Genomic DNA, 288,358 nt, shown 5'->3' with positions numbered 1-288,358 from the left:
TCATGCTGAGACAACACAATCTGTCTATCTACTCCCACATCCCAATCTGTCAACAGCTAAAAGCCTCTGGTCAATGTGGGCCAACACTATGTTAAAATAATCCCAGTTGAGTTCTAAATTGATGATCCACTTTTAAATGACACTCGGGGAATGAAAATTATGGTCTTGAAAGAATACAGTTACAGTTCAACCCGGATCTTCACGTGTCATGGAGAAGGCGTTGCTAGGCCTACCTGTGACCCTTAACTACACTATATGGCAAATATTGAACATTCTTGGCAACACTATCCCCATCAGCTTTGAAATATTTGAACATCATTTTGCTGCAGGGCATGTCAACATAATCCTTGTTTTCAATGGAAACCCGATTAATAGCATTATCCGTTCGGAGTATTACGAACATCGTTAAATAACAGATGAAGCAACGCTAATGATTTGACGAAAGTGGCCAAAAAAATTCTAAAGCGCCATTGAATGATAAGGCACATTCATCCGTGTTTGATTTTCCGTTGACGTTGTTCCATGTGTATGAGATGCGTGCTTGGGTTGTTCGAAACCGGAGGGAAAAAAGCACACTAAAACAACCCCCACATACATGTTGGTGAATTTCCTACCCAACACATGAGACAGAAACAAAGTAATGATTTTCACAAATACTGATTGATTTCACGAACACGTTATTTTAACTTATGAGGGATCTTTCTCTTGGCGGTGTGTAAAAGGAGTGAACATGTCTGTTGATGTTTAACGCCGCACTCAGCAATATTCCAGCTGTATGACGGCGGTCTGAAATTTAACCTGTCTGGACCAGACAATCCAGAGACTGACATTATGATCATCGATGACATAATGACATGCATCCACAAAGTCAGCGAGCCTGACCACCCGATCCCGTTAGTCGCCTCTTACGACAAGCATATTCGCCTTTTACAGCAAGCATGCCCCGGATCTTCAAGGGGCACTTATATTATGCACATGGTGTAAACATGTGTTAATTAGGAAAGGTAGATAGTTAAATTTCGGTTCCTGTTATTTTCATTGTGTATTTTCATCTGTTAGACAAAACCAGTTCCGAGAGTGATTGAATGCTGTTAAATGAACTTCTGCAAGTGCTTATAGTTTCTTAGAGATATACGGCATAGATGCTATTTCTACACAGCTCCAACGTGGAAGACGCTCGTTCTCTCGTGTATGGTTAGTGCTGACAATTTTTATTTCCAGTTCAGTTTAAAGTCTATAGTGTTTACAGCAGTTTTATTTTGGAAACATGCCTCTCTGTGACGTTGAAATCCATAGAACCCGGAGAAGTGTTTGTTTTGTTTGTTTGTTGTTTAATGTCGCACTCAGCTATAAGGCGGCGGTCTGTAAATAATCGATTCTGGACCAGATAGTCCAGTGATTGACATCATGACCATCGATCCACGCAATTGGGATACGATGACATGCATGAACCAAGTCGGTGGGCTTGACCACCCGTTCTCGTAGTCGCCTCTTACGACAAGCACTGTCGCTTCTTACGGCAGGCATGGGTTGCTGAAGACCTATTCTAATCCGGATCTTCACGGGGCCCGGAGTAGTGAGTGGGTTGGGATTGACGTCGCTTTGACTCACACATCATTTCAGCGCAATGTTGAAAAACACAAAGGAACGCAGATCATAGACGTGAACACAGGACACATTGAGACGGGCATTGTGTTGACAGATGTATGAAGGGAGACATCTGGAGGTGCATGAGTGGAAGTGACAGGAGAAGGAAAGTCACAAGGGTGAGGTGAGGTGAAATGGGGTTTAACGTCGCGTCCAGGATTATTGGACTTATATAGCGACGTGCATGCACGTGTGGCTGCTTTTACTAGACCGGACTGATGCCGATTTATAGTGCTAGCTCACTGAGATACCATGAGCAGTTGAACATGAATACCCCACTCCGTATACTGACTCCGAGCCGACCAGTCCTTGTTTTAGCCCATTAATGCCGAGCGCCAGACAGGGCAACAACAAGTACCATCTTTTAGCGTCTTTTGGTATGACGCGGTTTGGGATCGAACTCCGGACCTTCCGCTCTCCGGGCGGACGCTCTACCACTAGACCACGGAGGCGGTCGAAAGTCACAAGGGCATGAGGTCACTAAACACACTTGTGAGAGAGAGACTTGGCTTCTTGCCGCTTTTCATTTCAGTTACACAAAAGCAAGTCAGCTTAAAGTTGGAGGTGCGTGCAACGTTATTACAGTAGTAACCATTTTCCACCTTCTCTAAACCAGTGGATGGCAGGCAAAATGTTATAACCAGGACGCACCTGAAACCACCAGCAGCACATTCTGATGGGCCTAATGGACATTTGTCGTGATGACGCGGTTTTACGAGAATGAAACACACGGGTATCCTTCTACCTGTTGGATACATAGATAAGGTCATGTCTGGTGACGCAATTAGGGCTTGACTACTAAATATGGTTTATAGACTGATAGGTAAAAGTCATTCTGATTTGAATGTACAAAACGTCAAACGTCAACAAAACGTCAACGTCAGTATCAATTATCTGCCGAAACAGATTCCATTTGGTGTAAGAAGCAACGTTTTCAAAGCCTCATATTTTTTTAACCGTGTGTTAAAATAGGAGTTACAGTGGCATCAGATAACTTCAGTTGGGAACTTATAGATACGTTTAAGATCCAGCTTTTGATATTACTCCTGCCACACGACATGGGCATGTAAACAATCGAGTCATGGCCACACAATCCAGTGATACGATAGCGCATTTACTGATGTGGTTGAAACTAAAAACGATATGTTACTGAACCCATGTCAACCCTAACCCCCTATCTCCCTCTATCCTTCAGCTAGTTCTGTTTCTCAGTGGGGTCAGCTGTATTCAAGTCCAAGAGAGCCAAGAACCATTAACACAAATATTCCGACCACAACTGCACAAGCATTTTACTGATATATGTACTCAAGTGTGACGCGTCGAATTAACTGGTATAATCAGTACAGTGGCATGTGTTTAATTGCAGACAAATGTAAATGCTACGTTCAGTTTTATATTCCTGCAAGACCGGTTTTGGCGGAGACATCCACCAGACAGTGATATCGCTCTACATCAAGATTATGTAAAATTGATCACTCGGAGTTCTCTGGTGGTGACATACCGTCTTCGGGCTTTGTATGTTTTTCAATGCGCTTTCAGTTCCTCTGGGAAGAACTAATACGTTTATTGTTTGGTTGAAGTACGAAGAAGATCTCAATTTAATCCTTATGTTCTTGTGGTTCTACCACTCGCTGGATTGTGACTTGGGAGTGCCGAGGATTGAAATGGATATTTCCGTGACACGTAACATTAGATTCAACACTAATAAACAAGCCTGAAGGTTAAATATAGCGTTTTGTTGTTTATTGAGTCCAGGAGATGTCATACATGCATTCCCAGAAGGTCTTGGGTACCGTTACAAAAAGCAGTCGTAAGTCGCCCAACATGGAAACACTGAACAAGGGACGTTTCACAAAGCTAGAGTAATATTAAAATTGGCGTAAATTCTACGTGTGGTCTAAATATTTACACAAGCGATCAATTTAAAGATGGCGTCCCCATGCAATACCACCTTACCTTAATGTTTTAATTGCTCTGAGATACTTCTCGCAAGGTGGGTTTTACAGAGAGATTGCCGATATCCACGGTGTGAGTAAATCCTCCGTCTGCAGAGCAATCCATGCAACAACAGACGCACTATGCTCAACCATGGGCGATTTCGTATTCCCGACAATGCCTGCCACTCAGAAGTGTACCAAAGAATCATTCTTCGGCATAGTTAGATTCCCTAAAGTACAAGGTGCAATTGACTGCACCCTTCTTCCCATTATGGCGCCGAAACGTGAAGAGGTTGCCCACGTACGTCGGAAGGGTTACCACGCATTGAACATACAGGCAGTACATGGTGCCAACATGAGGTGAGATAGGTACATTTGCCCTATAGTATCAATCAATTTTTCTTATTCCTCTTCAACAAGGCACGACAAAATGTACCACAAAACAACATGAGTAAGATGTCCTAGACTAGACGCATGCTGCGCCCCCTAGGTAACGTTTTGGACGAGATAAGTTATGATCCATACCCGATGCGGGTTCAATGCCGGAGAAATGCGCTCACTTTGTGACAATGACATCCCATATGTTCTTCTTTGGATTGTTCGTGATGCGGGACGAAAACGACGAAAGCAACATGGAACTGCTGCTTACATCTTCAGTGCGAATTTTGATTTCTGTGGTCGAAAAATGTCTTTTCCTCGATTTCTCTTCGCAAGTGTCCTCCATTTTACTGCGCTTTGTCGTCTGCTCAGAGCACTTGCCACGGTAGACAACTCTACTGCTGATATTCCTACCTCAAAAAAAAGAGAGCTCCAGTCGTATTTTTTTACGGACGTCTCCGGTGGCCGCGGTTGCGCCACTTTTAGTGTAGCTTGGACCATGGCGTAAACATCGAGCAAATATGGCGGCAACTCTACGGACGTGTAAATTTAAGACTGCTTTGTGAAACGATACACAGGAAGTAGGTAACAGCCTGCTTATCGAGGGAGGTGGATGGACGTCTCACTGAATGGTATCAACGGGTCACCAGATAAAGTACTTGCGCTGGGTGACGTGGTGTTGTGGTGCATGGACGTCTCACAAGATGGTATCAACAGGTCCCCAGATAAAGTACTTTTACTGGTTGACGTGGTGAAGTGATGCATGGCTGTGTCACTACCTGATGTCAACGAGTCGCCAGACAAAAGTCCTTGCGCTGGGTGACGTGGTGTTGTGGTGCATGGACGTCTCACAAGATGGTATCAACAGGTCCCCAGATAAAGTACTTTTTCTGGTTGACGTGGTGAAGTGATGCATGGCCGTGTCACAAGATGGTATCAACAGGTCACCAGATAAAGTACTTTTACTTGTTGACGTGGTGAAGTGGTGCATGGACGTCTCACAAGATGGTATCAACAGGTCCCCAGATAAAGTACTTTTACTGGTTGACGTGGTGTTGTGGTGCATGGCCGTGTCACAAGATGGTATCAACAGGTCACCAGATAAAGTACTTTTACTTGTTGACGTGATGAAGTGGTGCATGGACGTCTCACAAGATGGTATCAACAGGTCCCCAGATAAAGTACTTTTACTGGTTGACGTGGTGTTGTGGTGCATGGCCGTGTCACTACCTGGTATCAGCAGATCCCCAGATAAAGTACTTTTACTGGTTGACGTGTTGTGGTGCATGGCCGTGTCACTACCTGGTATCAACAGGTCCACAGATAAAGTCCTTGTACTGGTTGACGTGGTCGAGTGGTGCATTGCCCAAGCAATCATTTCCATTGCGAGAACGCATGTTATTCCAATCACTCAACAATAATAATGGCATGTGTTGTTGGACAAATATCATATCTATTGCTAGAATAATCGTCTTTGTGCAGGTAGGGTTTGTGGGTGAGAGAGCTGAGGGTTACCCCTCTTCGAACAGTATTTCAGTTACACCAGCCTACACACCCTAAAATGACTTGCTGAATCTCAAGAACGGTGATAACGTGCTGGCAGGCTAAAGATCAAATTGAAACCACAACCAGCTTCAGACGAACTCACAGAGCAATACAACGGATCAGATCTCAATGTCATCCTTTGTTTGTTTTTTATTTTGTTTGTTGTTTAACGCCGCACTCAGCAATATTCCAGCTTTTTTTACGGCGGTCTGTAAATGATCGATTCTGGACCAGACAATCCAATGATTGACATCATGAACATCGATCCACGCAATTGGGATAAGATGACATGCATCAACCAAGTCAGTGAGCCTGACCACCCGATCCAGTCAAGATAATCCTTTACCCTGCTTCAGAGTATAATTTTAGAATTCAGAAATTAACGTCTGTGATATCTTTACTTCAGTTTTGAGCACATGGCAATTTAGTTGTAAAATATTGGCGCAATGTGTGGAAGTTATGGCATTAATATTGCTAAACATAGGCGTAAAACTCACTCACTTGCTCACTATCTTTCTAGAGGAGCACATAAGATTAATTAGAATCCTTTGATGATGTGCTTAAATAAGACGTTTCCGGAATAAACTCTGTTGTGCATTCACCGTTTCGTGATATCTTAGGTAAGTGTAATGCATACACCGTTTCATGATATCTTGAAAAAATTTAATGCATGCACCGTTTCTTGATATCCGGGTTAAGCGTTGTTATGCATACACCGTTTCGAGATATCTGGAGTAAGCGTTGTTATGCATACACCTTTTCATGATATCCGGGTTAAGCGTTGTCATGCATGCATCGTTTGCAGATATCCAGAGTAAGCGCTGTAATGTATGCACTGTTTCGTGATACCCGGTGTAAGTGTTGTTACGCATGCACCGGTTTGTGATATCCGAGGTAAGCGTTGTTATGCATGCACCGTTTCGTGATATCTAGAGTAAGTATTGTTATGCATACACCGTTTCGTGATATCCGGGTTACGTGATGTTATTCATGCACCGTTTCGTGATATCCGGTGTAAGTGTTGTTATGCATACACCGTTTCGTGATATCCGGGTTACGTGTTGTTATGCATGCACCGTTTCGTGATATCCGGGTTACGTGTTGTTATGCATGCACCGTTTCGTGACATTTGGGGTAAACGTTGTTACACATGCACCGTTTCGTGATATCCGGGTTAAACGTTGTTATGCATGCACCATTTCGTGATATTTAGGGTAAGCCTTGTTATGCATGCACCGTTTCGTGACACCTGGGTTAAACGTTGTTATTCAAGCACCAATTCGTGATACCCGGAGTAAGCATTGTTATGCATGCACCTTTTCATGATATCCGGGTTAAACCTTGTTATGCATGTACCGTTTCGTGACACCTGGGTTAAACGTTGTTATGCATGCACCGTTTCGTGATATCCGGAGTAAGCATTGCTATGCATATAGCGTTTCGAGATATCTGGAGTAAGCGTTGTTATGCATACACCTTTTCATGATATCCGGGTTAAGCGTTGTCATGCATGCATCGTTTGCAGATATCCGGAGTAAGCGCTGTAATGTATGCACTGTTTCGTGATACCCGGTGTAAGTGTTGTTACGCATGCACCGGTTTGTGATATCCGAGGTAAGCGTTGTTATGCATGCACCGTTTCGTGATATCTAGAGTAAGTATTGTTATGCATACACCGTTTCGTGATATCCGGTGTAAGTGTTGTTATGCATACACCGTTTCGTGATATCCGGTTACGTGATGTTATTCATGCACCGTTTCGTGATATTCGGTGTAAGTGTTGTTATGCATACACCGTTTCGTGATATCCGGGTTACGTGTTGTTATGCATGCACCGTTTCGTGATATCCGGGTTACGTGTTGTTATGCATGCACCGTTTCGTGACATTTGGGGTAAGCGTTGTTACACATGCACCGTTTCGTGACACCTGGGTTAAACGTTGTTATTCAAGCACCAATTCGTGATACCCGGAGTAAGCATTGTTATGCATGCACCTTTTCATGATATCCGGGTTAAACCTTGTTATGCATGTACCGTTTCGTGACACCTGGATTAAACGTTGTTATGCATGCACCGTTTCGTGATATCCGGAGTATGCATTGCTATGAATATACCGTTCGTGATATCCGGAGTAAGCGTTGTTATGCATATCCGGAGTAAGCATTGCTATGCATATACCGTTCGTGATATCCGGAGTAAGCGTTGTTATGCATATCCGGAGTAAGCATTGTTATGCATATACCGTTCGTGATATCCGGAGTAAGCATTGTTATGCATATACCGTTCGTGATATCCGGAGTAAGCGTTGTTACGCACGCACCGTTTCTTGAGCCCCATCCCCACCGAGTCCCATCCCCACTATCTGTCAGAACAATGAGTCTGTAGAACTAAACCATTCGTGCAATTACTACCCCTGTTCCGCTGTAAGCCTGGCTGGCAAAGTAAATCCTATTATCACCAGTTTGACCCGGGTTATGTCAACATGAGCCTTGTTTCCAATGGCATTCTTATAAATAACATTGTCCATATTGGTTGTTATGAATATCCGCCAAGTGACACAGGAAGCAACGCTAATGATACCAACGGATGCAACAAAAGAAATGCACTCAAAATACTACAGTTCCATCTCATCGGCAGCGTTGAACTATAAGCCACATTCCTCCGTGTTGGATTTACTGTGGGTGTGATTCTATGTGGTATGACACGCGTGCAGTGCTCATTCCAAAAAATGAAGAAAAAATAGAAATAACCCCTACAGACATATAGAAGAGTTTTCCCACTCAATACACAGGAGTCAGAAACTAAGTATTGATTTTCACAAATTCTGATTGATTTTTAGAACGTGTTACTTCAGCCTGTGAGGAATATTTCACCTGGCGCTTTGTAAAATCCATACCTTTAGACTTTACAGAAATGAGTGAAATAGGAAATAGTTGCATTCCTATTCTCTTTTCATTCGTGTTGTGTACTGTGATAATTACACGAATAAGACAAAGCGAGTACATGTTGAGGCCGTCGCACCTGGCATCTGATATAAAACCAGTTCTGGTGGAGATGGAATGCTGTTAACTGAACATCAGTCGAAATAGATGGCATTTTTATACAGCTCCAGCATATTCTATAATTTACAGACAAGACATTTGTTCTTGTTCCTTTCGGTGTGTAGTGAGTGCTAGAATAATGCTTTTCTGGCTTCATTTAATAAATACGTGTCATAGGGCTTTGAAAGTAGCATATATCAAAATAAATCAAATTGACCTGATCCAGGCTATCCTAAATGACACTGTGATTTTCCTCAACATGTACTTTTACAGGTAAAAAGATGATAAAATAATCGGGTGTTGTTTTGCATGTATGAAATGACCTATAACCTGAGGTAATTACCTGACACCTGTTCCGAGGTGATGACCTCACACTGTCCCGTGCATTCTCACAGCTGCAAATGTCACCTGAGTTAGGGATGGTCTCAAAATATTTCTGTTGTACTTAATTGATGGGGTAGATCGGGTAGCAATTAAGGATATGTACTGCATTATGTTTGCTTGGTAAAATGATGGAATAGTTAAAAGCTGTGAAACGGGATGAGTATTGGAAGGTTGCGGTTTTGGAATAAAGAAGTATTTGTTGTTCTACAGATGATTCCTTGACGTAGCATCTATCTCCCCTGATGACGAATATGAATCTGTACTATCACAAAAAGGTATAATAACTGGTTCAACAAGGCTGATGTCTACCACTGACTGCGTTGATCCTCCCGTTGACATGGTTGAGTTTGAATGTTATGTCTTGCCACAAACCCTTTACAGTTAGCCAAGATAGGCACAATTGGTTTGAGCTCACAGTGTCTGACTGGCGTACTTAACACAACGTGAGAGTGAGAGAGTTGGGATTGACACACCTTCAGGAACCGAGTTTCTATGTAGCCTGCATATATGGAGCAGTGAGAGAGTTGAGATTGACACAGCTTCAGGAGCCGAGTCTCAGTGTAGCCTGCAATGAGTGAGGCATTAGCAGTGATTCACATAACCAATTGGCAAATAGAAGCCAGCTAGATAATAGCACCGACAAAGACACCATTTGCCCATTGCTATTTCCAATCAGTGCTAATTACCCCCGGCCTCCCGTTTGCCCACTGTCCATTGCCAATCACAAATCAGTGATAAGGGAAGTCCTGGCTTCCTGGTGCCCATAACTATCAGCGCTAATTACTGTAAAGTGTTGGCTTCCATTGTCGTTTGCTAATCACCTATCAGCACCAATTATCTTTTGGCTTCCCTTGTTAAGTTTAAACCTTTTGTTACCTTATTACTTTTGGTGGCCACACACACACACACACACACACACACACACACACACACACACACACACACACACACACACACACACACACACACACACGCACACACACACACACGCACCCACGCGCGCACGCACACGCACGCACAAAAATTGCTTGCCGCAACGCTTTTTAAAATGTTTAAGAGACGGCAGTCGTCGACATGATTATTAAATTACTTCTCTCTCTATCTACCCTTTCTTTTTCTTTCGTTGTTGAATTGAGGAGTTTGTTATTGTTTCCAGTGAGACTTCTGATATCGTAGCTAAATTTCCCACCTCTCACTTGCCAAGCTAGATGTGTAAATATAATACATCTCTTTGCAGTTTATTTTAAACAATCATTTAACTGAAAATCTGCCAGTTTTTAATATAAAGTGTTGAATAGAATCTAATATTAGCATTTGCTCTTCCTTACTCAAATCCGAATTTCCGCATAGCACTGTTTGTAAAGAGTAACCATGTTGGTAAAAATACATTTCATTTCGAAGAGCATAGTAATTTGTACACACAAAAAAGAAGTTTTAACATTTTACTACTACTACTACTACTACTACTACTACTACTACTACTACTACTGCTACTACTGCTGCTACTACTACTACTACTGCTACTTCTACTACTGCTACTACTACTACTATGCTCTCTGTCCCATAGCATTAATTCACCCGGTGAAGGACTAAGCATATACTCCGAAACGTTCAGTGCCACGCGCAGCAATAATCCAGCAAATATGACGGCCATCCCGAAAAAGATGGAATATTGCCGAGTGCTGCGTTAAACAACAAACAAATGAGCTCAAGAATGTAAGCGAGGTTTCAAATTGCATGTATTCATCATTAGTCGAGTAAAACTGGTTTGACGTCGAGTGTTGATACGTGTGTGTTTTGATATCAAATTACACATTACATTTTTTATTATCAACATTATCGGAATCATTTGTTATATAAACAGTGGTTTCAATTTCGTAATCAAAATGATGTATGAAACTATTCTGAAAATATTAGCGCGCATCCAAGCTCAAGAAAATTTTCATGTACGAAACCTCTCGCAGCTTAACTGTTTTATGCCCGTGCATGTTAAAACAAAACATTAATGCGATAATAACAGGGCAAGGTAAGCTCATGAATAGATTAAACACATCTCCAGGACAACAAGACGAGTGTGAGTGAGTTGTCTTTAACGCCGCTTTTAACCGTATTCCAGTCATTTCACGGCGTGTCAGCTTAATATGGGAGGAAAGTCCGAAGTGATGCAGGTCTTAGACGTTTACCACTTCGGTGAAACCAACGAGCACGGGTATGGTGCTGACAAACCTAGAAACATAATCGGGGCGAACCGGGATTCGAACACACAATCATAGGTTTCTGGCGTGCCTAAGTGACGCATCTCTGCACAGCGAATTGCGGCGCCTTAGACGACTGGGCCACCTGTGCCCCCGACAACAAGACGAAATATATGGAATGAATGAATGAGTGAGGAGTATGCCATCATTATGTTCCCAACAGAAGAGTCAGGTTCCGTAAGCATTATCCAAATGAATATCATATAAAACGTCAACGCCAAAGGATAAGCAGTCTCGCTTATCCATTGGATAGATTCCATTGGGTGTAAAAGGCAAAATTGCGGTGAAAATTATAGGTTTGTTTGTTTGTTGTTTAACGACGCCCTTAGCAATATGGCGGCGGGCTGTATGTAATCTGAGTCTGGACCAGACAATCAAGTGATTGACATCATGAGCATCGATCCACGCAAGTGGGATACGAGGACATGCATCAACCAAGTCAGCGTGTCTGACCACCCGATCTCGTCAGTCGCCTCTTACGACAAGCATAGTCGCCATTTACGACAAGCATGGGTTGCTGAAGACCTATTCTACCCCGGATCTTCACGGGTCCACTATAATAACCAAATGTCGTCGATAGTAACACAGATGTCAGACAATAATGATGAGTGATTTTATTATCAACTAATGAGCATCACTTGTGGAAGTAGTATCATTCTCCAATCATGGCAGAGCGGGTGTCATAATATTGCGATCATGACCAAATGCCACTGCGACAAACAATTGTAATAGGACGTGTGTTGATATAACCTGTCACTTTTATTCATGGACATGTCGTCATTCTGAAGGTAGAAATTTAATATCCATGTACACGTCCAGCTAAACCCGAGAAGATACAAAGCAGAGAATCAGTAGAAGAGAGAGGAGAGTGCACCCTGTCCCACCGATGGCACCCTCACAAACACATACAAAGGCAAGTCACATATCATCAGAGAGTCTGACAGGTATCCTGTATTTCGAAATCCATGTTTGCATCCATCCATCTCAGAAACTGTGATCTGTAACATAGAATCAATAGTAGGAACCGAGACGTTACTTTTCATTCCGAGAAAACACAACCTGTCTATCTGGCTCGCTAAGCCGGCTGATCCAAGACCCCAGTCTGTCAACAGCTAAAAGCCTCTGGTCAACGTGGGCCCACGCGACATTATAATAATTTGTGTTCGGTTCTATTCGGTTCTATTTCAGGTTGATAACGCACGCTGTAGGTTATATGACACTAAGAGAATGAATTGGATAAGTGAATGTTTGATCCTTCTGGAAATTGTCCTGAACTGGACTGGTACTATAATAGGCTGCTTGTATCCAATATTGTAATAACTTTGATGATTTGATTCCTTCAGCAAGGATGACAGGATGTCATGAGGTGGTATGAATGTTAAATCAGATATCGAGTGTACCTTAAAGGGTCGTAATTCGTTACCCAATATCAGGTTATCTATCTATATGTTCCCAACATAATAATCAAGGCCCATAAGACTAACTGAAATGAATAGCATATACTCCAAGTTTGCCTAGGATGAAGTATTGCTCATATATGAAAAAATACAACAAATATAGATTCAAATCTCCCAGTACACGATGATTGGGTAACCCTACAGGACCTCAGTTTCATGGAGAACGCTGGAGGCTTGCAGTCGTGGGCATGATTTGAAGGAGGTCTTTGAAAACCTGTGTTTGGACGTATTGAGACAGAATCCTTGCAAATCATTATCAGAGAGCAAAACAACATTTGCTACGGAGGATTCTACATCTGAATGCCCTTAAGTACCCACGTCGATGGCGTCGTTTGACGACCGAAGAATTAGGTAGATGCATAGGCATGCTTGAAACTGGGTCAACACAACGCAACGTTGCAAACGTCTTTGGTGTCCGCCAAAGTGTGATCAGCAGGGCATCACTATCAGACGTTTGGATCAGATACCCAGCGACATGCAGGTGACGACAGCGATCCACCACACAGCAGGAAGACATGTTTCCTCAGACTGCAGCAAGACGTCATCACTTCGTTACTGCCACTACACTCAGAAATGATCTGCAGAACGTCAGTGGCGTCAACGTTTCTACTCTGACAGTGCGTAATCGTTTCCGTGAAGCTGGTCTCCGGTCACGGAGGGTATGCATTCGCACCCCACTACAACGACATCACAGGGAGGCACGTTTCGATTGGGCTGAAGATGACGTCATTTGGACGCCCAGGACTGGGATCCAGTTCTTTTCACTGATGAATCGAGATACTGTTTAGACTTCACAGATTGTTGTACCTGAGTGTGGCGTAGACAATGTGAAAGATTTCTCAGGATTCGAACGTAGCCGAACATGATCGCTACGGAGGGGGCTCAATCGTGATTTGGGGTGGTATCAGTAGAGCTGGAAGAACCAACCTCCCCTACAGCAGGTGTGTGTGACAAGTGTGTGCTACAGGGATGACATTCTTGATCTGTACGCGTGACCGTATGCTGATGTAATCGGAGCGAACTTCATCCTCATGGACGACAAAGCACGACCTCAATGCGCCAGGATCGTTGATACATACTTGGAGCAGGAGACCATTGTCCGCATGGAGTAGTCAGCCCGGTCACCAGACGGGACCAGCTGAAATGCTCTCACGACGCCCCGTCCTTACGGCAACTCAACAGGAGCACGACAATGCTCTTACTAACGAGTGATATTGGTTGAATATTGCTGAAATAAACGTAAAGCGCACTCAGTAACAACACATGTTTTGTTATTACATGTACTATCAGCGTGAACTAAAGTCTATGATTACAGTTCGACCGTTTAATTGGTTTTGTGGTATCCGGAGTAAGCGTTGCTTGGCTTGCAACCTCCATAGGTCTTAACTACACTAAGAATAATGTTTCTGTAGCCTGGCGTCTAGGGTGAACTTTTTAACCATCATTCTGCTCCGGGGAAGGTAAACATGAGAAATGTTTTCAATAAAAACCTGATTAATAACACTGTCTGTATTGAGTCGTACGAACATCAGCTATGTGACAGCTGAAGTTACGCCCATGTTTTAATGAAAACAACAAAAGAAAGGCACTCAAAATACTAGGGTTCCATCTCATTTGCTGCGTTGAACTTTGAGCCAGGTTGTTAAAATTTCTGTGGGCGTTTTAACATGTGGTATGAGATTAGAGCCGTGGTGGATGAAAACCTGAAGATAAAAACATAACACAACCCCCACATACATCTGTTTCCCCACTCACAGCACAGGAGACATTAACACGAAAATGATTTTGACAAATTCTGATTAAATTCTCGGACGTGTTATTTCTACATGCTGGGAATCATTCGCTTGCCGCTGTGTAAAATCCATACCTTTAGAATGTTCAGGAAAATGTGTGAAATCGGAAAGGTAGTTGAATTTCGGTTTCACTTATTCATCCTGTGGTACTGTGATGATTAACTGATGTATTTCATGAGTAAGACCAATCGAGTTCTTGTTCCATCTGACATGGTAATGGCTGCCAAACGGGTCCATCAGCTTGCAACACTCGTCCCCTTTAATACTCGTGTATTTTAAAACGTATAATATATATATATAACGAGTGACAGTGAGTTGTAATGAAAACGGTATCTGACGGGGACGAATTTATTTAATACTCATGTTAAACGTGTACGTTATTTAAATTCAAAGTTGGAAATTTTGATATGCAAAATAATATCTGTCTTCATTATCCGTCGAAATAGATTTCATTTGGAGTAAAAGGCAAAACAGCTGTGAAAAGATTATGAACTTACCACTGAAAATCAGCGATGACACCAGATGTTCGCGAAAAGGGTAAGGTTGTCCTCCTACCGGTAGCACCCTAAAAGACGTCATTTTTGTTGGCATAAGGGTGGCGTATGAATACAAAATTCATAGCTGATGATTCAACCAGTGACTGTTTTCGCAAGGTAAGATCTGGCAATAAAGTGCGCAGCTTTCTCAACGATCTATTATAAGGACTGATAACTTATGTTTTGAAAACATATCATAATAGCTCGAAGCCTCACCACAAACATCACCAAATTATAAACTTATGCATTCAAAGGAAACGATCTAGTTTTATAATATCAGTTCCTTGTAGGCGAGGGGAATCTGCTTGATTTATCGTGTCATTTCATGGCTCCATGATTTCATACGAGTCAGCAGATGGTTTCAGTTTTACAGAATTTGTTGTGATCAGTTAACGAACAGCGGAACACGGAGTTGTATCGGTTGTATCGGTTGACATGAAAATGAACTTTCTAACGACTGTTCAAGGGGGGCTACTCTATCGACTGTTCAAGAGGGGCTACTCTAACGACTGTTCAAGGGGGGCTACTCTAACGACTGGTCAAGGGGGGCTACTCTCATTTGCAACAGGAAGTTAAAGGAGAGCGCATCAGGCTGTCGGCGAGGTCGGACGTGTCGTCAGTCGCTCTCGGCTGTTATGGGGTCAGATTGCGTTAAAACCATTCTTTTTGCGTTTTAACGGGCGCATTATATCACCATGGTAACTTCATATTACTGTCTCAAATATTGGCCTATTTTGTTGCCATATATGGTGTTCTTTGATATTTTCGCTGTATCACGGACTTCTCGCTCCACGGACCTGGTATCAGTTTTCGTTGGCTGTGTTTTGGCGTGTTCCTCGTTGGTTGTAACTCGTTTCAATATTGATAACGATAATGACGGGGATTGGGGATGAAGATATTTCAAATTCAATTGACTTTTTAAAAAAGTCCTCAAACGCAGAATTGGCAGAAAATTACATTACCTTGGTATAAAAAACGCGCATATCAAGACATGACTGGAAGTGGACCGACAATTTCGGATGTTCCCATAACATTTGTACCGCCATTTACGACACTGACCCAAGATTGGACGTCAAAAACTTAAGTCCAATGTCTAGGCTCGTGGTGTTCAGAAGGTACACTTACTGGTGGTTGAGTTCATGAAAAAAACATGACAAAAGGTGATCTTGTGATGAATTGTAAATAATTGTATCAAATGAAAGTGGCCTTGAATATATCAACGATTTGTGACATCCGTGTTAGGGGTTTTGTCCTAAAGAGCTTGACTGAAAGGAAAGAGGCGATGTCTTACGTTGATTGTGACGTTGATGCACATGCAATTTTAGAGTGGCTTAGAAGTTGAAGGTTATTCATGCCAAGCGTTTATTGCGAGTTGAGGAATAAGAAGTCACTACCTCTGTGGTATTGATATTTGACACGCTCTCATCTTCCCGAACGCATCACAATGTATTTCCAATCATTCCCTGTTAGTTTTTTTGTTCCACCAGCTATAAGGTGCCACAATTGGCAACGGTTCGGCCACGGTTCGTCGCGACAGAAAAGCTCTTGCATGTACACGATGTAGTGGAGGCTATAACGTTGAAAGGGGGGCACGGGTGGCCCAGTCGGCTAAGGCTCCGCGATTCTCTGTGCAGAGTTGCGTCCCTTTGGCACGCCAGAAACCGATGATTGTGGGTTCGAATCCCGGTTCGCCCCGATTATGTTTCTAGGTTTGTCAGCACCATACCCGTGTTCGTGGGTTTCACCGAAGTGGTAAACGTCTAAAACCTGCATCACTTCGGGCTTTCCTCCCACATTAAGCTGACACGCCGTGATATAACTCGAATACTGTTAAAAATACTCACTCACTCACTCACTCACTATAACGTTGAAAATCGTAAGCCTGACGGTGTCTCAATATGTCGTAACTTGGGGTAGGGGGATGGGGTGCTGCTTCATGGGGTGTGAGAAGTATAAGGAAGCAGTATAAGTTCATCGTGTTCGAGAAGAAAAAGCTGTCGTATGCTGAAGCCACTCGCTTTGCCAAGGTCCTCCTGCTTCTCACACATCTACTTTATCAGGCAACAGGGTCGTCACTCCTCCACCTTCTAAGGATTCGTTGGCTATACTCCACGTTCACCCAAGTCACCTGCTGTTCCGCCTGCTGGTCCACCCGTTGATCCTTCTTCTTCGTGTACCTGTCAACTACAAACTGGATCAAACATTGAACGAACACAGATCCAAAATCTGCTCCACCATTGGTTCAGACTCCTATCCTTGGCACTTCCCCTCAGGGGTTCCTTACTTTTTTGATCGAGGTCATTGCTGGTGGCTAGTAAGGAAGGTCAAATAGATCGAATTGTCTCAGCTGCAAAAACTCCTCGCCTTATAATTTCTCAAAATATATCTGGGATAGTTTACATGTTGAAAAGGAATGATGGATAACTCTCTTGTTTACCTTACTGTCATGCACTGGAATGTTCAGAAGCTCATAGCTCATGATTAAATCTGAAGCAATTTTTTTTAAATAAACCAAAGCTTCCAGATGTCATCTGTGTCCAGGAGACATTCCTCAGACCTGGGAATAATTTCATAATGAATTTCTACGCCAGTTTCCGACAGTATAGAAGGTGAGCAATCCATATGTCGCAAATCCTCTTAGTGGATATGCAATTTTTGTCGATTCTGATTTGTCCTTTGAGCACAAATAAGTTGCCTCAAACTGTTTCAAACTGTTTTTGAAGCCAATGCAGTTAAGATTTACTTTGATGAAACTACGTAACGGTGATTAATGTATACACTGGAAAGCCCAATGTAAACGAGTATAGGAAATTAACAGAGGGTAGCTATGATCCCCATTTCATTTGTGGCGAAGGTCACAGTGTAGTCATAAAACAGACTACAACGGAACAGTCATTGAGAACGTTTTCGAAACGTAACAATATCATAAACAATATCACAAACAACATGTCAACTGCCGTGCCGAATTCGTTCCATCGCAGAATATGCAGAACATATATACCGTCAACTGGGCGTCGACACATATTTTCCAAATCTGTTCATGTTTCTAATCAAGGTTGTCAAAGAATATGATGCACTTCGCGAGGAAAGGCCCGTTTTATTGCAATATAGATAATTATTATCGATGTTATGTGATCGTCCTGACTGGACGCCGCCATTTTGATGCAAATGCAAGTGATATGAGCGGTGGAATCTGATTGGGTGGGGAAGGGACATAACTCGTAATAGCCACTGGTGCCGATAAGGTCATGCCCAGAAACTCCAGCCCAGTTCGACAAGGGTGGACACTGGACTTTTGAAGTCAGCTTACGCCCTTGCCTCGGGAAGATGACTTCCTGGCATGGGGGATGTTAGAGAACTCAGGGCATCAAACCACATTTGTAACTAGCTCTGACTTAAACATCCCTTTCTCATATGATGAATTTATAGGTGCCATATCGAATATAAACAATTCCATTCCTGCAAAAGACGACCTATGTTATGAGATGCCATGAGATTCTACTCTTTAATTTCCCGAGGTCAAGTAAATATTTTTGTGCGTTCTGGGACTTTAAGCCTTGCCACATGCCATCATTGGCCCTGTACCAAACCCAGGAAGGATCGAACAATGCCTGCTTCATATAGACCAATTGTACTTCCAATCTATGCAGAAATATAGAAAGATTAGTCACCAATCGATTGAATTATTTTCTTGAGAAAAAATCATATTGTATGATCTGAAGACAATGACTTCTTTTCTAAAAAAATATTACAGAATCTGTGAATAAGAGCAAACATTTTCAGATGGATTCACAAGTTTCTTTCTGAAAGGTCAATTCAAGTTCGCATTGGACAGGACTTTTCTGATATACATTTTATTGGAAATGGTACCCTACAAGGTAGTGTTATATTTCCAGTGCTTTTCAATATTATGATAAATGACTTTTTCACATACTTTCCATTACATATATGTGACCCGTGAAGATCCGGGGTAGAATAGGTCTTCAGCAACCCATGCTTACCGTAAAAGGTGATTATGCTTGACAATGTCGTAAAAGGCGACTAAGGGGATCGGGTGGTCAGGCTCGCTGACTTGGTTGATGCATGTCATCGATCCCAATTGCGTGAATCGATGTTCATGATGTCAGTCACTGGATTGTCTGGTCCAGACTCGATTATTTACAGACCGCCATTATATAGCTGGAATATTGCTGAGTGTGGCGTAAAACAACAAACCAACCAAACAACAAACCAACCAAACAACAAACCAACCATTACATAAATGTGCAGCACTCTTTGCTGACGATGGATCATTTTGGAGAAAGTTTGGAAATGTCAAGTTTGTCATTTCAGAAATGCTTAGACATCATAGCTGTCCTGTGTTCTAAGTGGGGTTTTCAGGGTTCTCAGTCCAAACCGGTAGCAATGATGATAACCAAACGTAGAATACCTTTAAATATAGAGCTAACTCTTGGTGACCACAAAATAGAAATTGGAGGTGAGTTCAAATTTCTTCGTCTTGGACACAGAGGATTAAATGCTTACCGCAGTGTTATTGACAAAGAGGTCCCTCTGTATGTAAATTTACTCATTGTGATGAAAATACTCCCGAGACAGTAAACATTATGTAATTGATTGTCCAGGCCACAATCATACCAGAAGTGCACTACGTCAGAAAAAAGCTCATTTTCTCTAATTACGCATTTGGGCTCGACATATTTTAATGTTCACTTCAGCGGGCAATATACGAATTCGTGACTCCATCTTGGAAAAATTGATATATTTATTAAATCTAATTAATAAATACAGGCATCCATCCATCCATCCATCCATCCATCCATCCATCCATAATCCATCCACCATTGTGTGGTGACTTTTATACAATTTCCTTGTTTGTCTGATCTGTATTTTATGGAGTTCTTACTTTTCAAAACTGAAAGAGCGATTACTAATGGTTTTAAAATATGAACTAGATCATGAAGAGGATTGGTTAATCATCTCATTTCTATTACTTACTTTGCTCTTGTTAAAAGACATTTGATGTGTTGACCCCACAGAGGCCTTTATCGGTCCAAGTTGCCCTAACACACAAGTACCATACCATACCAATACAAAGTTTAAGGTCATAAACAGTTGAATGATGTTATGATGCTTCGACGTAATGATTTGTTAAATCTGTAATGCACCGATGCTGATGCCACGTTGCTTACTGCACTGAACAAAACAAATAGAGATCATAAATATTTTGGGGGATATTTTATGAAATACGGTGCTCAGTATTCACAACAGAAAAAATCCCCAGAATATTCATGACCCACAGCGTCTTTTGTTCAGTATGCAATACAAGAGTAAGGGTATGTATACTCTCCAATGATTAAGAATCGTACTGGACAGTTTTAACAAGATGACTGAATCTTGATCATGAACAGAACGATTCTAACCAGTAACTGCATCTAGCTTATACAGGTGCCCAAACTGTGACGCTAACAAGTCTAGGGTACAGTGGCATGTCTTTAAAACTGTAGACAACTGTACCATCCAGTGCGTTAAGTTTGACATTTCTGTAAGACGTTTGGGCAAAGTTATCTCGTAAATCCATTAGGCAGTTCAATTGCCCATTCAACAAGACTGTGCAAAATAGATTACTCAGAATCCTCTGGCGAGGGACGTGCGTCTTTGGCTTTCTTAATGCGATATTAGTCCCCATGTGAAGAGAAGATACGTTTATTGTTTGGTAAAAGTTTAGAAAAAAATATCTGAATTGAATCATCAGCTTCTTCTTTTTTTTTCACTGGCTGTTTTGTAGGAGTGTGCCTTTAGATGTACAGAGGACTCGAGATGGAGATTGTAGTGATCAGACACGTACATTAGATTCCGATGACACGGGGAACTAGGCCATTAGGTGGGACCTTTATAAACAGGACTGCAAGTTAAATGCACCGTTTTATTGTTAATTGAGTCTGGAAGATTTCAAACATGTCTCCCTTGTGAGGCTAGGTGAAATGGAGCCACGTGTTATTGTAGGTTTACTGATAGATGACCCGCTGGCTTCTGGTTTCAACTGGGCACCAGTTTAGGTATTTAAAGCACAACTCAATGTTTTCTTCTGTTTAAGTGCAACCCTCGGTAATATAACGGGTATTAAGGTGAGCATCTTAAAGGATAGTGATTACTCGTGTGTTTTTTGGAAAAAAAGAGACCAGCGGAATCGCAGTATTGTTTCATAGTTAGATCTATGCATAACATTTGTTTGTTTGGTAAGTAAAAAAAGTAAGATAAAATGACAGATAAGACAAACAAGGCAACGGTTTGAAAAACCACAACACAATGTATGTATGCATGTATATAAAATTATGTGTGTGTGTGTGTGTGTGTGTGTGTGTGTGTGTGTGTGTGTGTGTGTGTGTGTGTGTGTGTGTGTGTTGTTTGTTGTTTAACGCCTCATTCAGCAATATTCCAGCTATATGACACATTATATTCACATTGACAAAAAATATTTACATGACTGTATGACAAGCTAGACTTCAACTTTCCAAAAGTCAGACAGGGCTTGTCAGGTCCAGACTCGATAGGGTCCCGATGAACGTTAAGGGACATTTACACGGTACAACCGGTTGAATGCAATTTATTGTATGCAACAAGTTGGACCAACTAGTTGAAACCATGGGAATGTCCGTTAAATTTTACATCAACATGGGGATCCGATGGTCACAATGGCTGCTCGTTTTGGATCGTGAAAGATCATGTCAGAGCCACTGCGTCATCTGACTCCAGCGCTGTTCATCGTTTCTAACTCTGTTTACGGCATCGTTACACCTATATAGATAGATGTATGTATACACTGAAACCCCATTAATCCAGGACCGCCTCTGTGGTTTAGAGGTAGAGCGTCCGCCCGTATTCGATCCCCGACCGCGTCATACTAAAATATGTTTAAAGGTGGTACTTGTTGTTACCCTGTCTGACGCTCGGCAGTAAGGGGCTAAAACAAGGACTGGTCGGCTCTGAGTCAATATACTGTGTCTCATTATGGTATTCATGTTAAACTGCGGCATGGTATCTCAGTGTGCTCGCACTATAAATAGGCATCAGTCCGGACTAGTACAAGCACACACACATACACACACACACACACACACACGTGCATGCACGTCGCTATATAAGTGCAATAATCTTGAACGCGATGTTAAACCCTGTTTCATCTCACCACCATTGATCCAGACGGATCCGTATATTTAGGGGGTACTGTTAATATGAATTCATAAAGAATTTTTTACAGTAATTGTACGGATCAGCGGGGCCCGGAGTAAGATATTGTATATGTAAAGTGTGATGCGCGATAACAACTTGGGGCAACCATAGTTTGGAGGTCGGCCAACAATCCGAAATTTCACTGACATGATGCCAAGATTTATTTTTCAAAGTTACAATTTTATTTTCACATTAAACCGTAACTTTATTGTGTTTAGGATAGCGGCGAACAACTATTATTTCAATATCAAATGGCCTTCAAATTCAGTCTTGATTATGTATGTAGCCGCGGAAAGTGCCAGCCTAATGTGGAAAAAAACCCAATATAAATTGCTTCTGTTCAATTATGCACAAGGTAAAACTTTCAAAACTCGTGAAAAAAATTAAACCTGGATAAGCAAAGCAATCCTACTTATGTTGTTTTTTTATCATCTGCAAAAGGCAAAATATTGTGTTACAAATTAAATTACTTTCCTAAACAGGCTCCTTTGGAAAAGACATCTTGTTTCAAATCTATATCTTCTATTTTCTCAATTAATTTCTTTTCAGTCAACTATTGGATATCGGTTCCTTCCGTTTACATTCAATCATCAGCAAAAATCCATCGATTGCTTAATTTTGCATTTTCTTATAATGTTAAATTAGATTTATTAACGCCATTCGAATTTTCTTCATTCCTGCGTATTCAACTGTATTTATTGTTTCATTATTAGACGGAACCCAGTTGTGTAACGCCCCGGAATATTTGTTTGTTTGTTTGTTGTTTAACGCCGCACTCACCAATATTCCATCTGTATGACGGCGGTCTGTAAATATTCGAGTCTGGACGTGCATTGAGTGGTGATGACAAACCTATATTCAGGTTGAATCTTGGTTTCGAACCCACGATTATATCCTGGCTTTCAGGATCAACAAATGATATCATGGTAACCATTAAACATGGAACAATATGCACTCATCCTAGTTATTGTTTGCATTGTTCAGCATGTCGCCTCATGGCGAATTTTATGCAGCTGTCTCTATTGAACACAAAATATCAAAAGGTCACACTGACCTTTAACTGTGATCTGACGAGGCACACTGAATCAGTGTACATTGTATCTCCCTGTCAACCCTAGGGCTTAATTCCGTCCGAGTCATAGAAATTAGCTTTATCTTGAACCAAGAACATCATATTCTCCAAGGCACAAGTGCCATCAAATTCTTACATATTTTTGTTGTCTTATATATTTCTTTGAAGACTTTTTTCATTCTCATTTTTTAGTCTGCTTTAAGCCTCCAGCCCATACAAGTACACACGTGATTAATTAGAAATCCGCTTTGGTGTTTACAAAGAGAATTTCACAAGAAATTCTTTTGATTTCAATATAAAAGCGACAAAACCTTAAATTGCCATAATTATAAGAAAACAAAAGTACATAAACATGTGTTTTTCAAATAGTGATGATACCAGGACTTCCCGAAGAGGTGAATGCATCCTGCTCTACTGGGGCACCTGTCACAAACACATGTAAAGGCAAGTCAACTGTTCACCCGAACTTTGCAAGTAAATATAGGCAATTGCATCGGATGTCTTGTTGGTCACTGCTGAGTCATATTAGGAAATGTCCTCCACATGTCTACCATAGAATGTTCCGAAAGATTTACCTAGGCCTTGAATGTTGTAATCCTGATCAAACTACGTTTATGCAAGAGTCGTATTACTCATTGAAATCTTAGAAAAAATAGTACCCGCCATTTTACCTCAAACGTTGCAAATCGTAAACACCAAAGGCCGCAGCTGCTGGAGTATTGCCCGATATAAAGGGGATGTTGTCCTTTTGAAAGTCATCCGTCTTGTGGGTCGTTTTTTGTCACTCTAAATCTTTATGCAGAGACATATGACTGGCTGGTTGGTTGGTTGGTTGGTTTGTTGTTTTAGGCCGCACTCAGCAATATTCCAGCTATATGACGGCGGTCTGTAAATAATCGAGTCTGGACCAGACAATCCAGTGATTGATATCATGGGCATCGATCCACGCAATTGGGATCGATGACATGCATCAACCAAGTCAGCGAGCCTGACCACCCGATCCCGTTAGTCGCCTCTTACGACAAGCATAGTCGCCTTTTACAGCAAGCATGGGTTGCTGAGGATCTATTCTACCCTAGATCACGGGTCCATATACTAAGTGATTCATAGTTCGAGGAATGACGTTTTTCCTTAGGTTTGTCGTGTGGGATCGTGGTGTACAAAGTTGAAAAAAGATAACTGCCAATTAAACTGGGTTCTTTTCTGAGATTGCAAGACTTCAAGCAAGACCTTTGAGTTTTTGAGAATCCACATGGTAGGGAGTCCAATTGCCTCAAATACTTTCTGTGATAATGAAGAAGCCCCTTCCATGATAATATCAAGAATTCTTATTAATCTCTGTTACATACAAAGATGTAAATACTAGTATTGCTGGTTTCAGCAAATGTACCCCAAACCCCAGGTAGCAGAGATACAGCATATATGTACTTGAAATATGTATGTTTACAAAGGTCAATAGTTTATGTGTCTCAGTAGGGACGGTTTTTTATAACCCATAATACAAAAAGGTTTTTTTATATATGTAGAGAGAGAGGGAGTGAGAGAGGGAGAGAGAGAGAGAGAAAGTGAGAGAGAGAGAGAGGTCATGACGAAAGACAGTTAATGTTTTATCACCTGACACTGACAATTTATTTTTTTGTCCAAAAATTAATTATCTTTCCTTTTGGATTCCCTATAGGTTGGTGAAACGGAATGTCTCTGAAATGTTGTTATGGAACCTTTCCAAATAAACACACTATTTCGCGCTGACTGCGGCTTGACTTCCACGTCAGGTGTTTTTGTTTTACGCATGTCGTCCCAAACGTTAAGCATCCAATCAATTAACAAAAACCACACAACCACCATGGGACTAGCTTCAACAGTTGTTATGGATGCACTGCTGAGGTAATTGATGACGATGGCGAAGTGGCGCAGGTGGCCCAATGAGCTACATTGTATGGCGCCCCGACTCACGTCAGTAAGCTGTGCCAGTATTCGTTGGTCATTGGTTCCAATGCCTAGTACGCCCTGATTTTGATCCTTGGTTTGTCGGCAACATACCGTGTTCGTCGGTTTCACCAAATCAACAGGTTGATCTTTCCTTTTGAGAACGGGGCGGTCGGGTAGCCTAGTGGTTAAAGCGTTCGCTCGTCACGCCGAAGGCCCGGGTTCGATTCCCGACATGTGTACAATGTGTGAAGCCCATTTCTGGTGTTCCCCGCCGTGATATTGCTGGAATATTGCTAACAGTGGCGTTAAACCTCACTCACTTACTCCTTTCGAGAAACACCAAAAGTACCGTCCACTGCAAATTTAAAACACAACTCCCAACTGAAGTGATCATATTTATAGAAGACATGCATTTCATGTCATGTGTTTGTGACGGGTGCCACCGGTGGGGCAGGACAGGCTCAGCTTTTCGCGAACACCTGATGTCAACACTTTTTGAAAGTGATTCATAAACACGTCCTCAAAATATAGTCTGAATCGTACATGGGGGGCACAGGTGGCCCATTCGTCTTAGGCACCGCGATTCGCTGTTCAGAGTTGCGTTCGAATCCCGGTTCGCCTCGATTATGTTTCTAGGTTTGTCAGCACCATACCCGTGCTCGTAGGTTTCACCGAAGTGGTAAACGTCTGAGACCTGCATCACTTCGGGCTTTTCTTTCACATTAACTGACACGCCGTGATATAACTGGAATACTGTTAAAAGCGGCGTTAAACCCAACTCACTCACTCACTCACTGAATCGTACAATTGATTCTGCTTTTATCAGAGATTGCTTATGAAGATTGAAAAGGTTTGACGCTTTTATCTTAAGCTTTGTGAGTAACTGTGTCAATTTGTTTTGACATTTTATTTTATTTTATTTTATTTATTTTATATTTTATATTTATTCGAGGCAAAAGTAGAGATGATGTCTTAAGAACCCATTGTTAGATTTATCTTCTTTATAATCTTTGTTTTGGAGCATCCATGCTCGTTTAGGGGCTGTCGGGTAGCCTAGTGGTTAAAGCGTTCGCTCGTCACGCCGAAGACCCGGGTTCGCTTCCCGACATGGGTACAATATGTGAAGCCCATTTCTAGTGTCCCCCGCCGTGATGTTGCTGGAATATTGCTAAAGGCGGCGCAAAACCACACTCACTCACTCCATGCTCGTTTAATATTAATTGATTCTGTCCAAAAATGTGTCCACAGTGTATATTATCACATTAACAATTCAACCCAAGACGGACAAGTCAGGACTACAAACCACGTCAAGATATAAATACATTGTCCTATGTATCAACACCCACCTATTTTACGTTATGCACACCTTGTCCCACAGGCATTTTCCGTGTTGTTAATATTCAATATTCTTCTCAGATATTCAATATTTCCTTTATTGACTCAATATTCCTTTTTGTCAGCAGGTATCACTGTGTCTTATTCTCGATTGATGTGTGCAAAATGACCTTCCAATTCAATCTACTTCTCATCATGACCGGACCAAGAGGCAAACGCTTCTCTGATGTTACTGAAATACATGATTATGCCCCCACATAGATCTTTGACAGCATGTTCGGGTAGAGCCACGGGCGCAGTGACCGTCTTCAGAAGTATAAGGATCGAGGTAGTTATATAAAATTACTTGCAAAAGGATCCAGCGCCTTGGCAAGGCGACGAGAAGATATGACCAAAGATGTGGCTTAGTGGTGTAGGATTTGGGATGGCGGCGAAGATGAAAGAAGGGCTACAGATGGATTTTTCCTGTAAGCTGACTCCTATATGTAATTGCAATGTATTAACCTAGGTCAATACTTCATGGAAAAAGAAATAAAGCGACAAACCCCAAAATCATAAGAGCGAGTGTGTGAGCTTGGTTTTACGCCACTCTTAGCACTATTCTAGCAGGGGGACACCAGAAACGGGCTTCACACATTGTACCCATGTCGGGAATCGAACTCGGGTCTTCGGCGTGACGAGCGAACGCTTTAGCCACTAGGCTACCCGACCGCCCCCCAAATCATAAGAAATATCTGCTATACGTATTCTACTGTGGACGATTCCGATTATAACACAAGCATGTGTTTATGTTCGTTCGTTTGTTTGTTGTTTAACGCCGCTCACAGCAATATTACAGCTATATGACGGTGGTCTGTAAGTAATCGAGTCTGAACCAGACAATCCAGTGAGCATCGATCCACGCAATTGGTATATAATAACATGCTTCCACTTAGTCAGCGAGCCTGACCAGCCGATCCCGTTAGTCGCATGTAGTCAGCGAGCCTGACCAGCAGATCCCGTTAGTCGCATGTAGTCAGCGAGCCTGACCACCCAGTCCCGTTAGTCGCATGTAGTCAGCGAGCCTGGCCACCCGATTCAGTTAGTCGCATGTAGTCAGCGAGCCTGACCACCCAGTCCCGTTAGTCGCATGTAGTCAGCGAGCCTGACCACCAAAATCCCGTTAGTCGCATGTAGTCAGCGAGCCTGACCACCCAGTCCCGTTAGTCGCATGTAGTCAGCGAGCCTGACCACCCGATCCCGTTAGTCGCATGTAGTCAGCGAGCCTGACCACCCGATCCCGTTAGTCGCATGTAGTCAGCGAGCCTGACCCCCCCGATCCCGTTAGTCGCATGTAGTCAGCGAGCCTGACCACCCAGTCCCGTTAGTCGCATGTAGTCAGCGAGCCTGACCACCCGATCCCGTTAGTCGCATGTAGTCAGCGAGCCTGACCACCCTGTCCCGTTAGTCGCATGTAGTCAGCGAGCCTGACCACCCGGTCCCTTTAGTCGCATGTGTTTATCGTTCAGTCGGAACAGTAAAATGGAATCTGCTTCCAGTGAACATTATGGATTATTATGATTATGGAAATGATTTTTGTAGCTTTTATTTATTATGAATCACTATCAAATAGTGATGATACTAGTTGTTCGCGAAAAGGTGAAGTGTACAGCACTGGCTTGGAAATGACGTTCATTCCAGAGTTATCTTTTTTATTGAACTGTAAAAACAAATTACCAGAAGGGACGTATGACTTCATAGCCCATGATGAAACAATGTGTTCTGTTCAAATAATTTTTTATGTATAATAAAAGCTAGTTATAAGGGGAGACTTTAAGGTTCTCGAGGTGGAGTAGCCTTGTGTTTAAATCAGACCCAGGTTCGATTCCCCATTATGTGAAGCCTAGGTTTCATGTCCCTCGCCGTGATATAGCTGGAATATTGCTAAAAACACCGTAAACCATACTCATTCACCTAATGTTCTTCTGACAATTAATGAAAAATATTTTCAACCCTGCCTGGAATTATTTTCGGGGCATGAAACTGTCGGTTCTTAAATGATGTTAGGTAATCCCCCAATTCATTATACCATCATTCTTCGTTGGCATTCGTGGTTACAATTGGTTCCCCGAGACACGTGCTTGTCGTAAGAGGAGCATAATGGATCGGATGATCAGGTTCGGTGTCTTAGTGGATTGCGCGTCATCATGACGTTGTGGATCGTTGCTTATAAGAGTGAGTGAGTGAGTTGGGTTTAACGCCGCTATTAACAATATTCCAGTTATATCGCGGCGTGTCAGCCTAATATGGGAGTAAAGCCCGAAGTGATGCAGGTCTCAGACGTTTACCACTTCAGTGAAACCCACAAGCACGGGTATGGTGCTGACAAACCTAGAAAGATAATCGGGGCGAACTGGGATTCGAACCCACAATCATAGGTTTCAGGCGTGTCCAAGGGACGCAACTCTGCACAGCGAATCGCGGCGCCTAAGACGACTGGGCCACCCATGCCCCGTTGCTTATAAGAACAATGACTGGTTTGTCTTTTCCACATTCGTATATTTACAGACCGCCGCCATATAACTGCAATAATGCTGAGTGCGACAACACTCTGACAAACCCTATGGACAATTTCATACTCCCGGGGGGCACGGGCGGCCCAGTCGTCTAAGGCGCCTCGATTCGCTGTGCAGAGTTGCGTCCCTTGGGCACACCAGAAACTTATGATTGTGGGTTCGAATCCCGGTTCGCTATGATTATGTTTCTAGGTTTGTCAGCACCATACCCGTGCTCGTCGGTTTCACCGAAATGGTAAACGTCTGAGACCTGCATCACTTCGGGCTTTCCTTCCACATTAAGCTGACACGCCGTGATATAACTGGAATAGCGGCGTTAAACCCAACTCACTCAATCACTCTCTGCTTTCGGCGCCAAAGACGTTCAATGTATGTATACATGCGTGCTTGCAGGTTCGAAAATGATCATTGTGACGGGGGTAAAAAAAAAAAAATAAATAAAATAAAAAAAAAATAAAAAATTGTGACGGGGGTCTAAATATCTAAATATTGTTTACCTCAACCACATACTGGTCTGTCGGGGTTCGTGCCACAGACTCCGACACCAAGTGTTACAACGGCCATGACACAGATGTCATCCAGCCGTTGTACAATAAGTGATAGTGGTATTGATCCAAGCTTCCCACCCCATATTTTCTATACAGATATAATTACTTGTCACGCTTACAGTGATATAGAACCCCGACAAACAGGATATTCATCTACGCAGTAATGGACATTCTCACCTTCATACACTATCGCCTTACCCGCCCACTGTCAGGTGGGGAAGTGTTCATTTCACATACCCTGGCTGTGTACCCTGGACGCAGATAAGGTATGTTGTGGTTTTCTGATGTAAATTTCCCATGCTAAAGATTAAGGAACACGTAGTTATAATTTATAATGTATTGTTTACTTCACTACAAAAAAATCTTATCTTCGTATCGTCGCAATCAAATACAAAAAACTACGTTTATAACGAACTGACGGATATAACGTACTTATTTTTTTGTCCCGGCCATTTGCTGTATTTTTGCTGTATATATGCTTATAACGAACTACGGTTATAACGAACTAACATTAGTGATCCCTTTGAATTCGTTTTAACCGTAGTTTACTGTACAGTGATACCAGGTTCTTTTAATCATGAAACACCACCTTCTGGACTTAATACTCAGTACTGGAGCTTGTACTTATCCAGTGTTTGTTTGTTGTTTAACGCCGCACTCAGCAATATTCCAGCTATATGACGGCTGTAAATAATGGAGACAATCCAGACAATCCAGTGATTGACATGGGCATCGATCCACGCAATTTGGATACGATAACATGTGTCAACCAAGTCAGCGAGCTTGGCCACCCGATCCCGTTAGTCGCCTTTACGACACGCATGTACGGCAAGCATGGGTTGCTGAAGACCTATTCTAAGCCAGATCTTCACGGTTCTGCCACATCCTTGTCCATGAGATTCACCATACTGTGTCGTTATGTATTGTTCACGTTGTACAAAGTACTGTTCAAAGCGGCGTCAAACCCCAAGTCATTCTCCTATTCACTCTGTAACACTCACACACAAACAATTTAGTTGGTTGGTTTGTTGTTTAACGCCGCACTCGGCAATATTCCATCTATATGACAGCAATGTAATTAATCGAGTCTGGACCAGACAATCCAGTGATTGATATCATGAGCATTGATCCACGCAATTGGGATCGATGACATGCATGAACCAAGTCAGCGAGCCTGACCACCCGATCCCGTTAGTCGCCTTTTACGACAAGCATAGTCGCCTTTTACGGCAAGTATTGGTTGCTGAAGAGCTATTCTACCCCGGAATCTTCACGGGTCCAAACAATTTAGTATCGATGTGTATCACTCAAGGTGACTGGGAAGACACTGCCCTACATGTTTGTGGGTCTAGATCTCTTGGCGGTCTGAAAGATGGACGCGGGACTACAGGCAGGTGTCTCCTATGACTAGCGTGGGTTGCTGAAGACTAATTCTAACCCGGATTTTCATGGGTCCTGATCGAACAAGGCTGTGCTAGGTCATGCTTTAATGAGAGGCTTTGAACTTTTTTCTTGCTTCAATTGAATGGAACGCTTACATGTTTACATAGTGCTATTACTTTGTAAACATAACTCGTTAAACCGAAAACTTGTTAATCCGGAACCCTAGCGTCCGGATTAACGGGGTTTCACTGTTTAAGAATCCAGAGTGTCTACTAAATAGTCTGATGGTCTCTTGTTATCAGCAAGGGCGGTGAAAGCGTTCGCTCATCATGCCGAAGACCCGGGTTCAATTCCGGGTACAATGTGTGAAGCCCATTTCTGGTTATATTGCTGGAATATTGCTAAAAACGATGTAAAAACATACTCACTCACGCACTCGCATAATTGGCATTAAAAGTATATATATGAGGCATGAAGTGCTTGCATACAGGAAAGCATTAACAATGAAAACAAACCAACACAACAAATAATCAGTGCATATGCAATACACACTGCGAACAGTCATATGACCACAAAGAGATATGTGAACCCCCAAGATCCCATGCTTTCTCTAAAGGGTGGGTACAACATCACTGTTTGTGTGTCATTCTGACCCGGCGGCCATAACTCTCGCTTCCACGCAAACACTACCGAAGACTTGATAATTGACAGGCCCCCTGTAATACATATATTTGTGTGTCTTTGTCCTGACGGACCGCCTCCGTGGTCTAGTGGATAGAGCATCTGCCCGGAGAGCGGAAGCCGGTTAAGGGTTCGACCCCCAGCCGCGTCGTTCTCGGCATTAGGAGCATAAAACAAGGACTGGTCGACTCTGAACCTGTACACTGTGTCTGAGTGGGATATCCATGTTAAACTGCAGCATGGTATCTCAGTAGTCAGTAGTCCGAACTAGAACAAGCAGTATTATCAAAATACGTTAAAAGATTATACTTGTTGTCACCCTGCCTTACGGCATTAAGGCATTAAGGGGCTAAAACAAGGGCTGTTCCGCTCGGTGTCAGTATACTGTGTCTCATTGGGGTATTGATCTTAAACCTCGGCATGGCATCTCAGTGGGCTAGCACTATAAATCGGCATCAGTCCGGACTAGTACAAGCAGCCACACACACACGCACACACGGCTATGCATGTCGCTACAAAAGTGCAATAATCTTGAACGCGACGTTAAACCCAATTTCACCTCACCTCTATTAGTCCCAGATGTCCCTAGAAGAGATGATGTCCTTCTCATCAAAATCGGCATTAGTGCGGACTACCACACACACACACACACACACACACACACACACACACACACACACACACACACACACACACACACACACACACACACACACTGTAATGGTTTGGTTCAATCCAATTAAATGTGTACTTTCTTATGCACGGTAGTTTATTTCATGTTTTCCAGCCTGTCAGTTGCTTAATCTGCTACAATGACGAACACTGAATAATGTGTTGCAACTATCTGTTTTGAGAGATATTGGATTTTACATGTAATTTCCTGAACATTCTTTCTGCACAGTGCGTTTTCAGAACAGTAATTTAAATGCGTAACGCTATATTTAACATATTAAGGAAGTTGTGAAACAAGAGTATCGTTGCTTCTCTTATCCTAGTGGAATAGTCAGGTTTTTGCACTTGAAAAGGATAGTTTGAAAAAAGAAATTATAAATCAAAATGAAAATGATCAGGTGCAATCAATATGTTTTGCTTTTTCAAAGGATTAAATTTCAACTCTGTTTTTATTTGAAACTGTTGAATTATATAAATTGTTCCCAAATAACGCCTTGCCAAAATCACGTGGGTTACGTTGAGAAAACTTTTTTTAAACTATGGATCCATTCTCTTCAACCCGGATGGAACAAACTATTTTTTACCATTTGATTCTGTGTTTCAAAGCTTGTCTTAACGTTTTCAAACTTTTGAACTGCTCATTTAACGATTTTAACGATAAGCCAGTCCTCGTCTTCCAACCTTCACATATTGACATGTGGCTTGTTATAAACTCAGTAAACGTGTGGTGTGTGTGGGTGAACTATACCATGTGCGATGGTAATATCATCAAGTGAGCAACCATTTGATATTGGGGGTGGTTGGTGGTCGGGACTGGGGTAGGGTGGGCGTAATTTGAGATCACCCTCTTTTATGTTTAGGAGTTCAATTATTATTTTTTTCAACATAAACAATACACCAATAAAACAATTAAACATAATTAAAAAATATAACGAATTGAATTTTATAGACACTTGATCCGAACATGTTATATTTTAATTAAATAAAAGCGACAAAACCTTTTCCATATTCATCTGCCAAAATCATCTGTCTTTGGGGTCTTTTTGTTGTAACGTCCTGTTTCTAGGTGTAGTTGTAGATTCCCGTACCGTACTTTAGTCTAGTTCCGTCTCCTGTTTCTGACAACATTTGTGTGAACAATCAATACGTACCATCCTTTCTGAAGTGCACGGCTTGTCGGTGTTAATGCACACCATTTACCCCACCAACATTGAGCATTTTCTGAAGCCTTTCTCCTGTTAGGTCAATTAAAACAAATTGTATTAACATACCAAAAAATGGAGATAAATATATATCGTTAACATTAACCTCCTCATTTAGATTGTCAATCTCATTAACCAGGTCGTTTATATAAAAGGAGAACAAAGTTGGAGGCGTGATACAACCTTGCCTCACCCCGGTATTAAAATAGGACGTATACTGGAAACAGCCCCTGTTTCAAATACATGTCTGAATTTAAAAAAATAAAAACAACAATCCGATATATGTTTTTGCTTTTTCTACTATGATGCATTTCAAATGAAATTAATCTCCTCATTTTAACAATGATCCAATAAAAATGTTTCCCTCTTTTAACTTTTGAGTTATTTGAGATATTATTGGCATGTTGTTCTAATACATTCTATGACACTGAAGAATGTTTGATTTTGATTGGTCAAAATAACATTAAAATAAGGTATAAAATACTATAATAAAATACCTCAAAATTAACAATTTGAAGCCTTTTTTCACTAAATCTGGCGTGTAAATATATCGATCGATCGATTGCCTACGTTCTGAACATTGTGGTCGCTCATCGGTACACTGCACAGCCACTTGGTCACAGCTGTTATCAAACACATAAGCTCATGATACTGCTTCAGGGCTGATAACATACATTATCAACTCCTAAAACATTTACCAGAATCATGTTTAGAAACCCTACTGTTAATATTTGATGATATTTGGACATCCGGTAAATTTCCTTCTTCATGGCGTGATGCCATTGTTGTTCCCATACCGAAACCAGGACGGGATCATACGGATCCATCAAATTATAGACCAATTTCATTGACTAGTTGCGTTAGCAAAACCATGGAACGCATGGTCAATAATAGATTAACATGGTACTTGGAATCTAATAATTTAATCACAAATATTTGATGTGGATTCCGTAATAGTACCATTGACCATTTGGTTAGATTGGAGTCATTCGTTAAGAACGCCATTGTTAACAATCAGCATGCAGTGTCTATCTTTTTCGATCTGGAAAAAGCATATGACGCTACATGGAAGCACGGTATTTTAAAATATTTAAATGACTTTGGATTCCGAGGTCGTTTGTCTCCGAGTCAGTTTATATCCAAGTTTTTAACGGACAGACAATTTCAGGTCCGTTCTACCCTGTCTGATCATTATAATCCAGATCAGGGAGTCCCACAAGGCAGTATCATATCTGCCACATTGTTTAGTATTAAGATTAACAGTTAATCAAAAGTTTTAAATGATTCTATTGATGGTTCGCTTTTTGTGGATGATTTTAATATTTCCTGTCGTGGCCAAAACATGAAAACAATTGAAAGGCAACTACAGCTATGTTTAAATAAAATTCATAAATGGTCATTAGAAAATGGCTTTAAATTCTCCAAATCTAAAACAAACTGTTTTCATTTTTCAGAAAATACAAACCTCACCCAGACCCGGAATTAATTTTAAATGACACACCTATTAAATTTGTAGGTATAATTTTCGATCATCATTTGACCTTTTTACCCAACATAAAGTACTTAAAGAATAAATGTCTGAAGGCTATGGACCTATTGAAAGTTGTTTCAAACTCAAAGTGGGGAGGGGATCAGAAAACCCTCCTCCTACTATACAGAGCACTTATCCGTTATAAACTTGATTACGGCTCCATCATTTATGGTGGGGCTTGTAATAGTAATCTAAAATTATTAGATACTATACAAGGACTGAGGCTGTGCCTTGGCGCCTTTAGAACCTCGCCTATTGATAGTTTGTATGTAGAAGCTGATTAGACGTCCCTTAAACACCGCCGCATTAAATTATCTTTTCAGTATATCTCTAAATTACGTTCTAATAACGCGAATCCAGCGTATGACTGTGTTTTTAATTCCCTTTATGGAAATCTCTACAATAACAAATCATCTGTTCTCCCTCCACTTGGAATAAGGCTACGTTCTGATATTTCTGCTGCTAAAATAAATCTTGATACTATAGCCCCCACTCAGCTTTTGTCTTCTCCACCATGGCAGTTAGTGAAGCCAGAGGTGGATCTAACATTAACTAAACTTAAGAATCTAAAACCAATCAATTTATTTATCAACAGGAATATATTCAACTTCGAAACAAAAATGATACTTACAAATCTATATTAACAGATGGATCCAAGGATGGTGACGCAGGTGCTAGCGCCACCATCATTGGATCCAGGACTATATCATCTAGAATACCTGATAACTGTTCCATTTTTACAGCCGAATCAAAAGCCATATTCGTAGCAATAGAATACATCAGTAAGTCATCCAAAACATAAACAATTTATTATATTACTCTCTTTCCTGTCGTCAGGCAATGACAAATCAATCTACCAAACATCCATTTTTAATCGAAATTCTTGAATTATGTATTGAACTTGCTACTGGTCAATACGACATCTTTTTCTGTTGGTTACCTTGCCATGTTGGAATTACTGGGAACACAATGGCTGCTGCTGCTGCTAAAGCAGCACTTAACAAATCTGTGACACCACTTCTTATTCCATACAGGGATTGTAAGCCAGTGATAAGATCATATATCCGAGATCTGATGCAGAAGAAGTGGGACACCCAAGTAGGTGTTAATAACTTACATGAAATTAAACCTAATATAGGTTACACCTACTTGGGTTGTCAGTCCAGATTTGAAGAGGTCATAATACGACGATGTCGTATTGGCCATAGCAGGTATACACTTGAATATTTATTAAAAGGTGAGGATCCTCCATTTTGTATCCCTTGTGGTGAGAGAATCACAGTCAAGCATGTCCTGCTTGACTGTATTGATTGTGCCATCACAAGGGATAACTATTTCAAATCATCTCTTAAGGATCTTTTTAATAGTAATAGTCGTCATTTAATTATTATCTTTTTAAAAGAAATTGAACTTATTAATAAATGTTGATGTACATAGTTGTTTCTTCAATTGGTAGTGCCTAAATGTGAACTGATATTGTTTTTGGCTGTGCCCTTGACGGGGGTTAAAGTTCTGTAAAATTATTGTCCCCCCTGATAGGGTATCGTAAGTCCAGATCATTCAAAGTATACTGAACAACACAAGTTTCTGTGACATTGAATAAGATTTAATGCAAAGTTATGTTTTTACCAAATCTGAAACAATTTCGGTTTGCAACAGATAAAACACTCCTGTAAGTGTTCAAATGGTTTAATTTGCCATACTGACTTCAGAAAATGCAAGATTTCATTAAAAAAAAATGAACATGCCAAAATGTCAATTTACAAATCAATAGCGTGTGTGTCCACCTCTGGTTGCGATGCAGGCAACACATCTTCGTCTCATGGAATGGACATGGCGTCGCACAAAGTCCTGTGGGATATCTGTCCATATCTGCTGGAGCATGTTTCGAAGTTCCTGGAGTGTCTGTGGAACACTTGGTTGACGTCGAAGGCGCCAATCCTTCTCATCCCACATGTGCTCGATTGGTGAGAGATCAGGGGAGCGAGCCGGCCAGGGGATGACATTCACGTTGTTTTGTTGAAGAGAATCCTGAACAAGTCGAGCAATATTAGGCCGGGCGTTGTCAAGTTGAAAGGTAATGCCTGGGCCATGACGGGGCAAAAACGGTAGAACAACAGGGCCGATGAACTCGTCGCGGTAGCGCTGTCCATTGAGATTTCCCTCTACCACTATCAAACGGGTCCTCTGTCTTGCTGTAATCCCACCCCATACCATAACGCTGCCGCCCCCAAACCGATCTTCTTCCATGACACAATGATTGACGTAACGTTCACCTCGACGTCGGTACACTCGAATCCGTCCATCGCTGTGGCTGAGGTGAAAACGAAACTCGTCAGTGAATAGAACTTCCCCACTGCATGGCCGTCCATCGTAGACGCTGTCTGCACCACTGTAGACGTGCTTGACAGTGGTTTCCTGTCAAAATGGGACGTCTGGCGGGTCTTCTGGCGACAATCCCTGCACATCTGAGGCGACGACGTACGGTTTGTGAAGATATTTGTCGAAGGCCAGGGATGCTTCTTGCAGTCACTGTTGCTGGCTGGAATCGATTTCGTAGGTGTGTTGTTCGAATCCAGTTGTCTTGTCGATTATTGGTTACGCGTGGCCTGCCACTCCGAGGATGATCTCTGACTGCATTCGTCTGATGCCAACGTTGCCATAAACACCAAATGGTGTTTCTGTGGGCGTTAAATTGTCTTGCAACATCACGTTGACTCGATCCTGCTTCAAGCATACCAATGGCTCGCAGACGCTCATTTTCGGACAGGCGTGGCATTTCGTAATGTTGAATAATTGCGTAATTTTGTTGTTTTTCTGAGTGGTTGTTGTCAGCACGATGCTAAGCAATGCATATGGAATCCCGTTAACGCACATGTTTTTATACCCATTCTTGGGTATTGAAATGCATGGGGCTTGCATAAAAGTCAACTTTTGCATGGAATGCATGCCTTTCTGTAGCAGTTGCGTTTTTGTGACTTGATTCCATACATGTACTTTTGTTGTTGAGTATATGTTATTCCTACTTCAGTTTTAATCGTAGAATAGGTGTTCTTTTAATTTGGCTAAATTTGTCAATAATCGCCAACACCTGAAGGGAAGATGTAAATCCGACTGGGGTCCATGCAGGTACTGTAAAGTACTGTAAGTCCCCAAGGTCCCAAGTATGGTAATCTACCTTCATTTGCTGGCGATCTATAGCCCGTTTTTTTATAATGTAAAGTTATGCATAGTGCTATTGATTTTATGATTACAGTTTTAAATATTACATTAGTTAACACATGGTTCTGTATGTGTTTGACAGATGAAGGTTGTGTGTCTACTTCTCGTTGTCGGTCTTGTATTGGGTCTAACAGACCGCTCAAGTTCTTTCCTTTGGCGAAAACGTAGGGGGTTCAACCCCTGTCGTGTCATTGCCTGTGACTATCACAAGACAAGGGAGATAACTCGTGACGACAATGCAGTCATCGACGTGAACAACGTTAAAGATGGTGTTTCCCGAGACGTACAGGAATTGCCTGAAGCAGGTTAGTAAACTTACTTTGAATTTGATGATCTTAAAGGAGGTCGAGCTCTTCTCTACGAACGCTCGATAGTTGTTGTTATAGTCAGCCAGGAGTAGATAGTAAGGCAAGCGTGGATACAGATTTCCAGAAAGGATGGTTGCAGTCGACGGGTGAGTGAGTGGGTTTTCGATGGGTGGGCAAACAAAAGTGTCAGGTCTTATATAAACTTATTTCATGCCATCTAATAGTTAATACTAATTCTACTTTTAACTGTGTGAATATTTGTTATGTTTCAGATCAGTCTGTATAGTCGATGGAATCTCAGGATGACATTAAGGCTGAATCTAAAGGATGATTTTAAGGCCATATGCGTAATGACAATTGTTCAAAATCTTTATCATAATATATCGCATCTCCTGATCATAAATTGTTTTTTTTATTTTTCAAACTATTATTCAAATATGCAAAGGCTTATAGCGTGGCGGAAATATACATGGTGTCAGGATCGGTTGGTCGTGGGGTGCGAATCCCAGAGGCGCCCTGAGTGTTATCCTTGGTTTGTTCGCACCACATCAATGATTATGATTCTGCCAGTTTAAAAACGGCTCTGACCAGCCTCGCTTTGGGATGTCCTCCTCTATTAGCCTGACACGTCGTGATATAACTGATTTTTGATCAAAGCGGCTTAAACCCAACTCACTCACACACTCACTCACACAACCCAACTCACTCACTCTCTCACCCACCCACTCACTCACTCACTCACTCACTCACTCACTCACTCACTCACTCACTCACTCACTCACTCACTCACCCACCCACCCACCCACCACCCACTCACTCACTCACTCACTCTCACTCACTCACTCACTCATTCACCCACTCACTCACTCAACGACCCACCCACTCACTCACTCACTCACTCACTCACTCACTCATTCACTCACTCACTCACTCACTCACTCACTCACTCACGGCTCTGTGTGAACATTTTCCGATAAGTCGCCGTAAGAGATCTGTACGCAGAAAAGCTTATTTGTTTTTATCATTAAAGAAATAAACATTGCCTAACTGCTTTTTAACATCCCTTCGGCAAGACAAATGGAAGCCTTCTTCGTCAGACAAAAAGATGAAAGATGTTTTTCTAACCTTCCCTTTTTCATCGCTGTCCAGAATAATGATAAAGTGACTATTTTCTTGCCACGCCATTGCATAAACACCCAATTACGTTATACACACATCCTCCGTCAAGTTCAAAGCAAAAATAAACAACATGAGTTCAAAAGGTGTTTTTTTCACTTTTGAGACCAAATGAATTGTAACATTTGTCTGAAAACATACCGATGTTACGTTTCCTGTCAGTTTTCGTCGACCTTTTACTGTAGATATGTGAAGTGTTTTGTGAAGTTTGAAAGTGAAAATGGACTAAAAGATTATGCACAGGACGTGGAATGTTCATTTATTCACTGATGTTTTTCTTTGTCTTTTTATGTGATGAAAGACGTTTTAATGAGCACCATGCATGGTTACGTGTAGGCGGAAGATCAAAGTTATATATTGACGACATATGTAAACAGTGACATAAAAGATAACTTGGCGGCAAAATTATGTAAATAGTAATAAAAAAGTTATAAACTGACGGTCAAAGAAACTTTACCATAGTTTTAAATCACTCTACAAAACCACAAAAAAAACGCATTTAGTAATAGTCCAGCAATATAACGGCGGGGGACACCAGAAATTGGCTTCTCACATTGTACCCATGTCTGGGATCGAACCCGGGTCTTCGGCGTGACGAGCGGACGCTTTTACCACTAAGCTACCCGACCGCCCTACAAATTCATGAGTGAGTGAGTGAGTATGGTTTTACGCCGCTTTTAGCAATATTCCAGCAATATCACGGCGGGGGACACCAGAAATGGGCTTCACACATTGTACCCATGTCGGGAATCGAACCCGGGTCTTCGGCGTGACGAGCGAACGCTTTAACCACTAGGCTACCCGACCGCCCCACAGATTCATGAAGTGAAATGTATTGAAAAGATCAAAATCTCAACATCAATATTTAAGATACAGCAACATACAGCATCCGATATTGGCATGACAGTTGACGAATTGAGGTGAGGTAGCAAGAACAGGCTTACAGAGAAATGGACAAAGGTCACACACTTCTAAAAATCGCTCAAGTTCAATGACACGTCACATTAATAGCGTGTATGAACATCCCCTATTACAAGACACGCAAAAATTCAGTCATCTGTTGACGTCAAGGGATATACGTCGCCATTCTTCTTGGAGGCCTGGATCAGCTCTTGTTGGTTGGTTGGAGGATATGGTCGCTGTTGTACATGACCATCCATAACATCCATGTGGAGTTCTATGAGAGACGTGATTGGGGAGTGGCAACGGCAACACGTTGACGTTGTTGGCTGCAAGGAAGTATATTACGATTCGGGCTGTATGGGGTATGTTGACAAAGGACACCACGTGGAACGGGTCGGACAATCGGAGCTGTCAAATTTCCGTTAACGATGACCAGTGGTGTTCTCTCTCCTGGCCACACATACCCCCTCCCCCACCCGCCCTTACCGACGCACTCCGCAAAGTTCCAGCTTATATGACGGCGGCCTTTAAATAATCGAATCTGGACCAGACAATCCAGTGATTGATATTTTGACCAACACTCCACGCCGTCGGGGTACGATGACACGCCATCGACCAAGTCACCAGGTCTGACCTAAGGAGGAAGGCACCTAAGACCACTGGACCTCCTGTGCACCCAACATCATTGAGTCTTGTTGCGATCCGCATCGTACCGTACATTCAAACGGTTACGCCAACACCGTACGTCCTCATCGTACGCACACACCGTACGTCCTAAGCGTACGCCCACTTCGTACGTTCAGATCCTACATCTTCATTGCACGCTCTCACCGTACGCCGACATCGCACGTCCACACCGTACACCCACACTGTACGTCCTCAATGCATCCCACATCGTATGCTCACACCGTACATTCTCAATGTACGCTTACACCGTACGTCCTCATCGTACGCCCACACCGTACGTTCACACTGTACGTCCTTACCGCATCTCCAACATCGTACGTTCACACTGTACGTCCTTACCGCATCCCCAACATCGTACGCTCACACTGTTCGTCCTCACCGCATCCCTAACATCGTACGCTCACACTGTTTGTCCTCACCGCATCCCCAACATCGTACGCTCACACTGTACGTCCTCACCGCATCCCCAACATCGTACGCTCACACTGTTCGTCCTCACCGCATCCCCAACATCGTACGCTCACACTGTTCGTCCTCACCGCATCCCCAACATCGTACGCTCACACTGTTTGTCCTCACCGCATCCCCAACATCGTACGCTCACACCGCACATCCTCACTGTACGCAGACGCCGTACGCCCACATTGCACGTCCACACCGTTCAGCTACACACACAAAGGTACTGCTTCAAAGAATAAACACTTCAGCATGTGTGTTCAGACAACGGTCCAAGCCACTGACTGTCTGCTCATCGATATTTGCCCCAAAGGTCAGGCCGGCCTTAGTTTTCATTATTGAATTATTATCATTATTGAATACACATTCAACAGGTTTTAATTATATTATTTTAAATAATGTATTTGTTTTGGTAGCTTCAAGGATTAAACACAAAGAAACGACATTCATTGTAATGCAATATGTCATGCGGTTCTTTTTTTAGTATATATATATATATTTAGAGAGGTAATATAAGAAAAAGTTTTGTTTCTCATCATCTGCCTACTCTTAAGGTTTTCGGTTGAACATCCGCATGATAAATTTCGTTCTTGTTACGTATTTTAAAACATTGCACATTTTTATGTAACCCGTTATGAAGTCCAGAAATGCCATTCGAGAGGCAGCAGCTCAGGAGCCTTTTTGTAATCGGTTAGATGTCAATTAAAATAATAATGAATTTAGGTCAGAAAGAAATTAAAATACGACCTAAGTACCCGTTTTCCCTTTAAAATGTCTTGAGAATCAGTAATTTATTTATGTGGCCATTCGTTGAACAAATGTATGTGAATGAAAGCGTCGCTGACGCAGCAATAGCCCAATAATATTACGACGGGTGAGTGAGTGAGTATAGTTTTACGCCGCTTTTAGCAATATTCCAGCAATATCACGGCGGGGGACACCAGAAATTGGCTTCACCCATTGTACCCAATGGCATGTTGGGAATCGAACCCAGTTCTTCGGCGTGACGAGCGAACGCTTTAACCACTAGGCTACCCGACCGCACCTATCACGAAAGGGAACACCAGAAATGGGCTAAGGCATTGTACACACGTGCGGAATCGAACCCGTACCGTAGGTACTTCAGCTGCAAAATCGTTCATTGATATGAAAAAAAACCCATAAATACTGTTTTGTCTATGTACGTTTTAGGGGCGGTAGGGTAGCCTAGTGGTTAAAGCGTTCGCTCGTCACGCCGAAGATCCAGGTTCGATTCCCGGCATGGGTACAATGTGTGAAGCTCATTTCTGGTGTCCCCCGCCGTGATATTGCTGGAATATTGCTAAAAGCGGCGTAAAACCATACTCACTCACTCACTATATACGTTTTACCATCATACCAATAACATTGTTTGTAAAATGTTTTCCCTCGTTGGGTGACATTAAAAACCTGAGCACATTTCAAAATGTTATGACGTAATTGAGAGCCAAAAGTGGACTAAGAGTTCTGCTGGACGAAATTGACAACGTCTGGGTGAGATAATGTAATAAGAAAAAAAATTACAATCAAATTCCTCAACCCAATGTGGCTTTTGCGTGTCTGTTTTGCGTTTACACAATTTCATACATGGCTTTCGTCAAACATGAATATTCCTCTTATCAAAACGGACATTGATGTTGTGTATATTTCCAATTACTGGTTTCGTACAGGAATCGCTTGAATCGCGGAAATTCCCATAAAATACAAGGCAGTTATCTGACATTATAAACTTTATATCGACCATCTATCATTTCATCTCCAAGCTGGCTTAAGATGCAGGACTTTCAATGACATGTTTGACTCACAGATGCCAACAGCTTCTCAGGGCAACATTTAGCTGCCAGTTATCACATAGGTAGTTCTTTGTTTTAAACAAGTGATCAAAATAAGTAACAGTGGCGAATCGTTGCTTTGGAATATTAAAATGTTGAAATTCAAACTTTAAAATTGCCTTTATTTATTACTGCATTATTATAGCAATATGACTGTTACATGACGGCGAGTAATACGAAGGATAGTCATGCCCATATCTCTCTCTCTCTCTCTTTCTCTCTCTCTCTCTCCTCTTTTCTTTCTCTCGTTCTTTATATTTCTCTCTCTTTCTCTCTCCCTCTCTCTATCTTCTCTCTCTCTCTCCATCTTTCTTTCTCGTTCTCTACATTTCTCTTTCTTTCCTTCTCTCTCATTCTCTCTCTCCCCTCTCTCTCTCTTTTCTTTCTCTCTCGTTCTATATATTTCTCTCTCTTTCTCTCTCCCTCTCTCTATCTTCTTTCTCTCCATCTTTCTTTCTCGTTCTTTTTATTTCTCTTTCTTTCTTTCCTTCTCATTCTCTTCTTTTCTTTCTCTCTCGTTCTTTATATTTCTCTCTCTTACTCTCTCTATCTTCTCTCCCTCATCTTTCTTTCTCGTTCTTTCTATTTCTCTTTCTCTACCCCTCTTCTCTCTCTCTCCATCTTTCTTTCTCGTTCTCTATATTTCTCTTTCTTTCCTTCCCTCTCATTCTCTCTCTCCCCTCTCTCTTTTCTTTCTCTCTCGTTCTTTATATTTCTCTCTCTTTCTCCCTCTCTCTATCTTCTCTCCCTCCATCTTTCTTTCTCGTTCTTTTTATTTCTTTTTCTTTCTTTCCCTCTCATTCTCTCTCCTATTCTCTCTCTCTCTCTCTCATTCTCTCTCTCTCTCTCTCCTCCCATAGTAATAAAACTGAACTACTGTTCAAAGCGACGTAAAACCCTGTGTGCAGTCAGCCATGACGCATGTTGTTTAACCATTCTGACAAGTGACATTTCCAACGTCCGAAGTGTAACTAATAGAGCCCTCTTTCTTGATCACTCAAATTCCCAAATGTACCATTTTTCAATTCCTTGATCAACTGAGGGTGAATCTGTTTGCCTTAATCTGATCACTTTAATATTTTTATTTAGATCTCCCTAAGCCCCACTAAACTTTGTATGGTTCCCGAGTGTCCAAGAAGTGGTCTTCCTGGTACAATTCCTTTAAGTTACAGAATCGATTGCTACAGGCAAGCATCCCAATTATATCTGGAATGTCTGACAAAGTATCTGTCGGCATTACACACGGGACGGTGATAGTGAATTCACAATAGACGTGAAAGTTGTATTCTGTGCATGACTTCATTTTACTTTCAACGAAATTATATAAAAACCTTCCCAAACAGAAGACCACGGCACGTAAGTAATGAGGTGGTGTTTGTAACACTCTCTTGAGTATGTCTCGCACAGCGGAAACATGTCCCAGATTGAAAAAAACGTAAAACCGTTAATGACAAAGAGGGAATAAATGCGACATTTCTATAGTCATAAGAAATCTCTGCTAAAAGCACAATCTGCTGTACAGCTGTATAATAAGCATGAATCACTATCAAATAGTGATTATACAGTGTGTTCGCGAAAAGGTGAGCGCATCCTCCCCCACCGGTAGCACCCGAGTCCGGAAATACTGGAATCTTTAACCCTAAGAGTTGTTGACCATTGCGATCGCACGATTAACTTAATGACTTACGAAAACTCACAATATAAGCATCAAAACTCTTTTAACAATCATAAACATTCCATTGTATGTTTCATACGATGTCATACGCAGTTATGTGTCTATGAATCACTTTCGCGAAAAGGTAAGCATATCCGGACCCTACGGTGGCCCCCAAAGGCAAATCAAATAGTCACGTTAAAACATGTCACAATAAGGAAATGCATCGGCCATCATTTTGGTCACTGATGCATCAAATTCGGAAATGTCCTTAACATATCTTTCATAAAGCTGAATTTACCAAAAATATTTACTAAGGCATTGAATGCTGAAACCCTGAGCAACAACGTTTGAGCAAGAATCACTTGACGCTCATTGAAATCTCAATAAACAGAAAATGCTCGATTGTACGTCAAAAGGAGCTGGTATGTGATAACGAGGGGAATAATCATTGGAAAGGTTAAGTCACCCCTCTTGTCATACGTCCTCATACGTACGATATTTTATTGTAAGTGAGTGAGAGAGTTGGGTTTAACGCCGTTTTGAACAGCATTCCAGTTATATCACGGCGTGTCAGAATGTGGGAGTGAGTGAGTTGGGTTACTGCTTAATGTGGGAGGAAAGCCCGAAGTGATGCAGGTCTAGGACGTTTACCACTTCGGTGAAACCCACGAGCACGGGTATGGTGCTGTCAAACCTAGAAACATAACTGCGACAAACCGGGATTCGAACCCACAATAATAGATTTCTGGCGTGCCCAAGGGACGCAACTCTGCACAGAGAATCGCGGCGCCTTGGACCACTGGGCCACCCGTGCACCCCAGAATGTGTGAGAAAAGCCCGAAGTGATGCAGATCTCAGACGTTTACCACTTCGGTGAAACCCACGAGCACGTGTATGGTGCTGACAAACCTAGAAACATAATCGGGGCGAACCGGGATTCGAGCCCACAATCATAGATTTCTGGCATGTCCAAGGGACGCAATTCTGCACAGCAAATCGCAGCGCCTCAGGCGAATGGGCCAATTTAACCCTGAATATCTTTATACAAAGTATGAAATAGATGAGGTACTTTCACTGGACTATTTTATTTCTAGTTCAGTTATTTAAATCAGGGTTATTTGACTATTATTAACAACAAGGACAAACACGACATTTTTTAAATGGTTGGTGATTGAAAATCATGACAGTATGATTTATAATCATTCCTTTTGTTTAGACGTTTATTGTGGATTTTTTTAAATTTCAACCTTCAGTGTTCTGTGTTCATTATTCTGAAGTCCGTTGAATCTCAGTTTAGGAAGTCCTAGAAACAATTTAATATAGCAAAAAAACTAATCTACATTTAATAATATCAACCAGTGTACAACAGGATCTCTAATGGTTTAAAACCTCATGGGGATTGTGGGTTAGAATTGGTTCCCGACACACTTAGACGACTGAGTGAATCGGGTGGTCAGTCGTCACTGTACCCCGACGGCATGGGTCGTTGTGGGTAATCCCAATCATCTCTTTACCTGGTCCATGCTCGATTATTTACAGGCGAGTGTCGTGCAAAGCTCGAATACTGCAAAGCACGGCGTTAAAGAACAAACACACAAACAACAACTTCATAAAGTGTGTCAAGCCAAGTGACAAGTTGATAGCGTTGGTACATGCCTCAAACCTGGAGATTGGCTTCGTATGGTTTTTTTTATAGACTTGTATTCATTATTTCTTTTTTTTTAATTTCCATACCACTTAACATTCATGGAATATTCACAGAATAATGAATAATGTTTGGTTGTTCTTGTACGCTCTCATTATCGATTGACTGCAGTTCGGAACAAAACTTGAGAATGTTTTATGCCGTTTGTAGCGATACTACAGCCATATTACGGCGGTGGAGACCAGATGTTGGCTTCAAGCTGTCTCCATGGGGCCATGGGGATTCAAACCCAGGTCGGTCACGTGATCAGCCAGTGTTTTAACCACTCGGCTACTCCCCCGTCTGAGGTTGCACTTACTTTTTACGTGCCCACATGAACCCTCCCGAGATCCCGGACTATCTTCACAATGACTGTTACAATCGGTTTGTGTTACACAGAGGCCGAAATGACCAATCATAACAGCCATAATCTTCAAAATAATTTTATTAAAAAAATAAACCACTTAAAATGATCACGGGTACTATTGCTCTCTAGTCTACGTCGCAGGTAATTCTCTTTAATATATTTCTCATTTTTTTCAATACAAGTTCAACATTTTCAGGACTATGCATTACTTTAATATATGACTCATGTCTCAGATACCTAATATATCTAGTGACTAATCGGTTATATCACTGCAATCAAGATTCAATTTCAGCAATGAACTAAAAGAGAACCAATTTAACCTAATCATACTAAGTCCATTATTGACAGACAAAACACTTCATAAAGGTTTCCCACCAAGAGAAGCACATGTCACGTTGACCCCGACGATGTAATGAACAAATATAAACTTCTTCCATTTATAGCCGTACTAATGCTCCCTATGATTGTCCAGGAAGCCTGACACCAATGGTTCTTTTCTTCCCGGAACTTATGTCCTACAATCAGACAATGAGAGCTTTTACCCAGCAGAACCCTCGTACGAAATATGAAGACGTCCCTCACCACCTTCACCTCATCCACTTATCGCTATCAAAGTGGAAAACTGAATTAAATAAAGTATTATATCAGAAAAAAGGAGAGCTTCTTTCTGGGGAGTCTTGACACATCCAGGACTTGTAAGTTCTGTAGTTTCTGAAGACCGTCTGTCTTCACCCGCATCCAGACAAATGCTATTCAGATAGCTCCATCATGTCTTGGGCAAAACCTCTGGGATTACCGTTTCCATAAGCCCTAAAAAACTTCACAATGGGCACACTAATCTTCATCAAATGACGTTGATGAGAAGGTGTTAGAGGTCTATTATGATGATGGGGACTTCTATGCTGTTACAATGGTGGAGCGATGTTTACGTCTGAAGCAGAAATGAGTTTCACGTCTGCCCTTCCAGAGCAGAAGTGCGCTGTCTTGGCGGGAGATGACAGGAGAGGATTTGATCGATGGTATGTGTAAGGACTGTTTCCTTACAGGGTCATTATTTGAGAATTTGCTGGTATCATCTGATTTCATATGAGGGGATTACCAAAGGAGACGAAAAAATATCAAATAATTGCCTTTACATTTTTGGTGCAATTAATAAGTTTTTGTTGATGGTATAATTGAAAAAGTAGGTAACTGTACAACAATTGCTCGGCGGACTGTAACGATTTCTTTTATCCTTTATACAAATCAATGACAGATATCACGAGCATACACTGAAAGTAATGACATCAGGTGTTCGCGAAAAGGTTAAGCATGTCCTGCCCTACAGGTAGAACCCGCCATTCATACAATTTGCATAAAAAAGTAAGTATTTATTGACTGACGCAGCACACTAGTACTCCTGCCATGCGTGTCACACATGCGTCGACCATGACGCCAGGAGACCCTACGTTGCAGGCGCCATTGTACCAGACCAAGAAAACTGCCAGAAATGCAGAAAACGCATGCACGCACAAACAAAATAACACAACCCTATAACTAATATTTTCCTGTGTCTGTCAAACCAACACCACTAAATATACAATGCATTATTACAGCCACTGTGATTGTCGATAAGGGGCGTTTGGGTGGCCTTGTGGTTTTAAGGGCCGCCTCCGTGGACTAGTGGTAGAGCGTCTGCCCGGAGAGCGGAAAGTTCGGGGTTCGATCCTCGGCCGCGTCATACCAAAAGAAGTTAAAAGATGGTACTTGTTGTTACCCTGTCTGGCGCTCGGCATTAAGGGGCTCAAACAAGGACTGGTCGGCTCGGAGTCAGTATACTGTGTCTGAGTAGGGTATTCATGTTAAACTGAATGGTATCTCAGTGAGCTAGCACTATAAATCGGCATCAGTCCGGACTAGAACAAGCAGCCACACACACACACGTGCATGCACGTCGCTATATAAGTGCAATAATCTTGGACGCGACGTTAAACCCAATTTCACCTAACCTCACCTCACCTCGTGGTTTTAAGCGTTGACCCTTCATGCCAGACAGACAAGTTCGAGTCTCATTTGGAACAATGTGTTGAGCAAATTACTGGCTTCCCCTCAGAGATATGGGTCGACTCACAGTCCAAACAAGCAACAATGTTTTCATCTATCTTCTGTTATCCAGACACTGTATCTCTGCCGGGTAAAGATGAAGTATACACGTCAACACAGGATTTGACCAAAAGGTTTCAAATGTTATGAACACGTTACAAGGCTGAAATCAGTGGAGTTCAACTGTACCTTCCAAGGTGCTAACACCACGGGCCAATACACATTCATTGTCGAGTTCTTAAAGAGAGGGGGAACGGGTGGCCCAGTCGTCTAAGGCGCCGCGAATCACTGTGCAGAGTTGCGTCCCTTGGGGACGCCAGAAACCTATGATCGTGGGTTCGAATCCCGGTTCGCCCAAATTATGTTTTTAGGTTTGTCAGCACCATACCCGTGCTCGTGGGTTTCACCGAAGTGGTAAACGTCTTAGACCTGCATCACTTCGGGCTTTCCTCCCCCATTAAGCTGACACGCCGTGATATAACTGGAATAATGTTAAAAGCGGCGTTAAACTCAACACACACACTCACTCTTAAAGGGAACTAAAACACGGTCTTATTTACTGATTTTGAAAGGCTTAAGGAGCGGTACAATTGGTAATGACAAATCCCTCGGCATGTGTTCCCACTGACAGACACGGCCACCAAAGATAGAAATGTCTTATTTAGTCGACATATTTAACACACTTGCGCAGGGCTATCGGATTTGTGTCCTCATTTCCTACACATGTTGGCACAAGGAACAACAGCGCTGGTTCCGCTAAATTGCCACTCAGAGGCTTGGTGTAAAACCTTTTATATCCAACATGGCGTGTTTCTACAACGACAGTCTTCACGCGAGAGAGCGAGGGGCTATTGGAGCCCTGATGGGCTTGTTTTTTTCTTCAGGTGCTTTTTTTAATAGAGAGTACTTGTCCGATCATGCACGAAATCCAAAACGTCAGGATTACATTTCAGTACAGTATTGGCGTTGAAGCGAAAAACCGCTGTAACGGTTTGGAATTTTTCATTATATTGCACCGAGCTCCTCTTGCCGGAGGAAGCGTTGAAGTGAGTTAGGGCCAACACAATGTACCATGCCTCTCAGTGAGCTATTTGCGGACCGTCGTGACGCGGGAAGCCAATTTAAGGACAAATGACGTCATTGTTACTCGTCCTAGTGCAATTTGTGGACACTCTTTTTCCTTCTCAGGGCTCTCTAAAATGTCATCGTGGTTTCCAGAGCGGAATGAACGTTCAATTTTCTCTAAGATATTTAAGCAAAACTCTGATCACCACAGAATGAGGGCTTGATACAAAGAAGCGAATTTCCCGAGTGCCTAATGCCAACAAGAAAGAATGGAGGTTGAATCAAGGTACTGGGGGAGCCACGTTCACAGCAAACCATCAAAAAGTTATTCCAGGAGCATCAATGCAATTTTTTTTACCATAACAGGTAGAGAGGAGGTAGAGTCCTTTCCAAAACTGACGGATTTCATTATAGAAATACATTAGGGAAGGGGGAAGGCATTTGTCACATGAACTGGCACCGGTTCTCTTATGTTAGAGCCGGGAGTCAGGGAATAGTTTTGGGGGTATGGATGCACAAATCGTTTCACGAAACACATTGAATGTACGTGTCATCTTTGGCTACAAGTCATTGGGGTGAGTGGGTGGGTGAGTATGGTTTTACGCCGCTTTTAGCAATGTTCTAGCAATATCACGGCGGGGCACCCCAGAAATGGGCTTCACACATTGTACCCATGTTGGGAATCGAACCCGGGCCTTTGGTGTGACGAGCGAACGAGCGAACTAGGCTACCCGACCGCCCCTCGAGTCATCTTGGATTTGTTTCATTCTAACGCTATAAACAGTAGAAAATAAAAGTTGATCTAAATTTTTCGTACAGTCTAAATCTTGGATATATCGAAAACACAGTGAGTGAGCGTTTGGTTTAGCGCCGACCCGAACAGTATTTCATTTATAATAGCGAAGTGTCTGTTTGAAGTGGGAGGAAAGCCCGAAGTGATGTGGGTCTTAGACGTGTGCCAAAATTGTGACACTTACGAGTATGGCTATTGCGTTGAAAACCTAGCAACCGGTCGAATCTTGGATTCCGAACCCACGATCATAGGTTGCTGGCCCACCTAAGGGACATAACTCTGTACAGTGAGTTGCGGCTTCTTGGAGACATACGTCCCCTGTTCTTGTGGATGGAGCGTATGCATGGAGAGCGGAAGGTCGGTTGTTCGATCCCCGGCCGCGTCATACGAAAAGACGTTAAAAGATTGTACTTGTTGTTATCCTGCCTGGCGCTAGACAGTAAGGGGAGAGAACTCGGGAGTCAGTGTACTGTGTCTGTGAGGAGAATGTACATAAAGAGGACTTAGGCACAGCAGAAAACTATGGTCGTGGGTTCGAATCCCGGTTCGCCCCTATTATATTTCTTAGTTTGTCAGTACCATACCCGTGCTCGTGGGTTTGAAGAAAGTGGTACACGTCTACTTCGGGCTTTCCTCCCACAAAAAAGCTGACACGCCGTGATATACTGTTCAAAGCGGCGTTAAACTCAACACACACACTCACTCAAGTTTTAGCTGCTAGCGTGCAACATGCCATTTCGGAATTCACCACATTAAACAAAAAAACTGCTTACTTGCAAACTTGTCGGTTGTTTTTCTTATTTCTCGGGAATTTTTACCATATTTATCTAATTGTTTACATGAATGTTGCACGTGTACATAAATATTCTTGTAAATCAAAACGGAATTTAAATAAATTTACGTCAGTTACTGTCACGTTATTCCTCCTGGGTTGGTAAAACCATCTCAAATAAAAAAACATGAATTACATTAACACTACACAAATGTAAAAAGCGATGTTGTTATGCATGTTTAGTTGGAGCTTCGGCATTTTCTGTATTTTTAGCTCTCCATTAATTTGGAAGAGAAAATAAGAGAAAAATATATTGATTTATTGTTCAACGTGTCTGTTCGCGGCGTTTTTACAAATGGACATAATTTGTTCTTGCAACTGCTTACGGAAACGCTTGAGCATTACTTAAACCATCTGCCTTTGGGTAAAGTGATACCACCGTGAAGAAATGGATAGTGTTTTTGTTTTTTTTTAAAAGAAGAAAATAACATATACGATTCTTGGTCAAAGTTTGAAAGATGTTTATAATCTTAAGAATATGTATTTTCAAAAACTGTATCTGCCCATCGATACCAGTAATCCATGTTTAAGGCGAAACGAATAAATAAAATACATTAAATTTTCAAAATCAGAGAATCGAAGTTTTTAATGCTATTGCCTTTTTTAGCCTTTGGGAATATTACTGTAATTTCAAAAAGGGCATTTCCAAAAGTAATCGACTTTAATTCGATTCATAGGAATAAAACTTAAAATGGATCTTCATATAACCGCATGCTGTCTGCGCAAAGAGCAGGAACCGGTCTATGCGGATGATCTGCTAGGCAGAGACGTTCACTAAATTCTGAGGAAGGATTTCGCTGTGTGGATAATTCGTGAAATCTGTGTGCTTGACGTTAAATTGACAACACGTAAAACAAATAAAGCCTGTAAAAAATGTCAGAGACAAACATATATAGCAAAATGTTTCCCAATAAAACTCTAATCTTGCACCTTGATTATAATGCCTGTGGCTACCAGTTATCTCCAAGGAAACATCAAACCCAGTTTGTAAGAAACAAATTGTGTGTAGCTGATGATTAGTGCTTACGTCAGCCAAATTACATCCACGCTCATGACGGAATGAAAAGAGCCACAGGACCTGGAAAAGACAAACGTTTGGCCATTGTCACTGTATCAATGGTCGATCCTCTGAAGCATCAAGACAGTATCAGGAGTATGTGAGCTTTGGATGTTACAGAGTGTTCGACCCACGCCTCATTCATTTCCTGAGCTCATAGTTGTCAGTCGATATTCGGACATCGGACACGGACACCATAGTCTGTGTCGGGGTCATTCATAGGAACGATGGGGGTGACAGAAAGTTTTGTTTGTTTGTTGTTTAACGCCTCATCGAGCTATATGACGGCGGTCTGTAAATAATCAAGTTTTAACCAGACAATCGAGACCAACTTTTTAAGGTGAGGTGAGGTGAGGTGAAGAGAAATGGGGTTTAACGTCGCGTCAAAGATTATTGCACTTATATAGCGACGTGCATGCACGTGCATGTACATGTGTGTGGCTGCTTGTACTAGTCCGGACTGATGCCGATTTATAGTGCTAGCACACTGAGATACCATGTCGCAGTTTAACATGAATACCCCACTGAGACACAGTATACTGACTCCGAGCCGACCACTCCTTGTTTTAGCCCCTTAATGCCGAGCGCCAGACAGGGTAACAACAAGTACCATCTTTTAACGTCTTTTGGTATGACGCGTCTGGGGGCGGACGCTCTACCATTAGACCACGGAGGCGGTCACAAACTCTTTGAACGAGCATGGTTGTTCACCATGTTTCAAGGGTGAAACAGTTAGAATTTTGAATTATCTTCCTCCTATACTACCATTTACTATTGTTAGAGACATGTTTGTCCCAAATAATGATTCATAACCCGATTAATCGAATAATTAAGTGAGTTCGGTAAAAGCCGCTTGGACAGTTTTATAGTTATTTCAGAGCGTGTCTGAAATGTTGTTCAAAGCGGCGTTTAACCAAACTCACTCGCCCACCCACCATTGTAAGGGAGAGAAGCCGAAGTGTTCGTTTGTTTGTTTGTTGTATGATCATGCATACAATCCTGGCATGCCTAAGGGAAGCAACTCTGAACTGTGAATTGCTCTTTAGTCATCTCTAATCCAAGCGGAAATACATAGCACCCATAGGATATCAGAATTAATTGACATTAAATGGTTTTTTAACCTAGCGGTGGCAATTAACAAAAACATAAAATCATATGGTCAGTAAAACTTTGTCATACAAATTCGGTTTTAAGCCACATCAAACAAATGTCAACTGTTCCAGGAAAAGTCACTGAATTCATCCAATTGATCATTTTATCTCATCTTTTTTTTAATATCCATAACGAAATATCGAATTCTATTTAACAAGGCTTGAAGTACGATATTTCTTCAACTCGTGATATGCTTCAATTGCAAAAAATATGCTCTTTTGTCGGAATGTTATTACATTTATTACATTTTCCCACCATAATGACCAATATGAACACATAACTTCAATTAGTAGACAACCGCGTCAAAAACCAGATAGCAATAATAGCGTTTCAAAGTCTGAAAATGGTGATTTCAGTTATGATTAAATAAAAAAACAAATGTTGCCACTTAACTCTACAAGAACTCGCCATGCGCTATTTACTTGGTCTTAGATAAGATTTCCCTTTAACTGATTTGATTATATCTCAGTCAGAAGAACAATATTTTGAAATATTTTGGCTGACTGCGTCACAAACAGGAAAATCGATTCGTCAGGGTATGAAAACAGAGTTACCAACAGTGAATGAAAAGTGTTTGTTATGGAAACAGAATCTGTCTAACGTCCTTGAAATTCCGGTCTAAGAATAGCTGTATCAACAGGGCGCGGGGCAAGGGTGGACCAGTCGTCTTAGGCGCCGCAATGCGCTGTGCAGAGTTGCGTCCCTTGGACACGCCAGAAACCTATGATCGTTGGTTCGAATCCCGGTTCGCTTCAAATGCGTTTCTAGGTTTGTCAGCATCATACTCGTGCTCGTTGGTTTCAAGTGGTAAACGTTGGTTTCTCGGGTTTCTCGGGCTATCAAGCTGACACGCCGTGATATAACTGGAATCCCGTGCAAAGCGGTGTAAGACCCAACGCAGTCACTACCTCACTGTAACGACAGAGAAAGAGAGCGGATGTGGTGTAATAATGTATAAACCCTCATAGGTTTCTGGCGTGTCCAAGGGACGCAACTCTGCACAGCGCATTGCGGCGCCTAAGACGACTGGTCCACCCGTGCCCCGCGCCATGTTGATGCAGCACAGTTGTGAGCAAATATTCATGTTATTTGGGTACGATGACACACCACGACGGCCAGCCTTCTGATTATACTTCTCATTGCCGACCAATGTGTCCACTGTGCATGGTCATGAGCAACGTTATTTGGATACGCTCTAAACACCTAACAGTAAAGAGGGGCAAGGGTGGCCCGGTCGTCTAAGGCGCCGCGATTCGCTGTGCAGAGTTGCGTCCCTTGGGCACGCCAGAAACCTATGATTGTTGGTTCGAATTCCGGTTCGCCCCGATTATGTTTCTAATTTTGTCAGCACCATACCCGTGCTCGTTGGTTTCACCGAAGTGGTAAACGTCCGAGACCTGCATCACTTCGGGCTTCCCTCCCACATAAAGCTGACACACCGTGATATAACTGGAATACTGTTAAAAGCGGCGTTAAATCCAACTCACTCACTAAACCTGTAAAAAAAAGTACGTTCAGAATTCCCCAGTAAAAAGAATATTTTATTCTTTCAGATCAAAACATTCATTTTCAATTAATTAGCATTATTTCGGAATAAGGAATTTACATATTGCACAGTCGTTATCCAAAATGAAAACCGAGTACTAAAAACTCTTTCTGAGAATCGCTTGTGCAAGTACCGTACAACTTCAGCTTGTCTTATCCAGGTACGCCACGTTGTGATTCACGTAATCCGTCGATCAGACACCAGGAACGACAAAACACAGAGCAGCGGAAAAACACAAACACTAACCCAACGTCCACAAACGCAAGCATATACAAAGGCAGTGTTTTCACTCAAAACGACCACAAACTCACGCTTTATTCAAAGAAATGTTAAACACGCGAGGACCCGTCTGAACGTATTGAGGGGACAAATACACGCTGATACCATAGAAATTAGAGCAGAACCAGAAACGAGTTCATCAAGCGTCAAGTAAAGTCCCTTATTTCGATCCGTCGTTTCAAAGGTTCCACAAATTGGGACTCTGGCGCTGACGAACAGCCCGGCGAACGAGCTGTGTGTTCAGCCGGGGTCTTGTCCTACCGCTAATGTAGCCTAGCTTTTATCATTACCCCGTAATTGGGAACCATGATGACGGCGACATCCTCTCGTGTGGACCTCGGCCAAACATGCTTCCGGTACGATCAAAAACTAAAAGGCCGATCGATTTGCATTAGAACACCTTCCTTGCTCACAATTAAAACCTTGAGATAAACTCGAGAGCGGGAGATCGCGCTTCCTCGACAATCAATGAATTAGAAATCTCGCGAGATTTCGTCCAAACAGGATGCAGGTGAACACGTTTCTGTTGCCTTGGTGTTAATGAAACCCTGTGGATATAAAAGGTACGAGCCCCATTCTTCTGTGGTCGTTAAAATGTCGTTAGAGGCTCTCTATAAATGTGGTTTCTTGAGGTGCTGGATCCCCAAAAGCACGGAAGTTCCAAACGTCACATAGCTTTTTAACAAGGTGTTAGATTCAACAAAGGCAGCTCGGAAAACAATTTATTCGGTTTTCATCAAAGAAAAGCTGTAGTGAAGGGTGTTGAATGTGTAATTTGAGATTTTGCATTGAGGAATTCAATCAAACATTAGGCAATCTGCATGTCATCACAAAACATTGGCATTGATTTTCTCGGGTTTTGTGAGGATTTTAAAGTGAACTTCTTTCGTGGCTAAATCTACTTGTTTGGAAGACGTTCTTCCCGATGCGTGGTGTACACTGTGGATACGGTGAATCCCGTTAATCCGGGCGGTTGTGTCTGATGAAATCGTCCGGATTAACGAAGGATTGATACGAAGTAATGTCACTTCATATGAGCCGGGGCGGAGGGATAGATCAGTGGTAAAATCGTTCGCTCGTCTAGCCGAAGTTGAGGTGAAATGGGGTTTAACGTCGCGTCCAAGATTATTGCACTTATATAGCGACGTGCATGTACTTGTGCGTGTTTGTACTAGTCCGGACTGATGCCGATTTATAGTGCTAGCTCACTGAGATACCATGCCGCAGCTTAACATGAATACCCCACTCAGACACAGTATACTAACTCCGAGCCGACCAGTCCTTGTTGTAGTCCCTTTATGCCGAGCGCCAGACAGGGTAACAACAAGTACCATCTTTTAACGTCTTTTGGTATGACGCGGTCGGGTATCGAACCCCGGACCTTCCGCTCTCCGGGCGGACGCTCTACCATTAGACCACGGAGGCGGTCTGATACGACATGTATTCCGATAGTTGGGTTACATTGCATCAAGCTAATGCTGGATGTGGCATTTATGTGATGAGATATTGTGCAAATTATACACATTGAATTGACATTGATGCAGGTGTTTTAGTATGAAAGAGTTTCGAGTCGCGTGAAAATCTAGAAGTCTTTCTCACAATCAAATTATTTCACATAAACTATTGTGGAAAGAGTTGTGAACCATTTGGCCATGACCAATGGTGTCTGTCCACTTGTGTAAAAACAAGGCTTCTCTTTTGTACACCCATGTAATCAATAGTGCCCAATATCACAGCAACCATGCCCTAACACATTGTAATTTCGATGCTTCTTCAAATATATAAGGAGACTCATGTGGAATCTTGTTTCGAAAGAGTTTTTTCATTCGCGGAGCTTTAATCCTGTATGAGTCTCCAAGTGCACCCTTCATGTTTATTGCTACTTTTAAAAGCGGCGTTAAACCCAACTGACTCACTCACTCACTCACTTTTGCCACACGCCTTTTTAAACTGTTGAGTATCCCAGTAGTGACAAATAGAAATGGTCACCCAGCCTTTATGTATGCTAAGCTTGTCCTGTTTTGATAATGTTCCCTGAAAGTGGATTTACAGTTCCCACCCCTTTCCCATAATATTACTTATGCATCAGAACTGAAGATCCGGGGTAGAAGAGGTCTTCAGCAGCCCATGCTTGCCGTAATAGGCGACTATGCTTGTCGTAAGAGACGACTAACGGGATCGGGTGGTCAAGCTCGCTGACTTGGTTGATTCATGTCATCGTGTCCCAATTGCGTGGATCGATGCTCATGATGTCAATCACTGGTTTGTCTGGTCCACACTCGATTATTTACAGACCGCCGTCATGTAGCTGGAATAGTGCTGAGAACGGCGTTAAACAACAAACGAACGAACGAACTTAAGCATCAACTTCTTTCGGATCACTTTTCCAATGCTTCAAGAGTTTGAAGTTCCTGCTTCTCCTTCTCCTCCTCCTCCTCCTCCTCAAGAAGTGTCGCCCAGGTTATACATCCTTAAGAGTCACTTCAAATATATGTTGGAGTAGAAGTGTGGCTGTTGTGCTTTCATTGTCATCAAGCGCCTCACCATATTTGGTATTTTTTCAGTCTTTTCGAACACATCTTGTTTAGGGGTTATCGTTCCTCGTTTAGGGTTATCATTCCGTTCAATCAGACAGTTCAATAACGGTTCATGTCCTGATCCTACATCATCATTTTTTCCATCCTACAGAGATTCTGGATATTTTGTAACTGCTTTCTCGGCAAATGCCTTTTGTGGCTTACAGTCACAGATCTAACTGCCTCAATAATACGGCTAACCAGTTTTCTTTTAACAGAAGGCACAAGACGTTGTTTAGTAGGTAGGAACGCAGAGCAACCACAGAGGTCGATTTCAGTTTCTGGAAAGACCAGTCATTATGTTCACTTGGACATGGTAATCAGTTGGGTCGTTTGTGTGAACGATTGATATTCTTTCAATGCGACATGTCGGAACATATATCAGTACATGTGTCAAGCCAGTTGACTATTTGGTACTACTTTATCCAAATTCTATCTGTGGCATTTTCAGACACTGGTATGATCCACTGACATTTGTTGTCCAACAGCTTGTCTTTCTTCTTGCAGGTAGATATCTACCTACTCGATTCCAGTGAAGATTCGGGTCAAAATGCAGCAACCCATGCCTGACGTAAGAGGCGACTGTCAGGATCGGGTAGTCAGGCTCGCTGAATTGTTTGATGAATGCATCATATCCCAATTGCGTAGATCGATACTCATAATGTCATGATCACTGGATTGTCTCGTCCAGACTCGATCATTTACAGACCGCCGTCATATAGCTGGAAAAGTTCTGAGTGCGGCGTTAAACAACAAACAAACACCTTCTGGGCCCACTTGCACAAAGCGATCTTAGCGCTAAGACTATTGTAAGCCTATGCTAAAGTATGGGAGTTACGATGATCTTAGCGCTAAGATCGCTTTGTGCAAGTGGGCCCTGGACGCCAACCGTGTCAGTGCTGAAAACAAGAACAAACGAAAGTGAGTGAATTGGATTTAACGCCGCATTACCAATGTTCTTAAACGTCTGATCTGTAATCCGAGTCCTGATTGAAGTTGAAATGGCTTGAAATGTTAGCCAACCAAACAATTACTCAAGGAAATTCGGAAAGTCGCCTAAGATTGCGGATATTTGCAGTCAGCAAGCAGCAAAAGAACAGATAAAGTTGGAATTAATTTGAAATTGAAAACCTTCTCCTTTTTACTGTCATGGTTTGAAATTTTACATACAGTATTGATTAAGTCTTACAATCAATTACCGCTTTTTCAGCATTCTATTTTCTTTCATTCACTCAATCAATCCATTGTGGGTTTTCTTTATTTCAGACTTTACGTAAAGAGGAAATTAATTCCTACAAACATTTATTCAGCATGCCGTCTCTCGGTCAGAAGCTGGGAATATTTGAATTTGTTGATTGTTCTTTAGCATTCGGAAAATGTGCAAGATGATTTTCAATAATAATGATTTATTACGAGATATCCTCAGATTACTGTATTTTCGTTGGTTCGAATCTGTACTAATGTTGATACTTGGTTTGTCATTGCATACAGATGGGGTTCATCAAACTACCTGGGGGCGGCCGGGTAGCCTAGTGGTTAAAGCCTTCGCTGGCACGCCGCAGACCCGGGTTCGATTTCCGACATGGGTACAATGTGTGAAACCCGTTTCTGGTGTCCCACTGCTGGAATAGTGCTAAGAGTGGCGTAAAACCAAGCTCACACACTCGCTCTTATTATTTTGGGGTTTGTCGCTTTATTTCTTGTACCATGAAGTATTGACCTAGGTTAATACATTGCATTTACATATAGGAGTCAGCTTACAGGAAAAATCCATCTGTAGCTCTTCTTTCATCTTCGCCGCCATCCCAAATCCTACACCACTAAGCCACATCTTTGGTAATATCTTCTCGTCGCCTTGCCCCGCCGTGATATTGCTGGAATATTGCTAAAAGCGGAGTAAAACCATACTCACTCGCTCACTCACTCAAACTACCTGGCAATCAGGTGATCCTACCACCTGCCCAAGTTCTAGCTTTCCTCCCATATTGACCCTAACCATGTCCTGCCCATGCAGCCAGAATATTATAGATATGGTGTCCAGCCTAAGACCCTTTCCTTTGCTTTAACAGGACCAACAATGACACTCATATTGCGCTAATACGAAATGAGGCATTTTCCCTACTGACCCAATTCGAGGAAACCTGACACGAAAATAAGGACATGTCAATGAAATGACATACCATTGCTCTGAACCCGCTGACAACGCAATTGAATATCGAAAACAGTCGTCCAAGAGGTCTCTCCCGACGATTCCATCAAACCCAATGTCATTACCACGACCGCTGCATCCACACCCCTCTCAGCGAAATTGCGAACGAGTTTCCTACGCTCACTAAAGCAGAAATCAGTTTAGTTAGATGTCACTCCACAGAGAGCATGTTTTTCTGATCTAGAACCGATTGGATTTGTGTTCTGCAGCATTGTTGTCTATATTCCGAGCCGTTCACTTAATATTGTGTCTCGAAGGATTGTCCGAATAAATGGCCACTCACTGTACGTGACCATCGGTCATTCAGATGGAAAGTTATATCCCCAGGGTACAAATATTCCATTCTGGTACCAAATGTTTTTGTCGCCCGGAGATGATTAGGGTAATGCTAGGACCTACGAGTATAGCATCGGGCCATATTTATTCCAAGTCTCTACCACAACGGTTGACCTGATCCGGAATCATTAGATAGCATGTTTGAGACGATATCAAACACGTTCAAGCAGTGGACATATAGGAGAATGAGTGTATTCGCGTTAAGTTGAACGTGCTACCGGTAGAGCAGGGCATGCTTACCCATTTCGCGAACAACCGGTGTCATCAATATTTGTACAAGTATCACATGTCCCCAACTTGTATTTTCATGATTCAAATAAAACTGTTTTCTATGAGAAATTGAAAAATCCAGGGGGGCAAATACCCCCCCCCCCCCCCCCCCCCCCGGGCTGGCTACGGCACTGAAGTCTATTTTGCCTACGGAGGGGGAGGGAGGGGGATTTTGTATCGAGATTAAATATGTCGTTCATGTACATCTACCAAACCAGATATGTTTTTGTTTTAAACCATGAGCATTATTCTTTTTTACGAAAAACACCTTGCAACAATGTATTTTTTTGTAACAGGCAATTTCTTGCTTTTTTTAACAAGCTGAAGCGTAATCTTTTTTAAAGAATTTCCGGGGAGAATTTTTGTAATTTTCGATAAAAGGGAATAGTGATCACATTCAGTTGATCTGCATGGAGTTATTCCTGGTTGAACGCAACCAAAAGCGACTAATACGTCTCGGAAAGTGCACACAGAGCGGATGCTAGCCTGATGCTATCACCCCTGCAACATAGAACGATGGGAAATTTGTTGCATTGTGGCAGTAGCCATCATTGCATGAAAATACATGGCAGTAGTGCACAAATAGCAAACAATAGGATTAAGTCGGGGGACTCCCGACGGGTTGCTTAAAAATATGATCAAAAGGTGAGTGAGTGAGTTTAACGCCGCTTTGTTTGTTGGTTGGTTTAACGCCGCACCCAGCAATATTCCAGCTATATGACGGCGGTCTGTAAATAATCGAGTCTGGACGAGAGAATCCAGTGATTGATATCATGAGCATCGACCCACGCAATTGGGATCGATGACATGCATCAACCAAGTCAGCGAGCCTGACCACCCGATCCCGTTAGTCGCCTTTTATGGCAAGCATGGGTTGCTGAAGACCTATTCTACCCCGGATCTTCACGGGTCTAACGCCGCTTTGAACAGTATTGATGATCTCATAGAATCAGTTAGTGTGATTTCAAGGGAAGGCAGTTTGGTTGAGGAAACCGTCATGGTTCAAGACGAATAAACGATAGGCCGTAAAGAGGGTCAGAAAAGGCGCAGTGTTCAGGGAAAGGTCAGATGATCAAGCACAGCCGATTAAGGGATGACCAGTACTCAATCCGTAGGATCAAAAGACGCCGCCAAGTGATTGGCATCCATTGACTGCTAATCACTTGTAAACGGCATGGCACAGTCGTGTAAGGCGCCGAATGTTTCTTCAGAAATTTTCAATCGTGGTTCGAATCCCCGTTGCCGCTGATTACTTTTTCAACGTTTTTAGGCTACGTGTTCGTGGGTTTCACCATATTGGTAAGGCCTGCATCACTTTTAGCTTTCCCCTAAAGTCGAGCTGCAGGCCGCAACATGATGGTAACACTGCTCAAAGCACCATTATTAAACGAACGCACTCAGGCTAATCACATATGTTTAAGGATGGTCTGAATATGGCGGCATGGCGTCAGACAGTTGCTTCATTGGCATCACACCGTGTTCAGTGACGACTCGAGGTTCCTTCTCTGTTTTACAGAGGACCGAAGTTGTGGAGAACACGATCGCTACCACAGTGCGACAAATATAGTCGTGGTAAAGTTACTTTAGTGGCTTAGTGATGGTGTGAGCTGGCACCACCCGCAGCAATAGGACAGATGCATCCGTCTTGATAATCGCCACAAAGGCATTCGACATCATGACGATACTGTGAAACCAGTCGTGGTACCCTTTGCCGCTCACACATGTGTCAATGGAATTTGTTTGGAATGGGCCGGGTCCTGAACTAAGCACCTGTTGGGTGAACGTGGTCGTTGTGTCGAACCTCACAATTTGTTTGTTGCTTAACGCCATATTTAGAATTTGTTTGTTTGTTTGTTGTTTAATGTCGCACTCAACCATGTTCAATCTGTATGACGGCGGGCTGTAAATTATCGAGTCTGGACCAGACAATCCAGTGATTGACATCATGAGCATCGATCCACGCTATTGGGATGCAATGACATACAACAACATCAGCGAGCCTGACCACCCGATCCCGTTAGTCGCCTCTTACGACAATCATAGTAGCCTTTTACGACAAACATGGGTTGCTGCTGACCAATTGTAACCCAGGCCTTCACGGGTCTGTCAAAAAGGAAGCGATAAATACTCGAAACTAGAGTCTGTATCGATTATGACTGTAAACTTAAGTGGTGATATCAGTTGTTCCCCGAACAGACGAAAACGTCCTACCATAAAGTCAACACCATATACAAACCTAGAAACATTATCATGACGCGTGGATTCGAACCCATCATCACAGGTTTCTGGCACCTTAGACGTCTGGGCCACCTGTTTCTCCTGAAGCAGCGTGATGTCCACGAAGAACACTTCCAGTGTTCCAACAGCCTTGCTATGTTGAGCTTCATAGGATTAACGGCCAATGATGAAGTCAACTTCAGTGTTAACGAACATCATGTTTCATGAACTCGTGTCCATTTCGACTCAAAGGCTAGACGCTGATGTTAATGCCACGTGTGAAACTGAGGTATTGTGTCCACGTAATTGGCGTAATCTGCAACTGTCAGACTTATATACATTCTAATATTGGAGTTAGCAGACAGTCTGGGTTTCCATCGGCTTGTATCAAACTTAATGGGGCTGGTAAATGGCCAGAGCTTAGGTACTCTTAACATCAACTATCTAATTTCCAAAGCTATGATTTGAAATAATAATAATAATAAAAGGAATACATATCAAACTTTTCTTTGGTATTTTCAATTATTACTTTAATGGTTCACGAAAAAATAGATGTCCGAATAAAAAGACAAAATATTTGGTTGATATGATAAGTTACAATCTTTTTCACAATGTGACTGGAACATTGCCAATTCGCTGTACACATGTGTTTAGAATGTAAACACATACATGACATATTCTTAATATCAATCCTGTTTAGGAATGCGTTTAAATCCTAAACATCTCTGGTGTGTTCAGTCGGAAGACGTGATCGAACAAAAACCTTTGGCTCGCCGGGCAGACGCTCTGTCCACGAAGACGGTCTTTTACAAGAGATGTCCCTGCCTCATTAAGGCCAAAAAACACAGTCGCTTCGTGACAGTGATTCAGCAAACCGCCATGATGTTTAATAACCGAAACTGCAGGTTTATACAGAAACTGACACACGAACACGAAACGAAACAAACTTCAGCGTTGTGACCTGATTTCCTTCCACCCTTGGTTTAGAATGTAAACAACACTGTAGTTTAGAGTACAGTTACCCATGAAGCGCTAAACAAAAATATGAAATGATGATGTGGACATGCAGACTGTTTTACACGATCAGTTGATTTCCCAGTCTCCCGTCTCCGGCCACCTTGGGCAACGCCTTTCACGAGTAGATTGAGGTTCATCAGGTGTAATGCTATCCAGAAGAAGATGGTCGGTTGGAGCACTTGGCACTGGGGGTATCTGACATTGGGGGTTTGGGAGATCAGATGGAAGAGTTGGCAGAGAACCATGGGTGTCTCCGTATTTGGTTCACAGCAAGGACTGGAGTCATTTAGCATATGTCTGTCATGATTCTCAAGACCACGAATGTTACCCGGAGACGATGGTGTAATGACGGTTGGCTTAATTGGATGGCAGTCAAAAGTATGAATGAATGAGGGTCACTTGGAGCGTAATTGGATTTTGGTAAACGTACGAACCTTGCAATTGTCGCCATAGATGTGTGTGATAATGTATGTATCTCTGGGTATAGTTTTGTTTCTTTCAAGATCACCAATTCTCCTACACAAAGATCATAAGTTTGGGTTTTGCCGTTTCCATTGTATTTTGATTTTGCACTGTAGCAATGATTTAACATCCGGGTGTCTTGTTGGAGCGAGATGATATTTCTGTCTTATACTGAGCGTTGATAGCCTGTGATTTGATCCCACTCTGTGCCCATATCTCACGAGCAGATAAGCCACACTTGCACATTCTAGAGTTTGCACAGACTAGAGCAAGAGGGACGGTTGATATAGGTCTTCCTTCGGGCATGAAATGAAGACATTCCATTCCAAGTTCCTGACTTGCACGTTCCGCCACGGATACTGCTGTCGGAAATACAAATTTGATATGCGTAGACATAGACAAGACGAACCGAAAAAGTCTACTAACAACCCTTCTGCGTTTCAAGCTGGCTTCCAAAAAAGTTATTCTACCTCAGATCATATATTTACACTTTATGCACTTTTGTAATAAACCTTGTTACGGCGTAAGCATAAATTGTATGTAGCATTTGTAGATTTCAACAAGGCTTTTGATTCTGTTATGGACATATGAACCTATGGACATGTCAACGAAAAGCTGGTTTACATGGGGAAATGTTTACTATTCTAATATCAATGTATTCTAATGTGAGATCGTGTGTTCGTTGTGGTGATGGTGGAATCTTATTTTCATTTTTCATTAATGGATTATATAACGAAATAGCTGCCAGTGGTAAACATGGTATCCAAATGTTTCCAGATTTGATAGAAATATTAATGCTACTTTTCGCAGATGTCATTTTAGTGTCAGATACTGTTGTTGGTCTACAAAGGCAAATAAATATTTTAAGTACATACACGAAAGAATGAAAATTATCATTAAATTTGGAAAACACTAAAATTGTGATCTTCAGAAAAGGTGGTCCAACAGCGTCGAAAGAGAGATGGTCGTTCGATGGGCAGTTAGTCAATATAGTAGATCACTATTCATATTTAGAAATCTGGTTCTTTTACACAATGAATTGGAAAGAAATGTGCCCTTGACTTGTCCTTGCGCACAAAGAAAGCTTTAATAAGTGTAATGTCTATTGCTCATAAAGTTGGAACGATGTCACCTAATATCTTCTTTAAGCTTTTTAATACCCAGATACAACGAATTTTATTGTGATAGATACCCATTATGTATTAAGTCTCAGATTAGAAGTTTAAAATACTGGTTTAAAATCCTGCATATGCATGAACAACGTCTCCCTATATTAGCTCATAACATGCTTCTACATTTAGATAACACGGGAAAGAATACTTGACATAGAAGACATCGCTTAAAAGAAATCTGGTCCCATGGTTTTGGTTAAATATGGCTATGTCAGTCAGTTGGAAATGTAAAATTTGTTTCTTAAAGAATTTCGAAATCGGTCTATATATATGTTCTACCAGGAATGGCATTCCGCTTCAGAGGATAGTTCACGTTATGAATATTACAAAGCTTTCAAGACTTTACTTCAACCAGAAATATATTTATCAGTACTCACCACAGAAAACTGAAGAAAACATTTCATTAAATATCAACTTGGTTTACAAGACCTATTTGTAAATGATGGAAGAAAACTGCCCATTGAAAAACTGAAAAGAATTTGTCCATTATGTGATCTAGAGATAGAAAACGAAATTCATTTTGTGTTTGCCTGTCCATTTTACAACGATCTTCTGAAGAAATATATTAAAGATTGTTTAATAGCAATGTCATCGATACACGCCTTTGTAGTTATTCTGACGACAAAGAACGAATCTAATATATTGAATCTTTCTCTATACATTAAGCATGCTTTAACCATAAGAAATGAATAAATCAAACAACGTGTATATCCCAATGTGTAACATTTATGATTGTATCTACATGCGTAACTCTTTCTTGTATATGAGCTGGGGGCCTGTTGTACAATAACCTTCTTTTGACTTTGACACTGGATTCCTGTTCACATTTTTGGCATTTCCGATGACAAGAGAAATTCTGTACTTTTTGAGAGTAGGGTCATTGGTTTATGCAGCAAAACAAGGAGCTGGGTTCACACGAACAGTCATCCCGCCATCACCAAGGGAGTGTATGTGTGTATCGAGACCGAGGAGAGCGTCACACAAATAGTCATGGCTTTCATTAACAATTAACATGGTGCATGTCGTGGATGGTTTCAGGGAGAACTAAGTCCAGCTAACGATATCCGACGGATGGCGTCACCGGCATAGAAACAACTTATGGTAGAATGGGGACTGACTGAGGATTGTGGATACAACTGCTTTAGAATGGATTGGAGTGACATGCAGTGATGGCAAACATTGTTGGTCTTGTCAATAGGTCTATCCAAATCTAAGGCGAAAAAAGTATCTATTGAAAACCACTCGAGTTTGATGCTCGCTTGGATGATAAAACCATATGGAAAAAGCTGTGAGGAAACCATCAAGAAGACTTCTAGGTACAACAATACGCTTATGATCTCATTATCTCTCACAACCAGCATATCATCTCTAGCTGTAGATAACTCACGAAGGTATCTTTTTAACGTCGGTTATGTTAGTCATGTTAGTTGTTGGACGAGTACGTTGTGAAGATGTGAATGAGTCCGCCGAAGGTCCGGATACGTTGGGTATCATTCCAAGCAAGACAACTGGTGAATGGCATATGGACTCCACGTCTTTTACTGTGATGCCTCTGACAACATAATCTTCTGCGTCCAGTATAACGACATATCTGACAATTTTGATCTGAACAACCACTGGGGCGTTGACAAGCATAATCCGATGGCAAATGTGCGGCATCAGAAATATTACGTATGTGCACTTGGTACCTGCTAACAGTGGTAAGAAAAGTAGTTACATTTGAGCCAGCAGAGAATTGCCCGCGTCTCAGCTTCTCATATGCTTGAACACAGGGTCGACTATCTGTGGGGATCTGAGCAGTTTGTCCTGACTGAGTAATGTATGGGGCAAAGAGTTCCACAGCAGCTCCAATACCTAATGCCTCGACCTCACATGGAAACCATGCTAGCTCGTGTTTATTTTAAGTTAAACATTGCAAAATCCAGCGAGGAAAAAGCTTGTCTTGCCTCAGTGCATACACAATTGTATCGAGTCCTTTGTTTTTGACAGAAACATCAGTTACTGTCCGTAAGCAATCACTGGGTCGTGGTAAAGTCTTGCCTCAGTGCATAGACTGTTGTAGCGAGTCCTTTGTTTTTTACAGAAGCATCAGTTACTGTCCATAAGCAATCAATGGGTCGTGGTAAAGTCTTGCAATAGGAATGTTATTTGGTGGAAGGGTACGTTGTGAAGATATGAAGGAGTCCGCCAAGGTCCGGACACGTTGGGTATCATTACAAAGCAAGACGACTGGTGAATGGCATATGGACTCCATGTCTTATACTGTGATGCCTCTAACAACATAATCTTCTGCTTCCAGTATAAAACGACATATCTGACAACTTTGATCTGAACAACCACTGGGGCGTTGACAAGCATAATCCGATGGCAAATTTGCGGCATCAGGGATATGACGTATTTGCACTTGGTACCTGCTAACAGTGGTAAGAAAAGTAGTTACACTTAAGCCAGCAGAGAATTGCCCGCGACTCAGCCTCTCATATGCTTAAACACAGGGTCGACTATCTGTTGGGATCTGAGCAGTTTGTCCTGACTGAGTAATGTATGGGGCAAAGAGTTCCACAGCAGCTCCAAAACCTAATGCCTCGACCTCGTGTTTATTTTCAGTTAAACATTGCAAAATCCAGTGAGGAAAAGCTTGTCTTGCCTCAGTGCATACACTGTTGTAGCGAGTCCTTTGTTTTTGACAGAGGCACCAGTTACTGTCTGTAAGCAATAAATGGGTCGTTGTAAAGTCTTGCAATAGGAAAGTGCTGATTGAGTTTTGTGGAATGTTTGTGTCTGTCAGCCCGCTGTTGCTTTGTCCAAGGGATCTAGGAGTGGGGCATATCCATATAAGACGTGACTAAGGATCTTGTAAGCTCCAATGAAAGACCGAAGAGCTTGCACAGTTTGCGGGATGACAAACAGATGACAATGCTGGGATTCTATGCGGGCTGACGGTAATGGTACCATGTGACCAAATCCGCCCAAGACAGTTGTAGAACGAGGGCAGATGACTGTCTCAGTTGTTATCAGTCTCACGCTGTTCTCATTCAATGCTGCCAGCAAACGGCTCCAACTTTGGAGGACTGAAGAGTTCCCACAAAACCAGTCAACACATTCGTCCTCAGTTAGATGTCCAAGGACTCTGCACATAGACTCATCTGAACAAGTCTCGGATTGTACAGCTTGTATATACATGTATTCCCTTCAAAGGTGTGACCACGCCACAATATTTCGTAGACGACCGGGCGAAGGGATCTGGTAGAATGCTTTGAGTAGGTCAGATTTCACAATGTAATTCCACTGTCCAATATCCCATACCATTCTGTCTACACTGGACATGTGAAAAGGTTTGGGTTGCTGCACCGGCCAACCTCGCCAAAGGATGTGACAAGACGATTCCCACCATTCGGCTTCTTTGTTAAATACCTCAACGTTTCATTTCGTAGGTACACTCACCTGCTCTGGTTTGGCAAATACACCGGCTATTTCCAGGTAATGGAATTGTCTCTGAAACTCCACCAGTATATCTCGGTTGTAATGAGGGAGTCTCTCCTTCCTTTGGGGTGGGAGTGTAGGGCCCATATTCACCATTGCCTCAATTTTACCACTGAAACCATTGTATCTTGACACAGTTGGACACAACACATTGTCATAACGTGTCAAATTTTAACACTTGTCTCTCATATCCTGGCTCAAACAGATGTCAGGGCAAGTGATACATGTTGAGAAATAAGATGAATGCGCATTTGACACCTCGCGGGAGGATTGGGATCAGAGTTCTGCCGGTTCAAATCCTGGTTCAACTTCTTGTTGATGTTTTTTATTTGATAAATGTGCACATTGCGCTTGAGGACAATTGGATCATCAGAGGTATCATCAGTGATCGTGAGAACATGCCCGACAGATGTTTTGTTTGTTTGTTTGTTTGTTTGTTTGTTTGTTTGTTTGTTGTTTAACACCGCACTCAGCAATATCCCAGCTATATGTAAATAATCGGGTCTGGACCAGACAATCCAGTGATTGCCACCATAAGCATCAATCCACGCAATTGGAATACGATGACATGCATCAATCAAGTCAGTGAGCCTGACCACCCGATCCCGTTAGTCGCCTTTTACGGCAAGCATGGGTTGCTGAAGACCTATTCTACCCCGGATCTTTACGGTTCCCGACAGATGTGATCTACTGGGAAGGAGAACAGGCAATCTTGGCTTTGACATACTAGGAAGATGGACTGTCAACACGGGGCTCGGTACTGTCTTAGTGTATATTCAAGTCAGTGAACTCTTCTGGTAACAAAGGTTTGCTGAGAGGGTGCCCACAGTAGGAATGCTTGGTGTTCGTCTGATGGAGGCATCATTGCGCACATATTGGATGACCCCCTGATGATGATTTGGTTCTTTGCGGTTCTTGTAGCAAGATCGTTTTGGGACAGTAAGGGAATACCGACAACAACGTCAATGTCCAGGTGCTTCATAATCAGAGCATCAAGCCGGGAGGTGTCAACATTAATTTACGATTTGAGAGGATTTGTCCTTTTCTTGTGGTTAGTAAACTCCGACACGCCAGTAAAGACAAACACAGCAGTCGCTTCGTGACAGTGATTCAGCGAACCTCCAAGACATTTAATAGCCGGAAGTAGAGGGCTATACAGAAACTGACACCCGAACACGAAACGAAATAAACATAAACTACAACGTAGTGGCGCTGCATTTGATTAATGGGTCTTTTGATAAAGCAACATGGCCTGCATAAAAGCATATGTGTATTCGTGGACAAGATTAAACAAGTAAAAATAACCCGCTCCAGATAACTCGTGGGGTGATGCGTGCTTATGTGTGTATACGACACATTTCAAATCAGACAGCAAAGCACATCACGAAACATAGTTTCCTGTCACGAGGTCGGTGTTGCATGATGGACAAGTGGTGGAGGAATCCACACTCCGCACTGACTAAGAACACTTTTTCTGATTGGTCTGAAATTGACTTCCGTTGCACTGATAGGAGCTATTTATATTTCTTTTTCGGATTGGATCACGATTGAATTCGTTTTCGGAAAAATGTTCAACTAAAGCGCATAATGGCCTAGCTATGGTAACCGTATCTATGTGCGGCACCATATAAAGGATTTGTATTTTATTTTGTGGCACTCAGAGCTGTGGCCTGACCTAATAGATCTTCGATCCAAATCTGCGAATCTTTTTTTGCTTCAGCAAAGTGCATGCGTCCTGATTTAACGACAAATGCAACATGATACACTTCTTGGGACACTTGCCTTCAAATACCAGTCCTTTTATTTAAGATCTGCAACAACATATTTACTTTTCCCGTTGAAAACCAGAACCGGATTTTCTATTTGCCATTACGCTCAGCCGTGGCGGCCAAAAATCAGTATTCTCCCGATGATTCCAACTTGGTAAATACATAGAAAGTTGCATGGTCGAAAGATAAGTACACAGATTTAAAGGCAACTGCCTCAGGAAGCTAACCGCTTTGAAGTCTTTTTTCCTAGGACTACAATTCATGTACTTTATGGCAAGGTTGTTAGTGTGGTGTGTTCCGAATCCGGAACCTATTCGGAGGACACAGTGGAACAGCCCGCAGCACTGTGTAGCGACAAGTCAATATCAAAATTGTTTATAGGGAACAGCAAAGAGATGCGGTTACCGCAGCTTATGTTGGTCCTTCCATGTGGCATGGGATAATTTAATAGAACTGAACTTGTAACAAAATCTCCATTTTGACATCCGTCACAAACACATGCAAAGGCAAGTCAATATCAAAATCGTTTATAGGGAGCAGCACAGAGATGCGGTTACCGCAGCTTATGTTGGTCCTTTCATGTGGCATGGGATATTCTAATAGAACTGAACTTGTAACAAAATCTCCATTTTGACACCCGTCACAAACACATGCAAAGGCAAGTCAATTGTTCTGAAAAAAACACGGGAACATATGGTCAAAACAGGGAATTCTATCAGACATATTTTTTGTCACTGATGCGTCACATTTGGAAATCTGCACCACAGACTACCAAAAGACTTTTTGAAAGCTTTACTGAGGGCTTGGATGTTGTAACCTTGATTGAACAACTTCTGAGCAAAAGTTGTATGACGCTCTTTGAAATCTTGGAAGAAAGAGCATGCCCGATTGTTCGTCAAGGGTTGTGAAATGTAGACCCCAAAGGCTGGAGCTGCAGGAATATTGCTCGACATAGAGGGAAATACCGTGGCAAACGGGGAAACTTTAACTTTTGCCGGAATGTGCCAATGTTTCTCCAGCAGTGAATGGGTACCCGGTTGGATGAGGTGGTAACGTATATGCAAAATAAAGTAACAATCTGTCTTGTGCTTACAAAGCAGCTGGAAAAGTATGCTTCGAATGGTGAATTGTCAAAACTTATATGTGATGGAGGAACGTTGTGTATATAAACTCAAAAATAGTGTCAACTACGAAGAGAAAGGAACTTTAATGCACATGTCCGTTTACCGAGGTACTGACATCTCATGAGCTTCAGGCCACAGGTTATGTCTTGTACCAATTACAATGATTTAGGCCACGATATATCCCTTAGTCGCGATATATCCCTTACCGGAAATCTGGTAGGTTCATCCGGGGCTCTAGTACACACCATATCAGGTACTCCACCCTTATAACACGTTACTGACACTTTCGTTATGTTTTAACAAGTGCGTTGAGGGTTTAATGTTGAATTATGTTTGCATTGTTTGATTAATTGTACATAAGTATAAATAATGTTTTATTGAGAATCTGAAATTGAGTTTGTTTGTTGTTAAACGCACTCAGCAATGTTCCAGACGGCGCTCTGTAAATAAACGAGTCTTGACCATACAATCTACTGATTGAGATCATGAGCATCGATTTGGATACAATGACATACATCAACCAAGTCAACGATCCTGACCACCCGATCCCCTTAGTGGCCTCTTAGGACAAGCAATGGTTGCTGAAGGCCTATCCTTACCCGGATAATCACGAGGTTTATGACTTAGAAGGTCTATTTTAAATTATATTGAATTATCTATGCGATTATTTTGATGACTGAATGGGCCATGTGTTGCGATAGATGTGGGTAGGTTATTTTGAAACATATAGAAATGTCTTAAAGATGAGTAATTTATATTTAATAAATAAAATGCTGTTTTCGTTGCTAGATGTACACACATCATGTCTGGCAATCTAAACTCATAACATTTGCTTTGTTATGTTTAACACACGATAAATATACAGCAGCCTGTTAACCGGCTTATTTCCTGCGACATATCGATACTTGTTATCATAACGGTACAAGACCAACAATTCCTAATTGATTTTGTGACTTGAAACCAACGCAGTCATGTCCCGTATATATTTGAAGGTGAGCTCCGTGACTTATGATCGATGCGAGTATAGGTCTAGTGTAGGTCTAGACTGTTGAATTACTGTCTGTTTGACATTGATTGGGAGACTGTTTGTATTTGAGTATGATTAGCTCAAGATGGAACTAGACTTGTTCAACATCAGCACCTTGATAACCCGCATCAGAAAGGATCAAGTTCGTCTGGAAATACAGAATATTAGATTACGCTATTCTATCACTTAAAGTGAGTTGCGGTGTACCGTTCTTAACAGTATTTTAGTTAAATCCGTATAGTGAGTGGGTGAGGTTTTACGCCGCTTTTAGCAATATTCCAGCAATATCACGGCGGGGAACACCAGAAATGAGCTTCACACATTGTGCCCATGTTGGGAATCGAACCCGGGTCTTCGGCGTGACGAACAAACGCTTTAACCACTAGGCTACCCAACCGCCTCCTAAATCCGTATAACAGTGCATGTGATGTATACGGTGCTGATACACCCAATTTCACAATTAGGGGATCAGGGATCCGAACCTACGTCCCGAGGATCATGGTACAGTAAACTACGGTTATAACGAACTCAAAGGGACTACTAATTTTAGTTCGTTATAACCGTAGTTCGTTATAAGCATATATACATCATAACTACAGAAAATAGTCGGGACCAAAAAAGTAAGTTCGTTGTATCCGTCAGTTCGTTATAAGCGTGTTCGTTATAACCGTAGTTTACTGTACTCTCTAACGGATGTAGTTCTGTACATATTAACCCCTGTTATTTTGTCTTTAGGCACCATTGCGACATCATAGAAAGATTTAAACGTCTATATGCATATATGTTTACCTTATATAACCAGAGGGGCGGTCGGGTAGCCTAGTGGTTAAAGCGTTCGTTCGTCACGCCGAAGACCCGGGTTCGATTACCGACATGGGTACAATCTGTGAAGCCCATTTCTGGTGTCAACCGCCATATTGCTGGAATATTGCTAAAAGCGGCGTAAAGTCAAACTCACTCACTTATATAATCAGACGAACGACCACTATCATAATACTAGTATATCATTCATGTCCATTTTGTCGTATCAGGGAATATATGTATGCGTTGAAATCCAGACGGTGAAATCGCAGTAAAATCGTCCGGATTAACATATAGCTAGTTATACAACACCAGGCAAAAGAAATTATACACTTGAAATTTGATTTGACCAAAACATAAAAAAAAACATTTACAAAACGTTACTAAGCTGAAAACGTGTGGTCCCAAACATAACCATGATACCCATATCAAATACATCACCATCGAATAACCATTTCTTGTTTGTTTTATTTTAAACCACCATCAAACATGGGTGTATACTTTCTTTTTCCCAGCAGTCTGGTGCGAGCAAACCTGTGACTAATGGTACGATCAACGCTTTACGCTTCCCAAGGCACTACCGCTACTACCAACTATAACTGATGTTTTAGCACCCTATGTCCATCGTAAGGTGATCAACGGCACTCGCAGGACATACAACATCTACACAAAAGGGATGATTTACCGGATTGCACTGACAATGCTGGTGATCGTAGATCGTTGTGATTTCACATGTCACCCACGGGCATACAGTGAAACATTATTATACTGCTTAAAAAAGGTTAAGGAGTACCAGATTCTTTCATATTACTAGTAGATGATGACATGACAGATTAACGATAGTAATATGAAAGAATCGGGTGATGGTTAACTTTTTAAATATATTTAACAGTCTGGGGAAAAAGAGAAGGGTTTTTAGTTCTGTTTTAAAAACAGCCTGAGAGGAGATTGTCCTGATGGAAATTGGAAGATTATTCAACAGAGATGGAGCTGCTACAGCGAATGCTTCGTCTCCCAGCAGCGGCTCTGGTGCTCGGCTGCGTCAGTCGAAAGGAGTCCACAGATCGAAGTGAGCGATACTCAAGATGGTGACAAATCCCTGCGTGACCCAGACAAGTGACACGTGCTCAGTGACCCATAAATATACACCTGGGAAATAATAAGCACCACCTATGGATTAAGTTCATATCCTGAACTTTCAAGTTTCTTTTGGGAATATATACATTTGGTTCTCCCTAAGTCTGAGGACCCGTGAAGATTCCGGGGTAGAATAGGTCTTCAGCAACCCATGCTTGCCATAAAAGGCGACTATGCTTGTCGTAAAAGGCGACTAACGGGAACGGGTGGTCAGGCTCGCTGACTTGGTTGATGCATGTCATCGATCCCAATTGCGTGGATCGATGCTCATGATATTAATCACTGGATTGTCTGGTCCAGACTCGATTATTTACAGACCGCCGTCATATAGCTGGAATATTGCTGAGTAAGGCGTTAAACAACAAACCAACCAACCAATCCTAAGTCTGAGAAAAAAACGGAACTGTTTCTCGTCGCTTTACATCCTGCGCGTTAGTTTTTTTTGCATTTTTATTATTGTATCACACCCACCCCACCCACCAACCCCTACTCCCCCACCACCCATGCCACTAAAACATGTCATGTGAAACAGTCTGTTATCCATGGTTGAAAAAAACCCAGACATTGTATTAAAGAGCAACAGAGGTCAATGAGTGCCCTTGTTCCTCCTTCATCACTTTTGTTTTCCATAAAAATTACAAAGTCCTACCTCCCTTCTCACTTTTGTGTGCAGCCTAAGATATCAAAGACACCTGCTGATAATGTATGCACATCCTGCTGTTTCGCCGGATGTTGATAAGTAATTAGTTATATGATAAAGGAGCGGAGTAAGTATAAATAGTGTAAAGAAATAGTCAAATAACATTTGCGATGGAGCAGTTATAATTACAATACTTGTCCTTAGATCATCGATTTTGGTTTTTGCATATTGATTTGATTACTTAAATTTCTAAACACTTAAAGACTTATGTATTCCGTTCGGGTTTCTTGTAAAATGAAACAGCGAGTGTTCCGCTTCGTGGCCTGTCTGCAGTTCTGCCAGTTATCCTGTAACTTGGTGATCGTTGTATTCGTAAAGTGCAGGATTCTTGTCCCCAACTTTGTTTGTTTGTTTGTTTGTTTGTTTATCTGTTGTTTAACCCCGCTCTCAGCAATATTCCAGCCATATGACGACGGTCTGTAAACAATCGAGTCAGGACCAGACAATTCAGTGATTTATGTGCACGATATCATGCTTACCATTTTCTTCATAACATCGTTTTACACGTGCAGCATCGCTAAAACGCTGCAACGAGTCTTCATTTATTACGTTCTGTCTTAAAATGCTGTGACCTATCTGACATTCCATGAACATAAACTATATATATTTCGGATAGTTTATGAGCAGAAGTTTATTCAGAAGTAATAGACCGCATCCGTGGTCTAGTGGTAGAGCGTCCGCCCGGAGAGCGGAAGGTCCGGGGTTCGATCCTCGGGCGCGTCATACCAAAAGAAGTTAAAAGATGGTACTTGTTGTTACCCTGTCCGGCGTTGGGCATTAAGGGGCTACAACAAGGACTGGTCGGCTCGGAGTCAGTATACTGTGTCTGAGTGGGGTATTCATGTTAAACTGCGGCATGGTGTCTCAGTGAGCTAGCACTATAAATCGGCATCAGTCCGGACTAGTACAAGCAGCAACACACACACGTACACGCACGTCGCTATATAAGTGCAATAATCTTGGAAGCGACGTTAAACCCAATCTCACCTCACCACTGATGTAATACAGGCAATACTCCCAGGTTTCACATCGAGAAGTACAGAGTGAGAAAGTATAATATTATGATGTCTTACTAATATAGCTTTATACTACGGTGGCCCATAAGGGACATGGAGTCTGTTTTTCCATATTTTGATATTTCACTTACATTTATCGTAACCTTTTGCAAATTAACACGATTTGTCTTACAAATATGTGATAAAGCATATTTGTATGGCAGATTGTGTTAATTTGCAAATGGTTAAGATAAAAGTAAGTTAACATCAAAATATTGAAAAACAGACTCCATTTCCCTTATGGGCCACCGTATTATACATATAAACTGAAAAATGTTTTCAAATGGTTGTATTTGTGGTAGCATAATCAAATTAAATTTGTGGATTATTGGATATTCATAAAATTATTACTATTTTCGAGGTGTATTTTTAGTTAAAGTCTGAATTGAAGCCACCAGTAATACAGCTTATAGAGGCACTGCTACAGCCAACAGAGCGTGTGGTTTGTCCCCGTGTGAACCTTTTAACAAATTTAACATCCGTGTCTCATTTCTCATGCAATCGGCCTTATGTCTTTACTCGTTTTTTAAATAATTAGTGAAAGATTGTGAATAAAGGCCAAGTGTGCTTGTACCACACTGAGGTGTTGGTAAACAGCACACAAATGCTGGAAAGATTAATCGCAGGGTATTTGTCAAATAGATTGCTTTATTCCCAAGATAGTACAAAACGTATTAGCAGAGTAATGTAATATTTCTCTTCAAAGGCTGTTAGAAAAAATGAATTTGACATTCGTACGGCGTGAGGAAACAAACAAACACTTACATTTTTATGCAAATTGCGTGCATTTCGCGAACGCCTGACGTCATCACTTATTTTGAATGATCCAATCATATCATTTTCACCTCTATTTCGCCCTTTACGACCAGTGAAATCTGTTTTAGCAGATATTCAAGACTGATTATTCTCTGCCTTTGAGGTTTTCTCTACATTTTCAGTCCACTATGAGTGAGTGAGTATGGGTTTACGCCGCTTTTAGCAATATTCCAGCAATATCACGGCGGGGGGACACCAGAATTGGGCTTCACACATTGTATATACCCATGTCGAGAATCGAACCCAGATCTTCGGCGTGATGAGCGAACGCTTTAATCACTAGGCTACCCGACGCCACGCAATCCAAGATGAATAAATTACCAGTGCTATATATTTACAAGAACAAAGAATATGCTTTTTCGTGTATTAAAACTTAGATACGTTACCACATTTACTGAAATAATATATATATTGACGCCAGGGCTGTGATAACACAGCACCACTATCAGTCTCAAACAGTTGATCTGGGTGGTCCTTTCTTGGAATATGATAAACAAAGATAAGAAGTTTATGTTGGATGTTCCGAGTATCATGTAGGTGCTGCTTTAGGACCCTTGACATCACTTTGAGTGAGTGAGTGAGTGAGTTGGGTTTAACGCCGCATTTAACAGTATTCCAGTTATATCACGGCGTGTCAGCTTAATATGGGAGGAAAGCCCGAAGTGATGCAGGTCTCAGACGCTTACCACTTCGGTGAAACGCAAGGGTATGGTGCTGACAAACCTAGAAACATAATCGGGGCGAACCGGGATTCGAACCCACAATCATAGGTTTCTGGCGCGACCAAGGGACGCAACTCTGCACGGCGAATCGCGGCGGTTTAGACGACTGGGCCACCCCTGCCCCCGACATCACTTTGAAGTGACCAGATGTGCGACAAATATTACCACAACATCTAATCATTTTAATAAGCGGTAGGGGAGCCTCATGGTCCAAGCATTCGCTTATCCCACTGAAGGCCAGGGTAAAATGTATGAAGCCAATTTTGGGGGTCCCCGCCGTGATATTGCTGGAATATTGCTAAAGACGGCGTAATATCAGATGTGCGACAAATATTACCATAACATCTAGTCAACTTAGAGGTAAGGTAGCCTCGGGGTCCAAGCATTCGTTTATCCCACTGAAGGCCAGGGTAAAATGTGTGAAGCCCATTCCGGGTGTCCCCGCCGTGATATTGCTGGAATAGTGCTAAAAATGGCTTCATACCATACGTACTCATTCACTGACATTTTAATATAGAAATAATACTCCCTGTAATGTTTCTGATTGGCTGTTTATATCCACAAATACTCTCAAAACTTTCCAAAACGGAAATGTGTTTTCATTTCTGCGTTTGGAAGTAAATTTTTCATCTCAGCAATATTCCAATTATATGACGGCGGTCTGTAAATAATCGAATCTTGATAGACAATCCAGTGATTGACATCATGAGCATCTACGCAACCTTTTTCATCTAGTTATATAGTTTTCAACAATAACATTACTGCTATCATCTTCATCTTCCTCTTCCTCTCTTCACCTTTAACATATTTAGATACAATGAGTCGCATTATTCCGGAAACACATTCGTGATTACTTGTTAAGGAATCTAGCGATCTGACTGGCCAGCCACCGTCCTGCAAAACCCCATACAAGACAGCTGGCATAATGCTTGCTGTCGTGTCACTTGCAGCACTGTGTGCTCTTTGAATTACCACACTGATAGACCGGTGGCGCTCTCAAGATAAACCTAATTGTCACACACAATTGTTTCACCTTAAATAAGTCTTTGTAACTGGAGAACACATAATGGTGAATTCGAAACATGTATATCTAGCGGAATATGCGGTATTCCATGAACTGAAAGTTCAACAACAGTGGTCAACAAACCAATTCAGCTCGTAAAATCTCGAACACTCTTGTATTGGCACAGGCAGCTTGTAACTCCTGGCAGCTTGTTGTGCAAATTACCTCTGTAATTTGAATCGACAATTCAGAAATTTGATGACGATACTACTGGAATTGCCCTGTGGAGATTCCGGTTAAAATGTTACCAGCAACCTATTCTGGTAGAAAGAGACGACTTAATGGATCCGGTGGTCAAGTTCAGGGACTCTGCCGATTGCTTGTCATCCTTCCCGACGGCGTGGATTGCTGGTCTTAATATCAATCACCGGATTGTCTGGTCAATACTCCATTATTTACAGGTCAAGGTCATATAGGCCCAATGCGGCTTTAAACAACAAACAGTCTACTGGAATGAATCTTTAATCTCAAACCTCTTTCAATAAGACGTTTCGGTTGGTCCTGACCTTTAACAGATATCGGCCAAAATCAAACCAAAAAGAGAAACCGTTTTAGAGAAATTAAGTTCAAAGACACCTAGGATTGAGTTCTCAATGGCGTTAAGTCGGTGCTGGAAAGCTTCTTGAAGCCTTCTTCACGAACACATTTAAGTTTCTAAGTTGTGTAGACCAGCAGCGTAGAAGTTAATGTTCTTAACGCTGCAGCGGAATGATAGATGTTATAATAGACTTTTTGTGTTTTTTTTCTGGATGGGTACTTTCGAGCGGCCAGTTATCACCAACCCCCGTTATAGCGCAAGTGATCGCATCTCGCCTTTCTTTTTCTCGTTGTCATTAGAAGAGAGAAATATTTATCCGAAAATGATAAACAAAACTGACACTTGTTAGGAAATATTAAAAACACACCATATAAGCACCTTGCTCAAATAAAACTTGAGAAAAGACACGCGGATGACTTCTCGCAGAAACAGATCTAGAAATCCAACAACAGGATGATGCACATTTAGTTCTGCCATTTCTTATCATATGTCTGTCATTTTTTCCTATAAATACCATTCTAAAACCTAATTTAAAATCTTCCAAAATGCATAACACGTAATATTGCAAAAAACATAGCACACAGAATATTTATTTTCGTAAGTTGACAAGAACATAAGTTGATAAAAAACCCATTTCATATTAATTTTAATGAATAAAATAATTGAGTGCGATACCAGAGATATGTCATTCTTATAATTGAAGCGGTGCGCATGATCCCATTATGTGTAACCTTAGTATATCGCGAAAGCCATAGAACATAGTGCTACGGATAAGGATGTGTAGAATTTGGGGGATATATTGGTTTACGTCGGCTGGCAGATGACAAATTGATAAAAGCACTTATTTATTAAATTTAATGAATAAAATAATTGAGTGCGATACCGTTTCATCGTTTTGATTCCCTCGCCGCATTTATACGGTAATCAACTCTAACCTTTTTCCACGGACAGAAATAAGCGTATTTACTCATAGTTTCACAAAAATCAAAGTTATTGGTGCAATCAATTTTATACACAGAATATTTCAGAAACAACACGAAAACATGCCAGCTAGGCATTAAGATCCTTGTTTTTCCATGGTTAAATTCAACCTTATAGGTAATTTACAACTGAAGAATAAAATTAATAGTTAATAATTAATAGTTATTAAACCGTAATTATGTTTCCTCAATCCAAGGTATAATAAGTTTCTTTTATCACCTAAGTCCCTGTTAGAAATGAGTAAGTGAGTGAGTAAGTTGGGATTAACGCCGCTTTGAACAGTATTACAGTTATCAGCTTAATGTGGATATATAAAGCCCGAAGTGATGTAGGTCTCAGACGTTTACCACTTCGGTGAAACCCACGAGCATGGGTACGATGCTGACAAACATAGAAATTTAATCTGGGCGAACCAGGATTCGAACCCACAAACATAAGTTTCTGGTGTGCCCAAGGCAAATCTGCACAGCTTAGCGGCGCCGTAGACGACTGGGCCACCCTACCAGGCCTGCGAATGAGCAGATACTAAATCGTGTTGTGTGGGCTACAAAATAAAACCTTGTTAGTTGCACAACCTTTTATTCCCTATTTACAATAACTGACAAAATATATAAGAAACTCTGATAAAACGCGTATATAATTTATCTGTAACCAGCGGTCACTTATAAATGTCATCAACCAACAAGACTTCATTTGTCACACAATAAAAGAAAGAAGTCACAGCTTATACAACAAAACAAAGGAATTAACAGCTCATCATACAGAGAAGATAGAAATTTACAGTTTGTCAAACAATAGAACAAAAGAATTTACAGCTTGTCAAACAATAGAACAAAGGCATTTACACCTTTGTCAAACAATAGAACAAACGAATTTACAGCTTGTCAAACAATAGAACAAAGGCATTGACACCTTTGTCAAACAATAGAACAAAAGAATTTACAGCTTGTGAAACAATAGAACAAAGGAATTTGCAGCTTGTGAAACAATAGAACAAAGGAGTTTACACCTTTTTCAAACAATTGAACCAAGGAATTTACACCTTTGTCAAACAATAGAACAAAGGAATTTAGAGCTTGCCAAACAACAGAACAAAGAAATTTACAGTTTGTCAAACAATAGAACAAAGGAATTTACACTTCATCATACATTACAACAAAGGGATTTACAGGTGGTATAAACAATCGTCCTACAAATGGTATGAAACATACAAATCTAGTTGAGTACATAATAATGTATATTGCACTGCCTATATACCAGTGCGGGTGTCATCACATAGAGGGACAAAGGTAGAAAAATATGATATGAATAGTGAAATATGATATTATCACTATTTATTCTTTTATCTATTTTTACTTCTATTTTAATTCTAAGTAAACAATATTGATAAAACATCTAAAACATCAAATGAAAAGAGTTGTTTAGAAATCGTTTTAAAACCCTCATGTCAGCTGTAACTGCTGAAGATATGCCAGCACTTCACAGTACCTTATTGCTATGAATGTGTTCATCAATGCAGCTTATCTTAAACAATACTAAACATTGAAAAATTTGAAAACAGTACATTTGTGAATGAGTAAGTGCTAACCACAGGTAAGCCTTGTGAATATAACAACATTTGTGGATCATATTTGTAAATTATCCATCTGGGTTTCACCGTAGGTGGACAATCACAGACTTACTGGGTTTCACTGCATGTGGACAATCACAGACTTACTGGGTTTCACTGCATGTGGACAATCAGAGACTCACTGAGTTTCACTGTATGTGGACAATCACAGACATAAGCTTCACATTTATCCTGGGACTGACCATTTGATATTTGATAGGGGGTAGATATAAACAGATGTTGGGATAAAAAAAACAACACTTATTCCAGAAATTTATTGAAAAAAATAATTTCGTCCTCAGGTTTTAGCTAAAAACAATGTTGTTCACTAGAAATACTGAATGTCATAAAAAACATTTGGTGTAAAGCTCCTGCTTTTCCAGAAACTAGTTACAAAAAAAAAAAAATCCTATCTCTAACAAAAATATCAGACTCCCTTAGATATTAAATGGAAGGTCCCTTATATTAAGATTCCTTTCTCCCCATCAGAAATAATCATCCCATGTCGTTGTGGTATAAGTCTTCCGGTAATGCAGCAGAGGTACTCTTCTGACAACAGGAACCTACCTTGTACCAGGTCATTGACCTTTGGTACCAACAGACCTTTCTTATGGTACCTAACAAAGAAAGTGGCTCACAACAAAATTCTGCAATTGCTGGCATGCATCATGTGTTAATAAATTTGAAATCTTCATTTTACTGTAGAAGGTTTTATTCCACACAATTATTGGTTTATATGTCTTCGATTCGGGTTGAGCTGAATGTTCTTCAAAATGTCAGAACTCTCCATGCATTTCCATTTTCAGATTCAGTGACAGAACTTCTAATACGATCCATTGTAATTTAACATAGAACTGTCTGAGGAGCTGCCATCTTTTTCAGAATGAAATATTCTTGCAAAAGAGTGACAGACTGATTTGTAGTCCATACCGTTTTTGCCATATTAAGTGCCCAGTTCCAATTAGTGCACCTTGACCAACATCTGGACCAATTCAGAAGTCATCTTCACAACTGCTCCCTTAAAAGACCGTAAATATACAGTCCTTATTCAGTTGTGTATATTGCAGATTATTTACAGAAAACAGCCATGTAGAATATATATATACTTGCCTGGTATCTACAATATATTAGTTTTAATGATATTGGAACAAAGTTTGTCAACTGCTGCTTGATATCTGACAATAAATTGAACTCTATGTCAATAGTTGGAATCGTACAATCGACTTTCTTGGACACATCATACATATATAAAGTTGAAACTGATACTGAACTGAGATTGTGTGATCATTTTTACATTGCTTAATGTTGTACAATGCAAAAAATACATCTTTAAGTGACATTTTAGAAGCAGCAGTATTAATGAAGACAGAGTTGGCCATGGATTTCCACTTCTTAATTCTTCCATTGCAACATCTGTACTAAAACATCACATTAAAAGATTAAAGAAGTCGAAATCCATAAGTCAAAGATGTCTTCATTGCCAAAGAAGTAACATCCAAGAAGTGAAAACAAGTATTGTAACGGCATCTTGATGTCAAGGTCTCTTCACAAATGAGGCCATAAATTAGGTCACAATGGCACAGAAAATGTATTCAGATAATTTATTATGCCATTGAGCATTCACTCTAATCTAATCATTCTCACTGAGTATTTCAATTTTCATTTCCTTTGGGTATTCAACATATTTTATCACTCCCTCGATCATGTTTTGAATTTGTAAATTTTACCTTTGCCTTCCTCCCTAAGAATCTGCAGCACGAATTAGCCTAATTGTAACAAAATATTGATGTGTAGATTAACTGTTATTCATTTCGTCAATCACAATACATATTCATACAATCTTGCTGAACTGCGTGATAAATCTATTGGGACAGACATAGTTTTTTTGTTTACAGATTTTGACCCTGCAAAATCTGGATGGTCGAAAAAGACAACATAATAAAATGCTTTGTACGAGATTTGTTTGCGTGGATCGATGCTCATGATATCAATGACTGGATTGTCTGGTCCAGATCGATTATTTACAGATGGATTTATAGCTGGAATATTGCTGAGTGCGGCGTACCAAACAACAAACCAAACCAAAAAATGAGATTTGTGTAATCCTCTTAAAGTTTGATTTGGATCAGTGAAAAAAAACCTAAAAATTCTTGGCCTGGTTTGAAGCCTTATAAGATTATTAATCTAAAATTTAACAGTGGCATTTCACTGTCATTTTTATTGTCAACACCTTGTCATTCCAATTATGTTTTTTTGAAAATGTCAGTTTTAAAGATCTTTTGAGCCATATACCAAGCATAAAACCAAGAAATCTTATTTTCTATAAATGGGAGAGTGAACAATATTGAAAAGCACAGTATGTAACACCGTGAGAATACAAACAGGGTACAAAAGGAAATACAATGTTATCATAAACAAAACAAACTAGCAATACTAAGTATGTTATGTGGTAAAATCTCTTTAAAAAAATAGCCACTTGAGTCAAATTTACGTAATTCAAATTATTATTTGAATGTACAGGAGCAGAGTTACCTCCCTTTCAAGGACCAGTCATCATTTTCCCACTATCAACACATATTGCAATACAATCACATCATCACTATACAGTTTTTACTATACAAATCAGAAAGTTCCATGGAGTCACAGTGACACCTACATGGCTCCATGGAGTCACAGTGACACCTTAATGGCTCTATGGAGTCACAGTGACACCTACATGGCTCCATGGAGTCACAGTGACACCTATATGGCTCTATGGAGTCACAGTGACACCTACATGGCTCCATGGAATCACAGTGACACCTACATGGCTCCATGGAGTCACAGTGACACCTACATGGCTCCATGGAGTCACAGTGACACCTACAGGGCTCAATGGAGTCACAGTGACACCTACATGGCTCCATGGAGTCACAGTGACACCTACATGGACGCGTTCTGTCTGTTGCCATCTGGATGTAATATCATCAACATTGTCACAGATCACATCTAACAGATCACAGAAAACACATCTGGTGGTAATAATAGTATTTAGTGCAGTTTTATCACATGTATAGGAAGTGTGTCATTTAGGGTTTTGTTTTGATGGTTAAGGAACTGACAAAAAAAATAATTATTTCCGTGATCACTAACAAGGAAATGTGTCACAGATATTGTACATACACTGAAAGCAAGGTGTATATACTTCAAGAAATGATCAAACAATACAATTTCTTAGATCCAAAAAACAGAGAACTCTGGTAAGGGAGAGATATTCCGGTGTGTGTGTAGTGTGTGTGTAATGGTGTTGGGCTGGCATTTTTAGGTAGTGTCAGTATAATTTTTGGTGTTACTGCTTCAAGATATTCAATTTTGTTCTTGGAAAATATCTTTTTGTAAATTTGCATGTTTTTTGCCAGAAAATCCATCATGTTTGTCCATAATTGTTTGTTATTTGTAAAACCTGAGACAAAAAAATGCATTTGCTATAACCATCACATTTTTTTTTAAAATACCCAGGACCCTCCTCAGGGTCCTGAATATAAAAAGGCTGATGCCTTAGATACGCTCCAACTGATATGGCGCATGTGTTATGCATCGTAAGGTGCACCAGGTAGAAATGTGATCAGATGAAAGGCAATATTAACACAGTAAAACTCCTACTTGTGTGAGGGTGAGTTGGGTTTTAGCACTGCTTTGATTAGTATTCAAGTTATATTATGTTGTGTCAGCTTCATGTGGGTGGAAAGCCCAAAGTGTCCTAATTGTAATCAAAGTAGCTGTAGATAATGTTACCATTCAAATAGTTCAGCTTCCGTGTAATTTCATATCAAGTTCAGAGATCAGTAGGTCAAGGTCATGTAATCAAGGTCAGTGCAGTGTATGTATTTCTAACGTCTCTTTGGCGACTCAGAATTCACATTTCAATGATGGACATCTCAACTGAGTGTATGTACCATGAGTTGGGTTACGTGAGAAAATGTGAAGGTCATTTTCAGAGATCATTGTCAATATTTTGTAATCCATCTGTCACTGAATTCATTCATTGTAGTATGTCAAATGCCATATTTCTTCTTGTATGACACATGTCATGAAATTGAGGTCAAGGTCATTTATCCTCCAAGGTTAAGGTCACACAAACACATCGTTCATCAGACACGTAGCGAAAACTTCATGTTGAAACCACTCTGACGACAAAGATGACAGGAGAGCACAAGGTGATGACATCACAGCAGGAATTGATGATGTCATGACATCTGATGACATTACAACAAAACTGATGACATCAACACTAGTTTTGATGACACCAACTGACTCGCCGTCAAGAAATGACATGACATCCCAATTTTAATCACTGAAGTAAAGGTTGGTGTGGAGCTTGGTATGCAGAATACCCACAAAACACAGGGCCCTGTTCCACAAGCAGTCCAAGTGCTATGCCCGTCAACGTCTTAACTCTGCAACATTAACACTGTTCTCACACAGTCATAGCACTGTAGCCGCTTGTGGAAGGATAACAGCTTGTATTTTGTCCCAATCTGCGACCTTATACCACTGATAGTACAACACATCGTCAATAATTCGTGGCTTTGGATACTCTATGTTCCTCCATAACCAATGAATACATCTGGCCACGATACAGCAAAGTCATGACCTATATGTTTAGTCAAGCGATGACATGAGACTGTGTTCAACAGTTGAAAGTAAAATGAGCCAAACTCAGTGCAATCCCTCCTGTTGCCCAATACTGAACATAAAACTCCCTGACCATCAACCGAACCAGATTCCACTAGGCACAAAACCATATGAAACAATGAGTTCACTGGATTGTGCCAAGACTGGGTCACATGTTGCACGACAACTATTGCCCATTGTGTGATCTATCAAAACATTCACTGGTCAGAGCACTCGCTGATTTTGCTCTCACCAAAAACAGATCATGGCTTAAGTTGTTGTTTGAATTAGCATCATCACTGCAAAGCTGCAGATGTTTTCACAGGTGATGGAGGACATAGTGGAAACCCAAACCCAAGAAGTCTTGACGTTGGGTACAGCATCACCACTTCACAACCATTTGAGACACATGGTTTTGTTTAGTTCCGTCATCTCGTCGTCTTCCTGGCGTCAGCTGAGGTTGTGCCACCTAGCAACTGCATTCTTGGCACTGATGAGGTCCTTCCAGTGAGCTATCTCATCTCCTTCCGAGGCAGGACCGAGCTGACTTTTGCCCAGCAGTTCATCATTGCCGATCTTATTGTCATGGTATACAGCTAGCTCCAAGCATATATTGTTGAGGAACTCCTTGCCAAGGTTAAACACCAGAGCTTCATTCCAAACAGGATTTGTTGTGTTGTGTTTTGTTGAGGTCTTCTTCTTCTTTAACTTCTTCCCGGAAAAGGATAAGGTTGCTTTCACATATGGATCTGAAAGAGGAATAGGAAGTTTAGAAAAATAAGGGTATTGAATAGGACTTGCAAAAAACAGTTTTTGTTTGTTTGTTTGTTTAACGCCACACTCAGCAATATTCCAGCTATATGACGGTGGTCTGTAAACAATCAAGTCTGGACCAGACAATACAGTGATTGACATCATGAGCATCCATCTATGCAATTGGGATGAGATGGCATGCATCAACCAAGTCAGCGAGCCTGACAACCTGATCCTGTTAGTCACCTCTTTCGACAAGTATGGGTTGCTGAAGACCAATTCTAACTTGGAATCTTCACAGGACTTAAACTGTTTTTGATTCATTTCAGTAGGTTTATGACTTTTTGAATTTGATCCCACGCAATTGGGATCGATGACATGTATCAAATAAGTCAGCGAGCCTGACCACCCGATCCCATTAGTCGCCTTTTACGACAAGCATAGTCACCTTTTACAGCAAGCATGCATTGCTGAAGACCTATTCTACCCCGGAATCTTCATGGGCACCGGTAATAATTAATGCCATGCTGATGTTTGCAGGTCTAGAGTGGACATGGGCACCAGGTGCCCCTTTAATAACACAAACAGCATTGTTACAGCTATGAATTAGGAGATACACCACTGGGGTCTGAAGTTTGAGGTAGCCTCACTGTAGATTATACACCTCTTATTTCATTTAGAATAGAGCACTTTAGCATGACCTCAAATTTCAAAACACAGAGGGTTTATCTCCATTCTACCATGACAAAATTAAACGAGAATCCTTTTGTGTCAGTGCAGATGTTGTTTGAAGTGGAATTGATTGAGTACAATGATTTGAGTGGGTTTACGATCTAAATTAAGGAAACACAGCGAAAAGCCTTTGATGGATGGATGGAAGGATGGTTTGTTGTTTAACGCCGCACTCAGCAATATTCCAGCTATATGACGGCGGTCTGTAAATAAAAGAGTCTGGACCAGACAATCCAGTGATTAATATCATGAGCATCGATCCACGCAATTGGGATCGATGACATGCATCAACCAAGTCAGCGAGCCTGACCACCTGATCCCGTTAGTCGCCTTTTTACGACAAGCATAGTCACCTTTTATGACAAGCATGGGTTGCTGAAGACCTATGCTACCCCGGAATTTTCACGGGTCTAAAAGCCTTTGAACAAATAATGATGCAGTCTATGTTTAGATATTGGTTTTTTAATATTTTTAATTTTTTTGCATCATTACGCTTTACTCTCATATATGACAGGCATTTAAAGCATGGGTCACAGCTTGCCGTAAAAGACGACGATGCTTGTCGTAAGAGGCGACTAACGGGATCGGGTGGTCAGGCTCGCTGACTTGGTTGATGCATGTCATCGTGTTCATATTGCGTGGATCAATGCTCATGATATTAATCACTGGATTGTCTGGTCCAGACTTGATTATTTACAGACCACCATCATATAGCTGGAATATTGCTGAGTGTGATGTTAAACAACAAACCAACCAATTGGACATTGTTCATAATATCAATCCCTGATTTATCTGGCCCAGACTCAAGTTTTTACAGGCTTCTGTGATACAGCTAGAATATTGTTCACTTCAAACTAAAACAAAAAACAAACACATATTGCAGCAGTCTCTTAGTAAATAATTGATGTGTTATTATTGTTTCTAAATAATATCACCAGTATCAGAACATAATCCCAGCTGCATTTTTCGAATTTGTTTCTTATCTCATGCCAATCTGAAATTTTCATCATGGTGAAAAGCTGCTTTTAAATCCACCCATTCACGTTTCTGAATATGTATTATCACATGCTTGAAATTGAACAAACACACTTGAAAATATAATGATAGCACTCCCTCATTACACTAAAAACTGATCTTCAACCCATGTTTGTCGGAAGGGGCAACTGAAGCCATCATATACCAAATTGCATTGATCCATGCTCATGATGTCAATCACAGGATTGTCTGGTCCAGACTCGATTATTTACAGACCGCCGTCATATAGCTGGAATATTGCTGAGTGTGGCATCAAACAACAAACAAACTGAAAACTCAGTTGGGTGCAATGTGCAAATCCTATCCCATCTCTCTATCCTAAGTGTTCAGTGAGGCTGTCTTATTGTTGACAGTCATTTGGAGACATAAATGCGAAGTTGATTAATGCGAGCAAAGAGCACTTGCATTTTTAGCATTTATTTCACGCTCGCATTAATTTCAAGATTTACAGTATATGGAATATTCCTTAAATATCATGGGAATATTGCTGGAATATTCCCTGAATTTACTGCAATACTGGAGGGATATTGCCATAATATTGCTGGAATAATTCCAGAAAAATACTGCAACATTGTTGGAGCATCACTGTAGTGTTGCAAGAATGTTGCAAGAGTGTTGCAAGAATATTGCTAAAAGCAATGTTTAACCCTTCTCACTCACTCTTAGACCTATTGAGCACAGTTCCAATGTGAGACAGTACAATGTTTGAGCCACTCTCCTGGCCTAATGGCTGCTAGCCTCACGAAATACCCTTCTTAATCTCATTTCATTCTATGGTCCTCTGTGCGTCTTCAATAACATTTGCAATTTTCAACCAGTTTCAGGTGAGTCCGGAAGGTGACAGCGTGGACAATCAGCAACAGAAACGTTATTATTCCCAGTTGAAGGGCACCCTCAGTGACATTTCCTGGCTCATAAAAGCACCCCAAAATAGAATATTGATGAGCGAAAGAGACATGTCAATTTTGACGAGCCATCAGGCAAAGCCATTAATTCATTAGATTTACCAGCCTAGGAACATGTGTTGAAATACAGGACCAGAGCTTGACCACAGTCCTGATCTTAGTGCTTGGATTGTCTTTGGTCTTTCTTTGACAGTAAGAGTTAGAATGGTCTTAGTGCTTACACAGACTTATATAGGTCTGTGGTGGTCATAATGACTGCAATTTGAAATGATGCCAATGTTCAAAAACCATCTAGTTTGAGAGGCCTCCTCAATAATTTACTTTGCATTTTTTAAATATTTCACAAATGTGAAACAATTAAGAGACAATCCTATTTTCTTCCTGCCAAGACTGGAACTAAATTCAGTAATGAAAAGAACTTTAAACTCTTTCACTTTTTATCAAAAAGAGTGTTTCATGTCTTTATTACCTCACTGACTGACAATTGTTCTAGATCACCTTAAAAACATGTTCTCAAAAAGATTTTATTTTTATTTTGACAACAGACCATGGACAAAAATCCTGAAAATATGTGATCAAAGAGGAAAGAGCTTACAATAAACCAAATTGAAGCTCCACTCAGCTAATAATTAACTTTTGAATTATATATCATTCATTTATTTCGTTATTTGAGGGCTTAATCGCATTTAACCTGTCCTTGAAAGTATTAGTATTGAGTGCTGCATTATTGGCTAATGAGGAGAAAATCCTGGATTTGTATCCTGCTGATCATTTATTGCATCACTGAAGTGGAAACTAGCATCCGAGTGCATTTGATTAAAAGGCACTCAGTCTTTTTTGACGACTAAAGGATGAAAGCCTGTCCCTGTTTGAGTTCGATTTTGAAGTTTTTACTTAAGTGGACATGAGATATTTTGTTCAATGGTCATAGTTACTGTGCCAATATTGCTTTCAATGTATGTAATAACTGGTTGATTTAAAGAGAGAGATGATTAGGTCTGGGAATTGCGTAAGGCAACTATGCAAACACCTGTCAATGCCTTCCATTCTGTGCAATTTGTAAGGTAATTTTAAAGTTAATGTGCATCGGAGGTTTAATTTGAAGAAGATGATTTCTCGTAGTCAAACATGGCCTTGATGGAGTCGCCTTGTTGCGAAAGTCCCTTGATAGCAGATCATAGATCCAGTTTGTTTGTCATCAGATGTTCTACACAAGTGCTACAAATGAGTTCTACAGCTCGATAGATTGGTTTCCTCCATAAAATGTTGCAATGCAAACAAATTCTGGACAGATAACATGTAGCAATCAGCACTACCTTCAACTTCAGTGTACATTTATATTATGGGCTGAAACAATTTGCACTGTTTGAGTGGCATTCTAGAAGTTGGGGAGTAAATACGAAAATGTACAATTTTATGGATAACAACTTGTTTAATTGCATGTAGCATTCTACATTTTCTTTGCACGTCACATAACTTTACCAATTTAGCATACCCTGCCCTTGTCTTCAAAATGATGCATACACCTTCAAAACCCTGCACACACCTTCAAAATCCTGCACACTCCTTTAAAACCCTGCACCTGGGTCCAAAACCCTTCACACGCCTTCTAAAACCTGTACATACCTTCAAAACCCATGCCCTAGCTTTCAAAACCTTCAAAACCCTTCACACACCTTCTAAAACCTGTACATGCCTTCAAAACCCATGCCCTAGCTTTCAAAACCTTCAAAACCCTTCACACACCTTCTAAAACCTGTACATGCCTTCAAAACCCATGCCCTAGCTTTCAAAACCTTCAAAACCCTTCACACACCTTCTAAAACCTGTACATACCTTCAAAACCCATGCCCTAGCTTTCAAAACCTTCAAAACCCTTCACACACCTTCTAAAACCTGTACATGCCTTCAAAACCCATGCCCTAGCTTTCAAAACCTTCAAAACCCTTCACACACCTTCTAAAACCTGTACATACCTTCAAAACCCATGCCCTAGCTTTCAAAACCTTCAAAACCCTTCACACGCCTTCTAAAACCTGTACATACCTTCAAAACCCATGCCCTAGCTTTCAAAACCTTCAAAACCCTTCACCTGCCTTTAAAACGCTTTACACAACTTCAAAACCCTTCACACTCCTTCAAAATCCTTCACTCGCCTTCAAAACCCTTCACACACCTTCAAAACCCTGCACACTCCTTCAAAATCCTTCACTCGCCTTCAAAACCCTTCACATGCCTTCAAAACCCATGCCCTAGCTTTCAAAACCTTCAAAACCCTTAACACAACTGATTTCACAACGCTTTACACAACTTCAAAACCTTTCACACACCTTCAAAATCCTTCACATGCCATCAAAACCCTTCACAAGCCTTCAAAACCCTTCACGTGTCTCCAAAACCCTTCACATGTCTTCAAAACCCTTCACTCGCCTTCAAAACCCTTCACATGCCTTCCAAACCCTTTACACACCTTCAAAACTCTGCATACACTTAGAAATTAAACTCACATGCCTACAGACTCTACACAAGCCTACAAGATACTGTTCATTGCTACAAACTGTGTGATGTTTGAAGAGGTCATTACCATGGAAACACCAAACCTCATCACATGACCCCTATGAAAAGAGAACAAATGGGGTTCCTAAATAACTTTTTCAAATGTGGTAACCTTAGAAACAAACTAAACGTCTGATTGAGACGGATTGAAAAATCATGACACAGTTTGTGGAATCACCAAAATATATTTATTGCACCACTGCTTTTGTGGTTTCAAAGGTTTTAGATCAGATTTGGCTTTGTTCATTAGACAAAGTATGGAGACCATGCCAACGATGAAATGAATTATTATTGACATTTTACCCATTAATACAGAACCCTGAACTTAATTTATTCAACAATCATTTATTTAATGTAGGATATATACTACTCAAAAGAAGTTAAGGAACACTCACAGTCAGAAGGCTGTGTGTTGCAATACCAACAGCCATGACACATTAACTGCAGTCATATGTAAAAATGGGGTGTTCTTTAACTACTTTTGAGTCATATATTATCAACAATGTTGTCGTTAGTACAGATTGTCTTATTTAACATCAATGTCTATCACTGAAAGAATCCCAGGGTGATTGCCATATTAATTGAGTGTACTTTTATTACCATTCATTTGTAAAAGCTGGGGCAAATAATTTAATTATCAGCTATTTGGCTGACATCGGATATAGGCTAAGCCCCCAACGTTCCCCCTGAAATGCATGTAAGTGAACCCAGGCATCTGCAGCCAAACGATTTTGCATCCCTCAGGACTTACAATGTAAATTATATGCATCCATTCACAATTTCTATGCATATAAGACGCAGTATTTAGCATCTGTTAAAACCTTGTATTTGGCCACTTTATATGTTTAAAAGTCATAACGAGAATATCTATTTGCCAGTCGTATGATCACATCCGAGAATGAATTTCGAGTAATTTCCATACCAATCTAATTTGGCATTTCCAGGAAGTCCAAAGCAAACTTTTCCTTGCTCTTCATTAGTTCAACCTTAAACTGATTTATCTGCTTTCTAAACTGATATAAAATCTGCATCATTAACAGACTATGTCATAACGTCTCCATTAGCAGCAAAATGTATCTCTTCCAGTTGCTTTGATGTAGAGAACAAGCAAGATAGATTGGACAGCCTGTTTGAAAATCACCGATCAAACTCATTTTCTTCAAACAGTAATTTTCGGTGAACATGATTCTCAAACAGTAATTATATTATTTTCAAGAAAGGCGAATAATTCATGGTGTTATAAATTGCACTCATTCACTGAACAAACATTTTAATATTGTAATTTACCTCAGAATAATATACTGCCCGACTTTATGTGCCCTTCGGATGAGATAATCAAGAATACATCACGTCTATATTACCCCCAAGTGGAATGTAGAATATTATTAACCTTTTTTATGAAGAATCTTCAAAGTGGTTTTAGTCTCTCCTGATAATAGGATAATGTCAAAGAAAAATACTAATCATGATTTTACGACAAGTTTGACAAGGTTGGTTACAAATAGCTCTGTAAGGGAACTGGCACGCGAGTGTATAGCCCCTTGAGATGTACATTCCATTCTTATATAGTAATATATGTGTGTTGTTGTAGTAATGTTCATGCAAAGAGCTCATTCACATGAAAATGATATATTGATATTTTTGTGTGATTTTGATAGTTATGAGATACAGCCTAGCAAATGAAATAATGATATCTATATATCATCCAAAACTGGCTCCCACAGGAGAAATGCTTGTGTGAGATTGGTTGACTGGGAGACATCACTTCAGTGAGATTACAACACAATGCTGTGCAGGCCTTTGTGATGTCATCGGTTACCATGATGTCATAATCAAATGACCTCACTATTCTCCCTGCCATTGAACCTTGTTAGCTGTACTTGATACACTCAAGACTTTTAATCAATTCTCTTGATAGATTTGATCTCCGAAGACACTCGGATGAGATTCTCTATTTAACTCTTTGTAAGACTCATACACACAGACATGCCGCTGACATACCAACGATCATAATTAGTGAATTGACAACTAGTACATCCTGACATGGCTAAGGGACACAACTCTACACATTTGTGTCAGCTTTGACCACTGGGCCACCATCATCTAGAATTGAGAAGTTTAAAAAAACTGACGTTCAACATCCTTGTATTTAAATTCCGTATGGTACTTTAAATTAAAATATGGTTCTTGTAGTTTTGACATTTGTAGGTAACTTGAGATTGAGAATGAATTTGGATGATAACTAGAATCTCACCGGGGTGTCTTCCAGCCAAATATATCAAGACTTGTTTACAAAAGTGAAAATATCCTTGGTAACTTTTATCAACTCTAATTGATATGGTTGATCTCAGAAGACACTCGGGTGAGATTCTTCAGAAGACACTCGGGTGAGATTCTCCAGAAGACACTCGGGTGAGATTCTCCAGAAGACACTCGAGTGAGTTTCTTCAGATGACACTCGGGTGAGATTCTCCAGAAGACACTCGGATGAGATTCTTCAGAAGACACTCGGGTGTGATTCTCTAGTAACCAGTCAAATAGGGCTGGAAATATTTATGAAATGCTGCGACATATATCACTCAATACCGATTTTCACTTCAAGAGGGAGAAATGTTGTGTTAGGTTTGTTTACATATAGTGAGCACCAATGTGCACACGCTTTTACGCAATAAGTCACATGCCGCAGCATAGCGAGTGACGTCATGAATATGTACTTGTGGTCAACTACGAATAAATCATCGTTCAGTTCAGACATCCTTTTGCTTGATGTTCCTCCCAAGTTAGGTGCGAATCGTACAAGTACCTGAGCTTGATGTAGTCTTACAAATACACTAAAGTAGGCACCCATCATTTCTGTTTGTTTGTTTGTTTGTTTGTTGTTTAATGCTGCACTCTATATTCCTGCTATATGACAGTGGCCTGTAAATAATCGAGTCTGGACCAGACAATACAGTGATTGATATATAATTTGTCCATGCTTTGTTGGAGGAAATATGTTTCGACTAGCCACTGTTTTTAAGTTTGTGTAGTCCAGGCAGATCTGTGAGTGAGTGAGTGAGTGAGTTGGGTTTAACACCGATTTTAACAGTATTCCAGTTATATCACGGCTTAATGTGGGAGGAAAGACCGAAGTGATGCAGGTCTCGGACGTTTACCACTTTGGTGAAACCCACCAGCACGGGTATGGTGCTGACAAACCTGGTAACATAATTGGGGCGAACCGGGATTCGAACCCACAATCATAGGTTACTGGTATGCCCAAGGGACGAAACTCTGCACAGCAAATCGCGGCGCCTAAGACGACTGGGCCACCCGTGCCCCCTCAGGCAGATCTGTATCAAAGTAGTGTACATGAATATCCACATAAAGGAAAATATCCCATACATCTGCAGATGTACTAAGAAGTTTGTTTGATGTCACATGTCTTTGTAACAATCAAGGGCGGTCGGGTAGCCTAGTGGTTAAAGTGTTCACTCGTCACGCCAAGACCCAGGTTCGATTCCCGACATGAGTACAATGTGTGAAGCCTTTTTCTGGTATCCCCCGCCGTGATATTGCTGGAATATTGCTAAAAGTGGTATAAAACCATACTCACTCACTCACTGTAACCATCAAATATTTTAGAATATATATAGTATTCTGGATATTAGAACTGGATATTAATGTTGGTCCACAGTAGATTGTTTCAGGTGTTTCACGTAGGTATTAAGTCTCATTGGTCAGCTGAGATAGCACACATGACAACAATGTTCATGATGTCCACAGTTCTTTAAAAACATCCATGGAGTTAGATAACAATGAGCAATCAATCAACATATTATCGGCTAATCCTTTGAACAAAGTATGTTGTTTTAAATTGGCACTTCACACCAAGATATGGTCGTATTCCGTCAGCTTTAGTAAACCTACACAGTGATTAATCCATTAACATATTTTCTGTTAATCCTTTGATGAATCTTTTTTTGTAACTCAGCCGATCATTCCTCTCTTGCTGCGCTGTCACATGCATATTACATAACATACAAATTTCACCCCAATTCAAACCAGTGGAGTAATTACCCTAGACACAAGAAACGCAAAATGGGAACCTTCGTCAGGTAATCTGAGTGCTGCTACCACAAATTATACATGTAATAAATTCATTAACTCAGCATCAAGTGAATGATGACAAATACACAGGTGTAGAATTATACAATGTACCGGGAAACATGGATGACAAGGGAGTAGCAATCATATTAATCACGCAATCCGAAATCCGAAAAAACTTTCACTGTAGGGATATAACCGTCAGGGGTATTTCCAAATAATGACATCTGATGAGCTTCCACTATTCTTTTTGTCTGTTAATTTAAGTTGGAGAAATTAATTAACCTTTGTAATATCAAAATCTTTAAAGATCACGGGTAACCAATCAGTGTCAAGAAATGCGTACAGGTATTGCCTCAAAGTTTATGTACGCTGTCATTACAGATGGTAGCCCAGTCTCTTGTCTCGTGCAAATCGACTCATGGCAGATAGTAAGCCCCAGCAGACAGTGTTAGACAGCTGGGAAGAAGCCAGAGATTAGAGCCTTTAAGATATTTCCAGAGACCTTTAAATACGAAACAATATGTCACAATGATACATGCCGAAATGAAAAGCTGTAGGTGAAAAGTACATTTTTAGGATGACAGCAATATCTAAAATCAGTATGAGCAAAATTTAGGATCACAGGCATACAATTTCAGCATCATCAACCCAGAGGTTTTACAGGAGATGTTATAAACAGGGTTACAGAGTATACATAAAAACACAGTATATACTGGCTTCCATACTATCAGTGCTAATTACTGTAAAGTGTTGGCTTCCATTGTCTATTGCTAATCACCTATCAGCGACAGTCATCTGTTGGCTTCCCTTGTTAGTTTCTACCTTTTGTTATTTTCCACCTTTTGTTATCTTATTAATTTTGTTGTCCTTACATGTACATATATATGCTCTCTGCCTCATGGCTTTCATTCACCTGATGGAGTAAGCATATACTCAGAAATGTTGCGTTCCTCATAATAAAGAAGTTGACATCTATAAATTCTCTTCCTTCCATTATATACTCATAATTCTGCATATCAAATTCTTAATGCTACTTGCAAATATGGCTGAGCAATAAGAAGAAATGGCATTTACAATATGGTTGCAGTAGTGGCCATGTTGAATATCAAGCTCTACCTTCTCATGGGGTGGAATAGGAACAGTCATGGCTGATCAAGAATTATTATTTTGTATTTTTGTAGAATGTACATGATCTAGGAGTATGTATGGATTTACGGTACCTGAATCTAATGAGAAATGGAGCATGTACGGATTTACGGTATCTGAATCTAATGGAGCATGTACGGATTTACGGTATCTGAATCTAATGACAAATGGAGCATGTACAGATTTACGGTATCTGAATCTAATGGAGCATGTATGGATTTACGGTATCTGAATCTAATGACAAATGGAGCATGTATGGATTTACGGTATCTGAATCTAATGGAGCATGTATGGATTTACGGTATCTGAATCTAATGACAAATGGAGCATGTACGGATTTACAGTCTCTGAATCTAATGAGAATTGGAGCTTGATGGATTTACGGTATCTTAATCTAATGACAAATGGAGCATGTACAGATTTACGGTATCTGAATCTAATGAGAAATGGAGCATGTACAGATTCACGGTATCTGAATCTAATGAGAAATGGAGCATGTACGGATTTACGGTATCTGAATCTAATGACAAATGGAGCATGTACAGATTTACGGTATCTGAATCTAATGAGAAATGGAGCATGTACGGATTTACGGTATCTGAATCTAATGAGAAATGGAGCATGTACAGATTTACGGTATCTGAATCTAATGAGAAATGGAGCATGTACGGATTTACGGTATCTGAATCTAATGACAAATGGAGCATGTACAGATTTACGGTATCTTAATCTTATGACAAATGGAGCATGATGGATTTACGGTATCTGTATCTAATGAGAAATTGAGGATGATAGATTTACGGTATCTGAATCGAATGAGAAATGGAGCATGTACAGATTTACGATATCTGAATCTCATAAATGAGAAACATCCTAGATACATGCAAACAAATCTATTGATATGTACAATAAATGAATGATAAATACCAGATAAAAACGCTGTATCCCTAAGAAAAAAGATTTATTTTCTTGCGCAAGATATTGATTTTGACATGGTTGTGCCTAATCGTAAAAACCTGACATTGATAATCAAATAATTATTATTAGTCATATTATCTGTCAATTTGTGGCCAAAATAGTCTCTTGAAATATTTCAAGGCTATAAATTGAACTAATAAAAATAAGATTGGCACCATCTGCTTTATAATTACATTATAGGGGTCATGTGTACAGGGTTGTAAGAGCTGAGGCACACTCAGAGTGAATCGGGTTTTACAAGATTTTAGCAATATTTCAGCAATATAGTGTGAAGAATGAACACTACAACCACTAAGCTATCCCACAGACCCCTTATGCAATGTAGACTGAGATCGAGGCCTTAAAAATTGAACATTTTGAGAAAAACTAAATCTGTATTGCAAGGTTGTTTTATTCAGTAACAATGGTTTTCATAATAGAAATGATCTCAAATTATGTTTGGCAGAGACTGAAATGCTGAAATGAAACACCGTCTTTGAGTGCATATTTTAAAACTTGATAACAGAAACATCCCAGTAAAATAAATTCAAGTTCTATTTATAGGAGACCAGACATTCTTCTTTTTATTTTCACTTACAAAACCAAAGAACAAAAATCTCAAAGAACAAAAAAAAAAAAATCTTGAAAGCATTTTATATATTTTATGACATCTGCTTCCTACCCATATTGTTTATCCATACCCAACCAACCAACAACAGCCCCTCCCCAAAACACCCCCACCCCACCCCGCACCTATGATCATTGTATTCTGGCACACATAATGGATGAAAATGCCCACCTATCCGACCCAAAAATCATAATTTCCAAACTGGAAACACTTTCCATCTTTTCCTATTAACATTTATCAAATTAGCGCCATCAAATTAAGGTAGCCTGGAAGTCTGGAACATGAAAGGGGGGCATGATCCTAATGTTCACCAGACACAAAGGGGTTTCACCCGTGAAGATCCGTGTTAAAATTGGTCTTCAGCAACCCATGCTTCCCATAAAAGGCAACTATGCTTGTCGTAAGAAGAAACTAACGGGATCGGGTGGTCAGGGTCTCTGACTTGGTAGATGCATGGCAACCCATCCCAAATACCGTATTCGATGTAATAAGCGCCCCGCTCTAATAAGCGCCCACCGCAATATTTGCTAATATATTGGCAAGTGAACAATCCCAATTAGCACTCCTTCCGATTGATCAATGTACATACGACTTATTTCATACGCACTCGTGTGTTATATGCACCCTTAATTATGGGCAATTAAATTCTGGAAAAATATATCTGTCGTATATAAACAGTTCAGGCCGTCAGCATAAACCATGAAATGTATCTTTCAACTCTGTTTTTTTTCACCAAAATAATATTCCAATAAGTGCCGACCCCATTTCTAATTTTGAGAGCGCCCTGGGCGCTTATTATGTCGAATATGGTATATCAAAGCTCATGTCATTCACTGAATTGTCTGTTCCAAACTTATTTAAATTATTAACAGACAGCCCTGAGATAGCAAGAATATTGCTGAGTGCGGCATTAATTTACAACAAACAAACAAAGGAATTTCCAAATTTTACATGTTAGTTTTTACAAATTTCACACTGACAGAAACGATTTTAATGACTGTAATAATTTTATTTCAATTACAAAGGACAAATTATAGTGTTTTTTTATTTAAGAACTGTGTGTGACGTCTATTCTCATATAACACTTCATTATCATTTCAGTGTAATTTCATGTTGTCAATTTCATGATGTTAATATCTGCCACTCAATCACAGGCCTGCAGCTGACGGGTGTCTTGACAAGATGCTATCACTCTAAACTGACATATCGGAAAGATAATAAAAATGACCTTCACATTTATGACAATATATTTTTTTAAATTTCAGGAGAAAAAACAATTTCAATAAAGTTCAAAGAAACGCAAACTTTTTACAAGAAATATTGCAGTGATAATGTTTGAAAGTAAATGTCATCGCGGGGCCAGATCATGTAATGGCTTGTTTTATGATCTAATTTACCCAAGATCCAGTGAAAGTAGAATAATAAAACTGGTGTGTTTGACAGGAAATGTGACAATTTTTGCATCTTTGCTTGTATTATGGTTCAACTGATATTTTCAACTGAGTTCAAATTCATTTCATTTTGTATCTAGATAAATATATCATTTTGTTTTCAACCTCTTCATACCATAGCCCAAAAGTCTAAATCATATGGTGGGGCAATGTAAAAAGTAATTTGTAAGGCAATAGTGTTGATAACAAACACATTGCAACAGCACAAAGTGACATCGATAGTCATCCCAATTTTGTGGATTTGATACATTTTGTCCGTTATACTACAATTATCATCTTTATGGTAAGTGAAATTCATGGTATTATAAGGCAGATAAAAAAATATGATGAATTCCAGGAGATTCAAAGATTATATTATGGAGCTGATGACTGCAAGATTTCATGACATTTATTTGAACATCTTAATTACATGTTCCAGGCCAGGTGTAGCAAATCAATATGATGGCTGAGGCGAAATCTTGTGAATTTACTCATGATGGTTTTAGGTTAGGAACATTGCCATTTTTCATGAATACATCAGATAACCTGTAAAATGAACTTATAAGAGTGAGTGAGTGAGTGAGTATGGTTTTACGCCGCTTTTAGCAATATTCCAGCAATATCACGGCAGGGGACACCAGAAATGGGCTTCACACATTGTACCCATGTCGGGAATCGAACCCGGGTCTTCGGCGTGACAAGCGAACGCTTTAACCACTAGGCTACCCGACCGCCCCTGAACTTATAAGAGCATTCTTGGGAGAGTTATATATATTAAACACAACATTGATAACATAACATTGATAGCATTGACACCACCAAGATATCACATCAGAGTTCTTCATGTAATGTTTCATTTGTTTGTTGTTTACTGTACACTCAGCAATATTCCAGATGGTGGTTTGTAAATGATCAAGTCTGGACCAGACAATCCAGTGATTGACATCATGAGCATTGATCTACAGTATCAACCAAGACCCCTCGATCCCGTTAGTCGCCTCTTACGACAAGCATAGTTGCCTGTTACGGCAAGCAGGGGTTCCTGAAGACCTATTCTAACACAGTTCTTCCAAGGGTTTCACTTAGTACCGGTAAATCATGTATGCTTAACTCACTTGCTGTCAGGGTACAATAAGTGAGTGAGTGAGTATGGTTTTACGGTGCTTTTAGCAATATTCCAGCAATATCAAGGCGGGGGACACCAGAAATAGGCTTCACACATTGTACCCATGTCGGGAATCAAACCCGGGTCTTCGGCGTGACGAGCCAAGGCTTTAACCATTAGGCTACCCCACCGCCCAGGTTACAATGACACGTAATGAACCAAGAAACAGCCTGATCCAATTCGGTCCCATCTTACAATAAGAGAGTGTGTTTTTTTCACCGTTTTTAGCAGTATTCCAGCAATAAGTTGCGGAACACCCGAAATGGATTGACACATTGTACCCATGTGGGGATTAAAAGTGTGTCTTTGGCATGATGAGCAAACACTCTAGCCATATGGCTACCTCCATGGCCTCACGGAACTTACCTAGAGTTATCTTCCCTTCCTCTGAGTGCCGGAGATTCCTGGCTTTGGTTACAACAATGGTAAGTCTTTCAGCACTGGGCAAATAACACAGCGAGAACATCAGATCCCCTATAGCATGTTGCTGTGGAAACAAGTATATCATTATACAGATATATCTGTAAATATATCCAGTAAATATAAGCAAGGCCATCAGATCCCCTATAGCATGTTCCTGTGGAAACAAGTTTATCATTATACAGATATATCTGTAAATATATCCAGTAAATATAAGCAAGACCATCATATCATATGTTACTGTGGAAACAAGTACCATATTTTCTTGAGTATAGTGTGCACCCAAGCATAATGCTCATCCCTCTCTAGGGTATTCAGCATTTTGGAGAAAAATATTTTTTCAAGTATTATACGCAGAAAAAAATTACACCGTATCACTTCAGCGAATTCAGGTCAACGAAAGGGTGATAAGAAACTTGGTCAGTACAAATTTGAAATTAGAGATAAAAATCACGAGACATGTTGATTTATCATTTATATTGTATTTTCTGTTCTGCTAGCGTTGTTTTACATGCAGAGATTAAGATTACCGTGTGTAATTTCTCATTAACTAAGCTGGAAACAGCAATCAGCTGTACACAGGTTTTCTTGGAATCTACTGGTGATGCGGTTTAAACTTACCCAATGATTTTACTTTTAAGAATTTTTATGCAATGATCAGAAAAAAATGTATCTGTAACAATTTTTTATCAGGAATAATGTATTCCAATATCGTGTAAGTTTAGTTGCAGCTTTTAATATATATATTTAAAATAATAATAACCATAAGCGTAGCACTTCGGTGCAGCTGATCGCTATTGCTGGATATTTTTTTTCGCATGGAACAATTTGACCAGTCACGGTTGAGGCTCCCGCACACATGATCGCAAGAACTATATGTTGACATAGAATCGTCAAACTACAACAAATTTGACTTTTAACAAGTCAAAGTATGGCATATATGATATATGTATCCATTCTCTGTCAACTAAAGTTAGTTTCAAGGCGTCAATAGTGGTAATCTGACCGTGGTTGCTATAAATAATGGTGAGTTGTGCGATCTACCGATTACTTCACACACGATTTCGGCAAAATTTAATTTAAACAATATTGAAAGAAATTTTGAATAAAATTAATGAAATAGGTTACAAATATAAGTCCAGATATACAATGAACACCTTTTATAACCAGACAGTGTAATAACAAGATTACATTGCATACTCCAGGACAGATTTGTTGACATGGCAGTTCTGGTCTTCGAAAGGCATTTAGAAGTGATACACATAAGGAAGAGAATATATGGATGTCAACTTGAAGTAAGCATATACTCCGAAAAGTTGTGTTCCTCATAATAAAGAAGTTGACATCCATATATTCTCTTCCTTATGGTATTTCTGGTGTTAGGGGCTTGCGGTAATGTCTTTGCATTTGGGAAAAAAACATCAAAACTCATTTGGCGTGTGTAATATGCACCCCCGTGTTTTTTGGAGAAAGAGTGTGCACTATACTCAAGTAAATATGGTATATCATTATGCAGATATATATTTCTACATTTCTAGTGAAGGGCAAACGTCACATTGGCCAGTCACTGTCTTGTAAAATACAGAAAGTCAGCTGGCCATGGATATTATGATGTCACAGTGTTTAATCACGGACCATTGAATGTTCAGAAGGTGGGGAGCCGAGAATTCTTTTAGGGACCAAATATGTTGATCCCACTGCTATAATACATGGACCTACTATTTGCCTCTCAGGTTTTATAACATTTTAATGAGGTTGCTTTTTTCAACAAACAATTTTCTTTTAAACCCAAGTAAAACTGATTTTTTTCAGTATTTTCCAGAACAATTTTTTTTATCCCAAAGACAAAATAACACCCCAACATTAACCTCTTGAGGCTGGTGATTCTTTTAAATGTTTATGATGGCTGGTGATTTATCGTCCATGAGTGTGCGAAAACTTTCCAAATGTCTGTGCATTTTTCATGACCTTAAACAAGTGATAAAGTCAGGGCAGAATGCCCCTTGGATTAGTTGGATGTCGGACAGAGGGTAAAGTGGCTTAATCTCTGTCTGACAATACTCTCATACATATTACAAAAATTAGCATTAAGACATATATATGGACGTCATCATATTGTTAACCGCCTCCATGGTCTTGTGGTAGAGCGTTCGCCCGGAGAGCGGAAGGTCCAGGGTTTGATCCCCTACCGCGTCAGATCAAAAGACGTTAAAAGATGGTACTTGTTGTTACCCTGTCTGGCGCTTGGCATTAAGGGGCTAAAACAAGGACTGTCCGGCTCGGAGTCAGTATACTGTGTCTGAGTGGGGTATTCATGTTAAACTGCGGCATGGTATCTCAGTGGGCTAGCACTATAAATCGGCATCAGTCCGGACTAGTACAAGCAGCCACACAAACACATACACGTGCAGGCACGTCGCTATATAAGTGCAATAATCTTGGATGCGACGTTAAACCCAATTTCACCTCACCTCATCGTATTGTTTGAGTGCTCCATTATTTTGTAGGAATGGACAGTTGGTTGTGTTCTCTAATGCAGTTGCACATGTGCTACACTCTGTCGCAAGCTGATCTTTACAAAGATGCATGTGGACACTCTTTAGAGTGTTTTGTCAAATTGTAAGAGTTGGGATGTGTTTTAAGTTTGGGAATATCCTCGTAACTCTCCATTCCTTTAAAATAATCAGCCTCGGATATTCCCCTCTTCATGACACTCAACTCTGCTGGTGTACTATTCCACACACTCTTAATTGTTGGGGCTAAACAATTGATCGTTTTCAGCCCAAACACATCTGTTTAAAGATTCATGTGTATTCTTCAGAATGTGTTATAAATATCAAGACCAGAAATAAAGAGACTTTGTCTACCTCCCTTAGCAACTGCTGTTGCACCTGAGAGGTTTGGTGAGGTGAAATTGAGTTTAACATCAGGTTCAAGATAATTGCACTTATATAGCGACGTGCATGCACATGATTGACACTGCCTCCATGTACTAGTCCAGACCAGTAAAAGCTTGTTATTATAGTGCTAGCCCACTGAGATATCATGCCACAGTTTGAACATGGATACCCACACAGACACATATACCCACTCCCACCAGTCCTTGTTTTAGCCCCTTAATTCTGAGCACCAGGCAGGGTAACAACATATACCATCTTTTAACGTCTTTTCGTATGATGCAGCCGGGGATCGAACCACGATCATTGATGATAAATAATATTCAAAATAAACATGCACTGTTGTTGTTTGTTGTTTAAAGCCGCACTCAACAATATTCCAGCTATACGACGGCAGTCAGTAAATAATCAAGTCAAGACAATCCAGTGATTTACATCATGAGCATCGATCCATGCAATTGGGATACGATGGCCATCATCAACCAAGCCTGACCACCCGATCCCGTTAGTCGCCTCTTACGACAAGCATAGTTGCCTCTTACAGCAAGCAGGGTTGCTGAAGACCTATTCTACCCCGGATCGTCACGGATCTACATGCAATGTAGGGTACATGTATCAACAAGCACACAAAATTATACGAAATAGTCATCACTACTCACATCCTTTTTCTCGCAAGGTACGATCCCCTTCCACAATATAACCTTTTCACTGAGATCTACCAACTCCAGGGGCACATGCACTTGTCCGATACACTCATCCCGGGAGAACTGGTCATAATCATACAATAGCACCTCCAGGGTTGTCATGGCTAACTTATGTGATGACACCTCAAAAACAAACTCCTCCTCAAATTCGGGGTTCACTGTCTTCCTGTGAATCTTGCTCTGTAATATACTCCTTTGTTCGGGAAGTAAGGAAACTTTGCAATATGGGTCCGCCGTACCGCTGAAATCCCGCGGTACAAGATCCCTGGCTTGTATCATGTGTACCGTGAGTATTGACGTCTCCTTGTTGTATTCCATACTAAGGTTGATGGAGCCTTGCTGCTCCTCTTGGAGTGATGACACCGAACTCTGACGTACCAGTTGCTGTAACAGAGAAGAATGAGTGAGTGAGTGAGTGTGGTTGATTTTACATTTTACAATATTCCCCTAATATCATATGTTATTCCCCTGTGGGAGTTGACCCAAGGTATTTTTCCTGAGTTTGTGAGTGAGTTCGTGAGTGGTGAGTGGGTTGGTGAGTGAGTGAGTGAGTGAGTGCATGGTGGGTGAGTGAGTGAGTGAGTGAGTGAGTGAGTGAGTGAGTGAGTGAGTGAGTGAGTGAGTGAGTGAGTGAGTGAGTGATTGATTGATTGATTGATTGAGTGAGTGAGTGAGTGAGTGAGTGAGTGAGTGAGTGAGTGAGTGAGTGAGAGCCAATCTAAACAGTATTTCGGTAATATCACTTTATATGAGGGAACAGCTCAAGTAATAGGCTGTAGTGATTTACCACCTGCGTAAAACCTACAGACAGGTTTGAGGGCAACAGGACTATAATCAGGCTAATAAGGGATTTCTGGTCTGGGTATTGACAATGACATATTGTTACAACAGAGAGGAGACAATGGTCAACAATATATCCATGAGATATAAGGGACCTTGTGGGTGAAAAATCATTTTTGACTACTGATTATATTTTAAAACTACAGTATCTTAGTACCACAAAAATACAAATGATAAACTTTAATACATATTTATTTCATAGACACATGGTACCAAACATTTGGACTCATTTTCTGCAAAGTCCCATTTTCAGATCGTTTATGTAATAATTCCAGTTTTTTTATATAATGTCTGATTAAAGGAAAGTATGCTGAAATGATTTGGGTGTGTGAGTGAGTGAGTTTGGTTTAACGCCGCTTTTAACATTATTCCAGTTATATCACGGTGTGTCAGCTTAATGTGAGAGGAAAGTGATGCAGGTCTCAGGCGTTTACCACTTTGCTGAAACCCACAAGCACGGGTATATTTCACTAAAACAGACAGTAAACAAAAGACATGTTATTGCCCACAACAGGAAGATGTCAATGGTAAAAAACACAATGATTGGCACCAAAAAAGTGTTTTTGTCTGTAATGTTTTATGCCATCCTGACGGGGTCTTCCCAGTTAGCTCAAAACAGAAATTTGGGAGGATTAAGGGTACCATATTCGACGTAATAAGCGCCCCGCTCTAATAATCGCCCACGTCGAGATTTGCTAATATATTGGCTAGTGAACAATCCCAATTAGCACCCCTTCCGATCCCTATTCGCGTATAATACGCACCGCTTCCTTCCCCTATTCGCGTATAATACGCACTCGTGTGTTATATGCACCCTTTATTATTGGCAATTAAATCCTGGAAAAATTTATCTGTCGTACATAATCATTTCAGGCTGTCAGCATGAACCACGAAACTTATCTTTGAACTCCAAAATAATATTCTAGTAAGAGCCCCCTATTTCTAATTTTGAGAGCGCCCTGGGCGCTTATTACGTCGAATACGGTATTAGAGATAGGGATGTTGACACTGGACTTATGTTTTATCTAGATGCAGCCTCCCAGGGAGTTCCTGACTTTATATATTTACCCGAGTGTCCATGAGTGTCATGTGTTGTTATGCATCTGAAAACTATTATAAATTGTGTACATAAAATAAATAAATCTATATATATAAAAATAAAATCGTGTTATTATTGTTCATACACACTATGTCTGGTGGCTGCAGTGGTCAGGAGATGGAACAGACTATACTATAATCCCCCACTGTTCTGCCAATTAACACCTGTGTTAGAACTGGCTGCAGTTAAGCTCAAATGGGGGATTTTGAGCTAACTGGAACTAACCATCCTGACACCATGTGGCAAACTCCACATCCATGAATGAAGCTAAACCTTAGCCCTGCTGGTAAAGAAAGGTCTGCTCGCCTGTCTGACCAGAGTGCTAATTGGTGGGACTATCCGGATGGGGTAGCTATTTCTGTTTCCTTTTCACAGCAGTCCAGTTCCGGAAGCTGAGTTTCGCCACTAACAAGGCAGATGCAATAATACATATTTCGCTTCATCGGTAAAGTAGGTGAAACCTCTGCAGTAAGTCTGACAAGAGAATATACAATAAAGTCCGCTAAACAAAGATCTGAGGACATCCCATTACGGGGCACGTCAGACCGACCTTTCTTGAGCTTTGACCGACCAATGAATGGCTAACAAGAAGTCGACAATAGCCAATCAGAAGGCGGTTTAATCAAGCTTTACGGCACAAGTTTCAAACTGGCGACTACACTTTGAAACATATTTTGACATATACTCGATTACAAAATTTAAAACTGTCAAAAGAACATTCTGGAGTGGCTAATAGATGGTCTAGATTGTATGAATACAGACATAGAGCCCATAACTGTCGTTCGGAATACCCTGTGTGTGTTTTTTTGAGGTTGCACGGTCAAAAATCACAAGGTCGTTCTGACATGACCCGCAATTTTAATGAAATTGCAATAATTCTTTCTTTACACCAAGGCAATTAATAAGCCCAAATGGATTATACATGTGTAGCAAAACCCAGTTAATTTATTGGTAAGTTCGGGGGTGTGACCTGACAATTAACCCTGTATGACCACGTAAGATGTCCGCCCATGTGCGAACCATTCTGAAGAAATGGGTAGCAGATGGTCCACGACAAGTCAGTACGATGGATATGTGCCCCTTTAGGATAAGAAGTCTGGCATCGACTTGTCACACCGACATCTTAATAGTCGTATGAGCAACATATGTGTCCATGGGAGCATAGTGAAATTTATCATCATGACCTGCACGTGCACAACATGCATACACCCTCTCTACCTTTAACAAACCAAATATGTTTGCCCAAATTCTGTGCACTGCCTACCAGAGCTACTTGTCCTTATATCTTCAGACCACCATGTAATAATGGGTTGTTTTTTAATTTGAAATTTACACAATATGCATCTCTTCCATTGGAAGAGATGCCGGTCACATGACTGAAGTTCATAAGAATATGAATGGCACAATTTGACGTTCATAAGTTTTTTAACAAGATTGCATTCTTCCACATTCCTGGAGAAACCCCTGGGAATTCATTTGCACGAAGACACAAAAAAGCATTGTTTCTGATCATTTTCTGCATGCATGTGGATGTGTGTGTGCAGCTGCTTGTACTAATCCGGACTAGTGCCAGTTTTCCAGTGCAACCAGCTCACTCAGAAATGCCACGCTACAGTTTAACATTAATACCTCACTCAGACACAGCATACTGAATCCGAGCCGACCTGTTCCTACAGAGTAACCACAAATACCTTCTTTTAACATCTTTTGGTTTGACCCGGTCGGGGGTCAAACCACGACTTTCTGCTCTCCAGGCAGACACCTATCCACTTTACCAAGAAGGCAGTCCAACTAAAAGAAAAAACTGACCTACACAAGTAGAGAGTATGTTTATGTGAACATATTCGAAAACAAAACACGAACACCATTACTGGTGGCCATGAGGGGTCACTTTGGAAGGGGAAATAACTCTAAACAAGAGGAACTGGAACTGACTTCAGCATGCAGAACAAATTTAAACTGAAACATCTGGGTGATTTTTAGGTACAGTTGAATATGACAAACAGGAAATCTTTAGGTAGCTTTCTTGCCAGTCAGTTCTGAAAACATCTTGACTCCATCAAAAAGTGCATCATTCAAAGTGAAAATATCTCTAAACAATGTGGAACTGGAATTGTATTCAGAAACATAAATAATAAGTCCCGATCTGGGCCCCGTTCCACAAAGCGATCATACCACTACGATTGTCGTATGACAGTGTTAAAGAATCATTCTGAATGGGAGTTACGATCATCTTAGCGCTAAGATCACTTTGTGGAACTGGGCCCAGGTCAATTAAATATGAGAAACGAGATACTTTTTATGTAGCTTTCTTGCCACACAGTCCTCGAAACACCTTAGATGCATCAAAATGTTCAACTTCGGAAGGGAATAACCAAAAAGTTGCGAACTGGATTTAGATACACAAGAAAATCATTAAGACAGGGGTCAGGATTTAGATTTGGATGCGAAACAAGAAACTTTCTTATTTTGCCTTGCTGCCAGACAGTTCTCCATGCAAGTCATAAATGTGGTATATATTCAGCTGCACTGACAGCAGTGATGGTGCTATATCTGCACCTAATGAACCACTCAGACCAGTATCATTATACTGTATCTCCCAATGTACAACAGTTGAAGGGGCACTATTATTGCCTTGGAGGAAAGCTGTCAGTCACAGGTATAGAGGTTTGGCTGGCCAGACATTTTCATCACAGTGTTATCAGGATACCTGATTAGTATGTGTATTTATACGTTGCCGTTCTGTCTGCGGATTTTATTGTGTCTATGGGACAGCTATACGGAAAACTTTGTGCAAAAGTTGATTCAATCAGTGTATGTTTTGGTTTAAGATTTTGTTGTGACTTGGACAGTTTGTGGTTAAACTTTATTCAATCACTTGGGTAGTATCTCTGCTATGAAACTGGATTTCAATGCTTTGCAGATCATTGTGACATCACAATCAAATGACATCGCTAGTGTCTGCCACTGAAGCTGTACTCAACGACCAGTGGTAGTTGTTTATCATACAATAAAATGCTGCAGGAAGTGAAAGCCATGAGAGGTGCAGCCCCAAGTGGTTTATTCTCCCTGCAGTGCTTTATTGTATGATAAACAATGACCATGAGTCGTTTATTTCTTATTTCAGATATCAACATTATGTACAGCCTCTTTAAGGATGTTGATAAATGTACAAGCTTTAAAACTATTTTCCCAAATTTTAATAATGGTGACTCCCTGAATAGAATCGGACCTCAGAAATGTCGGACAAGTCCTTTTTTTAAGTTTAATATTTCACAATCCTCACATCAATCATCTGTACCCTTTCTCCTCATACTGAATGTCAAATGTCTCCCACTTTTGGATGCGATCGTTCGGCCACTATTTTATCTGTATAGCCCAGCTTCATCTGTGGGGAACAACCTACTAGACACTTCCCTCTAAAAAATAACGTCTCCAATATATGACGTCATCAAGTTGTGAGCGCATATTCGCATCTCCAGATATGACGTCAAGATAGAACGATGTTTTATCATGAAATAAACCATGCTTCGTTTCACTTTGTACTTTGCGATTTATTGCGTAGCTATCTTATATTGCTGTTTACAAACTTAAAAAGTTGGAGGAATATTTTTTGAAGATTTTTTTCACTGGGCCACCATCATCTGGCTTTAAGAAGTTTAAATGAACTGACATTCAGCATCAATGTATTTTAATTACTCATGGTTTTGACATTTGTATATAGGCTGAGAGTGAGGCATCAATGCCTAGACAATATATTCTACCAAGATTGATGATTTACAAATAACGTAGTTTGAAAGTACAAAAGGCGAGGGATGACTGTATCTGATCTGTTTTTTGTAAAATTCTATCGCCACTATGTATATTTTCTCTTCTTTCTTTATCGCATTTGAATCGCATTTTGTTTTTATTGTGTTCGTGTAATACACATTTCGTTTCCACTGTAATCCTAGTTTTGTATTTTGTTCCCTTATCTGAGTAAACTTGTGGGAGTTAAGAGTGTCGGGTTTGTGATTTATTGGCGTGGTGGCAGCGGTTAATCCACCCAAAACGCCTTCTGTCAGAAAATAACAGTCTTGATTATCCGATGAAAGAGATTTCATTGACTTCTTAGAGAGGCATTTAGAAGTTTATATTACTGGCTTCATCCTTTTGTTTATATTACAGGCTTCACCAGCCAGCATGTTTTACCCTCCTGTGTACATAACGGGCTTCCCCACTCCAGCAGTGTAACTGCATCTTAAACCTACTCAATGGTATAAACACTGACTCCTTTCCTGTATATATACTTGTCAACCATACTCTACCATACCATACATCACTTGCTTGATAACGGTGTTAGAACCTACACCAAAACACCGCTCCTATTTGTAATAATGAAGTTGTTCATCCATATATCTAATCCTTACTGAGATTTCATTGGACATAAAAGGCAAAATAGCAGTGAAAATTATTTGTATGTGTAGCAGGGCGGGGAGTCATCCCACAGATGACATCCTTACCTGGTCAGCTTGCTGACGGGGTTAACCTCTTTGGTCATGTGGACAAGGCATCCGAACCTCGGATCAGAAGGTCCGTGGTTCGAATCCCATCACGGGACTCGGAAATTTTATGGCTGTTACATTGGCGCCCAACGTTCGGCTGAGCATGTTCATATTAAATTTGAACAAAATAAGCCTCAGTACCCTACTATGCGGCCCGGGACGTGCCTTCTGTTGACGGGGGAGTATGTAGCAGGGCGTGGAGTCATCCCACAGATGACATCCTTACCTTGTCAGCTTGCTGACTGGGTTAACCTCTTTGATCATGTGCACAAGGCGTCCGACCTCAGATCAGAAGGTCCGTGGTTCGAATCCCATCACAGGACTCGGAAATTTTATGGCCGCTACATTGGCGCCCAACGTTAGGCTGAGCATGTTCATATTAAATTTGAACAAAATAAGCCTCAGTACCCTACTATGCGGGCCGGGACGTGCCTTCTGTTGATGGGGGAGTACGTAGCAGGGCGTGGAGTCATCCCACAGATGACATCCTTACCTTGTCAGCTTGCTGACGGGGTGAACCTCTTTGGTCATGTGGACAAGGCATCCGACCTCAGATCAGAAGGTCCGTGGTTCGAATCCCATCACGGGACTCGGAAATGTTATGGCCACTACATATGGATCACTGAAACTCAGTGAGGACACCAGGGCCCACTTGCACAAAGCGACCTTAGCGCTAAGATGATCGTAACTCCCATACTTTAACATAGGCTTACAATAGTCTTAGCGCTAAGATCGCTTTGTGCAAGTGGGCCCTGGTGTTTGAACTCCAAAATCCTGCAGTTTAGTGTTTAAATACCAATTGATGACATAGCTCAGCCTCTTTCCATGTCAGCTAAGTTTTCATGTACTGCATCAGAGATATTCTACTGCAACCTCACAAACAAATTACTTACATAGAGATTATTATACGAGCACTGATTTTTTTAAACAAGTGTTAGAATTCTTTTTTTTCCCAAGCGAGAGCAAGAGTAATACATTAATTCTTACACAAGGTTCATAACATCAGTATGGCACACATACAAGTGTCAAGATTTCGTTATAACCCATTATTCTGTAATCCTTTTGAGCACCCCTTTACAAAAAAAGCACTGATCATGACTACCTACTTAGAAACCCACGATTGTGGGATGACCTCTTCAGTAATGACGTTGTTTCTTACGTAACATCATTCCGACCTTACGTTGCAATAACATTCAAATGTTTCAACAATGTTGTCTGGAGCACGTAAAATATACACTGTTGCACATGCAGTGATATTTGCACTAGTGCACATCCGACTTTTATGAACTTGGTTACTTCCGACCTTATGAGTAATACTGAATCTTAACACTTGCCTCAACCTTGACCCACAACAGAATACTTTACCATCACAGCCAAGAATAAATACCATCAACAATAACAAAAAAAAATCTCCCGAAATGCTTTTTATTGTCGACAAGTATTTAAGTCACAGCAACCAATCAAAATGTCTATAAAAATACTATGTAATAACTACGCTCTGGCCTCAATCCTCTGACATCATTAATAGACAAAAGCCGACCTTATTAGTACAATCGTTATAGACAACCGGAGGACAACAGAGAGCTATATACGACCTAACTCAGGCACAAAGCTTCTTGAAATCACCTAATGCTTGTGTCAATTCCATTCCTTCATACAATGGCCATACCAAATCTTCTCCAAACCCTCTTTTCTAGGAAGAGTATTTGAACCGAGGTGGCTCAGAATAGCAAAGCTCTTCTCCCGTCCTGATGTGGCATGAATCGGGAAAATTATCTGTTGCCCACAAGATCCTTTCTGTCTACAGGAGGTAACAGAATGCCTTGTTCCGAGAGGAAATTCAATTTCGGGAAAGACTACAGTCTGTGACTAGCATCAGACAGGCCTGTACAAATTCTTGCTGTCGCATAGCCTTGAGGCTACAATCTCCTTCTCAAAGAGTGATAAGATTTGCTGTCAATTTTGTCCCGGTTTTGAAAGATTTGAGTAGAAAGAAGTTGCTAAGAATTGAGGTTTTTGGCATCTTCAAACATCTTTTCCATCGTCAAAGCTTCTAATTTTGGATTTTTTGTAAAATTGTGGTTTCCTTTGAGATATTACTGTTTACAGTTTAAGACTTGTCATTGTGAATTTATTATATAAATTCAGAATTTCATTTCCATGGCAATATTTAAAAAAAACCATATTACATTTTTTTTAAAAAGGGATTTGTTCTTAGTTGAAATATAAAATTATTTTATTTACAAAAGGAATAATTACAAAGGTATTGTTACTTATGGCATATTGATTAATTGTTGGTGTTAACTGACACTTATCAATATTGAAGTATGATAATTACATGAGATTATCTCATTTAGTTGAATGAAAGTGAAATGCTGTTGAAATATAACATTTTTTTGTTCTTATTTTTGTAAAACTTTTGTTTCAAGATATTTTCTAGAAAAATACTATATAATAAACCCTTACAATGAATTGAATTTTTCGTATTTTGCCTTCTTTGGCATATTGACAAAGAAAATCTGTATGTAACAAATTGAAATCGTACAGTATTATTTTGAGAAAAGACATTATGATGCATCAGTGACCAAAATGATGTTTAATGAAATTTCCTATTTTGACTTGACCATATGTTCCCATGTTTTTTTCATCAGAACAACTGACTTGCCTTTGTGCAGATGCAACCGTTGGGGCAGGATAAGCATACTGGAAGTGGAAAGCGTACAATGAGCTCTTGTATGAGAAGAGATTTTGTAAGAGTATGGAAACGGTCTTTGTCGCTTTTATTTCCGAAGCTTTCCCTTAAACAGTAAAACCATGTTAAACCTCAGATAGCTATGTCTAAATTAACAGGATTTCAATGTTTTGTGATAAAAAACCAAACCTCCATGCTATCATCACCTTACAAACTATGGCTATGGCTTTATATTTAATTAATCAGACAACTTTTTGTATTATTATTGGTTATGGATGAACCAGCTTGAGATTTAAGTCACAAACAGAAAAAAAAAAAATAGTAACTCATTTTCATTGACCATCTATTTTGTTATTATTGATGGATGAGCAATAAAAGATAAAACTGAACAAAGAGAGAAAAAAAGTAACTGGTAACTTGTCAAATTACGAGGTGATGAAATGTAAACCTGTAAAAAAATGTGACCACATTACAAGTGATGAAATGTGAATACAGTCTCTGATCACTTACAAGTGATGAAATGTGAAATACAGTCTTTGACCACATTACAAGTGATGCAATGTGAAATACAGTCTCTGATCACATTACAAGTGATGAAATGTGAAATACAGTCTTTGACCACATTACAAGTGATGAAATGTGAAACACAGTCTCTGATCACATTACAAGTGATGAAATGTGAAAAACGGTCTCTGATCACATGATAAGTGATGAAATGTGAAATACAGTCTCTGATCACAATACAAGTGATGAAATGTGAAATACAGTCTCTGATCACATTACAAGTGATGAAATGTGAAATACAGTCTCTGATCACATTACAAGTGATGAAATGTGAAATACAGTCTCTGATCACATTACAAGTGATGAAATGTGAAAAACGGTCTCTGATCACATTACAAGTGATGAAATGTGAAAAACGGTCTCCGATCACATTACAAGTGATGCAATGTGAAATACAGTCTCTGATCACATTACAAGTGATGAAATGTGAAACACAGTCTCTGATCACATTACAAGTGATGAAATGTGAAATACAGTCTCTGATCACATTACAAGTGATGAAATGTGAAAAACGGTCTCTGATCACATTACAAGTGATGAAATGTGAAATACAGTCTCTGATCACATGATAAGTGATGAAATGTGAAATACAGTCTCTGATCACATTACAAGTGATGAAATGTGAAATACAGTCTCTGATCACATTACAAGTGATGAAATGTGAAATACAGTCTCTGATCACATTACAAGTGATGAAATGTGAAATACAGTCTCTGATCACATGACAGGTGATGAAATGTGAAATACAGTCTCTGATCATATGACAGGTGGTGAGGTGAAATGGGGTTTAATATTGTGCCCAAGATTATTGCTCTTAAAAAGTGATGTTCATGCATCTACCTCTCTGGGCGGATGCTCTACCACTAGCCCACGGAGGTGGTTGATCACATTACAAGTGATGAAATGTGAAATACAGTCTCTGATTTAATTAAAAGGGTTTGTGAATGTCGAGACTGACCACGTAGATAGGTATTTGAGATTTAGGATGATTTGGACCATTAACGGTCTATTTATGTCCAACACAAGAAATGGTTTTAATCAAGGGCAAAGAGAGTATTGAGCATGTGATATGTTCAATACTCTTGTTTGATAAGCAATTTCCTCAGAAGTTGACAATGGCAATGTTTCAGTATAGATCCTTCTACCATTCTCAAGCAAGGCTGATGAAATGTGCCTTGCTTGACAATGGTATAAGGATCTATATCGAAACATTGCCAATAAAGTAAAATTAAAGAAGTTGTTATCCATAAATTGTGTCTACTTTAATCAATACTCCTTTCTGAAATGGTTTAAAAGTTGATGAACAATGCATGAATATATGAGCCTTCCATAATATATCACATTTTCCAAACGCAGACACCAAGTCTAATATATCCTGCTGAATTGAACCATAAAATGTCTTGGGGCCCAAAAGTGTGAACAAGACTGACATGAAACAACAGAAGAGTTATCCCCCTTGTTTTAACATTTCTACCTCAGTTGCTAGCAAACTTGTTCAATCTCATCAAGATCAGATATTTCACTTTGATTGATAGCTCCTCTGACAAAAACTGACAACTACTCTGAGCGAACTTTGATCTCCAAATAAAAATTGAATGATTCATTGGGTTTTGAGCTGATCAAATGTTAGCTTTCAGCTTGCCTTCATTCTCAAATGGGGAGGTGGGGTAGCCTGGTGGTTAAAGCGTTCGCTCATCACGACAAAGACCCGGGTTCGAATCCCCACATTGGTACAATGTGTGAAGTCCATTCCTGGTGTCCCCACCGTGATATTGCAGGAATATTGCTAAAAGCACTGTAAAACCATACTCACTCTTCCACAAACTAGTGGCTATGGACAGCCTTTCACTGGAACTTTTACTCATGAGAGATTTGGGATTAATAAAACCATGCACACCTAAAAATCCTTGTTGATTGCAAAAGTGAATTGACACTGTGTAAAATATTCACAAAATCACACAGTCACTATTTTTCATTCGTAACTGCTCATTTGCTTTTGTTTCTAAGCTCAAGTGAGGTGAGGTGAAATTGGGTTTAACGTTGCGTCCAAGATTATTCCACTTATATAGCGACATCTATGTACGTGTGTGTTTGTGTGGCTGCTTGTACTCGTCCAGACTGATGCCGATTTATAGTGCTAGCTCACTGAGATACAATGCGGCAGTTTTAACATGAATAACCCTCTCAGACACAGTATACTGACTCCGAGCTGACCAGTCCTTGGTTTAGCCCCTTTATGCCGAGCGCCAGACATGGTAACAATAAGTACCATCTTTTAACGTCTTTTGGTATGACGCGGCCGGGGATCGAACCCCGGACCTTCCGCTCTCTGGGCGGACTCTCTACCACAAGATCTAAGTTCAAAAGTCAAACATGCGGTTCCAATAGCTCCACTCACTCGCACTGAGAATTAAAAGTCCCCATGCTGATAGGCTGATTAGAACTTATGTCAGACCTTGAGAGGGGTATCAAATCTGATCACTAAAAGATCTGATTTTAATTAGATTGCACACAGATCCATAAAAGGAATACAAGCCAGTTGATGAGATAAACTGAGAATAATTTTTTTATATTATTTATATCCTGAAGGTATTACGCTGAATTTACAACGTCCTCGCCAATGGAAGTCCGTGTCTAATCCTAATGCCACATGACTGTACTGTGCAGTAGTGTGATCACAATCAGATGTCAGCACCAGGCTCGGGGCTTCCAGCTGCCTGGGACAATACTCTTTACCAGTAAAGAATTAGTACATGCAGTCATCATCTGCCTGGTGGAAAGCAGCATGGCTGAATTTTGCACGAAGACGAAAGAACTGGTCCAATCGGTCATCTCCACTGAAGTCAGATAAGCTTAAATGGCTTAATATGTTGCCCAATAATTGTGACTGAGGATTGTGGAAGCCTTTGAGATTTTGTTTTATTGGATTACGGGCTTCGGCGATAGCTTTAACAGATTGGAAAAAAGATTACAGATAGGTCTGTTGTGCTGGTCTCTTTTTTGATGGAAGATCTACAATTCAGTGAAAGAAACTCTACAACTATTGTTCTTTGGTCTTGTTACAATAGGCATTGTAACTGATGCTTTTGACTCTCACCCAAAATACAGTACATACTTTTTATTGAAATGTTCACAACTCTATATGATGTTCTTCACTCCGGATAGCAGGATAGAAAGGGTATATACATTGCATCGATTGCATTTGAAGGTTTCAACAGGGAGAGGGTTGGCACATTAGATGAAGAGTGAGGTGAGGTGAGGTGAAATGGGGTTTAACGTCGCGTCCAAGATTATTGCACTTACATAGCGACGTGCATGTGTTTGTGTGGCTGCTTGTACTAGTCCGGACTGATGCCGATTTATAGTGCGAGCTCACTGAGATGAATACCCCACTCAGACACAGTATACTGACTGCGAGCCGACCAGTCCTTGTTTTAGCCCCTTAATGCCGAGCGCCAGACAGGGTAACAACAAGTGCCATCTTTTAACGTCTTTTGGTATGACACGGTCGGGGATAGAACCCCGGACCTTCCGCTCTCCGGGCGGACGCTCTACCACAAGACCACGGAGGCGGTCTAGATGAAGAGTAGTATTATGAACGGCGATATATGTGGTAGTGGACAAACGTGTCATTTTTGTTTCTTTTTTGTTTAAAGCCAAAATACAGTGGCCTGTAAATGATCAAATCTGAACCAGACAAACCAGTTATTGATATCATGAACAAAGTCCATGCTGGCAGGGTATGACTCGCAATCAACCAAGTGACCTTTTAAAAGCAACAAGTTGCCAGGGATCAAACCTACCAGGAATCCCACAGGGTAAACACAGTAAAACCATGTGATATCTTTTATTTGGCTGAGTAATAGATGAAACGCTAAATGCCTACTGAATGGTTAACTCTGTTTACCAGTGCTAATTGCATGAATAATCCGAATTCTACCTTAATGCAACACCAAACAGCAAAAGATCACATTGCATGAAGCTGTCTAAATAAATGAACTGCAGACATCCAGAACACCAATCAAACAATCAGTGCAAGGCTCAAACAGAAAATAACATTGAATACTCATGTAATGATCCCAAAAAATGGCTAGGTGGACTGACCCAAAGTACTGATGAATCTCTAAATCTTAAGGATATTTTACTAATTGATTTTCAAAACTGGTAGTTTATGAGTAAAATATAGAAGTCTTCTGACATATATTATTTGAACTATGATGTTTCAAAATTAGGTGTTGTCCAAGGAATGTTTAAGTAACATAACTTGTAGGACAAAATGACTTCCGATATGGCTCCTAGAACTGCTTCAATGTCAGCAAGACAATCTCAGGTCGACACATTGGTTCATGTTTTCTACATCATTGCATGTATGTTGGCATGCATAATGAATAATTATGGCAGCTGAAGAAACTTAAAACGTTGACACCCACATTCCTACAAACACACAGACACTACCAACGCCTTCCAATTTTGTTTGTTTTTCATTCATTTATGTACATTTTTAACTTGAAATTCCCAAAAAATATTTTCCACCTACACAGAATTTTGTAAACTAACAAAAAATAAAAATCCTGGTTATAAACTGTATAAACCTGAAATGTTTCTCAGCTTGTGTAGCTTTGAACGAAGAAAACATGACTCTCATTTTTGTGTGATGTCTCCTAAAAAACAATAAATTGAACATACATGAAGCAATGTTAAAAAAACATGTATAGATATAGATATATAAACACTGTACAATGCTAATCTTTAACAAAGTCTACAACACATGGAAAGATTCACAATATATTTTAGAATATGAAGAAAAATACAAATCAAATTTACCTTTTTGTCATAAAGCCTTGTGTCAATTTTAGTGAAATCGATGGCGTCGTGCATTGACGCTCTTCTTCGTTGGTTATAGGCAGGCGGGGGGGTTGATGGAACAGCCTCAGATCCCATCATTGGCCCAGTCAGCTTCTCACTCGGAAAGGTGAAGGCCAACTCTCGGAGACCGGGTATTGAGGCAGGTGTCACTACACCGGAACTTATTTCTGGAACAAAAACAAAGAACTAATATATTTATCCATGAAGAAGAAGATCCAGGCATCAGAAAAAATCCATACATTTCTCAGGCTCGGATGAGTTAGTGAGTTGGGATCAACACTGATTCCTGTTGTTTCTGGAATAACACAGCGTGTCAGTGTTATGTGCGAGGACAGTCAAATGATGCGGGTCACAGATGTTTATCAGACAAAACCATGGAAATATGCAAGAGTGAATGAGTGAGTTGGGTTTCGCGCCGCTTTTAACAGTATTCCAGTTATATCACAGCGTGTCAACTTAATGTGGGAGGAAAGCCCGAAGTGATGCAGGTCTCAGACGTTTACCACTTCGGTGAAACCCACGAGCACGGGTATGGTGCTGACAAACCTAGAAGCATAATCGGGTCGAACCGGGATTCGAACCCACAATCTTAGGTTTCTGGCGTGCCCAAGGAACGCAACTCTGCACAGCGAATCGCGGCGCCTTAGACGACTGGGCCATCCATGCCCCCGAAATATGCAAGACCAAGCAGATGTAAGATTAGGTGAAATGGGGTTTAACGTCACGTTCAAGATTTTTGCATTTATATAGTGACATGCACACAGATGTGTATGAGTGTGCCTGCTTGTACTAGTCTGGACTAATGCTGGTTTTATAGAGTTAGCCCACTGAGATACCATGTTGCAGTTTAACATGGATACCCCACTCAGACACAGTATACTGTCTCCAGGCTGACCAGTCCTTGTTTCAGCCCCTTAATGCCGAGCGCCAGACAGGGACACAACAAGTACCATCTTAAACGTCTTTTGGTATGACGCGGCCAGGGATCGAACCCCCGACCTTCCGCTCTTAGGGTGACTGCACTACCACTTGACCATGGATGCGGTTACAGACCAAGGACCATTAGCTAATGCAAATTTGTAAATCTGTAAATGATCGAGTCTGGACCAGATAATCCAGTGATTGACATCATGAGCATCCATCTACATAATTGGGATACAATGACATGCATCAACCAAGTCAGCAAGTCTGACCACCTGATCCTGCTACTCTTACATCAAGCAAGGGCTGCTGAAGACCAATATTAACCCGGATCTACACTGGACAATGGACAAACTGTCATAAGACAAAGTGTTTTTTCAACCAATCTCAATGATTTAATTAATGGTTTTGCTGACAGAAAGCTTCTACTGGATAGCGACCAGTTATTGCCAAAAAAAAGTTTTCTCCAACCCCCCATTATGGCAAGCATGTGATACTTGTTTTACTTTGGATCATTTTTATAAGAAGAGAAACTTATTTATCAATAAATAATGAAATAAAATATTCTTGTCAGGAAAACACACACCATATAAGCACCTTGCTAAGATAAACTTTAGAAAAGAAATAATTAACTTGTCAACAAAAATCCACCAAGATGATGAAGCACATTAATAGTCCTGTCATTGCTTACATTCTGTCTCTCATTTCTTCCCCAAAATACAATTCCAAACATTAATTTAGCTAGTTTTCTAAAAATGTATAACCTTAATATATCACAAAATCTATAGAACATTGTGTTATGGATGAGCATGTGTAGATCAAATCCGGAGGATATTGCTTTACGTCGGTTGGCAGACGACAAATTGATAAAAGAACTTCTTATTAATTTAATGAATAAAATAATGGAGTGGGCTACCCAGAGATATGCATGTGATCACATGGCACATGCTGTTTACACGATGGCATTACTGGTACTGATAGTAGACAGGAAACATCTATTTCCACCGATTTGATTCCTTCTCCTAGAATTATAACAGAAAATCTACACAAACTTTTTCCACGGACAGAAATAAGCGCATTTGCTGACAGTTTCACAAAAACCAAAGTCATTGGTACAGTCAACTTTATGCAAGGAATAATTTAGAAAAAACGTCAAAAAATGTTGAGAAATGGTCAGTGACCATGCAAATTTGAAATGCAAGTCAATGGGGAAAGCAACCCTACAATGCTTCATACAAAAGACACTTTTCAAAGTTTTCTTTCATTCCTCCAAACAACAAAACTTCTAAAATTTAAGCACACCCTCCACTTCTTTTCTTTAAAAAAACATGAACTTCAATTGATCGTTGAGAAAGATCTTCATGTCATTTCATTCTCAAATAATGTCTAAAATTCCACCTGCTGAAACGTTGCTGCCAGCACCGATTATCGTCTTAAGCTGTATTTAGCAATATTCCAGCAGTACTGTGGCAGAGGTCACCGGAAATGGTTCCTCCAAGGAGTCACGATAACTGGGTCATATATGATTCAAAGGAGCAGACAAAGCTATGAAAGAGTCCACAAACAGCTCTTGTAACAGAACAGCCAAAAAAATAGGAAAAAATGAAAATCTCTCTCACATCCCCTAGAGCATACATTCAATAATACATTTACCCTCATTACCAACTCATCCCCTTCTCAGCTTCAGCAGCCAATAGTCATCCCTTTTTCAGCTCTTGGAAATTAAGAGACTTGAGGGTTTCCTTTTGATGCTCGTGGGTTCCTTTGGAGAATGATGTTTACCTAACCTTATACATGACTTAATTTCAGGGACTGTGTGAGCGAGTGAGTTTGATTTTACGCCGCCTTTAGAAATATTCCAGCAATGATCACGGCGGGGGACACCAGAAATGGGCTTCACACATTGTATCCATGTCGGGATTCGAACCTGGGTCTTCAGCATAACGAGCGAACGCTTTAACCACTAGGCTACCCGACCACCCCTCAGGGACTGTGTGTTTGTTTAATAGATCTGTTAGAGAATATTTCATTTGATGATGGATTTCAATCTCAGTATTTATCAATGGTATGTCATTTAGCAAACAAAAACAGAAGTGGTTTGTTAGAGAATTAACATATGATAACTTCAATAACAGTACCCTGGCACTGTAGCTCACCTGGATATGTAGTCAATAGTTTATAATGTCAACAAAGACAGCCACTTCACAAAACTTTCTGTCAGCATTGTTTTTCAATTATGTAATGGAGAAATTATGACAATCTGTTGATTCTACTCACAGAATCAACTGATTCAAATGTTTGTTTGTTGTTTAACGCTGCGCTCAGCAATATTCCAGCTATATGACGGCGGTGTGTAAATAATCAAGTCTGGACCAGACAATCCACACATCAATCCATGCAATTGTGATACGATGACATGCATCAGCCAAATCAGCGAGCCTGACCACCCGATCCCATTAGTCGCCTCTAACTGCAAGCATTGATGGCTGAAGACCTATCCTACCACAGATCTTCAAGCGATTTCATTGACTTAAACCATGGTTGGAGTATAACTTCTATAGTTATACTTGTATAAGTATAGTTTCACTTGGTAAAAATGCACATTTGGAATGGCCAGTTTACTTCTAAATAATAATGATAGCTAAAAAACATTAATATTCTAATAATTCGAACAAAAGATGAAGAAATATACAAGCCAAAGTTCAGCTTCCTCATTTCAGAGGAGAAATCTCACTCAGGTTAGCTAAAAATATGTAGTCGTCGGTGCTTAACGTTATTCAAGGTGTATATATCTATGTAATATACACCAACAAGTGCAATCAACAACACCAGCCACATGTCCATCACTGTCAAACACATGCCTCACATTTATTGATTTATTTCACTGCAATCAGCAAGCTTCCTCCTTGTCAGCTGTTTAATCTGCTTCACAATATACAGTACTATCTCAACTCCCTGCAAATTATGGGTCTCAGCTCGAGGGCTTTTCAATTATTTCCACCAGGGTCTAGGTTGCACTGATATCAACGTGTTCCTAGCACAGGAAACACATGTTCTACCCCCAACTGGCCTCTGTTGCGTCAATGTTATAATACATGCCAAAAAATTTATTCATTTATCTAATTTTCTCATGCAATTTTTCAACATTTATTAAATTAGAACATGGGGAAAAACAAATTTATATCTTGTTTTATGATCAGCTGACTTCGAATTTTTCAAATTGCAAAGAGTGCTTTGTTGGTTTGAAAATATGCTTATCAAGCCCTTTTTGTAGGTGGCGATAATTTAGCCTGCACAAATTTAATTTATTGATTTTTGGCTCAACTGTAACTTTTTGTCCATTTCTCAAATTATCTTAAATCCATAATGGGTCTAGCAACATTTTATCAGACTGCACTACAATGCCACTTTGTCTATGCCATAATTAGCACGGCCGGCCAGGTATGTCATCTGATTGGATATTATCACCAGTCAGGTACAAAATATACGCAATCATTTCATTGGTTGTTAGGAGACCAGTGTAACATTCAAATAATTATAGTATGGATTCCATGTACCGAATTAAACGTAATAAGCGCCCACGGCGATATTTGCTAATATATTGGCTAGTGAATAATCCCAATTAGCACCCCTTCAAATTGATCAATGTACACAAGACTTATTTATTCGTGTATAATACACATTTGTGTGTTATGTGCACCCTTAATTATGGGCAATTAAATTCTGGAAAAATATATCTGTCGTATATAAACATTTCAGGTTGTCACCATAAACCATGAATCTTTCAACTCTGTTTTTTTTCACCAAAATAATATTCTAATAAGAGCCCCCTATTTCTAATTTTGAGAGCACCCTGGGCGCGTATTACGTCAAATACGATATGTCAAGAGTATGGCTAGTAGGGGCGTGTCAAGTAACCCTGATTTAACGTGAATTATATGATTTTAACATCGTACGATATTTATCTTTTCAATTTTAGGGGCGCGGTTTCCACCCACACCCTCAATCTGTGCGGTCATAAAGATAGACATTGATTGATATTTGTAGCCAATTAGTGATAATTAGCAGGATGGTATATGTCACACCTGCAGCCACTCATCTCACAACAACATGTAACTGCAGTAGATTATTGCATAATGTGTGCCAGCAGTCAGTCCAGGTATCATAAAACATTCAGCCTTGTGTATAGTGTATTAATGTAACACGTTAGCAAGTGACATGGATTCACAGAGTCTATGACAGGTCGCTTCATCTTTGTAGCGCTATTTCATGACTACAACGAAAAATTGTGATTTGGAAAAAATATACGAAAGAAAAAAACCAGTCTGTGTTTTGCAAACACTTGTAATCCATGCGTCCAAGATAGGGATCATTCTGATTATTTTCATCTAAATTGTCCGTCACAGGTAACTTGTGCGATCAGGCGTGTAATTTTGGAGGTAATTTACTCTAACAAGACCATATATGGAGTCTCTGTATACTGTAAATCTTGAAATTAACGTGAGCGTGAATTAATCGGAAAAATGCGAGTGGTCTTTGCTCGCATTAATTAACTTCGCATTTAAGTCTCCAAAATGACTATCAACAGTAAGACGGCCTCACTGCACACTTTGGATAGTGGAGATAGCAACTTGAATATAAACACAATCACGGTTTATTGAGCAGCAGTTGTAACAAGGATATAGCAATGTCATTTAAAGAATAGGAATTACACAATGGGCATCCGGTGAGTTATCACTGCTGGGGTCAAGAGTTCTACCAACTCATGTCCAGTTTGTTGACACTTTCTCGCATACCAATCAGTGAACTGTTGTTGGTTCAATTATTTTATTGCCTTTGAACTTCCTTCATGCCAGTCAACAGCGTAAACATATAAACTGTGTGTTGTTTTTAGGAAAACACTGTTTATTGTTTTTACGGAAGTGCTCCACTCAGTGCTAATAAGCAGTGCTATTTGCTGTATGATTGGATTAAGGTAAGGATATGTATCATTCCACTGGGGATGGGGTGGCTTGGGGTCAGCATTCATATTAATTTGGAGACGCATTAATGACCAGATTTACAGTGATAAGGCTCCACCTCCGCTGTATTTTCAGCCTTTGAAATTGATATTATGCAAATAAACCTTATTCACGCGCCACTTTCAATGTTTTGAATACGATATTTGCATTAACGATGTTACAATCTATCCAAATCTGCAAAGTTGTATACGACCATGAGACCTGCACTTTAAGTAGCTTTAAGGTGCTCCTTGTCAACCCAATTAATTCAACCCAAGATCCAACAACAGCCAAACTCATACTCAAATGAAAGGAAAATTGAAATTGCCATCTCACGCCTCAGACTCAGTCACAAAAAGCACTGTGACAAGGTTTGTTCATCTTGCAATCAGGCTGAATCCATTGCTCGCGTGTTACTAGAATGTCAAGACCATGCCCCAGCCCAGGCTTGGTTAAAACAAGAATTGCAGTTAGATTCGCTATCTGTCATAGATCTCCTAAAGCCAAGAGATGCAATGGCGAAGGCCAAACTAACTCTATTTCTGAGAGATGGACAGCTACTCGAACGTATATAAACAGAGCAGCCAAGGATAAAAATGAAATTATATCAATATACGAAAATAAAAATCATATCAATACAACAGAAATTATGTGAATACCAAACTTACAATAGATATGTGTACCCTACTCACACACATGAGTCCCAAAGAGGGACAGATCAGCCAAAATTGCAAAGGCAGAAGGCGACCTCTTAAACACTTAATTGTCAACATTATTCTTACTGAACAAAACTCTCTCTTCAACTGAACACTGAAGGATAGATTAAGCACATATGCAGGCTGGAACTCCAGACTTAAGCCCCTCTTACACTATCAAACACTTTGACCAAGTTTTCTTGGCCGAAATTGGGCTGTTACACTCATCTAAGTTTTTGACACTCCGTCAAAGTTTTGGCGGGAATTATCTTGCCAAGGTGCATGCTACTGACGAAGAATTGTTTGCTGTTGGCATATGTATTTTGTGTATTGCAATGATGAGAAGGCGGCGTCAGGGTAGGCAAAGGCATATTTGGTCCCGAGAACGGGTGCTCGTTGTTGAAACAAATCAATTAATTCTTCCAACATCTCGTCAGTCCAAAATAGTTGATTCATTTTGACTTGACTCTTTGCACTTCTGGTTGAAAAGGGGTAAATGTTCCTTGCAGTCTGATTGGCTAAATTAAATAAATGTCTTCAAACTTTGATCAACTTTGACGAGAAATAGGATTAGTTTCTATTCCATCAAAGTCCTGTCAAAAACTTTGTCAAAGATTTTGACGGCATGTTACATTATCAAAAACTTGGTCAAAATGGACTTTTGATAGTGTAATGGGGCTTTGGCTGCATCAGTCCTCTCAAATGAGAATACAAACCAACAGTGGGGGTGATGATAACAAAATTTCATTCCAAAACTTTTTATTAAACACTCTGTGGCATAACTGAACATATATACCTAGACAGATTAATTGATTTCTCTGTCTAGTCTATTACTTGATACGCGAAAGCAAATGATGGGCACATATTTCTTTTGAATGAATATCAATCAAAATAAACTTTTAATTTCCTCAATACTCATAAAACTAAAAAATATATGTTTGCTATGAACACAAATGATCTGCTTATACATACATTTATGATTTCTTTCAACACAATATCACATAGAATAGTCATTCTTTCTCTGATTTCAATATCACTTAAAACTCTTTTCCAAAAATATCACCTTTTCTTAACAAGTACAAGATCATTATGAAACATAAGAGAGGTGAACTCAAACAGAAATAGATAAATACTTACTCTAAACATGATTCAGTACCTAAAAATTGGCAGTGTATTGACCAGCACCCTGTCAGTGGACCTTGATTTGCTCTGATTTTCCAATAGCACCAGCCTCATCATGAAATCAATTCTCACATCTTTCCTTCTTTCCTCAAAACATTACTTTGTAATGGATTTCTCACTTGATGATATCTCTGACAGCAACAAAGGTATTATTCCACCAGGATCAATGTACCAGTGGGAACACAGCCACATTTCAATACCGATAAACCATGCACGAAGGAAACCTATACCTCAGTAATTTGCTGCCTTTCAATTTACTAACACCAGAAGAATAAGCTGTCTTTCCAATATTGGAAAGCACATGGAATGAACAGGACTGAATAGGAATTAATGTTCCCCCTATTCTGTCCATCTGTATGGAGCTGCTAGTTCCACCATTTCCACAAATCAATTGACTACCTTTCCCAGATTATTGCCAGATTGGGTTTCAATGGAATGTTTACAGCTGTTTTTGATTGTTTTAGATATCAAGCAGTATAGCAGCAGCTTCAGCCTTTGGTGTCAACATTTCACAACTTTTGCAGTGCAATCGACCTTGCTGTTTTCAAGGTTTTAAAGAGCACCATTGTGTTACGACTCATGCTCAAAAGATGTTTGATCAGGGTTATAACATGAAAAGGTGCAATTAAGTTTTATGGTAGACATGTGGAGAACATTTCCAAATTTGACGCATCAGTGACAAGAATGTCTGATGCAATTCCCTTTATACTTGTACCATATGATCCCGTGTTTTTTCTGGTGGACAATTGACTTGCTTTTGCATGTGTTTATGATGGTGCCACCGGTGGGGCAAAATAAGCTCACCTATTCGCAAACACCTGGTTTAACTATTTCATTGTGATACATAAACACATGCTTATCATATAGTAAGAATGGTACAATGCAGATTTTTTATGATTAGGAAAATGGTTTCATCGCTATTCTTGACATTTAGTGACTAGGATTGTTTGTAGGGCTGTGACAGGTATTCAAGTACTCCAGCAAGGCTTGGGTTTAGATGGACTCGATAATGAAGCCAAGGCTTGGGTTTAGATGGACTCGATGACGAAGCCAAGGCTTGGGTTTAGATGGACTCGTTGGGTTTAGATGGACTCGATGACGAAGCCAAGGCTTGGGTTTAGATGGACTCGATGACGAAGCCAAGTCTTGGGTTTAGATGGACTCGATGACGAAGCCAAGGCTTGGGTTTAGATGGACTCGATGACGAAGCCAAGGCTTGGGTTTAGATGGACTCGATGACGAAGCCATGGGTTGGGTTTAGATGGACTCGATGACGAAGCCAAGGCTTGGGAATAGATGGACTTGATGACGAAGCCAAGGCTTGGGTTTAGATGGACTCGATGACGAAGCCAAGGCTTGGGTTTAGATGGACTCGATGCCGAAGCCAAGTCTTGGGTTTAGATGGACTCGATGACGAAGCCAAGGCTTGGGTTTAGATGGACTCGATGACGAAGCCAAGGCTTGGGTTTAGATGGACTCGATGACGAAGACAAGGCTTGGGTTTAGATGGACTCGATGATGAAGCCAAGGCTTCGAGGACCATACAGTGGGGATACCTCACACTTTCACTTCTATAACATCATAACGAAGCCAAGTCTTGGGTTTAGATGGACTCGATGACGAAGCCAAGGCTTGGGTTTAGATGGACTCTATGACAAAGCCAAGGCTTGGGTTTAGATGGACTCGATGACGAAGCCAAGGCTTCGAGGACCATACAGTGGGGATACCTCACACTTTCACTTCTATAACATTATGTGCTGGACATGGTAGAGAGAAACAGTACTGTGTCTGGATTAGGGCTGGGACGGGTAACTCGGGTACTTGGATCGGGTAGGTCCTGACTTGGACACGGGTCCCCACAGGACTACCCGGACACATGGTTTGTCATGTGATATATTTTTTAAAGACAAAAACTCACTGTAGCTCAGTGGTTACATTACAAGTCACTTATGTTTGCATTTCTTTCTGATGATGCACACATTCCTTTTGACTTGTATATGTTTGAGTAAAGTTAAAGCTTCAGTCAACTTCAGTGTACGCATTATCTGATCGTTTGATATATGTATCTAAATAGCTTTTGTCAGGGGTGTGGTAAAACAATTAACAATCAGACATTTTGTACCCAACTCTTGAGACCTACAGTGGGTAATAGGGGGTCAAGTACCCGGGTAGTAAATTTGGACTTGTCCTAGCCCTAGTCTGGATGCATTTTGACTTTCGCAGTTAATCAAAGAAAGAAATCAGGTTTTGTCACAAGGGTACTGAAGTACATTTTCTTTTACTGTTAGAGCACTTATAACCAGTGGGAATCTGTGACAATGTTTGTTTGTTGCATGGAGTAATATGCCATCAAATCAATGTTCGGACACCAAAAACTGACTTCACGTATTGCCCATGTCGAGAATCAAACCCAGGTCTTCAACATGAATAAATGCTTTCACCACTTAGCTACCACACACATCTTTGGCTGCATTGATACATTAATACAGACTATCTAATGTAAAGATAATTTGGACAGATGGAATTTGTTGAAAATAAGAATTCTTGAATTAGAAAGGTTGGAAAGTTTGAAAATGAAATCTTTTCTGTCGTGCAAAAGTTGGTCTGTCTAAGATTTTATAGCAATACTGATCGAGTGTTTGGTAGAAATTCTGCCAAATCAAAATCTGATTTATCGCAATAAAAATAAACTCTGAATATTCACACTTCCTTTCTTATGGTGTAAAATTTATTCAGAGACAAACATAGAAAATTATTAATGAATATTTATAACCTCACTCTGTGTTGGATTCATATTGCAAAATAAAGATTATCGTTTCTTCCATATTTCATTTTCAATAAAGGAAGCAATTATTGTTGGATACATTTATCGACACTGAGTCAATGCTGAATGTCATTCTACTATGAAATTATGAGATGAATTATTCCAAAATGTTGCACTTGGCGGATGAAGATTATATGACGGTTCCTGAGACGTTTGTTTCATTGCTATGCAAAAACAGTCCGATTAAAAGACAAATGCTAATATGCTCAGGGGGATGAAAGGAGATAATGGAGGCAATAATGACGATAATAATTTAGGACTGTATTTCCACAAACAGAGCACGACCTCAAATAGACGCCAGGTCAAACCAAATTGGAAGAAAAGCATGCCAGGTCAGTAAAACAATAAATGACTTTCCCCTGACTTAGAAACTATATAATGAATGGTCCCTAACTAAAGGTGAAAAAAATAACCCCCTTTTTTATCAGAAATATGCTCTCTAAAACATTTTTGTGCAACTTTTTTTTAGGAAATTAACCTAAAATATAACCCATAACATTATGTAATATTAATTTTATTATCTAAATATGCTTAAAATGGGTGCATAGGAAGAAAATTATTACTGAAGTAAATAATGTGTGGATTAATGAGTCAATTTTCACATAAGGCCACAATGAATTAAATATTGTTTAGAAATCTGAGGCTGAAAAGTTTATATATGATAATTTCAAACAAACAAACTCCAAGCATCTGTGTACATTTACTGTTGAGGGATGTGAATCTAATGAAGCGGAAATGTTCAGTAGGACTATTAACTACATGCTCGTGGAGAGATCACCCGTTTATTAAACACACAGCTGTATTACACATTGAGTGATACCAAAACTCGTGCTGTACTGCGGGAACAAGTTTCTGTAACAAATATTGAAAACTCCCAGCATTCCTGACATTGACATTGCGTGTAGAGATGACAGATCACAGAGAGGTGCTTATGCACACTCACTGACCCTAGCAATCCTGTTGCTAGGCTGACGTCACATGGCATTTTTTTGCTGGTGGATCTTGCAACACATTTTCACAAATTACACCATAGGGTCTTGTGACGTGATTGTAAACTTGTGGTGCAGGGCCCCGTTCCACAAAGCAATCATAGCGCAACGACAGTCGTAAGTCTGTGTACTGGTATGGGAGTTACGATAACCTAGCCCTACAATAGCTTGTGGAAAAGACCCCTGAATTCTAAATGTGGGCCGTACTATGGTATTCAATTAATACGTATCAATGTTTTATTTGTTTGAAGTATTGTTCTGTCAAACTGAATTTGAATAAGCTGTGGATTGCATAGACGACTGCCTATTGACACACGACAGTGAAATTTAAAATATTTTTTTATAAATGGCAAGTAATAAATAAAATACTAAACTCGCTCCCATGTAATACCAATTTCATGATTATTCATGTGCCTATTGACACACGACAGTGAAATTTAAATTATTATTTTTTATGAATGGCAAGTAATAAATAAAATACTAAACTTGCTCCCATGTAATACCAATTTCATGAAACTTGTGAATAGTTCTTGTATCTGACTCGCTTTCGCTTGTCAGATACCAGAACTATTCACGAGTTTCATAAAATTGGTATTATAGGGGGGCGAGTTTAGAATTCTATATGTATGTAGTATATTCATGAGGTAAACAAAGAAGGAAATACACATAGTTCTCTTGTTTGGTCAGAAGGTACTTTTGGACAATAAAACAGAGCGTGGTGGGTGTTTGTTAGTGAGGCGGCCAGACCAGAAAATCTAATGACTAACTTATGGCCTAAAACGTCTTTAATTTGTCCCCATTTATTACTGTTATAGTAATTACCCTATTACCCTAATAACTCCAATATCTGCTTGGACTTAACCTTGAAAAATATTTTCAACCAGCCGACTTAAACACTCGACATGACTAACTTGGCAAATGCATAGTCTCATATTTAACAACACTGTCATCATTTTTTTCATCTATGAGCCATATGTTGACACGTGGCGGGTTGTTCCTGTCCGCGACATCCATGACTGACACTATTTTCAGCAGGAATACGATGACCACCTGTTGCCAGAGAAGTGACAGCGTGGAAAAGTGCAACATACGTCAACCAATGATGAAAAGTTCACATTTCCCAATGTTTTGTTTCTATATCCAAAACACCTGTTAGCTTAGAATATGTTTTAGCAGCTATGATTTTCACAATAGTATGGCTGCATAGTTTGAAACTTCAAAACACAATGCGTGTATCATGAGATTTGAATTTGGTGAGTGAGTGAGTGAGTGATTGAGCGGGTGGGTGGGTGGGTGGGTGAGTGAGTGAGTGAGTGAGTGAGTGAGTGAGTGAGTGAGTGAGTGAGTGGGTGGGTGGGTGGGTGAGTGAGTGAGTGAGTGAGTGAGTGAGTGAGTGCAAGAGCAACACTGCACTCATCAATATTCCACTTATATCACAGCACGTCAGCTCGATGTTAGTCCCTGAGAAAATATAGCCAATGCAGCTCATGCAAGTCTATAATAGTGGGCAAGTCTAGATTACTGCAGCTTCAGGGTCCCTGAAAATGAAGAGAGTCTCTGCCTTCCTTCTTATTTGATCTTATTTAGATAATTTAACAACTTTATATTTTGCAAAATATGTTCATTTCAGAGATGAGATGTTAATTTAGCTTGGTGTAGGAGACTGAGAAAAGTCACTGCGAGTGACTACAGATCTTGTATCCTATTTGTAACACATCCCATTATATTTTTTTAATTATTATTATCATTATCATTATCATTATTATTGTTGTTGTTGTTGTTATTGTTGTTGTTGTTGTTGTTGTTAATTTGTCGTCCACTGAGTTCATTACCACAACATTTACCATTCAAATAAGCTTGATAAGCAATGATATATATTTGATTTATGGTATAGCCAGCTACAGTGTTGACAATACCAGCACAATTCCTTGTCCAAAAGATTACCTGGTTTCGAATCGCACAGTTCAATTCAATCAGCACCACAAATCAATATCCATCTCTGAAGACCTCAACCAAACTTTTTTTTAATGATCCTACCCCTGATCCCCCCTGTTTTTTTGTGATCCTCTGAATCCCTCCAGCCCATATGCCTGTGTGTTAAATGACAGGTCCCTCACATGTGAATAAAATATCTTGACATGACTGACTTGACTACCATCTGTTCAGCTGCTACACATGAAACAGCCTTTGGGCAGATCAGTTGAAATTCCACATGGATAAATTTGATTTTCAGAGAGAGTGGCTGAAAAATAGAATTCGGCAATCAATATCTTAAAATGGCAAGACAAGGAATTTTGCTCATATTTGAGCATGTTGCCTTGGCAATAAAAATCTTTCTAAAACCACATCAAAGCAGAGAAGATACTATTCTCCTGACAAGCAATTACAGCCTGAGAATGCTGTGTCACATTGCTCGGGAAGGATCTCATTTTGTGGTTTCTATCAATATTTCACAAGTGCATTGCTAGTTTGACTGGGTCACTCTACATCAAGAATTGATTTCATGGTGGGTAGGTGTTGCTATGATTTTATCAAAGGTCCATGATAAGGTGGCATTAAGAAGCTCTCGCCTTGTAGGAGTTGTCATATTGTTCTTTCATTAAACAATCTGATTCAATACATGAGAAAAATACCTACAAACTAAATATATGATCCCATGCTGCAGGGTCACTGTGCCTTCTGTCTCACTACTGGACTACATGCCTTCTGTCTCACTACATGCCTTCTGTCTCACTACAAGCCTTCTGTCTCACTACTGGACTACAAGCCTTCTGTCTCACTTCAAGCCTTCTGTCTCACTACATGCCTTCTGTCTCACTACAAGCCTTCTGTCTCACTACTGGACTACATGCCTTCTGTCTCACTACATGCCTTCTGTCTCACTACATGCCTTCTGTCTCACTACAAGCCTTCTGTCTCACTACAAGCCTTCTGTCCCACTACTGGACTACATGCCTTCTGTCTCACTACATGCCTTCTGTCTCACTACATGCCTTCTGTCTCACTACAAGCCTTCTGTCTCACTACTGGACTACATGCCTTCTGTCTCACTACATGCCTTCTGTCTCACTACATGCCTTCTGTCTCACTACATGCCTTCTGTCTCACTACATGCCTTCTGTCTCACTACAAGCCTTCTGTCTCACTACTGGACTACATGCCTTCTGTCTCACTACAAGCCTTCTGTCTCACTACATGCCTTCTGTCTCACTACATGCCTTCTGTCTCACTACAAGCCTTCTGTCTCACTACTGGACTACATGCCTTCTGTCTCACTACATGCCTTCTGTCTCACTACATGCCTTCTGTCTCACTACAAGCCTTCTGTCTCACTACAAGCCTTCTGTCTCACAACAGGACTACAAGCCTTCTGTCCCACTACTGGACTACATGCCTGCTGTCTCACTACTGGACTACATGCCTTCTGTCTCACTACAAGCCTTCTGTCTCACTACTGGACTACATGCCTTCTGTCTCACTACTGGACTACATGCCTTCTGTCTCACTACTGGACTACAAGCCTTCTGTCTCACTACTGGACTACAAGCCTTCTGTCTCACTACTGGACTACATGCCTTCTGTCTCACTACTGGACTACAAGCCTTCTGTCTCACTACAAGCCTTCTGTCTCACTACTGGACAACAAGTCTTCTGTCTCACTACTGGACTACAAGCCTTCTGTCTCACTACTGGACTACAAGCCTTCTGTCTCACTACTGGACTACAAGCCTTCTGTCTCACTACTGGACTACATGCCTTCTGTCTCACTACTGGACTACATGCCTTCTGTCTCACTACTGGACTACAAGCTTTCTGTCTCACTACAAGCCTTCTGTCTCACTACAGGACAACAAGCCTTCTGTCTCACTACTGGACTACAAGCCTTCTGTCTCACTACTGGACTACATGCCTTCTGTCTCACTACTGGACTATATGCCTTCTGTCTCACTACAAGCCTTCTGTCTCACTACTGGACAACAAGCCTTCTGTCTCACTACTGGACAACAAGCCTTCTGTCTCACTACTGGACTACATGCCTTCTGTCTCACTACTGGACTACATGCCTTCTGTCTCACTACAAGCCTTCTGTCTCACTACAAGCCTTCTGTCTCACTACTGGACAACAAGCCTTCTGTCTCACTACTGGACAACGAGCCTTCTGTCTCACTACAAGCCTTCTGTCTCACTACAAGCCTTCTGTCTCACTACTGGACAACAAGCCTTCTGTCTCACTACTGGACTACAAGCCTTCTGTCTCACTACTGGACTATATGCCTTCTGTCTCACTACTGGACTACATGCCTTCTGTCTCACTACAAGCCTTCTGTCTCACTACTGGACAACAAGCCTTCTGTCTCACTACTGGACAACAAGCCTTCTGTCTCACTACTGGACTACATGCCTTCTGTCTCACTACTGGACTACATGCCTTCTATCTCACTACTGGACTACGTGCCTTCTGTCTCACTACTGGACTACAAGCCTTCTGTCTCACTACATGCCTTCTGTCTCACTACTGGACTACAAGCCTTCTGTCTCACTTCAAGCCTTCTGTCTCACTAGTGGACTACATGCCTTCTGTCTCACTTGAAGCCTTCTGTCTCACAACTGGACTACAAGCCTTCTGTCCCACTACTGGACTACATGCCTTCTGTCTCACTTCAAGCCTTCTGTCTCACTAGTGGACTACAAGCCTTCTATCTCACTTCAAGCCTTCTGTCTGACTAGTGGACTACAAGCCTTCTGTCTCACTTCAAGCCTTCTGTCTCACTACTGGACTACAAGCCTTCTGTCTCACTACTGGACTACAAGCCTTCTGTCTCACTACTGGACTACAAGCCTTCTGTCTCACTACTGGACTACATGCCTTCTGTCTCACTACTGGACTACAAGCCTTCTGTCTCACTACTTGACTACAAGCCTTCTGTCTCACTACTGGACTACAAGCCTTCTGTCTCACTACAGGATTGTTAGAATTTGTTCACTGGGAAAACATGAACAAACAAAATCTATTATCGGCAAAGCTTACAAACTATGAAAATCTGTTAAATCATTTTATATATTTAAATCATAAATAAATTCTTATGTTTCAACATTGCATTGTTTTCTAATATCTATATAAGTCCTTCCACAATGGATCAGGTTAACCATATTGTGAAAAGATTGAATGTGAGTTAAACAAATAAATTATAGAAAATCTAATATAATTAATTCCAACAATTTTGTGTGTTAAAACATGTAATCCTTGGGTTTTTTTCTTCAGAAAATTAACATTATTCACCTATCAGCCATGTTCACAAATCTAACACTTCACATCTGTATGAGGTTTCATAATTTTAGTAATCAGTTGTACAGAAAAACCAGATAGCAAGAAGTTGCAGCCACAAATAGCCATGTGATTTTTTTCATGCTGATTGACTTAAGTTGGACAGAAAGCTGATGTAATTCTGAAACGAAATAGTGCAATAAACCACATTTGAACTCATCTGTCAATCAAACAGACATGTACAAGGTAATGCAATAAGTTCCACAGACATTAAGCATAACTCAATTATGTAGGTTATGATTTGTCAAAAGTTTTTAGCAACAAGACATCCAAGATTGTTATTTCATGTGATTGGCTTATCTTGTGCATGCATCACTAAGACTTGATTTCAACTGGTATTGACACAATGTACAGGAATTTCCGAAATTGACTGACGAAAATGCTCAGTGCTCACACGTTCTATCAGCAAAATTCAAAACATTCATTTCGCTTTCAGAGAATGACTGAGGAGAAGACTGAAGTGATGCCAGTCTCAGACATGTTCCACTTTCATGAAACCCATGAGCATGGGGACGACGCTGATCAACCTCAAAACATCAGCAGGGCAGATCTGTGACTCCAATCCACGATCATTATTTATAAGGTCATGCAGAGTTGCGTTTGAACACTAAGGATCCTTAGCGTGCCAGAAATCTATGATTGTTGGTTCGACTCTCATATTTGCCCGACGAAATAATATTTATAATGATGACGACGACGATGGTCGTGATGAGGAGGAGGAGGAGGATAAGAAGAAGAAGAAGAAGAAGAAGAAGAGGAAGAAGAAGGAGGAGGATAAGAAGGAGATAAGGATAAGAAGGAAGAGAAGGAAAAGAACGAAAAGAAAAGAAAAGAAAAATAATAATAACAGTCCACTTATAAAGAGCATAACTCCACACGCAATGTATGTTTGCAATGCCCAAGACAGGATCAGTTCAGTCAGTTAAAGCAAGGTGAAAAGGTGAGTCCTTAATCTGCACTCGAGATTTGAGTTGTAGCAGCCGCTCAGTTTGTCAGCTCCCTAACCGTGCTCGTGGGTTTCACAAAACTGGTAAACATGATGACCTGCATCACTTCGGGCTTTCCTCCCACACGAAACTGACACCGCGATAAACTGGAATACAAAGCGACGTTAAACCAAACTTACTCCTCACCATGGTAAAGAAACAGGTTCTCAAGAGAATCAACTTCTTAATCTGCCGGCATTAATCATCAAGCTCTCTTCGGATGATGGAAAGAAACCTGAGATTTATAAGTGATCTGCCCATAAAGCAGGACCCGATACAGATGTAATTCAATTCAGGTTTTTCAATCTATTTCGATCTTCCGAACCTTAAAAAGAAATAACATGAGACTTTCGGAAACATCTTTACTGGAGCTGAATGAGTGGTCAGAGTTTTTATGGTGTTCATGATATGTGAATCATTTACGTCGTCAATGGGAATAAGAGCATTTATTTACAAATAGAATTATTTCAAATGTGAAAATACTTTTCATCGAGATTCATGCCTAATGGTGGTCAAACTAACCTTGTGGAAATAGTTAAGATAGAAACAAGTAACTTCTTTGAGACACATTGAGAAGTTGGAGTACCAAGTGAGGACAGGATATATGGATGAACAACTCCTATTATTGTAATAAAGAAGTTGTTCATCCATATATCTTTTCCTTACTTAGGAACAAATAAGCCTGAATGTTTCATGTTCAATATTAATGTCATATAATGACATAATGTCATATCTTAATTTGTTTAAAATGCATGGTTAAAATCTCCTCTCTATGAAGATTTTGTAGTGAAGTGGTGCTTAATTGGATATAAGTGAGTATTTTTTGTTTGTTTGTTTGTTGTTTAATGCCACATTCAGCAACATTCCAGCTATATGATGGTGGTCTGTGAATAATCATGTCTGGACCAGACAATCCAGTGATTGATATCATGAGCATCGAGACACGCAATTTGGATCGATGACATGCATCGACAAAGTCAGCGAGCCTGAGCACCCGATCCCATTAGTCGCCTTTTACGGCAAGCATGGGTTGCTGAAGACCTATTCTAGCCCAGATCTTCACAGGTGGAGTTTTCAGAGGAAACATGATTACACTACAATTTGTCTTTGTATATAAAACTCATTAGTAAACACTAAACGGCCTTGAAGTGATTGCTCACACCTCACATCTTCAATTTGGACGAAAAGTATCAATTTCCCTGAGTTCAGTGATCAATTCAATACACTCCTCAGCTAACATGTGTCAAAGGTCCAATGACCCAAGGATTTCAAAGTCACAAGAAAACAAGATTAATTGTCAGGAAACTTGTCCCATGTCTTTTCACAGCTTTGATAATTTAATCCAGTGTTAACTCTTCCCAATGTTGTGTAATTTGTCTGGACACTAATCAACAGTTTCAGCAAAATTATCGACTAATGTATGTCTTGTTTGTGTCCCCAACTGAGACAGACGTGGACATTTCGAACTCTTGACCTTCTCAATCTTTCACTGACTAACTTGGTCTTGATTGAGTGATTAAGTGTTGATTTGGGATGCACATTCACCCAAAGCCAGACAGATCTAATGATAAGAACAAGTTCAGTGCCATTAATTTGGTTTTGGATTTGACGCTTGGTGCACAAATGTTCACGACATCATCCAATTCATAATACTAAAGAACATAAAGTGAAAAGCATGGATAGTATGTTTTAATAGCAGGCAAAACTTGTTATGATATACCCCGGTATAGTTTTTCTGTTAATCAATAATCTTGGGTAGGAAAAAAATGAATTTGGGTAGCCTGCATTATTTTATCCAATCTCATTAAAATCAGATCTTAGTTCTTGCTGCCACTAAACAAAGATCTGAGGACATCCCATTACGGGTCACGTCAGAACGACCTTTTGCGAACTTTGACCGACTACTGAAACAACTAACAAGAAGTCAATATCAGCCAATTAGAAAGCAGCTCTCTGGAGCTTTACGGCACTCGTTTCAACCTGGCGACTTCCATTTCAGACTACGCTTGAAAAATATGTTGACACAGTTCTCGACTAAAATTTTGAAAACTGAACATATGAACATTCCTGAATGTCTAATATATGGTTGTGATTGAATGGCAGTGCTTCCCACTTACTGTGCAACACCTCCTCCGTTCAAATGTTTATGCCACGGAAGCAAGAGATATACGATAATTTTGACGGAATCAGTCGTATGGGCCGCAACTGTCATTCGGAATACCCTGTGTTAACTTTTTCAAGGTTGCATGATCAGAAAACACATTCCGACTGTCACGTTCATGATCTAGTAAGCGACGCTTTGATTGGTTCTGACGTTCTGACCCGTAATGTGACGTCCTCAGATCTTTGTTAAGCGATAGCGAGAACTAAGATCTGATTTTAATGAGATTGTATTTTATCATATTTACAGACCGGTGTCATGTAGCTGGAATATTACTAAGAGTGGTGTTCAACAGCAAGCACACACACATAGTGGAGTGAGTGAGTGAGTATGGTTTAACGCCGCTTTTAGCAATATTCCAGCAATATCACGGCGGGGACACCAGAAATGGGCTTCACACATTGTACCCATGTCGGGAATCGAACTCGGGTCTTCGGCGTGACGAGCCAACGCTTTAACCACTAGGCTACCCGACCGCCCCTCACACATAGTGGAGGACCTCTGCTGCATGAGAAACACCTCTTTGTTAATTTGCTAGATATTACCTTCAGATGCTTTGACTTTCTATAAGTGTTTTCTATACTTGTAAACCAAATGTTGCCTCCCTTAGCCACATGAGGAATCGCTGAACGTGGCATCTATAGGATTCTCCTGAGTTTAGTTTTTTTCTATGGTTATCTTATGAATGTAATAATTAACAATGTTAACTGCACTCACATTCATGTCTTGTATACCACACAATTGGGATACGATGAAATGTATTAACCAAGTCAGCAAGCCTGTCAGGGACGCTGTCTTGGCTCATGCATGTCATCTTATCCCAATTGCTATTGGATCGATGCTCGTGATGTCAATTACTTGATTGTTTACAGACCGCCGTCATATAACTGGAATATTGCTGAGTGCAGCGTTAAACAACAAACAAAACGAAACACTCAATGTGACATCAGTGTTGTATGTAGGCACACTTGGTAAGTAAGTACAGAATAAGTTATGAGGACAAACAGATTTTGTTTCCGAAGTGAATTGCTTTTTCAATTTTCAACATTATTTCCCCCAGGACAGATACCCCCTCCTGTTGAAGTAGGATGCGAAAAGGGTCTCCTCTTTATTACGATGTAAAATCACAGTGATGAAGCAAGACACTGTTTGCCACTCTGGTGAAACCAATTAGCATGGATAATTTGAACCGGTAGGCATAGGATCCTTGCATGTTTAAGGGACATAACTCTGCACAGTCAATTGGGGTAGCATGGATAATTTGAACCCATAGGCATAGGATCCTTGCATGCTTAAGGGGCATAACTCTGCACAGTCAATTGGGGTAGCATGGATAATTTGAACCCATAGGCATAGGATCCTTGCATGCTTAAGGGACATAACTCTTCACAGTCAATTGGGGTAACTAAACCATCGGCCCACCTATGTCCCTGCATGCATCTGTGAACAGCCTATTCCGTGACATAACAACCATATGGGCAAAAGGCAACAGCCTGGATTTAATATAAAGTACAAAAATAACCTTGTCAATATTAACCTTTCTCGGCAATCCATCGGTCCGCCCACAACAGTGAAGCAACTTTTGTCTACAAGATCCTATGTTTGCTTAGAGTCTGCCTGGTTTGTTCAGTCATTACATTGTCATAACATTATGAAAAGCAGTCAGATGTCATACATAGCATCAAAATGAAACAAAGTAAACTTTTGGACATATTTCGAACAAATCCAACTGTTTTGAATTAGGAAAAAGATTCCAAGTTGCAGCAAGCATAGATATGAAAACTGACATAGTGTTCTCAGACGCTGCACGCGATATGTCCACTACTGCGTACACTTGTAGAAGGCCTCAGCTACGCCCCTGTTAGATGCTGTTTTAATTCCAATATGGTAATTATGTGCTGCAGACATCAGGCTGAATATATGCCTCTGATCAGGGAAATCCCTGAGTATGTGAGGTGAGACATTGTTTAGCATTGCCTGACTCTATTCACAGTGCGAAAAGGTGTTTTAACAGCACTAGATTATAAAAGTGGATCTTATTTATTTATTTATTTATTTATTTATTTATTTATTTATTTATTTATTTATTTATTTATTTATTTTATTTTTTTTTAATTCTGCACTAAGTAATAATCTAGCAATATGACAGTGGTCTGTAAATAATCGAGTTTGGACCAGACAATCCAGTGATTGACATCATGAGCATCAATCAACAAAAATGGGATATGTTAACATGCAATCAACCAAGTCACCTGAAGCTGACCACCCCATCCATATAGTCTCCTCTTATGACAAGCATAGATTGCTCAGGGGACCTATATTCTTACCCAGAATCCCCAGAGAGGTGTTTCAGCAAGTAGTATAGAGAGGTCAAGGTCACTCTGTATTCAGTGCCATGTGTGAAACTGAGAAATTGTTTCTACATTATGACTGTAATCATTAATTCATAGATAGATATACATCAGGGGAATAGTAGAATAACAAAGTGATCACTGATTGATTGACTTGAATCAAACTAGCTAACGCACACATTTGCCAGAGCCTGAAAGGTTCAATACTAATAGGGGATTCATTGTCATTACTTACAAAAACACTCCCCTGTGGAGATTCTGGGTTAGAATCGGTTAGAATGTGTTGTCGTTAGGTGACTTAATGGATCAGGGTACCGTTGTACAAAACAACCTTAGCGCTACGACTGTCGTAAGTCTATGTTGAGGTATGGGAGTTACGATCACCTTAGCACTAAGATCGCTTTGTACAACGGCACCCAGAAGGTCAGGCTCGGTGACTTCATGTATTGCATAACATACAGTTATATGCACCCTTAATTATACCCTTACATATATGCACCCTTAATTATGGGCATTTAATTCTGGAAAAGTATATCTGTCGTACATAAACATTTCAGGCTGTATGCATAAACCATGAAATTTATTTTTCTTTGATATTTTTTTCACCAAAATAATATTCTAATAAGAGCCCCTTATTTCTAATTTTGAGAGCACCCTGCATGCTTATTACGTCGAATACAGTAAATTAGTCGATAAGAATTGAAAATATCACTATACATGATGATTTACCATTTAGATTGTATTTCCTGTTCTGCTAGGCATTGTATTATATGCAAGAATTATGATTACTGTGTGTATTTTCTCATAAACAAAGGCGGAAATAGCAATCACCTGTCCACACCTTTTGTACCAGTGGTTCGGTTGAAGAAAACACAATGTTATTACTTCAAAGAATTTTGATGTGATGATCGGAAATATTGTATCTGAAACTATTATTTTATCAGAAATAATATATTCCAATATTATGTTAGTTTAGTTGCAGCTTTTAACATATATATTTAATATCATAAGAACTATAAGCGTAGCACTTTGGTCCAGCTGACTGCTATTGCTGGATACTTTTTACATATGGAACAATTTGACCTGTCACCGTTGAAACTTCAAGCCGACTTATGAAAATGTTATGTTCATATATAATAGTCAAATAACAACCAATATGACTTATAAGAAGTCAAAGTATGAGGCGTCAATATCAGTAATCTGACCGTGGTTGCTGTAAATAACTGTGAGTTTGTGAGATTTTCCGATCACATCACATAATCTTTCCGAAATTAATGTAAACAATATTGAATGAAATTTTGAATAAAATTAACAAAACAGATTTTTAAAAAAAGTAGATATATACAATGAACACTTTTTATAAACAGATAGCGTAATAACAAGATTAAATCGTGGACTTCAATACAAATTGGTTGACAAAGTACTTCCAGTTTACATGATCACGGTAGTTTCTCTGCTTTGGGAAAATAACATCCAAACTCTCTTTGACGTGTATTATGCACACCCCTTCTACACAACTGGTTTTGCAAAAAAAGTGTGCACTTAACTCTAGAAGATCAGCTAGATATGGTATATGTTATGAAAATGACACTTGATATTAGTATTTTCTTATTTTATTCATACATGAATGTCCAACAGTAACTGTTAAATATGAAGTGGGCATGATCAAAATACAAATGCCCTATTGGCAAAAACAATCAACATAAACATAAGTTACGATTGTCGCACCACCAAGGTGATCCTAACTCGCATACTTTAACATACAGTTACGATTGTCGTACCACCAAGGTGATCCTAACTCGCATACTTTAACCTACAGTTACGATTGTCGTACCACCAAGGTGATCCTAACTCGCATACTTTCACACAAGTTACGATTGTTGTACCACCAAGGTGATCCTAACTCGCATACTTTAACATACAGTTACGATTGTCGTACCACCAAGCTGATCCTAACTCGCATACTTTAACATACAGTTACGATTGTCGTACCACCAAGGTGATCCTAACTCGCATACTTTAACCTACAGTTACAATTGTTGTACCACCAAGGTGATCCTAACTCGCATACTTTAACCTACAGTTACGATTGTTGTACCACCAAGGTGATCCTAACTCGCATACTTTAACACAAGTTACGATTGTTGTACCACCAAGGTGATCCTAACTCACATACTTTAACATACAGTTACGATTGTCGTACCACCAAGGTGATCCTAACTCGCATACTTTAACCTACAGTTACGATTGTCGTACCACCAAGGTGATCCTAACTCGCATACTTTAACATACAGTTACGATTGTCGTACCACCAAGGTGATCCTAACTCGCATACTTTCACATACAGTTACAATTGTCATACCACCAAGGTGATCCAACTCGCATACTTTAACCTACAGTTACGATTGTCGTACCACCAAGGTGATCCTAACTCGCATACTTTCACATACAGTTACAATTGTCGTACCACCAAGGTGATCCTAACTCGCATACTTTAACCTACAGTTACGATTGTTGTATCATCAAGGTGATCCTAACTCGCATACTTTAACATACAGTTATGGTTGTGGTACCACCAAGGTGATCCTAACTCGCATACTTTAACCTACAGTTACGATTGTTGTACCACCAAGGTGATCCTAACTCGCATACTTTAACATACAGTTACGATTGTTGTATCAACAAGGTGATCCTAACTCGCATACTTTAACATACAGTTACGATTGTCGTACCACCAAGGTGATCCTAACTCGCATACTTTAACCTACAGTTATGATTGTCGTACCACCAAGGTGATCCTAACTCGCATACTTTAACATACAGTTACGATTGTTGTATCATCAAGGTGATCCTAACTCACATACTTTAACATACAGTTACAATTGTCGTACCACCAAGGTGATCCTAACTCGCATACTTTAACCTACAGTTACGATTGTTATACCACCAAGGTGATCCTAAATGGAATACTTTAACCTCTAGTTACGATTGTCGTACCACCAAGGTGATCTTAACTCGCATACTTTAACATACAGTTACGATTGTTGTACCACCAAGGTGATCCTAACTTGCATACTTTAACCTACAGTTACGATTGTCGTAGTGCTATGATCTCTTCGTGGTCGTTAGAGGCTACTTAATGGATCAGACTTTGCGGATTGCATGTCATTATATCAAGACAGTATAGAACAACTATAAATCCTGGTCGTGACTTAATGGATCAGGTCATCAGACTTTGTGAATTGCTTGTCATCGTATTGAGATGGTATAGAGCAACCAATCCTGTTTGTAAGACGTGGCTTAACAAATTGGGTGGTCTTGGTTGATGGCATGTCATCGTACCCCAAAACAATATCAATCAATGGTTAGTCTGATCCAGACTTAATAATTTACAAGCTGCCACCATATAGCAGGAATATTGCTGAGTGGGGGATAAAAAAAACAAAAAAAACTTGCAACACAGAGCAGAGCGCAAACATTGTAAAACACATAGTTTCGCACGAACTCTCACATAATACAAGATCAATTTACTGTTTCTGTTAAAGCATGACATGTTTGCTATTCCAATAGCGCCACAATACAGGGTGGAGGTTTGTATTGACGACTGAACCTTGCAATCACATGACAACTTTGACAAGCATGTGCTACACCTGACAGGTGGCCAATGGGGGAATATAGCTGCTGGTTGAAAAGGCAGCAAAATGGATCATGAGGTCAGGCTCGGAGACTTGATTGAATGTGTGTCATCATACAATGACAGCATGGTATTGCTATTTCAGAATGGTTCTCAATATTATAAGGGAGCAACTTAACTGCTGGAACTTTGGCTTAAGAATCCAGAGAAAAATACCCAGAGTAATTCAAATTATTAGTCATATTTTTACTGATACACTGAGGTACAAGAAACAATTTATTTCAGAAAATATTTTTGGGTTGGTCTTAACAAAAACAAAATAATAACATGTATGTTGTAAACAATCCTCCACCCCACCTACCCCACCTGAGAGAGAATTTTGATATTTTGGACCCCTCCCTTTTAAAAATGCTGGATCTGCCATTGGATCGTGCCAGCATTGATGAACATCTTTGGGTGATGAGTTCAGAGGGTGGCGCAGGGGTGGGCATCCTGCCATTTTCATGCACATTTATCAGTTCAATCTAAAAAAACATAAATCATATCATGACTTGTTTTCGAGAAAAATGACAATCAATTCACTATCATTTGGCTGACCCATCAAGATCCTGGTTAGAATAGGTCTTCAGCAGCCCATGCTTGCTGCAAAAGGCGACAATCCTTGTCGTAAGAGGCGACTAATGAGGTCGGGTGGTCAGACTCGCTGACTTGGTTGACCCATGTCATCATATCCCAATTGCATGGATCGATGCTCATGATATCAATCACTGGACTGTCTGGTCCAGACTCGATTATTTACAGACCGCTGTCATATAGCTGGAATATTGCTGAGTGCGGTATTAAACAACAAAAAAACAAATATAATAAACTATCATTTGGTTAACAAATATAAATTCTTTCCCAAATAAGTTCATTTCAATTATGTATATATATTAATTGCACCCTCTTTTCCAAAAAGCAGTAACTGTGACTGAATTATTTTCATAACTGAGTTTCACTCACATAGGTGACCAAAATTCATTAGATCAGCAGTCAGTGCGTATGTGCTTTAATACGCATTTCCTGGCACATACATATTTGGCACTTCAATGAGTTCATGTTGAATGTCACCAAATATCAAATGTGGGATTTTTTTACAGTTGTCACTTTGACATTTTCACATGATGAAGCTCCATCAAGTTAGAAATGGATGGCAACATACATGTTCATATATGTCGAGTAATCAGAGACCTGTAACTGCAAATTTGAAACCCTGATTCATCAACCAGGCTCACATGTTCTCCAATTCATGTTAAAATATTCTAGCAATAAAACGTTACATTCTCAAATCTGAATTTTTCATTCACACTACAAATTTATATTTAAATGTGAGTCATGTGAATTATCGAAGGGTCATCACAAACAAATCGACCATTCTTAGTTTTTCGGCTTTTTTGTTCGTGTTGGGAGTTTCAAGATGTCAGACTACTGCACACATTATCCCACCTATCAAGACAAGGAGTATTATGATAAATTCATCTGACACAGGAGCAAGAAGAAGCTCTGAAACTTTGTGTACCTCATTACTGCCTGTAATGTCTGCTTTGGGGGAAAAAATGTCAAAACACATTGTGGCATGTATTTTGCACACACCCCTCTACACAGCTTTATTTTTTTTGGAAAAAAGTATACACTTATAATACTCAAGAAAATTGGTATGTATAATAAAGAAGTTGTTATTCATAATACTTTGAATTCACCTGATGAAGGGGAAAAAAAGTAGCCCTTGGCTCACTTGCGCAAAGTGATCTTAGTGCTGAGACTATCATATAAGATAGAGTATTGGAGTTATGATCATCTTAGCGCTAAGATAGCTTTGTGCAAGTGGGCCCTGGATTGTTGTTGTGTAAGACAGAAGATGTTATCCACAATACACCTGATCCTGATTACAATCATCTTAGCGCTAAGATAGCTTTGTGCAAGCGGGCCCTGGAATGTTGTTGTGTAATACAGAAGATGTTATTCACAATATGCCTGGTCCTGATTACAATCATCTTAGCGCTAAGATAGCTTTGTGCAAGCGGGCCCTGGATTGTTGTTGTGTAAGACAGAAGATGTTATCCACAATACGCCTGGTCCTGATTACAATCATCTTAGCGCTAAGATAGCTTGTGCAAGTGGGCCCTGGATTGTTGTTGTGTAAGACAGAAAATGTTATCCACAATACACCTGATCCTGATTACAATCATCTTAGCGCTAAGATAGCTTTGTGCAAGCGGGCCCTGGATTGTTGTTGTGTAAGACAGAAGATGTTATTCACAATATGCCTGGTCCTGATTACAATCATCTTAGCACTAAGATAGCTTTGTGCAAGTAGGCCCTGGAAGGTCATGTAATACAGAAGATGGTCCTGATTACATGCAACTTGTAAACACCCATAAAGACTCTCATTACCATGTTACATTTACAACACCTTGAGCAGTCTAATAGAGACGACTCAATCTGACTTGAAAACAAGTTATGAAAAACAGCAACAACATCATTTTCCACTTGATCTGTTTTCATCTGTTTTTTGAGCTTTCACCATCTTTGTCAAGCTAATACATCATAATGAAAATATTCCCCATGGGGGTATTTCTTTCAAACACACTTCTGGGCCCGAAAAACAATCTGCCATTGATTCTTGCCAAGCAAAACTGCCAAACAATTAGCTTGCATGGACACTGGTTAGTACTGACAACACATGACAGATGAGGGGATGAGAGTCATCAGCATCCCTAAAACACTTTTTCCTGTTTTGGTTCTCAACATTAACCCTTACTGAGCTCAAACAGGAGCTGAACATCATGAGTTTCAGGGGCGAGGGAGTTAACTGACTATTAAAGTCCCGTTTCCACCCTGGTTGAACTAGGCTGGAATTTCTAGCCTCGATCGAAGTGCTACCAGTAGCTATTACAGGTTATGTCCCTTCTATGTCCCTCCTATTGACCAATCAGATTCCACCTTTCATATCACTTGCATTTGCTTGAAACAAAATGGCGGTGCCCAGACAAGATGGTCTGATCGATAAATAAGATCTATATTGTAATAAAATGGGTGTTACTTCGTGAAGTGCATCAAATCACATGAGCACCTTGATTAGAAACATGAAAGGATTTGGAAAATATCTGTTGACACCGAGTTGGCGGTACAATTCTTTACAAATCCGGCAATCAATCGAAATGTGCACGGCAGATGGCAAACCGGATGTCAATTTTGTTACGCAATTTTGATTGGACTATGCATAGACTCACTGTAATCGACAATTCTTGATATGCCTGGAAATATGCTTGTTTACAGATCTATTGAAACATGGTTTGGCAAAAACATGAAATTCACAACTATCTGCTCCATCAATTTCCCTAAAAAAAATTCAATTGTCACTTTGACCAAACTGCTTTAAAAACTTATTTTGTTTAAGGTGCTTGAAAATTTGTCTGTTCAATGATCCATCATGCAAACATATTCTGCAATAGACATTAATTTCACATACGATGCACAAGAGTTGACAATTTCCCTCAAAACATATTCCGCAATAGCCATGAAATTTACATATTATGGACAAGCGTCATCAATTACATTTCCCTCATGGCAAGCTAAACTTCTACATTGAAAACTCATAGTTTATAGACATATCTTGTTAAAGTGTTCAAAAATAGCATGTTCACCATTCTAAACAAACAATGTCTGCAATAGCCATGAAATTTACATCGTACAGACAAGAGTTGTCAATTACATTTCACTCATGGTAAGTTATAACTGCCACCTTGAAAACTCATAATTTATGGACATATCTTGTTACAGTGTTTAAAAAGAGCATGTTCACCGATCTAATCAATCAAAGTCTGCAATAGCCATGAAATTTACATGTGAAGGGCAAAATTTGTAAATTTCCCTCAAGACAACATCTTCCGCAATAGACATGAAATTCCAATACGATGGACATTATTGATCCTGTAGCTTAAACAGGAGACAGACTGATAATGGCTGAGCTACACAGCATCAACATCTTACACTGAAGGTGCTGTCCAGAGATAGTCAGCAGAGGACCCCAGTATCCATTAACGAACATGGCTATTTTCAATTGGGGAGAGACATGATGATATTGAGTAGCACTGGAGACAACTAAGGAAAAGGAATTCAAAGCTCACTATCTACACAGAGTGATGGTGATCCATACTTTGATCTTCCCTGTAGTTTGATCATTTGATCGTGCTGAGATCACTGAGTCTGAGTCTAAATCCTGATATGTGGAGGTGGAGAATCATATGGAAGGATGAGTAAAAATTGATTATAATTTACTGATTCCTAACATGTCCTCTCAAGCTTCAGGAACTTTGATCGGCTAAAATCGCATGTCTGTATGCTGTTTGGCAACAATATTTGGAAAACTTTACAGAACATAGACAAATGAAAAGCACTTTATTCTAATCCTTAAACTGTTAATAGAATAAGGTATAAGTTTGATCTCTTCATATATTGAGTGCATTGGCATAGATCTTGTCTTTGTTCATATCTATTTAAAAATCAATAATAAACCACCTTAACATCAATATGTATCTCACCTTAACATCAATAATATCTCACCTTAATATCAATATCTCACCTTACCATCAATATGTATCACACCTTAACATCAATAATATCTCACCTTAATATCAATATCTCACCTTAACATCAATAATATTTCACCTAAACATCAATAAGTATCTCACCTTAACATCAATAATATATCACCTTAACATCAATCATATCTCACCTTAACATCAATAATATCTCACCTTAACATCAATAATATCTCATCTTAACATCAATAATCTCACATTAACATCAATAAAGTATCTCACCTTAACATCAATAATATCTCAACTTAACATCAATAATATCTCACCTTAACATCTAGTATTTTTCATCTCCACTTCCAAATATCTACAGCATAACTTGCCATAATTTCTCACTTCAATTTCTATAATAGCTCATCTCAACTTCCATAAAATCTCACCTTAACCATAATTTAACTTCAATCCAGTATATTCTAAATCTCACCTTAACCATAATTTCTTACTTCAATCCAGTATATTCTAAATCTCACCTCAACTTATGTTGTATCTCACCACAACGTCTTTAATATAATACCTCAATTTCTGTAATGCCAATCTCCATTATAAAACAAAATGTTAGTTCTATTTGAGCAAAATATATGACAGGTCCAAACTAACACATTGACTGTGGTGTGCTGAACACTAGTTGGTTTTCAGTTCATAATGCATATTGACTGTGGTGTGTAATTTGAACACCAGTTGGTTTTCAGTTCATAATGCATATTGACTGTGGCATGTAATTTGAACACCTGTTGGTTTCAGTTCATAATGCATATTGACTGTGGCATGTAATTTGAACACCAGTTGGTTTTTAGTTCATAATGTATATTGACTGTGGTGTGTAATTTGAACACCAGTTGGTTTCAGTTCATAATGTATATTGACTGTGGTGTGTAATTTGAACACCTGTTTGTTTCAGTTCATAATGCATATTGACTGTGGTGTGTAATTTGAACCAAAGTTGGTTTTCAGTTCATAATGCATATTGACTGTGGCGTGTAATTTGAACACCAGTTCGTTTCAGTTCATAATGTATATTGACTGTGGTGTGTAATTTGAACACCAGTTGGTTTCAGTTCATAATGTATATTGACTGTGGTGAGTAATTTGAACACCAGTTGGTTTCAGTTCATAATGTATATTGACTGTGGTGTGTAATTTGAACACCTGTTGGTTTCAGTTCATAATGCATATTGACTGTGGTGTGTAATTTGAACCAAAGTTTGTTTTCAGTTCATAATGCATATTGACTGTGGTGTGTAATTTGAACACAAGTTGGTTTTCAGTTCATAATGCATGTAATTTGAACACCAGTTGGTTTCAGTTCATAATGCATGTAATTTGAACACCAGTTCGTTTCAGTTCATAATGCATGTAATTTGAACACCTGTTGGTTTTCAGTTCATAATGTATATTGACTGTGGCGTGTAATTTGAACACCAGTTCGTTTCAGTTCATAATGCATGTAATTTGAACACCAGTTCGTTTCAGTTCATAATGCATGTAATTTGAACACCTGTTGGTTTTCAGTTCATAATGCATATTGACTGTGGCGTGTAATTTGAATACCAGTTCGTTTCAGTTCATAATGCATGTAATTTGAACACCAGTTGGTTTCAGTTCATAATGCATGTAATTTGAACACCAGTTCGTTTCAGTTCATAATGCATGTAATTTGAACACCTGTTGGTTTCAGTTCATAATGTATATGGACTGTGGTGTGTAATTTGAACACCAGTTGGTTTTCAGTTCATAATTAGAAGATAAATACTATGTGTGTGTCTATTTCCTGGATTTTATCGAGTATTTGCATCTTAGGAAATTCATCTCGAGACCCGAAAGTGTTAGCTTGAGGGGCTTGAATGAATATTTCCAAGATGCAAATACTCGATAAAAATCCCGGAAATAGACACACACATAGTATTTATCGATATTGTAAACCTATTGTTTTATTGCAAAAAATGCTGAGGAATTATGTATTCCTACACAGTGATTCGGTCGCTTGCTTCAGGGAATGCAAATCATATTTTCACCCTTTGACATTTGGTCATGTGACCCAAATTAGCCAATCACAACACAGAAAACACTTTCTATAGGCTTACAATGCATATTGACTGTGACGTGTAATTTGAACACCTGTTGGTTTCAGTTCATAATGCATGTAATTTGAACACCAGTTAGTTTCAGCTAATAATGCATGTTGACTGTGCCTTGTAATTTGAACACCAGTTGGTTTCAGTTTATAATGTATGTTGACTGTGCCTTGTAATTTGAACACCTGTTGGTTTTCAGTTCACAATGCATATTGACTGTGGCTTGTAATTTGAACACCAGTTGGTTTCAGATGATAATGCATTTTAACTGTGTATGTATTTTGAATGCCAGGATCCATTGCTTCGCCTGCTGAGACATTTAGAAACATACAATAAAAAAGGTCTGTGTTTTTCAGTGAGCCAGCAGGTTGCCATCAGTTTTTAGTCCCCACTTAAGGATAGCAGAGAGATCTTGAATGCATTTGCTTCATATTGATTATGGTGATAATCTTATGGCCATGCATAAGTAGCAACAAATTGTAAAGAGGCAAAATATTTCAAATAAAACAATTATAAGCCAGGTTTATTCTGCAATGCTGAGCTTCATATTTCTAATATAAGCCCCAGGAGCATCGGGGAGAATCAAAGGAAAGGGAAAGTGAGTGGTATATGATGCCACTTTGAGAAGTATTTCAGTTACCTTATTCGACGTAATAAGCGCGCAGGCGCTCTCAAAATTAGAAACAGGGGGCTCTTATTAGAATATTATTTTGGTGAAAAAAACAGAGTTGAAAGATAAATATTGTGGTTTATGCTGACAGCCTGAAATGTTTATATACGACAAATATATTTTTCCAGAATTTAATTGCCCTTAATTAAGGGTGCATATAACCCTCAAGTGCGTATTTTATGCGAATAAATAAGTCTTGTGTACATTGATCAATCGGAAGGGGTGCTAATTGGGATTGCTCACTAGCCAAAATATTAGCAAATATCGCCGTGGGCGCTTATTAGAGGAGGGCGCTTATTACGTCGAATACAATATATCACGGCATGTCTGTGAGTGTAGCCCTAAGTGATGCAGGTTCTAGATGTTTACCTGGATTACCACCAGCATGGTACAGACAAACCTAGAAACATAATCAGGGCACATATAGGATTCAAACCAACAATCTGGTTTTTGGCATGCCTAAGGGATAAACTTAGACAACTGTACCACCCTTGCTACAGGGCTGGGTAAGAGTTCATGTAAAACCAACAAGTTCATGTTCCATACACCGCTCAAAAGTTTACAAAGGACGCCAGACATGGATGCCATGACAGACTAACTATAGTAATATGAAAGAATCTTCTTTTGAGTAGTATATGTCTACAGTTGCATTCACATATGGTTGTGACGCATATGTTTGTTTGTTGTTTAACGCCGCACTCATCAATATTCCAGCTGTATGACGGCGGTCTATAAATAATCGGGTCTGTACCAGACAATCCAGTGTTTGACATCATGAGCGTCGATCCACGCAATTGGGATACGATGACATGCATCAACCAAGTCAGCGAGCCTGACCACCCGATCCCGTTAGTCGCCTTTTACGACAAACATAGTCGCCTTTTACGGCAAGCATGGGTTGCTGAAGACCTGTTCTACCCCGGATCTTCACATGTCATGATACATATGTATGACATGGGGAAAACATTGTGTCATTGGAAAAATTGAGTTATAAAAATTGTAAGTAAATGCTTTTGTGCGTGCTATAACCGTGTTAGCGCTATATTGAAGAAATAAATAGCAAGGGAACACAGTATTCAAGTCAGGGCCTCGAATGGGAGTCAACTCACCACAATAAGATACTAAAATTGCACTTCTTTCATTTGCTATAAATGCCACGTTTTATTTTTCAATACAAGTCATGGTAACCCTTGATATCACTATGACCTGCAATGCTTTGTGATGCAATTTTGTTTGAACAGTGCTTGATCTCGCCCAAGAGATATCTCCTGTGGAAGCAGTTTTGCATGATAAAAGGCTTTTCTGTAATGTTTGTTAATTTTGCAGTGGTAGCACACCTCTGTGTTACGAAAAAAACCAATCACACAAGTTGGGGAATTGGGTTTGATATTGTCTTGGACAGCATTTCTGTGATATCACAACGTGTCAGCTTACAGAAGGACAGTGCTTGATGGTCACCGTTCCAGTTCCAATTTGAGGCTTCATGTTAATGATGATGGCTTCATGTTTGTTTGTTTGTTTAACACCACACATAGCAATATTCCGGCAGTATGATAGCGGTCTGTTAATAATTGAGTCTCAACAAGACAATCCAGTGAATGACATCATGCACATTGACCCATGCAACTGGGATACAATGACACGCATCAACCAAGTCAACGAGCCTGATCACCTGATCTTGTTAGTCACCTCTAATACGACAAGCATGGGTGGCTGACAACCTATTCTTACCCAGAACTTTACAGGGACTTGATGTTCTAATTAGCACAATGTGTAAAAATAATGCTGTGTAATAATTCTCTGTTGTACATACACATGCACCACATATATCTGTAAAATGCTCTGCAAAAATGTTCTGTCACAGTGCTCAATGATAGAGCTCTATAATATGCTTTTGTAATAATGCTCAATGATAAATTTCAGTGACATGTTCCTTGATAAAGCGCAATGAATAATGTAGTAAAGTTCTGAAATAATGCTAAAGTGGTAAAGTTCTGTAATAATGCTCAGTGATGAATCTCTGTAATAAAGTTATGTGAGTGAGTGAGTGAGTTGGGTTTTACGCCGCCCTTAACAGTATTCCAGTTATATGACGGTGTGTCAGCTTAATGTGGGAGGAAAGCCCAAAGTGATGCAGGTCTCAGACGTTTACCACTTCGGTGAAACCCACGAACACAGGTATGGTGCTGACAAACCTAGAAACATAATTGGGGCGAACCGGGATTCGAACCCACAATCATAAGTTTCTGGCGTGCCCAAGGGACGCAACTCTGCACAGCGAATCGCGGCGCCTTAGACGACTGGGCCGCCCGCGCCCCCAATAAAGTTATGTAATGATGTTCAATGATAAAGGTCTGTAATAATAGTCAATGATAAAGCTCTGTCATAATGTTTAATGATAAAGCTCTGTAATAATGCTCAAAAATAAAACTTTAATAATGCTCAGTGATAAAGCCCTGTAATAATGTTCAATGACAAAGCCCTGTAATAATGTTCAATGATAAAGCTCTGTAATAATGTTCAATGGCAAAGCCCTGTAATAATACACAATAATATAACTTTAATAATGCTCAATGATAAAGCTCTGTAATAATGTTAAATGATAAAGCTCTGTAATAATGTTCAATGATAAAGCCCTGTAATAATGTTCAATGATAAAGCTATGTATTAATGTTCTGTCATAATGATTTGGGACACCCAGATCAGAGCTCCACTATAGTGACACAACAAATCCATGACACTTGTCCCTGCCAGTATACTTTATCATCCAAAACTGGCTCCCACAGGAGATATGCTTGGATGAGATCAAGCGATATCTACACTGTAAACATCGCTGCAATGAAATTACATCACAATGCTTTGCAGACCATTGTGATGTCACCGGTCACCATGACATCACAATCAAGTGACATCACTAATGGCTCTGCTACTGAAGCTATTAGCAGTACTTTTTACACTTAGACACTGCTAATTACTGTCTACAAATTGAAAAGGTTGGAAGAATGATGTTGCATGATAAATAAAATCTCACCCGAGTGTCTTTTGATATCAAATATATCAACACTCATTGATAAAAGTGGCAAAAATCCTCGGCAAGCCTCAGAATTTTAGCACTCGTATCAACTCGTGTTGATATATTTGATATCAAAAGACACTTGGGTGAGATTCTCTATATAAACATACAATACTGATAATAAATTGGAAAAACAGGAAGTAGAACATGAGACTCCACAGACCTAGAGAATCTCTATGCATTGTGAATGTGTTCCTATCAAGTGATATCCACTAATGATGTAGTGTAATGACTAGCCATCACACCTGCGGTACGGATGCTATAGTCATGTTATCCTCATAATGAGATGTCCCACCCATCTGGGCCGAGGAGATAACCCATCTGTTATACAAAATAGTGTGATCAATAGAGATTACTACAACACAGTGTGTCTAACAAAACGAGGGTCCAACTTTTGTATTTCCCAAGCAAAATATACAGAGAAACGTGTCAATAATTCCACTAAAATAAGAACTTTGTGCCCCGTTTCATTTTTTGTATTTTGCTAATTGAGGTGGAAAAGAAATGAACCCAAATCATTTTAGAAACCTCACATCTGAGCAAGAATCATGCATCACCATTTGCCACCATTTGCCTCTTTCCATAACCTGAAAGAAGACTCGTCCCCCTATTGATGAATGTTATGTGCAAAAATACTACTAACCAATCAGAATGTGCGAATGACTTCAAGTACTTCGGTCAAAGAATCCCTCAGAAATAAGAAAATATTTCACACGTCTTGCATCTAAAAATATACCCTAGATACAGTTAAATGTGTTCAATCATACTGTATAAATACTCTAAGTCCTGATGTGTTTAAAAAGCATCTAGAATATATATGACATGGCGGCAATATACGTGAATCATTAGGCAACGAGTTGACAATTCTTTCAACTATGCCTGTTTCGCTTAGATGGAACCCAGTCGCAAAAAAGACCCAGAGAGGGGCACAAGTAACTTTTCGGCTTGCCACGGAATAACACGAGTTGGTTACGAATGCCATGCAGCCTTCATTTAAATTGGGGGATCAAAGTTCACTGATGACCTTCTAAGGAGGTGTCCTCATTCTTTTATGCAGAGAGATATTATATCGGAGTAAAAGATCTGATTTGAATGGGAGTGATATAGAGTGTGAGTGTGGTTTAAGGCTGCTTTTAGCAATGTACAAATGCTTGGAATCAAACTTGATCCTGATGACCAAATGCTTTAACCACAAGGCTACCCTCCACTCCTGAAACAGTTATACCCATGCTGTGACGTACATGGGGGACTTTCAAGAGCACTTTGTTCTTTACTACAACTGTGATAACATGCAAGAGCTAAAACATTACTTCGAGACCATTGTGATATTAGTACATATATAGTGTAATAGTATTGTGATAATATCACAAGTACCTGTACTACCCTTCATCATGAATTTACTTATTCAACAGCATGATGGTAGTCTAATAGTGTTGCCATGTTCTCCGAATCCCCGGGTTCGATTCACAACATGGGTGAAGCCCATTTATGGTGTCCCTGCTGTGATAGTGCACAAATATTGCTAAAAGTGGCATAAAACCATACTCACTCACTGTTAATTCAGCAGATTGTTTATGGAATTGTGCGATACAATTAAACAGTGTTTTCACGTTTTGCTTGGGTCAAGTGTGGATATTTGTTTTTTACCCAAAATGATGAAGCAGTTATGACAGTCACAAACAATGTATGGTGTATTTGTTCTTGATGACTTTGTTAAATAGTCCTATAAATAATAGCAAAAGACTGCTCTCCCATGTGTAGTGAAAATACAGCATAGGACGAGCTGTGATGGTGAATACCTAATACTTCACGTATATATTCTGAGGATTGCTCCTACTCGTGTGACATCACTTGGAACCTGAACGACCTCCCACGGTTGTCTATCTCTCACTCTCATACATGGACAATCTGGTGCAGCTTGATGTTACTTATGGATATCTGAACTAATTATTAATGTATGCAGCTATTGGGCCATGGCCGATCACAATACATCAATAGTTCAATTGTTACAGAGACGCCTGCTGTATCCACGTGACGTCAACAAATGTTCTTCTTTCTCTTTTGAAAAGGATTAGTTCCCACTACTGTGTTGTAATGCTATAAATAACATTCAACGATTGAAAATCCCATAAGTATTGCAAATATAGCCTGCTACTTCGCCACCTGTTGCCTTGAGAGACTCCCTGACCTTGAGACACTCCCTGACCTTGAGACACTCCCTGATCTGCTTCCCAATTATCTATTTGATATATACATACATGCATTAACCTTCATATTTTCTATGTGAAAAATGAATTGAATATTAATAGAAGCAATAAAAATACAATGATTTGACATCATTATCTACTGAAGTATCACTAAGCCTTTTTTCCATAATGTGTGGTTTGTACACTGCTCTGATGATGCCACGATGGGTACCGGATGTTGAAAATTTGTGTTAAAAGGCTCATTAGGTTTATTCATGCATGTAAATAAACAGGCAAATTGGGAAATTTTGTTGTTTCGTTCAAAATAGGTATTAATTTCAGAGCTAATTTAACATTGTGTTTTAGTATTGTATCTTGCAAAATTGTAATTAATAGCCATCACATCAGTAATAACCACATTGAAATGAATTTTAATCTGAAAAATGCAGATTTGACAGTTTGAATAGCGGCATTAAGCAGGGCAATAAATCCATATCAAGTTTTTCTTATATTGACATCCTCTGCGTCAACTACATCTACAGTATGTATTGACATTTCTAGCTTCAAAAATGATCACATCAACAAAAGTGAATACTGAAAGCTAATTGAAAGTAAATAACGGAGTGATAGTGCAATACTATTGTGATAATTTCATAAGTACCTGTACCGTAACCCTTTATAGATTTACTTGCTCAACATCAGGATGGCGTTCTAATAGTGTTGCCATGTTGTCACATTCTGTCCAAGAAACCCACATGCTTGCAATGTTGTCACATTCTGTCCAAGAAACACACATGCTTGCAATGTTGTCACATTCTGTCCAAGAAACCCACATGCTTGCCATGTTGTCACATTCTGTCCAAGAAACCCACATGCTTGCAATGTTGTCACATTCTTACCAAGAAACCCACATGCTTGCAATGTTGTCACATTCTGTCCAAGAAACCTACATGCTTGCAATGTTGTCACATTCTTACCAAGAAACCCACATGCTTGCAATGTTGTCACATTCTTACCAAGAAACCCACATGCTTGCAATGTTGTCACATTCTTACCAAGAAACCCACATGCTTGCAATGTTGTCACATTCTGTCCAAGAAACCCACATGCTTGCAATGTTGTCACGTTCTTACCAAGAAACCTACATGCTTGCAATGTTGTCACATTCTGTCCAAGAAACCCACATGCTTGCAATGTTGTCACATTCTGTCCAAGAAACCCACATGCTTGCAATGTTGTCACATTCTGTCCAAGAAACCCACATGCTTGCCATGTTGTCACATTCTGTCCAAGAAACCCACATGCTTGCAATGTTGTCACATTCTTACCAAGAAACCCACATGCTTGCAATGTTGTCACATTCTGTCCAAGAAACCTACATGCTTGTAATGTTGTCACATTCTTACCAAGAAACCCAAATGCTTGCAATGTTGTCACATTCTTACCAAGAAACCCACATGCTTGCAATGTTGTCACATTCTGACCAAGAAACCTACATGCTTGCAATGTTGTCACATTCTTACCAAGAAACCCACATGCTTGCAATGTTGTCACATTCCGTCCAAGAAACCCACATGCTTGCCATGTTGTCACGTTCTTACCAAGAAACCTACATGCTTGCAATGTTGTCACATTCTGTCCAAGAAACCCACATGCTTGCAATGTTGTCACATTCTGACCAAGAAACCCACATGCTTGCAATGTTGTCACATTCTGTCCAAGAAACACACATGCTTGCAATGTTGTCACATTCTGACCAAGAAACCCACATGTTTGCAATGTTGTCACATTCTGACCAAAGATCCCACATGCTTGCAATGTTGTCACATTCTGTCCAAGAAACCCACATGCTTGCAATGTTGTCACATTCTGTCCAAGAAACCCACATGCTTGCCATGTTGTCACATTCTGACCAAGAAACCCACATGCTTGCAATGTTGTCACATTCTTACCAAGAAACCCACATGCTTGCCATGTTGTCACATTCTACTGAAATGCTTGGGTTTAACTTCTACCCCTCAACATGTTCTACAAAGCTAGACTTGTTATATTACAGAGGACAGTCCACATACAGACCACAGAGTCCATCAGATAAGACTCAGCAGCAGAAAATCAAAAGGACAAGATAAAAAATCACCATGTCATCACAGATGCAGTGAACCAACCAGGAACCTAATTGAGCCACTCACAAAACATGCAAACAGAATTACTTCAGACACAGACATCTTATGACTGACTATCTTATTTCCCAAGCCACCACACTGCCTAAGTGTCCAGCCAGGCAGCTCCTTGTAGATATCTTTAATAATTAAGTGTGACACTTGGTGGAGTTTACGTTAAAACAAAATCTTTTGTCAATCTATATTTGTTTTTTTGTTTTTTTCCTCACGTGATAGGTATGGATATTTTATCTAAAAAAATGGTCAGTGTGGAATAGTCTGGCACTTTAGCCACAGGAGAGTCTGGGGTAAGGAGATAACAGTAGACTTTGAGCTAAAAGTGACAGTAAACTTTGAGAAAAAAGAAACAGTAAAGTTTGAGAAAAAAGCGACAGAACACTTTGCGAAAAAAGAAACAGTAAACTTTGAGATAAAACTAATAGTGAACTTTGAGATAAAACTAACAGTATACTTTGAGATAAAACTAACAGTAAAGTTTGAGATAAAAGTGACAGTAATCTTTGAGTGAGTGAGTGAGTTTGGTTTAACGCCGCTTTTAACAGTATTCCAGTTATGTCGTGGCGTGTCAGCTTAATGTGGGAGGAAAGCCCGAAGTGATGCAGGTCTCAGACGTTTACCACTCGGTGAAACCCACGTGCTAGGGCATGGTGCTGACAAACCTAGAAACATATCGGGGCGAACAGGGATTCAAACCCACAATCATAGGTTTCTGGCGTGCCCAAGGGACGCAACTCTGCACAGCGAATTGCGGCGCCTTAGACGACTGGGCCACCCGTGACCCCCAGTAATCTTTGAGATGAAGTGACAGTAAACTTTGAGATAAAACTAACAGTAAAGTTTGAGATAAAAGTGACAGTAAACTTTGCGAAAAAAGAAACAGTAAACTTTGAGATAAAACTAATAGTGAACTTTGAGATAAAACTATCAGTAAACTTTGAGATGAAACTGTTAGTAAACTTTGAGATACAAGTGACAGTAATCTTTGAGATAAAACTAATAGTGAACTTTGAGATAAAACTGTCAGTAAACTTTGAGATAAAAGAAACAGTAATCTTTGAGATGAAGTGACAGTAAACTTTGAGATAAAACTATCAGTAAACTTTGAGATAAAAGTGACAGTAAACTTTGAGATAAAACTAACAGTAAAGTTTGAGATAAAACTATCAGTAAACTTTGAGATAAAAGTGACAGTAATCTTTGAGATAAAACTAATAGTGAACTTTGAGATAAAACTAACAGTAAACTTTGAGATAAAAGTGACAGTAATACTTGAGATGAAGTGATAGTAAACTTTCAGATAAAACTATGAGCAAACTTTGAGATAAAAGTGACAGTAATCTTTGAGATGAAGTGACAGTAAACTTTGAGATAAAACTAACAGTAAACTTTGAGATAAAAGTGACAGTAATCTTTGAGATGAAGTGACAGTAAACTTTGAGATGAAGTGACAGTAAACTTTGAGATGAAGTGACAGTAATCTTTGAGATAAAAGTGACAGTAATCTTTGAGATAAAACTATGAGTAAACTTTGAGATAAAAGTGACAGTAATCTTTGAGATAAAGTGACAGTAAACTTTGAGATAAAACTAACAGTAAACTTTGAGATAAAAGTGACAGTAATCTTTGAGATGAAGTGACAGTAAACTTTAAGATAAAACAAACAGTAAACTTTGAGATAAAACTAATAGTGAACTTTGAGATAAAACTGTCAGTAAACTTTGAGATAAAAGTGACAGTAATCTTTGAGATAAAGTGACAGTAAACTTTAAGATAAAACTAACAGTAAACTTTGAAATGAAGTGACAGTAATCTTAAAGATGAAGTGATAGTAAACTTTGAGATAAAACTAACAGTAAACTTTGAGATAAAACTATCAGTAAACTTTGAGATAAAACTAACAGTAAACTTTGAGATAAAACTATCAGTAAACTTTGAGATAGAACTAACAGTAAACTTTGAGATAAAACTAATAGTGAACTTTGAGATAAAACTATCAGTAAACTTTGAGATAAAAGTGACAGTAATATTTGAGATGAAGTGACAGTAAACTTTGAGATAAAAGTGACAGTAATCTTTGAAATGAAGAAACAGTAAACTTTGAGATAAAAGTGACAGTTAACTTTGAGATAAAAGTGACAGTAAACTTTGAGATAAAAGTGACAGTAATCTTTGAGATGAAGTGATAGTAAACTTTGAGATAAAACTGTCAGTAAACTTTGAGATAAAACTAATAGTGAACTTTGAGATAAAACTAACAGTAAACTTTGAGATGAAACTATCAGTAAACTTTGAGATGAAGTGACAGTAAACTTTGAGATAAAACTAATAGTGAACTTTGAGATAAAACTAACAGTAAACTTTGAGATAAAACTATCAGTAAACTTTGAGATGAAGTGACAGTAAACCTTGAGATGAAGTGACAGTAAACTTTGAGATAAAACTAACAGTAAACTTTGAGATAAAACTATGAGTAAACTTTGAGATAAAAGTGACAGTAATCTTTGAGATGAAGTGACAGTAAACTTTGAGATAAAACTAACAGTAAACTTTGAGATAAAAGTGACAGTAATCTTTGAGATGAAGTGACAGTAAACTTTGAGATAAAACTATGAGTAAACTTTGAGATAAAAGTGACAGTAATCTTTGAGATGAAGTGACAGTAAACTTTGAGATAAAACTATCAGTAAACTTTGAGATAAAAGTGACAGTAATCTTTGAGATGAAGTGACAGTAAACGTTGAGATGAAGTGACAGTAAACTTTGAGATAAAAGTGACAGTAAACTTTGAGATAAAGTGACAAAACTTTGAGATAAAATTAACAGTAATCTTTGAAATACAAGTGACAGACAAAGTAACAGTAAACTTTTTAAAGTTTATTAGAAATGATTTTTAATGGTTACATAACATTATTATTATTATTTTTAGTTTAGGGGTTTAGGAGATGATACAAGTGGAAGGTGGATACATAACTATCAAAACATCAATGCCCGAGAATATTCAGTCTTGATTGTCAGATAAAAAAGATTGGGCATAAAAGGCAAAATAGGGGTGAAAATTTTATGAATAGATCACTGAAAATCAGAGATGACACCAGGTGTTCGCAAAAAGGGTTAGTATGTCCTGCCCTACCAGCATCACCCACCACTCCCACAATTTGCATAAAAAAGTACCGTATTCAACGTAATAAGCGCCCACGGCGATATTTGCTAATATAATGGCTAGTGAACAATCCCAATTAGCACCCCTTCTGATTGATCAATGTACAAAAGACTTATTTATTCGCCCATAATACACACTCATGTGTTATATGCACCCTTAATTATGGGCAATTAAATTCTGGAAAAATATATCTGTTGTATATAAACATTTCAGTCGGTCAGCATAAACCATGAAATTTATCTTTCAACTCTGTTTTTTTTCACCAAAATAATATTCTAATAAGAGCCCCCTATTTCTAATTTTGAGAGCACCCAGGCCGCTTATTGCGTCAAAAAGGTATGTGTTTGTTGCATATTGCAGTACTCCTAAGTAAAGACTCATAAACAGGGAATTATATTTGCCTGGCCTAGTATATATTAGGGCTGAGATGAGTCCAAATTTACTACCCGGGTACACACATCCCTATTACCCAACCCTGCCCGGGTACCCGCTGTTGGTGTCAAGAGATAGGTACAAAATGTCCGATTGGGAATATTTTGACAGTAGCCCTGACAGAATGTATTTAGATACACGTATAAAATGATGTGGTCATGCATACACTGAAGTTTACTGAAGTTTTAGCTTTGTTCAAACACACATAAGTCAGAAGGAATGTGTTCATAGTCATGAAGAAATGCGAACATCAGAGACTTAAAATTGTCGTGTAACCATGTAGTCATACAGTGATTTTTTTGTCATGAAACAATATATCACGTGACTAACCACGGGTCCGGGTAGTCATGTGGGTACCCGGGTCCTTCTCAGTACACACCCGACCCGGGTACCCGAGCTGCCCGTCCAAGCTAGTAAATATAAACACACTTCAGACACTCTTGCATGAAGTATGATGACATGTGAAACAGCAGTGATCACTCATACAGTTATAAAGTTTTAAAACTTCTTTGTATCTATCATATGGATCTCTCTAACCTTTATATGTTTTTCATGTAATGTTTTGGCAATCCAAATTAATGCAGTATCGTTGTCAGCTGAGTATTGATGAGTGCTGATGTGACACGTTTCTCCATAGCAAGATCTTGATAATCAATGTTGGAAATCTACACCCTGCTGTGATCTTGTCTTGTCAACACAATTCATCACTCCCAGAGTTACACAAGCTTTCAATAAGGCTGCATTGTCATATTTACACTGCAGGGAGACGTGATAATTGGGAATGATTGTGAAAACATGACAACTTAACAACACAATGTTGTGCCAACAACAGCATGTACCCACAGCTGAATGTTGTTCATTTCAACCTGTATTCGTTAATCTATCACAGTGAATAAAGAAGACGACAACAAACAAAATTCCATTCCTTCTAGGTGACAATTAATGGTCAATTAGAGAGGGCACAATGTTTCTTTTGTTTGGTTGAGGATCAAATCACTGTTCCTAAAAGCACCATTAAAATAAAGATATTTTTCTAATGCACTTATATTTTTCTGCTGACAATATTTTGAATGAACCCACCTCTACAATCAAAAATAGGAAAGAAAGGTAATGGTGGCCACTCCGTCATAAAAGTCATTAGTGTCCTTTCATTCACACTGATGTTCTTTGGTAACATTGTTCTTTCTTTTCATGTGACATCTTTTCGTAACATCAAACTATTATATTGCATACTTTTGACCTTTATTTCATCTTTGTATTTTTTAACTGGCGTCTGTTTGTTTTGTATTTTGACCTTTATTAGTCACATTTAATACTTTATTCGTAACATTTGACTATTATTGAGTACTTTTGTCCTTTATTTCAACTTGGTATTTTTTACGGAATGGCCACCCATAGAAAGGACTGTTTAAAAATACAATAATCCAGCTGTGCATATATATCGTCTGACCACCGACAATATGATATCATCCATTGTTCATAATGCCACAAATTGATTCCATTACTTCATCTGAAACTAAGACTGCCTTCATATGCATTATTTTCATTATCTCTCTTAAAATGTCCATGAGTGACATGTAGATAGCCTACTCGGAACTGGGAATTATGGATTGTTCATCCCTTGTCAATGAACGCTGTAAGTCCCTCACCAAAGATTAGGATTAACACCATTCATACACTCGAGACAAATAATCTGTGCTGCATCCCCCTTTTTGAAGTGTACTAATCATGTTGACGCATAAATAACACATAATAAATAATTTCGTGACATTTTTCCAAATTTATGACAATAATAGTACGACTATATTATCTCAGGCTCTTTGTTGCAGTATCCGTATATCTCGAAATCCACCACCCCGGTCGTCTGTTTGCTTATGAAAATCTAAGCAGGATGCTTCATCGAAACAGGACTCGTTGTGCTATGTCACTGCTCCTCGTGAGTAACACATTAACTTTTTATGATAGTTTCTGGAATGTTTATGAAGAGGACTAACCCCTACCTACATTCGAAATTGATTAGAAAAGAACCCGTTTGTTTTGACAAACTAAGTCCCTTGACCCAATCTAGGTCGTATGCATACTGATTATGCATAATCGCAAACAGGAAGTGATGTAAAGAACATATTCCACACGTATCATACCATTAAATAGCCATACCGCAATAAAATAGAGTTGCCTGCCCTTGAGTCACTATTGACAAGTACTTTGTTTACCGAAAGCAAAGAAAATCAACAGTGATCAATCCTTATTGATATGTCATAAAAGTTGAACAATGAACAAGATACATTTCGCATATGACATATTTAATAGGTAAGTAAGAGTGCATCATTACGATCCATTATAAATTTACTACTGTGATAATATAGTTTTCCATGTTAATTGACTATTTTGGGGTAGAAGTTGCTTCCCTAATTATTTCTATATATGTAGTGGCCATAAAAGTTACGAGTCCAGTGATGTGATTCAAACGACGGACCTTCTGATCCGAGGTCGGACATCATCTGTGGGATGGCTCCATGCCCTGTTAATACTCCCCCATCAACAGAAGGCCGCATAGTAAAGTACTGAGACTTATTTTGCTCAAATTTAATATGAACGTCTTCAGCCCTACTTTGGGCGCCAATGTAGCGACCATAAAATTTCCTAGTCCCGTGTTGGGATTCGAACCACAGATCTTCTCAAATGCCTTGTCCACATGATGAAAGAGGTAAGGTTACATCTGTTGGATGACTCCACACCCTGCTACACATTCATTGCTGATTTTTTTTCACTTTATGTGCACCCCTCTTCTGTATCTTTACTTGTATTGTTTATTTTAACATTACATATGTATTTAATAAAAATGTCTTCACTATTACGGGTTGGGGTGGTGGTGGGTGGGGCATGGGTTGCCTAGTCATCTAAGGCCCTGCAATTCACTGTGCAGAGTTGCGTCCCATAACCGTGCTCGTGGGTTTCACCGAAGTGGTAAACATCTCAGACCTGCATCACTTCGGGCTTTCTTCCCACATTAAGCTGACACGCCGCGATATAACTGGAATACTGTTTAAGCGGGCGTTAAACCCAACTCACTCACTTCACTATTACACTCATGTTTGACTTTGTTTCATAAACCTTTTGGATGAGTGCTTATACATGTTATTATACAATGTCAACACACTGTAATAATATCATCCTTTTTGTCAAAAGTGACACAAAATAACATATTTTTCTCACTTGAATTTTTTTTTAAATTACCAAACTTTAAAGAGTTAAAATCACTAAATTGTGTTACAACCATATTACCACAATGTCAGCTCTTGGATATATTCATAAGAATGAATAAAAGATTTCCAAACTTCTTACATAACATTTAACATATTTATGAGTAAAATATTGATTTGAAGCCATCAAAAACGTGAAACCCTATTTCTGTCACGAATACAGAACATGTGTTTGTAGAATTGTGGTAGCTGAATACATTGAAAGAGAGCATATGCTGGGAAATCAATCAGTGTTAATTTCACTGCTACGCCTGTCAATCAAAGTGTAAATCCAAATGAAATTTGCAAGGGAAACAAAGCTAATGCCTGTTTAACAGCCTTCCATGTGGGACTTGTTAATCAGGTACCAGGTATATCAGGTAGATTCTGATTCTCATCAATTTCAGACATCAGGTACGTCAGGTAGGTGCCTATTCTCGTCAATTTCAGACATCAGGTTTCACAAGTAGATCATGGATGTTGTTAATTTCAGGAAGTAGGTATACCAGACAGGTGCTGATTCTCGTCAATTTCAGGATTATTTGTGTAAAGTGTAACATAGATTCTAGACACACATAGCAAGACAACAGGCTAATTCGTTCTTGTCAATTACATTCAAAATGAGACAATGGTGTCATATTTTATAATCCTGTCTACACACTGATCCTTGAAACATCCCACACATCATACTTAATAATACCTCTCTCCATTTACCAATCACAATCAATAAACAAGCACTTAAACGGGAGTACAATGAAAAGGAAGGATTCGTTAACAACAGCATTCAAAGAATGTTTTAATCCATATGTAGAATTAAACAATAGAAACACCGAGGTCGAAACTCATAAATATCTCATTTAGAAGGCATTGTCTACCAGAAATAATTATATTTGTTCAGTGACGAAACCCTTTTGATGATCCCTGAGCCAGCCAATAATTAAATTACATGTGTTCATAACAACCACGGTTGGAGGAAGCATCTGTTTATATGCACCTATGAAGTATGACTATGCACAGCAAGAGGGACCAGTAAAATTGTCATAAAATGTAACAAACTTTCATCAATAACCTATCACATTTGATATCAGGCTTGCAACAGTGGAAAAAACAAGAGTGATTGATTAACAGGAACTGGATACAGGTTGGGTCCCTTTCACTTTTCTACCTTGTATAAGAGTACAACCCCTTAATCCGAACAGTACCAGTCCCAGTGAAACCACCTTTCTTAACATAATCCCAGTGGAATGCCTTGATTAAAACATTCACAGTGAAACTGCCTTGATTAAAACATTCACAGTGAAACTGCCTTGATTAAAACATTCACAGTGAAACTGCCTTGATTAAAACATTCACAGTGAAACTGCCCTGCTCAACACAATCCCAGTGGAACACCTTGATTAAAACATTCACAGTGAAACTGCCTTGATTAAAACATTCACAGTGAAACTGCCTTGATTAAAACATTCACAGTGAAACTGCCTTGATTAAAACATTCACAGTGAAACTGCCCTGCTCAACACAATCCAAGTGATATTGTGAGCGATGAATCAGTCCTTGGTATAAATATTCTGGAGGAATGACACTTCATATGTAGAAATTGACTGAGGGAAGGAAATACAATCCTCATCCCAGGTATATTGTTCGACAGGAACTAATACTCCTGGTATGTTCAGGGGGAACATATTTACTCTCACAAAGTCACCCTGATTCCAAGTAAAAACTTCCCTGATTAACACATTCACAGAGAAACTGCCCTGATTAAACATTCTCAGAGAAACTGCCCTGATTAAACATTCACAGAGAAACTGCCCCGATTAAACATTCACAGAGAAACTGCCCTGATTAAACATTCTCAGTAAAACCGACCCTGATTCAACATTCCCAGTGAAACCGCCCTGATTAAACATTCACAGAGAAACCGCCCTGATTAAACATTCACAGAGAAACTGCCCTGATTAAACATTCACAGAGAAACTGCCCTGATTCAACATTCTCAGTAAAACCGACCCTGATTCAACATTCACAGAGAAACTGCCCTGATTAAACATTCACAGAGAAACTGCCCTGATTCAACATTCACAGAGAAACTGCCCTGATTAAACATTCACAGAGAAACTGCCCTGATTAAACATTCTCAGTAAAACCGACCCTGATTCAACATTCCCAGTGAAACCGCCCTGATTAAACATTCCCAGTAAAACCGCCCTGATTAAATATTCCCAGTAAAACTGCCTTGATTAAACATTCCCAGTAAAACTGCCCTGATTAAATATTCCCAGTGAAACCGCCCTGATTAAACATTCACAGTGAAATCACCCTGATAAACACATTGCCAGTGAAACCGCCTTGATTAAAATATGCACAGTGAAAATGCCTTGATTAACACTTTCACAGTGAAAATGCCTTGATTAACACTTTCACAGTGAAAATGCCTTGATTAATCATTCCCAGTGAATAGCCTTTTTATAAAAATAATAAAGACTTCATATGAAGTAAATAAATAAGTTTTACTACAGAAGTAATTACACTAGAGTAACATTCTATTGATGAAAATCAGCAATACTTTCATATTGAAGTGTAAAGTCTGAATTTTGATTCAATTAATTGGCAACATAATATCTACAGAAATTCAGCTAACATCAGTTGCTTCAAAGATCAATCATTGATTTCCTCAGACTGCCATCAAGGGCATCCAATGTAATCTTTGAAAATGCATCATTAACAAAATATTCTGAAAAAAAAATATCAAAAGGGGACAATCTCTGTAAGAACCCACTGGAACAGAGAAAAATGCATTCAGGGAACACCTGGTAATTTCTAGTAAAATTAATTATCAATATATTAATTACAATACAAACAAAATCACCTACCTTCATCACTATCGTTCCGGGAAAGAGAAGGAACCAGACTCTGAGCACGTTTCCGTTCAATCACTGTCGGTGGTACCCAAAACTTTTCACTGGCATCGGCAGTTGGCGAACTGGGACTACTCCCCATCTTGCGGACGTTTAGGAGCCATTCGGTTTTTAAACTCCCTGCCCGTATCCCTCTGCCTTTGGCTGTCCCAGACATGAATGAAATTGCTTGGTCCCTCCGCAGTAGTGGACTCACCTGGTCCGAACACCTCTCTTCCAAAAGTGTACGTTCATACCAGTTGAGCCGGTAACGTTTGGAGCAGAACACATACAGAACCACTATGACCAGAGTGAGTACAACGGCTGGTATGCAGGCATACACTGCTATTAAATAGCCCGGTGTGCTTTGACTAGTCATCGTCAGCGCAGGCTGAACGGGATTATCTCCCTTGGATAAGATTGTTTTCAGCCAAATGAGTTTTCTATTAGAAACAGTGGGGAGGGAGCTAGATGGTGTTTGATATGAATGGCTTATTCATTGTGATTAGCAGGTGAGGGACGCTCTGCAGGGAGTTGGTGTGACAGGTCGGGATTAAGCACCTGGAATAAAGAAGGATTGTTATTAGAGATGGTTTTGTTGTTCACAGCATTCCACGGAAAGATAGGTCATGTTATGTGGCCTATACATTCATAGGTGTGTCGGTGTGTTGGTGTGTCGGTGTGTCGGTGTGTCGGTGTGTATGATGAAAGCATAATTTACAATATAGAAAAGTACAGAGTACTTACCTGAGTGATTCTATTGTATCCTTCATTGATAGGTGTGTCAGTGTGAATGTGAAAGGATGTACAATATAGAAGAGTATAGGGCTCTTTCACCTGTAATTTTAATGCACACAGTTCCTAGCTTGTGTTTAGTCAGTGGAAAGGAGAAGCGTTCATGCTTGACTGAGTGAGTAAGTGCGTGTTAAGACTGGCAGATAATTCTTTTAGACACAGTCCAGGTATTTCTATAGAAAGTAGGATCAGAATCAGTGAACAATTTTACACAAACATTATTGACTATAGAAGGTCAATTGCTTATTTGATATGTACATTCATTTGTTTCTTTCCGTTCTAGTTCATTTGGTCACATTGGTTAAAATCAGATATGTAGGAAGATCTCACCCAAATTCCAAATATCAATTTTGTGCCATAATTCTTACATTTTCAAACTATGTTTTTATTACCTGACCTAAAATATTCATTCATAATAAAGGTTCAAATTATAAACCAACTTGTATAAACTAGCTGAATTGAAACGAAATATTTAAAAAAAACAAAAATACAATATGTTACAAATATTTAACTTTCATCACGTTTCTATGGAAACAGATATTTCATGCATTACTGAATCTAAAACAAATAACCATATTGTGATAACAACATAAAAACAACAACAATTGGCATAAACTTGCACAGTCCATTCACGCCAGGCCAACAATTATTCTAAACTACAACTGCAGGGAGACTCGGTGGATTATCCAGTCAGCCCCCTGTGAAAGCCATGTCATTTAATCAGTGGAGACTAATTGCTAAACTGGGGGATTAAAGAAAATTACCAGGCGGATTAACCTCACATCCATTCAAAACATGACATGAGATATAAATCTATAAATGTAGCATCACATATGTTTCAGGTATATTTTGTTTGATATTTTATTTTATGTCATTTTCACGTACACATGGCAACATAACATATAAGGGCATACATTCATCATTCATAAATGTATACAAACATATATCATAATTCTTTGTTTAGGGATTCAAACTATTTTGCAACTGAGAGTCTTTATGAGTATATAGAAGTGGGATGTAAATATAACAAGGAATATTATGGTAACAACTTCTGTATTACACGTACACAACATTTCAGGGCTACTTCTTGCCCTGTATCATCAGCTGAATGACAAGGAGGGGAACATAGATATATATATACAGATGAAGCAATATGTATCAAATTATACAACATAGATATGCGATAAGTCGCAAAGAACATTGAAGAACGAAGAGTTGTTTATTTCACAGTAAAAAATTGTTCTGTCATGATGTCATTTCTGGCGATTCGAACATGCGCTTGCAACTTCATGACGTAGTTTGGACAATGTTATTTTGAGAGGGAAGGGCCTAGTAAGTTGTTCCCCATAAATGTAGCTGGGCAACGTAGATAAATGCAATGGTCGAACAAACGAATCCAAAAGTTGGAGAGATATGACAATCGGTATTCGGAAAAAAAACCAACAGATTATCAATGAAAATTGTGTGAATATGAGGGAAAGACCATAATTTTACCCCCCCTGTTGTCCAACTTTGCCACAGTTGTAATCTATTCAGGAAGTCCTTATCTAAATGCAGGTAAATATTTTTTAAAGCATATACTTCTTACTAATATCCTTAAGGAGGCTGTACTTAATATTGATATCTCATTTAAGAAATAAAAGACTCGTGGTCATTATTGTAAATAAATAACTACCTGTGGTCATTTATTTCTAAAATAACTGGCTTTGTTTGTATGCATATAATAGGTCATGTTACCCCGGCCAGTCATTCGCCTGCTGAATTGTGTATGTATAATAAAGATGTTATAATCTATAATAACACCCTTTGTCAAATTTTGCAATTCATGTGTATGTGTAAAAGATTAATGTTTCCGAATCAAAAAGTTTCCAGAGGAAAGAATATTCATTTTGGAAAATTATCTAGTGTGGGTAAGATACCGGCTGTGGAAATAATATCCTTGGCAAACATTTCTACCAGAAATTTGTACCTAGGTTATTTCTTTCTCCTGGAAAGAATCTCCAGGAGGAATAAATATCCTATTACACATGCGTATTTCACGACTGCAGTGAGACAGGGATTTGTCATTTATTCAATGTGGAGGAGAGCCAGGCATCTATGTCTATTCTAATCCCAGAAGGATGTCTTCTAGGGTAATGATTGTCCAAGTGGGGAATTGTCTTCTGGGGTAATGGTTGTCCAAGTGGGGAATTGTCTTCTGGGGTAATGGTTGTCCAAATGGGAAATTGTCTTCTGGGGTATAAATGTCCACATGGGGAATTGTCTTCTGGGGTAATAATTGTCCAAGTGGGGGATTGTCGTCTGGGGGTAATGGTTGTCCAAGTGGGAATTGTCTTCTGGGGTAATAATTGTCTACGTGGGGAAGTATCTGACACTCGCAACACATCCATCAACATGCATCTCATCTCAACCCCATGCAGCTTGACCGTGTCCAGTTCCTGCCACCAATCAACATCTCTAGGACATGGCTGAGAGATCAGACTGACACTTGTCAACTCCACATACCATATTTATCGCAGTGAGCATTGCACTCCAATAACCAGTCACCTCTCAGTCTGCCTGCAGCTTATTCTGTCTACAGCTTACAATACACATAACAAGTTCTATTGGGATTAGTTCCACATGACTGAATGCTTACTGAATACCTGTCTTCCCTTTCCCACATAGACTAATCCTTTCAACACAAAATATAAAAACCTGTATATAAAGAAATGTGAATACATATCAGTCTGAGAGATTGTCAACTCCTCGAATGGATATCAACAGAGCGGCCAAAGAAATTCTATCAATTCAAAATGAAATCCTGTCAATACGAAAATAGAACTCCTATCAAAAAGAAAGCAGAAATTGATCATACGAAAACTCCCAATAGATATGTGTACCCTACTCACACACATAAGTCGAAAAGATGGACAGGTCAGCCGAAATTGCTAAGGTAGAAGGCGACATCTTAAACACTTAAAGCAACAACAATATCAACTTATCTTGTCTCATAAAATGCAGGTCCACAGAAAGAAGAGTGAGTGAGTTGGTTTTAAAGCGCTTTTAATAGTATTCCAGTTATATCGCGGCGTGTCAGCTGAATGTGGGAGGAAAGCTCGAAGTGATGCAGGTCTCAGACGATTAACACTTCGGTGAAACCCACGAGCATGGGTAGGGTGCTGACAAACCTAGAAAGATAATCGGGGCAAACCGGGAATCGAACCCACAATCATAGGTTTCTGACGTGCCCAAGGGACGCACCTCTGCAAAGCGAATCGCGTACCTTAGACGACTGGGCCACCCCTGCCCCCCACAGAAAGTAGAATATATTTAAAACTTCTCAGGCTGGTGGCCATCATGCCTTTCATGATGTTTTTTTATATAGACTGAATGTACAGCGTGAAGTGTACTAGTGACGTGATATCATGTATATGATAATGATGTTATTTTGTCTTCAATGAAATATGATAAATGTGTCACAGCAACTGATTTGGGACAATTGTCTGAATGAACATTTAATTCCAAAGGCTAATTTCCCTGTGGCCATGACATGTATAGGTCATTACCTATGATATGCTGATCCCAATTGTTAATCCCCATTGTACATTGACTGTCAGCCATCCTGAACAAGCTGTGCAACTATGTCACTGATTAACTACTGTTGTTTATATTAAAGACTTAATCCATGTCAGGTGACCTTGGCTGCATTAGCCATGGTCCAGAGATGAAAATCAGAGGTCTTACCCTCAGCCTAGCTAGGGCTAGGCTGGGTGCTCTGGGCACCAAGACAACAACCACTACCACTTTGTGCTGACCCGGTATATAGTGCTTCTTGTATGTATATATCTACTTGTATCTACAAGCAAATTGTATATACTGCAAGCCATCGACTTGATGTTACCAATTCCTACCAAGAGACCCGTGACGATTCTGGGGTAGAATAGGTCTTCAGCTACCCATGCTTGCCGTAAAAGGTGACTATGCTTGTCGCAAAAGGCAACTAACGGGATCGGGTGGTCAGTCTCGCTGACATGGTTGATATATGTCATCGATCCCAATTGCGTGGATCGATGCTCATGATGTCAATCACTGGATTGTCTGGTCCAGATTCGATTATTTTATAGACCGCCTTCATATGGCTGGAATATTGCTGAGTGTGGCGTTAAACAACAAACAAACTTCCTACCGAGAACCATGTGCCGACCAAATACACATATGAATATGCAAATAACATTCATCAACTTCACACCAACACGTGGTTAAATGCATTACAAATGAAAGATGTTGACACAAATAAGTGTATAATTACTGTATTCGACGTAATAAGCGCCCCGCTCTAATAAGCGCCAACAGCGATATTTGCTAATATATTGGCCAGTGAACAATCCCAATTAACACCCCTTCCAATTGATCAATGTACACAAGACTTATATGTTCATGTATTATACGCACTTGTGTGTTATATGCACCTTTAATTATGGGCAATTATATTCTGGAAAATATATCTGTTGTGTATAATACACACAGACTTTCATATGTATCATTTCAGGCTGTCAGTATAAACCACGAAATTTATAAACTTTCAAAATTTTATCCTAATAAGAGCCCCCTATTTCTAATTTTGAGAGAGCTCTGGGCGCTTATTGCGTCGAATACGGTACTTATGATGTGATATCACGTATGATAATGATAGGAATGCAATGCAAATGAAAGATGAGATTAAAAACTTCCTAATCTGATAATTTGTTTCTGTTGTTCTTGTTTAAACAAATGGACAGTCTCAGTTGGTTGGACAGAGTGTTACTATAGGCAGAATGAGTGCCACAGTGTCTGATTTTGTAATAAAAATATAAAAATTATCTTCATTTATGCTTATCTAAGGACGTAATCAAGGTCCTAAACAGTAATGAAAGGAGTGTGGTGTTATGTAAGATTTGATAATTACTTTAGTTACAGGACCTTCATATTTCTTGTCAAGAATTTGGTAGAATGAATATTATTGTTATTCCTCTAGGAAGCATCTTGGATATTTTCTGCGCCCATTGTATACATCTGTGCGTAATGAACCCACATTTCTAACTGATTCCTGATTCATATAATTAACTATTACCATCATACACAAATATAAACAACAACAAAACAAGACCACAAAGAACCAAACTAATTCATCACATCATTTCCCACAAAATTACAATAATTCACGAAAAGGCGACACTTCAAAATCACGCATCTTCACGGGGCTGCTGATGTCAGTGATTTGAGAGTGATGTGAAATAGAGTGCTGTCTATTTCAAGTTGCGGAAGGTGAGGCAGTGTGTTCCCCACGGCCTCAGATGTAGGTCAAGAGACATTGATGGCACCTCTGATCGGACGTACACTTATATTACAACAATATCAATACTCCTCCAGCTTAGCCTAATGGAATAGGTAATGGCTGCTTCACTTAATGTACAAATGCATTATGGGAGGAAAGATCTCCAATGATAACATTGTTATCCTGAGAAGTATTTCGGCTTCATGGTTGAACATGAAATTCACAGAGCTTAGGCATTTCATTTTTCATGGATGAAAACTTCTTTGTTATCCATAAATTGTGTCTACTTTGTCGTCCATCAACTTCTAAATGCCTATCAACATTTTGTCCTATTTTATATTTTCTTGTTCTTGGTTTTATATTTCTTTTTTTATTCATGAGAAGCCACGCAATCACACATGGGAGGAAAGATCTTCAAAGATAACACTGTTATGTCGAGATGTGTTTCTTCTTCTTTGTTGAAGGTGAAATTCACAGAGCTTAGGCATTTCATTTTTTATTTCTCAGTTTCTGGATTCACCAACAAAAACACAAGGAATGTAGATAAAAACTAACTTCAGTATTCATGCCAAGCCTAACAATCCGACATCTGAGTAAAAAACAGTAATTGTTTCCTTGCCTGAACACGACAAATGGTACATTCTCACTGATCAATGACTGTTTCCTGAAAATACTATCAAAAAAAGGTGGCAAAACCCTTTCCAAATAAGTTACAATTAAATAGTGATGACACCAGGTTTTTGCAAAAAGGTGAGTGCATACCAATCCATCGGTGGCTCCCATCACAAACACATTCAAGTCAATTGTTCACCTCATCAAACATGGGAACATATGGAACAAGTCAAAATAGGGAACGGCACCAGAACAGTCACAGTTCACCAAAAGACCAGATGAAAATAGACCATGTGAATTTGTCTTTATTTTTCATTCTCGAATATTATTTTTAGTTTCATTTCAATCACTTTTTGAGAAAAATAACATTCAAAACAGTTGGTTTTTTTTACTTAAATGACTAAATGACGAAAATACATGTGAACTCTGATGTCCAAAATCTAATATTTTCAATCAGATTGAATGGTCAAATTCTGGGATTGGCAACAATAGGCTTTTAATCTATGAATGTTTGCTTTATAATATTCAAACTATATACCATATGTATATATACCAGAACACTGAGAATCAGTAAATTAATATTGGAAATTATCTACCAGTCAGGTTTGAGAAAGAAGTACTGTCATTTAAATATCAAATCATGGTTTAATGTAGATCTGCTACAGCTGGAGAACCAATCAGAATTTCTGATCTTCCAGATTCGCCTTGAATATTACTTGGTCTGTTCTTTCTTAAATTCTAGGGCCAACTTCACCCTTTTTCACACTCACTCACTCACTCAAACACTCTCTCACTCACTCATATTTTTTAACCCACTCACTCACCCTGTTTCACCCACTCACCATTTTCACTCACTCACTCACTCAACCACTCACCCAGCCACACAACCACTCCCTCAACCACACAACCGAAATAAACACAACATACACACTCTGATGATAGATGTTTAGAGCAGGTGACTGAATTGACATTTACATCCTCATCAAAATCAGACCCACAGTCCCCACATTCCACAGTACAGGAAGAGTTGTCTCCCATCAATTATCATCCTGCAACTGGTCACCCTTACATATTGTGTTCATTTTACCAATAACTTCATTTAACCAGAACACAATTTACCCAGACAGTTTATAAATGAATGTGTATTGATTAGGATAAATCACAATTTCTATGATACCATTTAAAAAAAACACACCTTCAGACAACTTAGAATTAATGTTCAGTTTCCTATGTTACTGTTTGTTTGTTTTTTGTTAAACACCACACTTAGCAATATTCCAGCTATATGACGGCAATCTGTAAATAATCGAGTCTGGGCCAGACAATCCAGTGATTGATATCATGAGCATCGATCTATGCAATTGGGATCAATGACATAACCAAGTCTGCAAGCCTGACCACCCGATCCCGTTAGTTGCCTCTTACGACTGTGTTGGTCTGTACAAGAGCAGTAATAGGCACGGATCATTCCTTTATTGTGGTGAATGCCGTATCAAAGGAAAACAATACAGTATTTTTTGTGAAAATTTATTTGTCATTGAAATAAATAAAAATAGAAAAGACATTTAAGATATCATTTTTATCATTTAAAACATTATTAGTTATGCATTTTCCAGTGTGTGCAGTGTTTTGAAAGATGTTCTCATCAGTCTTGAAGTTATAAATATTCTCTGCACAGTACGTTTTTATTTTCATCGTTTGAGGGTTTTTGGATCTGGATTCCAAAGAAAAAACAAATAACCCCTTCAATCCTACAATCCTGTGAGCATTATATCAAAAATTTCCTGGGGCAGTCGGGTAGCCTAGTGGTTAAAGCATTCGCTCGTCATGCCAAAAACCCGGGTTAAATTCCCGACATGGGTACAATGTGTGAAGCCCATTTCTGGTGTCCCCCGCCGTGATATTGCTGGAATATTGCTAAAAGCGGCGGTAAACCATACTCACTCACTCACTCAAAAATTTCCTGATGATATACTGTTGAACCTCACTCTCTCACTCACTCACTCACTCACTCACAAACCACACAATAAACAATCTCTCTGCTTGCTAGAATAGTACTGATTGGTGTTGAATGGCATCCCCTCACTCTGTAGATGTCAAAACGGTGACCCAACACATATACAACCAGAAACCAGTCTTAATAAGAGGGATTTACAACTTTGTGGATATGATTGATGGACCAAACCAGGTGTTGTTAAGTGCTTTAACAGTTGGGTGAGAGTGAAGCGAGTGAATGTTGTTTAACGCCTCAGTCAGCAATATCCCAGCCAGTAAATGATTTGGCCAATGCCCTCAGCCAATAGTGAAGTGTCTGGCATGTACCATGTAAACATATATGTAACTTGTCAAGAGATAATCCTTACCACTCACTAATTTTCATGCCACTTAAGGTATCTTCCTAGCAGAGAGATCACGGGTGCGTTGCAAAGTGCGATTCACTTGCAAGCGATGTATAGCGATTCGCCTTACAACAGTGCACTACCTTTCACCCGCTTGCAAGCGAAACAATCGCTGGCTGAGGTCGCTTCATTCTGAAACCAAAATGGCGGCTGACTTCGACAGCGGAACAAGAAATTCTTGACTGGATCAAGGAGGAAATGAGTAAAGGTAGCCAACACCCCATCATCCTCAGTCTGCTCCACATCTTCAAAGTAGTCATAAATTTCATCAGCTCGTCATCGAGCCTTTTCTTTTACGCTCTCCTACGTCAAGGCAACCAAGCGGTAGTTGTGTCACCATTTTGGACAAATGCACAAGCACTTCGAACTGTAGCAGATCTTGGGATGAGAGATTAATTTGCTTTTTCTAAGCGATTCCTGGCTTGCAACGCACCCCATAATTAGATATGTGACCCAGCAGGAGGTAAAGAACTTTATAGGTGAAAAATCACACTTTGACTCTTCATTATATCTACAGCATCGTCGAATCACAAAAATATAAATCACAAGCTACAAATCATGTTTATTACCAAGAAACATGACATCACACATGGCGATCTTGACTGAAGTAAGTTGACATCATGGTTGTCACAATTTTATTCCAGCACCCATAAGGTTGGTTTTCTCCTGGTGGGTCACATCTATGGAAGTACAAGCATCCATCAAACACAAGTTTGTTACCAGTATCGCAAGTTTCGCAGTTGCTTCCTACCCATGAAGATCCGGGGTAGAATAGGTCTTCAGCAACCCATCCTTGCCGTAAAAAGCGACCATGCTTGTCGTAAGAGGCTACTAATGGGATCGGGTGGTCAGGCTCGCTGACTTGGTTGATGCATGTCATCAATCCTAATTTTGTGGATCGATGCTCATGATATTTATCACTGGATTGTCTGGTCCAGACTTGATTATTCACAGACCGCCGTCATATAGCTGGAATGCTGAGTGTGGCGTTAAACAAGAAACCAGCCAACCAACCAGTTGCTTCCACCCAGTTTGGGAAGAAACTTTGATGCAGCACTGAAGCACACATAAAATCACAAGATGGTGCCTAAACACTGACTGAGGACTTGAAGGGGTATCTTGCTAGGACAAACTATCTTGAACTCAGTCAACGCAACTAGCACATATTACACTCACTTGTAGTGAGAGTTGGTTGCATTACTAAAGGCCATAATAAATGAATTATTAGATTCTCCATACCAAACACTTTACCTCACATTGAAACTGTTTTGTTTCCAAATGCTAACAGTAGTACTGGGACGGGTAACACGGGTACTCGGGTCTGCTGGGTACTGAGTAGGATCCAGGTACCCACAAGACTACACGTGGTTAGTCTTGGATATATTGTTTCATGGCAAAAATTCACTATATAACTACAAGGTTACACGACAATTTTAAGTATCTAATGTTCGCATTTCTTCATGACTATGAACATGTTCCTTCTGACTTATATAAGTTTGAACAAAGCTAAAACGTCAGTAAACTTCAGTGTATGCATGACCAATCGTATTATACGTGTATCTAGATACATTCTGCCAGGGCTACTGTCAAACTATTCCCAATCAGACATTTTGTACCTATCTCTTGACACCAACAGCGGGTACCCGGGTAGGGTCAGGTAATAGGGGTGTGGGTACCCGGGTAGTAAATTTGGACTCGTCCAAGCCCTAGCTAACAGTATGTCCCCCCTTTTCTACTTTGATGAAATATATATAATACTACCAAGCATTTATGCTTCATGCAAATCCCATCTGTTAACAGTTAACATCCAACACATTGAACAGTTTCTTAGTTGTAAGATAAAATACTGAACATTTCAAAATATTTGGATGTAAATCTAATAATTTAGTGTCAGACTCCGGCGCAGTGGTGACACAGCATAACACCACTGCCACAGACTAATTTGCATATCACGTGACCAGACTTTTCTCTTGTTTGTAAACAAACACGCTTTTTCAGAAATCAGTATAGAATGGACTAATGCAAGTATTTGGGGCCCTTTACATATTATTTTACATAATTATATAGATATGCTACTACAACTGTGACAGTGAGTTGCATGACAAAATATATTTATGCCTCAAAGTGATCATATCGCAAGCCCTCCGTTTGGCTTCAATGACAGCACGTGGAGCTGTACAGCCAATGTAAACAAAGGATAACTACGCAAAAACAAGTAGATTTTCACATATTAGCATACTTTCTTAAAAAATGAACCATAACCATTCTTTGACATTTGTTTATGAAAATGTGTAGACTTGTCAAACATGAAACGGATGAAAAGCATATGCAATATCTTGAATGGACTGTGAAAGATGTGACGAATCATCAGATGGCAGTGGCCTGTGGCAGAGGTACTATGCTGGCTGGCTGCCGGCTGCATGGAACTCTGGGTAGGAGAGTGATTTAGTGTGTCCTGTGCAGAGATGAATTGAGGTGATGTGACCTGTGAGGTGTGTGGCTGCTTGGACTAGTTGGGACTAATGTCACTTTTATAGTTCTCGCCCACTGAGTTTAACACAGTTTAACATGGATACTAGGGCTTGGACGAGTCCAAATTTTCTACCCGGGTACCCAACCCCCTATTACCCGACCCTACCAGGGTACCGACTGGACTACCCGGACCCTAAGTCTCGCGATATATTGTTTAATGACAAAAATTATCTAGAACTCTATGGTTATACTACAAGTCACTAATGTTTGCAATTTTTTTCTGACAATGCACCAATTCCATCTGACTTTTCATATTTTTGAATAAAGATATAACTTAAGTCACCTTCAGTGTATGCATGACCAAATTGTTTAATACATGTATCTAAATATGTTTTGCCAGGGCTATGGTAAATAATTCCCAATCTGACATTTTGTACCTATCTTTTGAGACCCACAGTGGGTACCCGGGTAGAAAATTTGGACTCGTCCAAGCCCTAGTATCCATGTTAAACTGTGTACTGTGTGTTAAACTCAGTGGGCTAGAACTATAAAAGTGACCTTCTCAGTACCCACCCAACCCAGGTACCCGATTTACCCGTCCAAGCCCTAATGGATACCCCACTCTGACACAATAAAAAAACTGTGTTCAGTTTAACATGGATATCCCACTCAGACACAGAACTTCAGCAAGCCATGCTTGTCGTAAAAGGTGACTATGCTTGTCGTAAGAGGCGACTAACGGGATCGGGTGGTGAGGCTTGCTGAATAGGTTGATGCATGTCATCGATCCCAAATGCTTGGATCGATGCTCATGATATCAATCACTGGATTGTCTGGCCCAGACTCGATTATTTTCAGCCCGCCGTCAAATAGCTGGAATATGGAGTGTGGCGTTAAACAACAAACCAACCAACCAACCAGACACAGTACACTGACTCCAAGCTGACCAATCCTTGTTTTATCCCAAAAGCCAGGAAGGATAATAACAATTATCTCACCTTACATTCAAATCCTAGATTCCGATTGGTTAAGGAGCAGGCAATAATTTCCATGTAGTCCAGTCATGTCTCCCGCTGAGAAATCAATCGGAACACACCTCAGGTAAGTTGGTTATCTCAAGTATTGTTGAGCTGAAATGAACCGATGTTTATCTGAATGAATTGGGTAAAGGGAAACACCTTGGTTCGTTTGCTGTCAAAATGGCTTAATTAAAGTGTTTGACTTGGTGAAACTTCAGACAAATATTCTGGGCCTGTATGAATGAATGTCAGTGAGATAAATTTGTTGTCAACCGATCCGTTGTGGGTTATAGTGTGATGAACCCTGTGTGTGAGCCTTCATGTACCCTATGACCCCCCAGGGTCAGGGTACTTAGGCTCACACACAAGGTGCATCACACTATAAACCTCTCAGGATCAGTTGACAACTTATACGACCATTGTTTAATGTCTTTTGTTATGACACGGCCAGGGATCAAATCCCCAACCTTCAGCTCTCAGGGCAAGAGCTCTATCCACTTGACCATGGAGGTGCTCCCTAAGCACAGGGGAATTGCTCTGGCACTGATTCAGCATCTCACAAGGTAGCGAACTGCCACATCACGAAACACTGACCTTGTCATTCTGCATGCTACATCTTTTGATAGAAAGGTATAAAAGGCAGCATCCAAACAAATCACTGACTACATCTTGGAATGTTAACTTGGCATGTTTCTAATGTCAGTCAACTTGTTTTCATATTATTTACAAATTTAAAAGCTAGCAATTAATATTTTAAGTCATTTTGAAGATAATTCATATTAAATAACTTCGTTTATGACATGTAGAGAATCTCATACTCATTTCTTTTGACATTAAATATATTAACACAAGTCAATTAAAGCAGCAAGACTCCCATTCTTGCTTAGACTTTCTACTTTTATCAACAAATATTGACAGTAGCGGGTGACCTCGCCTAGGTGAACACTACCAATCTGACTGTCATTAATTTCCCAATGAACGTCAGTATGTCACGTGATTACGTTGTCAATCGAGCCGAGACATACATCGATTCAGGGTGTGAATGATGCAGGCTTGGAAGACAGACAGATCATGTATATGTCGGGTCACAGAAATGAAGCGTTCATTCGAAGCTACAACAGAGAATGCTCGACTCACCAAAAGAAATCACTGAGCTCCACACTTAGGTGTATTGCTACGTTAATATCAATCCATTTTCAGCATCACGCACTCGGGTCTGGATTTCTTTCCAACGCCAACTTTACTGGGTGCGACTTTTATTTCAAGCAAATGACATTGCTGTAGCCGCCATTTTCTGCCATTTGTAAAACAAGGGGATGTCACTCTAAATGGAATGTTTGGGACGGATGACGTCACGACGTCACGACTCTCTGCGTTCATATAGTTCACTTTAGATACGGTAATTAAAGTTTGATGTTTAATGGATTGTTTTGTTATGATTTATGTATCTGTTAATATCAGGATTGAAGTTGTATTTGTTGACGTTCATCAGGTGATGAAGACAGTGTGTCACATGATGCAAATTTACCATGAAGCGCTTCAACAAATACAACTTCAATCCTTAAGTGTTGATTATGTGACATTAAAAGTCACAAGTATGAGAATCTCTATAAATCACAAAAATATCAATTAAAGTTGAAAAACTCCTCGACTATGGTGGAATTGGAAATTATAACAGAAATATTGTTCAAATCGGAATCAAATCAAACTCACTGATCCCTTAATGGAAGCTTCTCATAGAGATGTTTTCTTCTTATTTGTTCCATACCAGGGTCCACTTGCACAAAGCGATCTTAGCGCTAAGATGATCTTAACTCCCATACTTTAACATAGGCTTACAATAGTCTTAGCGCTAAGATCGTTTTGTGCAAGTGGGCCCAGGAGTGAGGGGGGAGTAATATTATGCCCAGTAAGCAATATTCAGCCATACTATGCAATCTTTTTTTTGTAAATAATCAAATCTGGGTCAGGCGAACCAGTTAATGAAACATCCATCCAATCCTCATTCAGACGGTCTTCTGGTCTCACGGATAGAGCATCTGCCCAAAAATAATTTCATGCATGATAAAAAAACACACAGAACATTGACATACAGTCCCTTTAAAACCCATCTCCTCACCTTTGACTCATTCAACGACTATGGGCCTGCCATGTTTTTAGATTCCAAAGGGTAAGCCATGACACATGCACTGCAGTGGAGCTTTAACCAGTATGTCGTCCAATTTCTGCAGGAAGTGCTCCAATACGTCCATGTTGGCATAACATGCACAACGATAAAAAACACTGTTTCTTTGGTAGCTGCTCATGTTTGCTAATGCCATGGAAAGGAAAAGATTTCATTGATTTTCTAGACCTTAGAAAAACTGGCAAAACATACAAAGCTGACATCAATAAAGATTCCAATTCGTGTACAGTACAGGAGTTGCTGACACAGTCAGGATCAAGAGATGTTGGGATTCGTCCTGACTGAAAAGACACACTAACTGTTTCCTCAATACAGGAAGTCCAAAGTGATGCATCTGAACCAACCATCATTTAATGACCAGCAATCAGGGATACAAACTCACAACACTTGCCAAGGTTTTCTACTCATTTGCCGATGAATGTTAAAGATTTCATATGAAAAGACATGGTTGAAATGTTCTATGCAATACAAGTAAATCAACAATTAAAGTAGCCAAACTCCCATGCATGCCGTAGAGATTTTCTACTTTTATCAGTCCGCCTCCATGGTCTAGTGTTAGAGCATCTGCCCGGAGAGCAGAAGGTCCGGAGTTTGATCCCCGGCTGCATCATACCAAGAGACGTTAAAAGATGGTACTTGTTGTTACCCTGTCTGGTGCTCGGCACTAAGAGGCTTAAACAAGGACTGGTCAGCTCGGAGTCAGTATACTGTGTCTGAGTGGGGTATTCATGTTAAAACTGCGGCATGGTATCTCAGTGAGCTAGCACTATAAACTGGCATCAGTCCAAACTAGCACAAGCAGCCACACACACACATGTGCATGCACGTCGCTATATAAGTGCAATAATCTTGGACGCGACGTTAAACCCAATTTCACCTCACCTTCTACTACTTATCCACAAGTGTTATATTTGATTTGAAAAGACACGAGGTTGAGATCTTATTTATCATGCATCCAGCACCATTCATAATCATTAAGTACAAACACAATTTCATGACCATGTTGAGACCATTTACAAATGATTACAATTAGGGCTGGGACGGGTAACTCGGGTACCGGGGTCGAGTGGACACTGAGTAGGACCCGGTTACCCAGAGGACTACCCTGACCCGTGGTTAGTCACATGATACATTGTTTAAATGACAAAAATGATTTAAATCTCTATCGTTACACTACAAGCCACTAATGTTCAAATTTCTTTCTGACAATGCACCCATTTCATCTGACTTTTATATGTTAAGATAAAGACAAAACTTCAGTCAACTTCATTGTGCATGACCAGATCATTTTTTATGTGTACCTAAATACATTTTGCCAGGGCTATGGTGATGGTCAGACAAACTTTACCCGATCGGACAGTTTGTACCTATCTCTTGAGACCTACAGCGGGTTTTGGGTAGGGTAGGGTAATAATGGGGTGGGTACCCGGGTAATCTCGTCCCAGGTCTAATTACAATGCATCACTTTCAAAAATATATATCAAAATACACTTCTATTATTCGGTTGAAACATTTTTGGTCTAGACATTTCAGGTAAGAGTATGGTATCTATAGGAATTACTTCAAACATACTGTTTTATGTGTGTTCATAAATGACAAAATTGTTGAATGAAAAGCCTTTCTCTTTTTCGACATGGAAGGAAAAGAAGCCCATTCCAGATGCCCCAGGCCTCAGAAAAGCTGGCAAAACAAGCTGACATCAAGGATTTCAATTCTTGTACAACACAGGTAGAGAGTCAAGAGGCAGACACAGGGGGATCTGCCTTGACTGAGAACTTACACAAAATGTTTCCTAGGTACAGGAAGTCCATCCCAGGGAATAAGCCATGCAGCTAAACCAACCATCATATGGTGATTAGTGGTCAGGGATGCGAAATCACGACTAGCATAAATCTGGTCAAGCTCCTTCCCAGTGCGTGACATCTTCATTACCTTTGGATATCATCGCTGCCAACATGCAGCGGCCATTACAAGAATCTGGAAAATTTTCCCTCTAACCCCAAATGTTGTGACATGTATATTTTTGTGTATGTCTTTGGGAATGCCATCCTAGTGAACTGGAAAAAGATTTACAACTGATTTACTATTTTCCAAATGGATTTACGTTTGTTTGTATAATCAGATTGGTTTGAGATTGCAGACAAAATGAAAAGTGTCCAACTTTTCTTTGCATTCTCTTTGCAACTTATGACATTATAGTTCAAACAGAAATAGAAATTGACAAAGAAACAAAATAATTTAGCCGGGGGGAGAGTATTGACATCACAACTGTCATCATTTGTTTGTAAACGTAACGGTCTGTCGGTTGCGAATACATCTTCATGCATGTTTGTGGCCACCTAGCATTATCTACTATAGTCTGGAAGGTAATTTAAGGTACCGACGTTTACTACAATATCTGAAAAACTATCGGACCTACTCCAGTCAAAGTTGGTATGAGATTATTAAACAGTCATACATAACTTGATATTACATTTAAAGTTGAACCAATCAACTCAACTCGAAAGGGTGCACAGGAATCACGCACGAACGAATACGGTGTTAGTGTTGGGCGTCTCAACGTGTGTGATTCCCGTGCACCCTTTCAAGTTGAGTTGATTGGTTCAACTGTGTCATATGGCCCTGTGACGCAATTTTAAAATTACCTTCCAAATTATAAGTGGGGAGCTATGACTGGTGACAGTGACAGGATTGAGACCTTTAACACACGTCCACAAGTGCCCTTGTATACCAGTTACTTTGGCTGAACAAATAGACTATCATTTAAGGCATTGTAAGGGCCAAAACATTGTAATGCAATATACCATATTCAACATAATAAGAGCCCAGGGCGCTCTCAAAATTAGAAATAGGGGGCTCTTATTAGAATACAATTTTGGTGAAAAACAACAGAGTTGAAAGATTGTAAATTGTGTATTTGTGTAGATTTTAGGTTAAACGATATAAATCATAACAAAACTCGTTACATTTTTTTACCTCAATATACTTAAATATATTGCAATATGGATCATTTGAAAAACATAATGCTGTATACTTTAATACCCATAATACCATACAGTCCTACACATATTGATAGATTAGTAATAAAACAGAGAGAAAAAACACAAACATAGTAACAATTGACCTATTGGATTACAACACTAAAAAGTGGAAAAGAATCAATTTGAAAGTGTCAAGTTCAATACTTTGATGAATGCGACTGATATGCTGATCAGTGAGACCGACAAGACCAGCATGCAACATTTTTAGAAGTCTTCTGTATTTAATTACCCACTGCCGAACAACCAGACTTTTTCACACACAATTTTGTACCCATTAAATTATAAAAAGTCTGGCCAAACACAAAAATGTACAGCTAAATTAATATCTCAAGACTTGTCACAGTGTTTCTACATCCCAGTGTGATATAATAGATCTGTCTGTTAATACAACTCACGAAGAGCTGTAATATTATTGATGCCGCATTAAACAATAATCACTCACTCACTTCAAATAACGGTATTACCTCCTACTCGTGTTATTTTGAGTTGTGATCCTGTCTCGGTACCTGTGTAATTTAGTTGCCATAGCAACATGGATTAGGCAGAAAACTCAGACAAAAGACATCCAGCCAATAAAGACTGTAGCTCACCTCCCTAAATCAAGACTTGTTTCTTTCTTTACAATTTTTGTATGAAATGGTTGATAGGTGAACGAGTGAGTCAGTTTGATTTTATGCTGCTTTTAGCAATATTTCAGCAATATCACGATGGGGGACACCAGAAATGGGCTTCACACATTGCATCCATGTCGGGAATTGAACCCGGGTCTTCGCTGTGACGAGCGAACACTTTTTAACCACTAGGCAACCCGACTGCCCCGATAGTAGGAGAGAAATGAAAGGCAAGAAAGGGATTATCTTGTTATGTTGTCACATAGAGACAGACTCACCGGTCATGACGTCAAAGGGACAATATGTCGATGGTTCTGGGTGTTTTTAAATCATGCATGAAATAATTTCTGTGTGACATCAAATGCCTGAATCAATTCCAAAACCAAAACAATAGAGCTCTGCAAAATGAAGCCGAAATGTAAGCGCTAAGCAGAGTAAACTGGCTTCAGTCATGCTTTATATTAGAGGCAGATTAAACAGAAAGCTTGTGTAGTTTTCTTACAAATGAGTTATGAAATATTAATTGCCAGCTTGATGACAATAGAGGCCAGTGTTTATCAAAGCCTAGATTACAACCTAATAATGCCTCAGTTGCATGAAGCTAATCACTCTCCTACCCAGAGTTCCTTGCGGCCAGCCTGGTACCTCTGTCCAATCATCACATCTAACACATAGTCCATTCATGTGTTTTTCATCTGTTTCATTTAGAACCCCTATATCATAGCCCTACGGAGAGCTGGCAATACTTTGATGTGTAAAGCTATATTGTCATGAACCTCACTGTCACAGTTGTAGTAGCATATCTATAAACGTATATCTACCTAATTATGCAAAACAATATGTAAAGACTTGCATTAGGCTCCTCTGTTCTTATTTCATTAGTAGTGCGTTTGTTTCCGAACACGATTCCAAGAGATTAGTCCAGTCACATGATAAGCCAACACACGCGGTGTGGTCACTGGAGCAGAAAGGTTTCTGGTGGAATAAGGCTCTTGTTCACAAACAATGCTTCAGAACGGTCGATACACTTTAAACATACTTTATCCATAACAGTGGTGAAAAGTGCTCAAATAGGCTGACCTCCCTTTCTCACTTGGATACAAAAAAGCTTGATTACATTGCAGGTATTCAAAATCAATGTCTGTTTTTCAGAAGACAATTTAATGTTTTGAAGTACTTTGACAGTGGATTGTGGGACAAGATGAAAGACAATGACCTAACTGCAGGACCCAGACATGTAGAAAGCTTGAAGGTCTCCGTGATGTATAGGAAAAGTTGCAGGTCAGTTGATTATTTTGGCCAAGTTGCGGGTCCCAGACATGTGTGACAAGTTGCAGGTCACTTCCGTGAGGGACAAGGTGATGGTCACAGTGACATGTGGGACAAGTTGCAGGTCACTGATGTGAGGGACAAGGTGATGGTCACAGTGACACGTGGGACAAGTTGCACGTCACTGACGTGAGGGACAAGGTGATGGTCACAGTGACATGTGGGACAAGTCGCAGGTCACTGACGTGAGGGACAAGGTGATGGTCACAGTGACATGTGGGACAAGTCGCAGGTCACTGACTTGAGGGACAAGGTGATGGTCACAGTGACATGTTGGACAAGTTGCAGGTCACTGACGTGAGGGACAAGGTGATGGTCACAGTGACATGTGGGACAAGTTGCAGGTCACTGACGTGGGGGACAAGGTGATTGTCACAGTGACATGTGGGACAAGTTGCAGGTCATTGACGTGAGGGACAAGGTGATGGTCACAGTGACATGTTGGACAAGTTGCAGGTCACTGACGTTAGGGACAAAGTGATGGTCACAGTGACATGTGGGACAAGTTGCACGTCACTGACGTGAGGGACAAGGTGATGGTCACAGTGACATGTGGGACAAATTGCAGGTCACTGACGTGAGGGACAAGGTGATGGTCACAGTGACATGTGGAACAATTAGGTCAGTTAATTATTTTGGCCAAGTTTCGGATCACTGACGTGAGGGACAAGGTGATGGTCACAGTGACATGTGGGACAAGTTGCAGGTCACTGACGTGAGGGACAAGGTGATGGTCACAGTGACATGTGGGACAAGTTGCAGGTCACTGACGTGAGGGACAAGGTGATGGTCACAGTGACATGTTGGACAAGTTGCAGGTCACTGACGTGAGGGACAAGGTGATGGTCACAGTGACATGTGGGACAAGTTGCAGGTCACTTCCGTGAGGGACAAGGTGATGGTCACAGTGACATGTTGGACAAGTTGCAGGTCACTGACGTTAGAGACAAAGTGATGGTCACAGTGACATGTGGGACAAGTTGCACGTCACTGACGTGTGAGACAAGGTGATGGTCACAGTGACATGTGGGACAAATTGCAGGTCACTGACGTGTGGGACAAGGTGATGGTCACAGTGACATGTGGAACAATTAGGTCAGTTAATTATTTTGGCCAAGTTGCGGATCACTGACGTGAGGGACAAGGTGATGGTCACAGTGACATGTGGGACAAGTTGCAGGTCACTGACGTGAGGGACAAGGTGATGGTCACAGTGACATTTGGGACAAGTTGCAGGTCACTGACGTGAGGGACAAGGTGATGGTCACAGTGACATTTGGGACAAGTTGCAGGTCACTGATGTGAGGGACAAGGTGATGGTCACAGTGACATGTGGAACAATTAGGTCAGTTAATTATTTTGGCGAAGTTTCGGGTCACTGATGTGAGGGACAAGGTGATGGTCACAGTGACATGTGGAACAATTAGGTCAGTTAATTATTTTGGCGAAGTTTCGGGTCACTGACGTGAGGGACAAGGTGATGGTCACAATGACATGTGGGACAAGTTGCAGGTCACTGACGTGAGGGACAAGGTGATGGTCACAGTGACATTTGGGACAAGTTGCAGGTCACTGACGTGAGGGACAAGGTGATGGTCACAGTGACATTTGGGACAAGTTGCAGGTCACTGATGTGAGGGACAAGGTGATGGTCACAGTGACATGTGGAACAATTAGGTCAGTTAATTATTTTGGCGAAGTTTCGGGTCACTGACGTGAGGGACAAGGTGATGGTCACAATGACATGTGGGACAAGTTGCAGGTCACTGACGTAAGGGACAAGGTGATGGTCACAGTGACATGTGGGACAAATTGCAGGTCACTGACATGAGGGACAAGGTGATGGTCACAGTGACATGTGGGACAAGTTGCAGGTCACTGACGTGAGGGACAAGGTGATGGTCACAGTGACATGTGGGACAAGTTGCAGGTCACTGACGTGAGGGACAAGTTGATGGATAGTGACATGTTGGACAAGTTGCAGGTCACTGACGTGAGGGACAAGGTGATGGTCACAGTGACATGTGGGAGAAGTTGCAGGTCATTGACGTGAGGGACGAGGTGATGGTCACAGTGACATGTTGGACAAGTTGCAGGTCACTGACGTGTGAGACAAGGTGATGGTCACAGTGACATGTTGGTCAAGGTGAAGGTGAAATTATGAGCACAAAGTGAGGTGAAATGGGGTTTAATGTTGTGCTTATTCCACTTATATTGTGATGTGTGCATGCATGCTTGAACTCGTTCAGGCTAAAGTCATTTTCACAAAGCTAGCCCACTGAGATACCATGCTGCAGTTTAACATGGATACCCAACTCAGACACTGTATACATAGTCCTTGTTTTATTGCCGAGCACCGTGCAGGGTAAAAACAAGTACCATATTAAAAACATATTTTAGTGTGACTGCATCTGCAGTTGCTCTTTTCACTAAACCACGGAGTCTTGTTAGGACAATGTTCAAGCTATACTCATCTTCTGTATATCATGATTCAGCAACAACATAATGTGGAACATCCAAAGTTTCTGGTATTTCAAATAGGGCTTTACTGGACCTCCTAATACCCGACCCTACCCAGTACCCACTGTAGGTCTCAAGGGTACATAATGTCCAATTGGGAATTGTTTTACTGGAGCCCTGGCATAAACTATTTAGATACACATATAAATGATCTCATCTTGCATGCAGGAAAATGACTGAAGCTCTATCTTTACTCAAGCAGGAAGGAATGCGAACATTAGCGACTTGTGGTGTATCTTTGGAGTTATAGTGAATTTTGGTTATAAAACAATATATCATCTGTTTCCTGTAGTGCATGGTTTTCATGTAGTCCCCGGGGTTTCTGGGGTTCATGGGGATCCTGTAGTGCATGGGGTTCACGGGGGTCCTGTAGTGCATGGGGTTCATGTAGTGCATGGCATTCATGGGGGTCCTGTAGTGCATGGGGTTCATGGGGGTCCTGAAGTGCATAGGGTTCATGGGGATCCTGTAGTGCATGGGGTTCATGGGGGTCCTGTAGTGCATGGGGTTCATGGGGGTCCTGTAGTGCATGGGGTTCATGTAGTGCATGGGGTTCATTTGGGTCCTGTAGTGCATGGGGTTCATGGGGGTCCTGTAGTGCATGGGGTTCATGGGGGTCCTGTAGTGCATGGGGGTCCTGTAGTGCATGGGGTTCATGGGGGTCCTGTAGTGCATGGGGGTCCTGTAGTGCATGGGGTTCATGTAGTGCATGGAGTTCATGGGGTCCTGTAGTGCATGGGGTTCATGGGGGTCCTGTAGTGCATGGGGTTCATGGGGGTCCTGTAGTGCATGGGGTTCATGTAGTGCATGGGGTTTATGGGAGTCCTGTATTGCATGGAGTTCATGGGGTTCCTGTAGTGCATGGGGTTCATGTAGTGCATGGGGTTTATGGGAGTCCTGTATTGCATGGGGTTCATGGGGTTCCTGTAGTGCATGGGGTTCCTGGGGTTCCTGTAGTGCATAGGGTTCATTGGGGTCCTGTAGTGCATGGGGTTCATGTAGTGTATGGGGTAGTGCATTGGGGGCCTGTAGTGCATGGGGTTCATGGGGCTCCTGTAGTGCATGGGGTTCATGGGGGTCCTGTAGTGCCTGGGGTTCCTGGGGTTCCTGTAGTGCATGGGGTTCATGGGGGTCCTGTAGTGCATGGGGTTCCGGTAGTGCATGGACTTCATGGGGGTCCTGTAGTGCATAGAGTTCATGGGGGTCTTGTTGTGCATGGGGTTTAATGGGGTGTATGTAGTGCATGGAGTTCATGTAGTGCATGGGGGTCCTGTAGTGCATGGGGTTCATGGGGGTCCTGTAGTGCATGGGGTTCATGTAGTGCATGGGGTTTATGGGAGTCCTGTATTGCATGGAGTTCATGGGGTTCCTGTAGTGCATGGGGTTCCTGGGGTTCCTGTAGTGCATAGGGTTCATTGGGGTCCTGTAGTGCATGGGGTTCATGTAGTGTATGGGGTAGTGCATTGGGGGCCTGTAGTGCATGGGGTTCATGGGGCTCCTGTAGTGCATGGGGTTCATTGGGGTCCTGTAGTGCCTGGGGTTCATGGGGCTCTGTAGTGCATGGGGTTCCTGGGGGTCATATAGTGCATGGGGTTCCTGGGGGTCCTGTAGTGCATGGGGTTCATGGGGGTCCTGTAGTGCATAGAGTTCATGTGGGTCTTGTAGTGCATGGGGTTCATGGGGTGTATGTAGTGCATGGAGTTCATGTAGTGCATGGGGGTCCTGTAGTGCACGGGGTTCATGGGGTTCATGGGGGTCCTGTAGTGCATGGGGGTCCTGTAGTGCATAGAGTTCATGGGGGTCTTGTAGTGCATGGGGTTCCTGGGGTGTATGTAGTGCATGGAGTTCATGTAGTGCATGGGGGTCCTGTAGTGCACGGGGTTCATGGGGGTACTGTAGTGCATGGGGGTCCTGTAGTGCATGGGGTTCCGGTAGTGCATGGACTTCATGGGGATCCTGTAGTGCATGGGGTTCATGGGGGTCATGTAGTGCATGGGGTTCATGGGGGTCCCGTAGTGCATGGGGTTCATGGGGGTCCTGTAGTGCATGGGGTTCCGGTAGTGCATGGACTTCATGGGGATCCTGTAGTGCATAGAGTTCATTGGGGTCATGTAGTGCATGGGGTTCATGGGGTGTATGTAGTGCATGGAGTTCATGTAGTGCACGGGGTTCATGGGGTTCAATCAGAATTCATCAGAATCCTGTGCCATGCTTGTATGACTAACACAAACACCATCAAAGTAAAGAATTCAAAATGTGAAAACATTTGTATGCCATTTGTTTAGCTTTAGGAGAAGTATTTGTCGGTGTGAGTGGAAAAGAATTGTCAAGAGAAATGTAAATTTTGAGACACAATAATTGCCGGTTACAGAATTGTTATTTTGAGGGAAACTGGTTAGAAGCGACAGAAAGATCTGTAAAGTAATTTTAATTAATCTGGCCTTAAATCAAATTGCCAGAGAAAGTACATATCATTTTATATAGAGTCTGACAAAATAGCAATTTTTTCAAGAAATGTTAAGCAAACATGTACTTAAATAGTTTGTTTTAGGAGAATGTATTCAAGAAATATGAATAAAATAAACTTAAGTAGTGTGTTTTTGGAGAATTTGTTCAGGAATATATATCAAAGAAACTTGTATTTATATGGTTGATTTTAGGGCCATTTATTCAGGAAATATTAAGGAAACATGTACTTAAATAGCTGGTTTTAGGTGAAGTAATTCAGGAAATATTAAGGAAATATATACTTAAATATATACTTAAATGTTGTTTCGGGGGAATTTATTCAGAAAAGTTAGTTTCGTTTATAAAATCTAAAACATTGTGTGTAGAATTTTCGGAAACTTTAGAATTGAGCTCATGATGGCCTCCCTGCCAGTTGAGGAATATTGCTAAAGGTGGCATAAAACTATATTCACGCACCCATCCACCCACCTACTCACCATGATAAAATAGGTAAACATGTTAGGAAGTTCTGCAAAAAAATGGCAAAGTTGAATGAAGCTCATGCAGTGAAGTGATGTACACACTAGGATTAAAGTTTGTATGAAATCTGCTATTTCAAACACAAACACACCACAGAGACAATGTGAGATCAGTGAGTGAGTGAGTGAGTGAGTGAGTGAGTGAGTGAGTGAGTGAGTGAGTGAGTGAGTGAGTGAGTGAGTGAGTGAGTGAGTGAGTGAGTGAGTGAGTTGGGTTTAATGCCACTATAAGCAATAAGACATAAATAATGGTGGAGGGAACCTATAACTTTGAGATAAGGCAACAAAGTCTTCAGATTGGACCAGGGTGCCAATGTACAAAGCGATCTTAGCGCTAAGGTGATCATAACTCCCATACCTTAACATAGACTTATGACAGTCCTAGCGCTAAGATTGTTTTGTGCAACGACACCCAGGTCACATTACAGGAAGACATCTGAAGATTATGACTGTCCTTAATTGCATCCATTAAGATTGTCTTATTATCTTAGCGCTAAGACTGCTTGATGAAATGGGACCCTGAGCATAAAGGTATTCAAGGACATGAACTGAAATATCAGTAATGGTTCTCCCTTCCTGGAACATAAAACCATTTTACTGTGAATAAAGCATTTCCTAGTACAATGGATTCCCTTTAGTGTTCAGAATTAATTATTGATTGATCGATGATGAATAACAATTCATATGAAGCAGTTTATGATAACCATCTCATATTGAATGACATCGTCAATAAAGATTTACATCAGATGTTGATGCAAATATTCCACAATGTATTTGCATCAATATCTGATGTAGATCAATGAAAACATGTTACCCTAGTAAAGCATCATCAGGGTGAGTGAGTGAGTGAGTGAGTGAGTGAGTGAGTGAGTGAGTGAGTGAGTGAGTGAGTGAGTGAGTGAGTGAGTGAGTGAGTTGGATGTTTGGGTGTTTGGGTGAATTTATTCACTGCCATTTTCAGAAAGAAATACCCACATATCATAGTGCCATTGCATGGATTATTAATACAACATCAAACCACCAAGGAAAGTTTTGAACTGTCACAGTCGTTCTTGTATTTCATCCTGTTCTATCTATGAAAGTAGATACTTTTCAGAGTTAAAATAGCTAGCATTTATTGATTTGAACTATATTTTCTATCCCCAAACAGTGAATGGATACAATCAAACCTTATTTGGGATGGACTCGGAACAGCTGACAAGGAATAAACAGTCGATCCCTATTTTCCCACTCATCTGAAGAACAAGGGTACTTCATTTCATGGCCTTTGTGTTGGTTATCTGGCATATCAAGATTTATTACCTACTAGGTGATATTTGGCAACTGTTATAACTGCTTTATCAAACGCTGACTTCATAGGGTGCCCAGTGATATTTGGCAACTGTTATAACTGCTTCATCAAACACTGACTTCATAGGATACCCAGTGATATTTGGCAACTGTTATAACTGCTTCATCAAACGCTGACTTCATAGGGTACCCAGTGATATTTGGCGACTGTTATAACTGCTTCATCAAACGCTGACTCCATGGGGTGGCCAGTGATATTTGGCAACTGTTATAACTGTTTTATCAAACACTGACTTCATAGGGTACCCAGTGATATTTGGCAACTGTTATAACTGTTTTATCAAACACTGACTTCATAGGGTGCCCAGTGATATTTAGCGACTATTATAACTGATTGAGCAAACAATGACTTGACAATATTTGTGAGATATAAGTGATATCTGTCACTGTTTCGAGTGCAGCTGTTATGACAAAAAAGGGGTACTGGTATTTTCCACAATAATTAATGATTTACACAGCTGTTCTAAGTGTTATCTCTTTAAAATCAGATCTTAGTTCTTGCTATCACAAAACAAAGATCTGAGAACATCCCATTACAGGCATCCTCCTGAGGCAAGAGAGTCAACTGACTATAAAAGTCAAGTTTCCACCCTTGCCGAACTAGGCTGGTATTATGGAGTTACATTTTGGCTGGACTAACGAGTCTATGCATAGTCCAATCAAAATCGCGCACCGAAATCAAAATCCGGTTCATAAAGTGTCATGCAGATTTCGGTCGACTGCAGGATTTGCAAAGCATGTGCACCGCTAACTCGTTGTCAACAGATGTTTTTAATCAAGGTGCTCACGTGATTTGATGCACTTTGTAATGTAAGACTCGTTTTATCACAATACAGATCTTGATTATCGATCAGATCGTCTTGACTGGGCGCTACCGTTTTGTTTGAAGCAAATGCAAGTGATACGAGAGGTTGAATCTGATTGGTCAATAGGAGAGGCATGGAAAGGACATAACTCGTAATAGCCACTGATGGCGCTACGATCGAGCCCAGGAATTCCAGCCAAGTTCGGCAAGGGTGGAAACTGGACTTTTAAAGTCAGTTTACTCTCTTGCCTCAGGAAGATGATTACAGGTCACGCCAGAAGACCTTTCATGACTTTTGATTGACCAATGAAATGACTAACATGAAGTCAACATTAGCCAATCAAAATGCAGCTTTCTCGAGCTATACTGCACAAGTTTCAAACAGGCAAATATGCTTTGAAAAATATTTGAACAATTGACAATTCTAAATTTGAAAACTGAACAAAAGAATGTTTTGGAATGTCTAATAGATGGCCTAGATTGTATGGCTGTACGTCCCATGGGCAATAAAGAGTCTCTTCCATTCAAATGTTTATCCCACTGAAGCAAGAGTTCGACAATTATTTTGACAAATTTAGTCATAAAACCCGTAAATGTCGTTTGAATACCCCCTGTAAGAAGTTGCATGATTACAAAACACATTCTTATTTTCACTTTCTTGATCTGGTAAGCGATGCTCTGATTGGTCAGATAAAAGGCCATTCTGTCATGACCGCTTATGGAGAGGTCCTCAGATCTTAGTTTTGTGGTAGCGAGAACTAAAATCTGAATTTAATGAGATCATTCATAATATACATAACACTCTGTACATATAACAATATTGCTGTGTGTTTTTTCTTCAACCCCTGAACCTTCAACTTATAAACAATGTATACATATACCACACAGGGTGTGAGTCACCGTCACCATCTGGCCACTCTTGCACTCACACAGGCAATGATTAAACTCATATCCTGAGCCCCCGCAGAATTTCGAAAACCATGTACGGATTCGCAGGAGGTATTCTCGTTTGTTTCTGTCTAATCAGCTGATTAGTGTTTTCCCCTAAGACCTATTTGTAGTCGGAGCCTCTGTGGCGCGTCTTGCTAAATGGCTCAATCTATACCAGTTTCACATATACTGCATTTGGGACTTATTCTAAACTCTATTGTTGAACTCAGCTTAATTATCTCCATGGCATTGGTGTTTGAGGTGTGGTGAAATTGGGTTTAACATCGCGTCCAAGATTATTGCACTTATATAGCGACATGCATGCACATGTGTGTGTGTCTGGCTGCTTGTACTAGTCCGGACTGATGCCATTTTATAGTGCTAGCCCACTGAGATACCATGCTGCAGTTTAACATTAATACCCAACTCTGACACAGTATGCTGACTCCGAGCCGACCAGTCCTTGTTTTAGCCCCTTAATACCGAGCACCAGACAGGGTAACAATAAGTACCATCTTTTAACGTCTTTTGGTATGACGCGGCCAGGGATCGAACCCTGGACCTTCTGCTCTCCGGGCAGATGCTCTACCTCTGGACCATGGAGGTGGTCGCATTGGTGTTTGAAGATATTCAGATTTATTCCACATACTTTACAATGTGAAATTCTCTATATGGGTTCCTATGTAATCGCTTCAAAGAACCCCACAGGGATTCAGGGTTAGAATAGTTGGTTTTTACTGGACACAAAAAAGTTCCTTTCTGGTAAAAAATGCACTCAACTTTCAAGTTGTCAATGGATGATGTGCAGTTATATGACATCAGCAAAATGTTTGAAAATCAGTCATAATATGGTTGAAATTTGTTAATTTGTGATGTTAATTTTAACACACTAGCTCTTTAAAATCAATTGAACCATGCCAAATTTAACAAACTAGGAACCCCTTATGTTCTTGACATGGACCCCAAAATGTATCACTGAGAGTCCCTTCAATATCCAGTGTATGTCTTAAAGGACAAAAGAATATGGATTGATTGACTATGATAATATTGAACAGTCCCAGATGGATTCTGCAATTCCATGATTGTGGAAAGATTTGCAGAAAATGTAACTTACTGCAGAAATGCTTAAAAAAGCAGAATTTGCCTTTTCGTTGTAACTTTTGCACTAGATTGGTGCCCGAACATTTTACATGCATTCCAAAAATACAAAATATAAATCCTACAATAAAACAAAATTTGAAATATATCATTCTCACTTTTGACTGTTCCAGTGACACTTAACCATAAGTAAATACCAGACACTATGCATATGTTTTAACACAGTCTTGAAATGTCTAAAAGCAAGGTAGAAAAAAAGTGTTTATATTAATGTTTGGGAGGAAATGGTTATGCCTTTGACCACAGATTTTTGTAATTTTAGCTGCCCAATTTATATAATTTTACCACAGATTTTGTTTGGGACTGATTGAGCATATATCTGGAATTTTGTCATTTCATTAAACAATAATTCTACAATGAATCTGAAAATATTTATCTCAGTCAGTCAGAAGTTTCAAATCCCAATAACCACCTCTGATCGAAACAGCTGATTTGATTGTCAAGATATCACATCACTGCTGAAGCTAATATTTATACAAAGCCATTCTTTCTCAGTAATGGTCAGTAGGCAGTATCAAATACTTCTACTAACATAGATAGGTATAAAATGAAGAGTTTTGGTTTCTAAATATTTTAAAGCAATAAATTTTGGGCAGAAAACACAATAGAAACCGACTAAGAAACAATATAGTGGCCTATGCACAAAGCTTCTACGGGAAGATAGGCGTAAAGATGTCGTAGTGAAAACATGTTAGCAAAGTCTATTCTCGAAGCTGTCTTAGCGCTAAGTTATCTTAAGTTTACAATAAAAATTCAGACAGGGTCAGGCTGTCACTTGAACTTTCAACAGGTACGGGGCGGTCGGGTAGCCTAGTGGTTAAAGCGTTCCCTCGTCACGCCGAAGACCCAGGTTGGTTCGATTCCCGACATGGGTACAATGTGTGAAGCCCATTTCTGGTTTTCCCCGCCATGATATTGCTGGAATATTGCTAAAAGCGGCGTAAAACCATACTCACTCACTCATTCAACAGGTACAATAAAATGGTGGCCAAAAGACAGCATGCTGAAGATTCAACGGTATAGGTCTACTGTATCATTTCTGACCACAAACCGAGTAACTTCCACTAGCACTTCCAGAACATGACTTATGCCTAAAAGTGAGTCAATAACGTGATAGCATAACAATCATTCCATACAAAATGTTACACAAAACAACACACACTTTTTGTTTATTTCGGTTGAAACACTAGCAGTGTATATGCATGCCATCCCAATGACCTTTTTACCCTTCTTTTTCTCTTTGTTTTCTTGTCAAGGGCAGTTAACTTAAATGAGAGTGAGAGTAGTTTCCCTTTGACAACGAGGTATGAAATATATAGAGTCTTATGAAGTGAGAACGTTGTCGATTATGTTTAACTGGATGGCGTGCTGTTTGAAATCATTTAGTTCATGAATGAAAATTCCATTACAAAGCATAAAAGAAAATGATTCAATTTTATTCGTCAGTGTTGTGTTAGGACGGTTTACAATCTAGATTAGGTAAATTCACGTAACATTCCTTTTTATGCTGGGACGAGTCCAAATTTACTACCCGGGTACCCACCCCTCTATTACCCGACCCTACCCGGGTACCCACTGTGGGTCTCAGATGTCTCAAAATGTCTGATTGGGAACATTTTTAGCCTAGCCCTGGCAAAACGTATTTTATACATGTATTACACAATCTGATCATGCATACACTGTAAATGACTCAAGTCATATCTTCATCAACCATATGAAAAATCAGAAGGAATGGGTGCATAGTCAGAAAGAAATGCGAACATTAATGACTTGTAGTGTAACCATAGAGTTCTAGATAATTTTTGTCATTAAACAATATATCCCGTGACTAACGGGTCCGGGTAGTCCTGTGGGTATCCGGGTCCTACTCAGTAACCACCCGACCCGGGTACCCGAGTTACCCGTCCCAGCCCTAATTCCTTTCCAAATTATCAATTTTGCTCTGAGGGAGCAATTTGCATAAACCTAGTCACAGTTGCAGGATGTAGATCTATGTATCCATGTTTCATTGTTATGTGTTCACCACTTCCTTCTCATATCTGGCAGAAGGATGTTTGTTCAATGTGTTGGATGCAATCTACCAGGATCTGTTTTTGACATCTGGCCATACCGATATAATGCACAGATTTCTTGTTTTTGTTTCTAAAGTTAAACAGTGCATGGTTGTCGTCCAAGCTTTGTTTACTTTGTTTCTGTTGCAGGTGTGTTGCTAAACTGAATAGAAAGAATGCCATAAAATGTGACACTCCGTATATATCGCAACAATGTAACATACTTGCAACATGTCTGTGATGTCCTGCAACTGTGATGCATATGCAAGGCTCCCTTAAAACAAAATCGGTGCTGGGACACGTCGCAAGTTTGTGATCATTACTACCATATATCGCCAAGTATAAGGCGAGTCTTACATACCTAAATTAGTTGGGTTTTAGAAGGGGGTCGCCATATACACAGGGTGGAAGAGCTTTGAGGTTTTTTTTTCCTCAGCACAAAGACACATTACCCTGACTCGGCATGAGCATGTAACACCAGTATTACCATAACAACAATCAGTACTAAAGCATGCAAATTAATCTTGTAATTACACTGTCTGGTTATAAAAACTGTTCATTGCATATCTGGATTTATGTTTGTAATTTATGTTATTAATTTGAATCAAATTTCATTATTGCTTACATTCATTTCGGCGAAATAATGTGTGAAGTGATCAGTAGATTGCACAACTCACCATTATTTACAGTAACCACAGCTAGATTACCGCTATTGATGCCTTGAAACAAACTTTAGTGGACAGAGAATGGATACATACATCATAATTGACATATTTTGACTTGTTAAAAGTCATATTTGTTGTAGTTTGACTATCATATGTCAACATAAAGGTTTTGCCATCACGCACGCAATAATATTTATGCAATACAATCGACGGTGATTGGTCACTTATTTATGCATATATTTTTTATCATATTTAAGTTTTCCTTCAGCAACATCCTTTTGAATTCTTTTAATCTTCAATGCATGCTATATCTATCTATAAAGGACAAAAAGTTATATGATAATATTGATCCTTCATTGATCAGTTGTACTTAACAATAGCATGAGGCAATAGCATCATTCATATAACATCAACATTTTTCACCAAAGTGGTTCCAGTGACATCTTTAAAACTTGTAAGACATTTAATGCAAAATAATAATAAAATTTCTGTTCCTGAATACACAATGACGTCCTTGGGAAACACCCAGCTTAGTTAACCTGTTATGAAAGAGCTCACTGTCGTAGCTAAGATTTGTGTCGTAACTAAGATAACATTGCAAGAGAGCTCCTGGAATAGCTCTTATGGCAGTCGTAAGTTTTGTCGTAAGTCGCTAAGATTTGTCTTAACCAGAACTTGTAACTTATCACTTCTCTATACCGATTTAAAGCCACAATGATTGTCGCACAAATGTATGTGTTCAGAACAATTGCGTTTTTTCCTTCACGAGTGTCCATTTAACAGTATCAGCTGTATTTTTCCATCACGGAATATTTTACAGAAATGCCAAATTGTTGCAGAAATGAACCTAACTTGCAGAAAATCACATTTTGTGCTGAACAAGTGCTGAAGTTTGCGTTTATTCCGGCAGAATTTGTCAAATACACTGCAGAATTTCAACATGTGAGTCAAAAGCTGGTCAAACATGTAGACAGATATTTATTCCTTTTTGAAGTGAAGTTGACGTTTTCTATTATGGCTTACGAAAAGTGCATATCTGTATGTTTAAATTAGTGATCTCCTGATTCACTTCAATAAGCTATTCTAGCCATGGATAAGCTTATCACAAAAATGTCTGCAACAAATCAATGTGCAAAACTACGACATTCATGAAAGCTAAGCTTAAAAGTTTGCAGAATTGTGTGCAGAATTATCAAAATTTGGTTGCTGTATTGACAAAAATTGAATTCAGAATTTAGATTTTTTGACCGCGGAATACAGTGGGGACTGATTTAATGTTTGCTTACAAGCAGCAAGGTACACTGTTGTAAACAGCAAAATCTGGGTATGCTGAGCAACATGCATGCTTGGTTTACAGTTGATTATCAGTTGTTCCTTTATTCAAATAAGCAACCTACTCATTTGACTCATCCACTGCCACATTACTGAATATATTTCCCTTTAGGATAGAATAATTATGAGTAATGATATTCTGATATTTGTACACACGCATTATAGCGATTCTCAATGCTGATTTGTTAGTTGAAGTCAAATGACGTCTCATTGCTTCATTGTTGATAGGGGGACACGGGTGGCCATGTCGTTCCAGGGATCCGCGTCCCTTGGGCACGCCAGAAACCTATGATAGTTGGTTCGAATCCCGGTTTGCCCTGATTATGTTTCTAGGTTTGTCAGCACCATACCCTTGCTCGTGGGTTTCACCGAAGTGGTAAACGTCTGAGACCTGCATCACTTCATGCTTTCCTCCAAAATTAAGCTGACACGCCATGATGTAACTGGAATACAGTTAAAAGTGGCGTTAAACCCAACTCACTCACTCACTCATTGTTGATAGAAATACAATATGACACCATCCATTGTTCATGAGGTCACAAACTGATTACATGATGTCATCTGAACAATAGGCTGCCTTCATTGAAATTTTGCTATAGGGTTGATAAATTTACACGTTTTTCTTAATTTTCCCTCTTGAAATGTCAGAGAGTTATATATAGAATAAACCTACTTTAAACTCCCCGACCTAGATTATCTGTCCCTCGTGAATGAATGAAGTCCATCGCCAAAGGCGTAGGTATGTATTCTATTTAGGTTTCTTTGATACTATTTCACACTGATATTAGTTCCAATGTATCTCAGATTTGTAGGTCAAAGCATCTTCAACAACAATATGTCAGCCCTGCTTGACGACAGTATGCGGATCTATACCGAAACGTGACCATTATAGTAAAATAAAGAAGTCGTCATCCATAAATTGTGTCTACATTGTATTATGAGTAACATAATTTCCGAATATAAAACAAAGGTTTCTTGACATTTTCCAGCTGTAATAAAAACCAATGGGTCTCTAGTGAAATATTGGGTTGACCAATTTACCTGAAACAAGTATTTTTATACTGTTGAAAAAAATCAAAAACATTTGGCTTAATACATCTGTGCATGACCATCAACACGTCTCTACATCCTCATCAGTTCCTGTATCCTCCATTAAAGCCTTTCACAATCCAACAAATCTAAACCAAACATACCATTAAGACACACCATTTGCCATTAAGAACAAAATTACCTGTTACAGTGACAATATACCATTATATATTTACACGCTAAACACTCCTTGCAATTCCATACACATTCATAGCACTCAAATAACAGTATTACATTACCTTAGTTCATTCCAGACAGCAAAGTCCAAATAAATCAAAACAATGCACAAGTATGGTCAAACACGACCCAGGTTTGCAGAGAGTCACGCCAATAGCATGAGAAGCTCCAACACATGCTACACAAGCTTATAACCATTAATCTATGACTACCCAAACAGATCTGGAAGCACTGCATGAGCGGCATCTCTGTCCCCTGAGACCCTGCGATCCAAGCTCGCCCACACTTATAACACCATGGGCTTGTCCATTATTCTCACTGAAGCAGAATTACTATTGTGTTCCTAGTAACAATGGAGACAGCAGGTGTGAAATGACAAGGAATCTGATCTCAATGCTGTTTGATTCTGTGTTTGACATCTGTTTGACTGTGACCTATGTACCTGCAGATTAATAGCCACAAAAATCTGATTAATTTAAACTGAAGACACATCTTCTTTAATCAAGGCTTAATTTAAAGGTTGGTTGGATGGTTTGTTGTTTTACGCCGCTCTCAGCAATATTCCAGCTATATGATGGCGGTCTGTAAATAATCGAGTCTGGACCAGACAATCCAGTGATTGACATCATGACCATCGATCCACGCAATTGGCATCGATGATATGCATCAACCAAGTCAGGGAGCCTGACCACCCGATCCCATCAGTCGCCTCTTACGACATGCATAGTCGCCTTTTCCAGCAAGCATGGGTTGCTGAAGACCTATTCTACCCTGAATCTTCACGAGTCGCATGTCATCGTATCCCAATTGCGTGTAGTATGGTACATAAAGCTGAGATGTGCTGAGTTTGTACAAAGATTTTTTTTTTTGTGGAAAAGTAAGGGTTAGTCAGACACAAATTTGACTCTTACGAGACATAAATACTAAGTTGCATTTTTCAATAATAGCTTGCACCAGTGCATATTTTATAGAGTTAATTCGAGCCCAGTTAATATACTCATATAGCGATGTTTCGTTATAGATCCTTTTACCGTTGTAAAGCAAGACTGAGTGATAATCCATCTGATTAATTTATGTTCTGTTACATGGTGCATGGGTTACATAAATCATATGTAAACATTTAAATTAAGTTATAGATAAAAGCTTCATGATCTGGTTGTTCCTGAAAGCCCAATCATGTGCCAACAAACACGTGTAGTGCCAGGTTGGTTTGTTGTTTAACGCCGCGCTCAGCAATATTCCAGCTATATGACGGCGGTCTGTAAATAATCTAAAGAATTATAGATTGCCTTTCTAAGTGGAACAAATATGATGTGGATTCTAAAAACTTCCAAAGTATTTCAGAAAAGTGGAATTCATACCATGTGGATTCTCAGAAACTCAAATGATTTGCTTGAAATTTTGCAATCTCAGAAAGGAACCAAGTTCATTTCTGTCAAAACATTTGATTTTTCATCTTTGTACACCATTTGTATCATCATTGTTTAATAGTGATTCATAAACACACTCTTATGATATAGTGGGAATCGTACAATAGACTCTGCTTTTAGTCGAGATTTGTCATGAATGTGGAAAGGGTTCTGTCGCTTTTCTTTAACCAGTGAATTAATAAGTATGTTCCATGTCTTGTGATGTTTTTTAAACATTTAGTTATTATTGGCAGACATTTGTATTCAAAGTAGTGAGTATGAAAATCTCATCATTACCTGTACTCTGTTGAGGAAGAGTTTCACTAATCACATACAGGGAATATATTGTACTTGTGACCTCAAGTATCATTGTGATCTCACAAACAATGGATGACCTTATTTTCAATTATAGCAACAATGCACTTATATATTGTCATGTTGCTAACTCAAGGGCTACTCAAAGTGAACAATCAAAACAATGGCACAGTAGGCATTAATTAGCAAATAATACTTCTCAGTTATTCTTTGCAAAAACGTAGTTCAGATTTCATTTGTTTCAAACAATTCCGATATAGATTCAGAAAGGTTTAAAACGTCGTTTAAGAAGAAATTTCAATTTGAAAATGTGTATATTTTAGGTAATGTAAATATAAAAGCCTGGTGCTTGGATCAATATTGTTCAGATTAGATGTTTTTGAAAAGTTTCTTCAAAGCACTGAAATTGCATATGTTACCCTAGCACAAAATGTCCCTTTACGATGAAATCATTTTATATAGCTAACTATGCCATTCTTTTATTATGTTTCAGCAATGAATCCCTTGTCCCAAATTTAGTGAGAATATATTACTATAACATCATTTATAAAAGGATTTTTGAAGTCTCCAAAAATGGCTAGGATGCACTTTATACTGTTCAGACAACTATGACCTGTCTATGTTTTTACCAGTTAAATCTGCAGTAGCTTAATGGTCAGTGAAAACCTGAATGAGGTCACTTTGAAATGTAATGACATAGGTAATGTTAGATCTCTTTGGGAGACAAAAAAACGTCTTATGAGGTCAGAATTATATCTACAATGTTAAGACTGAGAAAGGGTTATACATATCCACACGTCACATGTTTTCGAGCCCCTAAGCAATACGTAACCACAAGTTTAATAACGTAATCAAGGTAGACATTTCAAAACCACCGATTGAAGACTTGAAAACATACCTCAAAATTTACTTTTTCACAAATGAACATTTTTATCAGACTAGATCTGATGATAAGTTAGCATCAGAACACTCATATGCACCGATAATGTATCTGCTGGTGAATGTCATTTTCCTGTCCGTAATGTCATGTGATCATGTTGGGCATCTTTTTATTAACTCGACTGTAATGAAGGAGCTTGAAATGATGTGACGGTAACAAGATGACGCCTGGCTGACTCATCCAGTTGTTGACAGAAATATTATAACTGTTCTCAAAGGCAAGACTTAATTTTCATGTACACGGATTGTTATTAGATACGTAATCCTAAATACTTCCTTGCTTGAAAATCCATTACGATAGAATAACCATTTGATTATTGTGATTACAGAAAGTATGTCACTCACTAATTAACATTTATTTCACACGTGACATATTATTCCGTATTTACTCGTACCTCAAACAACATTCCATGTTGGTTATTTAATAAATGCACTCCACCCCACCCTTCCGTCCTGGAATACATATGTTGCCACCACCCGCCAAATTTTTCAGGGCTTACTTATCAAACAAATTTCGGCCATATCAGAGGATTATCAAGGCAATGATGATAATGCGAACTACATCAGATCAAAGAACATTTATTAACACTCTAAAACCACAAAATTTCATCACAGATGTAGGTGAATTTAACTAAAGCACTAGAAACTTTTCAGTGAACTATGTTTGTTTGTTTGTTTGTTATATGTTGTTAAACGTTGCACTCAGCAATACTCCAGTTATATGACCTCGGTCTGTAAATAATCAAGTCTGGACCATGCAGACAATCCAGTGATTGACATCATGAGCATTGATCCATGCAATTGGACACGAGGACATGCATCAACCAAGTCAGCAAGCCTGACCACTCGATCCCGTTAGTAGCCTCTTACGACAAGCATAATCCCCTTTTCCAGCAAGCATGGGTTGCTGAAGACCTATTCTATCCCGGATCTTCACAGGTCTTTCAATGAATTACAGTCAGGAAAGTTGTCCGTCATAATCTGACCTTAGGTCATCATCATGGAGTAACCAGTCATGGACCTGGAAATTAATCTCACATGTATGTTTCATACAGTTATCTCAAATGGGTTCCTCACCCACAGTGACAAAAAACATTTCCATAATAAAGAAAATCTCTACTACAACCAGAGTCGATTGTACAATTCTGACCACATCATGAGCATGTGTTTATGAATCACTATCAAATAGTGATGATACCAGGTGTTCACAAAAATATGCTACTTTTAATAATAATGATTACAGTAATAATGCTCTGACATCAGAAGAGCGGACCCTTGTCCCACACGATCTAATCGATTTAATCGTGTCTTCAACTATTTGGCTCTTACTTTATGAAATGAGACTTGATTACTAAATCGCCACCTTTCCACAGCAAACCAGTGGGATTATTCAGTGTGACTTGAAAGACCTTGTGATCAATCGTTGAATGTCGACATTAAGATCAAAATCATGGCTTATTTCCCAGAATGCAACTCCCTCAAGTTGACACGATGGGCCAGTGCACAATGCCCCACCAAATGACCTTTTGTTAATTACAAAATCTGCCTCTTAGATACTCTTCATCATTTTCTTCTAACTTCCCGTGCATTGGGAAAAGCAGTTCAAAGGGATGTAGAAATAAAGACAGCTTTAAAACCATAGTACGGAGGATTTCCGTGAAGCGAAATGATCCAATGTTTTGTAAGCTCCATTTAAGACAGGAGAATGTGCCGTGGAGTACATTGTAATGGACTCTTACAAGCTCAGGTGGGTTCGTGTATTGAACAGAGCATCTGATGAAAACATCATGGACCAGAGTTCTTCATGTAATGTTTCATTTGTTTGTTGTTTACTGTACACTCAGCAATATTCCAGATGGTGGTTTGTAAATGATCAAGTCTGGACCAGACAATCCAGTGATTGACATCATGAGCATCGATCTACAGTATCAACCAAGACCCCTCGATCCCGTTAGTTGCCTCTTAAGACAAGCATAGTTGCCTCTTACGGCAAACAGGGGTTCCTGAAGACCTATTCTAACACAGTTCTTCCAAGGGTTTCACTTAGTAAATCGTGTATGCGTAACTCACTTGCTGTTTTTTTTTTGTGTGTTTTTTCCCCGCAGTCAGGAATAACACACAGCCTGGATGTTGTCACATCTGTGGTTGATATTATGAGGAATGTGTTACACTGTCAGGGTACAATGAGTGAGTGAGTGAGTATAGTATGCCGCTTTTAGCAATATTCCAGCAATATCACGGCGGGGGACACCAGAAATGGGCTTCACACACTGTACCCATGTCGGGAATGGACCAGAAGTAAAGGGGTCCCCTCTGTATAGGAGAGTGAGTGAGTTAGTTATTTAAGTTATCTCATGGTGTGTCAGTTTGATGTAGGATGAAAACCTGAAGTGATGCAGGTCTTAGACGTTTACCACTTTGGTGAAACCCAGGAGCACGGGTATGGTGCTGACAAACCTAGAAACATAATCGGGGTGAACAGGGATTTGAAACCTCAGCAGGTTTCTAGCATACAGCTAATTACAGCCCTTTAGAAGACTGGGCCATGCCCCACTGTATAGGGAATGTAAGGTTACTTATGCAATATTTTGTAGACTTTGATTTCTGGAGCAGTGTTAGAAATAGTCAGACTATAAATATTTTGCGTGGACTAACATTCAAATCATCTACATGTCTCTTTAGAAAAATATTTCATACTTAGGTTGGACCAAATTAATTATTGTTTTAAAGGGAAATGTTTTTGAAATGTCTAGATTCAGGAGGAAAAAATGAAAATGAATTTGTTCAAGTTATCAGCAGAGAATATTTTCACAATAAAAAGCCTTATAATATCATTACATTTCAGATGATCCAGAAAGTCCTTATCATTATCATTACTTTATTTCTTACAAAGTCGGTCAATCTTTAGTTTTTTATTTTGAACTTCATCTGCTAAACAAATGCAGAAACTTCACAAACAGTTAAGTTTTGGTGCTTAGTTTGTTTGTTGTTTTACACCACACTCAGCAATATTCCAGCTATATGACGGCGGTTGTAAATAATCAAGTCTGGACCAGACAATACAGTGAGTGACATCATGAGCATTGATCCATGAAATTGGGATATGATGACATGCATCAACCAAGTCAGTGAGCCTGATTACCTGATCCTGTCAGTCGCCACTAGACAAGCATTGGTTGCTGAAGACCCATTCTAACCAGGTGGTATAATCTTTGGTGAGTGAGTTGTATTTTATGCTGCATTTAGCAAATAGAACGCGGGTCTTCAGCATGATGAGCGATCGTTTCAACAACTAGGCTACCCCACCACCCGGTATATTCTTGAGCTGATACCCACTTCATAACAGTGAGTGAGTGAGTGAGTTGGGTTTAACGTCGCTCTTAAAAGTATTCCGGTTATATCACGGCGTGTCAGCTTAATGTGGGAGGAAAGCCCGAAGTGATGCAGGTCTCAGATGTTTACCACTTCGGTGAAACTCACCAGCACGGGTATGGTGCTGACAAACCTAGAAACATAACCGGGGCGAACAGGGATTCGAACCCACAATCATAGGTTTCTGGCCGAATAGATGAAACTCTGCACAGCGAATCACGCACCTTAGACAACTGGGCCACCTTCTTCATTACAAAGAAAGGAGCAGTGTAGCATTATCATGGGGTGAGTATTTTGTGTGTGCTTTTGTAATTCAAATTAACAATAAAATTATTTTGTTTGAGTAGAAGTGGCTACACTGAAAAGACATGGATGTCAATAGAGATTACTTTAACTGGCAAAGACATTGGTCACTTGTACCTTGAAGTGACTCTCTGCATTCCACTTGTTGACCAAGAGCTGACCACCATGTGAAAGTTCATTTTATCACACCTTACACATGTATGTATGATTCTGATTGGCTGAGACCCATTCTATTCTTTTCCATGTACCCCGCTCACATGTAAGGTACAATTCTTATGTTCCCCGCTCAAATATATATACGTTTACCACTTCGGTGAAACCCACCAGCACGGGTATGGTGCTGACAAACCTAGAAACATAATCGGGGAGAACAGGGATACGAACCCACAATCATAGGTTTCTGGCGTGCCCAAGGGATGGAACTCTGCACAGCGAATCACAGCGCCTTAGACAACTTGGCCCACCTACATCATTACAAAGAAGGGAGAAGTGTAGCATTATCATGGGGTGAATATTTTTTTTGTGCTTTTGTAATTCAAATTAACAATAAAATTGAAAATTATTTTGTTCGAGTAGAAGTAGAAGTAGCTACACTGAAAAATATATGGATGTCAATAGAGATTACATTAACTGACAAAAACATTGGTCACTTGTACCTTGAAGTGACTCTCTGCATTCAGCTTGTTGACCAAGAGCTGACCACCATGTCAAAGTTCATTTTATCACACCTTACACATGTATGTATGATTCTGATTGGCTGAGACCCATTCTATTATTTCCCATGTACCCCGCTAACATGTAAGGTACAATTCTTATGTCCCCTGCTCAAACTGCGAAACTGATGACATTACATTTGCAACATACCATCCGCAATTTTGTATCTCAAATTAACGATGTAAGATGTCATTCTCCAGATATTCCTCATTGAAATAGATCTAGGGGGAATAACTAAGGATTTTGTTTTTGCCATTTCGTACTTGTTATTTCTGAAATGCATTATTTAGAGTTGACTATACCACTAACTTTGATTCTTTTGAAACTATCGGCAATTTCGTTCGTTTCAGTCCATGGGAAAGGTTGAGTTGATTTCTGTTATAATTGCGAAAGGAGCATTCTGAACAATCCATTGGGAAATACTTTCCGGTCGACTGTAGGCTACTAGTTATTGTCAGCATCTGAAGCGTTGAATATTAGGTAAATAAACCCGTATTATTGGGAAGAAATGAGACACATTCTTGTGAACTGGCACTGACTGAACTAAATGTTGATCATCTGGTTATTTTTATTTTGTTTTATTTATGCATTCGAGCGTGATCCGCGGTAACGATATAACGAGACAACGCAGTAATTGAGCTGTTGGCAGCAGGCGAAGCTGCACTTGGTAAACTGCATTGTTATTGATATGATGTTATTGTTGATATTCTTTTGGACTCGGCAAACATATACTAACATAGAGAGTATGTAATAATTTATGATATTGTATCGATTAAAAGTGCTTTAAACTCTTTGAACATAAGGCAAGGTATTATTCATGTGCATGCTTGTACACATATACCATATTGACCGTATTATATCCCCTGGTCTAATACTTGCCCCTTACTAACATGTTTACCAATGTGCAAGTAATGTTTATACGCGCCAAGTACTATCTCCCAAAGTGGACACGACTCTCTGTATCTACTTGCATATAATACACATTCTTTTACAGGAAATACAGCTGTGTATAACAGGGGGCAAACTATATGAATTTGAGTTTAACTTTCCTTCCAAAGAGAAAACATCAGAAATAGCATGCCATTTTGTCCCGTAATTACCATATTAATTGTTTTTAAAAAATCACGGACAGTGTATATATGTTTAAGTATTTATAATCAGTTACAGTACTGTCATGTATTCATATTTCGGATCTGTGCCGATCCGTGAAACTGTATAAACCCTGTAAAGGGACATAACTCTAGTGGGGAGTGAATAAATGACACAACACGTGTTTGCTGAAAAGCGATGTTACTTCTATTTGAATAAGGTTAAATCCTGAAGGTAAAGATTAAACTCTGCTCATGCAATATAACAAGTACCGCCGTCATATTATATAACATTTAATTCAATAATGAATTTCATCTTCAAATTTGTGCCGAAGCTTATCAGCAGGACACACCAAGTCCATGTTATTTACAGCAACATCAACCAGGTCATTGGTGCCTTGCAACAAACATTTGTTGACTGAGAATAAATACCTTACTTGACATAGTTGACATAAACTATGTCATAGTTGTTGTTATGAGAAAAATGCCAATCCGTCGCTTTGATGCTGTTCCCCATTACGCAATCACTCTTTGGTTGATAGAGAACAGTGACCAATCAAACTGTTCCATTAAAAAAATATCTACCCAATTATGCCAAATGAACAAAGAACTGTACTTCTGTTTGTGAAACATAACACAAAAAAGCAACAAGAGGGTTTAGTGGTGGTATATAACGGTTGCAATCTCATTAAAATCAGACCTGAGGTTCTCGCTACCGCTAAACAAAGATCTGAGGACATCCCATTACGGGTCACGTCAGAATGACCTTTCACCCGACCAATCAAAGCATCGCTTACCAGATTATGAAAGTGACAGTCGGAATGTGATTTCTAATCATGCAACCTTGAAAAATTTAACTCCAAACGAGAGTTACGGGTTTAACCACTGAATCCATACCATCTAGACCATCTATTAGCCATTCCAGAATGTTCTTTTGATCAGGTTTCAAATTTGTAATCAAGAATTTGTCAAAATATGTTTAGAAGCGTAGTTGCCAATTTGAAGTTAGTGCTGTAAAGCACGAGAAAGCTGCCTTCTCATTGGTCATTCCATTGGTCGGTCAAAGTTCGCACAGGTCGGTCTGACGTGACCCGTAATGGGATGTCCTCAGATCTTTGTTTAGCGGTAGCGAGAACTAAGATCTGATTTTAATGAGATTGGTAACAGTTGCAGATTTATTTATTTCGATCTTGGCACAAATTAGCAATGAAGTGGGTCATTGTTTGCTGAATCAATAGCAGTGCATGGCAGCAAAGGTAAAACATATGTCAATGTGATTGTTATTTCCAGGTTGTCATACGAGAAAATAACACACAACAATTTTGATTACAGCATTTAATCAATGATTAAATTATCATAACGGGAATCAATCTCATTAAAATCAAATCTTAGTTCTCGCTTCTGCTAAGCAAAGATCTGAGGACATCCCATTACAGGTCACATCAGACCGACCTTGTGGGGACTTTGACCGGCCAATGGATTGACCAATCAGAAGGGAGCTTTCTTGTGCTTTACAGCACTAATTTCAAATTGGCGACTACACTTTGAAACATATTTTGACAAATTTTCGATTACAAATTTGAAACCTGAACAAAAGAACATTCTGGAATGGCTGATAGATGGACTAGATTGTATGGATTCGTTAAGCCCGTAACTATTGTTCAGAATACCCCACGTTAAAGTTTTTGAGGTTGCATGATTAAAAATCACATTCCGACTGTCACTTTCATAATCTGGTAAGCAAAGCTCTGATTAGTCGGATAAAAGATCGTTCTGACAAGACCCCTAATGGGATGTCTTCAGATCTTTGTTTAGCGGTAGCGAGATCTAAGGTCTGATTTTAATGAGATTGTAACGGGAATACAATTAAGATTATCGATCACCTTGTCAGGTAACCTATTATTGCAAAGGTTTAAACTTCATCTTTGTTTGAACAAAGTTAGTTCTCTTGTGCTCATTCACTTACATCTTCATTTAAGGTTTAATAAATCTCACCCTTTTTTCCTCAATTTTCTTACTGGGGTGAACATTGAATATGATATTTTACACAGGCATGTCAAATTACACTGGGTAAATGTGCTCAGTGTGTTAATCTACACCAAGTCAAGTGGGTCAATGTTGTGTAAATGTAATTTTGCACATACGTTTATGTTCTGCATTGGTAGTTTGGTCATATGGAAGTGTAGCATAATTACATATGTGAACCCTTACCATAGAGTGCTGGAAGAGAGGCTATATTTAGCATGAGACAATGGACCTTACACTAATACAGTCTGATACTAATACACTCTCCAAGCTCTCATTAATGTAATCAAATATTTTCCAAATTTCCAGTCGAACTCATCAACCTTAATAATTGACAACCTTGTATAGCCAAACATTCCTCTTTCCTGATATTAATGCCAACTTGAACTGTTTGATCGGCATATGTTAGAAGTTGATGGGTGACAAAGTAGACAGAAACATTATGGATAACAACTTCTTTATTATACTATAATAACGATGTTTCGGTAAAGATCTTAAGATTGTCAAGCAAGACAGTGACTTTGACCATGGTATAAAGATGTATATCAAAACATCAGTTTTACAGTAAAATAAAGACGTCGTTAATCATACATTTTTGTCTGCTTTGTCAATCCCAAATTATAATATGAATAACAAAAGGGATGGAAATATATGCGACAAAAATATTGAGTATTGGCTATTGGAATGTTGTTTTGAAAATACACTTGCTGCAATACAACCAAGCAGAGATTTGTGTATTAATCTCTATTTGTCACATTCAACAAATGAATTCTTCTCACGTCACCAGCATAATCTAATATTTCAGCAAACACAATCAATCTGTCATATGCAGGACGATCCCTTCAATCAAACCCCTTGTTAAACAAACAGTTACCAGGGCCAATGTGATAGCAGATCTCTGGAACAGTCGTCATATTGATGTCAACTCACAGAAAACAAATCCTTCTACAGGATTTTGACATGCCCCTGGAGAGGTCTCCGCATATCGGTGCATTAATGATACCATGGCATTGGATGCGGAGTACAATCTGAAGCTAGGGTGTTATGACTGTTTGACCATGCACATGAATTATTCAGTCCAAGACTTGCCCTTGGGGGAAATATATCGATGACAAACTTGAGGAAAATAGTGTCAAGTCAGTTGTTGAAAAAACAGGAACTGAACCCCTGTCTGAACCAGGAAGAATCCATATAACGAATAACGTTATTTAAAAAAAAAAAAATTATTTATGTGACTTTAGGTCATAATAATATAATAATTGGGTTATCTTCCCCATCTGAACTTCTCCAACACTCCCTCTGCCTCAGTACATCCATTTTGAGTCTTTGTCATGCTCAATTCATCAACCACAAAACTGAGTGAGGTTTTACACCGCTTTCAGCAATATTCCTGCCATATCTCGGCAGGGGACACCACAAATGGGCTTCACACATTGTACCCATGTCAGGAATCGAACCCGGTTCTTCGGAGTGATGAGTGAACGCTTTAGCCACTTGGCTACCTGACCACCCCTACAAAAACTAGAAGCCGTTGATTATGACTTTGAACATTCAGAACAGCAGAACATATTGTTCAAGTATTATGCACAGTCAATACCTACATCGTACCCCTTCAGTTCAATGAACAGCAGATGACAAACTTGGTCCATGAAAATGTGAAATTTGCAGTAGAATATCTTTGGACAGGGTAATTTACCATTTCAGTTGAATTTCCTGTTCTGCTGGGCATTGTTATATAAGCAGAGACTAAGATGACAGGATGTATATGTCTTGGTAACTAAGCTGGAAATGGCAATCAGCTGTACAAACATTTTCTCCCAGATCTCCTGGTGATTCAGTCAAAAAATAACCACTAATATAACTTGAAAGTATTTTGATGCAATGAGCAGATGAAATTGTATCTGAATCTATTATTTTACCAGGTATAACATATTCCATTATCGTTTAGTTTTAGTAGCAGCTATTGCCCTTTATATTTCAAATAATATTGACCATAAGCGTAGCACTTTAGTATATAGATTTTACGCATGAAACAGTTCGATGAGATTCAGTTTGAAGTCTTTCTATTTCAACCGCAATAACGATATGTTGACATTTAATAGTCAAACTACAACATGTAACAAATGTTATATTTGGGATAACACTTTCTGAGTAGGGGCGGTCGGGTAGCCTAGTGGTTGAAGCGTTCGCTTGTCACGCCGAAGACCCGGGTTCGATTCCAGACATGGGTACAGTGTGTGAAGCCCATTTCTGGTGTCCCCCGCCGTGATATAGCTGGAATATTGCTAAAAGCAGCGTAAAACCGTACTCAATCACTCACTTTCTGAGTAAAAAGTACAGATCTAGTACTTTTTGGAGTTGAGTCCCCTCCTGGATTCGAACCCACACTGCAAGAGTGAGGCACCTAATCGCCAGCACACAAAGTCAGCAATCTAACCCACTCAGCCACCAAGGCTTTCACAAAAATGAAAGTCTGACAACTGGTAGTCCAGATCACATACTTTGTGTACCCCTCTGACAAGTGTAAATTGGCACGGCTCCCATGGCCGAAAGCTATGAAAACACAATGAACACGGGTCTTCAGCTTGACGAGCGAACACTTAAACCCCTAGGCCACCCGACTGCCCTCTACCTCATAGTAACCTTGTGAGAGGTACTACTTTCACGAGACACCTGCTCAGAGGTTTTAGGTTTGAAGAGCAAGAATTAATAGCAGTGCAAGGCAGCAAAGGTAAACATAATGTCAATGTGATTGTTATTTTCGGGTTATCATCAAGAAAATAACACACAACAATATCATCTTCCCAAGGCAAGAGAGTTAATTGAGAATGAAAGTCCAGTGTCCAACCTTGCCAAACTAGGCTGGTATTATGGAATTATGGAGTAACATTCTGGCTGGACTAACGAGTCTATTCATAGACCAATCAAAATCGCGCAATGAAATCAAAATCCGGTTCGTAAACTGTCATGCAGATTTCGGTCGATTGCAGGATTTGCAAAGCATGTGCACCGCCATATCGTTGTCAACACATATTTTCTAAATCTTATCATGTTTTTAATCAATGTGCTCACGTGATTTGATGCACTTAGCTATGTAAGACTCATTTTATCACAATATAGATCTTGATTATCGATCAGATTGTATTGTATTTTGCAAATGCAAACGATATGAGAGCTAGGTTGAATCTGATTGGCCCATAGGAGAGGCATGTATGGGACATGACTCGTAATAGCCACAGGTGGCGCTACAATCGAGCCAAGGAATTCCAGCCAAGTTCAGCAAGGGTGGAAACTGGACTTTTATAGTCAGTTAACTCTCTTGCCTCGGGAAGATGGTTTTATCCCGAACATCAAAACTCATTGTATGTGTGTATCATGCACACCTCCCTGACCACACAGCGGTAGTTTTACTATCTTCCAAGGCAAGGGCATCAACTGACTACAAAAATACAGTTTCCACCCTTGCTGAACTAAGCTGGAATTTCCAACCTCAATCATAGCACCACCATAGCACCAATTATGAGTTATGTCCCTTCTATGTCCCTTCTATTGGCTAATCAGATTCAATCTCTCATATGACTTGCAATTTGCTTCAAACAATATGGCGGCTCCCAGTCAAGATGATCTAATCGATATTCAAGATCTAGATTGTAATAATACAGGTCTTACCACGCAAAGTGCATCAAATCCTGTGAGGACCTTGATTAAAAACATGAAAAGAGATGCAAAATGCTAGGAAATCCTGCAGTCGACCAAAATCTGCATGTTAAAATCCATGTTGTTAACGAACAGGGTATTGATTTCGGTTTTGATTGGACTATGCATGGACTCGTTAGTCCAGCCACAATGTAACTCTGGAATTCCAGCCTTGTGTGGCAAGGTTGGAAACTGGACTTTTATAGTCAGTTAACTCCCTTGTTTGGGGACGATGTAGTCACTGGAGTCCCCACAGTTTTATAGCCTGAAAGTACTTGTGTCCTGTGCTCAGCTTGATCAAGCTGCTTTGACTCCAAGATAAATACAGCAATACAAGTATCATGGAACTGTTTTGGGTGAACAATACCTTCCAAATGACGTGCTGGTTTTCTTGGGGAATTAGTCAGCAAAGAGCCAGAGTCACAGGAGACTAATCACAATTTTATTTACAAGAACAATTAACAATTTACAAAATCTTAGAAAATAACTGAGGGTGCCACAGAGAGTCGGTACACACTCTGGGCTGTGGGAGAGAGGTCTGCTTGGTAAGAGAGTCAAACCCCTTCTCTGCCTCTCCTCTCCTCTCAATCATTCTGGACCAAGGCTTATATAGCCAAGGTCACCTGACATTTAGTAAGTAATAAATATAAATATAAACAGTAAATCATCAGTGACATACTTGCACATCCTGTTCAGGATGGCAGACGGTCGATGTACACAAAAATGGGGATTAACAATTAGGATTAGAAGCATCATTTTGTGACTTTGTATACCTTTAAATGCATTATTACAAAAATACATAATTAAAACGGTTAAGCAGGGATGTATTGATACACTGCACAACATGTACACTAATTAACTGGTGTGTCGATAACATACTTCCTGCAAACATCAAAGACATTCAGGAACTATCAATTTTCAAGACTGAAAACCCATTTGTGCAGTCGAGCACTCAGAAATAGATCGGACATTGTCAAAGTTCAAAACATTGCTTTGTAAAGTTCATGGACTCAAGAGAGTGCTTAACAAGTTTTATTTTGATTCAGTACATCACTTAAACTTTGGAAGACAAGAACAAAGAATTGTCTCATATGAAAATTATGTTTCCCATACTGCTTGTGTTGATTCTTAATGTCAGAGGGGGCGCGGGTGGCCCAGTCGTCTAAGGCGCCGCGATTCGCTGTGCAGAGTTGCGTCCCTTGGGCACGCCAGAAACCTATGATTGTGGGTTCGAATCCCGGTTCGCCCCAATTATGTTTCTAGGTTTGTCAGCACCATACCCGTGCTCGTGGGTTTCACCGTGGTAAACGTCTGAGACCTGCATCACTTCGGGCTTTCCTCCCACATTAAGCTGACACGCCGTGATATAACTGGAATACTGTTAAAAGCGGCGTTAAACCCAACTCACTCACTCACTCACTCTTAATGTCAGATAGTCTACTTCAAAACTCAAACACCTAAACACTCCACAAAGCAATCACACTAAGGTGATCATAACTCCCTCACTTTAACATAGGCTAAGGTCGCGTTGTGAAACAGGATCCTGGCTTGTAGGAGCGTTTCTCAGAGCGGGGTGAACTCAAACACACATTTCTGTAACCAAGTGAAAGGTTTTGGGTGGGTAGAGGAGAGAGCTAACATGGTAAACCATTCTTGCCATCTTTTATCCATCCATACCATGAGAGACAAGTTTTGTTTGTTTGTCTGTTGTTTATCGCCACTTTCAGCAATATTCCAGCTATATGACAGCGGTCTGTAAATAATCGAGACAATCCAGACAATCCAGTGAGTGACATCATGAGCATTGATCTACACAATTAGGATAAAAAATGACATGCATCAACCAAATCAGTGAACCTGACCACCCATGAGTTGCCTCAGAAAAAAAGAAAACGAAAAGCATCTGTATTTAAAAATGCATTGATTCTAAATCCAACTTTGCAGCAAATGCTCTGTATGTATGTAGATGTTGGCCAATGGGTGGAGGGGTTGAGCAAAATTCTCCTTGTGCAAATATCTCCTTGATAGATAAAAATTGGTGGGAAAAAGGAAGGGCGGCTTATAAGGCTATCCCTGGACGCTACTGCTCCTACGGGCATCCACTGATCATTGATTGATTGAGTTGGACATGAACAAAGATACAAGTCTATAAAATATTCAGTACATGCTGGCATCAGGTATCAAACAATTTACACGTTATTGTTGGAATTTAATTAACAGTGTTTTTACCACATGTAAAATATTGTGCCCTATGAATGGACAATGGATGCAAATATTTACATTGGCAGTCGTAGGGGACACAAGAAAGTATGGTTGTTGGAATGATTAGATTTATCAATTTTGTAGACTGCATGTCGTGAATAACTGATTTGTTTTACACTCAAAGTCCTGTCAGTCGTAGAGTTCCTTCAGTCTTACAATGAAATCCTCATCTGTAATAAGATAGGACATCAGTACAATTCTTGGAAAACAAGTAATGTCACCAGCTTTGGACCCTAAAAGGTATTACTGGGAGTCTCCTGGGGTATAATCTAGAGTGTCATCGAATCCAAACTGTGTGGATCAATGTTCATGATGTCAATCACTCCCGGATTATAAGGATTGTTTAGTCCAGACTCGATTATTTACAGACCGTCGTCATACAGCTGGAGTATTGAACAACAAACAATCAAAAAAAGAGACCCAGGAAAATCTCTGTTTAAAAAGTGTACAACAGCATAGCTCTACTGTATTGCATTGCTAACAGGGCTGGAATAGACATTTACCAGAGTACATCAACCACAGGGGGTCCCAATGATATCTGGTGAAAGTGAGGTGAAATGAGGTTTAATGTCGCGTCCAAGACTATTACACTTATTTAGAAACGTGTGGCTGCTTGTATTACTCTAGCCTAATGCTGATATTTATAGTGCTAGCACACTGAGATACAATGCCGCAGTTTAACATGAATACCCCACTCAGACACAGTATACTGGCTCCGAGGTGACCAGTCCCTGTTTTATCCCCTTAATGCCGAGTGCCAGACAGGGTAACAACAAGTACCATGTTTTAACATCCTTCGGTACGACGCAGCCGGAAATTGAACCCTGAACCTTCCACTCTCCAGGCGGACCACTACCAGTGCGCCACAGAGGCAGTCTATGCTATCTGGGACTGCCTCCTTGGTCTAGTGGCAGAGCGTCCGCCCGGAGAGCGGAAGGTCCGGGGTTCGATCCCCGGCCGCGTCAGACCAAAAGACGTTAAAAGATGGTACTTGTTGTTACCCTGTCTGGCGCTCGGCATTAAGGGGCTTAAACAAGGACTGGTCGGCTCGTAGTCAGTATACTGTGTCTGAGTGGGGTATTCATGTTTAACTGCGGCATGGTATCTCAGTGGGCTAGCACTATAAATCGGCATCAGTCCGGACTAGTACAAGCAGCCAGACACACACACGCACGTGCATGCATGTCGCTATATAAGTACAATAATCTTGGATGAGACGTTAAACCCCATTTCACCTCACCTCACCTATGCTATCTGGAATTCCCTGTGGCAGTTGATGTGATGAAACATGTTGGGTATTAGTGATTTAGCTTATTTCAGTCATGAAAATATAAACATCAATGGCAGAGAATAACCAGGCCGGATTATCCAACTAAATTCCACTGGGCATAAAATCAAAATAGCAGTGAAATCTTCCTTACTTCATCACTAAAAACCAGTGTTGACACGAGGTGTTCGTGAACAGTATGCTTTGATTGGACTCAAAATGAAGCCTTAAAAACCAATTAAATTAAATTAAAAAAAATAAAAGTAACTTCCTGAATAGAACTGTCTATCAACAAGTGGGAAACAAATCGAGTAGTCCAGTAATATAAAGATGGATGTGTTTGCTTCTGAGTTCCCTCCTTACATAAACCTTGGTATCATCATTAAAGGCTAAATTTGGAATCTGGTCAATCTTCAGTAAATGCTGCTGTGGTAGGAAATTGCTGGTCAAGCTGTGACCACAACACTGACCATTAGTGTAATGGACTTGGATGGAATTAGAATCAGATTGTATTATTAGGCAGAGTCCATCAAGCAACCAACAATGGCTAACACTCATGCTATTTCCCTTGTCATGAAGTTATCCTAAACGATGCACAGTATTGGTAAGGCAACACTTTTCATTCTTAAGGCTTGCAGATGTTTCGGAAACCAATTTGTTTAGGATGGTTGAAATAAAACTAAATTAAAATTTGTGTATTATGTTTGGGTATGTCGGTGAAAAAGTGAGAAAAAACATCAATAACACTTCTGTACAATCTCATTACCTCTTTGCGTGAAAATATGAGGACATCTCCGTAGGAGAACGCATCAGGTCAACTTTCTAATCAGCTAATCACCCATTGATCCTAATAAAATCACAGTAGGAGTCAGCGAAGCATTCAGACACGCATCTCTAACTTCTGTATCTTGGAGACCGCCTCCGTGGTCTAGTGGTAGAGCATCTGCCCGGAGAGCGGAAGGTCTGGGGTTCGATCCCCGGCCGCGTCATACCAAAAGACGTTAAAAGATGGTACTTGTTGTTACCCTGTCTGGCCCTCGGCATTAATGGGCTAAAACAAGGACTGGTCAGCTCGGAGTCAGTATACTGTGTCTGAATGGGGTATTCATGTTAAACCGCGACATGGTATCTCAGTGAGCTAGCACTATAAATCGGCATCAGTCCGGACTAGTACAAGCAGCCACACAAACACACACACGTACATGCACGTCGCTATATACGTGCAATAATCTTGGACGAGACGTTAAACCCCATTTCACCTCACCTCACCTGTATCTTGGAATGAACACAATCAGGGATTTCTGAATGCAACCAAATAAAACTGCACTACTATATTTTTGTGGAAAATTCATACCATGGAATCTATACCGAAGATGGTATACTGTTGAGGGTTCTGTGGTGGTTTTGTTTTGCTCTGATCAAATTTCCAAATCAAGAAGGTAAAGAAATGGAGCTAAACCTTTTTCTAACACTGACATCTGATTGGCTTAATATTTATTTATTGTTTGATTGTTGTTTAATGTGACACTCAGCAATATTCAAGCTTTAAGACAACAGTCTGTAAATAATCGAGTCTGGACCAGACAATCCAGTGATTGATATCATGAGCACTGATCCATGTAATTGGGATATGATGACATGCATCAATCAAGTCAGCGAGCCTGACCACCCGATCCCGCCAGTCACCCTTACAACAAGCATAGTCACCTCTTACAACAAGCATGGGTTGCTGAAGACCTTTTCTAACCTATTTAGATTGGGGAGCAAAAGTTCTCTCAGGGTTCACTGGTGCAACCTTCTATTGAGGTGTCCTTAGATCTTCACTCAGAGACGTATCCTATCAAAGTAAACATCTGATTTCAATTAGATAGAATTCTGTATATTATTATAACTTTTTGAGAAGTTGCCACTAGTACTATTCATAGCTTCACCGGTACTCCTCATCTATCATACAGACCCTGAAACAAATATATCCAAAACAGTCCATGCAAGACTATAATATTTGGCAAATCTAGATAACGGCAGTATCTGAAAATCAAGGTCTAGTGGCTCCTTTTTATTATGTTTCATAACAATAATTTAACGGGGGGTTTTATCTGTAAAATATGTTCAAGTCAGAGACTAGATGTTAGTCTACATTACTCCAAGCATTGTGTGGCTTTGTTCCTATGTATAAGATACAATTGTTGATTAACAAGCTTGTCACATTTCACAAAAATAAAAAATTAGAAACTGTTAAAAGAAAGCCCTTTCAAAGGAAAGGATGTTCATGTCCATTAAAGCTGGCAGTGGCAAGTCCCTTACCCATTTCCTTTTTCCCTAATTTGACGTTTGATTTGTCGGTAAAATGTTTATGAAAATCAAGGGCAGGAAATTTGAGATCGCAGGAACCACGGGAATGGATCCAGATTAGTGGAGGTTTACCGAAATGCTAGCCCTGGAGATGTGGAGGAGGATGGTCAGCCTGCTCAAAGACTAATGTGTTATAGCAGGATCATGTGAATCAGGTATTATGCTGCTAAATGGGGTGTAGAATATCAAAGCACAATTCACTGACTGCAGGCTTTCTAGTCCAGTAGTTAAATGTGGATCCAACATTGTAATATTGCTCCCATTTTTTTTCTGAATATTTTAACTTTTCAGTTCAAGAGCCAAGTGGGTACCAAACTATTAGTCTTAATGTTTGTATTTCTTTGTATTGAATGTATATCATTCATTTATTAATGACATCTGGACAAAGTTTCAACAGTTTGTTTTGTTGAACTTTATTTAAAAATGTGATCAATACTAGAGATTCAGATCATTGTGAACACTTAAAGATGGCTGTAATCACTTCATATGTTGAACATTACGACCATAGACAAAAAGTCAAAATGTCAAAGATATGGTGAAATAAATCAAACATAAAGTCTAAATCCCAATTTAGGACAGAATGTGCATTATGCCTGGCAAAGTAGATGGAGTAGGGATGTCACATTTCTCTGCTGTTTCATACTATGACATTACAGCACTGTAACTTCATTGCAGTCGAGGGGGGCGGTCGTGGAGCCTTGTGGTGAAAGCGTTCCCTCGTCACGCAGAAAACTCAGGTTCGATTCCTGACATGGGTACAATGTGTGAAGCCCATTTCTGGTGTCCCCCACTGTGATATTGCTGGAATATTGTTAAAAGCGGCATAAAACCTTACTCACTCCCTCATTGCACTCGCAATCTGACTGCAATCTGATCGACTCTTTTCATCAAAAACTGACATTAACCTTCAGATGAAGTTTCTAATCAACCAATCAGCATGGTCACTTCCATATTCTTGGCACGAGCAAGCAAAGCATGTGTAGCAGTATTTCTGCATCTTGAAAACTGTAATGTAAACATGCAGTTCAGAATGAATATAATAAAAGCTAACTGGTGTATACTTTACACTCTGAGGCCACGAAATCTACATCCAAAATGGTGTTCGATCGAGGGAATAGTTGTGTTACAACCATTTCAGACTGGCAAAATCAAAACAATGGAATTTGGCCAAGAATTTTAACATGATCCTCAGGTATATCACTGATATTTACAATAATGGTCAAGTAGCCAATTTCCTTCCACTGATTTACCCATCTGAGGTAGAAATGAAAGAGACCAGTTAATATGTCTCATCTGTTTAATATTTAGATTTATGAATCAAGATTTAGAGTGACAAAAACTATCCACAAGACAGTATGACAAGAGAGATTTTCCAACAGTCAGTTTTCCCTGTATGCTGAGCAATATTCCAGCAGCTCCAGCCTTTGGTGTCTTACTTACAGTGGAGTGTCAATTTGGCTCTGTAGTTAATCCATGTGCCAGTACAGCAAAAGATTGCACAGACACCCCGTACATTTTTCGATTGGACATTTAGTTTAAATCATTTTGAGTCAACAAAAGAAATTAACTATTCCAGCACACATCCTTGAAGGTTAGAGAGCCATTTCCAGTTGAATTGACAGGCCTGATTTTTGAAATATAAGACCTGGGCCCCGTTTCACAAAGCCACCCTACCGCTAAGGTGATCGTAACTCTAATACTTTAACACTGGCGTACGATAGTCGTAGTGCTAAGATCGCTTTGTGGAACGATACCCTGGAGCTAGGTCTGTCTTGCTCAGATCCATTGTCAGGCCTGATTTCTAAAATATAAGACCTGGGCCCCGTTCCACAAAGCCATCTTAGCGCTAAGGTGATTGAACTCTAATACTTTAACACTGGCGTATGATAGTCGTAGTGCTAAGATCGCTTTGTGGAACAATGCCCTGGAGCTAGGTCTGTCTTGCTCAGAAATGGTGGGTCATGTTATTGTTGCTTTAAGGCTCCCAAGTACTCGATAATCTGAAGCATCATTACAGTAATTAGTTCTTGATTAGTTTAAGTAGTATTTATTCCTTGACATTGAATCTTACTTATGATACATGGGATGATATTATACACTGATTTCATGGGGATTGTTGGCAATTTTCTGAAGAAAAACTTTCCTCAAGTTTCAAATCACTTAAATAATTTGCCAAATCGAACCTATAATTTTTAATTTACAGATACATTTTCGGTCACATATGTCCATAATTAAAAAGTAAATACAGTCAAGTCCTGTTAATCCGACATGGTTGGTTGGATATGATTATGTAGGATTAACAAGTTTGTCGGATAAACGAAATTAAGTAGTATCAAAGTTTGTGATCAGAAATCGGACAACTACACGATAGATAATGATACAAACACATTGTAATAAAAAAAGAAAAATTAGATATTAAGATTTTTAATTTATATTGTTAGTGGAATATGTTTTCTAATCATGCAACTTAGTGGCTAATGTCGATTTCCTGTTAGTCATTTCATTGGTCGGTCAAAGTTCACAAAAGGTCGTTCTGACATGATCTGTAATGGGATGTCCTCAGCGGTAGCAAGAACTTGTATCTGATTTTAATGTGATTGGGGTAATCTAAGTTTGTGATTAATCCTGTTTTGTTTATTAAAGCATTAATTGTTAAGCAAGTTTATTTCTGCAGCCGTTGTGATAAGCAGCTACCAGCCGAATCGCCTCACATCAAAACACGGGCTGTGTACTCGCGGACAGATGACCACGGAGTACACTGATCACTGTGTCAGATTAACGAGACTGATTAATGAGTGATTTCGATTAATTCGTTGCAAAATAAGGTGAGTCGGAGTGGGAGTGCGAGACTGTCGGATTAAAAGGTCTAAATAGATTGATTTAATCGGTTCCCATAATTAGTTTTGGATAAAGACGAGTGTCAGATTAACGAGTGTCAGATTAATGAGACTTGACTGTAAATGACTATATACGTCAATATACATAATTTGACGACAAACATATCAAGGCTCTGTGGTTCATATTTCATATACTGATTGTTTTTACAGAAAAAAATGTAATCCAATAGAATTCAGGGGAAAATGCAAATAGTGTTGAAACCAAATGCCAAATGTCATCAAATTATCGGAGCAAATGAAGAGCACTGGTAAAAACAGCTTTGATGAATATGGTTACTATGGAATCCCTGGAACTATACTTTGAATGGATCGGATGACTTGATACCGGCCATTAAAAATGTGTCATCATCCATGAAAACATTATTTGTTCACTCCTTTACGGTATGGAAAACAAATATATAATTCATAATAAATATCCATAACTGAAGTCAAATGAACACTAAATGTTTAGTAAATAGCAATGATGGACATTCTACACCATAATTAAGTTATATCGTCTTTTAAAGGATACCCTAAGTTAATGGAAGTCCAGTTAACAAGGTTAAACTTGTAATGATTTTTTTCAAGTAAAATGTAAAATAAACTGTTGAAAAAAAAAAGTTGAACAATAATGAATTGTTTGATAGGCATTACTTAGGAGCTGACGGATGACCTAGTGGACACAATTTGGTGATAACAAGTTCTTTATTTATACTGTTACGGCAACATTTCGGTATTGATCCTTGCTTGACAGCAGTGTAAGGATCTATACCGAAACATAGCCTTCACAGGAAATAAAAAAGTTGTTATTCATAAATCTTTCCTCACATTTTTCAACAATTACGGATCGTATCAAACTTAGAACAATGTGGAATCATTTAAGAATGTAATCATACTAACAAATTACAGCACTCACATTACTTAACTCACATATTACAACCCACAGTTTTCAACTCTCATATTACAATTTACAACTTACAACACACATTACAACACACTTATTACAACTCACATATTACAATAAACAAATTACAACACACATTACAAAACACTTATTACAACTCTCATATTACAATTTACAAGTTACAACACACATTACAAAACACTTATTACAACTCACATTACAATTTACAAGTTACAACACACATTACAAAACACTTATTACAACTCTCATTTTACAATTTACAAGTTACAATACACATTACAAAACACTTATTACAACTCACATTAAAATTTACAAGTTACAACATACATTACAAAACACTTATTACAACTCACATTAAAATTTACAAGTTACAACATACATTACAAAACACTTATTACAACTCACATATTACAATTTACAAGTTACAACACACATTACAAAACACTTATTACAACTCTCATTTTACAATTTACAAGTTACAATACACATTACAAAACACTTATTACAACTCACATTAAAATTTACAAGTTACAACATACATTACAAAACACTTATTACAACTCACATATTACAATTTACAAGTTCACACATTACAAAACACTTATTACAACTCACATATTACAATTTACAAGTTACAACACACATTACAAAACACTTATTACAACTCACATATTTAGTAACAATAAACAAATAACAACACATATTACAACTCACATATGCAACACACACATATTACAAAGCAAATGTGAGATCTTACACAATACAACACACACATCTACACAACCAAACCTCCAGTCTACCTGAGGACCCACGATAGAAGTCAAGTGAATCCCTCCTCCATAGCCACTGAGACAACATGCGTTTGATTATTAAAGTGTGAGTCAAATGAGTCAACTCAGGTTATCACATCTCTGGAATGTAAGGGATGATTACATTCAACCTGAGTTGACCTTAGATATAATACAAGATGGCTGCCAGGAGAACACACCAGCCATGGCTGTATTGCTATAACACAACAATATGGGGTGAGGTGAGGTGAGGTGAGGTGAGGTGGGGTGGGGTGAGGTGAGGTGAGGTGAGGGGTAATAGGGTGTAATTCCATGTTCAAGATTATTGCACTTATACAGCGACATGACAACTAAGAGGTCTAACAAGTGTTTCACTGTTTGGAAAAAATGCCATTGTACCTTTTCTATTTAAAGCATGAAAATGGACAAAATTCGAAATAACACTTAGATGATCAAAACAAATGCAGATTCATCATCAAAGTTACATTATTGATTCTGAAGTATTTATATCGACAATCGAAAGTTAAATTTACCTATACACGTCAGAATAATGTAAACTACGTTTATAACGAACATGCTCATGACGAACTGACCAATATAACGAAATTGTTTTTTGGATCCATCCATTCGCTGTATTTATGTTGTAATATGCTTTTGTAGTAGGGCGTGGAGTCATCCTACAGATGACATCCTTACCTTGTCAGCTTGCTGATGGGGTTAACCTCTTTGGACAAGGCGTCTGACCTCAGATCAGAAGGTCTGTGGTTCGAATCCCATCACGGGACTCGGAAATTTTATGGCTGCTACACTTTTAATAACTATGGTTATAAAAAAACTAAAGCTAGGGGTCCCCTTGAGTTAGTTATAATCGTAGTTTACCGTACTTATATACCATCAATAACTAGTTAATTATTCAGGGGCTTGAAACAATGGAGAAAGTACCCTCATGCGAGGTTGATGGGTTAATAAAGGTAAACACTGTGACTGTCATGTCCGACTTGTTGGGCATGTGCAGACTGTTTGGAAGTCGAATTGTGGGAAGTATTTACTGTAGCAAAGTCCAGATGGAAGAAACAAATTTAGATGATAGTAGTTTGGGGAATGGTGTTGATTGAAACAGTAATGGGGTGACAGACAAGCTATTGTGTTGCACAAACTAAATTATTTAATTTCGATATATACTATCCATACATAGTTAATTATTTTCATTAAAATTAATTTATTCATAATTGAATAAATAGACAAAATGAATTAATTATTTTAAACGGTGACATCACTAGGAGGATTGGCTATGGTGTGGGCAACCTTAGTAGTTATGACGTACATCAGTTAACATGTCTTAACAAATGGGCAACCTTGGTCAATATGGGTTCATCTTCGAGGGTTTTGGAATCGAGCCCTGTTTTTCTCACATTAACACCCTGAAATGACCCCTGTCCCCTATTAATAACCTCATCTGCTCCCTTCTAATAATCTCATCTATTCCGTATTAATAACGTCATCTAAACAATACAAAGTAACATACAACTTAATGCAATTTTCGTTTCCAAGATTCATGTAATCAGGAATATAATAGCATTATCGCCTACTGAAATAAGTTTCAACAGTATAAGGCTGATGTTATTCCAGGAAGCTGTGCAAACCCTTCTCCTAATGCTGCTGATGGTGTGTGCGCTCTGGCTTGCTGTGGTAGCCTCAGGCTCGCTGACCTGAGTGAATGAGTGGGAGTATAAGGTGAGTGAGTATGGTTTTACGCCGCTTTTAGCAATATTCCAGCAATATCACGGCGGGGGACACCACAAATGGGCTTCACACATTGTACCCATGTCGGGAATCGAACCCGGGTCTTCGGCGTTACGATCGAACGCTTTAACCACTAGGCTACCCGACCGCCCGGGAGTATAAGGACCGGTCATTTATTATAGGGGTGGGTCAGTGTGAATAAGGGGATACACATATTTGGGGAGAGGCTTGAAAAAATGGTTAGTCTATTATATTTATAATGAAATAAAAACTGCTTTTGCATTTTGTCTGTTCAAGGAGGGTCATGGAAGAAATGCCACTGATCAAATTGTTGGAGAAGGGGGCCCAATCCCATTCACTTATTGTGAATAAAATATGATTAAATCAAATCTAATTGTTACCCTCAAACTCCACATGTGATTGTTTGTTTGTTTGTTTGTTGTTCTTTAATGCCACACTCAGCAATAATACAGCTATATGACGGCAGTCTGTATATAGTCGAGTCTGGTCCAGACAATCCAGTGATTGACACCATGAGCATCGATCCACACAATTTGGGATTGATGACATGCATCAACCTGACCATCCCGTTAGTCACCTCTTACGACAAGCAGAATTTGTTGCCAGAGGCCTATTCTATCCTGGATCTTCACAGGTCTCCACATATGAAATATCCACCTTATTTAATTTAATAAATAAATAAAGTTTGCTCTACCCCCATGTGTAGTGTAATAAAGTCATGTTTTTGTACTGCACTATTATAGCATGAGGATGCATCAGTGAGAATATCAACAATTTCGATTTTCGGATTTTAAAGGGGATGCAGAAAAAACCCCATCAATGTTTGATTTTGTTGAATCTATTGTCACCAATATATTTTGGTTGATACATCTATTACAACACGCATGCTGTGAGAGCTACAGACACACATGACGTTGATAATGACTATTTGCATATTCATATATAGGCAAGGGGTCGGTGTACGGTTCTCAGTTGAAAGTGACAAAATGGAGTTGATGGTTTGAGTTCTTCACAAGTTTGCTTTTTACAGGTAGATGTTTTCATGAAGTGTTATGTCCCATGTCAGCACATAGTAATAGTAGTGTTGGTACCTCCGAACACCTAGCCTGACCCTAGCTAGGCTAAGTGCAAGACCTTTCTATTTTTCGACTCAGGACCAAGGCTTATATATATCAAGGTCAAACGACACAGATTAAGTCATAAATATTAACAACAGCAATAATGAGAAGTGACAGTTGCACAGCTCGTCCAGGATGTCCGACAGTCAATGTACAATACAATGGGGATTACCAACTGGGATTAGCGTCTTGTAAGTACTGGCAATTAAGAGATTCTAGACATATACACATCACGGCTACAGGGTAACTACAGGATCATTCAGAGAAATGTTGTCCCAAATCAGTCGCTATGACACATCCATGGTTGTTTTTTCTTCTCATGATTGTCAAGACCATGTGTTTTAAGAGACTTACTGAAAGAAACTATTTCACCAATCAATATTTGATGTAATTGTGCCATCCTTGACAGGCCATCCATGACAGAACAATGTTACCAAGGATACGTAAGATCAATGGGAAGGTCACCCTAATATGACGTAACTCAAAAGATGTACTTTATCGCAGGATACAGTACTTTCGGCGCCTTTGATCTGTGAGCATAGCATCTTGGGATTGATTATAAATATGAATATCACCTTCTCTGTCTTGGGGAATTATCTTAAATCACCACAGAGAGATATCTGGTTGTGTAGCTCACCTGCATGTTTGGGAATATTGTCAACAATACAGGCACTAAAGCAAAGTGTGAACAAAAAGAAACACTAAGTTTGGTTTAACCTTCTTTAAACAGTATTTCAAGTAATGTCAGTTCGATGTGGAAGGGCAGCCAGCAGAATACAGGTCTCAGACGTTTAACTCTGGTGAAGTCCTTGAACACAGAAATGCCGTGGAACAAGTCATAGGATTCTGGCTTACCTAAGGGATACCACTCTGCACAGCAAATGCTACCTGCACCCAACAAAAAGAAACAATACTTTGCCAACATGCACACATGCTGAATGTTGAGTTGCTCTCTGATTTATCAGTAACAGCCTTTAGGGGTAAACCTTACATTTCAACCTGACTGCTGTCCAAGGGTTACTTCTCACCCTATAGTGACCTACTCTAGCCATGGAAGCAGGGCGTGGACTAATCCCACAGATGACATCCTTACCTTGTCAGCTTCAGATTGCTGATGGGGTTAACCTCTTTGGTCATGTGGACAAGGCGTCCAACCTCTGATCAGAAGGTCCGTGGTTCGAATCCCATCACAGGACTTGGAAATTCTATGGTCACTACACTGGGGCCCAACATGGGGCTGAGCACGTTCATAGTAAATATGCGCAAAATAAGTCTCAGTACCCTTCTCGGAAATGCCTTCTGTTGATGGGGGAGTATGTAGCAGGGCGTGGAGTCATCCTACAGATGACATCCTTACCTTGTCAGCTTGCTGACAGGGTTAACCTCTTTTGTCATGTGGACAAGGCGTCCGACCTCGGATCAGAGGGACTCGGAAATGTTGGAAGTTTTTTCAGTAATTGTATTAGTTCACAAACTTAGTGACATAAAATGGCGGTTCTCACAATTTTATTGTCTTGGCATAAATGTTCAGTATTCCAAGCATTGATGGAAGCAAGTGCCTTCATGCTGTTTCAAACTTCTATCTACAAATAGGGGATATAATGTCTGCAAACCTTTTCAAAGACCAATTAGAATTCTACTTGACCTTTAGATTCTGGAAATGGACGGTTTAATTTGTCAATATCTGTGGAAATATGCACTACATTTAAGTCGTCAGGAATGAAGTAGAAAAGATTAGAACTGAAAAAGAGTTGACATTAATAATTCTGGGTCTCACATCTTCCTGTTCTGTGTTTAGGTCACCAATGTATTTCATAGTGATTTTCAAGAAAAATATAATCTGAAAAATATTCTTTCCACTATTTATTTTCATGGCTCATGTGTACATCTATTGTAATTTTAAAAAAATGTTCAAAAAATAGATAAATTAATAAATGCTGTGTCAGATTGAAAATATTTTTCAGGCATTTTTCTAAAGCTATTCCAGAAATAACGTCAATTATATCATTTGAGACGCGTGCACAATGTTTCACCCACCTCTGGTGATTTGTGAAAAATAGTTGTGTCTATTGGGCGTAGATTATACCTCTAGAAGTGGAGTAGATGTTGCAGACTACATATGCACAGAGCTGCCAACACCACTACCATGCTCCTATTCAAAAGGGGGCATTGGGGTAGCCTAGTGATTAAAGTGTTTGCTCGTCACGCCAAAGAACTGGGTTCGATTCCCCACATGGGTACAATGTGAAGCCAATTTCTGGTGTCCCCTGGTGTGATATTGCTAGAATATTGCTAAATGCAGCATAATCAATACTCACACACTCCTATTCGTATAAGGGCGGTGGGGTAGTGGTTAAAGTGTTTGCTCGTCACGCCAAAGGCTAGGGTTCAATTCCCTATATGAGTACAATGTGTGAAGCCTATTTCTGGTGTCCCCTGCCAAGATATTGCTTGAATATTGCTAAAAGCAGCCAAAAACTATACTCACTCGCTCCTATTTAAATGACGCTGAAACCCAAAACAGTCCTGTCATCATATGATGTTACACAATGTGTAATAAAGGGATATTGTTATTAAATGCATGATCTCTCCTCTGATGAGCAACAATGCATAACACAACACCCCCAGACCTCATATTGCACTTCTAGCCAGCTAGAGGGGTCACGGGTGGCTCAGTCGTCTAAGGTGACGTGATTCGCTGTGCAGAGTTGCGTCCCTTGGGCACGCCAGAAACCTATGATTGTGGGTTCAAATCTCGGCCCCGATTATGTTTCTAGGTTTGTCAGCACCATACCTGTGCTCATGGTATGACCTGCATCACTTCGGGCTTTCCTCCCACATTAAGCTTACACGCCATGATATAACTGGAATACTATTAAAAGCAATGTTAAACCCACTCACTCACTCACTCACTAACTCACTCTAGATAGTTAGAAGACCACCCTTCATATCTATCTATTAATTTTAATGTGATATGCGAAGAAGAGAAATTTATTTACTTAATGAATCCAAACGTTTTACAAATATTGCTTGCTACAACACTTTTTAAAATGTTTAAGAGACGAAGTTGTTGCCATGAAAATTAAATTACCTCTCTCCCTATCTACCCTTTCTTTTTCTTTCGTTGTTGAATGGAGGAGTTTGTTATTATTTCCTGTGTGTCATCTGTCTTCCTGTCTCACATTATATGCATGTATATATATTGTTTATATTGTATATAGTGTTTCAATGTCTGGCTGGACGCACTCCACACCCCTTTTGTCTAAAATGCGTCGATTTTATTTTGTACATGTGTGTGTGATACCTTAATAAACATTTTACTACTACTACTACTACTACTACTACTACTACTACTACTACTACTTCTACTAAGATCTTAGCGCTTACTACCACTACACAAAGATCTGAGAACATTCCAGGACAGATCACGTCAGAATGACCTTTCACCCTACCAATCAAAGGGTCACTTTCAAGATCTGTAACTGAAAGTCTGAAAGTGTTTTCTAATGATGCAGCCTGACAAATGGTCAACATGAGGCAGGGTTCATACAGATGTTTGGACTCTAAATTCAAGCACTTTTGAGCACTTTTCAAGGAAGAACATTTGTGTTCAAGTACTACTTCCATTCTTCAAAAATAACTTCCTGATTGCCCAAATCCTGTAAATTTACTCCCAACAATGACTGACTACTTTGTCTGTGAGATTGTAGTGAACTTCCCACAACATACCAATATGAATTTGGGTTCAAATTCTGGTTCGCCACGATTATGTTTCTAGGTTTGTCAGCACCATACTCATGCTCGTGGGTTTCACCGAAGTGGTAAATGTCTGAAACCTGCTGACGCGCGTGATATAACTGGAATACTGTTACAAGCGGTGTTAAACCCAACTCACTCACTCACTCACTCACTCAGTAATATGAATTTCCTTCCTGTAGCAGAAACACAAAGTTTGTTTGTTTCTTTTATTTTGCACATCCATTGGTCATTGGTACTTCGAAACATGTGATGGAAAATACTTCCCAATGATCTTCCTGCTTCTGAAATCAATTTGACACAAAAACAATACAATAAGACAGTTTGCCAGAAAACGGAAAAATTGGCAAATGAATTGTCTAGTTATTAGGTGTCTCTATTTTGAACATGAACAATTTCCACTAGTGTGCTGTAAGGATCTTCTGCAACATGTCGGAGGTGTTGAAATAACTTTCATGACCTAGTTTCGTTTTCAGGGATTATATTAGTGTAATCTGAAAATAAAACATGTCACATTAAAAAACACACACAAAAAACAACAACAAAACTTCCTGCTTCTGCAGCATGTCAGAGGTGTTGAAATAACTTTCATGACCTAGTTTCGTTTTCAGGGATGACAACGTGATAATATAACTATATTCAGTAATATAATGCGCAAAGAATTCAACGACCCATTTATGTTATAAACAACACGAAGTAAACATCGCATTGAAACTCAATCAATAATAATCTTCAGTCGCAATTTTGTCATGTCGAGATCAATTTTATTTACATTCCAGCACGTTTGATGGTACTTTTCATTGGACATGGTAAACATGACGCTCTCTTCAAATCTGTGTGAACCTTGGAGGCATACCAAATGACAGTCACAGACTTTAGATTCCATCAAAATCATAATCTATCTCTCGCTTCAAATGTAAGAGACCTTTCAGAGCCATTGCCACACAAACTTGGCTATTTATCAAACATTCCAGAACTTTTTTTGTCCAGTATCAAATTTGGAATTGAGAACTTTGTCAAAATATATTTTGCCCCCCCCCAGACCCCAATCCCATCCCCCTCAGGATTCACTATGTTACTACGTTCATCCGGTACATGTCAAAGTGTTTCCAAAATTTGTGACTGACTTAGGCTGCGTTCATACAGTGCTGATTATGGCTCCCTGTTGAGATCAGACAGTGCTAAGACACAAAAAGTGAAAAAAGTCAGATTACTATCCTCAATGATCTGGAATGTCCTATCATTGTCTTAACGCAGTTGTATATGTTCGTAACAGAGTCCTACAGATCGCGAAAGGTCCAGAGAGGTCGGCCAAGCAATCCCGACAGTATGGTGTGTCCCGTAACATTCGGGAAACTCAGCCGATTTTGTCTAGTCAGATTACAATCATGACTATATCGTGACAGATACTGCTGTATCAGATCAAAATCGTAACAATGTCCTGTGTTGTCTGGACGGTGTCCTGTGGAAAGGGACACTGTCATGATGAACGGGTGTGATTTGGAGAAATTGTTTATTGCCATTTCATGTCGATTGAGTCCAGATTGCATCCAGATCTTGCCGAATGCGAACCGTCCTTGTCGGTTTACTGTCCGGTCACTGTCTGATCTCTGTGGAATCACATTCAGGAGAATCAGGACCCTGTCTGGACAGACTTGGTTGTTTTTTACCATGTGGAAGATAAAAATCGGATCATATTCGGATTGAGAACGGGAGAATCGGGACGAATTCGGCTGGAAATGGCTGAATTGTGACGCTTCCTGAACAATATCTCATTTTTGTCATGATTACATAAATGTATTTACAAATTTGTGAATTTCCCGCAACGAATCACAGGATCTTGATCAGACTTTTGACAAATTTTAATTGGGAATGTTCCTATCAAGGATGGCAGTATCCTGAATGTGTGACTGTGCCCTCACTGAACAAGCTTTCGGAAACTCAATCGATCTAAAACACAATATACTTTATTGACCATCCTACATCAGTATTCCCAGTGTTATGTGTAATTTCTCATTGTTCCTTTGGCTTGACATCATCAAACTGCGGGCACTTCACATTTATTCATTCAGAACTGGTTGTAAATCGATAAGATTGATCGAGGCACTCAAGTGATTTGATGCACTTCACAAGGAAAGACCTGTTTTATTACAATACAGATCTTGATTATCAATCACCTTGACTGGGCGCCACCATTTTGTTTGACGCAAATACAAGAGAAATGGGAGGGACATAGAGGAGCCACTGGTGGAGCGACGATGGTGCCACTAAATTCCAGGCGAGTTCTTCAACTTTTGTAGTCAGTTAACTCCCTTGCCTCAGGAGATGTGTTAATAGGTTTTTATGTGTTTGTTTGTTACTTAATGCTGCACTCGGCAATATTCCAGCTATATGACGGCAGTCTGTAAATAATTGAGTCTGGACCAGACAATCCAGTGATTGACATCATGAGCTTTGATCCACGCAATCGGGATACGATGACATGCATCAACCAAGTCAGCGAGCCTGACCACCTGATCCTGTTAGTCGCCTCTTACAACAAGCAAAGTCGTTTTTTATGGCAAGCATGGGTTGCTGAAGACTGATTCTTCCCCGGATCTTCACAGGTAATAGGTAAATGTTATGTGTGCAACCTGGTTTAGTCTGGTGCGACAATGTTTTGATGTCAACATACAACCAATATATAGTTCCATCAATCGAACACTTCTAGCTGAATAAACTTCACAACACAAGGAAGTAGAAAGTATGAATCACATGCACTGTTCAATTCTATGTCATTTGTCTGTATATCGACATTAACTCAACTATCTCTGACATTAATACCACAGACATTAAGCATTAAATATTCAGAGGACAATAAATGTAGTCAATTATCATGGGAAAACAGTCTGTATTGTTATCTTAATTATTCACTAAGTTATTAAATGCTAACAGACCTGTCAAATATCATTAAGGGAGAGGGGAAATTGGGAGGGAGGGGGTTTGGGAGGAAGGGGGGATTGGGAGGGAAGGGGGATTGGGACTGGGAAGGGGATTTGGGAGGGAAGTGAGATTGGGAGGGAAGGGGGTTTCGGAAGGAAGGGGGATTGGGAGGGAAGAGGGTTTGGAAGGGAAGGGAGATTGGGAGGGAGGGTGATTTGGGAGGGAAGGGAGATTTTGGGGGAAGGGGGTTTTGGAGGGAAGGGAGATTGGAAGGGAGGGAGGTTTGGGAGGGAAGGGGGATTGGGAGGGAAGGGGGTTTGGAAGGGTGGGGTTTGGGAGAGAAGGGGGTTTGGAAGGGAGGGAGATTTGGGAGGGAAGGGAGATTGGGAGGGAAGGGGGACTGGGAGGGAAGGGAGGGAGGGAGGGTTTGGGAGGGATGGGGATTGGGAGGGAAGGGAGTTTTGGGAGGGAAGGGAGTTTGGGAGGGAAGGGGGATTGGGAGGGAGAGGGTTTTGGGAGGGAAGGGGGTTCTGGAGGCAAGGGAGATTGGAAGGGAGGGAGGTTTGGGAGGGAAGGGGGATTGGGAGGGAGGGGGTTTTTGGAGGGAAGGGGGATTGGGAGGAAAGGGAGTATGGGAGGGAAGGGGGATTGGGAGGGAAGGGGGATTGGGAGGGAGAGGGTTTTGGGAGGGAAGGGGGTTCTGGAGGGAAGGGAGATTGGAAGGGAGGGAGGTTTGGGAGGGAAGGGGGATTGGGAGGGAGGGGGTTTTGGGAGGGAAGGGGGATATTAATCAATGCTCAATATTGAATCATATCTAACTAATAACAACAGATATAGCTCAATGTATTATATACTTCAGTGTGAAAGACTGAGCTTTCTGAAGTTGAAAAAAAGTGATATTTTCACTGCAGTGAACATGACACTTGATATATCATTGCAGTCAACATAACATGATATTTCACTACAGTTGTCATACAAGAGTTACCTCCCCGCAAATCGTTTCCCTTTATTGTAAGTGTCAGCTCGTACAAAAACTGTTCTTTTTATGTTAGTTCCACATTGACAAGGCAAAATAATGACAGATGGTCATTTAAGGAGATAATGTTGCTTCTTGTCGATGGTTATTCTCTTAAAAATGTTTCATGATAAACTGTAAATTTTCGCAAAACGCCATTTTTGTTACTTGACGAGCATATAAGTATATAATATAAAGGATATTGCATGTGACTCATGAAATATTGTGTGTCTCTCATCTCGTGAGGGGGAAAAGGAGATATTTTCACTTGTGGCTCTGCAACACATGAAAATAACTCCTTTCCCCCACCAATCGACGAGAGAAACATGATATTTCACGCGACACATAAAATAGCCTCTATATATTAAATAGTATTTATCAAAATGTAGATGTTAACATTTTAGATTAGATGTTGTAATTGAAAGACACAAAAATATTCCTCATGATGACAGATACCTTATTCGAAGTAATAAGCACCCAGGGTGCTCTCAAATTTGAAACAGGGGGGTCTTATTAGAATATTATTTCAGTAAAAAAAAACAGAGTTGAAAGATAAACTTCGTGGTTTATGCTGACATCCTGAAATGTTTATGTACGACAGATATATTTTTCCAGAATTTAATTGCCCATAATTAAGGGTGCATATAACACACGAATGTGTATTATACACGAAAAAATAAGTCTTGTGTACTTTGATCGATCGGAAGGGTGCCAATTGGGATTGTTCACTAGCCAATATATTAGCAAATATCGCTGTGGGTGCTTATTAGAGCGGGGCGCTTATTACTTTGAAGATGGTACTGTGAATTTTGACTGAAGAAAAATTAGAAACTTATTGGGAGATGAATACCATGTGATACGTGAACACTTCTCTCATCTAAGAAAGCAATATACATCAATATTATACAGATTATCCAACAGCTGAAAGAATCATCCACCTCATGAAATCCACTGATACTCTGTATAAAATACTGGATAATACTTAGCTGAAGTTTTTGCAATGAGTAATGAGGAAATATTGATTTAATATAACTCAATCTCATTAACATCAGACCTTAGTTCTCGCTGCCACTAAACAAAGATCTGAAGACATCCCATTAGGGGTCACGTCAGAACAACCTTTCATCCGACCAATCAGAGCATCGCTTACCAGATCATGAAAGTGACAGCCCGAATGTGATTTCTAATCATGCAACCTTGAAAACTTTAACACGGGGTATTCCGAACGATAGTTACGTTTTAACGACTGAATCCATACAATCTATTGGCAATTCCATGATGTTCTTTTGTTCAGGTTTCAAATTTGCAATCGAGAATTTGTCAAAATATGTTTCCAAATTAGTGCCGTAAAGCATGAGAAAGCTGCCTTCTGATTGGTCATTCCATTGGTTGGTCAAAGTTCGAGCAAGGTCGGTCTGACGTGACCCGTAATGGGATGTCCTCAGATCTTTGTTTAGCGATAGCGAGAACTAAGATCTGATTTTAATGGGATTGTAATATAACTATGCAGGATATTACCTTTTTAATATCATTGTATTGTGAGATGATGGCCTTAATTGCAGAATAAAACTGTCTGTCTATTCAATAAATATAAGTGAGTACAAAATGCCCAATGCAGCACATCTACTAAAGAACACTCCATAATGAAGTATATGAGGTGTGTGCTTACTTGAAAACCAGTTTAAGTTAGGCTGTGTTTGGGACGCTTCTATGATGGGAAACCTGCCTGAATATTCCAAAAATGGTTTTCTATATGCAAACATTGTTCACCCCAGTGCAACAACGCCCTTACTTTACATCATTTTTGTGAAAAATGCACACATGGTCATACAGGTTTCAACAGGTGAGTCATTTCACTACCTGTTTTGGAAACCATGACTTCTAGAACAGGGCAGATTGTGAGTGAGTGAGTGAGTGAGTGAGTGAGTGAGTGAGTGAGTGAGTGAGTGAGTGAGTGAGTGAGTGAGTGAGTGAGTGAGTGAGTGAGTGAGTGAGTGAGTGGGTGGGTGGGTGGGTGGGTGAGTGAGTGAGTGAGTGAGTGAGTGAGTGAGTGAGTGAGTGAGTGAGTGAGTGTGGAATTTCAGAAAGTTTTCAGAAAGATAGCAACATGAGAAATGTGTAGCTGTTATACACTTATACACATGGGGTTAAACTCATTGAACCCATAGCAATAACACACCTACTTTCTTTCATTATTGAACCAATCATATAGTGTTACAGTGCTTTAACTGTTCGGTGATGAGGAAGTCTCAGTGCTAAAGCTTTTGCTTGTCATGCTAAAGACGCAGTTTGTATTGTATATGTGTGGAGGCCCAAGATTCAAATGCATGACCAGTAACTCCTGTCATAGCCAAGGGAAGCAACTCTGTGCAGGAAATAGCAGAATCTTAGACAACAAGGGCACACGTGGGCATGGAAGAATTAATTACCAGATACAGCTGGTCATTAAAATAGGAGTGAGTGAGTGAAGGTGGTTTTATGCTGCTTTTAGCAATATTCCAGCAATATCTCAGCAGGGGACACCAGAAATGGGCTTCAAGCATTGTACCCATGTGGGGAATCGAACTCAAGTCTTCGGCATGATGAGTGAATACTTTAACCACTAGGCCACCACACAGCCCGCAGATCTTGAAGTCTACCATGCATATGAAGTCTCACCAACAGTTGATGTCTTTTATAAAGGTATATAAATTGTCATATAATTATATAATATATTATATTATACACCAAATATTCAAGGATGCTTTTCACAAAGTGACATTGATCTTCAGGTATGACAACTGAACAAGCAAACAAACGAACGAACGAACGAACGAACAAAACGAACGAACGAATGAACGAACGAAACGAACGAACGAACAAATGAACAAATTGAATCACTTAGCAATCTCATTAAAATTATATCTTGCCAAGTACGGCATTAAACAACAAACAAACAAAACATATCTTGTACTCCAATACAAAACCTCTCTGCATTTGATCCAACAAACCCGCCATATGTCGTCGTGTCAGCTAACTGTTGAGGGAACAACTTCAACCACCCAATTGAAATGAATGATATATGGGTTCTTGAGCAAATCAGATATGAACATGTTACCACTTCATTTGTTTATCAACATGATTCAGAAAGTTCGATCTCAACAACAGAAATCTCACACAGGATATGATTATTCTATACCAGTGGGTACAGTATGTGAACAAGGTCAATCATGATGTAACAAGCAGATGACATCATATGAAACGCTTTGTCCTCATGATATTGGTACAGGCCTGCCGACTGATTTTATGGATTTAACTGACCAATCAGATAGCTGGATTTTATAAGGTAGCATATATGGATAGCATAAGGGTGTGTGTAGACTAATACTGTAAATCGTGAAATTAATGCGTCTCCAAAAGAACACAACTGCTGGTCCCTAGCCAAAAATGTGACTCAATATGAATGCGACACCCCCTCCTCTCAAGCATCAGTGGATATATATCTAAAAAAATGTCCCCTGTCAGGTTTACAGGAGAATCCTCACTTTAATCCAACCTTACATTAATCCATTCACACACCAAATAGCATCGCTTATTAGCACTGAGTAGAGTACTTCCGCTAAAACAATACATGCACTGGCTCGTGTCGGCCTTTGATGCAGTCGCAAAGAACAAAGACGCCGTGTTGCATGGGTGGCGTCTGTCTGGACTTGTTTGAATGACATTTGTTACAAATTCTGTTCAATAAACAGTGATGTTGAATACATAGTTGTTTGTTTTCAGCATATGTCTAAGTTGGTATTTCTGCTATCTTATTGTTGATATAAATGCGATGTTTAATAATGCGAGCAAAGGCCAATCACATTTTTCGCATTTAATTCACGCTCGCGTTAATTTCAAGATTGACAGTATATAGTCAAAGAAATAAATCTTAAAAATAAAAATAAAATGTTAAAAATATATATCTACAAAATATAAAATCAAAATCAAATAGAGCCAAGAATAATGTTTAATTTCAGGAACAGAGACAATCCAGACTTGCCAAATCATTCTAGACTTGAGCTGGATTCCTTTTTTAATTTATTCGCCAGGGTCTGGGTGACTAGTAGGGCTGGGACGGGTAACTTGGGTACCCGGGTCGCGTGGGTCCTGAGTATGACCCGGGTACCCACAGGACTACACGGACCCGTGGTTAATCATGTGATATATATCTAAAACTCTATGGTTACACTATAAGTCACTAATGTCCCATTTCTTTCTGACAATGCACCCATTCCTTCTGACTTTCATATTCATGAATAAAGATAAAACTTCATGCATTAAACTTCAGTGTATGCATGAACGGATCGTCTTACACGTGTATCTAAATACATTTTGCCAGGGCTACGGTCAAACTTTTCCAAATTGGACAGTTTGTACCCATCTCTAAATACATTATCTACAGCGGGTACCTGGGTATGGTCGGGTAATAGGGTTGTGGGTACCTTGGTAGTAAATTTGGACCCGTCCCAGCCCTAGTGACTAGGGTGAGTAAAGCATGTATGTTTATCACAAGGAATACAATACCCTGAAGCTGGAGCTGTCATGGTGTGGAATGATTTATATATCTCCAGGAGAGAGAGTTGTTTGATGTAGGTAATTGTGATGCTGCTCATTGATGCTGGTCAGGTGATGAGGTTCCTGATGGAAGATGATGTCTATTATAGCACATCTGATGTCAATTTGTTGAGAAGACTGATGCCTATTGTGTTGGTAATCACCACCTAGTGTGGTAGTGTGTAACAAAAGTATTGGCAATTATGTTGTTGATGAAGCATAATGTACAGTAATTAATTCTTCCATGCCCGCATGTGGCCTTGTAGTCTAAGATTCTGTTATTTCCTGCACAGAGTTGCTTCCCTTGTCTGTGACAGGACATGCAGAGGTCGTGCATTTGATCTCAGGTTTGACATGATTTAGAATAGGCCTCCCCACATGTACAATAAAAACTGGGTCTTCAGCATGACAAGCAAAAGCTTCATCACAAAACAGTTAAAGCACTGTAACACTATATGATTGGTTCAATAATGAAAGAAAGTAGGTGTGTTATAGCTATGGGTTCTATGAGTTTAACGCCATGTGTGTAAGTGTAAAACAGCTACACATTTCTCATGTTGCTATCTTTCTGAAAACTTTCTGAAATTCCAGATGCGAATTAAAATCAATGTCAAGAGGACACACTCACTCACTCACTCACCATTGATATCAAACATGACCAATGATCCATGATGCCACCCAATCAACCACTGAATATGACCACCCAATTCTCTTTAACCAGCTTTTACAAAAAGCACATGATACTTGGGGACCTATTCGTTCTAAGAATCCCCACAGATTTGCTCTTCGGTCCTGCTCCTTTTATTTTTTTTGTAGATTTGCTCTCTACTCTAGTCATGTTCCTTTTATTCTCATTTTACATTTTAAAACCATAATGCAGAAAACCGACTATACAGTTCCTATCACTATGAATAGAAAATATGTCCAAATTTAGTTCCAGGTAGGAAGAAGCTACATGGGATAGCGGAAATACCAGTAACAAAATCATCCTTCTATAACCCAATAACTCAGCAGGATATGTTAATATCACCTTGAACCCTGCTTTCAAGTAGTGTCATGAATGTGGCACTTTCCAATGCGCCTGACACCATACTCATTCCATTGGTGGTGACATAATTAGGAATGGCAGTCACAGGTGCCTGTAAACAATCAAATCTGGAAAAGACATTTCACCAGTGAGTTAAAGCTTTCACAATGATCAAGGCCATTGGGGCACAACAATACTCAATCAACCACTGAATATAACCACCGAATTCTCTGTAGCCACTCACTCACTCACTCATTCACTCACTCAAAGCCTAATGAGCACTGAGAGGAGCTTATGGTGCTTTACTGAGTTAGTGAAAGATTTACACTGTAGTCAATAATACAAGGGTTGCCCGTAAATAATCAAAACAGATCCATGCAAACCAGTGATTGATTGCATGAACAAAAATCCCAGCCATTGGGGCATGATGTCACCCAATGAGCCACTAAATCTGACCAACCAATTTTGTTTAACTGTTACAAAGAGTATGAGATACTTGGGACTTATTCTTCCCAAGAATTCCCACAGATTAGTGAATGTTGAACACTACAGCCAACAAGGGCAGTCTGTAAATAATCCAGGAAAAACCAGTGATTGATAGCACAAGCAACACTATACACCATCAGAGCAAGATGACACAAAGTCAGCCATGATCACACATTGTGACCACCTGATCCTCAAGAGTCAGCACATACCACCAGCATAGTTACTGGGGGCTATTCTGACTGGACTCACCACTGGGATAATTACACTTGACACGAGACACATTCACAGACCAATATCACAGTTTCTGGACACATTCACAGATCAATACCACAGTTTCTAGACACATTCACAGACCAATACCACAGTTTCTGGACACATTCATAGACAAATACCACAGTTTCTGGATACATTCACAGACCAATACCACAGTTTCTGGACACATTCACAGATCAATACCACAGTTTCTAGACACATTCACAGACCAATACTACAGTTTCTGGACACATTCATAGACAAATACCACAGTTTCTAGACACATTCACAGACCAATACCACAGTTTCTGGACACATTCACAGATCAATACCACAGTTTCTAGACACATTCACAGACCAATACCACAGTTTCTGGACACATTCATAGACAAATACCACAGTTTCTGGATACATTCACAGACCAATACCACAGTTTCTGGACACATTCACAGATCAATACCACAGTTTCTAGACACATTCACAGACCAATACTACAGTTTCTGGACACATTCATAGACAAATACCACAGTTTCTAGACACATTCACAGACCAATACCACAGTTTCTGGATACATTCACAGATCAATACCACAGTTTCTGGACACACTCACAGACCAATACCACAGTTTCTGGACACATTCACAGACCAATACCACATTTTAGACACATTCACAAATCAATACCACAGTTTCTAGAGACATTCACAGATCACTACTTCAGTTTCTGGACACATTCACAGACCAATACCACATTTTAGACACATTCACAAATCAATACCACAGTTTCTGGACACATTCACAAATCAATACCACAGTTTCTAGAGACATTCACAGATCACTACTTCAGTTTCTGGACACATTCACAGACCAATACCACATTTTAGACACATTCACAGATCAATACCACAGTTTCTGGACACATTCACAAATCAATACCACAGTTTCTAGAGACATTCACAGATTAATACCACAGTTTCTAGAGACATTCACAGATTAATACCACAGTTTCTAGACACATTCACAGACCAATACTACAGTTTCTGGACACATTCATAGACAAATACCACAGTTTCTGGATACATTCACAGATCAATACCACAGTTTCTGCAGACATTCACAGACAAATACAACAGTTTCTGGACACATTCACAGACCAATACCACAGTTTCTGGACACATTCACAGATCAATACCACAGTTTCTGGAGACATTCACAGACAAATACCACAGTTTCTGGACACATTCACAGATCAATACCACAGTTTCTAGAGACATTCACAGACAAATACCACAGTTTCTGGACACATTCACAGACCAATACCACATTTTAGACACATTCACAAATCAATACCACAGTTTCTAGACACATTCACAGATCACTACTTCAGTTTCTAGAGACATTCACAAATCAATACCACAGTTTCTGGACACATTCACAGATCACTACTTCAGTTTCTGGACACATTCACAGATCAATACCACAGTTTCTAGAGACATTCACAGACAAATACCACAGTTTCTAGAGACATTCACAGACAAATACCACAGTTTCTGGACACATTCACAGATTAATACCACAGTTTCTAGAGACATTCACAGACAAATACCACAGTTTCTGGACACATTCACAGATTAATACCACAGTTTCTAGAGACATTCACAGACAAATACCACAGTTTCTGGACACATTCACAGATCACTACTTCAGTTTCTGGACACATTCACAAATCAATACCACAGTTTCTAGAGACATTCACAAATCAATACCACAGTTTCTAGAGACATTCACAGATCAATACCACAATCATGTTTAATCCACTGGAAGAATAAACACTATACAAAAGAACCCATGTGCCCTTTTTGAGCCTCAAGAGATTATTATTTTATGGACATGACAATACAAGCAATGCCAAAAAATAAAATCTACTAATAATTCCTTTTCGACACACTAATACCTCATTGTGATAATTGGAACTGCTTGATGTGAAAGTTTGCATACAGTGGATCTGTACAAGAAAACATGTGATTATAAGGATAATATGGTGACCGTGAGGCACTGACAATGTCACAAAGGTTAATTGCACTGTCAACAGTTGTTTATTTTCTGATAAACATTCTTAATCAACCTGACACAACCAGGCACGAAGAGGATAGAGCAAATGAATGCTCATAGATTTCATACAAGCAGCAAGATTTATCTTCCACTCACCTTTGTATTTCCCAGAAATCAATACACTCTCCCAACCAGCTAGTCCGTCCTCTACAATGAGAGAATATTTGTCTGATCAGCTGTCCAAACTAATGTTCAGTCTAAACTGCCCGTTGGTCACCAAGACACATCCACCGCAGGCGAATCATCCAACTGAATGGCTTGCACTGAACTGATTGTAGTTGAAATCTACAGCACTGCATATGGTGACTGCCATTCCTAATTATGTCACCGCCAGTGGAATGAGAATGGTATCAAGCGCATTGGAAAGTGCCAGATTCATGACACTACTTGCAAGTATGGTTGAAGGCGGTATTAACTAATCCTGCTGAGTTATTAGGTTATAGAAGGATGATTTTGTTACTGGTATTTCCGCTATCCCATGTAGCTTCTTCCTATGGGCTGGAACTAAATTTGGACATATTTTCTATTCATAGTGATAGGAACTGTTTTGTCAATTTTCTGCATTATTGTTTTGAAATGTAAAACAAGAATAAAAGGAACAGGACAGGAGAGCAAATCTGTGGGGATTCTTAGAACGAATAGGTCCCCAAGTATCATGTGCTTATTGTAACAGTTGGCTGAAGAGAATTGGGTGGTCATATTCAGTGGTTGATTGGGTGGCATCATGGATCATTGGTCATGTTGGGAATCAATGGTGAGTTAGGCAGTGTTTGGGTCGCTTCTGTGATAGGAAACCTGCCTGAATATTAAAAAAAAAATTCTGTACGCAAACATTGTTCACCCCAATGCAACAACGCACTTGCTTTACATCATTTTTGTGAATTAATGCACACATGGTCATGAAGGTTTCAACAGGTGAGTCATTTCACTACCTTTTTTGGAAACCCTGACTTCTAGAACAGGGCAGATTGTGAGTGAGTGAGTGAGTGAGTGAGTGAGTGAGTGAGTGAGTGAGTGAGAAATGGGCTTCACACATTGTTCCACTGTGGGTAATCGAACCCTGGTGATAAGCCAATCCTTACACCAAAACGCTACTCTACCAGCCCTACTATCAGGAACATATTAAAACAGACACAAACTCAAAATTTGTTCATCCAGAAAATTGCAGCTAAGGGTGATTTCACTGAAAATAGACAACATTTTAATTCATTTTTTAATCTGTACATTTCAGAAATAAACAATGGGGGAGTTGTTTATCATAAATAAAACACTGCAGGGAGAATAAACCCTGTGTGTTTTATTGTACGATAAGCAACTCCCGCTCATTGCATATTCCTTATAGATTTCAACATAACAACAACCCTTAGGATGATAATAACATTTGCAACTTGAAAAATATTTACCCATATTTAATTAATGATGACTCCCTGAATACAATCCAATCACTGCAATGTCATTCCATTTCATGAACTGGGAGGGCGAGTGTGTAAATTTTGTATTCCCTGAATATTCTCACGATGTACTTTTTCTCCCAATACAAATTGTCATATCTCACCCACTTTTAGATGCGATCATTCGGCCATTGTGTTTATTTGGTTGCCCAACATAACATCGTCCAATTTACAACATCATCAAGTTGTGAGCGTATATTCAAACCCACAAACAGAGTTGAACCCACATACAGAGTTGAACCCTCATACAGGGTTGAACCCACATACAGGGTTGAACCCACATACAGAGTTGAACCCACATACAGGGTTGAACCCACATACAGGGTTGAACCCACATACAGGGTTGAACCCACATACAGAGTTGAACCCTCATACAGGGTTGAACCCACATACAGGGTTGAACCCACATACAGAGTTGAACCCACAAACAGAATTGAACCAACAAACAGAGATGAACCCACACACAGAGTTGAACCCACAATCAGAGTTGAACCCATAAACAGAGTTGAACCCACATACTGGGTTGAACCCACATACAGTGTTGAACCCACATACAGAGTTGAACCCACAAGCAGAGTTGAACCCACAAACAGAGTTGCACCCACAGAGTTGAACCCACATTCAGAGTTGAACCCACAAACAGTGTTGAACCCACATACAGAGTTGAACCCACAGAGTTGAACCCACATACAGAGTTGAACCCACAAACAGAGTTGAACCCACAGAGTTGAACCCACATTCAGAGTTGAACCCACAAACAGTGTTGAACCCACATACAGAGTTGAACCCACATACAGAGTTGAACCCACAAACAGAGTTGAACCCACATACAGAGTTGAACCCACAAACAGAATTGAACCAACAGAGTTGAACCCACACACAGTTGAACCCACAATCAGAGTTGAACCCACAAACAGAGTTGAACCCACCAACAGAGTTGAACCCACATACAGACCTGTACCCACAAACAGAGTTGAACCCACAAACAAAGTTGAACCCACATACAGAGTTGAACCCACAAACAGAATTGAACCGTCATACAGAGTTGAGTCCACAAACAGAGTTGAACCCACAGAGTTGAGCCCACAAACAGAGTTGAGCCCACAAACAGAGTTGAGCCCACAAACAAAGTTGAACCCACATACAGAGTTGAACCCACATACAGAATTGAACCGTCAGACAGAGTTGAGCCCACAAACAGAGTTGAACCCACATACAGAGTTGAGCCCACAAACAGAGTTGAACCCACAGAGTTTAACCCACAAACAGAGTTGAACCCACAATCAGAGTTGAACCCACAGAGTTAAACCCACATACAGAGTTGAACCCGCAGAGTTGAACCCACAAACAGAGTTGAACCCACAAACAGATGGAACCCACAAACAGAGTTGAACCCACATACAGAGTTGAACCCACAAACAGAATTGAACCAACAAACAGAGTTGAACCCACACACAGATTTGAGCCCACAATCAGAGTTGAGCCCACAAACAGAGTTGAACCCACAAACAGAGTTTAACCCACAAACAGAGTTGAACCCACATACAGAGTTGAAGCCACAAACAGAATTGATCCAACAAACAGAGTTGAACCCACACACAGAGTTGAAGCCACAAACAGAGTTGAACCCACAAACAGAGTTGAACCCACAAACAGAGATGAACCCACATACAGACTTGAACCCACAAACAGAGTTGAACCCACAAACAGAGTTGAACCCCCATACAGAGTTGAACCCACATACAGAGTCGAACCCACAAACAGAGTTGAACCCACAAACAGACTTGAACCCACAAACAGAGTTGAACCCACAAACAGCACATCCTGGCTCTGAAGGACAACATTCTACATTAGAATATGGCAAATATGGTATGTTGCTGGGGAGGGAGTACCAGTGAGTTATGAATAGTTTGTGAGTTAGTTTGTTTGTTGTGTTATTGTTAAATGCTGCACTTTGCAATATTCCAGCTATATGATTGCAGTCGGTAAATAGTCGAGTCTGGACCAGACGATCCAGATACATTATGAGCATGGATTAACCCAACTGGACCCGACATACAGTAACGCTAAGTTTCTTAAATACATAATTCTGACAGAAACAAACAACAGCATATATTTCGAAAAGTGCCCCAGCTAGATGGGGCATTCAGACCCTGTGGAAAATCTAGACTTGCTTTAATTTGGCCTTATCATTACGATAAGGACTCGGAGGAAGGGAAAATAATATGGTTTAGCGAATGTGAGACAGACAATGTCTGACCACCCGATCTCGTCAGTCGCCTCTTAAGAAAAGCATGGGTTGCGGAAGATCAATTCTAACGTGAAACTGCACGGGTAAACTACGGATAGTACTTGTGGCTACTTGCGCTTTGTGCCTGGGCCAGGCAGGAAAACAATTTGTGATTTTTTATGTAATGTAATTATCGGTGCTACACATTCCTGTTTTTTCAGCATAAACTAAGTCATTTTAAATGAAAACAGTTTGCATACACCATATACATAATCAAAGACGTATCTATATATACGTCTTTGACATACTGTGGGACAAAAACAATGTTACAAATACCTTATGGCACTTATGGCACTTATGGCATGTTTACTGGGTCTTGTAACTTCACGAACTCGGCTCCATGACAACAGGTGGAACTCGTCTGCAGATGGTTGTCATTGCGATGCCATTACCAAGAGAGAAAAAGAATTGATAGTATAATCATTAAACGCATGGTTAATCTGACTTTGTGTAACGACACATCCGTTTGCGGGGATCGCTCCCCGGATGTATCGCAGAAGAAATATTTGCGAAAGAAAACCGTCGTTACTGATGCTTAACTCTGCTTGCGTTCCCAACTTAACACCTTAGGGGGGCGAGTACTCTAAATGAAAGCAACATGGCCTTTCTTGATTTAGAATTCTGCATTTGTAACATTCGCTGCAATCCTTCTCTGGTAGTCTGAATTGAACAGCGACCCACAACACAAACTGAAGTTAAGAATTCAGAATTTGACACCCCGCTCCATTTGCTAGTTGTTTTGTCCGTTAGGTGCGAAAGGATGCATTGACAGTGTCCACTCCTATTTTGCTGCCCAGAAAATGGATATTGGTCTGTCAGCACCACTCACGTTTGTTTGTTTGTTTGTTTGTTTGTTTGTTTGTTGTTTAACGCCGCGCTCAGCAATATTCCAGCAATATGACGGCGGTCTGGAAATAATCGAGTCTGGACCAGACAATCCAGTGACTGATATCATGAGTATCGATCCACTCAATTGGGATCGATGACATACATCAACGAGTCTGAGTGAGTGAGTTGGGTTTAACGCCGCTTTTAACAGTATTCCAGTTACGTCGCGGCGTCCAGCGAGCCTGACCACCCAATCCCCTTAGTCGCCTCTTACGACAAGCATAGCCGCCTTTTACGGCATACATGGGTTGCTGAAGACCTATTCTATCCCGGATCTTCACGGGTCGCCCTGACTATGAATGTTGGTCTGTCAACACCGCTCCCGTTCTCGTTGCATTCACCTGTGGTAAACGTCTAAGACCTGCATCACTTCGGGCTTTCCTCCTATCCACATGTCGTTATTAATTTGTTTTTGTTTGTTTGTTGTTTAACGCCACTGTTCCAGCTATAAATAACTGAGTCATAACCAGACAATCCAACGATTGACATCATCAGCATCGATCTACGCAATCGTTATACGATGACATGCATCAATCAAGTCAGAGAGCCCGACCACCCGATCCCGTTAGTCGCCTCTTACGACAAACATTATAGAAATGAAATACTGTTCAAAGCAGCGTTAAACCCAACTCACTCACTCACTCACTCTCTCACTACAGAGTGGATTTCAATCCAATGATTAAATATTTCAGTTGTACAAGAAACATGTGCGAAAAGGATTAAGAAAGCCATGTTAATGCGTTATGTTTTTAATACAACGACCTTATAACAGCATTTGACCAAGTGGAACATATCTAATCACATTAAAAACTAACGTCTTTATCGAATCTGTCACTTTCTGTTTTGCCCTCGACTTAAAAGATGCGCGCGCAGAAGCATATTATGGTTTTAGCGTCGCCCTCAATTAGCAGCGAGGCAGGTCATTGCCAGTCAAAGTAAAAACATTACTCACAACGTTCTCTCATTTTTTACCAACCGGAAGAATTAGAAAGAATCTCGAATCCAGATGTATTCCGTTCGAAGCCACGTGGCAACGTTTCTGCAATATCAGCTGGAATATAAATCAAGGACAGAAATGGTCTGCTCGGTTGATGGAAGCTCTCAATTTCTAACACCGTGGTCATGTATACATGGAGAGTGGGTTGGGGAGAGGGACAGGGCGCATCGTCAGTGTCTAAGGGGACCACCATTTAATAACATTCCCTTTGTGTGCGTGTGCGTGTGTGTGGTGTGTGTGTGTGCGTGTGTGCGGGGAGAGAGGGGGGGGGGGGGGGGGGGGGAGGGGGGAAGGTAGTGTTGAGTCACAATACTTCATTTAGCACGTGAAAACATTCACTTTTTTCTCTTGAAGAACCTAATTATGTTTTTACCCAGTCAGCAGTTAACGGTTTATGTTGTTCTTGGTTTTTTTTATTCCAGCATGTATGGAAACCCAATATTCCAGCCAATCCCAGTCACACAACCCTCTAAAACTCTCTATATATTAAATGGTTGCCCCCAAATAAGATACAGTTTCTGTATGGTAATGTCGGGAGTATCTGGTAATATAGCTTCAGGAATTGGCATTGAACAATATATTTAATGATTCACTTGCTGTTATCCTTTTTAGTTTGTCTCGAGAAATGGTATTAAAGCGTATTGTAAAAATGTATTAATTCAAGATGGTGTCATCCTGAAGACTTGGTATGAAATCTCAGGGACGAAGGGTAGCCTCAGCTGACGTCTCTGTGTGACCGACAAATCCACTCTGTGTAAAACCAACGGTAATAACTTATTGAATATTTTACTCATACATTGGGATTAGGGATTATTTATCCTCGCGCACGAGTCGATATTGAAAGCAAAAGTAATCCACTCGGGACTGGTAGTCTGTAATCTCTCCAAGCTCGTAAGTTGTCAACTGTGTAATCAGCGTTGGTGCTGCATGCAATCGTTGTTGCATTCGTGACCAACTCGTGTTATTCCGGGACAAGCCGAATAGCGGCTCGTGCCACTCTCGTGGCCATTTTTGCGACCGGGTTCCGTCTAAGCGCAAACGAGCATATCTGAAACAATTGTCAACTCGTCACATATATTTCCCCATATATTATATAGATTTCAGATGCAATTTAAAGCAAATCGGGACATGCGGAATTATACAGTATGCTTGAACACATTTAACTGTGTCTTGGGTATATTTTTAGATGCAAGACATTAGTAAAATCAAAAATTATTTCTAAGGAAGATTCTTTGACGAAGAACTTGAAATCATACGCGCAATATGATTGGTTTGTCGTATTTTCACACATGACATTCCTCGACAGGGGGACGAGCCTTCTTGCAGGTTACGGAAAGGGGCGAGTGGTGACGAATGTCATTCGGCTTGTCCCGAAATAACACGAGTTGGTCACGAATGATTGTTGGGGTATCACCACTCGCATCTTTCCGTATCCTTTCCGGCTTGTCAGGCAGGTATTGAACGTGATAGGCTGGTTAGACATTTCTACCGGGACATGAGTCGGGGGATTTCATTTGAGTTGCTTTGATCAGTCTTCAGTCATATCACGTCGTGACGCTTTATGTGGGAGGAAAGCCCGAAGTGATGCAGCTCTTTGGGTGAAACCCACTTGCACGGGTATGGTGCTGACAAACTTAGAAACATAATCGGAGCGAACCAGGATTCGAACTCACGACCATAGGTTTCTGGCGTGCCGAAGGGACGCAACTCTGCACAGCGAATTGCGGCGCCTTAGACGATTGGGCCACCGGCGTAGGTAAGTGGGCCACCCGTTCACGTGAAGAAGGGGTGGAAGGGTATTATAGCATTCCAAGAATGTTCGAGATCGAACTGTCAAACCCTTTCACACAGTGTCTATCGCTGTGATACCTTTGATTCGAAATAACGACCTCGACAAAAAGACGCATATCTGCATAACGACGCTTTCAACAGTATTTCTGTGTATTTACTTAATGGTGGCTTGGCCTATGAATATGCATGACTTCCACTAAACGTCAAGTTCTTAAACTACTTTAGGAATAGTTTTGTTTCTAGAACATAGTGGGTGGGGGGTGGGGTGGGTATGCTGGATTTTACGCCGCTTTTAGCAATATTCCAGCAATATCAAGGCCGGGGACCAAAGAAATGACCTTCACACATTCTACCCATCTGGGGAATCGAACCCGAACCTTGCTACATGACAGTGTTGTTATGTTTCAATCTTGAGAATGTTCAAACCACCTTTTTAGTTTTTCCCACACATTTATAAACACAAATATGTTTCAAAAATACAAAACTTCCTAAACGTGTTTGAATGTACCCTCCATTATTTCAGAGGTGAGGTGAAATGGGGTTTTACGTCGCGTCCAAGATTATTGCACTTATATAGCGACGTGCATGCACGTGTGTGTGTGTGTGTGGCTGCTGTACTACTCCGGACTGATGCCGATTTATAGTGCTAGCACACTGAGATACCATGCCGCAGTTTAACATGAATACCCCACTCAGACATAGTATACTGACTCCGAGCCGACCAGTCCTTGTTTAAGTCCCTTAGTGCCGAGCGCCAGACAGGGTAACAACAAGTACCATGTTTTAACGTCTTTTGGTATCGAACCCCGGACCTTCCGCTCTCCGGGCGGACGCTCTACAATTAGACCACGGAGGCGGTCCCATTATTTCAGAACAGAACAGTCTTCCATTGGCAGTGTTATTCAGTACAACCGCCGTGTCCTCTCCACTTAGTTTAATTATACAACAGAGACTGGCCGCATAAATACTTCAGTAGACGGAGATCTCTGGAAAAAGGAACCATCTCAATAACTGACTTCACACTGCCAGAAGTGAAGCATCCACGGGCAGTAGACTCCGAGAGGTGATACCCAGAGAGCAGTGTGTCCATATAACATGTCTCCTGTGGCTGTTTATGTCAAGGTGGTGATAATGTGAAAAAAGGACAAGGAAGCGAGTATTTGTGAATAATAAATCATTCTTGTGACGTCACTCTAGTGTTCTAACCCAACCTCCTCACAGCGATAACCCGTTCGCGGAGCTCTCTATACCATCGCTGCCACCAGTCAAAACTCTCCACTGTGATAGGTGACCACAACCATGCTTGGAGTTGAGCTCGCAACCGTCTGACCGTTTAGTTACAAACAAGCGATGACTGCTGTGACGCCGAATACTCTTACCTCTGCTTAATTATTTTCTTTGTTTGTCAATTTGAATTTCTGTTTCATTTGAGATATCATGTAATGGATATAGTAAAAATGTAATTGCGAAGTTGGTTGATTTTCCGTTCGTCTGCAGTCTCGAACCAATCTGATCAAACGAAACAGTTCACTTCATCTGGGAAATATGGTCAGTCGTATACCTTTTAAATTTTGTACTTTGATTGCATTCCCAAAGACATTACTACATTTGGAGTTAGAGGGCGAATTTCAAGATTCTTGTAATGGCCGCGCCCACACTGGTGTGACGAAGGTGTCACGCGCTGGGAAGGAGAATGGTTCTTACCGTGTATTATTTCCAATTCTCCATTACCGAACAGGTTCTGACTGAGACCCCTATCAACATGAACTATTCCACGCGTCATTAGGTACAGGGGGCAGTTCCACAAAGCGTTCGTAGCTGTGAGACGATCGTGACTCTCGCACTTCACCATAACAGTCGTAGTGCTACGCTCGCTTTGTGTTTGTTAGCTTGTTTGTTGTTTAACACGCTGCACTCATCAGTCTTCCGGCTATATGGTCTGTATATAATCGAGTCTAGACCAGACAATCCTGTGATTGATGGATATGACCATCGATCCACGCAAGTAGCATACGATGACAAGTGAACCAAGTCAGCGAACCTGACCACCCGATCCCGTGAGTCGCCTCTCACAAGCATAGTCGCCTCTTATGACAAGCTCTCACAAGCATAGTCGCCTCTTATGACAAGCATGGGTTGCTGAATAACTATTGTAACCCGGATCTACACGGGTCCAATCGCTTGTGGAACGGGTCCCCACTTCAGTTTCTCCCGCATTGAAGATTCCGTGCGAGAACATGACCTCTGTAACTTATGCTGATCGTAGAGGTGAATAATGGATCGGATGGTCGGTGACTTGATTGATTGTGTGTCATCGTCTGACGATGGCGTGGATCGTTTCTCACAATATCAATCACTGGTTTGTTCGGTTCACTACATAACGCCGTGGAAAAAAGGGAAAAGATGGAACTTGTTGTCACCCTGTCTGGTGCTCGGCAATGAGGGGATAAAACAAGGACTGGTTGGCTCGGAGTCGGTATGCTGTGTCTGAGTGGGATATCCATGTTAAACTGAGGCAAGGCATCTCTGAGAAACTGGTCTGGACTACTGCAAGCACACACACACACACACACACACACACACACACACGCACACATACACATACACACACGCCCATGCATCCACGTCGATATATAAGTGTTATGACCTTAAACGCGAAGTTAAACCCCATCTCACCACACATGTCGCCATGATATAGCTAGAATATTACAACTGCGGCGTAACAACAAACCAACGTGTTCGTTTTCATACCCAGTTGACAATGCCAAAGCAACATCTGCTTCGCAACTTACAAGGAGCTGGCTGCTCGCTGGACCAGAATACCCACCAGTGTTGATGGTAACGAGGAGTCCCCTGGCGACAGTATCCCTAGCAACAGGTATCAGAGAGGAAATTCACCAACCCGCAATGTAATCTGAAAATATAGTCTGCCACCGATTTGAGTAACCTCTGAGAATGCTGACACTGATTTAATACCTTGATGAAGGACATTCACGTGAACAAAAACTCTACTTAGCCTTACCACTGACCAGAAACCACGATTGACTTTTATCCGAGTCGAATATCTTCAGAGAGTGAGGGTGGCACGGGTGGCCCAGTCGTCTAAGGCGTCGCGATTCCCTACGCAGGGTTGCGGCCCTTGGGCACGCCAGAAACCTATGGTCGTGGGTTCGAATCCCGGTTCGCCTCGATTATGTTTCTAAGGTTTGTCAGCACCATACCCTTGCTCGTGGGTTTCACCAAAGTGGTAAACGTCTAAGACCTGCATCGCTTCGGGCTTTCCTCCCAGATTAAGCTGATATAACTGGAATAATGTTGAAAGCGGCGTTAAACACAACTCACTCACTCCCTCACTCAGAGGATGAGGGAGTGAGAATGGCATTACGCCACTTTTAGCAATATTCCAGAAAAATTCCAGCGTATTTTCAAAATCATTTGTATAAATCCTGAAGGCTAAGTTTTAAATTGAGTGGAAATTGGACTTTACAGTCAGTTAACTCCCTTGCCTCGGGAAGATGATCGTCATGAAACTACCACTCATGGTTCGCGGGGAGATCAAATATCAAACTTACATGGATAAATACTTGTTTATTTATGTTGTAATTAGATCCAGCAGAAAAAAAGAATAGGACAGACGACAAGACAATATTAATTTCTTACCGATCATGTAATAGATATGAGGGCAGTGTGGTAATGCGTCAGATTTCACCATGCAGAGTTGCGTCCCTTGCAGAAACCTATGACCGTGGGTTCGAAGTCCTGATGGGGCGGTTGGGTAGCCTAGTGGTTAAAGCGTTCGCTCGTCACGCCGAAGACCCGGGTTCGGTTTCCCACATGGGTACAATGTGTGAAGCCCATTTCTGGTGTCCCCCGCCGTGATATTGCTGGAATATTGCTAAAAGCGGCGTAAAATCATACTCACTCACTCGAAGTCCTGATTATGTTTCTCGGTTTGTCAGTACCTACGAGTGCTCGGTTGGTTCATGAGATTGGCGGACGTCTAAACCATTCCCCCAATATTAACCGGACACGCCGTGTTGTAACTGAGATACTGTTGAAGCAGGGTGAAACCAAACCCATTCACCCACTTCCACAGATAATACTCACATTCCTTAATAAAACACCAGTACATGTAACGTTAGACATATATTTGATGGACAGGAATGAGAAATCGAAAACATATCTACACCGTCATCTGTCCAATACGAATTCAATATGCAGTTATCTGGGAAAAGGTTTATCAGTTAACCAGCTTCAGCAACACAGGCGCTGACACGCGTTTGTTTGCTCCCAACCGATCAGGATTTACCAACGCCTCGAATAGCTGCCTTGCACGCTGACAGGAATTATATGTTAAAGCACTCTGTCTCCATTTCAAGGAAACCTACAATCTGAGAGAAGTATAGCAATTCAGTTATTCAGAAAATGTCAATTCTCCATTTCACGGGTACTGTCTGTGAATGAACCGGTACATCGAGTATATTTAAAAAAATATCCTGTTGGCATCACTAGAAGTGCTGCCGTGTGTCCGACCACCCCGAGGCAACACCTGCTGGTGACACAGGGATATGACATGCTTAACACTACACCAGCCTGTCAAGGACAGGTCCGCACTTAGTCTTAGTGCTGAAAGTCTTGGGGATATGCAGTAACAGAGTAATCAAAACAACAAAGGCCACATAAACATTATATTTGTTTCTCATAAAACAATGGATAGGAAGGTCGAATTAATACCTACAGTAAACTACGCTTATAACTAACACGCTTATAACGAACTGACGGAAATAACGAACTGTTCTATTTGTCCCGGCCATTTTCTGTATATGCCGTATAAGCAATTATAACGAGCTACTGGTATAACGAACTAGAATTAGTGCTCCAATTTAGTTCGTTATAACCGTAGTTTACTGTGTTTTATTTCGCCCGTTTATGTTTATTCGTCCATCCGTCCTTCCTTCCTCTATGTAGTTCTCTATGTAACCTTCAGCAGAGTCAAATATCACGTGTTGCGTTGCATTGTACAGAGTACAGCCCTTCTCACACAGCGTCCCAACGTCTGACCATTAAAGAATTTCATAATCTTTATGACTTGATGATTAACAAAATTCGTTATATAATTATATCATAGGCACGAAAACTCGAAAACGTAAACGCAGACGAAGTTGGTTGTTTAACGCCGCACTCAGCAATATTCCAGCTATATGACGTAGTGGTTGTCTTTAATACAAAATGCAAAATCATAAATCATTTAGGACATAGCGTGCACCATACGCCATAAAGGATCAACGTCCTCGTTACATTCAGAAAGAACCAGTGCAAACAAAGATCACAGTGGAACCCTGCTCAGCGTCCGACAGTTCTGGTATAATGTTTAAATGTAATCATGCTCGATGCTGAAAAAACATATAGATCAATTTTAAAAATCTACAAATTTCATAGCCAGATGACAGTTACGTGATGTTTTTGTAGCTATTGTACAAAAAACGAGTGATTTTGCTTACGCACATGGCAAGCGGGCATCCATCATGGCATTGACTGTTTTATTAAATCCTTTAAATCTAATCTATTGACTTTCGTTGGCGTGCGACGACCCACCAGCCAATAGATCATGTTTCCAACGTTTGATCACAATGTGTGTTTGTTGTTTAGCCCCGCACTCAGATATCCAGCTTCATGCCGACCGAGTCGAATCAATCGCATCTTCCTGAGACAAGAGCGTGCACTAGCCTTTTTATCAAAGTCTTATTTCTACCCTTGCCACACCAAGCCCACTTTCCTGTGCTAAATATGATTGGACTATCACATATATCGATAGTCCAATCAGAGAACGTTTCACAAAATCAACATCCACGACTGATACACCTTCGTATTGACAGGAATATGTCATTTTCATCTTTTAAACATAACCACCATCCCCCACCCCCCACCCCCCACCCCTCTAACGCTTGCCTATGTTTTTGTGTCAGGGATGAAATCGCGAATGTTTTCGCTATCCGATCGACTCGGTCGTCGCCTATTGTAGTCGCCATCTTTGTGAAGCTATATGAGATAAGAACTGATATCTGATTGGATATCGCATTTTCATTATAAGGGGCACAACTCGTGATCTACGCTAGGTGGCGCCAGGGTCGAGCCGATTAAAGTGAGTGAGTATGGTTTTACGCCGCTTTTAGCAATATTCCAGCAATATCACGGCGGGGGACACCAGAAATGGGTTTCACACTTTGTACCCATGTCGGGAATCGAACCCGGGTCTTCGGCGTGACGAGCGAACGCTTTAACCACTAGGCTACCCGACCGCCCCCGAGCCGATTAAAGTGGTCTTGATGTGGCAAGGAGAGACTTGGCTCTGACATAGGCTAGTGGACGGGGAGATGGCTATATACCGACGGCGTGGAACCAATCGAGCCTGGACCAGACAATCCAGTGATGGATACTATGAACATGTCGACGGGTTTCAACGACACGCCATCAACCAAGTCACCGATATTTCTGGCACGCCTAAGGGTCACACCTCGGACACAGTAAATTGACAATCGTGCCCCCTCGTCGACTTTAAAACCAGGGAACCGGAGTTGAATAATATAGATATACACCGAGTGTGTTTCTGTCTGTCGAAACACGTTGGTTTATGAAAACGGCACCGACTTTAAGGATATATAGAACTAAAGAAACAATCACAGATTTGTTTCTTTTTTGAGTAAAGCAATCAATATTGTTATTCGTATTTTAATTGTTTTTCAATCATTGGAGTTGAAAACGGACCTCTGGAATTCGTTTTTGCATACGCACAGTTTAATTCCCTACCACACGTGCTTATGCATATAGGAAAAGGGCGACAACGCGACATTTTAACGCCTGTTTAACAACATTTTTGATGGGCCGACAATACGACAACAATCTTGAGCCGAAAAAATGTGGTTCTTTTGCATTGCTGCCCATCGATAATAACCAAAAGCATCTTTCAAAACGCGATAATTAATTTGAGTACTTAACCAGAGTTAAGGGGGAGGGACACCCAAGCCAACCCCATCCACCACCACCCCTACTCCCGATACACCCCCACCCCACCCCCACCCCTAACACACACACACACACACACACACACACACACACGCGCGCGCGCGCCACACCCCCATAAGCCTGCGTCTTGGGTATCGATCACAAAATTCGGGCTTTTCTCCCACATTAAGCTGACACGCCGTGATATAACTGGAATGATGTTAAAAGCGGCTTTAAAACCCAACTCACCCACTCACTCACGATCACTAAATTTGACGGAGAGTTCACTTTTACCTAACAGTTAAAATGGAGGTCATAGATAGATCACTTCAGACAGCATCTAAAGCCTTATATTTGAAATACCTTTGATGAAAAGACTTCGTTATTGTTCAGAGCATAACTTAAGTAGAGCAACGAACATATTCATTAGAGTAACGGCCTCCAACGGATCTCGTTGCAACACAAAGTGAGTGAGTGAGTGAGTGAGTGAGTGAGCGAGTGAGTTGGGTTTAACGCCGCTTTTAACAGTATTTCAGTTATATCACGGCGTGTCAGCTTAATGTGGGAGGAAAGCCCGAAGTGATGCAGGTCTCAGACGTTTACCACTTTGGTGAAACCCACGAGCAAGGGTATGGTGCTGACAAACCTAGAAACATAATCGGGGCAAACCGGGATTCGAACCCACAATCATAGGTTTCTGGCGTGCCCAAGGGACGCAACTCTGCACAGCGATTCGTGGCGCCTTAGACGACTGGGCCACCCGTGCCCCCCTGCAACACAAAGGCCTATGCGGGCTAGAAAAAAAACAAAAACCGAAAAGAAACGGATTAATGTCAAATCACTGAGTCAGGGTTTCACCATACCACTAGTGAGAACATTATGCCGTGCATCTTGTTAATCGAAATTGATGTGAAATTTAGTTTGCACATCGGGTATCGAAATCGGTCGCTCCTCATGCTGAGGTCATCTCTGAATTATTCTGTCTGAACTTCTATGTCTGTAGAGGGGACACGGGTGGTCCAGTCGTCTAAGTCGCTGTGCAGAGTTGCGTCCCTTGGACACGCCAGAAACCTATGATTGTGGGTTCGAATCCCGGTTCGCCCCAATTATGTTTCTAGGATTGTCAGCACCATACCCGTGCTCGTGGGTTTTACCGAAGTGGTAAACGTCTGAGACCTGCATCACTTCGGGCTTTCCTCCCACATTAAGCTGACACGCCGCGATATAACTGGAATACTGTTAAAATCGGCGTTAAACCCAACTCACTCACTCACTCTATGTCTGAAGTATGCATTTGAAAAACGGATTTGACAACAAAAAAATTAAAAAACGTTATCAAAACGTTACTTGGTCGAAAACAGTCGTCGAAACACTACACACTTAAGGGCCAAAACATAACAATGATACCCGTATCAAATTCATCATCTTCGAATAACATTTTCTTGTCTGTATCTTATTTAGCCACAATCACACATAGGTGCATACTTTTCTTTCGTCCTGCAATTTATCACAGGCCTATTTCGGCACAGTGGAATCGCCTTTCTCACTGCGTTATTAATACTTTATCACAGTCACACATTTTATCCTGCACTTAAACATTTCCACCGCATCCACAGAAATGAAAAACACAAAATTTAAGTCAATATAAGGAAGAATGTACCTTATAAATACTTCACATGGATACGATAAACTCCCCACAACGACAACATGTCACGCGATGCCACGGAGCTGTTTGTCTGTTTATTTGTTGTTTAACGCCGTACTCAGCAATATTCCAGCTATATGACGGCGGTTTGTAAATAATCGAGCCTGGGCACCCGATCATGTCAGTGGCCTCTTACGACAAGCTGGCTTACTGGTGTCTATGTACATGAGTGAGTGAGTGAGTTAGGTTTAACGCCGTTTAAACATTATTCCACTTATATCACGGCGTGTCAGCTTAATGTGGGAGGAAAGCCCGAAGTGATGCAGGTCTCAGACGTTTACCACTTCGGTAAAACCCATGAGAACGGGTATGGTGCTGACAATCCTAGAAACACAATCGGGGCGAACCGGGATTCGAACCCACAATCATAGGTTTCTGGTATACCCAAAGGACGTTACTCTGCACAGCGAATCTCGGCGTCTGAGACGACTGGGCCACCCGTGCACCCCTATGTACATGAGGTTAAGTATCATTTGGGAACATACCGTGCATGGCTGTATGTCATTTCAGACATTAATTGATCACCATTGTTCTGAATATTGTGAATGTCAACCTTAATGATTTTTGTTTGAACACAACTTCTTCATATTCCTTGTACAGATGATTAACGACATCGATTATTTTACGTCCATCACCCGTTGAAACACTGTCTTTTAACCGGAACCCTGTCGGATAATGTAAAAGCTTGAGTGAGTTGGGTGTTAAGCCCCTTTGAACACATCGCCAATACTTCACGATTTTGTATATGTACGTTCCGTCATCACCCGCGAACACATCACCCGTGAATACATACATCACCCGTGAACACATACATCACTCGTGAACACATACATCACCCGTGAATACATACATCTCCCGCGAATACATACATCTCCCGTGAACACATACATCACCCGTGAACTCATACATCACCCGTGAACACATACATCACCCGCGAACTCATACATCACCCGTGAACACATATATATCACCCGTGAACACATACATCACCCGTGAACACATACATCACCCGCGAATACATACATCTCCCGTGAACACATACATCACCCGTGAACTCATACATCACCCGTGAACACATATATATCACCCGTGAACACATACATCACCCGTGAACACATACATCACCCGTGAATACATACATCACCCGGAAACACATACATCACCTGTGAATACACACATCACCGTGAATACCATTCGTAACCAACAAGTAGGCTCGTACCCCTCTACTTTTCATACATATTTGAAGATCTCTGAGAAATTCATTGTTGAAATTCCTTTGAACCGAAAACCACATTCGTCTTGTCAGTTTTCGTCATCTAATTTTAATTAAAATTAAAATTAAACATTGTGCAATTATAAAAGATGGACATCTGAGAATGAATGAGTAGAATGGCTTGCTAAATATACATTTGTACAAAAGAATAGATATTTATATCAGACAGGTTCAATACTTTTAAAACAGGAGTAACCGAGTGCTGCTGGAACGCCAACATTCCATTTACTCTAAGAAGGGGAAGAATAAGAGTCATCGTTCTTGTTTGAAGTACTTCACACGCCAATATGGACATTTCAAGAGAGCCCCGAGTCTCCATTCGGCTTGTACCGGAATAGCTCGAGATGGTCAGAATGCCGTGAATTCATACAGCTGCTTGTCACAACGAACTCATCCACGGCCTGGTTCTAGCGAGATGGAAACACTGACTGCTCAGTCCAATAATCGCTGAGACTACAAGGCCCAAACTGCAATATGTCTCGCGGAACACAAGCATCAGTCCAGAGGCCATCTACATCACACGTTTCTTCAGTATGAGGCACAATTGGGCTCATTTGACCACGTGAAAAAAATGCGGTTTCATCTCAACGGATACACCGCCTCCGTGGTCTAGTGGTAGAGCGTCCACCCGGAGAGCGGAGGGTCCGGGGTTCGATCCCCGGCCGCGTCATACCTAAAGACGTTAAAAGATGGTACTTGTTGTTACACTGTCTGACACTCGGCATTAAGGGGCTCAAACAAGGACTGGTCGGCTCAGAGTGTGTATAGGGTGTCTGTATAGGGTGTCTGAGTTGGGTATTCATGTTAAACTGTGGCATGGTATCTCAGTGGGCTAGCACTATAAAAATCGCCTCGCAATTAGTCCGGACTAGTACAAGCAGACACACACACATTCGTGCATGCACGTCGCAATATAAGTTCAATAATCTTGGACGCGACATTTCACCACACCTTTACCACAACAAAAGGTTGTAATCTGATTTGTCAATTTGACAAGATCACAACGTTACTTCACGTTATTGCAAGATGACGACGAGATTAGGAAACAAGACTTGTGTTGCCTCGTCTCCTTCGACCCTCTGTTTGTATTTATTTTTACTGCGGTGAAACTTCATTGCATGAACACCTTTAAACATTTTGATCAATACTCTTTGTAAAGTAACTATGGTAACGCTACTCTGTAACATATGGGATCGATACTCGTTAAACATATGGGATCAATCCTCGTTAAACATATGGGATCGATACTCGTTAAACATATGGAATCAATGCTCGTTAAACATATGGGGTCGATATTCGTTAAACATATGGAATCGATACTCGTTAAACATATGGGGTCGATATTCGTTAAACATATGGAATCGATACTCGTTAAAAATATGGAATCAATACTCGTTAAACATATGGGATCGATACTTTTTAAACATATGGGATCGATACTCGTTAAACATAGGGGATCGGTACTCGTTAAACATATGGAACCGATACTCGTTTAACATATGGGATCGATACTCGTGAAACATATGGGATCGATACCCTTTCTAAAATGGGGTATAAATTATACTTTCTAAACATACGAGATCGATACTCTTTCTAAACTGTGGTATGGATACTCTCTAAATATATGGGATCAAGTCTTTCTTAACTCTGATGTGGATACTCTCTAAACAAATGGGATCGAAACTCTTTGTAAAGTGAGGGGCGGTCGGGTAGCCTAGTGGTTAAAGCGATCGCTCGTCACGCCGAAGACCCGGGTTCGATTCCCCACATGGGTACAATGTGTGAAGCCCATTTCTGGTGTCCCCCGCCGTGATATTGCTGGAATATTGCTAAAAGCGGCGTAAAACCATACTCACTCACTCCCTTTGTAAGGTGTGGTGTGGGTACTTTTTAAAACGTATTGGATCGAGGGACGTTTGTTTAAGAAACTAGTTGCTGATAACCTTCTATTTCAGGGTGCAAAGGTATCGTCTTCTGGCTTTAAGTTAATTGACGGAAATAGTGGCAGATGCATTCAAGGCCATTCATAATAGGACGCCGAGCCTTTCAGTGAAACTCCAGAGTGATATTCACAAAGGACTTTGTCTTCAGTGGTCTACAACAAGGTTGAATGTCAAATGTGTAATTAATTGTTAGACACTGGTTGTCCAGAGGACGTGGAGGTGCTGCGGCCACCTCAAAGATAATAGGCAGTGTGTGAGAGATCGATACTGCCTATGATTGGCTACATTGTCCTTTGTCAGCTGCATCCTGGCACTAGGCATGTATGATGCTGAACATGTGGAGGTTCCTGACCGATGTTGCAACAGGCGAGGAGCGTGGGTGAACTGGGGAGAGCGAAGTGGGAAGTTGGGGACGAACATTATTGCGCATACCGGATGATAGACCCGTGAAGATCCGGAGTAGAATAGGTCTTCAGCAATCCATCCTTGCCGTAAAAGGCGACTATGCTTGTCGTAAGAGGCGATTAAAGGGATCGGGTGGTCAGGCTCGCTGACTTGGTTGAAGCATGTCATCGTATGCCAATTACGTTGATCGATGCTCATGATGTCAATCATTGGATTGTCTAGTCCAGACTCGATTAATAACAGACCGCCGTCATATAGCTGGGATATTGTTGAGTGTGGCGTTAAACAACAAACAAGCAAACAAACTGCATGCTATCAAACAAGCATCAACAACATATTTTCGATCACTACCCGTGTAAAGATATTTTGTTTCTGTCAGTTCTGTACGAGTCTGAAATGGGTTATATATAGGATCCGAAGACTGATACAGAAACGGGGGCGGTTGGGTAGCCTAGTGGTTAAAGCGTTCGCTCGTCACACCGAAGCCCCGGTTCGATTCCAGACATGAATACAATGTGTGAAGCCCATTTCTGGTGTCTTGCTGGAATATTGCTAAGAGCGGCGTAAAACCATACTGACTCACTGATACAGAAACGCACCACAAACATAGAATCACATGTTGGCAATTAGCGAGTTCAGAAGATGTTCATAAACAGATGGGGAATATTCTAATTGTGGCATTCCATGGTTACTTCCGCGAGGCAGCATTGGATATCTATCTTTACAGCGTACTAGTACCTGCTATCTTATCAATCGGAATATCATATCCATGGAGAGCCGTGAGTGGGTGAGTGAGTGAGGTACAACCCCCCCCCCCCCTTTTAAAGACTATTTCAGCTAGGAGGCTTGAGGAAATTTGCAGAGGGAGACTGATAAGCATTTTTCACTCGGCTAAAACATCAGATGAAGCTCAAAAGTACCATCGTCATTTCCTCACGAGTGAGTGGGTTAGTTGGGTTTTATGCCGCATAGCATATTATTCCCGTTATATGATCGCCTGTCAGCTTGATGTGAGAGGAAAGCCCGAAGTGATGCAGGTCTTAGACGTGTACCAATTTGGTGAAACCCACGAGCATGGGCAAGGTGCTGACAAACCTAGAAACATACTCGGCGCGAACCGGGATTCTAACCCACGACAACAAGTTTTTGGCGTACCCAAGGTACATAACTATGCACAGCGAATGGCGGCGCCTAAGACGAAGAAATGAAAGACGCTTACGACGTATGATATGCCAATGTCTGTGTGTTTCAATAAGAATCTAACTTCCGTTTCAGGCCATATTGTCAACAAACTGCTCTTCCCTTTTCGTCTTGCACTGCAGTTTTAACTTCTTGGTAATATTAAATGCGTCTTACAATGCTGTTTTGAATAGCTTTAATTTTAACTTTATCACACTCGCCGATATAAAACGCAGTTAGCCCATGCACTTAAATTCTTTAGTAATCCAGGTCTTCTTGTAACTCCCAATCAGCATCTCTGTTTCAAGAGTGTCATCGCAAAAGTTAATCAGTGATGACCTCATTCAGTTCGTCCTCATACATGCCTCACGGCAAAACAACCTAAAAGCTGATAAAAAATAACCAATCCATTCTTTCACTGATTTAACACAAGGATATTTACTTTGAGCTTTTGCCTGTGAAAGAAATGAATCGAGTTGTAGTCTGATGCTCCAGTAAGAGGCTTTGATGCCGTTTGCGTTCGCATCTTTGGTCAACCAGAATCTGACGTTAATCAGTTAACACGTGCAAACATTGGTCAACCAAGGTCAATTTGGGTTATACCCTCGTCAAAATGGGTTCACAAGGGTCGTTGGTTTTTTTTAAACCAAGCAAGCACTTTTAAAAACCATCATGGTGACGTCACACTATTGTTGTTGCAGTCGATTCTGAGCCAGGGATTCACTGGCCATTCTGAGTGAGTGAGTATGATTTTACGCCGCTTTTAGCAATATTCCAGCAATATCACGGCGGGGGACACCAGAAATGGGCTTCACACATTGTACCCATGTCGGGAATCGAACCAGGGTTCTCGGCGTGACGAGCGAACGCTTAAACCACTAGGCTACCCGACCGCCCCGGCCATTCTGAACTTGTATTTAAACAAGTAAAAGCATCATGCAAAATTATAGAGAAATTATATAATTATCAACCATGACATGGTTTAAGTCGGAGAAATCTCTTGATTTGCTCATTCAGAATCAACAGATCGTCACGATTTCTCCATTACAGAATCAATAATGCATTTTTAATGATGATCATCCATCTCTGTTTGATGTTCAGCGCGTTATTGTGAACCTTCTTATCGTTTCATTATTTGCAGAAGACCTAATATTAATATCCAGTACTGGATTACAAAAGCGTTTAAATCTGCTGTCAGAATATTCTTATAAATGGGGAATGGAGATCAATATTTCAAAATCAAAGGTAATTCTTTTTAAGAATGGGGGACATCTGTCGCAGTGTGAAAAATTGACCTCTTGATGTTGTTAGTTCTTATAAGTACCTATAGGTTTAATGGTCACCCCCAAATTAGTCTGAACAAAGGCATGTAAAATAAGGCAGAGAATGTATGGAAGCCAGTACTGAAGAACCAAAACCATAGCATCATGTGGGAAGCCACCAAAGTCCTGTCTACCAACAACAACTGGCGACCAAGAAAACTACAAGAAGCCATTGACATCAGGAGACACCGGCCAGCCATGTTGTTCCTCATAATAAAGAAGTTGACATCCATATATTCTATGTGTGCCACTTCTAAATGCCTTTCAAGGGCATGTTAAATACTTTCCGAACAAGCGAAAAAAGCCTTAATGCCTTTAAAATCTCTAATTAAGAGATATGATGTTTCTATAAAGGACTCATTTCAAATATTTGACAAAAGAATTGTACCAATACTTTTATATGTTAGTGTAATATGGGGATTTCAAGTGAGAGAAAATATTGAAAAGGTTCATAGAAAATTTGTAAATATATTTTACATACTAGTTATAGTACAGTCACCAAATCCTGTTACATGTGGATAATGCGGAGACCTCCAGTTTTTGCCACATGTGGTTTGGTTTGTTTGTTTGTTGTTTTACACCGCACTAAGCAATATTCCAGCTATATGACGGCGGTCTGAAAATAATCGAGTCTGGACCAGACAATCCAGTGATTGATATTATGAGCATCGATCCACGAAATTGAGATCGATGACATGCATCAACCAAGTCAGCGAGCCTGACCACCCGATCCCGTTAGTCGCCTTTTACGACAAGCATAGTCGCCTTTTACGGCAAGCGTGGGTTGCTTAAGACCTATTCTACCCCGGATCTTCACGGGTCTTGCCACATGTGATGTGAATTGTATAACATTCCGGGTCCGAATATAAATACTTACTGTGTCCAATGATAGATATACGTACCAGTGTTACATAATGTGAAAACATAAATGTGATAGAAGCCGTCCGAGATGGACCACACATATTAGACTTCTTCTTTACAAATATGGTTTTGGTTATGGCAAGAAGTAGGAACTTGTAATATGTTTTGACATGTCTCGATGTGTGACCGAAAATCTCTTGAATTCTACCCTTTATGTAAATCCAAATTTGTAAGCGAACTGTATTTAACATATATTAGCTCTGTAAAAAATTAAAAAACATTCTCTTGGTGTACAAAATTTAAACTTCCGTAAAGGTGAATGTGAATTATAAGATCATGAAGTCTTGAGTAAAACCTGTTTTGTCAAAGAAGATGAAAGTCATGTATTATTTTATTGCTCATGTTATGCAGAAGAACGTAATTTGTGCTAGTTATAAGTCTATACTGGCTGCAGCAATCTTATGTACATCTTTAAATTCATAAAAATGCTTAAGTTGTCATTTTGTAATACAAAGTTCTTGTATCAAAGGAGATATTAAGATGCACCTGTAAATGTTAGCTACATGAATGTACTGTGGGTCAGATGGCCTTGAATTTTGAATAAACCGAATCTGAATCTAAATCTTATCGTTTTACATGCACTAGGTAATTACAATGACAGCTGTGTCAAGCATTGAAACAGTTGTTAACCTCTTGTAGTTGTGTGTGATGGCAATACACGTGGCTGCTGTGTTTCTCCTGACAGCCATTTTGTATCCCATATGTATCTAAGGTTTCATTTAATGCGTTTAGTTCGGGAATGCTCTGGGTTATCCTTGAATCAAATTTAATAATCGAACGCACGTATAGCATTTGTATTCGCCCTTAAAACTCTCTTTGACTTTTTCTATTATTTTTAAAACTCAATAATACCGGTACCTCCGGTGAAGCGGGTTTTACAAATTAATAATATGACTGATATCTACAGAGATAGATTCTTGTAAACAGTATATTTCGCGGGTAGGTCTTTACAAACTCCCATTTAGTAGACCGCTTCTGTGGTCTAGTGGTAGAGCGACCGCTCGAAGAGCGGAAGGTTCGGGGTTTGATCCCCGGCCGTGTCATACCAAAAAACGTTAAAAGATGGTACTTGTTGTTATCCTGTCTGGCGCTCAGCATAAAGGGGTTAAAGCAAGGACTGGTCGGCTCGGAGTCAGTATACTGTGTCTGCGTTGGGTATTTATGTTAAACTGCGGCATGGTATCTCAGTGAGCTAGTACAAGCAGCCACACACACACACGTGCATGCACGTCGCGATATAAGCGCAATAATCTTGAACGCGACGTTAAACCTGTCATCCCCTCACCCCCTATTTAGCAAGGTGTCACGTGTGACTTAACATTTCATAAGATGTTAATCGATCCTAGAATTCGAACCGTGTTCCACATGGCATTTCGTTATTGATTCTCACCTCGCTACCATCTGAGTCACCGGGGCACAGAAGGAAAGGATGCTTTGGAAATGTAATAAATTATTATTTGCAGAATTAATAAATATTTTCTTGTTTTTATTTTAAATCAATAATAAACTGATATGAATCACATCTGAAAAAATCAATACTAAATGGCTTCTTTAGGTTTGACATAAAAACCTGGGGGCCCGTTGTTTTCAACGAAATAGAATAAAAGCGACAAAACCATTTCGATATTGTGAGAAAACTCTGCGTCGATTGTAAGATTTCGACAATTATCATAGTGTTTATTAATCTCCATCAAATAATGATAATACCAGGTGTTCACGAAAAGGTGAGTGCATCCTGCCCCAAGGGGGGCACCCGCCACAAACACATGCAAAGGCAAGTCAACTGTTCACCCAAAAAATTGAAAAACCGGGAACATAATTATGCTAGTCAAAATAAGACATTGCATTGGACAACTAAGTATTTGCTCGATATTTGACATTTTGTTCTCAATTTATTCTAACCTGTTTGATCGTTACTTAGCATCTAAACTAGATAAAACACTCCTCCGTTTTGGTTGGGATTGTAAAACAGGGATAACCTAAGTAGAAGCGGGGTACGAACCCGACTACGAGCCCGACACTTGCTAACGGTGGGTTTTACTATCCTTACTAAAACCTCTGAGTTGTATCGTTAAAATGTCAATAATATACGCCGGGCCGCCACCGTGGTCTAGTGGTAGATTGTCCGCCCGGAGAGCGTCATATGTCCGTCCGCAAGGCAATCTTTCCGCCAGATTTGTTCTTTAAGAATACCAGTCCATATTTAAACTCACTATTCCAGACATTGGTACGATGTTTAAAGCCCACATGGACCACCTCCGTGGTCTAGTGGTAGAGCGTCCGCCCGGAGAGCGGAAGGTCCGGGGTTCGAACCTTGGCCGCGTCGGACCAAAAGACGTTAAAACATGGTACTTGTTGTTACCCTGTCTGGCGCTCGGGATTAAGGGGCTAAAACAAGGACTGGTCGGCTCCGAGTCAGTATACTGTGTCCGAGTGGAGTGTTGAACTGCGGCGTGGTATCTCAGTGAGCTGGCACTATAAATCGGCATTAGTCCGGACTGGTACAAGCAGCCACACACACAAACGTGCATGCACGTAGATATATAAGTGCAATAATCTTGGACGCGACGTTAAACCCCATTTCACCTCACCTCGCCAGTAACACAAGTCAACAGCTTTCCACCTCTGGTGGGACAGTTTACATTCTGGAGTCGCTGGTGCCTTTTTTTCAAACTGCAGCTGTTAATGTCTCCAAACTCGAATTTAGGCGCATCAGCCGGCAAAAGATGAAGTTTATCAATACAATCAAGTTGAGCATCAGCAGCTCGTTAATCGTTGCCGTCAGGAGGAACATATACACCTTTGATAAACAGTTGTCCGAATTCTCTAGGATGATAGTACGACGTCATGAAATGGAGAAGGTACAGTTCGACATCATGAATCTCCCACGATGAACTCGTATGTAGGTGTATATGTAATAGATACAGGGCGAGTGCTAGCACTTTGTTCTCGCGACAGAACGTTTATTTAAGAAACACACGATGAGTGGGAGTTGTTTATTGTACATGGAGAATAAACCATGAGGGGATAAACAAAGACCACGGGTTGTTTATTTCTAATATAAGATATCAAAACCTTGTACAGCCTTTTCAAGGATGTCAATAAAATGTACACGCTTTAAAAACATTTACCTGTATGTAAATAATGATGACTCCCTGAATACATTTCGACCTCCATTTGTGACCAACTCGTGTTATTCCGGGAGGTTACGGAAAGGGGCGAGTGGTGACGAATGTCCGACTTCGGCAATGTTGGACAAGTCCATTTTATGTATAGGGGGTTAAGTTTGGCATTCTCACAATTTCCACGTCCATTACCTGCATCTTTTCTCCCAAAACCGATTGTTGTTTCTCGTCCACTTTTGGATGCGATCGTTCGGCCATAGCGTATGTCTGCTTGACACAGCAACATCGATGGAGCATTCGTTGGATTAATGTGGGGTAGGGAGATATTTAATAAATTGTTTGTTCAGAAATATGGATCCAAAAGAAAAGTTTGTTGGCAGTGGTAAAAATATGAATAGTTTGTTTTATTGAAAATACCCAAACGTAAACATTTTTGTGTAAAACACGTGGACAGGCCATAATCCACCATATGCCATTGTTCAATCAATGGAAACACGCGGAACTCAATTCAATTCTTGATTAAACACAGAAGACACCGTCTTCACGAAAGAGATATAATCTAAAGAGAATGAACAACAAATTAAAACTTCTTCTTTGAACGATGCGCACACTGATGTGTTTCACAGTAATGCCATTCGTGGAATCAGTGAAGATTTGGGTGCAGAACAGCTCACCTTGTCTGACTCCTAGACCCTCGAGAGAAAAAAAAGGAGCGGTGGGGTATCCCAGTGGTTAAATCGTTGGCTCGTCACGCCGAAGACCCGGGTTCCATTCCCCACATGGGTACAATGCGTGAAGCCCATTTCTGGTGTCCCCCGACGTGAAATCGGTGGAATTTTGCTAAAAGCGGCGTAAAACCGCGCTCACTCACCCACACTAGAGAAGAAATGTAAAAAGGAGTCCAAATCAAGTCTAGATTGACTCAGCTTAAAAATTAACGATTATTTTGGGCTCCATTTAGATTTTAATTTCATTTTGTAGATATATATGTTTTTAATAAGATAACTTTATTTCTGGGACTAAATGTCAGCCTACGGGTCACTCAGTGCCCCTGCTTACAGTGGCACCCCAATCATCCAGACTTCAGATATGCGGAAACCCCACATCCAGGGCGTCATCCTTTAAGAACCTACTGATGCTATTTAAAATTTCTAATTATCCGGAAATCCGTTTTCATCATACTTGCGTCAGTGGGGTTAATTAATACACCAGTGCCAATTAATCCATTGCCCTGTTAAGAATCCGGATTAGAATTTGACTCCAGACACCTAAGCTGGCCTTAAGAGGCGACGAAAAGGGTCGGGCGGTCAGGCCCAGTGACCTTGCTGATTGCGTGTCATCGTACCCGACTGTGTGGATCGATGTTCACAATATCAATCACTGGTCTTTCTGGCCCAGACTCGGCTGTTGACAGGCTTGATTATTGCCGAGTGCGGCGTTAAACGACAAACAAACAATTATTTATCCTTTGACATAATACAGACATTTGAGAAATGGTCTGGTATCTGTATTGTCATACTGTGGCAGCCGGACACTCTTTTATCCGGACATGCTGTAAGATGAACAGAGGTCCGGATAAAAGTGTTTCCACTCCGGATTAATACAAACGTCTTTTGTTCGGTACCAGATAAATGGAAATTTTAAGAGATGGAAATTGATATATCGTCTATAATATTCAGTGTTTATTCATTGTGGTGAGTGAGTGAATGTTGTTCAAAGCCGCAATCAGCAATGTTCCCGAAACATCGCGGCGGCCTATGTAAATCGAGTCTGGACTAGGCAAACCAATACGATTAACAATCCACGTCATTGGCGCTCGGTGAAACGCAGCCAGCCTCAGAGTAAATCGGTTGTGACAAGCTGCTGCTGTGTGTGCGTGCGTTCGTGCGTGCGTGCATCTGCTTGTACTAGTCCGGACTTATGTCGGTTTAATAGTGCTAGTCCACTGAGATACCATGCCGCATTATTAGCATGAATACCCCAATCAGACACGGTATACTGACTCCGAGCCGACCAGTCCTTGTTTTAGCCCTTTAATGCCGAGCGCCAGGCATGGTAACACCATGTACCATCTTTTAACGTCTTTTGGTATGACACGGCCGGGGATCGAACCACCCTTATTCACCTATCCGGGCAGACACACTATCCTCTAGACCACAGGGTCGGTCTTGTGATTTGCCAATTGTCGCTTTGCAATCATGACGTTTTGTTGACAACACATCACGAAATCAGTACTGGTGTTATAATACTTTTAATTCTTTTACTATACCCGATCACCTATAAAACTTCTGAATGTATGAATACTTCTTATGTTGCAAAATATGCCCTTGCTCCGACCCAATCACCACCTTCCCATTTCGATCATCGTATAGCCACGCGATAGTCCTTCAAGATATCGACCTTTTGCCACTCGAGTAAAGATCTCATACCATGTTTTGGATGTTGAACGACCTTCAGGCCCGTGACGTTCCGTTTATTTATTTCAAATCGATACATATTCAAGCAACGACTTCAGCGAAAATAAAGATCTTTGTCATTTGAGAAATGTCGTGGTCAATAAATGCTACAAAATGTTACAGTATTCAGTCGGATTTGAGCTCACACACATAACAATAACATTGCTCTGCTTGTGAATCAAATCGATATTTGATTTGACGTGTCTGTTTTGAAGGGAAAATATCCCTGCTTAACTTTTTAGTATATTTACACACTGTTCCTCAATATACTGAATAACGGGTCAGAATATGTCTTCAGCAACCCATGCTTGCTGTAAGAGGCTACCATGCTTGTCGTAAGAGGCGACTAAAGGGATCGGGTGGTCAGGCTCCTGACTTGGTTAAAGCATGTCATCGTATCCAACTTGCGTAGATCGATGTTCATGATGTCAATCACTGGATTGTATGGTCGAGACTATTTATAGGTCGTCATAAAGCTGGAATACTGCTGAGTGCGGCGTTAAACAACAAACAAACAAACAAAACAATATACTCCGTTTGGATTTTCGTTGTTCATTATATCACTCACTTGTTTGTCATGTCCAGTCTGAAAAATACAGGACGTTGTCATGTCGGTGGAATATTGCTGAGTGCGGCGTTATACAACAAATTAACAAAATTAATCCTCAGTATAACCTTACCGTTATAAACATTCCTCGCGGGTACAAAGCATTGGTTAATGTGAAAGAGTGGGTGAGTGAGTGAGTGAGTGAGTGAGTATGGTTTTACGCCGCTTTTAGCAATATTCCAGCAATATCACGGCGGGGGACACCAGAAATGGGCTTAACACATCGACCCATGTCGGGAATCGAACCCGGGTCTTCTGCGTGACGAGCGAACGCTTTAACCAGTAGGCTACCCGACTGCCCCTAATGTAAAAGAATGTCAACTGTGAACGAACTCACTTTTCTATTTTGTCACCTGACCACACACACACACACACGCACGCACGCACGCACGCGCGCACCAACACACATACACTCACGCGCACGCTCAACTGTCAACTGTCAACTGTGAACGAACTCACTTTTCTATTTTTTCACCTGACCACACAAACACACACACACACAAACACACACACTCACGCGCACCAACACACATACACTCACGCGCACGCACACACTCATTTCAAATTCCGCCCAGCGATCATGAAAACAAGAGACGTTTTCTTTCGTTTAACCTAACCACTTGCAGGCGAGACGTAATGTATAAACGTGTGGACATAAATACGTACGATCTGGATTTCCTGCCCGCCAGTGCAGTTGTCACACCGGGGTCAGATACAAGGGACGTCGTGCCCGACTTCCTCAGTCACCGGCACATCGGCATCCATTGTCACCTGACCTTGTTCCAGCAGTAAGTAACAAAGACCTTGTCTGTTTAAAACAGGAACTCGTCTGAGTTGTCTCCGAGTTGGGCTTCTATATACATAAACAACAAGTTAATAATTGCGGGCCGAGAGTCAGCGGTTCATCTGTACCGAAAGCACTTGACTTCAAAGTACAGGATATACAGAATTACTCGCAAATGACTTCAGCAGTACATTTAACTTATCAACTCTCGATGGAATATCACTCACTCACTCACTCACTCACTCACTCACTCAGCAGTACATTTAATCTATCAATTCTCGATGGAATATCCCTCACTCACTCACTCACTCACTCAGCAGTACATTTAACTTATGAACTCTCGATGGAATATTGCATCACTCACTCACTCACTCACTCACTTGCCTGTAAACCAAGAGAGCCTGCCCACCCGATCCCGCCTCAAACATTATAGAAATGAAATACTGTTCAAAGCAGAGTTACAACCAACTCACTCACGCACTCACTCGCCCACCCAAAACCCACTCACTCACTCACTCACTTAAGTATACAGTTAACTCGAACACTATCATCTCGATATATCGTTGTACAAAGTTCAAACACTTCACCATAGTTCTAATGCGAATTAGGTCGGGACTATCAAATGAAACATTTGAAGCGATAATTCGAGTTTAAAAAGTTCGAATTAGCAAGGTTAATCTGTACATCCATGTTCATATGATTTTCGACTGTTTGTTTGTTTGTTGTTTAACGCCGCACTCAGCAATATTCCAGCTATATGATGGCGGTCTGTAAATAAACGAGTATGGACCAGACAATCCAGTGATTGACATCATGAGCTTCGATCCACGCAATTAGGATCGATGACATGCATCAACCAAGTCAGCGAGCCTGACCACCCGTTAGTCGCCACTTACGACAAGCATAGTTGCCTTTTACGGCGAGCATGGGTTTCTGAAGACCTATTCTACCCCGGAAGATTTTCGACTGTATGAACTATAACTCGAATTATTTCAAGTAATACACACTGAGGATATACATGTTAGTGTACGTCTGTAACTGACCCACCATCACGCAATGTAATGGCGCCCACATATGGCGGGCAGGATAAGGAGTACGTGGACCTATACATATTTATACACTCACGTTTATAAATAACGCCTGGGGAACGAGTATCGTTGGCTCAAATGAAATAAAACGTGTCTTGTTTCTCATCATCGACTGGATATTAAAGATTCCATAAATGAGCTGGCATATTTATGGATTTTGAGTTTGAAATTCGTTTCGTGAAAAGTGAGTGAGTTTGGTTTAACGTTTGGTTTTACATCACGGCGTATCAGCTTGATTTGGGAGGAAAGTCCAAAGGCACACATGTTTCATATTTGAATAACTTGGATGAAATATGGGATCAAAGGCAAGGGTAGTGGCAAATCTTGGATTCAAACCAACGAACAGCGGATCCTGTCACGGCTAAGGGACGCAACACATATATATCATGTCCTCCAGCGAACATTTTTTTGTTGTTGCTGAGAACCAATTAATTTTGATTACAACAAATAATTATTTTTCAAAATGAATAAATTTAATATTTTTGTAATGTCCCTTGAACTATTCGTTGACACAGTGACAGACGTTATACGTTCGATATCATCCCTTCTAGGGTGGAAAACAGCAATATCGCCGGTAATATAAAATCTCGTGTTATTGAAAGTATGCAGATTTTAATCCTTATACAGTAAACTACACTATACAGTTATAACGAACACGCTTATAACGAACTGACGGATATAACGAACTTACTTTTTTGGTCCCGACTACTTGCTGTAGTTATGCTGTATGTGTGCTTATAACGAACTACGGTTATAACGAACTAAAATTAGTAGTCCCTTTGAGTTCGTTATAACCGTAGTTTACTGTATTGGGAAACTGATTATCGCCTTGTGAGATGCAGTTAACTCAGATCTGATGATAGATGAATTTAGTCGTCTTTCACCACAGGCAGTACGGGAGATCTGGTCTAACCCGGGTCTCCTGGGGGTCTAATACAAGAAGTAGATTGAATTAGGTTCTCACGAATAGATCTTAACGCTACGGCGATCGTAAGTCTGTGTTAAAGTATGGGAGTTACGATCACCTTAGCGCTCATTCTCTTTGTGGAACGGGGCCCTGGCGTCTAAGGCGCTGCCATTTACTGTGCAGTTTTGCGTCCCCAAGTGCCTGTGACCGTTAGTTCAAATCCCGTGCGACTTATTTACATTTCTAGGTTTGTCAGCGCCAAATTGGCTACTTCGGGCCTTCCTCCCACATGCTGACACGCCGTGATGTAACTGAAATGCTGTTCAAAGCGGTCGTAAACCCAACTCACTCACTCACTCACTCAAAGTAGATATTCTACTGATCTGTTCCATGACTTGAGGTCTAACCTGACCACTGCGGACAGTAGTCCCTGGGATAACTATATGTACATCCGAAACACATATCAACAGTGTCATAGTGTTCATCGCATTTCCTGTGTCGCGGAAACACGTTACATAAAATATAATTACAAAATTCCGGGAAAGAATAGGTCTTCAGCAACCCATGCTTGCTGTACAAGGCGACTATACTTCTCAAAATAGGAGACTAACGGGATGGGGTGGTCAGGCTTGCTGACTTGGTTGATGCATGTCATTGATCCCAATTGCGTGGATCGATGCTCATGTCAGTCACTGGATTGTCTGGTCCAGACTCGATTATTAACAGACCGCCGTCATATAGCTGGAATATTGCTGAGTGCGGCGTTAAACAACAAACAAACAAACAACAAACAAACACTACCGAACTCTTAAAACCCTCTCCTTTAACAGTACTTCCTAAAAAAAGATTCCACGCGTATCACTGTGTGAATTAGCCCCTCTACCCCCCCCCCCCCCCCCCCCCCTTCCCCTTCCCAAAAGACCAAATCGACAACCCATCGCCAACCACGTGCACCTAACGAGCCAAATGAATAACGCATGCGCCAAACACGCATCTGTCCAAGCACGTGGGATATTTAAACGTTCACATCTTGAAATTAATTCAATGGTTCATAATGTGATACTAAAAAAATACTTTAAATAGCATACTTCTTTCTTAACACATATATATATATGTAAGAAGTTTCGAACGACACAAAGGGGGTCGGAATACAAAAAGATGGCCATTAATAACAACACGCCTAAACCTTCGAGGGTGTCTTGATGCTTGAAACGTTACGGAAATGACTGGGGAGAGTGATAAGGGTCATGTGCCGTGCCGCTCGCAAGCCTGTCTCCACCAATCGTGTCATGAACGCGTGTTTACATAGATATGTGAAGCAAACGACATAACAGCTCACTTTCAGTGTAACTTTAACAGGCGAGAAAGCCTCAAGCGGGTTCAACACTGGTAAGTCCAATTGATTTTTTTTCGCTTATACTGAATATAATTTTAGCATTCATAAGCTTTGACACCTTTGGACATTTTTTCATAAATATTCCTTTTTTTGTTTTCGGTATTACGATAGTGACCGCGCGAATGTAATATTACTTTGTGTTGGCGCTCCGGTCCGTCGGTTTTTCTGATATGTGGTTAAATATTATTTACTTTCTAAACGATAAGAAAAATATCGGTTAATATGCATATTACATGTTATTCCTGAAACAATACAGGGAGACAATGCGACGGCAGCAAGACTAGATTAATTTAGACGTAAAAGTACACACGTTTGTATCTTATTTTTAATATAGCTACCTATCTGATGTTTGATATTGTTACACACGTTAAAGACGACTTCGTGTGCATAGTTGATATAATTTACTAGTATATTAATTATTTCATTCAAGTTTACACACAAAAGAGGTTTTAACAATTCAAATTTTGATTTCAAATACCATGTGGTTTTGCAAATAATATAATATTTTTAATGAAAATATTTCACAATCGAGACCTTGGAAATATGCACATGCCAAGGTTATGTCTAGTGTATGTAAATGGTTTCACCGCCTTGTCAACTTGTATAATTAGTGTGATTTCACACCCGATTGTATTAATAGACTTAGCTTCATGATGACGAGATGCGTGCTCCCGCATGAAGGAGAAATATCGTTGATCGTGCACCACAAAATCCAATTGTCTCTTCGCTTACCGCTCTTCGAAATCCCGACGGGCAGGATAGGTCCCCAGTACCACATGCTTATCGTAAGGGCTGATTAAAGAGGATCGGGTGGTCACATTGTGTGACCTGGTTGATTGTATACCATCGTACCGGACGGAGCAGATCGATGTTCATACCTTCAACCACTGGTTTGTCTGGCCAGATTGTTTGAATTTAAAGGCAGATGCGATATAGCTGGAATATTTAATGACTAGCATACAATATAATTAACACGCGTTAGAATTTAATTGGTAAAACTATTTTTCTGAGCAAGAGTTATGTTTTTTATTCATTATTTTTTATCTGTAAGAATTTCCCTTTTCAACACTTATATTTTTAACTCTCAGATTTCACAAATTACATATATAACGTTTCTGTAACCGAAAGATTACGAGTAGGAACAAATTAGCGTTATCGGTGAATTCCACAAGTTGACAGCGGTCACCACTTGGCGTCAACAATTGTGCATTGAGTGCAGTGGTACGAGTCGTATCAAATTTCGCGCCAGAGCACGTCCGGATTTCTCCCGTGTTGATCGTGCCTTGCGTGCTGTTGTTGATTTCAAGATGCTGATTTCCTGTCATTCAAATGTCATTCCCGCTTTTATAGTGAACTCACATGCTGAAGGTGCAAATTAACATTACATACTTGATTTAAAGCATGTACTTCAATGCTAACAAGCATGGATGTATATGTTACAGATATATCACCTGAAAATTATCGAATTTAGACCAAACAGACAGATAGCTGATAAAATGAACGATGGCCCTAAGACCACGTTTTAACCCCTGTAAACTAATGTAATCAGCTCTTCCGCCCAACATGGGATCGTGGGGTCCTAAAGAGTTAATGTAAGACGTCACAAGGTCACGAGCAATTACATGACTGTTAGCTTCTGAGGTTTGGGGCCTGAATATTTTAATATGACACTAGTTTTCATTTATAACAAAACTCTAAGTATAATCCACATTGATCAAGTGGTCTGACATTGTAAAATATACAGGTATCGAAATGAGAAAAAATATTGTGACATGCGACCCGTTTGGTATTCATTTCGATCAGTGAAGATGTAGATGTTGATGTATATGAAAAATATAAAGATAAAACAATTTTTTGTTTTTTTTATTCAATTTGCACACGCGACACATGTAATTTGAGTTTCGGAAATCCCTTAATATGTTGTGCATATTTTATCTAAAAGCGCAACGAACCCGGTTAGCAATTAAATTACCTCAAAACTGGATGATCACTCTTAAACCAGACCAACGGGCCAGATTCCAATTCCCTAATGTAAGCATGTTTTCAAAGACACGTGGCGAGCCGGGTTAGCCGGATTGGTCTTCAGCGACCCATGCTTGTCGTCAGAGGCGACTAACGGGATCCGGTGTTTTTGGCTTGCTGACTTGGTTGATGCATGTCATCGTATCCTAAATGCGTAGGTCGATGCTCGTGATGTTTATCACTGCACTGTCTGGCCCAGATTCGATTATTTACAGACCGCCGCCATATAGCTGGAATATTGCTGAGTGCACAAGACAAACAAACAACATGCAAACAAAGCCTTATCAAAGACATTTTTCTTATATTAAACATCGATTGAAGTTCGTGAACTTTCAAAAGTTTTTTTTTGTAAAAGAAAAATCGATTTTCCTTCTGTCCCTCTCATATCTTTAATATCGGTACTCCGCTTGTTTCGAACCACGGATAACACGATATACTTTTAATGGAACGACTGACATCGAGATGACGCCGTTAAAGTTTGGAACATAACTGTTAATCATTGTTCCCACAACCGCCGCTCTTGATGTTTGAGAACAGATAGATGACCCCGTTTGATCATCCGTACCTTGGGGAATCATACAATTTCATATTAAAGATAAAGCTAGATTCAATTTCACAAGCGAGATGTAATTGTTCAATTATCACCCGGACTCATCTCTCCCATAGGATTGAAACCTTAGACCTGGAAACATGTATGGATTAATCATCATTTGATACCTTGCAACTATATTGAATATCAAATCACCGGGTCCATTGTGGCCGTGTCGTCTTATATATGGTGCCGCCATTCGCTGAGCAGAGTAGTCTCCCCTGGGTGTGCCAGCAACCTGTTATCGTGTGTTCAAATCCCAGATTAGCGTTTATTATGTTTCTTGGTTTGTCAGCAACATACTCGTGGGTTTCACCAAAGTGGTAAATATCTGAGACCTGCATCACATCTGGCCTTCATCCCACATAATGTATTGTTCAAAGCGGCGTTAAAGCCAACTCACTCACTGACAACCCGTGAACATCCGGGGCCGAATAGGTCTTCAGCAACCCATGCTTGCCGTTAATGACTGGATTGCCTGATCCAGACTCGATCATGTTACATACCGACGTGATGGAGCTGGACTATTGTTAAGTGCGGCGTTGAACAAAAAAAACACACACAAAAAAACAACAAAAAAACAACAAAAAACAGCACCCTAAGATCGTTGGTTCGAATCCCAGATTAGCGTTTATTATGTTTCTTGGTTTGTCAGTATCATACTCGTGGGTTTCAACATCTGGGACCTGCATCACATCTGGTCTTCATCCCACGTTAAATATTGTTCAAAGCGGCGTTAATCCCAACTCACTCACTCACTCACAAGTCCCTTAATATCAAACGAGAACATAGAAGGAGTACTTGAGTACATAAATCTCTTGAAGTATGGCGCAACAGTAAAAGTTAATTATCGGGATCGGGTGGTCAGGCTCACTGACGTGGTTGAAGCACGTCATCGTATCCCAACTGCGTGGATCGATGCTCATGATGTCCATCACTGGATTGTCTGGTCCAGACTCGATTATTTACAGACCGCCGTCATATAGCTGGAATATTGCTGAGTGCGGCGTTAGACAACAAAAAAGAATGAATGGTTAGCTATTTCAGTTAGCAATAACACAGTTTCATTAGAGCGCAGGGCACGTTGGATAGAACCAGGGCCTTCGGTGCGACGCTAGTCTGTCTTATAGACCCTCATACAAATATATATCAAATACAGCCCATGCAAGTCTATAATGTTTGGCAAGTCTAGATCACAGTATCTGAAAATGAAGAGAGTCACTGGGCTCCTTTTTATTATATATTTATTAAGATAACTGAACAACTGTTTTTTTATGTACGATATGTTCATTTCAGAGACTAGATGTTAGTCTAGTGCGACGCGTGAATGCTTGCATCTGTTCTAACAATCGTTTCTAATATTTTGTGAAATCCTGATATTCCTTTGGTCAGTACAGGTTATAGTACAATATCACGGTGTATCGTTGCAGCTC

At 40.1% G+C, this 288,358-nt stretch overlaps 4 protein-coding genes and 1 long non-coding RNA gene across 7 annotated transcripts in view; 2 read left to right on the top strand and 3 right to left on the bottom strand.

The window, feature by feature from the left end:
- Positions 1 to 29,777: 29,777 nt before the first annotated feature.
- Positions 29,778 to 39,045, top strand: LOC124139290. Its single transcript, XR_006861754.2, has 3 exons — positions 29,778 to 29,909; positions 38,417 to 38,639; positions 38,915 to 39,045. It is a non-coding gene; the product is annotated as an uncharacterized LOC124139290 (long non-coding RNA).
- A 43,224-nt stretch (positions 39,046 to 82,269) lies between these two features.
- LOC124139292 (synaptotagmin-5-like) lies at positions 82,270 to 185,311 on the bottom strand. Of its 3 annotated transcripts, XR_006861755.2 has the most exons (7): positions 185,178 to 185,311; positions 172,582 to 173,166; positions 121,946 to 122,154; positions 107,338 to 107,766; positions 103,728 to 103,848; positions 86,235 to 88,714; positions 82,270 to 85,994 (listed from the first exon to the last, which is right to left on the bottom strand). XR_006861755.2 is itself a non-coding variant. In XM_046506253.2 (6 exons), the coding sequence occupies exons 2-6, from the start codon at positions 172,982 to 172,984 to the stop codon at positions 88,416 to 88,418; spliced, it is 1,461 nt and encodes a 486-aa protein (XP_046362209.1). In that variant the 5' UTR covers positions 172,985 to 173,166; positions 185,178 to 185,311; the 3' UTR covers positions 82,270 to 88,415. The 3 variants fall into 3 exon arrangements, 2 of the variants coding, with proteins under 2 accessions (XP_046362209.1, XP_046362210.1); XM_046506253.2 differs by having other exon boundaries at positions 82,270 to 88,714; XM_046506254.2 differs by lacking the exon at positions 185,178 to 185,311 and adding an exon at positions 173,353 to 173,468 and having other exon boundaries at positions 82,270 to 88,714.
- Positions 185,312 to 195,037: 9,726 nt separating this feature from the next.
- Positions 195,038 to 196,429, bottom strand: LOC124139337 (sporozoite surface protein 2-like). The gene has a single exon (XM_048389749.1). It carries the CDS (start codon positions 196,427 to 196,429, stop codon positions 195,038 to 195,040), a length of 1,392 nt encoding a protein of 463 aa, XP_048245706.1.
- On the bottom strand, positions 196,426 to 197,058 carry LOC125376991 (extensin-1-like). Its single transcript, XM_048389748.1, has one exon. The coding sequence runs from the start codon at positions 197,056 to 197,058 to the stop codon at positions 196,426 to 196,428; it is 633 nt and encodes a 210-aa protein (XP_048245705.1).
- Positions 197,059 to 284,182: 87,124 nt separating this feature from the next.
- Positions 284,183 to 288,358, top strand: part of LOC124139293 (muscarinic acetylcholine receptor M1-like) — a 14,944-nt gene continuing 10,768 nt past the window's right edge. The window contains exon 1 of the mRNA XM_046506255.2: positions 284,183 to 284,307. The gene's annotated coding sequence lies outside the window, so the exon portion shown is untranslated. The remainder of the gene's footprint in view (positions 284,308 to 288,358) is intronic.

Source organism: Haliotis rufescens, unplaced genomic scaffold (assembly GCF_023055435.1).
Source record: "Haliotis rufescens isolate VD_foot unplaced genomic scaffold, xgHalRufe1.0.p SCAF_8, whole genome shotgun sequence".
In the NCBI taxonomy this organism is placed as follows: Eukaryota; Metazoa; Mollusca; class Gastropoda; order Lepetellida; family Haliotidae; genus Haliotis; species Haliotis rufescens.
This window is presented reverse-complemented; position numbering and strand designations above follow the sequence as displayed.

Excerpts from the sequence above, each read along its gene's own strand:
- LOC125376991 (XM_048389748.1), bottom strand. The coding sequence starts at position 197,058 with ATGAACCCCGTGCACTACATGAACTCCATGCACTACATACACCCCATG.
- LOC124139337 (XM_048389749.1), bottom strand. The coding sequence starts at position 196,429 with ATGAACCCCAGGCACTACAGGACCCCAATGAACCCCATGCACTACAGG.
- LOC124139292 (XM_046506253.2), bottom strand. The coding sequence starts at position 172,984 with ATGACTAGTCAAAGCACACCGGGCTATTTAATAGCAGTGTATGCCTGC. Across the intron at positions 122,155-172,581 it reads CCGGAACGATAGTGATGAAG|AAATAAGTTCCGGTGTAGTG; the intron begins GTAGGTGATTTT and ends TTTTTGTTCCAG. Across the intron at positions 88,715-103,727 it reads GGAAGGGAAGATAACTCTAG|ATCCATATGTGAAAGCAACC; the intron begins GTAAGTTCCGTG and ends TTCCTCTTTCAG.